Source organism: Poecile atricapillus, chromosome 6 (assembly GCF_030490865.1).
Source record: "Poecile atricapillus isolate bPoeAtr1 chromosome 6, bPoeAtr1.hap1, whole genome shotgun sequence".
In the NCBI taxonomy this organism is placed as follows: domain Eukaryota; kingdom Metazoa; phylum Chordata; class Aves; order Passeriformes; family Paridae; genus Poecile; species Poecile atricapillus.
The window spans coordinates 13124578-13412935 of record NC_081254.1 but is presented as its reverse complement, the minus strand read 5'-3'; the positions used below and the strand labels follow the sequence as shown (position 1 = coordinate 13412935).

The 288358-nt window shown below is 39.3% G+C and overlaps 10 protein-coding genes and 1 long non-coding RNA gene across 20 annotated transcripts; 7 read left to right on the top strand and 4 right to left on the bottom strand.

The window, feature by feature from the left end:
• The first annotated feature begins 35022 nt into the window (after positions 1-35022).
• On the top strand, positions 35023-39614 carry LOC131580520 (pulmonary surfactant-associated protein A-like). The gene is made up of 4 exons (XM_058841845.1): positions 35023-35045; positions 37068-37206; positions 38267-38344; positions 39065-39614. Exons 2-4 carry the CDS (start codon positions 37083-37085, stop codon positions 39439-39441), a joined length of 579 nt encoding a protein of 192 aa, XP_058697828.1. The 5' UTR covers positions 35023-35045; positions 37068-37082; the 3' UTR covers positions 39442-39614.
• A 5881-nt stretch (positions 39615-45495) lies between these two features.
• Positions 45496-48165, top strand: LOC131580519 (pulmonary surfactant-associated protein A-like). Its single transcript, XM_058841844.1, has 4 exons — positions 45496-45577; positions 46141-46314; positions 46899-46976; positions 47680-48165. Exons 2-4 carry the CDS (start codon positions 46176-46178, stop codon positions 48054-48056), a joined length of 594 nt encoding a protein of 197 aa, XP_058697827.1. The 5' UTR covers positions 45496-45577; positions 46141-46175; the 3' UTR covers positions 48057-48165.
• Positions 48166-52137: 3972 nt separating this feature from the next.
• LOC131580521 (uncharacterized) lies at positions 52138-60190 on the top strand. The gene is made up of 3 exons (XR_009277885.1): positions 52138-52297; positions 54985-55190; positions 59260-60190. It is a non-coding gene; the product is annotated as an uncharacterized LOC131580521 (long non-coding RNA).
• A 900-nt stretch (positions 60191-61090) lies between these two features.
• Positions 61091-65271, bottom strand: LOC131580518 (uncharacterized). Its single transcript, XM_058841842.1, has 6 exons — positions 64973-65271; positions 64587-64666; positions 64058-64172; positions 63259-63365; positions 62880-62994; positions 61091-62048 (listed from the first exon to the last, which is right to left on the bottom strand). Exons 1-6 carry the CDS (start codon positions 65034-65036, stop codon positions 61861-61863), a joined length of 669 nt encoding a protein of 222 aa, XP_058697825.1. The 5' UTR covers positions 65037-65271; the 3' UTR covers positions 61091-61860.
• Positions 65272-67913: 2642 nt separating this feature from the next.
• On the bottom strand, positions 67914-85014 carry MAT1A (methionine adenosyltransferase 1A). The gene is made up of 9 exons (XM_058841841.1): positions 84683-85014; positions 77928-78005; positions 77333-77455; positions 75592-75704; positions 73832-73975; positions 72921-73139; positions 69776-69958; positions 69136-69269; positions 67914-68676 (listed from the first exon to the last, which is right to left on the bottom strand). The coding sequence occupies exons 1-9, from the start codon at positions 84774-84776 to the stop codon at positions 68574-68576; spliced, it is 1191 nt and encodes a 396-aa protein (XP_058697824.1). The 5' UTR covers positions 84777-85014; the 3' UTR covers positions 67914-68573.
• Positions 85015-97614: 12600 nt separating this feature from the next.
• DYDC1 (DPY30 domain containing 1) lies at positions 97615-104906 on the bottom strand. Of its 5 annotated transcripts, none has more exons than XM_058841849.1 (6): positions 104650-104906; positions 103579-103740; positions 103363-103473; positions 101998-102078; positions 101041-101118; positions 97615-100027 (listed from the first exon to the last, which is right to left on the bottom strand). In XM_058841849.1, the coding sequence occupies exons 2-6, from the start codon at positions 103723-103725 to the stop codon at positions 99977-99979; spliced, it is 468 nt and encodes a 155-aa protein (XP_058697832.1). In that variant the 5' UTR covers positions 103726-103740; positions 104650-104906; the 3' UTR covers positions 97615-99976. The 5 variants fall into 5 exon arrangements, with proteins under 5 accessions (XP_058697832.1, XP_058697831.1, XP_058697830.1 ...); XM_058841848.1 differs by having other exon boundaries at positions 104694-104906; XM_058841847.1 differs by having other exon boundaries at positions 104724-104905.
• Positions 104907-106262: 1356 nt separating this feature from the next.
• On the top strand, positions 106263-109270 carry EXOSC3 (exosome component 3). Its single transcript, XM_058841846.1, has 4 exons — positions 106263-106592; positions 106688-106837; positions 107419-107570; positions 108973-109270. Exons 1-4 carry the CDS (start codon positions 106326-106328, stop codon positions 109172-109174), a joined length of 771 nt encoding a protein of 256 aa, XP_058697829.1. The 5' UTR covers positions 106263-106325; the 3' UTR covers positions 109175-109270.
• Positions 109271-116200: 6930 nt separating this feature from the next.
• Positions 116201-126630, top strand: PRXL2A (peroxiredoxin like 2A). 4 transcript variants are annotated; one of them, XM_058841882.1, is made up of 6 exons: positions 116201-116388; positions 122502-122681; positions 123043-123134; positions 124961-125101; positions 125857-126021; positions 126153-126630. In XM_058841882.1, exons 2-6 carry the CDS (start codon positions 122504-122506, stop codon positions 126249-126251), a joined length of 675 nt encoding a protein of 224 aa, XP_058697865.1. In that variant the 5' UTR covers positions 116201-116388; positions 122502-122503; the 3' UTR covers positions 126252-126630. The 4 variants fall into 4 exon arrangements, with proteins under 4 accessions (XP_058697865.1, XP_058697864.1, XP_058697866.1 ...); XM_058841881.1 differs by lacking the exon at positions 116201-116388 and adding an exon at positions 116407-116478; XM_058841883.1 differs by lacking the exon at positions 116201-116388 and adding an exon at positions 116648-116781.
• A 5500-nt stretch (positions 126631-132130) lies between these two features.
• On the top strand, positions 132131-167030 carry TSPAN14 (tetraspanin 14). The gene is made up of 9 exons (XM_058841614.1): positions 132131-132496; positions 146244-146341; positions 153421-153471; positions 158033-158179; positions 158972-159142; positions 159691-159816; positions 161013-161057; positions 161587-161706; positions 163411-167030. Exons 2-9 carry the CDS (start codon positions 146261-146263, stop codon positions 163480-163482), a joined length of 813 nt encoding a protein of 270 aa, XP_058697597.1. The 5' UTR covers positions 132131-132496; positions 146244-146260; the 3' UTR covers positions 163483-167030.
• A 485-nt stretch (positions 167031-167515) lies between these two features.
• Positions 167516-184854, bottom strand: LOC131580367 (rap1 GTPase-GDP dissociation stimulator 1-like). The gene is made up of 10 exons (XM_058841439.1): positions 184729-184854; positions 183001-183129; positions 181766-181891; positions 180896-181039; positions 177120-177254; positions 175420-175545; positions 172308-172447; positions 171276-171402; positions 170127-170255; positions 167516-168903 (listed from the first exon to the last, which is right to left on the bottom strand). Exons 1-10 carry the CDS (start codon positions 184847-184849, stop codon positions 168770-168772), a joined length of 1311 nt encoding a protein of 436 aa, XP_058697422.1. The 5' UTR covers positions 184850-184854; the 3' UTR covers positions 167516-168769.
• Positions 184855-216120: 31266 nt separating this feature from the next.
• SH2D4B (SH2 domain containing 4B) lies at positions 216121-270643 on the top strand. 3 transcript variants are annotated; one of them, XM_058841630.1, is made up of 10 exons: positions 216121-216273; positions 219480-219488; positions 228153-228174; positions 228981-229140; positions 230217-230364; positions 237932-238076; positions 245880-246081; positions 247128-247255; positions 267087-267307; positions 270541-270643. In XM_058841630.1, the coding sequence occupies exons 1-10, from the start codon at positions 216121-216123 to the stop codon at positions 270631-270633; spliced, it is 1281 nt and encodes a 426-aa protein (XP_058697613.1). In that variant the 3' UTR covers positions 270634-270643. The 3 variants fall into 3 exon arrangements, with proteins under 3 accessions (XP_058697613.1, XP_058697612.1, XP_058697611.1); XM_058841629.1 differs by having other exon boundaries at positions 228153-228177; XM_058841628.1 differs by lacking the exons at positions 219480-219488; positions 228153-228174 and having other exon boundaries at positions 216121-216313.
• The last annotated feature ends 17715 nt before the right edge of the window (positions 270644-288358 follow it).

Genomic DNA, 288358 nt, shown 5'->3' with positions numbered 1-288358 from the left:
GGAGAATTTTGGGCAAATGCAGGGGAGGGAAAAGAAACAGTGGAAAAGGTTTGTTTGATGGGAAGGGTTTTATGGAGTCTGAGGCCTTGATTGGAGAGGGAGAGATCAAGAGTTTATAAGCTGTGGGAGGTAAAGCTGGTCAGTGACCCAAGGATTATGGGCCCTGCCCAAAAGGTCTTGGCCTCAATATAGCTCAGAGAGCCAGCATTGCTGAGGTATTTCAGTCGTATATACTGTCCTGTACAGATATCTCTCTCCTTCTTTCTCATTTTCTGCCTGGAAGAAAAAGTACTATTTTAGTTTCCTTGTGTGATCTTTTTGCTTTTGCCAGTTGCTGCTGTAGAGGAAAATAAAGAATTGAAAACACAGTCCTTTCTATGGAACAGGTAGCAACAATCCTGTAATCTCTATTTGAAATCAGTTGGTAACTGGGGATAGAAATTTTGTAGTCTTTCTTTTAGAGTTTAAGGAAAGGTGCCGGACCGACAAGATTAACTCTTAGTACTTGTGTTTGTCCCCCTGGGTTTCTCCTAAAAAAGTTCTTGTTGCCATAAACTCAGCTTTCTCACTTCCTAATTACAACTCTTAGTAAGGGCAGGTTGTAGCCTGTTTTTTTATCTGGAAAGCTATAGAATTAAGATTTCTTAAAGGCTGTCAGAGACTGAAAAATATAGAAACAGTTCCAGTGGGAAACATTTGGCAAGAAGCGTGTTAAAGTCTGTTCTAAGGGTCAGCCCTTGTGATATCCCAGGGTAATGAGATTCAGTCAAAGCCTAAGCCTTCTAGCAACTTAATGGCTATATGCATTTCTTATATATTAATATATATATATGTCCATAATTTTTCTTTTTTTAATCTTTGTGCATCTTTAGAACAGTGTGAAGGGAAGGTGGGGGAACAGGCAAGGGATTGCCCTATTCAACCCCAGTCTAGTCCATATTTTATACAGATGGAGGGTAGTAACAAGAGTAGTATTTTGAATGAGAGTAGCGAGCCCACACCAATTGAAGTACATTGAGGGGAATTTTTAGGAGATTCTGTGACCTTTGTAAATAATGGCCCCTCATTATTGAAAAGCCAGGTGACAATACAGAACAACCTGCAGCACATGAAGCAGCAATCAATGCAGGGTGCTTTTTCCTTCCAAGCTTTATGTTATTTTTGGTTTCTCTTGTCATAACTTCAAGTATTGCACATGCCATTCTTGCTTCCTGTAAACTGGCACGGCTGAGAAACCAAAGCTCCCGTTAATTCATCCATAGTGCACATGTGCACATACATGTGTGTGAATGAAGAGTCTGATTCTAAGGGAAGGGGTAAATCTGAGGATCTTTTAATCCAAATTTGAAAGATTACTTGTATTTTATCTCTAATTAAGTTTTGTAAAGATAAAGCAGTACATAATTTGCCAAAGTTTTGTTTCTTAAAACATTTTTTTATTTTAGATATTAATCATGGAACTCCTTTTATGCAGCCATTGCAGTATGTGCTCATACCTTGTTTTGAACTCTAGCACTGGGGTTTAATTCTTCTCCTTCCCTGTTTTTGTGCTATTTAAACAAAAAACTTGAGACATAAATGACTGTTAGAGCTGATACAAAATTTTTCATCAGACAAGTATGTGATTGCGATTACCAAGCATAAATATTGCAGAAATCTTGGTTTTAAAGTGTGTAGCATGAGGGTACAAATACAGCAATTCATTTTCTTAAAAATAACTGTCTACCTAAAGGTTGTGGTTGTACAAATAGCTTTGTAACATGAAAATGTCAGGACAGGAGAAGGATGTTCCAGTGTTAAAAATGTGCTTCCATTTTAGTATAAATTATAAATAATTTAGAGGGCAAATTCAACGAAGTGGCTCTTTGTACAGACATGAAGTGGCAACATTCAAATCTGAGGAAGTGTTCAAACATTTAGAATTTAACAGGGACTGTCTGAAAGACCAAAGACTAAAAGCTGTATGAGTGGTGAAAATCTTGTTTGTATGTATGTATGCAAATAATTCCTGGTGTAGATGTTTATCTTGCCCTTAGGCATTTTGAAACATATATGTGCCTTACAGATACCCAATTGCAAGCAGCAGCTGAATGATACTGCTACCACCAGCTGCACTTCCTCCTGTCCTGGTGCAGTCCCTAAAGGAAAACTGCCAGCCCTAATCCTGCTCAGACTTCCAAGCAGCCCAATGTTTGTGTACCAATGAAGACATGGGATGGGCTGCTTTAAAGGAGAAAAGATATATTTGGATATGTAATTATTTATTTTATGTTTATTCATGGCTCTAACTTCTTAAGTGGATCCAAATGATTGCTATTTAAATTATGTAGTGCCATAAATCTGTTTAAACCTTTTGCTCAAGAATACATAAATAGAAAAACACGTTGCTGGCATATTTCTGATCTCATGATCATAAACAGCCTTCTTTGCAGATTTTTATTTGAGAACCATTTCTGACTAATGTAAAGCTGGCTGCCCAACATTTACTGTCTTCTAGCCTGCTAAAAATCTCAAGTACTAAAATTCAACCTGGTCATTGTGGTGGTGTTGTATCTACTCAGAGGACAAAGTACATTTCTTTAAACTTGAGCCTCTGTAGTGTTTCTTTAAATTACAAGTGGCATAACAGAGGAGGTAAACCCAGAGCCATTTTTATTAGAATGCTAATCTACTCTTGAACATGTTAAAGCAGAATTAGAAACTCTTCAGGTTTCCCTGAAAATATGATCCCTGATGAGAAGATGATTTTAAACCCAAATCAGATATGACACTAATATAAGGAAGAAATAGAAGGAGGTTAAGATCGAATCTACACCTAATACTAACATACACGTTAAAAATAAATTCGGGCTTTAGAAGGTAGAAACTCCTGTGTTTAGATTCTCTGTAACCAGATGTATGAGGGCAACCTGTAAAGCACAGCCTCCCCTGAGGTCACAGGAATTACTTGGGGTCAATATTCTCCTCTGATAAACAGCATAAGACCTGATTTTTCAGAGCTTAACTAGTTGTTGCTTTATATACTGCCAAGATTTTTACTGCTTTTAAACTGTGTTAAGAAAAATCAGCTTCTACATCATTTTTCAAAGCCTTTCTCTTAGGCCTCATAATTACTGAAACAGAGTTAGTTACTTGGCACACCCTGCTTTTGTTAATCAGGGCTCAAGGACTAAATAATTGCAATTTAGATGTATGTGGAAATAGTTAGAGGACACAGCTGAAGTCCTCTAATGACTAGTTGTGGTATACAGCCTTATAAAGCCCTAATAATATTTTGATTATTTAGCTCTGATGGCTCTGAAATTTTTGAGTACTGGGCTATCAATTAGTGAAATCATAAAACCTGATATTTTGATCAGGGAAAAATGGTGTATGAAACTGAAAAGAAGCATCATTAATTCTTTCACTACTCTGCTGTAGGCAGGGATATCTCTGTTAAATGTCTTCCACAGCAGCCCATAATTAAATATCTGCTTTATACGACAGATGATAAAATGACAGCTGGAAAAAAATGTATGAAAAAATGCTGGGAAATCCAGATGGGATCTGAAGACCATGAGCTTGAGGAGAATATATTTCAGATTTTGCATTTACTGCTAAGTTCAGCATCATGCAAATTGACTCTGACAGAGGCATGAGCCAGAGTTCTTACATTCCACAGAAATATTTTCCTTGCTTTCATTATACTTTGGATCCCTCCTAAATGTAGAATGTGTGTGGGCAGAATTTTCATAAGCATTGCTGCTGGTATTAAAAAATACTCCAGAAGCCTGATTATGATATAATTTGGTCTCTATTATGCCATGAATTAGACATATCAGTTAATTAGTTATCAGCTGCTGTTCCTTTGTTTGTACGATGTGTTTATTTACCATGAAAAAACATTAGATTGTTTAGATTAATCTGTTAAATGTACTTAGGATAAAGTGTCATGGGGGAGGAATTTGAGATCATTCTACTAAGTGCTAAGTAAGTGCTAATGGGAGGTTGAACTCTAAAATGATTTCTGCTTGAAATTTCTCAAAGCACCAAAAATCATGGAGCAAATAACTGAGTGCACTCTCTGCCTCTGATTTTAATTTTGTCTTCATTTGATGGAGCTGCATTCAAAAAAGGTTTGGTTTTTTAAAATTCAAAATCTGCATTTAAACAGATGAAATTCTGATGGCATACCTAGTGTAATAATGTTAAATTTAACAGAGTAAATGGCACCCATTAAGCATATCTGAAGCCATTCATATTTCTGGTCTCCTGATTTACAGAGAATATGTTAATGTTCACCATCTTATTGAAACGTTAAAATTCTGTTATTGCCATACATTGGAGTCATTCACGCAAAGCAGCTTACCTATGCATATCTACTTCTTTTCACAGTCATGAAAATGAATCTATATTTGAGAGATCCAGTCTGTATGGGTTTTGGCTGCTAATTACAAAGTCATAAGCTTAGAAATTGGATTTTAGTGCAGTTCTGTTTGAACAAACTCAGTGAATCCAGAGGAACTGTGAGCTCAGATGCAATTGGGCATCACCTATAGCTAACGAGTAAAACAGCAAAAAGGGCTGTTGAGACAGGATTGTAAGGACTGAATTTTGCTTTCAAAGGAACTTTAGTGGCTTAGCAGAAATATCTCCAAAATTATCAGTTAAAGCCCTCATCAAAAGCTCATCACTCATTGAATAAAGGCTTCCAAACATGTTGGACATCAACCCCATCTCTGAAGTTGTCCTGTTTTCATGACAAACCCTTAACTCTGAGCAAGGGGCAAAGAATCTGGGAGTTACTTTCATGCCAGGGCTTTCAGTGTCATGTGGACACTGAGATGATGGAGGTTTAGCTTGCTAATTTGGGTTCCTGAATTTTAGGCAAATTTTACAATTAATGTCTGTTTTTAAGGCCCCTTTTTAAAGGTATTATTTAAGTGCTGCCCAGGAGCACTCATTTTATGTATTAAAAAGCAGAAATTCAAAACAAAAAGAGGTGATCAACCCACTTTGATGTAATATAGTTACCTTAAGGAGCATGGGCAGCTAAAGAGAACCAGCAGCTCTTACAATAATTTGGTCATTAACCCTTGCAGGCCAGACTGAGCACTGCTGCTGCACCCAGAATTGAGCACTTCAGTCCTAGGAGCAAGTGACAGCTCCAGCACTGCAAACATGTTCCATGCTGTGGTCCTGCTCAGAATGCAAAGCCAGGCAAAGACAGCAGAAATCGAAAGGAAATGGGAGTCAAAATGAGTCCAGGTACAGTAAAGTTGCTTTCCTACAGTTTGTCTTGTTGGTAACTAGGTTCAACTATTCTTCATTAAAATTATGTTTAGTACAGTCCTCAACCTGCCAAGCATGGAAAGAATGTTTGTGAGCATAGTTGATCTGAAGGTTTATAAAATCTTCTGATTTCATGTGGTAAAAGACTGGATGAACATGAGAAGCATGTTAAATGGGGGTGGAATATTCCACAGGTAATTATTCTTTTATGTTTCTTTCAGTTCTAGATTACCATGTTCATATGCACTCTGGTCTGGTAGTGAATTAAATCTGTTACTAGTGTTGTTGTTTCACAAGGTTTTTCAGGAATTCTTCATACCTTTCTCTAAGGCAAACACAGTGTAAGATGTATAGCCCAGCTTAATATTTTACACTAAAATGGGAAGGATCAAAAGCTTTTCTTTTTTTTTTTTTTCCCCAGAATACAAGCCAGGAGGAAATGAAAGGCCAAAATAAGGGAAATTCTATAGACATAAGAATGTCTTTTTCAGTCTAAATTGTAACTAACAATTCATTAGCTATCTGGGAATGCTCAGGCAATATCCTTACCAAGCATGCTCATAATGACCTACGGGTAAAGGATTTCTGCTCATGATTAGAGCAATTAAAAATGCTTGTGTTAAAACTAAAAGAAACTAATCAGCCAATCTACATCTTTCTGGACCAATAAACAACATTATTCTGATTTCTGTTAAATTCTGCAGATATCTGATGTTTTTAGAGGGCTAGAAGAAAGAAATTAAACTTCAGAGAAGGTCTGAAAGTTTCCCACTACCAAGTTGAGGAAAAACTAGAACTCTAATGCAAATGTATGTGTCATAAGAGATTGAGTACCCACAAAATGAAGCTGCTTGCAAGAAAATACTATTAAGGCATTAAACCAGTGGGGAAAAAAGTGTAGAAGAGAGGGTTACTAAGGGTTGTGAAAAGTCACATAATCCATCTCTCTGCCTGGAGGAAAACTAGAAGAATAGTGCCTTTAAAGCAAATCTTGAGGCACTGCACTTTACAGCTCCACTGAAGCTAGTTAAGCAAAAAAATTTAAAACTTTCTGATTCAAGCAAGCAAGACTTGCCACCCCTGCCTCAGCTTTTGGACATTGGTGGTGGCACATCTGTTCAGGCAGCTGAAGAGGGCCACAGGAAAGATGAGGGAGCCACATTTGGTCACAGACAAGTAGTCTCATGCAGCACCACTGTGGCTTCAGTGGCAGAAGAAGAGGCAGGTTTGCCCTTCTGCACTGCAAATCAGTCACTGCATTAAGCCCTTCCCAAAAGTCTTTCATAATTGTGTGTTCTGCCTCAGTTATGGCTTTACATACCTCAGTATGGCTTTGCCTTAGTGCTTGTGGTTTCCCTGTAAGCAGCCTGAGGAGGATGGAATAAATGCCTCTCGAATATTCCACACTTGCACCCAACTCTTCATCCTGCCGTTACCCTCTCAAGACAGGTATTTCAGTAATATTCTTTTTGGCCTTGTTTTCCTATTTTCCTCTTTGGAAATGTCACAGGCAAAAACATCTTATGCCATTCTATGCAAAAATAAGGAAAAAGGAAATAAATGTTTGCACTTTGCAAAATCCTTGAGAACAGCAGAAATTATAAGGAGGATAAAATAGACAGGCAGACCAAAGTAAAACAGCAGCTATTTTCCAGTCAGAGAAGCCTCCAAGCTTAGCTAGTAATAGAGAGTGAAGTCAAGATGTGCTTCTAATAAGGCCGGTATTAACTCACCATATAATTATACCTTATGGTAGTGCTACTTCATCATCATGGCACAGCTATAAATAGAATATCATCACTTCACATTTTCCAATAAACTCAATACATTCTGAAATAAGGTAATAAAATCTGTGATTTGAAATAGTGACATATAGCAGCTGCTATTTACTGCAGAAACCCCCTTAATAAATGCAGTATTAGGGGTGGATTTTATTTCAGGAGATAGACTGAATTTTCTTCTGAAGTGGTAATTTATTTATTTCTGGTATATCTAGGTCAGTGCAGTTGTTTGGTGCATGTGGTAAATTGACTTCTGTGTACATTATCCTGTGATGAAAGAAGAAATCAACTGCATAGCACTATTTTACCTCTTTCCATCAGGTAACTTTCTAAAATCTGCCTGGGAAAATTGTACAGAAAGCACTGCCTCATTTGCACTTAAATAATTTTACTGAGGCCAAAAGGAAGACTTTCAGGGCCACTCTGCAATCATAGGAACTTACTCAAGCAAGATTTAAATGCAAATGTCTGAACTTCTTGCATATATTCAGTTCTGGAATTCCAGTTAAGATCCATAGGTATCAAGTATTATACTTTGCATTTGTAGTAAAAAACCAGAGATTCCTTTTATTTTTATCCTGTTAAAATCTGCATCTAGTAGTTTTAAGAGGAAGCTGCAAATGTTTGCAAAGTTGTGAGATTTATTATTTGCTTCATTTGCATTGTTTCTCTTCAGCTTCTCTGATTCAACTCACTGGGTCATGAAGAGTTGAGGTTTTTAGAAAACACTGACTGTGTGGACCAAGAAGGGCAACAGTCACAAATATTAGAGGAGCTGGGTGGCAGGGGTGAACCTTTTCTTAAAGGAAGCAAAAGGCCCATAAAAAGTGTAGGCAGACAAGGTAAAGTAAATAAATATGATAAAAAGGGAAGAAAGGCCCACTTCCTCTTTCCAGGCCTTGTTTAAGGTCCTTGTTTAGACAGGAGGAATTGATGAAGCACGGGTAGAGCAGCTTCTGTTAGATGCCTCCCTCATGCAGCTGCCTTTTGAAAACTGAGTCAGATTGAGCCTTGGTTTGCAGGCAATTTGGACAGGTTTTGTTTTGCCCTCAGCTGAGGGATGCAGCCAAGCTGTTGCGTGCCCAGTGGTGATTACTGATGGCATAAACAACAGAAAATTATTGTGTACAAGAAATGTGATATTCCTCCTAAAAAAAAAAAAAATTACATTTCCAAGAATTACTGCAGCTTTCTCAGAGATCTGACAGAAGTAATTCTTTAGGATTTTAGTAACACAAGAATTGATGCAAAAGCCATCTCACAGGGTATCTGGGTCCAGGACCCATTTGATCCTGAACCTCCTAGATCTTTCAGAGAGCTACAGAGCTGGAAACCCATTTATAAACTCCTCATTTGGAATGGCAGTGCTCAGCTGCACTGACATCAAAGCAAACTGGCGAATTAGCCATGCCTTTGTATGCAGTGTTCTCACACGTGGGTCACTTAGGGAAATAAGGTGGCCTTGCTCAGCAGGCTCCCAGAAGATACAACTCTGCTCTACTGTGCTGAAAGTAATTTAGATGTATTGTGTTTCTGGGTCTTCTTCATCCTCCTGTTCCCAAAAGGCAGGAGTGCTAGTGGAAAATTATTAAAACCTGTTATTTTTGAAGGTGACTTGAGACATCAAAAGCACTTCATTGCCAAGTTGCTGGGCTGCTTGCTTCTCCAAGGAAGTCAGCAGAGAGTAGTGCTATAGAATAAATAGCTGCTCAGCATAACCATCACCTGAAATGGATGATATACGGGCAGGAGAAATGCTTAAGCTTGTAGGTAGGTCATAAAATCCTAATATTCAAACTGAGATCAATAGAAATGGAGTGGTAAAGAGACAACAGTGGACAAAGGTGTAAGTGAAAAGATGGATCCTGCTGGTAATTTCTGACTCTAATCTACCTGTCCCTGAGCTGTCACTTGGTATAAATGTGCACATTGCTTCGTATATTGTTAATATATCACATGTAACATTTTTTATTATATTGCATGAATGATGTTCCCATTATGGCTGTACTGCATCTCAGTAACAAATTCACTACTTTAGCATTCCTGTTCAGATTTCACATTGAAGTCTGTCAGCTACATGAGTCTCCCTTCATTCACTTTGTCATCAGTGAAAACTTTCTTGAATGCTGCCCTTATCACTTTTAGACAAACAGAAACTGTGTCTGGTGACTCACTAACAGGAAGTGAACATTCCTTCTTACTGTAAGTTGATATTAATGACAGTAAATCTTCCCATGACCTTAGTTAGCTGCCATTTGCTTGGCAATTCCCATATGTCTGAAGAGCTGTGATGTAGCTTATGGTTATCTAAAATAAGCTTAGAAAAGGTTGTGTAAAAATGATGATTGTTTTCAGGTCTTCTCTGGTATGCATGAAAGCTGTTGGGGATCTATTTCATATTTTTCAGAGTTCTGTCTATTTAAAGTAACATATTGAAATTAGGTTTCATTTAAAAAAAAAAGTGGTAGGTTTCAAAAATTCTGAAAATTCACAGCCTCATTGAGGCCATTGAAAACTTTGGGGCACCAAACTTTACAAAAAGATGAGAACTATGTTTGAGCTGTAACAGAAAGGCTCTCCAGAAACTCAGTTATTGCCCAGCTTCTGGAGCAATTCCTAAGAGAAGCAGTCTGTGCCAGAAGATCCTGTTCTGTTATACACTTCAGCTGGTGTTATAGATTGTATTTAAACCAGTGGCCTTTTAAAGATTATTCAGACTATCCAAGAGAAGTGACTTGCAGTCACAGTCATTCTTAGTGCACTGGAGCTGCACAGCTCCTGTCAGACGGGATGTGCCGGAGACGCACTGGAGACTCCAGGAGTGCTGTCAGAACACGTTAACAAACCCACTTTTGCATTTCTGCCATCACATCAAGATATCTTTGGCTCACTCTCTTTGGAAAGATCTAGCGTTTCAAAGTCCTGGGTCTGAAAAATCTTCATGACTTTCATATTTTTGGCAGCTACCTTTTAAGAGCAGTTAGGATTCATTCCCTAATAAATCTCAGATACCAAGACACATTTTGTGGAAAGCTACTGTAGAAATGGAACAGCTTTGATTTCTAATGAGAAGCAATGCTGTCAAGGCAAACCAGGGGGGAGTGGGTTAAAAACAAACACATTTTTAAGAGTCCGTTTTGGTTGTCTGTAATGTGAGGAAACTGCATGACAATTATAAAAATTTCAAAAATTTTGTCTCTGTTGTGCTTGAGTTCAGAAGAGTCAGATCCAGAGGAGGCACTGGAGAGAAACAGTTTGTTGGGCATTCCTGTCCATCCACTGTGTGACATCCTATGGATGCATTGCAGGGAAGCAACAAAGGCTTGGAGCATTTCTGTAAGGGAGGTCAGTCTGCACAACAGCCTCAGCCCCATGACTCAGCTGGGAAACTACTCCAAAACTATTCAGAACTTTAAAAGTGGTTTTGAGATAAAGAGGATCAATGAAGATAGAATAGGAAGTTATTTGTACAACTCATGTTTTTGGCTGAAGTGAATACAAGAGTGGAAAGTAGGTGGTAGGAGCTACCCTGCTTGAGTAATTGTAACTGTACTTAATTTGTTTGTAAATATTGGTGGTTCAATTTTTTTTTTCAAGTTCAGCATTATCCCTGTCAGAGGTAAGCTTTGCAGTGTCTCAACTGTTGGTCAAGCAGCCTGAGTACTTTTATTTAATTCAGATTTAAGAGGCAACTATTTGTGGAAACCACACTAGTTCTTTCATCTACTTGAGTAATAATTTTCGAGGGTAATAACTGGAGGAGGTGTTAGTTTGTAGACACTCTGTTATCTCTAACTGTGTAAAAGCATTTGATTTATTAAGGCTTCTATAAAATATGAGAATTTACAGATTAATAATATCAGCATTGCTTCAGCATAATGCACATTTTTAATTCTGAGTTAGTACAGAAGAGTATGGAGTTACTGCAGAAAATGTAAGCCAAGCCACCCCTCGTGCTGTTCTACAGCAAGCACTGGTACAGCAATTCAAACTGTACCACACTGTACTGCAGTGCCTCTCAGCCTGAAATGTGCACTGGCAAGTTCTGTGTCCAAAGGAGTGCAGCAATGGACAGTGGAACTGTTCTAGTAGAGGAGAAAAGTTACATTCCCCTTTCTCTTTATTTTATCACTAAAAATTCCGGCATGTGGATCCTAGACAGAAACGTAGCTGTTTAGCACAAAAATTCAGTTGGCTTTCTTGCTGTTGAACCCTAAATGCTTTAAGAACATTTCAAAAGCAGTGTTTTCTCCTCTTGTTTACCTCACACCAATCCTGCTTAGTAAGAGCTCGATCAGATCTAAGCTCTCAATCTCTGTCACAGCATTCCAGGCCTGAGCTCTTAATAGCTATGCTTATTAATGCATATGCTAAAGGAAGCATATGGCTTTGCAAATCAAGGAAGACTTTATTTAGTAATAGATTTTTATTTAGAGATTGCTCATTAATTCTTTAAATCAGCTTTTGGTTACAAGTATTTGCTAAAGTTTATGCAACATAAATTGCATATAACTACAACTCAAATTATTTCTTATGAATAATGTATTTGAACAAATATAGGCCTTCAATGTATTTGCAGATCATTTGTAGTCAGCTCGCAATTTTTGTGTCTGAGACCATTTTTTCAAGTTGTTTACTCTTTTAGGTTAGAAGTGGGCTTTTATATGTCTCCAAGTATTTACTATGCAATTTTCAAGACATTTGATTTATAGCTTGAGGTGCTTTTTTTCCATCTCCTTGAAAATCTCTGGGAGTCCACCTGCCTAATAGCATCCTGAAACATTTATTGTATTTGAGTTTACTGTGCAGGTAATGGAAAGAGAAGCGTAAACTGATGAAAAACATTTCTCTGCTGCTTGTGCAAATATTGAATTCACGCAATGGTTGTGCTATCATCTAATAAACTCTTTTACATTCCTCCTCTATAAAAATGTATGTGCCCAAATATTCATGGCTAAATAGAGTTATCATATGCATGGATTAGCATAATTCAGATTAAAGCAGTAGAATAAACCTTGAGAAATATTTCAAGAGGAAATAATTTTGTTGCCAAGTCATGTTTCCTGAAACATAAATATTTCTTTCAGAGCAGTTTCTGAGCATCTGCTGGAAGTGTTGCTGTTTCTGGACTACGACGTCCTGTTGTAGCCCTATTCAGCCTCACACTGACCCTTCAGAGCTGGCATGGACTCAGGTGCTTCTCATTTCTTCCAACTGGTCCATTTCAAAAGTTTCTGCTCCCCACTCAGCCCCTTACTGGTCATTCAGTCACCCTGAGGTTCCAGTCACACTTGTGCTTGGAAAGGGACAGCTAAGGGATGCCAAGCCCATGAAAATAAAATGGCTTTTTACTGTGTCACTGCTTTTCCTGGGTAACAGGATTTCCTGGATACCAGAAAACCCTGTGGCCAAAGGGCTGCTTGTTCTCCCTGTGAGGGACATTTGCTGTCCCTGCAGCTCTGTCCCAACGGGAGAGCCCCTGGCTGTGCCCGAGTGAGGCTCATCCTCTTGGACGCTTCAGACACTTCCAGGAGGTGTTGAAGCAAACTGTGCTCAGGCCTCTCAGAGTTGGGAGTGCCTGGGAAGAGGGAACAGCGTGCTCTGCCCAGGAGGGACACTGTGTGCTGTGCCCTTCCACCCAGTGTGTGTGCGAATGGTGCTGGGATGGAGACGTTCCTGCATTGTCCATTTGAGCCCTCGAGTGCCAGGCAAATAAATGCCTTAGAGCAGCTGCAGCTGACTTTGTCCCAAAGTCAGAACAACTTGCAGTGAGGCCACTTCAGCAGAAAGAGCAATCAAGTCATGATAGGCAATCAGGGATTGCTGAACACGTCCGTGCTGTCTGAGGCCAAGGATCACCATGTGAGCTCCTGAGCCTTCATTTAGGCTCAGGTCTGGCCTGTGCAGTTACAAGTGCAGCACAGTCTTTCTGCTAGTCCTGATGGGAACCTGTGCCACACTCCAAATTTTAAATCAAAAGCTATACAGACCTCCAAAGCTTTCACAGTCTTCTGAAAAGCTACTTAGAAAAAATGTCCTTTGTCATTTCTGTCTGTGCTCTGTTTAGTACTGTTATGGCTGTGCTAACGTGTTCGGCTGTGATTTTTCCAGTGCAATTTTCCTTCCCGGTAGAGAGTTAAGACAGTTCCTAACATCATAGATTAAAAAGGGAAAAAAAAGAAAGAGAAATGATGTTTGAAATGATGCTGTCCATTAATATGCCTCATAATTAGTACATCCCGTATCTGTGTTCAAGAGGCAGAATTCCATAGCCATTCAAATAACCTCTTTGACTGGTGAGAGTTTCCTGTCAATGCAAGGGGTGGGGGAAAACCAAATGATGGGGGCTTTCCCATTCTATTCCCTACCACTCAGGGCTCTGGGAAAAACTGACTCACGGATCTGTTTCCACAGATCGGTGGCCACCGCCCTCTGCCAGGAGACAGTTGCCAGGACAACTGTTGCCAAGACATGCTGGTTTTCCTAGGGAACAACTTCAGTGTGTTATTTCTGTACAGCAAACCATCTCCCATGTCTATTGTTATACCCACATGAGAAGCTATTGGAGTTTTAGCTCCATGTGGAGACTGGAAAAGAGTAACAGGGGAAGACAAGTCCAGTAATCAAAGGAAAATTTGTGCAGATCCCTCTAGGACCACAAACTTTATGGTCTGTCAGACTGTACATGCTTTCTGAAAAGAGAGTTCCCAAAGCCCAGAGCTGGGAGCCTCTTCAAGCCATGAGACCAAAATGAATTCCCAAGCTTGTAATACTTTAAAAAAATATTTAGTTGGGAATAGGATAAGGTCCTTGGGGATATTCTGCACTGTAATAAATAGCTATATAAGCTCTTATGATTGAGTACAGTGGCTGTGAGCAACCACTGCATGTGCTGGAAGCAACAGGTTCCACCACCTCACCCAACCTGGAAAATGGTTTTTTTTTTGGATGGCTGATATGTCCTCAAAGGATCACTGTTTTCCTTTGGAAACCGCTTGTGAATTTTATATCACCTGAAAGATTACCTTAGCTTCACTCTTTTGGTGGTATAACACTAATGATATATACACAGCAATAGAGAATCCCCACTGATAAAGACGTTTAAAGAGTTTATGATTAAACTGTATTAGTTTCCATTTCTTTTTGTATCAAATTATTTTTGTTCTAGTGGAAAATGATTTTGATTATTCTATAATATGAGATAGCATTCAACTGAATGGCTGTAAGCTAGTTAAATGGATAAACTCCTCTGTTGAGAATACAAAGAAATTTAACACCGTTCTTGTCCAGCAGAGGTCACTTACTGGCCACTTTATTCATTGGTGGCTGTGTTTTCACTTGTCTAGGTAGCATGTGTCGTTTCCCCTAAGGAGTACTTTTGGATCAGCTGTTGAAATGCAAGCCCTGAAGACTCTACCACTGACTTTGAATCTTTTCTAGAATCATTAACTTTAAGAAGCAGGAAGAAAAAATCCTGCTGAAACATAATAAAAATCATGAAGAGCTGTAGGGACTTTATTGATCCCATAACCTCAGTAGGTAATCTCAGTATCTACACCATGCTTCACGAGTTTTGCTGTGCATATTAAAGGATCTTGAGTGTGAGCCAACTCTGCCCTGTATTACTAAATTTATATGGGATTCTTATCTGGATTCTTATCTGCTTAGTCCTCACAAAACCTTTCCCAATGTGCACTTCAGTTGAGAAGCAAAACGTGCTTACAATTTCTGATACAACTGTATGTGAATGTTGCATGCTAGTGTAGGCTTCTGCTTTCTAAATTTTTGCTGCAAAATGATGAAAACCCTTAAGAAATCTTTATTTAACAGATCAGTTGTCAAATGTGAGCAACTCATCCAGATTTGGCATAAACTGCCATTCTGCATCATCTGTTGCAGCTGGAGTGAAGAGCTGGAAATCTGCCATGGTGTTTTATGAGCCCTTAAGCATCAAGATCACCTCTGTGTTTGAAGCAGTCTCAACAGGAAAAAGAACATCCTTCCCCTAACATTTTGTTTACAATAGATGAAGGAAAAGCAAAAGGAACAGAGTGAAAATGTTCTTATTCCTCCAAGTTGAATGAAGGACAGAAATTTCCCAATAGTGTATAGAGCCCTTTAGCCCTATAATTAGATAACATGTTCTGAGCTTGGTATGAATGACATTTATTTTTGTTTTGTTACTGTCTGATGGCAAGATTTAACCAGTTCTTGTTCAGAGCAATATAGTGATGAACAGTTCAGCATCATACAGGTGTGTCAGCATCAAAATAATTTTGTTTGATTCACTTGAGTAAATATCAAGTAAACTTTGAGATTAAACTGTAAACTTTGAGATTAAACTGTAAACTCCAGTTTAATCACAAAGCACTATAATTCATCTTTGTATGTGAGTGTACTGGAGCAGACAAAAATCTGCAATTTTCTGTCTCTCTAGCCCCCTAATTCTTTTAATACTGGGCTAAAATCATAGCTATTCTCAAGTATAAAGGTATAAATATGCAAAGATTTACTCCGTGCTTAGTTTTTCAGTAGCACTAAGAATGCATTCTCTGCAAGAGTCAAACAGAAAGCTGGGTACAAAGTGGCCTGGCTCTGGATAAAACTTTCTTGGAGTGATGGGTGTCCCATATGTAGATGCATTCCAAATGTGTAAGGTAAGATCCTTTAAAGCTCCATGAAGCTGAAGAGAGAAGTGTTTTGACTTCATAGTCAAACTTTTACAATGTAAGTAGAAGGGCTGACTAGGGATGGTAAAAACAGCATCTTGATGTTATTTATCTTCATTCAGAATCTCAAAGCTTACATGTCTTTTACCTCAGATGACAGGAAACTCAGCAGATTTTCAGAAGAGGAGGAGAAGCTCAATACAGGTGTTCTTAATAGTCATATCCTGAGTGAGGGATCCTGCAAGAATTGTCAGCTTTGAATCTCAAACAGAACTTCCTCTGAATTAAGTAGGTTGAGTTTTTTGGTCTGGTCTGCTTCAGAACTGTCTCGCACTCTCAACAGCTTCTGTCAAGATTATTCTCAACCTTCCAAGCCGTGTTATTCTTCTGGCATTGTTCCTAGTGTGTCCTACTCTAGAAATTCCCTACTTCCTCACAAGCAGCTGATACTTTTACCTTGCTCTTAATATACCAAGGGGTCACAGGACACTCAAAGATTTTATCATTAATTGACTATTTCAGGATAGAAAACAAAGCAGAAAGCAGCTGTTCCTGTGCACAGTCCCTTTGGTAGGCTGACAATTCAAAAGAAATAGATAAAGAACTTCAGGTCTGCTCCATCCTTCTGATTGTGCAGATAAATCACTAATAATTCACAAGAAAATGATCCTGCCCAGGACAGCTTCCATTTTATATATTTCTAAGGGCTCTAATTACACTCACTGTATGAGCAGTTCTATTCTATTGAGAATTGTTCTCCACAAATTCCTGCTCTGAGATTTTTCTGAAGCAAGGTTATTCCTAGAGTTTTGTTCTTCAAAAGTCTTTAATCCTGTCCCTAATTGTCTCAATGAAAAGTTTGAAACACTTTGTGAACTCCTGGTTTCAGAATAAAAGCACTCTGATGGTCTGACATCAAAGTGAATCAGTGAGATAGCTGTGCATTTCTATCCAGTGCTTTAGCCATATATTCTTTTGCAAGTGTCTAGGAGCTGTCACCCTGCTATGTTGTGATGAAAATAATTGGGTATAGTTCCCACTTCTGTTATTCCCATATGATATTGCTGCTGGTGAAAATACTCAAAACTGATGGCTCCAAAGGCAAGTTTGAAACTTCAAAAGCCAAGTGTTCTCCTGTGCTGAGCTGCCTTCTCCAAGGAAATCCGCAGAGTTTCACTGTATATTCAAGAATGTGCAGACATGAGACCACTCCCCCAAAAGAATGGTAGGCAGAAAGAAGGTTGATTCAAGGATCTAAATAGAGAGGAAATCTGTATGCAAAATTGGAATCAGAACCAAGTAATTCTAGAGAAAAAGAAGATATAGAAATGAGCAGATAGAAGTGTAGAGATAAGCAGATAGAAAAAGAAATTACAACTAAGAAAAACATTTAGTAGCTTGTGAATACTAAGCCACCTGCCCTTGTGATTTGTCACTTAGTGCAGATACTTAAAATAGTCCTGTAAATTCTGTACTTCATATAAACATGCTGGGTCTGACAGAGTTTAATGAAATTTCTGCTGTGTGGAAGAATCATGTTTCAGCAAGACGATGTCTTGACCTGGTGAGAACCTAAGGGTGGGGAAATTGCTGACAATCCTGTCTCCCTCATACTTCTGCTTTTGCAGGCAAGCAGTCTCCAGGGAAGTTGAACAGTTGTACAGCAAACCAGACATTTTTGTGGGTTACAAGGTTACAAGCTGAGCCCTGGATGCCCTGTGTTGACAGCAGATAGATCCCACGTCTGCTTCTTGGCCAAAACAGCAAAGGTCAGCATGGAAATTTCAGCTTCTTATTCAAAAAAAAAAAAAAAAAAAAAAAATCAAAACCAAAAAACAACAGACCTCTAATTCCAAATCTCTTTTAAATGATGTTGTCTCTACAATATTTTTGTCAAATCATGTCCTTCAAGTTCAAGCACTGCTCTGAACTGATTTGTTCATTATATTTTTACAGACACTAAATTTATCCTAGCCTTTGAATAGGAAAGATACAAGGCAATCTGACAGCCTGTAACTTCTCTCTCTTATGCCACTAAAAAAAGAGTACAATAGCCCCAGAAATGGGATTCTGGGAACAAAACCCCTCCTGACACTGCTGCAGGGATTGAGAGTTTTAATTTTTGCAGCTGGAAACATCTAATAGACCTTACTCTTAGTAAGGAATTTTTCTGCAAGCAAAATTGCTGAAAAGTCTCTTCCTCAGCCTTTAATTTTACGTTATTAATTTTGCAGAGCTACCTAGCACACACTGTTCTTGCTACTGTACTTTTCGTGTCCACACAATGGAACCTTGGCCAGCTGGGCAGTGCCAGTTGCAGGAAAGGCAGTCACTGCAGTAAAACAGGCCTCAAATAACCTTCCTTCTCCTAGGTTACTGAAAAATATATCCACTGGCTGAAAAAAGGGGAAAAACCTTACAGTCAAAACTCAGTGCCTGCAGTTGATTCTTGGGTTGTTCATTTGCACTGTAGCACAGCCAACGTCTGCCCAAGGCCAGGCAAAGAGCAAAGGGCTCATCCCTGGAATGTCAAATGCAGCCCCTGTAAATAGGGGTGGGAAGACTGAGGTGGGCAATCATCAGGATTGTGCAAGACAGTGATAAGCCAGTGAGCAACCTCTTCCCAAAGCAAAGCACAAAATAACAGCTTTTAGTAGAAATGTAGAGGATATACCTTTTTCTTTTGGCAGGCTCGTCCTCATGCTAAAAATTCAGCCGGTTTCTCTTTCACTTTTTCTCTCCAGAATTCTGTTGATCTGACTGCCAGGCAAGCTGGTGGTGCAGCAAAGCTTCCCTGTGAGCAGGTCTGGGAAAGGTGCTGGGAACAGAAGTTTTCCTTTGCTGGGATAAGTATTTGACTGTGCTGGGGCCAGGCAGCCGTTGCAGGCTGATGCAGAAGTGATGAGAGGATTTTGTAGGCACCCCCAGCAAGCTGACAAGGACTGTCAGGAGGGTACAATCTCACAGTCTGAGAGCACTCTGCCCCTGAGTAGTCTGTGTATAAATACAGGTTTCCTAGGACTTTGATTCCACAGAGCTGTCCTCTGCTGTCTGGTGGTTTTGGGCTTCTGAGTTGATGACCAGGAGCTGTCACCTCCAAGACTAGGTCTGGAAAAAGAACTTCCTGCTGCCTCACCGAGTTCACCTCTCCACCATCACCTGCACTGGGTCAATCATGGCTTAAAGCATATTTTAAGGAGGAAAAATTAATTACCTGAGACTTCTGTCTTTGAAAAAGACCTTCCAAACTAGCTATCTCCTAAATATAAGTTTCAGGGCATCTTTCAAAGCCTAATTCTGATCTCTGCTGAGAAATCTCAAACTGTGTAAGCTTTATATAATATATATATATATAATAGGGACCTGAACACTGTCATTAAATCCACACAATGTGATTCTCCACGTGGAATTCTCTACACTTCTATGAATATAAGTATGGATTGCAAAACCTATTTTTTTTCTTTTTCAGCTCCCTAGATTTATTCCATTTTTGTGAGAAATTTGGTGCATTTTGCTTTTTTTTGTCTAAACATTGTTGGTGCTAATTGTCATCAGTTGCTTTGGAAAGTGATTTAATTTTTAGGAAAACCTGCCACCATTTTGCCAAAGTGTAAACAGGCACTTGGGCTCTTCTAGGGTAAAGGATTGGAGCACCCTGGAAAACTATGGAGGTGAATAGATTTTAGCTCCTGGCTGGCGAAACCAACAGAGATTTGTGTGAGGTTGAACCTCTGCAGGGAGAGGACTTATCTGAAGCCTTACAGTTTGTTTTCAAGTTTTATTTTATTTTGATCTTTGTCTTGTTATCTTCAAGGGAGATATCAGCAATGTCAACTTCCTTAGTATTGGATAATTAATGTAGTATAGAAAATCAGCAGAAGGAAATCCTTAGAGGGTGTTAAGATCTGTCTGGAGTTCATGAAGTTGGATAAGAAATATAAACCAGGATTCAAGTTTGTCATACTAGTTAGCTAAATGCCTTCCTTATCATATTTTAGTGTGTGCCACTGCTCTAGACTTTGATGGGAGCCTAATGGAGGAAGCACAAAGAATAATATAGAAAAATGGTGCTCCTTAACCTCTGCTTTTTTATCCTAATTATAATGTTCTTACAGTAATATTCTAATGATTATACTCTATCTGGTATTTCATCAGATGAAACCTTACAGGGGAAGCTGCTCTCTATGGGAAATCTTTTCTGAGGCTTAAAATAAAGATAAATAATTGAGGTGAATAGCAGAATTCATGCTGGATTTGATTTTTCTCTTGTTACCCAAATCTGTCAACCAAATGGTGTTTCCCAAGGCTTCTGTTTTTGGCTGGTAGAACTGGGAGAAATTAAGAGAAACTAAAGCCTCTTGACTTAATGTGTGGCTTATTTACTATAAAAGTTTGTCAACTCATGTTTCTGGCAGTTTAATTTTGTTTTTTTTTCAGTTAAAAAGAATATGTGGGGTATGATTGTCTCTCATTTGACACTCAAATTGAAAACAAGGGCAATCACTGTGATGCAGCTTGTCAGAGCTTTACCTTCTGATGTTGCTCTCTCTTACTGCTGTTCTGCTCCGAGAGGGCAGCAAAGGATTGCAGATCTTTTGGAATCCATAAGGAGCTCAGCTCTGAGATGTAATGCTGAGGAGAAATGCATCTTTTTAATATAAAAGGTCTGAAAGGAGAAATAGAGGAGGCATTCAGATTAGTGCTGATTAAACATAGTTGAGTTTTTTTCCCTTTAAATTGTGGGTATTTGCAAGTAGTGGAAATCCTAATAAGAGAAGCGCTTAATCACTTTGAGCTTAGGCATTATCTGACAGGTGTGAAGAGTCCCAGCAGACACACAATGAGCTATTGAGGATTCATCCTCAACTGGAATATTGTATGATTCATTTGGCATGAAGATAAATGCCATAAATGTAGGCATATAATGAACAAAACACTGAAATTAATTTGTAGCATGATGAGATTAATGACTGTTGTGATATTAGGTATTTTCATTAGACCTCAAGGCTTTCAGACTGTTATAAGCTTGATTGTTTCTTTTCAGGTTTCAAAATATACACATACAATCAGGGACTACATGAAATGGTTCAGACATTATCTCTTTTGCCTGAAGAGAGGAGTGTATTTCCCAGGTAACCCCTCAAAATTATGCAAATTGAGAAATTTATTAAATGACTCTGTTTGATTCGTCCCTGATCTATGGACTTAGCAGTGATTCTTTGTCATCCTTTCAATACCCTGGCTTTCTTTCACTGCTAACAGTAAGAAGTTCAGTTAGCACAGAAAAATCTGCACATTTATTCCTGCCCAGAAGTTCAGTGCTCTTGCAGCCAGTGTCTTACCAGCTAGAGATGGTCCCAAAAGTGCAAAGGGTGAACAACTATGACCATTTAGCAATGCTGTAATTTTGACACTCCTTAATCATTCCTTTACTCTTGTTTCAAGCCTCCTTCAATCTTTCATTTTGTTTTTTCACTTCTCTCCTTTCCTTCTGCCCCATTAGCCTTTTCTAGGCTCTGCACAATTTCAGGAAGCTGAACATGCTTTCTGCATTTATAATGCCACTCTAGATACTTGGTTTTAATAAATAAAAAATAATATTATACATTTTCACAGCAGCCCATAAAATAGAGATGTAATGAGATTTTAATCTGATCGTACCATTTGTACTCTGAATCACTTCCTATTATATCCTACTAAATTATTACTGCTCTTTCTTTCCAGGGGCCAGCTCTCAAAACCAGAAATCATGCTTGCTAGAGCTGCCTCCTAATCTGATGGTCATAACTTGATTGCTTCATACTTTCTATGCCTCAACAGCAGAATTCCCCCAAGGTATGATTTGTCAGGTAACTTTTTTCAAGTGCTGCTGCAAACAGCAAATGGATCCCCAAATACTTTCTGCCATGTGTCAGAACCAAATCACGCTCTCTCCTGAGCTGCCAAATCAGTTTCTGCCCAAACTCTTAATAAGTACATATGGAATTGTATATTTTCTTGCCATATCCCATCTGTGCCATCATGTGCATAACACCCACCTTGGAATTAGGTGCTTGCTTTTCAGCCACAGAGAAAGTCTCAACATTATCACTTTAGATGAACAGTGACATAAAATTTCAGTGGTACACACGGATATTCTGTATGGGCATCTTCTGGTCCACACACTCCTCAGTGTGCCCCCTGTAGTTCCACGGCTGAAATAAGTAAAGCCAGCAGTATCTTTCAACAAACACTCCAGAGAGGAATCCTTAATAATGCTGTGATTTAGCTCATTTTTCAGATCATATACTGTGATGTGTGATTGGATTACAGCTGATTACAGATTGGCTTTCTGGTTTAAGAGAATGTGTACCTCTGCAACAGCATGAGGGCATTTACTTCACTGGATTTTCAGTGCTATAAGGTAGTAAAGGTTTTTTCATCAAAGTAATGCATTTCCTAGCAAATGAAGCTTTCCATGGGAATAATTCAATTTTCCTGAGATGTTTTTATTTTCCTGGGGGTGGACAGGTGGGAAGGGGCCACTGTTTGGTGTTCTCTCAAAACTATAGAAAACACAGTGGGAGAAAAATTTAGAAACCTTTGAATGATTTTTTTAAAAATGAAATTCTAGGAGATTCAAGAGGCCTATAGAGTTTCCCTGGAAAAGTGAGACCTTCAGGAATAAAAAGAACTTTAGAACCACAAGGAGAGAGAGGAATAAAAGTAGAATATGGAAGTTATAAATAAATTGCTCATATTTCTATGAGTCTGGTTTTCAACCTTGTAGTATTGTTCCCCAAAAATACTTGTGTTAGTGTCTGGTATTCCTATAGCATCACTTGAGGAAAGGTGTGATTTCCAGAATCACATGTGAGGAGCAGAAAACTAAACCATCTGCTACACAGGAGATGAGATTGCCCAACAGGACTGGGGAAAGAAAGTGTCTGGAATGAGTCACTAGCTTGCTGTTTTCTGTGAGTGAAATACCAAGCCCTCTATCTCATGTTATAAATGGCATTTTGTCTCCTCTTATTTTTGCCTGTCCATGTGGTTTTCACTCCAACTTTAATTAATTTTAAAATGTTCACATGTGTGTTTTGCCTCTGAGAACTGAGCTTTTCCCTCTGAACAGAGAGGATGTCTTTGGCAGCCCTGAGAATTCAAAGCCTATCCAAGTGTTCACTTTGGTCAGGGGTAAGGCACTCCCAGTTGGACAAATTCCCTGAACAAATCTGCAGTGTGGCCTGTGATTTCTGCTCTGGAAACCAAATATCTCTTCCACGTGGCATCAGATTACAGGAGAGCAGAGCATCTTTGATACTGCTGTTGTGCAGTCATTTTAATATAAAGTATTAAATATCAGCCTTACGTCCCACTTATACTGGCAGAGACAAGTAACTGCTTTGGAAACAAAAGCACAGGTTTTGGAGATTGAATTAAATAGACACAAAAAAGGTAAGGTAAAGGTAAGTTTACTCAGCCTGGTAAAATGGTGGATGTACTTGTGCTGTGCCCCTAAAAGGGGCCTGGAATACCCAGAAACAGGGTGTATTTATAGTTGTTCTCTCTTTGACATTCAGTTTTGAATCTCCTGTTAAAATACAGATTTCATATTTTCAATCATTAAGTATTAAAATGTGTTTATCCTAGTTGTATAATGGTAGTAAATTATGGCATGCTCAGCAGGCTGGTGGTTCTTTCTGCCTGAGTTCCCCATAAATACAGTGTGAGGGAAGCATTTTTTAATAATCTTGAAACTAATGAAAAATTTGTCTCTATTTCATCTTTGAGCTGAGCAGTAAACTTGGAGAGATTACTGTCTAAATGCTGCTTCTGATACATTCTTTTATGATGTAAATAATGGACAGCCATATGGTCCTATGTTTCTTCAGCATTTAGTGATGCCTTTGCTCCTGGGGCACTTTTATTCTAGTTCTAAAATTGACTGATAATGATCACTTAGAGCCTAGAGTGGTATTTATCCTCTGAGCACAGAAGTCCACTGCAGTAGCTACTGACATGGAAATAATTTCTTTTTTGAAGTTTCAGCTATTTTCATGCTGCTCTCCCCGTGTGATTGGAAAATGAATTGTGCTGTAACTACAAAGAGGAATAAAACAGTAAACCAGTCAGCCAAGTTGCTTTGTGTGCAACAGAAATTCATGAGAAGAGAACAAGATGATGTTTTCTGGCAATCTATAGGCATCAGCTGAGGTACAGGAGATATAAATCAAGATTTAGATGCAGTGGAAAGGAGAAATCTTTTGTTTTAAATTAAATACAAAAGCCTGCTACTGAAATGTTCTCCAAGTGGAATTTAGCTCATGCAGAAAAAAAAGCAAAATGCCCTGTTTATGTGATAGGTCCTTAATGTGAGAGAAGTGATCTTATAGGCTTTTATGTTTTTATTGATGGGAGCTTCTTTCACCTCAAGTGAACTACAAAAATGCAATTATGGACTGTATTAACTAGGAATGAGTGAATATCATGACAACAGAATCCAGTACTACAAGTCTGACAATTAAGAAAAATGTTTCCATTGAAGGCTGTAAGTGTTTAACCATGGAAGAACAGATTTTCAATTTGTCTTCCACTTAGTTTAAGACTAAGCTAAGTGCCTCTATGGAGAGAAAGATTGTGGCTACACTGGCAAGTTATGGACCCATGGGAGCATAGGAATGTGTCTGTACAGAGGAGCATTTGATGCCCAGCTCATCTGTTTTATAGCTGTTATTTTCATTGCCATATTCCCTGTCTACCTTTATAAGTAATGACATTTATTTTCTCTGCACTAGGTTATACAGGTACAGCAAAAAAGCAATTACTGAAATTGGTAAAGGATATGAATTTTCCAGAGTATGATTTATCTGCTGATCTGCTTCATTCCCTCCTTGTCATTACTGGCAAAGTGTCTTTGCAGTTCTCAAGTGAACTGCATTTCTTTTCTGCATTAATTGGTGTCCTGCAGCTATGAAAAACAGAATGTTTAAAATTTTGCCTGGAAGTTTTTAATCAATATTTATTACCTAAAACCACAGGAAATGGTGCAATATTTAAAAGATGTATTTGGGTTTAGGGATCAGAGATAATTCAGTCTCCAATGCATTTATTTGGAATGATTATGTAAGTCTATTTTGAGACTGTCTCCAAAAACCACTGTGAAAGGTTTTGAGACCATTTTCATCTGGAGCTGTACTAAGAGCAGTGATGCATTTTGCCCCCAGTGCATCAGCCAGTAGGTTGCAATGACTAAACTACTGATTTGAAAAAAAAATACAAAACTGGAGTAATATTTTGAAAATATGAATGGTTGTTTTCTTTCAACTGTTTTATTATTTTAGAAATATTATTTCTGGTTACTGTATCAGCCACTTTCTCAAGATTTCCGCTCTGAAGTGTAATTTAGACTGATTTTTATGTTATTTTTCCCAGCAAATATCCAACAGAGTTGAGCAATTTAAGAAGCTCCTGTAACCTTAAGTTAACATTTATTTTCAGAGAGCACTGTGCTTCATTCAAGTGGGATCTATACAAACAATAAAATGGTTTGCAGGTAAGTTCAAAAGTATTCTTATGCTAAACACATTGGAAGCTCACAAAAGCAGAATGGGAAAACATTCCTATAGTGTGCTCAGTTTCCTAGGCCCAAAGTTACCAGATAATTAACTTTTTAACCAGGCTGTGTACAGGAAAGGCATATTTGGCAGCAAGGATTGGGTCTATTATAGAAAATCTGAGCTGCACTTCTTGAAATAAGCTGCCAGTCCTTATGCTTTTAGGCTCCATTCTGGTGTCACTTCTCCTTTCCAGCATTTCCTGCCCTGTAGGTTTACCCTGGTGTAAACCACCTCAAGGGAAACGCTCCCCCAGCTGTAACACCTCCTGTGCAGAAGGGAAGCTGCCAGCTTCACTTTCATTTGAGAAAACCAAACTGTTCTCTATTGAACTGGTGAAAATCCATCTCTACTGGAGCTGCTCTGGAAGAGTGGCTGTGCAAGTGTAGCTCTGTTAGTCTGGGCTTACCTGGTAAACTCTCCTGTCCTGAGCCAGAGCTCAGAGGAGCAGAATGGTGATGCTGCAATCTGACAGCTTGGAAGGCCATGGTGTAGGAGCAGGCTGATCTCAGGCTGGACAAAAGTCCACAGGGCAAGAACCACACCTAGAAATAGAAAATGAGCTCTTACTGAGTCATATTACTTGGAACTTTTAAATTCAGCAAGGTGTTATCAGATCTGCCCTATATTCTGACCTTTTTCATCATTTATGTTAGGGACACTTTTTCTTCCTTGAGGAACACCTTTCTCCAGTAGGTGCTAAAAAGAAAGAGTTTGAAATTGTGGTCTTTTATCTTCCAGGAGGCTTAAATCAGCATCCCTGGTGACCATTTAATTTTGCATTAATTATAAACTAATCTGTATTTGCTGTTATAGCCCTGATTAGAACCAACTCATATGGTGCTAATATGACCTCCACAGAGCTTCTAAGTAATTCAGGATGAAAACAGCATTTCTTAATAAGCTCCTGTGTTTATCTTTCTAAAACACAATTTCAGGTTAAGTGCAGGCTCAGGAAGAGCTATCCTGTCACATGTGAAAAAACACAATCATTGAAAAGCTCTTTTCATTCTCTTTAGTTTTCAAGTGGCAATTTTCAATGGAAACTACAAGGTGCAAACAGGAAGCCATTCAATCAGTAGGAACTCATGCTTACTGCTTTATTTTTTACTTATAAATATGGGGGGGCAGGTGGTTAACATATACTTAGAGCAGAGAAGTGTGTTCTTTGCTGTGGCTTGTTTCCTGTCGTGAAGGCATCAAACTCTTCAGCTTAAGCATGCAGAGGAGAAGCTTTATGCAGGGCTCTGTGACTTTAGCACTACCAAATGGCCCTACTCTGTTGCTTGGTACCTGGAGACCTAAGGAATGAAAAATGATTCCTGGGTTGCAGTTTGGCCAAAAAGGCTCAGGGGAATAAATAATGCAAGATTGCCTGAAAACCTAGGCACAGTTGTGTCTCTTTTAAGCTCTGCTAAACCTCTCAACACTAGCAGCATGACTGGGTACTCTGTGCTCTCTCTAGCACAAATGACTTTTTTCCTGAGGCACCTGCAGTTAAAATCTCTTTTTATGGCCTGTCACCCCAGTGAAGATTCAGACACCAGCAGCTTGAGCTGTTTAGATCAGTGCTTCAGGGTTGACAGTTGTAAGAGCTTTTTCCTGGCTTTCTGTGAGCTCTGGCTTGTTTATGACTTCAGCTAGTGGCACAGTTTGTCCCTCAGCACTGAGCCTGTGTGCTAATCCTGCAAGAAACTTCTGGCATATTTGCAGTGGGAGGAAGACTCTAGAGTGTGCAACTGGTTGGCATCCTCTTCCAGGGTGTTGAAATTCAGATAAAATTTCAAGCAGCTGGACTAAATACACAGAATCTGAGAGCAGCAGCCGAGCCACATTTAAGTGTCTGATTTGAGTCTGAGATTGCTAAACTGGGATTCATGCAAACAGACCTGCACCAGTTCAGCAGTGCAGCAGCCTCAATTTCAGTGTTTCATTCTTCCTTTCCTCATCAGGCTGCCTGGGCTTACTTGGGATGATCCTGAACAGAATATTTTCCCCTTTTTCCCACCTTCAGGGTTGTGCTACAACACTTGGCCACCTTTGCCTTGTGCTTCAGCTATGTAGGAAAAAAGTTCCATGCAAATTTCCATCCTGCCCCAAGAATTATACCCAAGCACATTTATAATGTAAAGTTTTCTTTCTATGTAAGGGAAGCTGAAGCATACAAACTTCTTTAGCTGAGATGGACACAGTGTTTCACCAAATTTAGTTGGAGGTCCTGAAACCTCTTCAGCAAAATCATGAAGTCTTCATTAGTTGTTCTCTTGATTATCTCCTATCTTGCACTTTACATATCCAGTGACACCTCTGTAAAGGTGTCCCACTCAGAAGTGGTTTGATCAGAACTACACTGCCTACAGATCACAAGCTTTTAACTCCTCCATCCCCTTACACCCTCTCCACCCTGCCTAAGCAACCATACATATTCACAAAAGCATGGTGAAAACAGGTGGAAGTGATGTACTTTTTAAATCCTCTTTACCTTTCTCTTCTAGAGCTGCAAACAAAATGAAAAAAAAAAGGGGGGTTACTTATAGTACTTCCTAAGCCTGCTAAGTAGGTCTTTTATTTGCATCAAAAACTAGTGGAGCAAATACTATCTTGAAGCTTCTGATGGTCCTCTATGGGCTGTTATTTTCTACTGCATGGTAGTAGTAAAATATTCAAGCTGCAATTGCCACCCTCTGGAGAATGTCATCTTTCATTTTCATGAGTGAAGTGCATTTCTAGCTTTCATGACTAATGGTGAAAAAAGTTAAAAGCCTTTCAATGGAAAAGTTCTACAAGCAAAGTGAAAATGTTTGTTTCTTTATAACATCATGTTTTAAATTCTATCTTAAAGCAAAACCTGTATTTTTAATAAGTGGGAATTAAGTGTTAGCAACAATATGGCAACACTGGATGACAAAATTTTCAGCTCCTGACACAATAGCAGTTATAAAAGCTATTTAAGAAATATTTCAAATGTGTCTACAGTGCTTAAGCATGTTATATATCACTTCACTGAAATTTTTATGTTACTTTTGATCTCAGGTTACTGGGAGCTCTCCAATGGTTTTGAATGCTGCAGTCCTAAAGTTCATTTTTGTCAAATATTCTTAAAATAGTTCAGAGTTTTGTCTTTACTATGGCAAACTGTGTGAGTTGTTGAAAATACAATAGTTTACATTATTTATCTCTGTAACAGTCACCATGTTCCTCAGAAAGGTTAAAAACCCCATAAATGATGGCAGTTATTAAACGGTTGGGCCCCATTTGTGTGGAAAAATAGATGTTAGAGAAATGCAATGCACTACCAGCATGGTGACACTGGTACCAAAACATTTAGGAGCACAGTTGTTCTCCAGGTTTTGAAAGCTGAATTTTATAAGTTAATAATCACAGTCACTTCAGCTTTAGAGGATTGTCCACAGGAACAATGGCTGTGGCCTGATCTTGTGAAAGAGGCACTCCAGTGTACCCAGGGCAGGGCTGAGCTCAGGCACAGCTGGGGAAAACCTGTTCTCTACCTTGGGTCCCTGGGACGCTCTGGTAAGGCAGACAAACAGTGAGACTACTTGAAAAATAAGCACATTTGAAGAGTTCTTGCATAGATTCCCTTTCCTAGGAAGTGAGCATGTTCCTGTCTGCCTAGAATGAGTCCTCAAATCCAAGTAGAGTGCCAAAACTGATTTATAAATAAATATAATGAATACTTTCATTATACTATAAAAGATATCTTTTATACTAGCATAGGTAGCTGAAATGATTATCAATAATTGTGTAGAGTTTCTCTTGTCTTACTAACAAAAACAGTGTTAAATCTTCTAAACTACATATAAAGCTATATAAAGGATGTAAGGGGTGACCCCCATAGAATAGAAAAATGATATTTTATTAGTTAAGTAGTTGACATTCATGGTTATTACATTTCTCATAGTTATTAAACATTCTCTTTGATTTGTCATTCAAGTTAAGTCTGCTGTGTTTTAATAACCTACTAAACAATTTCAGTTTGAGTCATTTTGGCCTCAAGCAACATTCAAGATCTTCCTATCCCTTGAGAGAGAATCTGAGGGTGTAGAACTCTGTTCATTCCCCTTTGCTTTGTTTCTATTTCTTTGAGTCTTCATCTGTTCCTTTGTTTTGTCTATTAGATGAACTTCAAGGGGCTTTAAATAGAGCTTTTCCCATTTACCCTTGCAGGAACCTTCCAAGATATTTCCCATATTTCTGCACTGAAGCCTCTGCAATAACTGGACCTCAAGTAGTTTCAAGCCAGCTGAGATGTATCAATACAAGGTAAGGAGATTAATCTGCTTCCTTGGGCATTTACAGCTTTCCTTTGCATGTCAGCACTCTGGCTCGGTGCAGCCCTGCTGGCTCCTGCAGTCTGAGCCCCCAGCCCTGAGCTGCTCCCCTGGGGGTGAAGCACAGAACCACCACGAGGAATTGCAGGAGCTGGGTGGATGCAGGGCTGAGCCTCACTGACCCATCAGGTGCTCAGCATCTCTGCTTTTCAGGGGAACTGAAATGATGAAGTACTTTACTAGTCTGCTAGAAAGTGCTCCTCTGCTTTTGCACAAATTGTAATCTAAATGTGCAAAAGAAGCAGATTCGTTATGTTAAGCTCTACATGCTTCCAACAACACAACCAGCTAAAACACAGAGAATTTTGTGTTCACTCTCCTGAAAAAAAATCTGTGAAAAATAGAATTCTGTAATACCTGTTATCTTAATTTTCAGCTCATAACAGCAATAAAAACCACAATAGTGGTGTTTGCTGGGAATTTCATTAATGGTTGTGTCTCTTCAGTAAAATACAAAGCAGCTTCATTTCACTGTGATCATCAGACCTTAACAGCAGCCTGGTGAGTTTATTATTTTGCTTTGCTACTCTGTATTTTTTGCCATGTGTTTCCAACAACAAGTTTTTCCCAAGGACTTTGAATTTCAATTGCAAATAAAACAGTGTCAATGCTTTTGGATACATATGTTCTAACACTTTCCAGTGAGACATAACGCAGCCATTTCCCAGCAATAACAATATAATAACAGCTTGGTAGGATTTTTTTTTTTTTCTATCATCAGGCTAGATTATTTTAAATTGATAACAAGAGCCATGTGGCTATTTATAAGGGCAAGATATGAATTGCAAGCACACGTTTCCAAGGCAATGTTGGCCAGTGGCTGTTCAGGCATAAATTGCTTCCTATTACCAATTTTGATGGAAGGTTAACAGTCCAGTTCTTCTCTATGGGAACATAAAGTGGCAGGACACCTCCAGCATTACTCTTTGCACTATTTCCAGTAAAAGAAGGCAATATTTACTCCACCATGACACACCTATTTGACACTGCAGCAAGTAATTTTGTTGTGTTGTTGAACAAGGAGTAGGAATCATGTCCCATACTGTTGTGTAGTATTCCTGTAAGAGGGCTACTTGGTGCAGAAGATGCAAGAAGGAATTAGAGTTGGTGATGTAATCCTACAGGATACGAAGGTGAATTGAAGATCTGAGGGAAAAAAACCAAACCAACAATTTGTCAGCGATCCTAGGAATAGGATGTCTCTAAACTTTAGTTGTTCTAGCTCTGAAACAGGTAAGAAGAAGATTTGAAAGCATTACAAGGTTGGAAATTTAGAGTGAAATATTTCTGGTTTCTGTTTATGAAAGGACAAGCCAGAAGCAAATTTTACAGTATGGTCAAATTTTTTACCAAACCTGGATAAAGAATATGGGGAGAAGGGTAAAGCACTTGTCCTGCCCAAAGGAAAAAAGAAGGCTGTGTCTAAAAGTCTATTATTGTCAAAGCAAGAGCTGCTTGATGTCTTTGTTTTAATGTGCTCTAGTTGATTTTCTCCTTCTTTAATTCAAAGCATAGAAACAATAGTTCAGTCAAAATGATTTGACTGTAGCAACACACCTATCATTTTCATAAAACCCAAGAGACCACTTTGATATCTGTATTTAAATCAATTATTTCAAGTATATGAGAGAGAAGGAATATAATATAATCTGAAAGCAAAAGTTCTGTTAACACATGTTTAACTTGCACGTTCTTTGGCAGGAGAGAACCATGACATTTTTTTAGAAAAACTGAAAACCTGGTCACCTCTTTTCTTGATAGCAAAGTTTGAATTGCTTTTCCTAGAATGGAAAATTGATAGATTGAAAGGGATTGGGGGTCTGCTTATAGTTTTTTGTGGTTTTTTTCTCTTTTTTTTTTTTCTCTTTTTTCCTTTCTATTTATTTATATTTTTGTCTTGAATGTATGATTTCTATACTTTGGAATAACAAGGCTATGCATGGGCTGTTCAGGTCAGTCTGGTGAATCCAGCTCTTTAAGATCCAATGCTCCAAGCTCTGCTCCTCATCTGTGCTGTCTCCTGTTTGGAAACTCATGATCTATATTCAGTATTCTTTCTTTTTCTCCATCCACCTGTGTACACTTAAACCTAGAAATCTCCCTGGGATCCACTCCCCAAAATAACATTATATGCCTGAGCTGACAGTATTTCTCTGATGCCATGGCTTTTTCATCAATACAAACATGTCTCATCAGCAATTTCATTCTTCCTCTAAGATGTTTATCCTCCAGTTAAGGTCAAGGGCACACACAGCAGAATTTTCTTTCAGTATTAGCAGTGTGATAAAGTGCCACACTGCCTACATTTTTTTCCTCCCATTCCTGGATCAATGCACTGTAAATTAGTATACAGACTATTTTATCAGTGTTTCTTATTTTCCAAAGGTGGGGGACTGTTAAACTTCCCATATTATTGTTTAGTTTTGTGTCAATAAAATTAAATTGCAGGTGGGGAGGAGGTAACACTTCACCTATTGGATTGTTTCGTTACCTAAGAGTTGACATATATTTACTGCCCCGTATTTCTGATGAAGTCTTAAGCTGATGTCAATGAGGACTCTTAAAAGTAATTATAGACGCTTAACTCTGTATGATGTAAAGCTCAGCAAATAAATTATAGTGGAAATACTAGAAAAATATAAGAAACTACTGTTGTTTCAAAAGAGGTAAACATGGAGAATTGACCACACCTGCTTACCATACAGCTGCTGTGCCAAGGACTCGCTCAGAGTCAATATCCGGAACTTGCAGCACTCTGACACATTTTAAATTATTGTCTCACAAATTGCTAAAATAAACAAGCAAGACTGTACACATCACTATTTTATGTGAAAGAGTTTACCTTGTGTTCTGAAAATGAGAGGCTTAAAGGCAGTATAAAATTAGTTCTGGTTCTGAAACCCCCTTGGCAGTTAGTTTTTTGAGGGTAGCATGCAGAGCTGTTAAAGAAAGCAACAGTCTTTTTGGCTGCTTGACACCTTGAAAATCAGATTCCTTTTTTCCCCCCAAGTTCTCCTTTGCTGATATTGAGAAGGGTTTAAGTTCAATTCATTGTCAGCACAGCATATTTAATATTCTTATGGTTCTTCCTAATGATAGAAAGAGGTATGCAGTACCTGGGGTCCACTGAAACCATTAAAGTTTCCTGGCTGAGTTTTATGGGTATTTCCCAGCTAAAAGCCTTCAGCCATTACCACACAGATTTACCTGCAAAATTCAGAATTCCCATCCTTGTTGCTATTCTACAGGGATGCTAGGTTGCAGGAAAATATATTTACTTTCTTCCTTCCTTGTTTGAGCACGTTTGTTTTCCCTCATTCTCTGCTGCATAACTAAGGAAAGTAAATCTAATGACTAAATAATCTAGCACATTGGATTATGTTTTAGATTTCTTATCAGATTCCATTGTGTAAGTATGATCTGACTCATGGGAGAACAACTGTTATCAAATGTATCTTTCTTCAAAAGGTTTGGTAAAAGATAATAATTGATAAGGTTTTCCTAGATCATAAGCCACGTTTTGCTCATGCCACACTTTCATAGATAGAGATAATAGCTAGTGGAGCTTTACTGATCTCCCTGCTTAATGTTTTCAAGTCTTTAATTTTTTTTATAATATAAACTGTTTTAGGTTGAAGAAACAGTAGAAATCTCCAGAGACTCATCATGTTCTTGTATTAAAGCTGCATATATATGCAATGATGCAGCAGAAAAACTTGCCCTTACCACTGTTGCAGAGCTGCCTAGAAATTGGATCTGTATGAGACTTCGATCTGGTAATAGTCCCAAAAAAGTGGGTACCTAGTAATTTAAAATTTTGCTTGTCAAAGTCTGGATCCATTAAATTCCACTGTATTCTGGAATTGAAGAAATTCCTATGTACCCCAGAGGTCTGCTTCCATCCAGAAACAGAATTTCCTGTGTCTCTGACTGCGCTCAATTGTCTGGTATCTGTGCTATTTCCAAACTCCAACAGAAATTGGAAGGAAAAAAAAAATATATATATGTTGGGTACTGTCTAATCCACATTTTATGCACTCAACACCAGTTTTTTTACATCTTCCTCATCTGGACTACAGAGAGAAATAGCTTCCATTGGTGGGGTGAGAGGTCTTGTAAAAGGACTAATTGCATTCAGTGCCCTGCTGCCCATCTGGTAGAGGAAGGACTTTGAAGCTAGATTGTCTATAACATACATTTGTCAGTGTTAACTGATCATTTGCTGGAAAGGACACCTGATCTGCCCTCAGTTTGCTGTTTGTACGGGTTTCTGAGATGGAGAACAGGCCATTCTGAACAAATTTTAACTGCAGGACAAGGCTCACAGTTGTGAATGGAAGTGAATTTAAGTGCCTGCACTAGATCTAAGGGGAATCCTAAATGTATCTTCTGCATTGGTATTTTATCTTGGCTAGGTCAGCCAGTTGATATTAAAAATCTCTAATTGCTGAACAGGGAGCCTAAAGATGTTAGCTTGTGAATCCTGCTGGAATTATTCAGAAATAATAACACTAGAGATGATGACAAAACTTTAATTGTTTTAGTAAAATGCAAATGAAAAATAGAAAACATCTTGTCTTTAAGAGAGCACTGATGTGTTGGCTCGCTGAGGATTATAAAACAAACCCCATCTAGGATCAAACATTCTAGAGCAGAAGGCATCAGAACCAGAATGAAGTTACAAACTCCCAATATTTATTTCTGGGAAACAAGTGGAGAAAAACCTCTGGTTTCTTTTTTTCTTGAAAATTATGTCCATTTGAGAATTTTGTGCATGTATACAGATTTTTTCCAAGATCCATCTCTGACCAAGAGAGGATCAGCTGTCTTGTACATGCAAGAGAGACCAGAAGCTCATGGAAACACTGAGTATTTTAGTACATAGCTAGAAAACTATATTAAGGTAAGTACATCAGATACAGAGAGGGGAGGCAAGGTTTAGAATTCTAATTACTGGGTCAGACTACCTGGAAGGTACCAGGCTTCCCTAAGATTAACCACAAGAGTATCTTTCCTTTTACAAGAGCCACTGGTGGTCATCTGCCATTTTTTGCTTTTACAAAACAAAATATGATCTAGAATTGCTGAAACTTACTTCATGTTTTTGTATATTTTGTGTCTATGAATCTGGGGTTATCTGTTAGTTCTGGATTGCATTTTCTACAACTTTGGCTTTATTTTGTTAAAAAAAAAAAGGAAATTTCTCAGCCCTTAAAACTGAACTCAATATTTGCATACCAAGTATGTCAGCAAAACTGAAAAAGCTCATTCGTGGCCTCAGTATCCAGTCTCCACTTCAGCCATATCATTTAACAAACATGACACTATATAAAGGGGATTTGTGTGAACTGCTTTTTCATTTCACTTTGAAGCAGAAGGGTAAGTTGAATTTCCTTTTAATAAATCACAAGGAATATCAGCTAGAAGGCAAACCCATTCCTTTTGATTTCTGTGGTCATATTTACCTTCAAAAATTAAATTTCCCTTTATTAGTAATTTTTTTACTTTGCTTATGCTAGCAATTTTAGTAGATAAGGAGATGCCTGAAGGACACTAGATAGTAATGACTGATGAAGGTCATTAAAACTGAAGAGCTGTGTTTTTTCCATTTTGCTGTATAACAGATCAGGAGTCTGACTCTGCATCATAATCCAATTATGAGCTGGATGCAGTAGTCCATTCAAATGTAATTCCCCAAATGATCATCACCAGGCAAAGGGTACACATTGTAATTGCATCTCCTTATCTCAAGGATGTAAGTATTCCTAGCCACCTAAGCTAGGTTTCTGTTGGGGTCTTTAAGGACCTGCTCTCTGAGTCACTGGCCAGTGTTTCCAGAGGTGTCTGCTGGCCTTCAGTAAAGGGTAAACAACCCAAGATGCTTCAGATTCAACAAACAAAACTCAACAGCACCTTTAATACTGCACAGGTGTTCTCAGGTGGATTTGATTTTGCATTCTTTAAAGTGCAAATTCTTGGCCATACTGCTATTAGTTAAACAGACCCTATAAATTTATGATCCCTATGTGCTGCAAATTTACGACATAATTGGATATTCATGTATTCAAGGATATGTTGCATCAAATTGACTTTGATGAGACAGTCCCCTAGAAAAACAAGTTGCTGTTGATGCAGATTAAAAATAATCTCAAGAGTCTTCTATAGCAGGGTCAATATGGAAGACAAAACCAATATTTTTTCTTTTAAATTTTTTAAATCTTAATTTTTTTCTTTTCATTTAATAAATGACACTACACTGATATTTTGATTCTGCTTGGCATATATACTTTAAAATATAATAACAAATACCTTGTTATAGCTGATGAACCTAGGTGTTAATAATCTCACAGCATTCAAGGCAACCAAGATTTTAGTTTAAATTTTAAGTGGAGCTAGATTTAGAATCTAGCATGTGTAAATGCTGATTTTTAAAAAAAGATGGAAGGTTTTAAGAGAGCGCAGGTACAGGCTCCTCTGATTTGTGCCAATAGAAAAATGAAGTAATGGACAGTAAGTTTTGTTTTGTATGAGTCAACCAATGAGCATCACCCCATTGGAAATGGATACCCATTCTGGCATATTGAACCTTTCTTTATATGTCCTGTTAGTTTCACTGAATGATGTCAATAACTGGATATTTCTATGCCATAGTATCTTATTGTCCTTCAGGTTTCACAGCTGCACAGTACACCCACTCACTCTGCTGTAAACCCACATTAAAATGCTTTTTGGTCACAATAGCTCAGCACTAAGATTATAAAACCCTACTTCATGTTTTATCTGTAGGGATAAAAGATGAATAAGTCTATTGCCAACCAGCAAAAATGCATTTTCTACAAGATTGACTGGCATTTGTAAGCTTGTGGAATTTTGTTCAAAACAGGATAGGAATGTCAATTGAGCTATAAAGTTTTGCCCATGTGTAAAAGAGTACCAGTTTATGCCAAATAAAGGTACTTAGATAGTGCTGGGCTTTAACAAGCTCCCAAACATTACAAGTACCTCTGTAAGGGATTTGCTTTTCAGGTTAGCATCCTATGCATCATTGAGTGATTATAGTCCTTGCAGGCAAGGACTGATGGCTTAAGTGAGATCAGTTACCTCTGAGCCTATCATTTCTCAAGGATTAATCCAACAAATAGTCAGTGACAGTGAAAGGGATAGTTTATCTTCACCACTCCAAGTTTATAGAAAGAGTTTTGTGTATAAGCTACACAGTGGTTGCAAAATAAATCTGGGAAATCTCTTACACCTGAATTGTAAATTTTATTTAAACAAGGAAATAATGTAAATTTCAAGTAGGGATGATGGGGGGTGGGGGCAGGAGTGCGCAGTTATGTAAACCAATGTCTACAATTTCTTACAGAATCACTGCTTGACAAATGTGTGGGTTTTTTACAGCTGGCCTAAGAAATCATGTTGTCTTACTCATCCTCCATCCTCATAGCACTGGCTGCTGTGTTAGTGCCTTGTCATGCATTGAGTAAATGTCCAGGAATTTCTGGGCTACCTGGTATCCCTGGAAGAGATGGTCTGAAAGGTAAGCAAACCTGCCTCTTTGGCAAGAGACCTGTGTCATGCAGGCTGCATGACTAGAAACAGATAATATAGGACACATGCTCTCAAGGAAGTAGATGTGTTAAGCACAGGAAGGAAAAGAGAATGGAGGAAACAGGCAGTTTAATTTTTTTCTAAAAAGCAGGTCTCCTCAGTGTTCTGGGGGAAGAGGGGAATTGAACAGCTTATCAACATTTCAGCATATACATATTATGTATATATATGTAGAAATGGCTTCTCCAGGTCTGCTGCCAAGGCTAAAGCACTATCAGAATTATTCCCAGACTCCCTGTATTAGGTCACATATGGGGTTTTTTTAAATGGAGTGTGAAGTGCAGGAGGAGTTGCAATGTTGCAGCTCGGGAATGCAGCAACCTTTTGTGCTACTGCATTGCTGTTTGCTTCAATTTTGAATGGTGGATTATGATCATGGGAGTACATTAATGACTTTATTCTACATGTAGGACCTCTGTTACCTGTGGAAGGTGGTATGAAAAAAAAAGAATCAACCTTTACAGTGTCTTCCTATCTTTAGCAGGCAGTGCTGGATGTTTTTCACTCACTATCCAGAAACCTTCCACTACCACTGTTTATGGCTCCCATTGAAGTAAAATAAACAAAAAGCATACACCCAGCACTTGAGAGAGACAATCACATGGTCCCAAAGAAACTGTTTCCTCCTCAAAGTATCCCTTGTGCCAGTTCACTACCAAGTAGTAGGATTAATCCAATTCCCTTCAGCAAAGACATTTTCACAGATATAACTAACAAAAGGCTTCAACTTATAAAGCTTCAGTTTCTTTTTTAAAGAGTGGAATTATCAGCATTTCATAGGATTGGATGTTTTTATTAGTTTGCTTTAATACATTAGATTAACAACAGTGTGAAAAAATGCTGGGGAAATATCTATTTTACACTTGATGTTAAAAAATACATTTGCAAGTCAGTTCTGGAAAATAATTTATTTTATCCAGGGGATTTTTCCTAGCAGCACAGCCTAGGAAATTTGCTTGACTGTATAACTTTTGTTTTTATCTGCACAGGTCTGTCTGATTCTCTGGCCGCCAAACGCCACAATGCTTTAGCAAATTTGAAACATCGACTTTTCCAACTTGAAGCTGGTAATTCTTCCCCTTGTAACCTTTTCAGCTCACAGCCAGTTTTAAGTGCAGTAGGCAAAGTCAGTTACAGAATCATGACTTGCAGGAAAGAAACTGCATTTGGAAAGGATACTACATATCCCAAAATTCTATTTTCTCATTCCAAGCAGGGGAAGTCAGGATTCAAGCTGTCCTGGAGGGAATCAGGTTCCTCTTGGCAATCACAATGCACATTTATTAAAATTGTGTTTATTTTAAAAAATATTCCAGCTAACTGATGTTGCACTTTCCGCATGGATTCATGGAAACTCAGGCTTGTACCTCTTTTCTCTATCAGCAACCAGATTGTTAAATGTGGTAAATGTTAATGTGGTAAATTGTTCTGTACTGAAAAGGGGTTCACAAAACTATTATAATTTTTCTGTTTCCCTTGCTCAAATTTGAAGCACACTGATCTTTACAAAGTACACAAAATATAACAGGGCTGATATTTAGCAGATGTTGGTGGGACATCCTTGTCTTGGAGACAAGAACAGACGGTCACAAGCAGTGAAATACATTTAGTGAACAGTTCGTGAATGGGTAAAATTAAAGATCTTCATTCCTCTTCATCCTTTGCTCAATTTATCCCTCTGTTCTTCTTAGCAGTTTTAGTTTTCTCTTTATCTCTTGATTTCTCTTCCTTTGCTTTTACATCAGTATGCCACAGAAAATTTACAAAGATAATTCTTCATGTTTCAGTGCTTGCATTGAACGGGGAAATAAGAAAAGTAGGAGAGAAAATACTTGCCAGCAATGGGAAGAAAGCTGACTTTGCATCTGCACTACAATCCTGTGAAGAGGTTGGAGGAACTCTTGCAGCTCCCAGGAATGAGGAGGAGAATAAAGCTATTATGGACATTGTGAAACAGCATAACCAATATGCCTACTTGGGCATTAGAAAGGGGGAGACTTCAGGTCAGTTTAAGTATATAAATGGCAAGCCTCTGAATTATAGCAACTGGCACCAGCATGAGCCTAACAGCAAAGGGAGAGAGAAATGTGTGGAGATGTACACTGATGGCACCTGGAATGACAAAAAATGCAATATGTATCGTCTCACAATCTGCCAGCTTTAAAGAATGGCCTTTCAGCCACCTCAGAGGATAATGAAGTATCTGTGTTTCAGGTTGATTAAATTTCTGCAATTTCTCTGTATCTTAAAATATAAAATTAATCATATTGTGATATTTTTTAGCCTTAGTAAAATGCCAAATATGCTAGGTGATTAACATGATTAAAATGTGCCTGAACTGATGTGCCTGATGTGTTTCTCCCTTTTGGAGGGTTGGGAACACCTCAGAATTCATTTCTTGTGGCAGCCTGTCTCCATACCTTTGAGAAGATTAGAAGAAAATTCCAAGGTTTGACTTGGGATATTGGAAATGCTGCAGTTAAAATTGCCCGTGGCCTCATAGTTGGAAGTGTTTTGAAGTACTTACAAGTTTCTGCCTCAAAAGAGCTGCAGAGAGGTTGACCTCACTGGAGCAATTACGATTTTAGGTTTTAGACATCACTTTCAGTCAGAGAGCCTGTGCTGTATCACATTGAACCATTCACTGATTCATTAGCATCCACCTTTGATTTTATAAAAATATTACTACTACCTGTAACTACAGTTATAATTACAGTTACAACTACAGTAGTAACTACAGTTTACTATCAACTTTACTAGTTTCAGAATCTAGTCTGTATAAAGCACACAAAGATATTGAACTCAATTCAAGTAGACAGAATGTTTAAGATGCTAAAGATTGCATTTTGTTGCTAAAACAACTCATTCCCTCAGAAAATTAGATTGCAGTGTCAGAAGGCCACTTGTCTTTTCCCAAAACACTGAGCAAAGCACATAATACTTTGGGAAGACAGCTAAGAGTGGAAGTTCAATCAGTTCAAACACAAACATCTCTCTTGATTTTATAGCAAGCAACATCACAAAGACTTCAAGTCTCCAAATAGGAGCAAGAAGCACCTTTTCACAAAATGTTTTCACTGCTACTCCTTTTGGGCAGCTGGTGAGCAGGGACAGCTGAGCAGAACAGAGCACCAGGAGCAGCAAATTCTCACATTCTCACCTTGCAATGAGGGAGTCCTAGGCTCATCCACTGCCATTTACACACATCCTGAGGGAGAAAACAAAAGAAAGCACTAGCTTTAAAATTCATGCATTAAACACAATCTCCTCCCCCACATTTGGCTCTGTGCAGGAAGCCCCTGGGTAGCTGGACTTTGGGCAGTGATGTTCCCAAGCCTCCCCTGAGGAGCAGAGATAGGATCTAGTCCTGTTCATTTCAAGCCCTGGCAAATTTTTGGCAAGGGATGATCCATCTCCAAGTAGCATGCAGCACTCCAGCTGATAAGAGAGCAGACTGGGATTCTGAAATGGAAAAGGCACACCCAGAACCATGCTGGATAGATTTCAAAGTGTGAACCTGCTTTCCAAAGCAGCTTGTTTTGAGACCTATGACCATGATACCATTTCACCAAGAGAGCCATGACAATTCTAACTCTATGGTTACATTGAGAAAAAAGGTTAGATTTATACCTTTTAATCTTCCTGAGGGTAGACCTGACCCAGCCACACTAAATCTGCTAGAAAGGTTGAAGGTTTATGAAAACTACCTCTTAAATCCTAGTATTTTAGTAAGCAAACATCATTAGCAATTTTTGAACCAAACCATGCAGTTTTTCTTTTTTAAGCAAACCTGTCACAAAAAGTCACCAAAGCCTCCCTCTGAAAAATCTCTACCAACATCTTTTACTCTCTGAAGAGAAAAAGCATATTCATTTATATGTATCTCCAACTAATTTTGGGGCATCCTACTCCTTTAGTTAATGAAAAAATTATTTCTACCACATTGGGGTGTGCAATATGACTGTAGATGTCTCTTGTTAAGACCCTTAATGTGAAAAATCTTGCAAATGCTTTAACACAACATCTATATCTAAACAGATTTAGACTTCAAGAAACCAGGGTGTTTTTCATCCAGATAAGAAAAATAAGATTTTTATTTTCCAGTCACAGGCTAGTATTTATTATACCAATAAGCAAAGTATCTAGGCTAGTTCTAAAAGCCCAATTTCTTCTGCTTTAGCCATTATAATTGATAAAAGTAAAGAAAACCAAATCAAACACATACATGCTGCTCCTCAGAGCATTATTATCTTATTAAAAAATAAGAGCTCCTCAGATCTGCTCAGAGAACTGCTAGACAATACTTTCCCTTTCACGGTTCACACTTCATCTTTAATGTTACTTGATTATTCTTTGCAGTCCCACAGAGAAGTGTCCAGAAATTGTTATATTTTTTATTTTGATATGGCATTTTTCTGATGTGTTGGGGTATAACCCTATCAATTTATACCTTCAAATGCTGTTTGACTGTTTGAAAAAACAGCATTTCAGTCTATTTTTTGTGAAATATGTGAATTCTCCATTTATGGATAAATTATTTTTTTCTAATGGACAGAGAGATTGGGCACATGAAGAACCAAAATAAATTGTTTCTGTGTTCTGCTATGGTAACATAAATAATTTTGATAAAATCTTTCCTTAAAAGCGCAATGAGCAATACTCCTGATGTATAACAACCACACCAGGAAAATCGAGGTTAATTTTTTTTTCTTCCTTTATAATAATTTGCTACAGAAGTGCAACATAAAGTTAAGATCTTTAAATCAGAAAATTATTTACTCCCCAAATGCTATAGAAGCTGTTTTTAAGAACTAAGATCCTAGTACAAGTAAAAAGATGACAAAAATCCCAACCCTATTGAGGCAAGTGAATCCTGTTTCACATAAGATATATTGAATATAATTATTATAATATGTTTAACAGTAAGACTTTGACCATAAAAATTATGGATATTTATTTCAGAGAGAATTGTCTCTGGTCTAGGGTGATATCCTCTTTTATAATGGTGTCATTTAATTAGCTTTTTCAGCTTAGAAGTTGTATTAGAAGTTTTGAGCACTCAAAAACCTCATAGCAGCCCCCATCAATCCCTACTTCAAATGAAGAAATTGACCATGGATTCCAGAAAACACAAATTTTTCTGTGTCTCCCTGATTTTTGTAGAAATTTAATTTAAAAAGCCCCATGGCCCATGGTTCTTGAGAAAAATCGAGTTCAAATTCAACCTTTTGTGAACCTAACTGGCAGGATGTGACACAGGCTGGCAGGGCTACCTTATCTTGTATAAATTGTGAGCTGTACCCCAGAGTATCAGGTTGCAAGAGATATTTCATTATCGGAAATTGAAGCATACTGTTATAAAATCCTGTTAGCCAACAGTTACACAAACATAGCTGATTTCAAAACACAGTAGATACAGGATTCTTGGAAATTAGAGTAGCACCTTAAAAAAATGTTAAGAGGACTTGGATTTTTTTTGTTGTTGTTTTTTAAAGTCTCTGTTAGGAAACCAGGGTTTGGCAGAATTTCCATCACGGGTTATAACCCAGATGTGATGCCAAGTGAAACCTGGAATGAAGCTTTCACCCATCTCTGCCCTTGTGGCTCAGGAGCTGAACACCACTGCAGAGCAAGGGTACCTTAACCCTTGAGGAGGCTGTGGCAATGGGAACTATTTGGCTATTAGAGACACTCTCTTACTTGCTATTTGCTATGCACCTTCTGTGTTTTTTCCTCTGCTAAGCTGCACAAAGTGACATGTCAGAGACATCCAGACACCTCTTCTTGCATCCTTCACTTAAGCCTGTGGGGCAAGATAGCAGTAGCATTCATGCGCACTGATCACAGGTAAAATGAAGACTTTCTGCTCTAAAATGCTGCTCATAATTTAATTTTTTTAAAAAATGCCTGTTCAAGTCTGCTATTCCAAGTGTCCATATCTTGCTGAATTGCTTTTAGTGCTCAGCAAAACCAGCCTTAGCCCTCCTCTTAAAAATGGGACCTTGTGTCTCACTATGCTCTGTGCTCTTCCTGCTACTCCCAGGCATGAGAGTGCTGGGGACAGTGATAATTATTTGGAAAAGGAAGTGCAGAAAGCACAGGACAAGGTGGAAACAAGGTAGAGACCAAAATCAACTTAAACAGAAAATATTGGTGGGGTTGGGGGTGTTTAAATACAAACAGACAGCAAGAAAATAGTTTTTTAGGTTATCTGTGAATAGCAGTATGGAAGAAATAAACTAACTTTCAGGAGACTAAATATACCAAGGAAAGACTAACAAACAGGCTTATGGAAGGAGCACACAGATGTTCAACTGTTCAACTCTGTTTCTCAGAGCATCTAAGAAAGCAGCATCGACCAATCTTTGTCTGTAGCAGGTTTTGCCTTTGCCTAGGTACACTGCACAACATAACCTACTCAGAATCGCTGTCATCTGCTTCACTGCCACTGAAACTATGAAACCTCTTACTGACTGGTGTGGAAACTGAAGGAAAGTTACCTCAATACTCAAAAATAGTTTGTTCTCTATCAGATCTTTGTCCTTGAATCTTGCTAGACCTCTGTGATATGTGGTTCAAGGAAAGATCAGAAAATAGTTACAAGTTATGATAGTTATATAAAATATTCTGTTAGGTAATCACAAGCAAGCATATTAGAAACAAAGGTATATTTAAATGTCTATTTAACTTGCACCATCTCATCAATATGCTGATGAAAATCAAGACAAGAAAGGTTTATAGTTTATAAAATCTACGTTAGTTTCTCCTTGGGAGTCCATCACAAGACACCTTTTGTCCCTGCTCCTGGCTTCCCAGGCCCTGAGTCAGCAGGTGAAACCCACAACTTCAGGACAAACCTCCTCCTCCTCTTCTCACACTTGCGTAACTTGTGGTTTCTTCCAGGTGCAGTTAAAGATTAAAGGGTCAGGGTCTTCCAGTGAGCTTTTCTAGGGCTTATCTAGAACCCAGGTACTGGCTTGTCTCATGTTGTCTGTTTGATTTTGGTGGGGCTTTTTTCCCAAAAATAACAATTAAAAAAAAACTCTGCCAGAACAATGTTGAAAGCATTACATCAAACACTCAAAAGTTAAGGAGCTTGAAATTTGACAAGAAACTTGAAAAAAAGTTCCTCATGCAAATTTAAAACAGCTCTCTTCTGTCAAGATACATATAACTGGGTACTGCCTATTTATTTTTCACAGGGCTGGTGCACTCAAGGGCACTCAATAAACAATGCAGCAGGATTTAATCCAGCATCTGTGGGCACACCACCAAGGACAAAGGTGTTGAGGCACACATCAGTGGTTGAGGTGAGTATGGAAGTGCAGGGCACAGGTGCACAGTGCCTCAGAGGTGATCTAGCCTTGCTTAGCCCCAGTAGCATGTTAGACTAATATGGATGCTGCTGACATTCCCCATCTAGTCCCACATCATTCCTCAGCTGTCTTGGCCTTGCTACAACATCAGGATGCTGGCCTGACACCACCAGCATGATGCAGCCACATCTGACTTGGTTAAACTGGAACATAGACTCAAAGCCTTCACTGCACAGAGCCAGCTCTCAGCTGAGAACAGCTCTAAAATGCTTGGCAAGGCCACCTCCTTTCCAGTGATGCTCCTCATCTTGGGCCTCTGTACTAACAAGACAGGCAAAAGGCAGCTTTTTCCTTCACTGAGAGGTCATTGCTCTGCTGGAGAAAACTGCTCTTTTTGGCATATAAACTTCCCCTGGAGTATTCTGTAAGTTAGTTCAGCATGTGTCTCTCTAGCTGTCTCTTCTACACGTGCTGCAGATGCACCACTGTCAGCTGGCTTTGCTGCTGCAGTTCTGAGATTCTCTTTAGTTACAAGACTTCGGTCATTGTCACTGGTAAGTCCTCAGTCTGTAACAAAAATGATGGTGGTGTTCCTGGTGCACATTATATTTCGGGTGAGCTTGTTATGGCTTATCTTCTGTGACATTTGCACAGCCACTCTGCGGAAACATTAGGTATTTCAAATATGAATTGAGAAATCCATTCTGTTCCGGGATTGGCATTTTAGAACTTGTGAAAGTGTTTCTACAAGTTAAAAAAGTACCTCCAAACACTTTCCTCATGTTTTAAGTATGCTTACCTCTTGAAGAAAACAATCCACCTTTCATTCAAGTTAAAGTTCATTAGATTTCCATTTATATGTAAATTCTTATCATATGACATATTCTTTGTTCTTTCTGCAGGTAAGATGATGAACCTCATGTTACATGCCCTATAAATTGGACCACTGAATGAGTCTTTCTTAATTCACACTGGAGCTACTAGGTAAGTTGAACATCCTTAGATAGGTTGCTGCTTAAACTATGTTGAATCTATTGAACCGTATCACAAAGTTTTCCAATTTCAATGTGCGTGTATCTACATTTTTATTAACAATTTCACCTCTTTTTATAGACCATGTCATCTGAGGTGAAGAGATGTTAAAAATGGATGCTGCAATAGAAAAATAATTATTAGCAGTTGTTTTGCTCTTAAACCAATTGACAAAGACAGCATGTCCCACTTTGTCTTAAACACTCTCTTGCTACAGCAGCCATGTCTCTATTGCTCTCCTGTAAAATGAAACTAACTTTTTGTGTGAGGAAAAACGGCATATAATGGTATCTGATGTACAGAAAAGAGCTTTGAAGGGATGCTTTGGGTTTTTTGCTCTGCAGACTTTTGTAGACTTAGCAGACTGTTTTTTTGGAAAAATATTTTAATTGCCCGAAATAAGATAATTTTGCAACTACATGAATGTCATTCATTTCACTGCAGGCAGAGCATAATATACGTAAGACTTCACACCCAGAAAAATTCTAAAACCTTCTCTTTTTTTTCAAATGCAGGACTCTACATCACTCTGGTTTACCCTCAGCTTTAAATGATGCTGTCTCCACAGCTGCACAAAATCTTAGCAGTAGCTTTTTTCCTGCTCCCATTCTGTGCGCAAGGTACACTTGCAGGATTTCTTCCTTTCAAGCGTTTTTTTGGAGGTGGAACTAACAAACAACAAATACCAGGTACTGGTGCTTTGTAAACTCAGTGCTATCTGCCATAATTTGATGTGTGATCTACTTGAAATAAAATAATCAGAACTTCACTAACTCCTTATATGAAGTAAGATGCTTAAATCTCTGTTTAATGATGCAGTGGTTCAACTCAGAGAAAAGTTTAGAATCTTCCATAGCACAAGAAACTTGTTGCTGAGTCCTATGTTGGAGCTGTAAGCAAGCGCTTGAAAAGCCTGAAGGATTCTGTTGAGGATTCAGTCCTTAGACACAATTAGAAATTAACTAAACCTACTGCACTAGTGTCAGTGTTTTGCCTGGACTGGCTCAATCACTTAGAGAGAAAACTAACTCAGTTTTCCAGTTCATTTTCCATAAACATCCCTGCTCTGCAGGTGACTTCCAGAAACTTGTCCCTTATCCTTACAAAGATTAATGTGTGAATATATTACATGTTTAAAACACAGCAGTAAACTAAAACTTATCACACAAACATCTTTAAAGTTTGTATTCATTTCTTAAATGAGCTCTGCTTTATTTGAAAGCCAAGACTGAAACTGTAATGCAAAGTGCATAATAGGTGGTTTTGTTCACAGATCCCGTACCAGTGGCTGGTAATGAAAATGGGGACACCGTCAGTCAACTAGAACATCGGATTTCCAGACTGGAAGGAGGTATTTTATCTGCCTTTACTTTCTGCTGCTACTGGGTTAGTGGGGATAGACCAGGTGGGGAAAAGACTGCTTCTCAGGAAAAAGGCAGAATTTTCTGCAGTTTCACTGCATTCTTTTTATATCTTCTTCTTCACTGGTATATCACTGAATGAAAACTTTCAAATGGGGGAGGCGGGAATTAGAATTTCATAACTAGTGGGAGACACCTGGATAAGAGTTCTGAAGTATGAGTGCAAGCAAGGCAGGAATATGCCAGGTTAGAACCCCTGCCTATGCAGAGCTGCTCCATGCACACCTTGTGCCCCCAACAGACAAACACTAAAAACATGCCAAGACAATCATGACCAGATCAAATCTAAGGTCCCACTCACTCAAGAATGTTGGTATACTGCAAACCACCTCAGTCTTATGGAGAGTCCCAAAGAAAATCATATACCTTTTAAAATATAGAAATCCTTTCCTCCTTCTCCAGCTTATGTGAGTCTCCTGTTTCATCATCTGTGTATTTATGTGTTTCTTCCCTTTCCCCCCCGCTCCTAATTTTCAAATTTCCTTGAAATCTTTGATTTCAAGTTCTCCTTTTCTTTACCTTTACCTAGGTTTAATCTAAAGTTATGGAGCAAAATAACGGGAGTCAGAATTGACAGCAAAGTGAGCACAAAACAACACACAACTGTTTAACAGCTTTTCCCTCCTCTTGCAGTCCTTCGCTTGAACAAGATGATAACAGAGTCTGGAGGAAAAATATTTGCTAGCAATGGGAAAAAAGCCGATTTTGATACTACACTGGAAAAATGTAAAGAGGCTGGAGGCTCTATTGCCACTCCAAGGAGCCCTGGCGAGAATGATGCCATTCTGTACTTTGTGAAATATTTTAACACCTACGCCTACCTTGGGATAAAGCAATCCCTTATTCCAGGCAAATTCCAGCTCCTGAATGGTGCTCAGCCAAGCTATACTAACTGGTATTCAAATGAACCTTCTGGCAAAGGGGAGGAGGAATGTGTGGAGATGTACACTGATGGCACTTGGAATGACAAAAAGTGCAACAAGAATCACCTTATTGTCTGCCAGTTTTAGTGCTTCCCTTGCTGCTCTCTGGAATATGCTTCCCTGCCACTTGTATCTTCATTTGTAGCTAGTGAATTTAGATAACACAGCATGAAAAAATAAAATTCACTCTTTCCCAGTTTAATTTGTCTTTTAAACAAAGGTCAACCATAAAGAGGAAACTGTATAATGAAAGCAATGGCCATTTTGTCTGTTTTGTTAATCATTGCCCACCGAGTGTCTTAATACTACTGCCTAAGGGTTCCTACTGCTGGTAGCCTGCTGATTTACTACAAGATCAAAAATCAGAGTTCTTGGCCGCGTATCTGAAGTGACTTGCAGCCACAAGATCTTCCAGCACCCATGAACCTCTATGCTGTATTTTGATCCCTTCCTGTAAGTTTCCCCCACCAAATCTCCCCATTGCAGACACTCTGCTGTTGCCCAGCCCATGCTGTTTTTCACCCTCACCCCCAATAGGTGGCCTGAAAGAAGACTGGGGTGGCACAGAGCCATCCCCCTAACATTTCCCACTGGAAAATTTCAGAGTCAGCAGGTCTTTAGCCTTCATGCACCTCAAAAGTGGAAACCAGAAGCCACCTGTTTAGCAATTCCTAATCCCTTTCCTGACTAAAAGATGTAGGAACACAAAAAGACAAGGTTCCCTGGAAGAAAATATATGGGAGCCAACAGGAGAATTACTGGGCCTATCTGGTAGGGAAAATCAACAGAGCCATGATGAGGCCAATTTTTTAGGATATATTGTCATGAGATTCAGATACAACTAATTTTGGGCACCACCAAGGTGCTTGTCAGACCCTCATTGGGATTCCCACAGGGCCAAGGTTGGCAGATGTCAAGTGACTTGTACTCAGCATTCATTGCAGAAGCTGCTCAGTCTTTTTTGTCCAGCTTAAGCCAAAGGATTAAGACAAATCCTTCTAGGCTTTCTTGCTTGAGTCTGTTCACCTACTGAAGGTGAGAATTTCCCAGGTTTAGATTCACAGTTGTGCAGTATAGCTGCACAGTCAGAGATGTCTGATTTGTTTTTTTTCCTTTCTCCAGGGCAGTTGACCTAAACACAGTTTAGGCAATGAAGGCTCAGCATCAGCTCTGTGACAGGGTGCAAAGGCTGGCTGAGCACTTTTGGATGCCTCCATAAAGTCAAATGCCTGACTATCAGTCACACTCATTCACACTGTGCTAGTCCCAGCTTGGCCACAGAAACCTGAGCAAGGACGTGTCCAGCTCTAGAGCCAGATCAGCTCCCCTAACCCTCTGCATGACAGGGAGACAGAACAGGTATGGAAGGTAGCAGGGAAGGGAAGGTGTGCTCACAGCTCCTGTGAACCTGGGGGCCAGCAAAGAGGCTGCTTGGAACCTTGCAGCTGTGCAAATCACAAATTCCAGAGCAGCAACTTGCCATGCACAACATTCCTGGCTTAAATTCAATTACAGGATTATTTTGGGCACATGGTCTCACAACCTGCTTTGTGACAAGGAATGGGTCTTCCTGGCCTTCTTTCAGCCCTCTGCTTGATGTCAGGGCCTGTGAATCATTCTTGCTGTTATTCTCTGCAAACTAAGCTGCTTGTCTTCCAGGTATTAGGAAAATTAATGCGACAAGGTTGGTGTGAAACCAAGACACCTTTCTGCTTGAACATCCTGGTGCCTGCAGGTGCCCACCTCCACAGGTAGATTCAATTCCTCCCTCCAGTAGTGTTCAAATCCTTCATCACAAAGCACACTATACAGGACCTCGTTTCCAAGAGCTATAAAGTTACCTTAACATATGCAAAGATAAAACTTGTGAGAAAAGTCCTATTTATCCATGCATCTGTTTGGCATGAAAGGAGAGCTACAGGCTGTTAACAAATGCCTTATTCTGGACAGCACAGCCAAAATATAAACTACTGAATCCCGCATCATGTAAGGTCTAGATAGACTGCTCTGTTAACCCAGATGAAAAAGGTACGTTGAGGGGAAATGAGGATTCAGGAGTCCATGTGGCACTGTTTTATTTTCAAGTTATTCTTACAAATGTTTTACAGCTCACCAGTATCTGCCTGCACCCATCAGCTCACCTGCCCAGTCTTCAGCCTTGCGTGACTCCTGTTGTGAAATTAACTCAGCCACGAGCACAAGGAAACAGGATCACAGGCATCATCTCATGTAGTAATTTTCCACTCATCATATTCCAATAAAGTTTAAGAAATTTACAGTGATTACCATCAGCCTGAGAATGAAGTTGGACACACAGCCCAGCACCACCAAACATTTAAAGCCGTGGTAAGTTCTTTTTATTTTATCCTGCTAATCTCCAGGGGATCACAGAGTTGTCTCAAAATTAAAGCTATTTTCAGGTGTGTGAAAGAAAGCAGCTACCTTCAGTGTTAGTCTAATGAAGATGTGCCACAGCAATATTCCAGCACTGCCCCATTTGTGGGCTTTTCCCCTGTGGGCTCCTAGTGAAGAGAGTAAAGGACTTTGTTCCTCCAAAGCTGCAGATGCCCTGTTGAGATGCTGTAGCTGCTCATGGGACTGGGATGAAAACACAAAACCTCAAAGCAAATGTTTGTCACCCTGCCTGAAGCTGCCAGCAGCTTGGATTCAACAACCCTGCTGACAGCAGGCAGGTCTAGAAACAGCAGTCTTGGCCTGAAAGGCAGCATTTGGGCACTGAATTTGTTTCCTAAATCTGAATGAGAGGGCTGTACAGCATTCCACTGATTTGTAAAAACAAAGGATTTCCCAAGGCTAGCAAGCATTTACTTCAAAACCTGTTTCCTGAAATATTTGTGAACATATTTTAGAAGGTTAATTCACCCTATCCTAACTTTAAATACTAGTTGTGCTTTTAAAAACTGCCACTATTTGGCCTGTATTTACTAGTACTTGTGAATATTCTGGACCACCCAGCATGCTGACAAGCCGAACTCTGTGATATTCAATTTTCAGTCAATGGTAAGCACTTTTCTACTTTCAGTTGTAGAACTAATAGTACCACCACTAGAAATAAGCAAAGTTAAAATTGTATTAATCTGAAGACTTAGTAAAAGAACAGGATAAACAGGTTTCTTAGAAAGCAACTTAACAAGGAATTTGATTTTAGCAAGATGAAATATTAGTGTCAAATATCAAGCGAGGTGGAAGTCACTTTGTCAGGTTCTGAGGGGAAAAGTGTTACTGATTCTGCCTTGTACAGTGGAAAACAATTTCTCCACCCACCCACTCCCCACCAAGAATTGTTCAGCAAATTGTTTTGAGTCCTATAAAAATATCCATCATGTGAAAAATTATTCTTAACAACTGTTATTTTCTGTGAAAATACCCTAGTTAATATTTTTTTCTGCTTTGGAAGAAACTGAAAACCCTGCTGATGTTTGTGTGGGTCTGAGGTCTAAAGGGACATCCCTGCAATGTGAAGCTCTGTACAGCCCTTTGGATGTGTCCATCCCAGCACAGACAGTCCCACAGGCTTCACTGTTCGATTTTTAAGGCAGGCTGCACTTTGGCCTTCACATCTTCTCTTGTGGAGAGCCAGATGAAGCAGTGTGCTCAGGCAGAAGGGTCACTTCTCGGGGCCTGGCTAGTGCCACCTCCACAGCAGCATGGACAGGAGCCAGAGCTGGCTAGGAAAGCCTCTGAAGAGGTTTTACATGCACTTCATATAACAGATACTGCAGCAGCCTGAGCGTGGCTGTGATTTTTCAAATGTTTAAATAAAGCTAAGCTGTTAAGTAGCGAGTGGGTTGTTGAATAGACATAGGTGGAAGAGAGTTGGGTGTATGAGCAGCTTGGATCAGCAATAAACTTAGGGGCATCAGCCTTCATACTTCTGAATGCTGCACATGCTGTCCATAATACAGAATGAGTTACTTAATCACATTACTCACTTGTGAGTAAATAAGATGATTTACAAGGAAAGCCCAAGTGGTTTTCTGGTGAAAAACGAGCCTTTATTTTTCACTGCAAGCGGCTGTCTCCTGAAGCAGGCTGAGCGTGTCAAGTCACCTATTCCCCTGCCCTGAGCAGGCCGCGGCCAGGGCAGAGCGGCTCCCTCGCCTCCTCGGGAAGGCTTGTGCCGCTTTAAGAGCACCGAGTGGGAGGCGATAGAGGCACCGCAGTACAAACACGCTCCCGAGCACCCTGCGGCTCTCACCTGAGCCCGGCACAGCCGTGGGGAGCCCGGCCGGCCCTCCCGGGATGCGGCCGCCAGAGCCGCTCGGGCCCGGGGCAGCGCCTGCCACACACCCCGGGCCGCTGAGGAGGTAAGAGCGGGCACAAATACCGACACCAACTTCCAGGGAACCAGGCAGGGAAAGACAAAAACCCTCCACACAAACTCAACTGCTCTGATGCCTGTCTAGAAAAATAAGGGGGATAACTAAAATACTCCTGGTTTGGGTGAAAGGTTGTCAGTGGGGAAAGTCTGAAGAACGTAGGGCTCCTATTCACATAATTAAAGTGCAAAATAGTTTGCTAAATTGTTAGAATTATGTAAGTGGACTGCATAAGGCAGTCCTTTATTCTCCTTTTACAGTTAGCACACCTCCAGCTCGTATAAATTTATTCAAAAACATTTAAAATCTAAATATTTCAGAAGAAGAGATGTATTTGACTCAGATGTAGGTATCTCCTCACTGCTACACATTCAAGAATCAGAAACCTAACAGACATGTGCCACAATGTGTTATCCATGAGAGCACAAAACCATCTTTCCAGAAAAAATACAAAAATCTGAATTTATAGGTCCAGAAAAGTGTGATTTAAACAACAGCTGAAAAACTCTTCTTGCATTTTTAACTTTCATTGTAGTCACCTGATTACAATTACATCTGGAAGTGAGGTGAAACTAAGGGCTTGATCAGCTTAATCCCAACAGTTTGCTGTGCTAGTTCTGTCTATTAAATAGTCTGTCTTCATCACAATTTTGGTTTTAAAAATCTTCCCCCAGGTTTTATACATTTAATTTCTGAACCCAAATTTCACATTAAAATATCTTAAGCTGGATTTGTATCCTACAGTGACTTTACTCACTGAAAGATAAATACAGATTTGACTTAAAAATAATCAGACTAAACTGCTGCATGCCTTATAAGGGCTGAAATCCTTTAGAAAATGAATACTGAAATATTTTAATTAATACTTTAGTTACTTGTAGAGGGAGATATTTATAACAAAAATATTCAGTGAAATTTCTGTTAATATTTTAATGATTTTAAGTGCTTTCATACACTTTTGGTTTGAAAGGTTTGACCCTCTAGAGACCAAAGTAGCATTATTAGACCTATTTTTAAGGTTTTACACAGTTGAAATTAAGCCTTTTCTCTAAGGTACTAATCTCATTAATTTGATTTCTGGTTCTTTCAGGAGTTTTTAGTGGTAATTTTAACTTGCAATGTAGTTATCTCTGGATCACCACCCTCTTTTCAAGGTCCATCACTGTGCCAGACACCCAGGTGTGAGAACTTTTCCTGCTCCTGCCGTTTGCTCGCTCTGTTTGTAGCACAGAGCCAGGGAAGAGGCAGAGGAATGAATTCCCTTGCTGCGTTGCACGGGGTTACAGGGCACACTGAGGACGCTGCAGCAGCAGCCGTGACCTCTTCACAAAACCAGCCAAGGGGAATTATCTTGGAGTGTTAGCAGGAAGCTGGCAGTAAAGTTAGAGAACAAGTACGCAGTAGCACTTGTTTTCCCCACTTGAAGGGCAAATATTTATATCACTGAGTGGAAATGAAGCAGAACAAGTTCGTTGTTGTTGTTGGTTTACCCCTTTCAGCTTGTTCTTCCTCTAAAATAAGTGTGTGCCTGGGAGAAGAGTGGTCACACCTCTGCAACACAGTAAAATTTTCACAGCTCCAGTTGTGCTAAAGCAGCTGGGAGCCTGTCTTTGTATCTGACTGAGCAGCTCTCAGGTGCAGATAATAAAACCCCTCCCCACATAAGCAGCTACAAGCCCTGTTTGTAGAAGATATTGGAAATTCAATGTTGTTCATGTGGTTTTATCTGATATACTTAATAGCAGAATCTAATGGAATCGCTGACCTAATAATAAATCAAAAATTGTATGACGATATCACTAATAATCAGTCTTAAATATTTCATATATTGTTTTGTACTTTATACAAATTTTATATGGTTTTGTACTGTTGATTGTGTTTTTTAATCCACTCTAACTGTATTCATCTCCACCAAAGTAAGAGCTGAGCACTGTCACTTGATTTCACAAAGTCTTTGACTGACATTAAGTGCTGTAGCTACTAACCAGAATATCTGCTAGAAACAAAAGAAAATATAAATATTCACAGATATAAAACAGGCCTTGCAGACATCAATCCATTCTGCCATTTGATGGCTGCACTTAAAAATTTACTGGGCTCCCAAAGTTTTAAAACTTGTTTTTCTATTTCCAGAGCTCAGCCAGTAGTACTAGGATTTGTGACTTTCCAGGCAAAGAGTAAAAATTATTATATGATAGCCAATAATTCTGTAGTTTGGAGGCCAATAAATTATATAACTAGGTGCTAATTCAGATAGTAGTTCAACTTTTAGCCCTATGCAATACATTTTCAAAGAAAACACAACCAAGAGCAAGTTACAGACTGGGAGGCTACCAACTCCCAAAAGCATCTTGCTCAAGAAAACTTCTCAAGTTACAATAACTAATGTTACTGTAAGATTCAGAGGCTTGTCTTGAACCTTCACACTTATTTCTGTAGACTGCAAATAAGCCTTTTTTTTTTCTAACAGTATTGCTACCTTCAGCACTTGTCTTCATTGAACATTGAGGAAGTATCACTGTGTGGTAGAGGGATAAATATATCTGGGTTTTTGTAAGGTTCTCCCTACTGTTAGTACTCTAAAATCAAGATATCCATGTGTAATTTGGAGTGGGCAGGGGGAAACAAGGTTAGCAGAGAACAATAACTGCCTTTTTAACCTATGTTCATTACAGCTAGCAAAGACTACGTTCAACACAGCAGGCAGGAAAAGCATTCTTCAATAGTTCCAGCTGGCTGGAAGGACTGGGGTGGATTCCTTGGAGGGCAGAGGCCCCAAGGCAGCATCCTGCCCATCCACTCCACTGCAAGACAGCAGCAGCACAGAGTACATCGTTGTCCCCCTCCATGTGGTTTTGCTCTTTTTCCTAATAATCAAAAGGTAAGGCTTCAAATCAGTGTTTTATGGCTTTTCTATATTGCAGCAGGCCATAAGCCAGCACACAGCACATCAGCTAAAAACACTTAAAGTATTTTGTTTCCTGCTTGTACTGCCCTCTGCAAGAGTTGTGTGCCATGGTCTTCAAGTATTGCAACTCAAAATTGAATCTTTGCTAAGATAAAGGGAGCAGCAAAGCAATCCACAATCTAGGATACATTTTTACAGGGTCTACTTTAGATTGTATTAAATATATGATGTTAGTGAAGAATATCAGCTTCATGTCCAGAAATATATGTTTATACTTGTTTTCTCTGGAGGATTAAGGGATAGAATTGTGGTTTCACTAAGAAAATATTCTGTCCACTCTGCTAGGATTAAGCCACCTTTAGCATCCAGAATGGTCTTTCATCAACTATAGTATAGAAAAAAAACCCACCTCAATTTGTATAGCCATCAGGCAAATCTTAAATGAAACATTGCAAATGGGAGGTACAATCACAAGTCACACCTCTAATAGGCCTCCTTTTCCTCCCCTCTCCAACTGCCTTATTTATTGTATAGTTCTCTAAATAAGTCATTTCTGGCATGTCATTCAATGCATTCAGCTCAACTCTTAGCAAGCACCCTTACTCATCTATCCACTTCTTAAATTTAGGGATAGATCTAGAACAAACTTCAATATAAATTATTTTTTTGGTTTAGAGACCAGATCTGACATGTTTACTCATTCACTGATGAGGATTTTAGTTGAGATAAAGAACTCCCAAAGCTCCAGTGACAGTATGCACTTACTCTAAAGACTTTGTATTTCCAGAGCTATGTTTTGGTTGATCACTATTTTGACTCATTTATGTCCTCCCATTATCAAATACTGTGTCCCTGTGAGAAACAGCTCATAAATAGAGCAGTCCCAGACCTTTTACAGCTGTGCTGATGAGAATGGGCTGGCTGAGATAGGCATGAAATATTCAGAAGGGCACTGAGTCCTGGCCTGCAGCCTCTGCTGGTTGCACAGCACCACAGCTGAACAGCTTCACTTGGCAGTGCACCCATGTTCCCTTCAAGATGAGTTCTGCTTGCATTAATGTGCCTTATTCTTTATTATCTTACTGAAAATGATGTATATTATAATACTGACTCATGACACAACTTTTTGTCACAGCAGCAGGGTTGTTGCATTCAGCCCCCCAAAGACCAAAGCACACTGCATATTGTGCCCTGAGGCTGTGCAGCACTCACTCAAGCTAAGAAAAGCCTTAGGGCATGAGAACACAAGTACAAGAAAAGCTTAGAATAGGTTAATGCAGAACAAATAGACACTTAGGAGACTTTATGTAACACTTAGCATGACTTCCTAGTCAGCAGCAGCTTTTCTAGATAAAACAAATGTAGCCAACAGCTCCAAAAGGTGAGCAAGGCCCTTGGCAAATGAACTGCTGCTCTTACAGCCTTGAACTGCACATCCTCCAATCCTCAGAGCTGCCTCAACACTATCACAGACCTTCCCATCACTTCCCAATTGCATCTGCCATATCATCCTCACCGAGGGCCACGGCAGATGGAAACCCTGCAGTGCTCCCCCCACAGTTCCAGGCAGGGCTGCTTTGTCCAGCCCTGGTTTCGCTGCCCGGGTACAGCTGGCAGGACAGCAGCTCCTGATCCAAGCACAGAAATGTGTTATATTATCTCCACCAAGGGATGAAGGAGAGGGATATGTGCTTAGCACACCTCACCTCCCCCACCTCAAACCACAGCATTTGCTTTCTCAGCACAGGAAAAAAGCAGAGCCTTCCTTCACCCTCAGCATCCACTATCTCTTGGGGTCTCTATTTCTTACACAGATTGGTATATAGTCCAGATGAAAATCACTGGAGGTTTGTTTTGTGCAAAAATACCAGGTGTGACCTTCCCTCACAGCCAGGGTTTAAGGAAAGGGGCTGTGCTCTGCTCTCACCCTCACCAGATCTGGCTGCTGGCAGAGCAGTGGATGCTCTCAATGGATTTTGATTTTTTCACCCCCAGATCCCAACACTGGTGAGAAATCAATAGAGCAGAGAATGGGGACAGGGATTTCCCATGCAAACTGTGACTGAATTTTCAAAATAGGGAAATACAACAAACTGAGAGGGGGAAAATGAAGGGAATGAAACAACAGCAAGATTTGAAACAAAAGCTAGAAAACAAAGCAAAAGTAACAACAGCAAGAGCTTTAGAGAAGATGCTTGACAGAGAAAAAGGTGGAAAAAAGTACCACAAAGCAAGTCAGAAATGGAGATATTTAAAGGAGTTAATTGACAAAGAGATTCAAATTAGCAGACAGGAGGCTAATGTAGCTTTCAGGTGTGTGGGAACTGACAAAGGACTGGCAGGCCTTATGACTTTCAGGTGTGTGGGTCCTGTGGAAGGAATTGTATTGAACACTGCACTCCTTAAGACACCCCTATTAACACCCAACAACCCGTGGCATTCCCTGGGCAGCAGCTGTAGGCAGCAGTGAAGCAGCACAAGGAAGCTCCCTGAGCAAAAGAATAATTCCTCTCCAACACGGGAGAATAATTCCAAAGGCTGCCAGAGGAAAGGTCAGAATATCACAGAGCCTGATGGGCTTTGCAGCACAGCCCATATCAGCAGAACTATGGTCAGAGCCCACAAACACACACAAAATCAAGCAGCTATTTTATAGTTTGGGTGAAAACAGATACAAAGCACAACCCACTTCAGGGAATGAACCTGGTGGGCAGCATTCCAGCTTGAGTCACCATCCTGCCTCAGGTATGTGGCTTCACTGGTAAGAAAAGAGCAGCTGAGAGTGCTCCAGGCCCTGAGCTAGGGGGGCTCCATCTGCAGCCCCTGTACTTTTTCTGTCATTGTAAGATTTGAGATTACTCTAACTAGAATGTGACACAGCAGCCAAGGTGAACTCCACCAGGAGTCTGCTAATGGATAGCTAGGCTTCATTAACGATATCATGGCCTAAATCCTCCAAGATTTGTTATCAGACATATAGTGACTCTCCTCACAAACCACAGGAAAAAAAAATAAAAATAATATTGAGCTAATCATAATTTTAACACAGTCATGTACACAATTGCTGGAAATTATTCAAATTTTCTACTTTCCTTAGACATACATATTCTATCAACCCTGTTTCCATCTTCACTTTTACATAAAGGTCAGGATTTAGTAACAAAAACCCGGTAAAGCACATACTTAGACAAATCTGAGACCTCCTCTGGTGAGTTGTAGCCCCAGTTCCCACAGTGTAGGCAGCACTGCAGCCCCTCATGGAACCTCCTCACTACTGGTACAAGGGGTTGCGGAGGAATAAAACCTCTTCACCCCCTGGCACCTCCTTTTATTCACCCACTGTGCAGCTTTCAGGTGGGTGGGTCCTGGAAGAGGACTTGCAGTCCTGATGGTTTTCAGGTGTGTGGGTCCTGTGGCAGGAATTGAACACTGCCTTCCCTAGGACACACCTGTTAGCACTTGACAAAATCAACATGATTTAACTCCTTCCTAAGCACCCTGCTCTTTCTAAAGCATTACACATGGAAATAGATAAAATATGCATTCTGATGAATATTTTCATATTTCATATTTTGCATATTGCATTTTGAATATTTTCAGTTCAATTTCCTGTTCTCCTTTCCATCATCTTCTTTTATTTTCATCCTTGGCTTTGATACATGTCAGCATAGTAATCATTTTGTGTAATGATGCCCTAAGTGGGAGAAGAGGGTCTTAGAAATCAAAATTTTAAAGAGAAAGGCTTCCCCAGGGGTTAGGAACAGTGCTTTAGGGTGGGTAGGGAGTCTATACCAGCACCGGCAACTGCAGCTGAGCCAAGGGGGAAAGGCAGGCTGATGCTCTATGGAGGCTCCTATGGGCACAGAGAGAAAGAGGAAGAACTCTTCTGGGGTCTGCAGCCCAGGAAATGGGTTTATTCTTCAGGCTGAGAAAGGAATAGGCCAAAGAGGCTGACGCCCCTATGCTGGCTAAAACAAACACATCCATTCAGACATAATTCCTGGTTGCAAATAAATAATGCAGCATATTTTTTGCTTAACAGCTTCAGACTCTTGACATGGAGGAAATGATGGTGGAAACAATCCTGGCCCCGTGGGAAATCCTGCTGGTCATTTTTGCTACAGTGCTGGTAATGAGTTTCCTGATGCTGCTGCCCCCCGCTGCAGTGGTGATCTGGAGAATGAAGCATGTGCCGCAGATTTCACTGCAAGGCTTGGTGTGAGCCACTCCTGCTGCACCACCTGTGCCCTGAGGATGGTTCACAATGATAACATCTCTCAGGATCACTCTCACTACCTGTGATCCACCCAAAAACAGTGGGTCTACCAGTCTGTTGTTACTAAGTTCCTGTGGAAAGGGAACGTGTGTGATTTTGTGGTCATGAACTACAGCTCTCGGCACTTTGCTTTCATTTTTTGGCTGGGTTGTAATTACTGTAGTTGGCTCAGTTCCTAGACTGAGTTCTTCTCCTGTGTTATAATAGACTGAAAGAGAAGCAAGGATAAGGCAGCGCTGTATTCCCTTAATTAATATCAGGAAAGCCTCCCTCTCTATAGTTACACCGTAAATATTAGCTGACTGACAGGTGGACTTATCAAAAGCATGCAGGATACTCTGGGGAGGCAGTAGTTTAGTCTGGTTGTATTGCAAAACCTTAAAAAAAAAAAAAAATCAGAGAAAGCTACAATAAATAAGTCTGCCCTGCTTCTGTTGTTTGATCTGAAAACTTAATGGTTTAAAATGTTCTTAAGTTCTTCCCTTCTATATGAATTTTCCTCTCTCCTCGACTCCCTAGTGCTGGAACAAAGCCTACCCCATCCTGGCTTTAGAGCAGGAGCACAAGGAATGGTCCAATGCTCAGATAGGCCAGGCCAGACACCAACAAGAAGTTAATGTAAACACACAGCAGCCATTTACATGAATTAAATTATGCAAATGTACTCTGGGAAATAACATGATTAAATTTACTTTAGGTTTTAACTGTGTCATATGGGCTTATTGAGTCAACTCCCTGTCTCATATATAAATAAGAACTCAGGTGGTAAGAATAGAACAAAACTTCTCTGCAACAGTTTTTGAAAAACATCCCAGCAGCAACCCAATCTCCAGCTTAATATCAGGTTCATGACGGATTATAATTAAAGCTTTCCAGCCTAATTCTTCCACTTCACTGCGTGAAACTCAACTATGATGATTTCTGACCCACAAATTAAAAAGTTTCTGTTAGTTTACAGGCTTGATTTCCTCATGAAATAAAATATGAGTGACTTTTCTCTTGTTGTTTTCTTTGGAAAGTCACTAGAATAGATTAACAAAATTGAGAGAAAAAGTAGGGTTTAGCACCAGTAGAAAAATTACGCTGCAAAGTACTCCAGATATTTTATCTGAGCATCGGTTTATAATGATTTGGCTGGAAAGACTTCAAAACATTATAATTTCTTTTGATAGAGATCATTTGTTTGCCAGAAATATTTTTTTTTTAAAACCCCAAAAAACGCAATGATTCAGAACTCATCATTTTTCATTAAGACTACAGCACTTTTGTCTCCAGCACAATGACTTAAATTACTGCCACATGATTTATAAGCAGCCAAAGCAGCCACCTTATCCCTTTCCAGTGTAATTGTCTGCTCCACTCATTGTCATACGACTGTCTGCTTCTGGGCCCTAAAGCAGCTAGGGTTATTTATAGGGTTTTCTGCTTGTAATGACTCGATTCTGAGCCTGGCATATAAGTATGTAAATATATATACTTGAATCATTTATCTGATTAACGAGGTAAGGGTCAATCTTACATCATGTACCACAAAACTGGTAGTGACAGAAATAGGGAAAAGGTGAAAAAGAGAAAGGAAACACAAACAGATGAGCTGTCTGTGTTCAGATCTACAGCTTTACTGTTTGCTCAACAGAAGAAAATTAAAATATTACCCCAAGCACAGATTGCACTGAAAACCAATCAAGCAGTAACTAAGTTTCTTGTTTATATTTCATAATAATTCACATGCATGTTGTTTAGTAGCTACAGCTCCACAGATAAGCTGGATCACCAGTGCTGAGTTGCCTTTGATCTTCACCTTCACTTAGTGCCAGGACAAATGGGCAGGTTTTCTGCTGCTGTTCTAAGCCCCAGCCAAGCAAGCAAGGGGCTAAAATATTATACCCCTACAGCCAGGAACTGCTGTCCCTTACACAGCTTTAATGATCATCAAAGCAATAATAGTGATTAACTGGCAACTGTAAGTGAGTAAAAGTGTGGTCCTTTCTCAGTAAAGATGACCTCTGACACAGGACAAATTTTGATAACAATCAGTGTTATCACTGTCTTCAGAGATCCTGAAGAATTCAAGCCAATTAGAAGGCATCCATTAAAAAAAACAAAACAGTAGTTCTTATTTAATTCCAGCTAGATAAATTTAAGCCATAAAAGTGGTCTTCTTTCTTTGAAACTCTTCTGCCATGAGCTGTGGGATTAGATTTAACCTATATACCTGTACCCCAAAGCTGAGGTCATGACTATGATCTCCAGCCCTTTAACTAAACAAAAGCAGTGTGTTTACATGTGTTAGCCGTGATTTCACTGCTCTGCTTCTGCTGTCCAAGTGCAGCCAGAGGCTGGGCTGTGCCCAGGCTGCTTGGTGTGCTAGTAACCACAGATGATACAATCAGCCCCCTGGTCCCGGCTGGAGCCGTCCATGCCCTGCTCAGAGAGCTCCTTGAGGAAGATGTCCAGCTGCTCTCCCTGGCTCTCAGGGAAGGCAAGCGTGTGCACACAGGTGCTGTTGCCGGGGAAATAGGCAGATTTAGCTCCACTGATGGCCACTTCAGAGGCTGGAAAAGATCAAAGATAGCAAAAAACAAACAAACAAATAAATAAATAAATAGGCAGCTGAATTAGCTTAGCTTTGTCCTGGTCTTTAAACATGTGCCAGCATTCTCATTTTCTAGACTGAAGTCTCCAACTTGGAATAACAGTGCCTAGATGATTGCTTGCTTTTAGTAAGCCTTGGAAAACAACTAGCAACTAGGTAGTATCAACAGGAAAATATTTTCCATTAAGCACAGGAGAGGTAGGATGTCCCATTTGTGTATCTACACGTACATATATTTTTAAATTAAGGCAATAACAACAGAGTCATAGAGCCTGCTTTGGGTCACAGATTGAGGAATGGATACAAAGGGAGCAGTCTTTGGGCTGCCACGAAGATGGCAGCATTGCTGGCTGGGGCCCAGCTGCTGGGCTTTATTGTGTGTGCATACAGGTGTTGGCCAATTTTGTTAAGATTCTTCAAGTATTGTTGAAAGATAAACAGTTTTATGTCCTATTGCTGTCTGTCCAGTGGGTCACACACCCTTATGCAACATGGGGTTTGTGTTAGGGTGGTACCAATTTACTGGATTTTGTATAAAACAGGTCCATCTTCCCACAGACATCTGCATAAATGTTGTATCTGGTACCCCAAGATGAAACAACGCCTTCATCAGAGTATTAAAGCTAACGTGTGTCCTTACCCATCAGTTTGCCAGCTCAGCACTGGCTCTCCCAATGTCACACATAACAAGGTTGTAACAAAACCAGAAACTTTTCTTTCCTCTTATTTTTTTGAACAAAGGAGAGGGAGCCTCGTGTCCGCATGAGCAGAATATCTGAGAAGCACTCACGGTTGCAAACAGCCAGTGCCTTTCCCCCGACAAGCTGCGTGGTCCAGGAAAACCCAGTGGCATTGCCACACGCTTCATACAGCCTGCTGCTTCTGAGGAACTCAAAGTCATAACCCTTGGGAAACAACAGTGGGGAGAAAATAAACAAACCCTGCCTTGGGTCATGGTAACTGTACGGGGAAGAAACAGTCAGGGCAGGTAAATGCATTTTATATGTATATATATATATATATATATATATATATATATATAACACTGCAACCTCTCCCAGCCCTGAGGGATATAAAAAAGGTATAGCAAGCAAAATTAGGCTTTACCAAATCAGCACTTGTAAAAGAAGGAATAGATGCAGCAATGCAGGGTAAGGCAGGAATGGTACCTTGTTGCACATGGGTTTGCAGTACTGAGTGCTGTCAATGGTCACACACACCAGCCCCCCGTTCTTTGGGGCCACTGGGCGTGGGCACGGAGGTAGCTGCTTGCAAACTTTTGGGTGGATAAAAAGATAAAAGAAAGAGAGTAAGAAAACAATATATCAGTGTGAAAGTGAGTATAAAAGCCTCCCATTCTCAAGCGCATTCATTGGCCTGTCTCCACTAGCTGGCATCATCAAAGCAAGTATTTTTGCTTGTTTAAATATTTTTGTACCCCCACCTTTTTCTTTTTTTTTTCTTTTTTTTTTTTTTTCTTTTTTTGCCACACCCACAGAATTCTCCCCTCACTTGTCACTGTGACAACAGGGTCAGTCAGCCCCAGTTAGATTTCAGAGGCAGCTCACTGTGGCATTTGCATTCACAGCACTGACATTCAGTGCTGCTGTGGCCAAAACTATCCAAATATTTTTTGGAGAAATATGACTGTCATGCCAGCTCCAAGACAGCACAGAGGCTCAGGCTGGAGGGCAGACAGGCCCTGCTGGCCCTGTGACTGTGCAGCTGCTCAGCCCCAGTGCCTGGGCTGCAGGGACAGCAGAACCCCCCTGTTTGTGCTGCACTGCCTCCCCAGTCCCAGCACTCCCTGTTGCTGAGAGGTCTCTTAGATTATGCCCCTCCTCCCCTAAATAAAGGCAGCAATAAACTTGGTTCATTCTGTAGAAGAAAAAATTTCCTTTGTGCTTCTCCACCGCCTCTTTGTTCAAAGCCCAGCAAAGGGGAGCGTTGGTTCAGGAGGGGCCTCACACTGCTCTTGAACAGGGCGCAGCAGATCAAGTGTTTCTTGCAGTGTCCATGCCAGGAAATTGATTGAAGCTTTTTCACCCTTGGCAATCATTTCAGGCAAGCATTTTGAATATTTCTGTGGAGTTAGGGGAGGAAAAAGTCTAAGCTGAAAAGGAAAGACTTTGGAGCCTTAGAATTAACCTGTCTGTGAACACAGGTAAACAAGAGACTCATGTATTTCTAGGTAGCTATTGCTACTTATCTTGCTATACTGCTTATGTTCAAGCCACTTCATGTATCTGTAGCAGGGAAAAACTGGAAAATATATCCACTTTTTGGATGAGCAGTAGCAGGACCAAAGCTGTGGTAAGTCAGATGACACTAATGTTTTTCTGCTCTTGCATGGGGCTCCCCTCCCCAGCATGCACTCTGTACATTGCCAAAGCAACACACGAGCTGTGCTCGTCCAGCCAGCACAGGCACACACGGCAGGAGCCCAGCAGCACAGGAGGTGGGTGCAGAGCAGACCCTGGGTCAGCCAGCCTCTTACCTGGAGACTCCCATTCACATCATCTATGGTTGCACTTTTGCATTCACTTAGACTGGCAAAAGCTCCCATTTCAGTAAAACCTAAAAGACAAGCAGAAGCAGGTACTTAGCTAGGTCACAGTCCCTCCTGACACATGAACAAACCCCAAATACCGCTTGTCCAGAGGAACTGTCCTTCTATCCTGCCTCTCTCCTATCCCACAGCGCTAGTACCAGCTTGTATACCTGAGGGGATCCGGGCCCAAATGAGAATAATCTGTACAAACACTGGTCTGTTGGAAACAGCAATGTGAGCACCTGTTTGGGGTTGGGCTCCCATGCATGCCCTTCATTTCTTTAAGACAGCCCTATGTAAATAATCGTTAGTCATATTCAAAAATATCTTACCTGCAAGAAGAACTGCTAAACTTAGAACAAACAGTGTTTTCCAGGGGAGGCAGGAGCTGAACATTTCTCTCTGCAGGAGACCACGGGTAATTACTTGTTGCTTGTGGTTCCTAAGAGCAAAAGCCCTGGAGTCAGGCACAGAGCCGTGTGCCTGCGTGTCGCTGGTTGTTTATGTGTGCCTCCCTCCAGGGCAGCGCTGGGATCAGGATTAGGGGAGGCACACATTGCCCCACTTGCTGGGGAGCCCAGGGAGAGCTTGCCAGAACAGTCTGGGGCAGGGCAAGGGCATGTTCTCGTCGGGGCATCGAGGCAGACTGGCTCTGCTGCTGCCAGGACTAGGACCAGCTACCAGGAAATATTCAAATTAACTGGTTTTCTGTAAACATGTTTAGTGTATGCACATTCTTGCATGATCTGGCTCTCTCTCTACCCTGCCATCTCTCTGTGTTTGTTTCTCTCTCTCTCTCACACACACACAAATATACTTTCATAAAGAAGACATAATAATGCCTTAACTTGTACATCATGCTCCAAGAGAAAGCTCAGAACATCAAATGATGACTGATTTGAACCAAGGGAATATGGTATGTATCCTGTAGCATCCAGAGTTTTGCTAATTACTTTTCTTCCTTTTTATTTTCTTTTTTTTTTTTTTTTTTTTATAGGGCTATGAACCTCATGAGCTTAAATCCATTTACGGGAAGAGCTGAATAGGTGGCAAAATTGCCACAAAATTTTAACCTTTTCTAGCCTACAAATTTACTAGCAGATTAGTCCAATTGTCCTAGGGGTGTGCCTGACCCATGTGTGAAATGCAGGGTTGGGAGTCACACCTGATAACCTGTCACACATCTCCACATACTGTGAAGCCTCGGGCCAGCCTCACCTGCCTGACAGCCAGGTGGGCACACACACCCCCCTCTTCTCCAACAAACCTTTTAATGGTTGTTATTGTCACTCCAGCACCACTGGACACTCACCACTCCAGCAGAACTTTTCTGTTCCTTTTGTCTGCAGGTGTTTTTTTTTTTGTTGAGACATGGACTTTCTGCTTCCATGTAACGTTATGAAACACATTTATTTATTTATTTATTTATTTTTCATTAATTATTAATTTTTATTATTATTTTATTTTTATTAATTTTTTATTCACTTGCTTCTGCTGGTTGTAGTGCACTACATTATGAGCTGGAGCTCCTGAAGAACCTAAGCTAAAAGGAAGGCACCTAGGGCATTGACAAAGAAATGTCTTCTTGTGCTATCTCCGGGTCATCTTGATAAGCAGGTATGTGTAGGACTGTAACACTTCCACGAAACAGTTCTGTGTCAGCATGAATAGTGACCTCCTTATTATTAGCCAAATGCTTTTGTATACATTACTGGCAGGTAAAAGACCATTAGCAGCACAAGTCTTTGATAACAAAGGTCCAGACCAATAGGCTCCAAACAGCTCACATTTCTGAGGCTGACACACACATATTCTGTATTCCTTGGAAGATCTGCAATATGCAGCTAGGAAAACAGCCCCTGGGAAATCTTTGCCAACTCATTCTTTAAGATGCAGGTGGTCTTTAAGATATTTTCCTGCCAAAATGTACCCAGGTGGGTACCCAACAAGGCCCACTGATTAATGTGGTAAGTCCTTGGGAGATCAGAAGCTACACATAAACCTGTTTATCTCAACTTGCACAGAACACAGAGCGCATTAGCATAATTAATAAAAGTGGAGAGACCTCTGGCTTGACTAGATAGAAATTGTGTTTATGACATTCTTGAAAGGAATGAATGGCAGCTTTTTCTTTAATGTTCATCACAGTCACTTTCTTTCCACCGCCACATCTGTTCAGGAGGCAGTGTATGAAGACATTTATTTAGGAGATAAACACGGGGTGGCAGCACTTCTCCAGCGCAGATTTATCAGAATGCCGGCTAAAAGCATTAAGTCCTTCTTGGGGCCATACACAGGCAACCCTCGCATTTTTTAAGTTGTTTCCTACTGGCAAACAAAACTGACCACAGAAGATAAACGCGGTCTCACGCCCTCCCAGTTTAAACAAACCTGTGCCTAACTCACGGGCATTTGCGAAGAGTAGTTTGCCACTGTCGGGGACAATAGAGCACATGGGCAATAGAGCACATGGGCAATAGAGAACATGGGCAATAGATCACAGGGGCCTGGCAGACACCGGAGCAGCCCCGGGCAGACACCGGGAGCAGCTCGGGCAGACACCGGGAGCAGCTCTGGCAGACACCGGGAGCAGCCCCGAGCAGACACCGGAGCAGCTCTGGCAGACACCGGGAGCATCCCCGGGCAGACACCGGAGCAGCTCTGGCAGACACCGGGAGCAGCCCCGGGCAGACACCGGGAGCAGCTCGGGCAGACACCGGGAGCAGCTCGGGCAGACACCGGGAGCAGCTCGGGCAGACACCGGGAGCAGCCCCGGGCAGACACCGGGAGCATCCCGGGTACCCGAGTGCCGGCACCCTGCCCCAGGGCTGGGCACACTCCCCTCCCCTGAGCCGGGACCAGCTCTCCAGTGGGGCACTGGTCCAAACGCAACCTCACGCTATGTGTGTTTGCTGAAGTTTTGAAGTTATTTTTTCTCAGCCATATTTTATTCCCAACTTATATCCAACATAGAAAGGCATGCAATAAACCTGATGCTTGGGAGCAAACATTAGGAAAAAATACCCTATAACACAAACCTAAGAGTTACAAATAAAAATCTAATACTTTTTCACTGAATTTCCACTAATCACAAGGACTCAAGAGTGATCATATGCATATTAGCAGGGAAATTCATATTACAATTTCAAAATCTAATCAAATTCAATTATGTTGGTAAACTAAATTCCTACAAGAGTAGAAGCAGCTGAGCTGAGATGGACCATTTTACAGCAGCATTAAAAAAATAAACATAGAAAATGATACACCTTTACATACATGGTAGGAAAAAGCTTTTTATTCTATGATTGTTGCTTCATAGGAGAGCACTTATGTTTCAAACACACAGGTAATTGAAACACGACAGTAACAGCACATATGCACTGAAGATGATTTAAATACTACATGTATGTTAACATCTTTTATAAAAGAGGCCAAGATACTGTTAGGTGATATTCAGCCTTCTCCCATCAAAGCAGCCCCCAGCCGTATGCATTGCTAACTCCAGTAAGGAAATTGGACCCCAGAATTTCCCATTGTCTAATTAGAAGCAACAGATCTGCTGATCCTTAGTCAGAGTTGGGAAAGTCATCTTCACCTTTGCCCATCAAAGGTTTGAGGTTCAGCTTTTGGGTTGAATACCTGAGTCACACTTTGTCTTTATCCAAAGAACCAACAGAGCAGCAGTTAAAAGTAAACTGTATTTTGTTGTCTTATGCTGATTAAAAAAACAGACTCTGTCCATTATATCTTAGATAATGAAAGACACTGAAGGTTAAAAAAAATCAATTTCCAGGAAAATAACCTTTTCTTTCTTTCCATTTAAAATGTAAAATTCCTTATGTTGAATATAAAGCTGACAAATTTGATTTTCAGAAGCATCCTCATCATAAGCAGTCTTCCTTTCTGTTTTTAAAAGGTGACATGTCACTAATGTCAAAACACAAGTTTTTTAGGTACTTCCCATGAGAATTCCTGTCTTCCAAAGTGACCATAACATGCAGTCTTCTGGTAAATGGGCTTTTTCAGATCCAGATCCCTGTGTGTGTAATAAAAAGAAGGAAAAAATTTTCATAATAAGATACTTTATGATAACTCCTATTAAAATCCTGATGTAGATATCCATCCCACCCCCTTAGACAAGCAAGCATACTCCAGGGGATGCAAGCATACCAATGAACACGTTCAATGGAGACAATTATAATGACAACACTACTTAAATGCCTTTAATGTATTTAGGGCTATAGGAAAAGGCCTAATTATTAAGAATTATTAATTGAAATGGAAAAGATTAAATAACTTTAAATTCCCTTGGTAAACCAAAATATACCTTTTTACTGGGGAAAAGTAACTTAAAGTTCTTGGAATGCAGAAGCTGTTTTATTTGAGTCCCATATACTAAAGAGGGCCCAACTTTCAGTAACAGCTGAAGATTTCGCAAGAAATCATTTCCTGGATGTGACTAGTGGGATATTTTCCTTTCTGTGTGTTTCTTTACCTGACAATGACTCCAGGCCGAAGATCAAAGTTTTTGTGCACAATGTCCAGCAGCTCTTTCTCTGTTTTTTGGGAAGTTCCGTAAGTGAACAGTGAAATAGACAGCGGATGAGCAACCCCAATGGCATAAGAAACCTGTGGGAAAAAAAGGCACCTAAGTCAGCCAATAAACACAGCACCTTGGGGCAACAGTGGGCAGCAGAAGAAAGCATTAATTAATGAATCATCTTGTGAAGACTAAAGCCTCTCCTTCACTTCTTGTATTTGTGCAATCTGTATGTGTAGACAAAAAGAAGAGAAAACTTTGAAAATGCTGAGGCCTCTGGATTATTTTCTCCTCCATTATCCAGTCACTCCATGCTCATTTCAATGACAATGAGTGTCAGAGGGTCAGGGGCTCAACAAATATCTGGAAAAATAGCCAGTAAAATAGCCAAAAAGCTAAATGAAAAGTTCCATTTCAAGAAGCCAACTGGCTATTAGTGACATTACAGTGGGCTTGAACCAAGCACATCAAGTCTTCCTTCAAAAATCCATCACCAAGACCACTTCGACTACAGCGGCTCCTTCGATGGGCATTCAAAGAAAATCTAGAAAGGGAAAATTCTTTTGGGAAAAGCATCATCCTTGGCAAACCATACCTGAACCAGAACACGGCGACAGAGCCCAGCTTTCACCAGAGACTTGGCCACCCAGCGGGCCGCGTAGGCGGCCGACCTGTCCACCTTGGTGTAGTCCTTGCCAGAGAAGGCCCCGCCGCCGTGCGCTCCCCAGCCGCCGTAGGTGTCCACGATGATCTTCCTCCCGGTGACACCAGCATCACCCTGAACCAGAGACACAAGTTGTCCATTACACATCCATTCAGTCCCAAACAGCGCTGGGCATTCCTTCAGAACGCTGCTGCAAGGGGTAAGTTCACCACACAGGCATTGCTGGGGGGTAGCTGAAGGAATGAACTTCTCTCACCAAGGTGCAGCAGTGGCTGTAATTGTTCTTTAAAGCCAGATCCTTAAGACAAGCCACTCACAAATTTATTTGGTTAATCAAGCAAACCAGATAGCTACAGTGTGCACTGCCTTTTTTAATTGTAAATATGGAAACTTTGGTTTAGAAATTACCTACTAAGTATCCAAACCATTAGAGAATATTGCTAAAATGCTGTGTGCCGTAAAGGAACTGTTGAGAGATTTCACACTGTTTAAAGTATGAAAAAAAAAAAAAATCCAGGTTTTTGTACCTTTTAGTCAAAATCACAAATTGTGTGAATATTAAATAGTAGATTCTTTTTTTATTTACAGTCAAAGGTATGTCAGTGATACCTTATAGATGGTTACATGGACATTGGCACCCAGCACTTCCAGTGCAGTATCAGAGACTGTCATATAGACTGTACCAAAAACTGCATTTCCAACCCCAAAATATTTATAGTCTAATTTGAACTGTACACAACAGGCATGGAGTACTAGGCAGTCATAGGTAATTGGGAAAGGGTTAGTTCTTTCTAAGAGCAGATACTAATAGATAAAAATTCTAAAATATTTAATAAGGATGTACAGATAATATTCCAGTTGCCTACAGCTATCCTGATTGCTCCTCACAAGTACCTCATATTTTCATTTGCTCTGGGTTAGCTGATCAGCACTGGACTAATTATCTGACCCCTGCAAGTTACTAAATCCTTAAGCTTTCTGGTGTGAAAGAAAACATGTTCAAATTTTAAATTCCGCTGCCACCTGTGCAGGCAGATTTGAAATTCTTTGCCTCAGAACATCATGTCACTAAAATCCAACTGCTGCAATGTTTGCATGGCAAACACAGTTGGGGAGTCAAAGTTTTTCTTAGAAAGACTGTGCATATACACAGAAGTAAACCTTTGGCACTGTTTGTTCCATTCTGCTAAGAAAGCACTGAAATGTAAATCTGGATTTTTAGATAGCTGAGCATGTATTAAAGGATCTTGTCCTTGGGTTTTTCTGCTTGTCTTAAACCCTCATTTTTGGTAGTGCAGACAGTTGCAATGAGCACACCTCGTGTTCCACTGTGACTTGGCTGCAGAACTGAGTGAATGGAAGAACAAATGGACATGTGAAAGGCAAAAAATCTTGTTCCAAAGGGGCTGAACAAGTACAAATGCACTTGTAAAGCATGTGGAAGGAAGGCATTACTGTGATGAGCTGTAATGTCTGTCTTCATCACACCAGCAGGTATTGCTGGTAGGGAAATGATGACAGCAGCAAACCTACTCATTTTGCCATAGCCAGAATTCAAGGTCCCACCACACCCAAAAACATAAGATGAAAACCCCAAGTAAAATATATGTATCTTCCTTAGATGAATTGCCTTGGAGGTAAGACAGCCTCCTGTAGCTAGCATTGTTAAAAATAAAACTGAGTAACACTCTTCTGAAAAATAACCAGAAAGCTAAAGCTGTCAAAGTCAAGAGGAGAAATAGCTATTTTCTGGTTGCCACAACACCATTGTAAATTGCACAAGTGATGATAGCAGTTGTAAGGTCATGGACACATAGGCAGATTGACCCATACTGAGCAAACTTAGCCCGGGTTTAAAAAGCTGTAAACGAACACTGTGACTTGCCTTGGTTTGTATGTGCAAACATATGCAACAGAGCTCCAGCACAAGAGCAGCAGAGGTATTCCTGGCTGGCTTATCACTTGTAACTATAGTGCATTTTTAAATGGATGTACAGTTCAGTACACATCTGAAAGATTTACGCTTTTAATGGGTGTAGTTTGCTGCACACATAAAAATTTTCCTATGTGTAGCCTTCTTTTTGTAGCTATGATTGCTGCCTTGGTGCATTCACTCAAGTTTGGCTCTCTTTTGTGCACAGTCTAGGATGTCAATGATACACAAAATTACAGTGATAAAACCCATTCAACTGCAGAAAAATACATCTCTTGTAGAATCAATAATTATAATGATAAATCTCAATGTCTTCCTACCTGTTACATGGCACTAATGCAAAAAAGACAGAGTGGCTTAGAAGTAATTCTAGAAAATTCCAGTAAGTGAATGAATTGAAAAACAAAGAGGAAACACCCTCTGCTTGAATTTGTTGTAAAATTGAACCTAATTTCAGGAAGGAGCTTTGAAATTTTGTTGTGATAGTTCTGAAGCCATCTGAAGACTTAAACATTCATAATGGTAAATTTTTTTTCAAAAACTAAACCTCAGAACTGCTGATCCTACAGGGTAGAAGTTCTGCCTGACCTCTGTGAGTGCAAGATCAAATTATAAAGCCTATCTCCTGCATTGCCTAAAAGTAAAAGAAGCATTTATTTTCTCACCATAAGAAGCCTGTTGGGGATGATTTTCAGGAGGGATGAGCACCTTTGGCTCTCACTGGTGTCAAGCCAAACAGTGAGAGCATTCAGATATGAAAAGCAGGGTCACTCTAAAAAAGTAAATCTTCTCTTGTCCATCTCTCTGCAAGAAGTGCTTCCTGTGAGAAAGGACTGCTGGTGTCACTCAGTGCTGGTCCCCAGAGGGTTTGAGGAAACCCAGAATTGAGCTCTACTCTCTACATGCAATGGAAGAGCGGATTGCCTGCCTGGTGACAACACATGAACAGCATCACCAGGCCCTCAAAGGTTACTCTGGCATGGGAAATGTGAAACTCTGGCCCCTTCTCCCACATCCAGCTGCAGGAAATTCTTCCACTGGGCAGCTTGCTCCTTACCCTGGGACAGAGATGCAAAAATCCGAGCATTGAAGCCACACATACAGTGAAAGGCAAGCTCATAAGACCACCAAAATAATACAAACCTGAGGCCCTCCAATAACAAAACGTCCGCTAGGCTGAAGGTGATAAACAGTTTTGTCATCCAAGTATTTTGCAGGGACAACGACTTGGATCACGCGTTCCTTCAGGGTCCTGCGCATGCTCTCCAGAGAAATGGTCTCATCGTGCTGCACAGAGATCACAATGGTGTGAACACGCACCGGGATCACCGCTCCGTTCTTCTGGATGTACTGAACCGTCACCTGAGGGACACAGGGACAGCGGGGACAAACAGCAAAGCTGCTATCAGTGTGATGGAGGAATTGGTCAAATGTCACATAGGCTATTCGGAAAGCAGCACTGTAGCAAAATGTCAGTGCTGACATCAGAGTGATCCCTGCTAACAGCAATACCAGGGTATGAGAAATGAAGCTTACTTAATTCCCCACTGCATTTTTGCTATCCTAAAGAAAAACAAAAACAAACAAAAAAGCCCAACAAAAAAAAAGCTAAAAAAACCCAGAAAAACCTTAACTCAATGAAGACAGCTTGATTCTCTATGAAATCATCCAAAATGTGTCTTTCATGTAGGATTTCCTTCAAAAATCTCAAGCCTCAGAAATTTATGTTCTTAGTGCATCTTGAAAATGTCAGCCTGAACCCCTAAATACAAATAAACTCTTTGGATGTCACTTTTCCATCAAGCACAAGCCACTTTAGTTCGGAAGGGTTAAATGTCCCTCCACTGGCAGGTGTGAAGTGCTCTGAGACAAGTTAACCATTTTCCAGCCGTCAAGGAGACAATGTCACAAGCAGTGGAAAAGCTTTATCTCCTACCTGCAGGTTATCCTGACAGGCTGAAACACATGAACTGCTGTCTTCAAAAACAGTCAGTATTTCTGGAAGGAAAAGGTGTTGGTTTCCAGCTTTCTGGACAATGCCTTGCAGTGTTTACCTGTGTCTTAGAGTCGGGCCTCAGCCAAGGGAGTTCTCCACTGCGCCTCAGCTCAGCTAACCTGGCGTTCAGTTTGTGAGCAAGAATAATTGTTAGAGGCATACATTCTTCTGTCTCATCTGTTGCATAGCCAAACATCAAACCCTACAGGAGGAGAGAACATACTTTAATCACTGTTAAAGGCACCACAACCAAAGGCAATGAGATTTCATCTGAAGAAAAGAGTCAGCAGTATCCACAGGTTTGCTTTCTACTCTTTTACATCACAGTGCAAGAAGCCAAAACTCGGATCAGGCTCCAACATGTTACAGTGTAATGAGAAGCAGACCATGCTCCTAGAATTTTTTCACTAGCCTGAAGGCTGACATGTTGAGCTAGAAACCTGGACAAAAATGAATACATTTCTGAGAACAAACCAAATAGGTTCCTTCACAGGAAAAAAAAAATAGAAAAATCAAAAAGTCTGCTGGAGAAAACATTTCAGGACTATTCTGTCATGTGAAAGATGTTTTCAGTAGCCTGGAAATGTTCCAGAGGCTTTTATGTATGAATACAGACACACTTATTGCAGCTCACATCTGAAATTTCAGTGGCATGGGGTGTGAGTACTCCATGAAGGACAAACCCTTCAACAGTTTAAGGCACCTGCCTCAGATTTTTCAATGCCACATGCTTAGAGTCACAGCTTCTACTGTCATATATTATATTTATATTTATACTCTTAGATAAAAAATTAATTTTATCATTCATTCATATTCCCTGTAATCATGTATCAGATTATCATTGGCTCAATAGAGCAGCATTTTCTTTCTCCTCAACCAGCATATGTTGAGGAGGAAAAAAAAAAAAAAAAAGGAAAAAAAGGAAAAAAACCAGGAATGTACTTGGATCAAATGGAAAGTGAGGCCATCAAAGTGTCAAAGGAAGTCAAATCTCTTTTCATCTTATGTACTATGATGCCCCCATGACAGAAGAAAAGCATTTTAATTTAGTCCTCAAGGGATTTTTTCAACAATATTTGCTTGGCTCCTGGACTCTGATACCTGCACTTACAGTTCCCAACAGCACTGGTATGAACTAGATATTACTTTTAATGATAACTAGTGAATGTTAAATTCATTCATATGGCATCAGTCACATTATGCAGTTTTTATGTTAGTATCTCTCTCTTGGGAACACACCACAAATGTCTACATGTGTTCTTTAGCTCAGAGAGACACAGTTTGGACAGCCTTAATTACATGGAACTCCTACGACAAGAGCTGCCTCTGGGAATAAGTGAGAACTAAAAGTACTCTGGTATTTACTGTACTAATGCTGACAGCAGATGAAACATCACCCAGTTTTCTGCTGCACAAAATCTCAACAGCTCTTTGAATGTGAAAAGATTCTTCGTTTATTCCATGTTACATGGCAAGTCTGGCTGCAAGATGAACGGTCTGGTGAACCTAAAGCTACACAACAAAACCATGAAATACATAAGCAAAAAACCTTTGCTGAGTTCTAAAGGGAACCTCCTCAGCTACTACAAACTGCCAGAGCTCTCCTGATTTGCCTGGAGTTCTAAAACAACACCAGACAAAAATCTGCCCTCAAGGAACGTACAACAGCTTTAGTAAAATTATGGGGTTTATTCTGGGGTAAAGTGAAGTATGGAAATACTTTGGCATGGGTTTTGACATAAAAAATAGGTCATTAAGATGGAGTAAACTTTTTCCATTAAAACAGCTTTGGTGTTTTAGATGTGCTGCTATGTCTACCTGATCTCCAGCACCAACATCCTCTTCATTCCTGTGTAGATGAACACCTTGGGCAATGTCAGGTGACTGCTGTTCCAGTGCCACTAAAACGTTGCAAGTCTTGTAGTCAAAGCCTATTTAGAAAAAAGAATAGCAGTGAATTAGCTTCTTCTGTCACAATTAACATGGAACTAGAGGACAAAATTTTTATTCTGAAGGATACCACATTCAGAACTCAAAACCAAACTGCTATTTTTTAGTAAAATTCTTGTCAATACCACACTTGAAACCTGTTTTAGGATGGGGTGGGATATATAGGGGTGCCTTTCTTGCTTGTTACTGGCTATTTTTAATCCCTGTGCAAAGCCAATTCAGATTATGAATCTGTAGAAGTAGTCAAAAAGGTAAATAATGAGCTTCTCCCAAATGAATACAAATAAAATCCTCTACATGAATTCCCAGAAACTGAGTTTTTCAGCAACTGAAGACTCTGCTCTCCGCCACATTATTTATAAAGCAGTGTCCATACCTAAATCTTTCATGGGACTTTGCATGAACCACAAACAGAAAACCACCAGATTCAGGTCTCACAACAAATCTGGAAATGGGAATGTACATGACTTTCCAAGACTAAGAGTTTTCAAAAAGAAATTGAAAGACTTACAGAAGATTGTGGCAAAATTTCCCACCTGTTCCTACGTATATTAATAGTAACTTGCTTCTCTCCAAATCCAACCTTTCCTAGAACTGTAGCTACTGACAGCTGCTGACCAAACTCATGTTCAGCCAGTACAATATATATACACGTCCATATGATCATGATCCACTTGAATGCTCTTCAACCTCTTTTCAGTAGGCTATGTAGAGAAGAAAATTGTATTTCTGTACATAAAGGGCTTTATTTTTACTTCTAGAAATTGTTTTTTACTGGGTCACTGAATCTCCCCTCATCATTGACAGCAATTTAGATAATAAGGAGATTTATGACCTCCTAGATTTGCCTGTGTTTTCTGAAAGCACTGCTGTTGTGTGATGGTGGAGGCAACCTGTAGCTGAGCTGCTGTAATATTTTCCTGCAAATTTGATTGCAGTCAAAGGACTGCAGTAAACAACTTGTTAACCAAAAACTCTTACAACTTGTTAACCAAAAACTCTTAAAAGACACCCTTCACTGTAACAGAATGCTTGGAATATTTCTATAATATAAACAGATACATGCAAATCAGAAAGTGAAATGTGTCTGGTGCGCAGAGCATTTTGTCTTTTTTATCATTTGCATACCTCACAACTTAGGGCTGGACCACACACTGCTCAGTGTAAAAGGAGCTATTCAGAGCTAACAGAGCAGTGACAGCCACCTTTACACCTGGGAATTCTAAATGCTACTGCAATACAAAAATACAAGGGTACAATGAAATGAACCAGATTTCTTCTCTCTCTTTTGCACCAAGATGCAACAATCAGCTTGCCAAATGAAAACCAGGAGTCAAGTTCTTGCAAGTTTGGAGGAGTGGTAGTTCAAGTTGCAGTTAACTATTGTGGCCAAATACCACAGTTCAAAGTATAGTCTGCCTACTCCCAATTCAGTTTTAACTAATAAAAGGTTTTTACTTACTGGGGTAAAGCCAGAAAGTGTAGCTTTCACTCAGCACATTCAGTTTGTATCAGGCTTGCTAAAGCCCCTGTATAGATGTGGTGACAGACCTGTTTTGCAGCTGCCTATTGCTTGCTTTCCCATGATTTCATGAGTTTTTCCACCAACCTTTAGCTGAATCGTCATAGCCAATATGTCTAATTGCATCTCGGACAACTCGCTGATAATCCACAATAGCACGAGAGGTGATCTCTCCACAGAGCAACACCATTCCTGTCTTACATACTGTCTCTGAAAAGAGAGATGAAAACAGGATTACAATAGCAGAATGAGCCAGCCACTAAGACAAAGAACTGTGTTTGTGATGATGCTGATTTTGAGAGACCTATTGGATGTATACCATCTAAATCCTTTCTATCCATATTTTTAGCATTATAACTCCATCTATAAAAATTCTTTTCATATTCACCATCTGTCTGAAAGCAAGGAAAAAACTAATATGTCCAACTTACAAATGGGAAAGTCAAAACACTGAGCATGATTCAGTGATATGCAGACCTGTTTCTTTAATTCAGTCTACACACAAAATCAATGGCTCTACTCTTCTACAGCCTGCTTTAGTCTTCTGCTTCTTCTCATCTCTCCTCTGGAAAACTGAAATTCTTACGTCTTTTTGGAGAGTGAAATGAGCTAGGTCTTTGCAAACATCCTAAAAAAGAATGTGACTGTGTGACAACTTAAAGCAAAGCAGCAAACAACTTACCACAAGCAACCTTGGCATTCGGGTCCTGTTTGAGATGGGCGTCTAGTACAGCATCGCTGATTTGATCACAGATTTTATCTGCAAGACATCAAAGCTGTGATTCAAAACCACACCACTCAATACAAAACATGGACTGCATCACTTTCAGCAGGTATTTCAGAAAGGAATTCTTTTATTGTGTATTACTGGCATATTTAAGGTAGCTAAATAGAAAGATATATTAATCATCCTTCCAGCAAACTCAGTAGGCACATCGGGGAATTTACCTACTGGTGTAAACTAACTAACCAGAACTTTATCTGTAGTTTTCTCCCCTTAAATGTGAAACAAGTGTGTAATGCACAGAATAACCTGGGAGGTTAAGAAGTTTTACTTGCAGCTTTCTCCTTCTGTAGCACCACCTTCTCTGCAAACCAGTGGTGTTCTAATGGAACGGGTGATGTTCCACCACCAACTTCCATTGCCCCAACAGAAAGTTACAACAGAAAGTACCTGACCAACACTGGTGGTAAAGCCTGAGAAAGTGGTTAGATTAATAGAGACAATGCACAGCTCAGTGGAGGACTGGTTTTGGGGTTGTTTTTGTCACTGCTTCCTACCATCTGGCAATGTCAACTCCTAATAATCCCAGCAATTCACCTAAGGCAGCGCAGGGAATTCACACACAGAAGCAAAGAAGGGGTTACCAACTGAAGTTTGCCTGAGGTAAACCTTTAGTTACATGCCAAATACAAAGGCTTCAGCTCAGGTTTGTCATAAAAATATTTTATCTTTTTCTTTCTTTTCTAATCTTTAAAAAACACATTGAATCTTAATCAAATAATCTAGCTAATCTAATGTACACAAAAGGGCAGCACCCATAGCAATGTCTTCTGCATGAAAATGGTTCATTTTCTTATATAATTTAATTTTATTGTTCTTAAAAAAAAGGTCAAGTATTGCTTTTAGATTTTGACATAACAAGCTATGTGGCAAAATAAATTAACCTCCTGCCTTGCTGTGTGCAACACAATCTGTTGGAAAGCAATGTTTTGTAAGAGTCTGTCATTAGAAGCTTTTAAAACACTTAAGCTCAAGTCAAAATAAATTCTCACTTATTTTCATGAAGAAGGTGTACATTTAGCCAAAAGGGACAAATCAAGGACTGGATTACTAATGTGATTCTGATGCTCTTATCTTACATATTCACTCCCCTCTCACCACTTCAACACAAAAAGAATGAACACAAAAGACAATTAGCAAATGCAGGCTGAGTTGGAACTTTCAGCCTTGCAAGAACTGTACATGGATTACTAAATTTGGGACAATTATTACCAAACAGGAATCAGACACTGTTCTTGCAATTCAATTAAATGTCCAACTGGACCTTGTCTAGCAAACCTGGGTACAAAGGTGGCAGGAGTGATTAAAATGTATCTTTGCTTGCTCTCTTCAGAGTTTTCATTCTTATAAGGAAATATATCCACATTTTCAAGCATAAAAGCAAGAAATATTGACAACAACATACAATTTTTTTGTTAGCTGGGTGAGACAACAGAGCAACTGGGGATAGAATGGCTTCCTTAGTACAGGACCAATACCCAGCAGCAAACTCTAGTGACTGGGACTGCTTAGGAGTCTTTTTTTCAGCTCCCAGAGTTTGGATCAACAACCTTCATTGCTGTCCTTGCTCCACATGAAGCATGTCTCATCTGCATCAGATTCCACTGTCCCACATGTCTAAGTTCCCTGTATGGAACACTTAGGGGCATCATTTGCATTCTTGCCAAAATACTCAAGAAGGGTGCTAAGAAGCTGTGGGAAGGTTTAGGACAGAATGAAAAGAATGCCCTGAATCAGAAAAGTCTATTTTACAGGATGAAATCAATCAAACTCAATCTAATTCTGAAAGGCTGAAAGAAAGGCAGACTACCAGAGGAAACCCCTACAAGCATTGACATCCTGGTCCCTAAGAACCTAAAAATACTGTGCTCAGAGAAAAGGTGTTTGGTTTTTGGGGTTTTTTTCTGATGGGAAATAATGTAACTACAGCTGATAAATGAAAGTTAAAAAGACACAGATAAAGATTCAAAAAGGAAAATATGAAAAGAGTGAGAGCCATGGAAACCCTTCATCTAGAGGCATGCAGAATTCTTTCAAATGCCTACATGAAAATTTGGTATCTTTTTAAAAGGTATGAATGAAATTCAACTGTCATTTACTATCTTGTTTGAAGAACTCTTGCATGAAATATTATTACCTATGTATGAAGGTCAGATCACATTATATTTTGGAGATCCCTTCTGAATTTTAACATCTATGTGAGACCCTAATAAATTAAAATAATAGATTAGTATAATTAAATCTACCATACTTGGAGCACACCTTTACATTCAAATAGTCTGAGGCAAATCAGTTTGATAATACACATGATATCTGATTGTTGATGCAAAAACCAGCAGTTCTAGTGCAGCTAGATCCAAATCCAGATACAGATATGTCTATCAAGACAGGAAAGAGAAATCCAGCTGGGTGATTGGCTGATTAATGCATTAAATTAAAGGCATGCCTATTAGTAAAGGTCTCTGGTGTTAAATAAAACCAGGCATTCTATTTTTAGCAATGCTTTGCAGGCTTTGTGCACCCTTCATTATGTTATTTAAATTTCTCATCTCGACTGGCCCATTTCTCTTATTATCTGCTAAGTGTGAGAGGTTAAGTTTGTCCATTTTATTTTTATTTTTTATTTTCTCTTCTTTTTTAGAAACAGGGAAAGCATAATGAACACCTCTGGTGGGACACTATAATGTTAAAAAAACATTTAATAGGTCAGAATTCAGTTCATGCATACCTTCATGTCATGAATTACTATCCAATAGAATGAATATTGCAAAAGAGGTATCTAAAATGACTGAGCAGGAAAGTAGTGGATAGCCATGACTCTTCTGAAATCAAATCATCCCACAGGCCCAGCTTTATGGCAGAGATGCCAACTGGCCATGAAACAGCTCTTGCTAACCAGAAAATGAGTGCAGGGAGGCTGATGATAAACCCTACTCAAAATCCCAGTTGTAATTCTAGGAAGTAAAGGAAGTGCTCAGCAACAAAGGTTATGTGTGATAATTAGAAGGAACTTCACAGTTTTCCAGATAGTTAGACATAAGTTTCTAACCTGAGTCTAGAGTATGTAAAAGCCTAACAAAAGTCCTCAGAACTTTCACAGGAATTCAATTCCACAGACCCACCACACAGAGAAAAAAACTTTGAACATCACTAAAAACTGAAAAAAATTATTCAAAAAAGCCCCACAAAACACAGCAAAGAGGTACAGGTACACTTCTGGCTTTGATAGTGTAATAATACATATAATAAAAATTGAACACGTGAAATGGCAAGGTTGGTTTTCTTTAAAACCTGAGATCATCAACATTAAATTCAGTATTTTTTATGATGTGTTATTTTTATCAACAGAAAAAAATTAAACTAGAATGTAAATTTTTATATTCAAAATATGACAAACTGAGCAATTCTCAGTTTTCTGGTAAAAAACAAAACTAAAGAGGGAAGAAATGCAGGTACTTATCATAAGCATTTAATCAAAAAATCAGTTTTCCAACAAAAGATTTTCACTAGAAATTCTACTATTCAAATACCTGTATTGTGCTGTACATTTTTCCTATTTTAAAGAACCCTTGAGGAGTGCTTGTTGATAACTGCAGTGCTACTGCAATATTAGCAGTGTTCAAATGCATTGTACATCTGTTTTCCTTGTTCACTGCACAGTTTACTGAAGCATCATGTGTATCATTAAATATATATAATCTCAGATATAAGACATGCTGGACAGATCTGCATTTTCTGGGGGGATTTTCCTTCATTATTTTTTGGTTTTTCTGTGAATATCTGCAAGATAAATATATGCTTTTAATATGGTTGAAAAGATGAGGGTGCTTTTGGAAGATGTTTGGTCTTATATTTTTAAAGAGATTTCTTGATACTTTCTGGAAAACTGGATGGCAGTCAGTTTGCAGCCAGTTCCACCTGAAGCCACATCAGATAGGGGAAGAAATTACTCTTTGGTGGTTTGACATCTGTACAACATTGTGTCTCACAGAAACACACGATGTTTTTCAAAGCACCAAGAAACCTGTGCAGCATGACAGACACTACTGGACTAAGGGAAATGAAGCAGTGACAAAATACAGCTACCAAAAAAAAAAAAAAAAATGTATTTTTCATCCTTCTGTCTGTGCTTTTATTATTATTATATTGAAAGGAAGAAGTCATGTGGAAGTCTTCAGAGAGTTTGGAATTTATACCACTAAATGACTAAATGATTAAAGATCTGAAAGGAATTCCCAAATGTTATACCCAGGGGATTTTGAAGAATCTGGAGTGAGTAGATGGCACAAACAGTCTTCTATAATGTCTTTGGGGAGCACAGGTGATACCTGTAGGTTAATTATTGACAGCTGCTACTTGCTTCTATGGAATCTGGACTTCTCAGTGACAGCCAGCTCTGGGCATTGTACAGACACAAGGCAGTTCTCTGTACACTCAAATAAATAAGCATGTAATTTCTCCTGCTTTGTGCATTAAGAAGGTCTCCATTAAATATAATCAGACATTAAATATAATCAGAACAATTCAAATTTCCACCAGACAAAGATCTGGTTCAGGATCTTTACTTCGCATAATACCCTCTAGCAAAATTCACATACGGAAGAGAAATAATCAAGAACACACAAATTAGCCATTTTGTATAAACAGAGGAAACCAAAACTCACAATAAAATTCTATTGCTACAGATAACATCAGAAGCCCAACTCAAGCCACAGGCACTGTGCCTCATTTTAAGAAATAGCCAAGATTTTCCTGGGTGATAAAATCCTAATGGCATGTCTACACCTCTTGTGCAAAACCACAGAGGGGAAAAGCGGGGCTTGGCCAGGATGTAGGGGTGATCAACTTGCTGTCAGGAGCCAGAGCTGTCAGTGAGATGATTGAGATCCATTGCTAATGCTCAGGAAAAAAGAATTTACAGGACAACCCAGAGTTACTTACTGCCAGCCTGTCCTCCTTTGATCTGGAAAATCTCTATCTTCCCTTTGCCATAGGCATCAGGGTTTCCAGGACCCTGTGTGAAGATCTAGGCTGTTTAAGAAAGTGTAAACATCACAGCCTTGAAAACACACAGGTAAATCTCAGCTTTCCTCTGACTCTAAAATGAACCTCCCAGGTTGGTACTTTGTATCTCATAGTAGCCAGAGACCCAGCAAGATATCCAGGTGGTAACTGTGTTTCTCAAGGGCCTGCCTAGGATTTCAGCACCGGAGGAGAATAACATCGGTGGGGCTTACAAGAAGCCTACTGAGGGCCAATCGAGGGTTTGGAAATAAAGGAGGGAATGTGAATAAGAACTAAAAAATTGGCCAAATTCTTAAACAAGAAACAAAATAAAGAGAGGACTGGTAAAGGAAAGAAAACCAAGGGACAAAGCTAAATCTGGGGATTCAGTTGAACTCTCGGCTCTGAGACTTCCCTGTTATTGCCCCAAGATGATGAAAAAATAATGATTAGAGTAGCATAAATTGTGACCAGTTGTCTTTGGAAAAAACATCATCCATGTAAAATTACCACACTGTATTATGTTATTTTTCCCATGAAACTACATAGCACTACAGACACTGGATGTAATTATGTATAAATTTGACATGGGACATATGTTCCAAGGACAAAACGTGGCTGTCATTTTCTGACTGTGTTACATCAGAAAGAACCCAAACTGGTTTAACCTGATGTAATTGCCTTCACATTGATGGAGATGTACTCAATTGCATCAGCCACAGATTTGATCTGTAGTAATAAGTTCATATAGAAGAGTATCAAATCATAAAGTTCTCATTGCTGACCTTTTTATCCTCTGCTATAAAATCATCCCACCCATTTATGATTTACCCACATAACATGAATACAGACCTGAAAAGCCTTATTACAGCAGAAAGTACAGGCCACCAAATAGGCTCCTAAAACAAATACACTTTTCAGGACATCAAATAGCCCATTGTCCCCCGGCCTCACTTGAGGGAACAGTTGCTGTTGACACAAGGTGTATGTTTATGGTGGATGAATATTTGTTTTCAATAAAATTGAACTAATCTCTGCTGACCATACATAAAGTTTAGCAAATAACTGTCCACTCTTTGCTTAAGCAATTCCATATATTGCATCAGATGATGGAAAGGGGTGGGAGGCGGGGGGAAAATTGGTGACTTTGCCACGTACAGCTGCTGGGACCACTAAAAAAAGGCTCTATGATAGGCTACTTGGGGATATTCCTGTCATGGGTGACAGTCTTAGAGCACTCATATGTGCTGGACAGTTTCACAGAGCCCATAATGATATGGAACCTGAGAAGCAAGCAATGCATTCTTATCCATATGTGAAACTTGAGCCTGTCAGAGATACACTAGTGTCTCCACAGGAATACTGAAAGAAATTTAGACGAAAAGGAAGGAGCAGCAACCAGAAACCTCATTGCCTTCCTCAGCTGAACCCACACCCTGCAAAAGCACATAAACTCCTGTTGGAAGCACTCTAGTTATAGCAGTTCTACAGTCTGGACAAAGTCCTGTAGAAATAAAGTAGGAAAAGCAGCCTGTTACACTTAACTTCTCCAGTGAGATTAACACCAGGTGAATTCCTCTTTAGGCTTTTAAACCATCTCAAATGAAAATATTGTACTTTTTGGACTTTTACCAGAGCTGGCTTCTTACCTGGATGTCCTTCTCCCACGGACTCCGATGTGAACATGAAAGCCCCTTCATCATCAAGCGTGTAATCACATAAACCATCCACTGGCCCATTCATGGCTGTGATGCTTTTCCTGGTGGATTATTATAAATGGTGGTTGAAGAGCTCTACCTTTAGTGCCTTCTGTTTAAAAAGGCTCTTTATCAGCAGGACTATGGCTGTCTTCACTTACTACCTCTTGGGCTAACTCGAATTTCAGTGTGTGAAAGCAGCATGTGCTTGCATCCGTGCCTGCATGCAAGGAGAATGCATGTGCCTGAAGTCTGTATCCCTACCTAGCCTGAGCTGTCAGTCCTGAGCTGCTCCTATATATGGAAAAGTGTAAGTGCCCAGATAATCATGTGAGGAAAATGGAAGAGCCCATTTCTGGGCAGGGGAGTTAGTTAACTTCAGGATACTTCACTAATTAACTCAGTTCTTGGAAACACTCTGGAGCCAACCTGTGCAAGACTGGTTATCTTAGCAGCTCTGCTGAGCATGAAGTAATGCAGGAGTGCTAGTGACAGTTCAGATCAGCTGCTTTTCTCTTTGGCTCTCCCCTGATTCTGGGACCTATGGTGTACTTCCAACTCTGTGTTGTGGTTTTGCAGGGATAGATACAAAATGTGTAAACACATGTCTTGCATAAGGAAAGACTAGAAGAAATTTGCTCGGCATCATATAACCATATTTTCCTTTTACTTTTTCATTTCTAGAAAACTAGAATTCCCTCGTGAATTGTTTTTTTTTTTTTTTTTCATTTCCATTCATTTTCTCAGGTTTGAGAGACAAAACATCTGATAAGATCTAGCACCACGGCTGCTTCACAGTCTGCTACACAGACCTCACCCTTCAGCTTTTGCCTTTCTTTTCCCCTGTCCTTTCTTCTGTTAATTCAGGTCCATTTTAATTATATATTTATATCATATTCCCATATTATATTCCATAACCTTTAGAAATACAGTAACTGCCAGATCTCAGAATTCAGTGATCAGTTCTGCTGCAGAGAATTTCTTCTAGTCAGATCACTCATGTCTGGAATATGCTGATGGTATGTCAGGAATGAAGGAAGAGGGCATTTAGTGGGTATTTGTGCCTTTAAGTGAGTATATAAAAAACAAATAAACATACCTGTGGGACAGATCCACAAAGTGCCCACCACTTCTGCACCATTATGAATAGGTGTAAATTTCCTCATTTACTTTACAAAAACCATTATAGTATCAATTACTGACCAAAACACCAGTCTACAAAAAAAGGGAATTCTTTATCACTCTTCAGTTTAAAAACTTATTTTACTTCAAAACAGCCAATATTATAATAATTATTATTGTTATTGTTATTGCTATTGTTGTTATTATTGTTGTTGTTGTTATATCCCCAAGATGGTTCCTTGGATTCAAATTTCTGCACTGCTACATATTTATGTAAGAATTCATTTGATTTTTCACTTTCTGCCTACATTCCTGAAAACAATAACCAATGCCTGTGAATGTTCACCAGTAATCTGCTGCAGCATTGGCTCCTCTCTAATTATCATCATGCAATCGATCATTTCAAATACCCTCTCTTGGTTTTCTGTTGTACAGGATTCATCTCATGGAATGATGAGCACTGGTTGCACCTAAAAAATTCCACAAATTCACACATCAGATACACACTACAAGGCACAGCATTACGAGGTGCCACATTACGAAGCACAGTAAACTGCGGTCACCCCACTGACATGAAGATAGTATCCCAGCCTGAATAAATTACACATTAACACCACCCAGAAAAATACAATTTGTAAAAAATAAATATATATACAAGACCAAAGAGTAACTAACCATATTCAACCTAGTTAATATGTAACATTCAAAAATTATATTAACTTTTAAAGTAAAATAACACCAGTGATAAGCGCTCATTCTTAAATGTAAATGTTTTCTTCTTCCTTATGGAGGTATCAAAAGCACAATGGGAATGGATGAAACAAAAAATGCTTTTTGTATGTATTTTCTTTCTGATTCTACAAACAATCATCCAACAAAAGCAAACAAGACTGCTTTTCATCAGCCTGTGAGTTCCACTCTCCTTTGCCTCTGGTTTTGCTTTTTCTTGGTTTTCCATGCCACTTAAGAGAGAAATTGTATTTTGGGAATCAGCACTCATGGTTTTAAGGTAACACTTCAGGAGAATGCAGGCCTCTCACATAATCCTCTTATCACATATAAAAATAAAAAAAACCACAAGCTCTCAAAATGCTGAAGAGCACAAGTATTTGACATACATGAGGAATGAGTTTGCAGGACCATTGTTTATTTTGCTTTCACAGTTCTTTTTGGACTTGCTTCTGTCTAGTTAAATGTGCTGGGCCTTGTGACCTTTGGAGTCATTTTTATTTCATTAAAAACCTCCCTAGTACTAGTACTCCAGAATTGTTGCCCAGCTGCATTTCACATTAACTTGTGTAAAACCTCCAATTTGAACTTCTTCCAGCTGTGATTTTACTATCAAGAGCAGTACATTTGCTTTACGACCATGAAGCACCTCAGCATGTTCTCTTCTGGGACATCTGTGACCAATGCTAAAGCATGGTAGGGTTATGTAATGTTTAATCTGGCTTCTCTTCCCAGACAATTCGACTTTTTAAATATTTGTAAAAAGGTAAGATAGTGCTTTACCATCATGGCTTTTTGGCATAGCACTTCTGTCTATGAAAAAAAAAAAAAGGATGATACTTAGAGAATGAATGATATCAGCATTTTTCCTTATTCCATTTTATTGATAATGACTCATCAGTCATGTAACAGCATTCCAAACTTTCTGTTAACTTTATTGCCATACTCACCTGGACTGAACCCTAAGAAAGTTTCTCTGTAAATATTTTTATAATTCATGTATTATCATTGTATTCTCTTTTGACCATATTCTACAATCTTTAGTCAGAAGATACCTACTGATAAAATCTTCCAAATCAGTATGACTCCTGTGCTTTAAAATGAGGCTAAAGACAGAAAAAAACTTGATGCAAAAACAACACTGGCCCTCTGTATTTCTCTGTATTGTCCATAATGTCAATTGAAACCACTGTTTCAATTGGAATAGCAATGCAAATCTTTCTACTGACTGTAAGAGTCTTCATGTTTGGCACCATCCAATAGTTTTGCTGCTTTTGCTCACAACAGTTCTGCAAGACCACCCTTCTTCTAGTTCATATAATGAAAATTGACAAGAAGGCAGAGAATTACTGTGGCCTTGAGAAAGCCCTGGAAATCAGTGAACAAGACTTAACTGACAAAAACTTTTATAATTATTGCTATTGATGGTGCTGATTCTCTAGAAAGATGACTTATAAACTGTCTGGACCCTAGACCTCTCATTCTCATCACATTGTTTTACCTGCTCATTTTCTCCTTTTCTACATTTATTTGCCTTTCTCCCCCTCCCTCATTTTGTCTCACTTATATTAATTTAGTTAAAACACATTTCCTTTTCTTCCTTTTTTTTTTTCTTTTCTCCTTTTATTTGTGCATTTCCATCTCCCTTCTTGTCACTACTGATATCCCATTCAGGTTAGAAACCACTGAAAATGGAGCTTACATGGCTGAATGATATCTGTAGAAGTGAGAAAATAAGTTTGAGCTAATAAATTACAGATAAAACACTAGGACAGCAGAAGGGGAAAGAAGAAAGCAGGTATCTCTCAGGCATCCTCACTTCAGCTGCAGAAGAATCAAGCTTTCCCCAGCAAGCAGCACAGGCTCCTTCACTCACACAGTTTCACTACCATGGTAACTTTTCCGTGACTTCTTTTGAGTGAGGATTCTATCAAGAGAATAGTTATGGGAAGACCATTTCTTAAGCTCTATTATCACATCTTTCAAATATTAAGGATAATGATTTGATATGCAGAGATCACACACTTTTACTACATTAACTTAAAATTACAATTCCACTACATTAAAGAACCAAAACATGCTTAAATGTAGTAATATACAGAAATACTTCATAGATACAAATAATATGTAGGAAGGTGTTTTCCTAAATGCTTCTGTTTAGTTCTCTCACCTTTATTTTCAGATATGATTTTACCAAGTTATCTGTTTAACAGGCTAATAGTTTATATTTATTATTTGGCTATTTTATTCTCACTTCATGCAAGGAATTTACTTCTAATTAATGCCTGTGAAACAATTTTTCAGGTGTTTACAAAAACTACTTTAATACTAATTTCACTTTTGCTACTTACTATTAGTAGTTTGTATGATACAAATAATGTGTTTTCAAGGAGTTACTGCTGTCCATCTTTTTTTTCCTATTGGAAATGAGCAATAAATTACGCAAGCCTCGTGGGAATATCCTTGAGGGCTTTTTTGGTTGGTTGGTGAAAAGCCTTGACTGAGCCTGTACATTTTGGTTAGGGGGAGGTAGCTGTTTTGGTTTGTTTCTAGAGTTAACATAAGGAAGATTTGTTAAGATGTCTTTATTTCCTTTGCATGAAGAATGACAAACCTGATCAAAGCAAGAGTTTGAACATGGGGAATTCAAAACTCACTTCCCACCTGCTTCAACAACACTCTCACCTCTATCTAGTATTATCTGAAAATGAGAGTGGCTCAAGGCCTCTCAAATGTGCAGGTGTAGATTTCACTGGTCCATAAACATTCAGGGTAAAATAAATATTGCAGAACAGAAAAAAAAGGTTATGATTGTAGAAGGAAAGAAGGTAGTGTGTGCCCTGCCCAAATCACCCAGCATTTATTCTTTCATCTCACCTTTCACCTTCTCCAGACTGGACTATTGGACCTCCTGCACATGACCATGAGCAACTTTTTCATTCTGGAGGGCTTTTATGACTTTTTGAGTAAATACAAATTTCAGTCAGAGCAATTTCTTGGTGTGCATTCTGTGTAACTCATTCCACAGTAACTTCATCTTCAGAGAGCTCCTCTGCTGCATCTCCCATCTGCTATCCCCACCATTTCCTAAGTAGTCTTTCCAGGTTCTTCCATTACTAATATCAGAGAAAATAATTAATTTTGCTTGTCTCCCCTGTGTCTGTCCTTTTTGCATCTGTTTGACTTCAAATTCTCTATTCCAATACCTCACTGAACCATGATGTTTGAAGCTGGACAATCTCTACTCTCCAACCTTCTGCTCAAAGGACTACCTTGAACAGGTTGCTCATGGCCATGTTATAAAGTAATATGTGCCAAATCTTTATACATGAAGCATCAACTTTTAGCTTCTTATGAAATAATTAAAGCTACAGTGGGACCAAATTAGACTTTCATTAAAATATATCTTGGTGTTATTTTCACTGGGAGCACTATTTCTTTAAAACTAAGCTGAAATTAATACAAAATAATTTTTTATTTGTTCACTAGTATTAGCAGTTCATTCTTCAACCCTGAAATAATAATAAATTAAAAATTCCTTTTTTCTAATCAGTCTTCACAAATAAGCCTTGCTGTATCAGAAATGGTGCAAAAATAGATAGATTAGTTGAAGTTTAAAATTTTCCACTGATCAGTTACTATTGCTTCATTTAAACAATATTAAACCATACTGGTATATAATTAGTTCTGCCTTTAGTCTTTGGCAGTTTTCCTGTTTAAGTTATAAGCTCTGTAGAGCAATGCGCAAGTATTTGTTTTGTTAGATACTTATGTGAAGTATTACAACAGAATCACAAGTTCTTTGTACCCTTCACAAATGATGAGAGGGTAGAAGGGAAATAATGGAGCCCTGTTCCACAGTCACCTCACAAATTAAAATTTTCAGTTTGCAAAGGTAGCAGTGTACAGCATAAAGATTTAGCATTTTACTCATAAGCCACTATAATAAATTTAGTAAATTCATTGTTAAAATTATGCCTTAGGTATGGAAAAGTCTTCAATCAGAAACGGTCTCCCTTTAACCTTACAAAAAAAATCTATATATTGTACTGGAAGCTTTTTTTCCAGCTGCTATGGTCAGTTGTTTGGCTAGGGAAAGATTGTCATCTGACATGTAACAAAGTATAACTCTTAATTTCAATTGCATGGGGTGTGACCACACATGAGGTCCACAGGCAGCCACCATTCCTTTCTGTGGGAGTAGTTAGGGCTCTTTGCTGTGAATGCCAGGTCTGATCACCTGCCCAGACTAAACCCCACTGCAGCCATAGATCTGTATTTCAGTTTGGCTAGGGAACTTCAGCTGGCTTCCAGCAGCTTGGGCTCTGTATGAACTTCTGCTTTCCCGTGTCTTGTGACATTATTAGTGTATATATGTAAACCATTAGGATTTCCTCAGTACCTTAGGAAAGAGACTGATGCATTTAAACAGCTATTACCCAAGAGGTTTTGCTGCAGTGTTTCATAGATGTTTAGAGTACAGGTGGTCTTTGGACTTTGAAACAAATATTGACTTTAGTACATGAAGTCAGGTTTCAGAAACCTATCTGCAAGAACAGTTGTGGAATTCATTAATTCTGGCTTTCTGACAAGGAACATTAGGTTAAATTCAGACACATTTGACTTTTTCAAGATATAATGCCAGAAGATACTTCTCCTTCATCTGGTATAAAACTGTAGTTATTTCTCTGGACCAAAACCCTTTACAAGTCTTCCCTTTATGTATAGTATATATGAAACAATAACCAATATTTGCAGATGTACCTCTTCTATGCTTGCAATGAAAATATTTACATACTTTAACTGCTTGATACAGGCAAACATCTACTCAAACACTCACTACTAATCTAGTAAATAATGCATAGCATAATTTTACATGCATTTTGCATGACTGAAAATAACTACATGATGCTGTGAGCTCAAGAATTTGGCTTGTATGGCTATCAGGAGAAAAAGATACTGCACACATCCAACATCCATTATATCCATGATTCCCATCCATGGTTATTCACAGCCTTTTCAGAAATTCTCCCACTGTCACTGCTACCGAGCTCAAACGCTCTACTGGTGCTGTGAGGTCTGCAGGAAACTCTTAACTAAATCAACTGATTGGTGACATCTTTCAAAAATCCTCCAACCTGACCTTGTTACTACAGTTGATCCAGACTGGGAAGGTTGCCACTTAAGTAGCAATTTCACATACCTCACCTGGACAAATACATTAGCAAAGATTATTATCTTTCATCTCTGTCTGAAAGATTTCACTGCAGTTGTTCATTTAGCAGTTTCAGAGAGGCAGGTCTGAACTAAAACATGGCAAAAAATATTCATAGATCTCTGTCTAAACAGGGGATATTAAATAATGGATGAAGGGTATGTAGGATCAACTAACACAAGTATATAAACAGGACTACACAAAAATTCATACAGCAATCACAACACATCAATATTTTTTGATTCCTGTTAACAGGTTGAATATGGAATGGAAAAGGGATCTCACCAAAAGATCCTTTGAATTATAGACATAATTGCCTTCTCACAGTTTCATTATGATACTCTTCCTCTTTTTTTTTCTTCCAAGTCCTTTACCCTGAAACAAATTTAAAAGCTCAAGACTTGCACTGTGTTACAATATTGCTTTGACCCATAGCAACAAGAACACTTTTAGCAATGAGAAATATCAGTACCTGGAATGTTACATCTTACCCACTGTACTAAAACATGCAAAATTATTCAAATGACCAAAAAAAGCCCCCAGAAAACCTCCTGAATATGATCATTGTTTGCAATGTGAATTAAGACCATAAACTTCAAAATTTTATTCTTAAGGTTTAACTTTTTCATTTTTGCAATGGAGAGTATTTAAATTATGCACAAATCTCAGTACTCCAGAAACTAAGCCAGCAACACTAGATCATCTCAAGGAAGAAGACAGTTTTAGTCTTTTAAGTGAAAACTGAAGCTCTACTAGGCAGGGAAAGAGAAGAACAAACCTATTCTCTTTACCATCTTAAACCCTACCCTACATAGGTATATAGGCTCCCCACAGGTGAAGCTCATAGCTAAACATGTGGAAGAGCTGCTCTGAGGGTATATCTCTATCTTCTCCTCCAATATTTTCTTACCCCTTGATTCTTCTTTTTTCCCTCTTCCAGGTTTTCCTACTAATCGATTTAAGGAGCACCTAAATTTCCTACACTTATACCAATCACTGATTCAATTTCTCTGCAGAGGATTCTTTCCTGTTTCTTGACAGAAGGTTGACAGCTTACAGGTTTCCTGCTACTGCTTCTTTTTTATGTCCACAATCTGTGTTGCTTGTAATTAAACACCAGTATTGCCTTTGGCTTCTCAACAGTTTGATAAGTCAGCCAGAAAACAGAGATCAGAGCAGACCTGCCACAATCAAAACCTACCAACTACTCCTATTGACTCTGAGAAGAAAAAATGTTTGACTCACACATGTTAGAAGGCTTATCCAGTGAAGTGAAGCATCTCAATTCTCTGCTTTTGAAAACTGGTATTGAAATCGGCACCTAGCATAAGCCAACTCCTCTCAGGTATTCTCTTTTCTGTGTTTTTAGAAATCCTGGCTAATGAGAAAACTAATGGCAAGTTTATGCTGCAGCTTATGGTTAAATTCTTCCCAGTTGCTACCAATGGCTTAGAATCCCAAGAGCAACAGTCAGAGGTTTTGGGTAATCAGTTCTAGTTTGTTCCCTCTCCACCTCTGCAGTACCATAAAACATGTCACTGGGATTTGTAAGTCTTTACAGGCAAGGTCAGCAAGGTGACTTCAATGTGTAATTATTTTTAAGACACATATAGATATTCCCACGCAGTTGACATCAGTGTTTTACTAGGACTCGAGTGGGATTCCTGCCAGCAAATTCAATCAGCACAGACCTGATCTCCTTAGAAACTAAAATATGAAATTCATTACCAGATTTTGAGTTCAAAAATATGTGAACCTATTGAAAGCTGTAGGTTTCATTTTTATGGTGTTTATAACAATGAAATACTGTAAGCAATAAAAAATTATTTTACTTAAAACTAGGAATTTACTTATCCTACCAAACAAAGCACAATTGAGGGAAGTCAATGGACCTTTCTCTCAAGGTTAGATGGCCCTTTCATTTAAAGAAGTATGAAAAGGAATATTGTTGTATTGCTGCCAGCTGCATGTGCTTACCACACATAAAAGTGGTGACTTTCTTGTGGTCACAGAATAATGAGAGTCGTAGCTGCTGGAGAGACTTTTGAAGAAATTGCACCAAAATAAAGAAGCCTGCCTTTACTCTGTCAAGAGACAGGCCAAATGTATAAAAATAGAAATATATAGGTCTGGCTGTATTTCCTGATTTTTTGTGCCATGCAAAGCTTGGAAAAATTAATAGACAGATAAACACACTGTAGCTATGCTGAGTTTCTAAGCGATAGCTAAAAGAAAACAACCTAGAAAAGTCACATAAGGAGTGCAAGGGGAAAACATGCCACAGGTAACAGTGACCTACAAGTGAGCAGTGGAAAAACCATTTATCCTAAAGGTACTAAGAGGCAGGTGTCCATAAACACAAACTTTTGAGGTAAGAGAATACTTAGTGTTTCAGTATAGTGCTTTAGTATATCATCAGTGGTAGTTTTTGTAGGGTTCATAATTCTTAACAATGAATCTGACTCAATAGTTTTAAAATAAAAGCAAATACAATAACATTCAACCCAAGTTCAAGTGAGAAACAAAATACTGGTGCATTTTTGCTAGAGGCTCCACTTAGACACATATGCCCACAGGAAAAAATGTTGAAGAACAGCTGTCTCAGAACTGCACCACAGTCCCAGCCCTAGAAATTTTCAGCTGTCAGGGCCTGAGGGTAACTTTTCAGTGCAGCCTGGCTTACAATGAAACAAACAGATCCTGTTTCCAGGGTTACAATTATCAGCTAAATAAATAGAATTTTTTTAACTTATCTACTAAACACATCAGTGGCAAAACCGCAATTGCTTAAGATAATGAACCAAATACAGGTGTGTCAGTGTGCAGCCAGTCATTTCTGGAAGAAAGTATATCCAAGAGGTGGAGTAAAAATTAAGCAGAATGATTGGAGAAGCCTAACACACTCCCAGGAATGTGACTTGAAACAGAGCAAAAGAGCTGCAGTGCCCCTCTGCTGAAATGGGAATGATTTATTATTTTATTATTTCCTCTCTCCAACCCTCCCCATAATTAAGCTCTTTTTATTTCTGTGGTATCTGCCTTGCATACAATTTGAGGCAATTAATTCTCTCCTGTTGCAATATTAAGTATGTTAAAAGTTTAATACTAGGAGATGGCTTCTCACAGGTAGAACTCCATGTTAGCTGAGAGCTCAATCCTCTTATGGCTTCAACCACAACTTTTCCAGCAACTTCAATGAGACCAAGACTCTCAGTCTTGGAACGCATCTTCAGTGCGCCAAAAAAGGGGTAGCCTCAATTTTTTTTTAAATAAAACAACAACAATCAGCTCTATAATAGAGCTGAAAATATGACTCAGCTCATTAAGAAAAATAGACTAACCAAAATACTGATCAAGTTCAAACACACATCCTCCTCCTCCACCAGGAAAAGCCAATTCCTTTATCTGGCATCTACTAGATAACATCTAAATTATAGAGGAACCACTGAATAAAAGAATTTACTGAACACAAACACCAGTTGATTCTTGCATCAAACTAAAGTCACATTTTTCATGAGTACTTTCCCAAGATTTTTGGAAGAAAAAACCCAAAACTTTCATGATGTTGTCCTGGGGTGACCCCTTAACCAGGACAGATATCAACTTCTATTGAGATCCATGAATAACTACATAAAGAAAATGGCAGAATTCCCAAGGGGAGTTCATTAAAAAATTCCTAAACCTTCTAAATGCCCTTAGAGAAGCTAGAATTATTCAGATAACTTTGGTATGATATGCCTAAATATCAATTTTTATTTCTAAATCAAATCCAAGCTTCATATCATCATTTAAAGTACATTGAAATTTTAAATTGTCATGGATGAAAGTAATGGGGGAAATTTGAGATTTTTAGTGAAGCATATATTTTTGTAGCAGTATAGAAAAGTCAATACAACCTTTGAAATAGGTAACTCAAAAAAGATTAATCAACAAGAACCAAATGGCAACCTTCTCTGCTCATTACATCACTTGACAGTATCAATGTGCATTTACTTTCAGGTGATAAAAAAACATGCCCAGTGTTAATATTAAAATTATTTGAATTTTTGGACATTGATTTTGGATGACCAACACCTAAAGAAAAAATGGAAGCAGTTTTCCAGTATCTTCAGACAGGCTCTAATGAATTTAATTTTTCATGATGTAGTATCTTCTAATATATTTAAAATAAAGAATAGCATAGATTACAAAAATTCTTATCTAAGTTAGACACTGATTTTGGTTAATGATGATGATTCCATGATGTACAAGTTAACAGGGAAGACCCACAGGATTGAAGTTGCATATACATCAGAGAACCCTCAAATTCTGGGCATGAGTCTTCTGCTTAACTTCCCAAAAGTCTGCTACACTGTGACAGCTCAAAAAAAGGGCACCTCCCTCTACCCCGCCTTTCTTCCATTCCTATTAGCCTGTACAAATGCTTCTAACAGTGTAACTTCTTCCATTGTATGAACTATAACAAATACACAAGTATAAAACACAATGCCTGCATGAAGGTTTATAATGGCAGTGCCAGAAAACAAACAAAAGCAACAAAACTAAGCAAACAAACTGCCCCACAAAAAAAAAAACTCAAACAAAAACCCCCCAAAAAACACCTCACAAACAAAACTGAAAAAGCAAACAAGTGTTCTGGTAAGTTATTTTAAAAAGTACATCAGTCCTTATCAGCAAAGAACAGCCTTAGACTCTTTTCTAGCTGTAGTCAATAGACAACACTGCTCTTTTTCTAACCTAAGTACAGGAAAGTCTTCAAAGAAGTAAAGCAATTAATAACTGGCTTCAAAGACGAGTAAGCTGTATTAGCAAAGTTCAGAGGAATTCAATTTAACATTTAATCCAGACTAATTCATCTGGCTCCCATTACCATTAGCAAATTACTGTATAAAACTTTTGTTTACAAAAAGATAAGTTAGTTCCTTTAGACTATGAAGGAAAACCATTTATCATAAAGGGGACTGCAAACTTAATAAAACTTATTTTATTAAAACTTTAAAAGGAAACTTAAAATGTGCCTTTTGCAACACATATTTCTCCATGCAAGAGAAGGTTCTCACACTGCAGAGCTGTTTTCACCTCTGTGAGCAGACTGATAGTTAATCTGAATAATTTTGTCCTATTCTGGGCTTCCTATCTGTTTTCATCCTTGTGTTTCAGTATTGCTGGAATGAGAACAGCTGTGAATGGGCATGTTACTACCAGCATGTTTTCTGAAGGATCTGGACATGGCCTGCTCACAGCCTAAACAAGACTGCTCTTACTATGAAAAAAAGGAAAAATGAAAATTTCATAAGTATTCTGTCAGTATTTAGTACCTTATTTTCAGTGACAATTTTCATCATTTGTCTATGAATTTATCTTCTTCATTCCATAAAAGTTTATTCAAAGGGAGTGTAAACTGCAGATGAAGTTACATTTTATAATTGCTTTTTTTCCTTCCAACGTACAATTTTACATTTTATGCAGAGGTTAAATTGTGTTAACACTTCTGAAATCACATCATGTGCAGTAACTAAAATAGCCATCTGTCCTCCTCCACACTCTAGCTTGCTATACTCCAAAGAAGGTGAAAGTTCAGGAAGAGAAGGCAAAAATTATTTTAAGCTGTCTTAATTTCCTTCCTGTTTAGACAACCAAGGAGAACACATCTTTGTTGTGAACTACACTTCTGAGTAGCCTACAGGCAGATTTGCATCTCAAGAAAGCACTGAGACAAGAACTGTTTACCTCTTGTCCCATATCCAAGATAAGAATCTCTATAAAGCTGTAGAAGGGGAATAATGCACCAGGTCTGTGCACATCAGACCCTGAAAAATATGTGAATTTCTATGAATAACTTTTTAACAACAAATGTTTTCTGTACCTAACAATAAAGAAACAGGTAAATTGGAATCTACCACTTTATTTTGACCTTTGTTCAGTAATTTTCTGATAAAATTTTCCATCCAAAACTTCCTACCTTGAAATAAATGAGAAATATAGACTGCAGCATCACAAAGAAAAAGTCATAGTTAAAAATAAGCTGAAACAAAATGACAAGCAGAAGTTGTAGTTTTCATGGGCTATAATTGACAGAATTCCCAGTGTGTTTATTTAGGATGCACTCTAGTGGACACTTGTATAACAAAATCAAACAAAGATACAAACAATATGAAATGATAAGAAAATGAAAGCAACACATCATTAGAATTAATTTCTAGTATATTTTAAAATAGTATCTTACATTTTGAAGGCTCTGTGAAAGTGGAAATTTTCATGGTCAACATGACTGGACATTAAGTGTAAATGGACAAAGAGTTACCAGTTTTTGGAAGTGTTAATCTAAATATTAAGAATCATATACATATTGGTTTAAAAGACAAACTCCATCTGTTTATCCATTTACTCCTTTGAGACTGGCCCAAGAGGCTGCTGGGAATGCAGCGTTAACAGGTGTAATTAGAACTGTGGTGTCAAAGGGTGTCCTTAAATTATTCCATTTTAACTGTTACTAACAAACATAATCGTAAACTGTCAAAACCTGTCTACTAAAACATCAACCACAAAGGTGTATTCATGCCCCAGGAAAGGTTTTGACAATCACAAAAACTGAAAACCAATCAGAATTATTGTAGATAACAAAGCCTGAATACTTAGACAAAAAAGCAGTTCCATTTTTTCATGACTCCAAAAGTTACACAAACATTTCTAAGTACTTATACCTGGTAAGTGACATTTTCCTCTTTTGACTTTAAAGATGCTCATATAGATGTGGTTATTAGCATGTTTTTTAACAATGTAGCAATTAAATGAGCACAGGATTCTTTTAATAAAGGTACTTTATCTTTAAGGAAAAAATAATATATTACTATATGAAAAATCAATAGTGCTCATGTTTTTAAAATTTGCTAAGATTCTTCTTAGTCTGATCTACATGACCAAACAAGTTATTCAGAGCAGGAAAACATTTATTATGTGATTGACCCTTGTCTGTTGGGTGAATAGATATTTTTAACAGTTTGCCAAGCACAGCAAACTCCTTAGACTCAGTTATACTATTAAAAAATTGAAGTGAAATGATCAGAAAAATCTCTTTCATCCCAAGACTGAAGAATGCAGTGAATGCATTAACTATGTACTGATTTTGTAATGAAAGGTATTTTCAATATTGGCCATGACCATCTAACCTGTAGCAGAAGACAGAGGTGTAAAGGCACATGATATTGAAGAGGCACAGGATTTCTTAATGTTGATGTCTTTTCCATTTGTCATGAAGAGACACGGAACATTCTTAATAACCTATACCAAGATATCAGTGATTACAAACATCTGTTCTTGTAAAATGCATTTTTAAGGATTATGGAACTTATTTTTATGGATGACCATGGATCAAGCTAAATATTCTTCTAAATTTTTAGAAATTAAGTTTTGAGAAATTATAATGGTACTTAGTAGAGAACATAGATTTGATTTCTTGGTTTACAAATTCAAGGAAAATGCAGAAAAGATTAAAAATGTTACTAATCAAAACTAATATGCAGACACAGTTTACCTTGTACCACACAATACCCAAAAAGACTCTAATAATAACTATAATATTAAATATATTTATCTAATAATAAAGCCTAGAGCAAACACCTTATGTTACAAAGACCACCTCACTTCTAGGAGACAAGATCTTCTAGTATATACTGAGTAAGAGTGAAATTTACCTCTTTCAAATACATTTGGGAAATCTGATTGGATTTTTGCACCGTTTGATGTCCAGAATACTCTCTCCATCTTTTAATCTGTAGAGCATCCCCTTTTTCTATCAGAAACCATGCAAATTTTTGGAAAATCATTTTCAGTAAGATTTTATTCTTTTGATTCAAATTACCATATTGTAACATCTATCCTCAAATCATATCGACATATTAGTTATATTTGTATTTATTACAGTTACTTCAATATGCAACAAGTAGAAAATATATTTGCTGCAGTTTTCTTCCTGCAAGTCAGCCATGCTAGCTACAATGGTTTAAAAACAAAAGAATTAGTGTCAGAATTAAGAGACTGTATACAAACACCTTAGAAACAGACACTGGAAAAACAGGCATGTGAATCAGTTCTATTTATAAAATACATAAATCAAGATACTACACTTGAGGATCAGCAAGTAATGAGCAGAAAATATATTTACTGCTTTCAGGTCAGTTCTAACTTTCTTCTTCTTCTTCTTCTGTTACTGTTGGGAGATCTGTTTGACTCTGAAAAACAACAACAAAAAAATTCTATCACTTACCAGCATTCACTGAACTTTGTAAAAAGGAAAATGGGAAAAAACTGCCCATGATAGGCAAGTTGTTAGTTATCAGTATAATCATGTATTCTTCCATTCAATACAATGAATAAAATGAATGTTATCACCAGATTTCTATTATAAAATACAGCAAATTTGGACAAAACATTGTGATTCTGAGGGCAGAATCAATAGTACAAGCCTATATGTCTTATTTTATCAATCTGTTCTTAATTTGTAGCAAATGTATCACTGTAAAACCTGAAATAACATCCCCAAAGGCCAATGTAATCTAATGCCTTTAGGCATGAAAACTTGGCATATGTAGGAAGCAGCAGGTACTACTGACGACTCATTTCCACTTCTGGTTTTGCAATTTTCTTAATTAAGAACTCATAAAATAGGCCCAAAGCCTCAAGAATATTTTTAAATATGTAATTATCAGAAAATTATAAAAATTTGGGCTATATGAGATATTGCATACACGTCTGATTTACCTCAGTGGAACAAACACCTGTGAGAAGCTGACCCTAAGAACAATCACAAGCATTTTCAAAAATCTATTGAGAGAACACTTCTAAAACAGGCTGCTATTAAAGCAACCTTAAGAATAAAACACATTAGTATAACAACATAAATTCTGAGCTAGAATTTCACTACTGATACCAGAAATGATTTAGTACTCGTTGTACATAACTGTTCACACAGCACAGAAAGGCTGCCTCCTCCTTAAATATATTCATGCTTTAGTCAGTAACACATTTGAATACAAAAGGGTGTTTTAAATCTTGAGGATTTAGTGAGCTAATACCACAGAGTCTTCTAGAATGGCTGAACTCCTTTACCAGAATGCAGCTATGGGCAGTTTGAAGGTTGTGGCCAAAATACCATCCCTTAAACAGTTTTAACCTCTTGATAGGTCAGCAGAGAAAAGCAAATGTGTAACAATCAATCACTAATAATCTCTTTCTAAATACTGACCAGTTCACTTGCATCTAGCTCCGCAGAAGTAGGTGTTCCAGGTCTATCTGTAATTTCAGATATTGTGTTTTCATCTTCCTGTGGCAATGAAAACCAGTTTTCAGTTAAAATGTCCCATGTCATGAAATCACATTTCAGGTGTGTTAAAATGACATTATGTATTAATATAAAGAGAATACTTTAGATAAGTGCTATACAAATTTAGTAGTATGGGAATATGGTCTTTGTATGCTTAGCCCTACTTTTTATATATTTTTTTTAATTAACAGCAATTTAATTCTTTTCATATTCATTGTTTCTGTCGCATTCATACTTTCATCATCCTACAATAACGTTCTGTCAGTATTATAAGAGAGTTTTCTAAAAACTTAAGTATTTATAAAATACTCTGTGCTCCACAGAGTATTTGAAAGCTTTAGGGAGATAAACATGCCAATTATCCATGTATGTTTTTAAGGAAGCAGCATTTAAAGACCATAAACACAGATATCTGTATATGCACTCTTCTCTTAGTATAAATTCCCATACACCACTAAGATATATGAATCCAGAGGCACTGTAAATCCAAAGCACAGTTCTTTTTCCAGGTACAGTAAATGGATTTTGTGCTAACACCCTGTAAAACATTACTGTCTTGATACTTATATTAGACACGCTTATTTTATAAAACTTTCTAATACATACCATCAAGGAATGTGGAAGAATCAGCTAAGCTGACCTTATGCTGGATTTTTGCAATAAATTTATGTTTTCTTCTGACCAAAATTCAAGTATAAAACCCAGACTGCAAAAGCCAAGCATAAGACATTTCCCCCTATCTCCACTCCTGTTTCTTTAATTATGTGTTAATTCAACACCCATGGGCTTCTGCTTTGTGTTTTGTAATTGATGCCTGCAGCTGGAAAAAGTGGCTGATAAATGGCATTTTCAAACCACCAACTAAGCATTGGCTTAAACCTCTTGATCCTCCTGCTCCAACTGCTTTTCAGCTTCTTTAATCTGTGCTTCCAACTCTGCACGTTCTTCCTCCAACTGAGCCTGCAATCAGTTGAAGAACGGAAAAATTAGAAAGGAAAAAAACCCCACATTTATCTTTTCCACCACTTTGTTTACAATGAATTTATTTATTATTGAAATAAATAAAAAGTAAGCATAAAAAATAGCTGCTATGTTAATAACAAAGTCCTTTCAGTATCATCTGGTTTAACATTTTCAAAGGTTTGAGACTCTTATGAATAAAAAGGCTTCACTACCAAGAGGAAGAATAAACAGTTAACTGAAGTTAGTGTACAGCCTTTAGATCCTGTCTTATTACACACGCTCTGTATCAGTCTGTATTAGTTATCTCCTATCCTTTGGATTAACCTCTTTGATACTTTGTGTAGTACCTAGCACAGATGGATGAATCAATATAGAATCAAAACTATAGAAAAATTTGGCAAGCAGTGTCATTAATGTTAATCATGTCCATCAGCAACCTTTTCTATTTACAACAGCAAACATCAAACAGGAAGTGTTTATTAATTGTGAACGTAAGTCCTATTACATCAAAACTTCAGAAACTGCATAATCTAAGTATTTACATTTACAACTCTAGAAAATACTGTTTGCTCTTACATTTTATGAGCAGTTACAAGTATGGTCATAGTTTTCTGTTCCTTTTTGGTACATAAAAGCAAAACTTACCTCACTATTTGACTACAGCCAAAAAAGAGATTAAAAAAATATGCATCTAATGTGAGTATTGTTCAACATCTTTCCCACAGCACACGTGATTTATTTAATTCTCAGTGAATTATCTCTACACACAATCTCTATTTTCATTTACTATTTTACATCACTCATGAAACCCTTAAGCACATTATGTTTTGTTTGCAAATTATTAAACCCCAAATTTTAAAACTGCAAATGAAATAAAATGAATGCATCTTACACTAGAGCTGGGCGTAATGTGATCAGCATAAATTTAAAATTAAGCTTTTGATTTTAACATCGTGAAAGTCATCCATACAAAAAAATCCAGTTAGGTCACATCAACATCACCACAGCAACACTGAGTTCACACGACTCTTTTATAAAGAATGGCTATAAACACAGGTATTTATTTCTCGTATTATAAGCTCAAACAATATTTTCAGTTACTTCTCACATAAGTCCTAAATTGGCTGCTTTTTACCTTAACAGTCATCATTTTTTAATAATATTTTACTACATAGTATGTAAGTTTTCCTACCCATGTGCTGATTAATAATTTCAGTTACTCAGAAAAATGAGCTAAAAGTGAGCATTGCCTAGAATTATCTATTATTAAGTATTTATAACCTGACGTTGTTCTTCAAGTTTCCGCTGCTCTTCCTCCTGGATTCTCAACCTTTCAAGTTCTGCTAGGGCTGCCTCCCGTTCTTTTTCCAGCTCAGCTCTCTCCAGCACTCTCTATTACAGAGGTAATACAGAATCAATTGAACATAAAAATGAAAGATATATTAAATAGCATCAACTATATTGCAGCAATCTTTTTTTTGCCTAAGTTGGATCCACCTTTTTTTCTTCATCTAAGTTTCTTCTGTAACTGTAAATCCAGTGTGCAAGATATTCGATGGGATCTGCCGGCCGATGCTCTACAACCTCTGCCAGCCCCTTCTTCAAGCAACTTCCCAGGCATTGCTTCAGATACTGAGACTCCATCCAAATCTACAGACACTAAGCAGACAGATATTGGACATCAATATCAGAATTAAGTTAGGGGGTTTAAAAATTCTTGCTTCAGGCACCAAACACTGACTCTGACATTACTTTTACTAAGCTTGAAATTTATACAGGTTATTTTAATAGTGGTTTAGTTCTTAAAAGCTCCAGTGACAGGTCAGTTATATCAATCACTGCAGAAAAAAAAAATGCTCAAACCCCACCTTACAGTTTGGACATGTATAATTCATAAACTACTTGGAAACATGCTGCTAATTCTAGGTCTGCATGATAACAAAAACAAACAAACAAATTGAAAACCACAACAGGACATAGAAAACTTCTACACAGATACTCGAAGAACGGGAGAGTAGTTCTAAGGACGATTAAAGGGTAATTTTAATTTGAACTGTCAAAGCAATTTTTAAGATATGTCTGCAAGGCGAGGGCCTGAAGCACTCACTCTACAGTTACAAAAGGCACAGATCTCCGTGCACACATTTTATTAGCCCAGTTTAAGTAAACACGAGCCCTCCTTTGCTGTTAAGGGGGCTGAATCCGTGTGGGGCAGCGGTGGCCCGGCGGGGCAGAGCGCCCGGGCACTTGGCACAGCACCGGGTCCTGTCCCATCCTCCGCCTTCACGGCGGCCCCGGGTGACCTTAATGGTGCCCACCCCCTTAACCCGGAGCCGCCATCCGCGCCCTCTTGCCCGGGCTCCACATGAGCACAGGCTGGGCCTCTCCCCTTCCCCTTCGCTCCGGGCGGGGCGGGCCCGCTCCTTATCCCTAGACGTGGTGTTGGGAATCCGGGCAGGATCCGCTCCTTATCCCTACAGCTGGTGTTGGGGATCCGGGCAGGATCCGCTCCTTATCCCTGCACCTGGTGTTGGGAATCCGGGCAGGATCCGCTCCTTATCCCTGCACCTGGTGTTGGGAATCCGGGCAGGTCCTGCTCCTTATCCCTACGCCTGGTGTTGGGGATCCGGGCAGGGCCTGGCCGGTCAGCCCGTCCCACGCCAGTCCCTGTCAGCCGGTGCTGTCGCTGCCCTGCTTCTGGCGCCGCGGGGCTGCGCTGTAGCCGCTCGCCTTCCCTCGGAGAGCAGCCCCGCTCCGGCTCCTTGCCGGCAGCAGCTCCCAGAGCCCCGGGACACGGCCCTCGGCACGGCCCGCTCCCACCGCCCGGCCCGGCCCGGAAGGCGCGGGGTTGCTCCGCAACAGCGCCGCCAGCGCAGCGGGCCCCAGCGCCGCCCGCGGGAGCTGATGGACGGACGGGTGAAGGGCCTCTCGGAAAGGTCACCGATGGCACAGGACCGGGACGAGGGGCCGAGACGTCAGAGGGTGTTGTGGCCCTTGAGAGAGACCTCGACAGGCTGGAGGGATGGGCAGAAGAAGATCCTGGAATTCAACAACGGCAAATGCAGGGCTCTGCACCTGGGGAGGAATAACCCCGAGCACCGAGAGAAGGTGGGGACTCAGCTGCTGGAGAGCAGCTCTGTGGAGAGGAACCTGGGGTCCTGGACAAGATCCCCATCAGCCAGCAGTGCCCTTGTGGCCAAGAAGGCCAATGGTATCCTGAGATGCATTAGGAAGAGCATTGCCAGCAGGTCAAGGGAGGTGATCCTGCCCCTCTGCTCCGCCCTGGTGAGGCTCTGCCTGGAGCGCTGTGTCCAGTTTTGGGCTCCCCAGTGAGAGAGAGAGATGGAGACATGGAGCGGGTCCAGCAGAGAGCTATGAAATTGATTAAGGGACTGGAGCATCTCTCGTACAAGGAAAGGCTGAGAGGGCTGAGCCTGTTCAGCCTTGAGAAGAGATGATTGATAGGGAGCTTCATTAATATGCATAAATATCTAGAAGGGCGGTGCTAAGCTCTGCTCCGAGGTGCCCGCCGCTAGGACACCAGGCAATGGTCAGAAACTGATGCATAGGAAATTCCATCTAAACAGGAGGCAGAACTTTATTTTGTGCAGATGACTACACACGCTGGGACAGATTTCCCAGAGAGGCTGTGGAATCTCTCTGTCTGGAGGTACTGAAAACTGTCTGGACGCAGTTCTGTGCATGTGCTTTAGAACGACTCTGCTTAAGCGGGGGGGACGGAGCAGATGACCCACTGTGATCCTTTCCACCTGTTTTAGTGCCATCTCTTCTGTGAGCAGATTCCCTTCACAACTGACGTGATCTTTTCTGCTCCCTGCCACACTCATCGGCTGGCGTTCACCTCAAATTTGACCAACTGTTTGTTTTAATGTCGACTTCTAATCGGGTATTAAAAAGCCTGAAAACAACTGCAGCTGGAAGAATTAACTCCGTGTGTTTATTAATTCCGACGCATAGGTGCACCGACATTATCTTGGCCGGTCCTTGGCAGAAATGGAAGGCGGGCTGTTTCCCTGAAGGAAAGGCAGCTGGCGGAGGTGCCGAGAGCGGTGTGGAGCCGGCTCTGGGATCGAACGGGGCGGGCAGGGCTGTTGCGGCCTGTGCCGTGCCGGCCGGGGGGTGTCGCTGGCGGCCCGCGAACGCCCCGCGCAGGCCGCAGAGCGCAGCCGCCCGCAGAGCGCAGCCGCCCGGCCCTGCCTGAGGGGCCCTGCGCCGGCGCGGCCATGGCGGCGGAGCGCGGCACGGCGGCCGAGGCCCTCGTGGGGCAGGTGGTGCTGCCCGGGGACCTGCTGCTGCTCCCCGCGCACTACGACGAGGACGCGGAGGGCGAGCGGCTGCGACTGAGCGCGGGCGCGGCGCCGCAGGGGCGGCTGCTGTGCGGGCCGGGGCTGCGGCGCAGCGGGGCCGGGCTGCTGGTGACCAAGTGCGGGCTGCTGCGGCACCGGCCCGCGGGCGGCGGCGCCTACTGGGTGGACTCGCAGCAGAAGCGGGTAGGGGTGCGGTGGGACCCGGGTGTCCGTGTCCGTGTGTTAGCCCCGGTCTCGCCGGCGCTCCCCTGACCCTCTGTCCCCTTCCCCCGCTGCAGTACGTGCCGGTGAAGGGCGACCACGTCATAGGGATCGTGACGGTCAAAGCGGGGGACGTGTTCAGACTGGACGTGGGCGGCAGCGAGCCGGCGTCCCTGTCCTACCTGGCCTTCGAAGGCGCCACGAAGAGGAATAGGCCGAACGTGCAGGTGGGTGCCCTGGGTAGCTGGCGGTAGCGCTCCAGCCGCGTCGTTTGGTGGCGCTTCTGTTGCGTTCCAGTAGCTTTTCTCAGGGGAAGTGTTTCCATAAGCCCACGTTACAGGAGGTGTGCGGGTCTAGTTGTAATGGTTTCGCCTTGGTCCTCTTCGGAGGGTTTTGCACCATTAGGCCGCGGCCTTTCTGGTGTATCTTGGGAGGACAGACTCGCGTGGTGTGCCCTCTCTCAGGTGGCTGGGTGCTTCACTCTCATGTTTTCATTTGCTCGTAGTGCTGCCAGGAGCAGTTCAGTTCACGAGTAAGGTGCATCCGAAAGCACACTCCGATGTTAAGGTTTTAAAAGATGTGATGCTGGTAGAAAATGTTAGTTGTGTGAGTTTTTTAACAGCACTATTATGAATTGTAGTGTTGCACATGCGTGCCACAGTTTCTGCTCTTGGATGAAATGCTTTTACCAGAATGGAAAAGGAACTGTAAAGAAAAACAAAATAGACCAGTGTGGTATTTGTTATTGATGTCCTGCTAAATGATTATTAGAGGTTATACTTTTGTTTTTTGATGCTGTTTTGTTTAGGTGGGAGATCTTATTTACGGTCAGTTTGTTGTAGCAAATAAAGACATGGAACCAGAGATGGTCTGTATAGACAGCAGTGGAAAATCAAGTGGAATGGGAATAATTGGACAAGACGGCTTCCTCTTTAAAGTCTCCTTAGGTCTAATAAGAAAGTAAGTACTAAAAGACATCAGTGGTCGCTCTCACGTGTAAGATTGCCACAACTTTTTCTTCTGAGCAGTGGGGACAGTTTGGTAAATCAGACTGTATAATTCTGCATTTAAACCGGTTTTACTGAAAAGAGTATGGATTGATCTAGAAGGAAAGTTTATTTTTCTTCTTAAGAGGCTTAGAAGATCTTTTGTATAGTGTTGCATGACTTGTTTAAAAAAAGTGATGTGGTTGCCAAGGCAGTATAGGAGATAAAAGTAGTGACCTGGGGAAGTCAAACATTCAGGATAGTGTTTCAGGTGTATGTACGTAGTACCTTGGAGTTTAAAATTTGTCAATGCTTATTCCCCTTTTTCTGTTTAATGGGGTAGTGAGGGGTGTATGTTTTGCAGACAGCTGATTAAAGGGATCTTTACATTACTTTCTGATTTCCAAAGAAAAATAAATAGCATTGAAATAAGGATATAGATGAAAATAAATGTAGGATTTTAGTTTAAAACTGACACATTAATCCAGGAACTGTTTCCTAAGATTTTAAATGCATTATGAACTTGAGAATTGGTTATGCTGATGTAAATGTAAGACTTTTTTTATGACTGTCAAAGAATACCAGATTAGATGGATAAACAGCAGTCAAACTTTCTTGTTGCCTTTTGGGTGGAGTGTTTTGTTTGTTGTTCTTTGGATAAGCAATCTGGCAATGCAGAGCAGCTTTTTCCTACCTGTAATTGTCTGATTTATATGTCCCGTAAGAAGTCAGTGTGAGTTGATACAAAAACTTTTTGCAGCCATTCTGTTTTCCAAATTTTGTCTGTATGAAAGTTAAAGAGGAACAGCATATTACAAGTAGACTGCTAAATCCTGATATGCTTTTAGTTTTTGTGAATACTTGTTCAAGCTTGATCTAATCCTAGACATATTACAGTATTTAGTATGCTGTCATCTAATAAAAATGAAGCAGTCATTATTGCTGTTAATATTATTTCCTGAAGTAGAAGGGAAGTCCTGTTTTTAAAGACACCTCTGGGGCATCAAATTTATAAATAGCACTTAAAAATGCCATTTTGTTGAATAATGTACTTTTAGAATTTATTAGATCATAGAATTGTTGTAAAAGTATTGACTCACTTAAAAGTTGCTAGGGAGTGCTTCTGAATTTAGTGAGAAAAACCCTAAATTTACAATGGTTTTATTTTTTAGGTGCATGTATTTTATATGGTAGAAACCTTGAAAATCTGATACTGTATTGCTATTTTGGATGTATATACAGCTTAATCATCTTCCAGTGTTTCTTAAATAGCTCCTATAATAGCAGTACTGCTGGAGTTACTGGTCAATAATAATGTGGTGTCTGTAAGTGTGAGCACTTCTTCCTCTGACTTTTTTTTTTTGTCTTGTTCACAGGCTCTTGGCTCCCAAATGTGAAATAATTCAAGAGTTGTCACAGTTGTACCCATTTGAGCTGGTGCTGGGAATGAATGGAAGAATATGGGTAAAAGCAAAAACAGTTCAACAGACTTTAATTATAGTAAATATTTTGGAAGCCTGTGAGTATATGACTGCAGAACAGAGAAAACAAGCGCTTGCCAAACTGTCAGGGAACTGATAAGAGAAAACCTTGGGGATTTGTTTGTGATTACTGTAGGGTGTTTTGGTTATTTTTGTATTCAGATTTATATTAAAAGCCTTTTTTTTAAGTAAAGTACTAGACTTTGGTTGTTCTTCTTTCCCTTCTTTATCCATTCAACTTGTTTTTGTGCTAAGGAGTTTGTTTCACCTTATCTTTATAGTTATGAAGCCCTGTTTATCTTCATGAATTTTCTGACTAATGGGAAGATGGTCTCTAGAAGCTTTCATTAGCTCTGAATTTTGAAGCCTAACAACTTAGGTCTTCTTTAAAAAACTGTTCATTTTTTTGAGCTGCATGTATTTGTTTTAATAGTTATTAAAATTTCAAACAATCCATGTTTACTTGGGGTAGCAAAAAGTATCCCATGAGTCATTAATTTTGGTTGGGCACTCTATTTATACAGTGACATGAAGTAATGATTAATATGTTATGAAATTTGGGAATAGAAATGCAGGTAGAGAATACCAGAAAATAATTGCAGGGTGTAGCATAAAAGAATCACAAGGTGGTTAAGGCAAATGATCAGATAAGACCAAAAATTCATTCAAAGGAACATTATCACTTTCCCTAAGAGATGACCTGCCTAGTAGCATTAAGGACATAGTGATTAGGATGTCACAATAATAGCCATGTGTTTTGTGATTCAAGACACTGATTTGTTTAGTAATGGCATAAAGATGCCATAGAGCTTTGCTAATATTTAACAAAACCAGCATTTCTGAGGAAAAGCTATGTTTGGCTTCTTTGTGTAACAGTCCCTCTGATGCATATAGAGGAGATGCTGTCCTAGGAAGGGAAGCTCTCAGTGAATTTTAGTATGTGAGTAATTTGCTACTGTTCTGAGAGAGGAAAAGAGCCCTGGATTAATGGAAGGGTAGTTACTGATACCTTCCTCCTTTGGGAGAAAAGCTTGATTGTAGGTACCTAATGAACTTCTTGCAGCTGTTAGTCAGTCATTTAGATCTGTGATGTTCTGTGGTTCTTAATTAGCTGAATGGCTTAATAGCGATAGTTAAAGGAAATTACTAAAAATTAACTAATTAGGGTAAGCCTGAATACCATCTTAATTAAAGTGGAAACATATTTTTTTCCTGTTTATTCTTTATTTCATCCAAAGCTCAACCTGTGGCATTTGATGATAGGGTTGTCTTTGGCATTTCTGTCATTTAGAAGTCGGCTTCAGTTCAGAGCCAACTCCTCTGAGTCATCTGTAATGTGCTTACCTAGGGCTTCCCCTGGTTCCACAAGAACACAACTCTGATGGTTTCCATGTGAGTCAAATGGCTACAATTCAGAGCTCTTTGTGAATTTCAGTGGTCTCCCTGTTGAGCATCGAGGGCGTTGCTCCTCTGGCTTGGTAGGTCTTGAGTCATCTTTTTTCACCTGTCATCTCCCAGGTGAAGTGACTTTCATTCCTATCCCATAAACCTTTCAGGGCAGTAATCTATCTCATGCTACACATGAGAGGCTGTAAATTAATCAGGTTTTCCATACCTGTTCTTCTCCAGAGTTTTTTCAATTTCAGCTAACCAGAGCCTCTGCAGGTTGTCTGTTATTGGAACAATAGCTGACATAGGCAAAAAAGCATTTGCCAAATTATCTCAGGGTGCTACCTTTTTTTTCTGTGAATTGTTCTTGGATCATAATAGTGAAACCACAGGAATGCACAATGACATGGATCATTTAATGGATAGTTGTGGTTTGAAATGGAATTAACCTTACCACTGCCCTTTACCTAAGCAAACTCCTTTCCCTTCCAAAAGCCTGTGTTTCAAGCTTAACCTGCAAGATAGAAATGAACAATCCCTGTTAAAATGCCAGCTTGGTAGTACAGCACACCAAATGGCAACCTTGAAAGTTCTCAACATAATCAGCAAACTATTTCATATCACACATCATGCTGTCCCACTGTCACCCAGTTATCACCCAAATACAAATTTAGTTACATCAAGAACAGGATACAAAATGCATTAAAGTTTTCCTTGTTATTAATTTAGCAAAATTAAATAACCAAAAAGTTCTTGGGTTTTACCCACTACACAATCAGTTTAAGTATGTTCCACACTTAAGTTGGTTTGACAGTTTATACAGTGGAAAAAAAAAAAAGAAATTGATGTGACCAAAATGGGTGTGGGGAAAAACACTTGAAAGAAAGTACACTTAAACACATTACTAACAGAAGATGATATTCACATTTTGTTGGGTTTTTTTTAACTTGGACAAAAAAAAAAAGCTTATCAACATTCTTCAAACCAATTACAATTTGACAGGCTTTATCTAACAAACCAAACATTCAGGAAAAATCTAAACAATATCTTTGCGAACTTTTAATCCTATGTTGGTGACTAAGCCAGTCACGAGGAAGGGTTATGAAGTATAATTTGGTTCTGGGAAGAAAGGCTGATCGTGATTTAGTTATGTATTAGGCTGGAAGTCTTCCACGTTCCCATTGAAGTCACATAAACCCATATGTTCTTGGAAACAGGACTTGCAGAAGGGATGCTGTGGACTTGAAATGTACCTTGCTAAGTAAGTAGAATGTCTTTTCTGTTGCATTTCTCCATGATGTTCACCTTTATTAGGTTAAGTCATTATTTAGGGTTGTTCATTTCAGATACTCAATGATTGTGCTTTGGATACTTTGTTATATTGCTTTTCTTTAAAGCTGTTGCGATCAAGTTAGGTAAAAATGGTAGATGTCAACATGAAAATTCTTCATATGTCCATGAAAGATGAGCATAACTTCTTAAAAAGGAAGTTCACCAAGAATTAAACAGAAACCATGCATTGAAAATATAAAATACATAGTTTGTGGCCCTTCCTAGGTTGATGTAGAAAGACCAAGAACAAACAATATCACAAAGTACAGAAATGCAGTGTTGAAATTCAGTTTGATAGTAATGCATTTTTGTTTTGCTCTAGCAGAAGAAAGTTACACAGACAAATAGCTCAGTGTAATAAGAGGATTAAGAGCTCAACTCTAAGGCTGTGGTTAGAGTGTGGCTGTAACTCTGCTAAATTAGAAGTTTACCATGCCTAGCTACTCATTACAACCTTGCTACCAGGAGTTGGAACTGAGGCTTGCAGGCATGTGTATTTGATTCCTAGCCAAGTTCTGTCAAAATGACCCACATTGGCATTACACTTCTAATACCACGGTTATTTTGGTTTTATCACATGGATGTTCTTTAGCAAAAGAGGTCATGTAATTTTTCTCCCAGATTTTATAATATTAAAAACAGTTCTACTGGAGAATGCCAAATTTGTTAGAGAAAGCCCAGTTTTCTGCCTTAGAACTTGGGCAAATACTTCTGAGTAACAGCTAAATCAACAGGTTGTTTTAAACCTTAAAATTGTTCACCTCCAATGCTTACCTGAAAAGTATTTACATCAGATTTTCTAGCTACATAAAACCACCCTGATGAGATATGTTATTTGACTGAGTACAGAAACTTGTCTTAAAGACAATGTAGTGCATTCCACTTGTATTAACACAAGCAGTTTTGTCCTTACTCATGACTTCTATAGATTGCAAGATGCATAGCTACCCTTGAAGGCCATAGTAAGAAATTAAACATGCCAGTTTTATCTCAACAACTTGTAAGAGAAATAGCCTAGAAACATACTGAGTGCATGGATTTTAATAGAAACTACAGAGTAGCTGCAGGTTAACACCAGGATCACTGTAGAATGACCATTTTCCTCTGATATCCTGATTTTACAGAAGTGCTATTACTGCCTTTTCAGTGCTATCTTTGTGGGTAATTTGGGATGTTCAAGAACCTGGTTTTGCTTGCAGAGCCTGAGGCTTGATAACTATTCTAGTGGCTTGAATAGTCATTAAAAATACCTTTTTTTTTACTGGTCTTCAGTGTCCTACATAATATGAGAATACTAAAAAAAGATCAAAATACTTTATTTGTAGCACTGCAGTAAACAGGAGACAGACAAACTATAGACCACAGATTCTATTTTGCTTACACTTAGTAATTACACTCATCTGACACAAGTATATTTAAAGACTGAAGGACAATGGGGACTAATGACCTCATCTGCACTTTCCAAATGCCTTGGTTATCTTTTGTCTTGTAAATGATAGGCTTTTCTGTGATTCAGTGTTTGTTAAGCTATTGCAAAAGAGATTTGTTGTAAGAAACTGTATACCCACTGAAAAGACTTACTAATTCTCTCTTCCTGTTCTTGTTCAGATGGAAGGTATTGCACCAATCTCTTCTCGGTGTCCCACTGTGAACTTATGTGAATGAACTCATTTCAAAAGACCTGTATTTCCTTTGTCTTCTTCTGTGACTACTGCACTTTACTACTGTCATCTTAGCTAAGATAAATCTTAGATTCTGTGTCTAGGCTGACTGATGTGTTTATTTTCTGGGAATCAGGATGAGGTTGAGAACACCCCTACAAGGGTACATGTCACTGTACAGCCTCCAAGCAAGAGCCAGCTTCTGCCTGGCCTAGTGGAGATCTATGTCAGTCTGCATCTGTGTGGCTTTGCCTTTAGTAGCACGTAGGTGAAAAGTTCAAGCTGTATGTTCTTTTTTATATCTACATCTGATCTTATTGGCTTGGTGTTGAAAGTCTTAGTCTGGATGTCCTTTTACAGACCTAGGGCCTAGACCCCACCACTGTCTTTCTTTGTTGCCTTAGAGGTCTCCTGTTTGCTCATAGAAAAGACAGTTTCTTTAATAGAAGCCATTTGTCTAACAATGCCCTTGGTCTAAGGCTGATCTATAGAAGCATGATCCAACAAGAAGAAGAAAAAACTCTTGAAATAACGCACAGCTTTGTCATTCTGTACATGAATTAAAAGTTTCATAATAGTAGATCATGTTTTAGCATAGCTACTGATACAGTGCATTCTGACTTACAGTCATGCCAGGGAAATTTAATTAACTGATGTGCAAGCAATTTACAGACTGATTCTCCTCATTCACTGCTATAAAACTGAATTATGAAGGCAGGAAGAGAAGGGCTGAATGTGTTTTTTAAGAACACTGTTCAAGGCCTGAGAACTTGAAGATTAAATACTGGTGTCTGTTGCTTTGTGAAGTGTGTGTGTGTATATGTGTTAGAGAGTTTATTAGTCTCTTTTTTTAAGAGGAAGAATATAGGAATGACATGTGAATAGGTGCATGGAAAAACTCAGCTATAATAGATCAATCTTATCAAGAGAAAAAAGCAGAAAACCAAACCATTCAGCTTTCCTGCCAAAATTTCACTACTTTTCTGAAGCAATGAAGGCAAAGATACCCTAATAAAGACAAAGTAATTGTTGCTGCACCTCCACTTAATGCAAGGAAAGCAAGCTTTTGTGGAGGTGTGGGTAGGGAAGGTTAGATTCCACTATTTTCATGACACCATATTTCTTTAAATTCTGTGTCTATTAGATATGTGCATACATTCAAAGGATTTTGCTGCTTTGTAAAGTTGGAGGGTATTCCTGGATGGAATCCAGATGTGTGGGCTGAGATTTTGCTGCATTTTTTTGCAACATTTTTACAATAGGGACAGATGAAATCAGTATCAATTGTGAGATGAAGTGTTTGTTATTCTCACCTGATGCCTTGTCATGGACTCCTGCCCAGGGCAAAGAATAAATAAATATTTTCATTTTGTGATAGGTGGGGGTTTTTTCCTCCTCAGCAATACTGGCTACCTTGGAATTGTGATAGGCCAGCTGCCAGGTTGTTAGAGGTATAATGTGCAGAAGGATCATTAAGAAAAAGTTAATTTTGTGTGTTTACCATGGAAACAAAAATAATGGAGCCGCCATTTTACCATTGCCAAATGTTGTCAGCTCAGTCCACAACTATGGTAAAATTCAGAAGAAAGGAATCTTGTCAGCCTGCAGAAATTAGGGTTTTAATTATATAATGATGGTTGACAAAATTTGGCAATCTTTTTTTTTTGCTCATAATGTTATTCTAAAGATTGCTGTGTCAGCATGGCAGATACATATATTCTAATGCTGATTGAATTTTAAAAAAATTAGAAAGTCACTTCAGCATATTATGTTTGGTGTTGACAGACAACCGAGCCACTCTGATTAGGGAGAAAAAACAGAGATACTGTTTCATGTAGTTCCCAGGAAAAAAGCAGCCACAAATTCTTAATAATTCCAAGTTCCCAATCTCTTTCAGGCAGTCTAGCAATGCTGTTTCTGCTATGAGGTTTGCTTAGGTTATTTTTTTTATTGCTGCTACGACTTTAGTGCTTTTTATAATCCATTTGATTTCTAAAAGAATGTGCTTAGATAAAAACATAACTACCACAATTTTGGGCAAAAAGACTCAAAATCTTTTCTTTGCAACTCCCTGAGCCCGTGCCATTCTGTCATGTGCAGTGCAACATGGTGCATGAATGCAATAGGCTCATTCTTGCAGAACTTGCTGCTCCATGTGGCTTTCTGGCAGCACACGGCTGCTGCTGTGCTCTGCTGTAGGAGCAGAGTGATAAGAAAAGGCCATTCTGTGTAGTTAAGTTTGGAACGTGGTGAAAAACAGTGGTTGGGGGAATGTAGACATGCCAGTACCATGGAAAGGGTTATGTTCATTATCCTGAGTTACTGTTGTGTTACAGACCAGGCTGTTCTGAGACCTCAGGAAATAGTCCCAAGGTAGTAAAGATGAGTCCTCTGAGTTTGTGGTTGGAGTGGTGCCTAAGGACCACAAGCGTCTGAAGAGCGTGTTTGTTAAACGGTGTTGTGACATGTTATTGGCTGGCTTATCTGAGCAAGTATATTCTTGAATGCAATATATATGCAAACATTTTAAGTGCCCCATTAATCAGATTAGCTGAATGATAAATTCACTACATTCTTGGACTCAGGTCGTGTGGGTTGGGTACTTTTCTTGCCTTGCATATTTAAGCACTGTATCCCATAATGGGTTTCGATTCTTTCTTTACTTAGCCAGAAGCAACACTAGCCCCCGAGAGGGAACAATGGGTTCCGAGAGGGAACGGAAGGCTTCCATCCGTTCCAGCCGCTAACGGCGGGGCTAATCCCGCTGGCCGCACCGGCGCAGAGCCGCCGGCCCGCAGGGCACCGAGCGCTGCCGGCAGCGGTGCGTGCGCGGAGCGCGCCGGGGGCGGGCCCGGAGCGGCGGCGGGCCCGGAGCGCCGGCGCTGTGAGTGTGGGGCCGAGGGGCTGGGGGGAGAGTGCTGGCTACACTGTGAGTGCGGGGCCCAGGGGCTGCGGGGAGAGTGCTGGCTACACTGTGAGTGTGGGGCCGAGGGGCTGCGGGGAGAGTGCTGGCTACACTGTGAGTGCGGGTGCGGGGCCGCGTGTGCCTGCAGGGCGGGCGTGAGAGCGGCGCTGTCAGAGGGGTCGCAGAGCGCTCACCCGGCAGGTGGGAGGGCCACGGGCCCGCGTTGTGCCGCCCGGGGCCGGGCTGTCCCTCCCACGGGCTGTCCCCCCACGGGGCGCTGCTCTCTCCCTCCCCGCTGGTCCCGCTCGCTGCCGCGGGGAGGAGGCGGCGATCGACGGCTGCTGAGCACCGAGGGGCGGCCGGGGACCCCAGCCGCTCTCGCCAGCGGACCTCTGCTGCCCATCCCGAGCTGTCCAGGTTTGAAATCCTGCTTCTGCCTGCCCTCGTGCTTTAACCTTTTGAGAGATCCCTGCTTGCTAGGCAAATTTACCCCGTGTGTGAGTAGGCACAGCAGGATCCGTGAAGGATGAAAAGACTCCGTGCTTCGTTTCTCATTTCATTCGTGATGCCCTGGTTGGGTCCTGGGTGCAATCGCTCAGCTCAGGAAATCCACCTTTGAGCTGCTCGAAGGACCAGCTTGGAGCTCTCCCAGCCTTTTCTTTTATAACCATAGGGGCACTGCTCCCATCAGACCTGGTTCATAGCAGGCGATGAAAGGGGAAACAAAGTTCTGGGGAAATTATTCTGCACTGGGTGGGTGCATGGCAATGTGTTACAGCCTTGTTTATGCATAGAGCTCCTCTGCCCTATGGGGTGGAGTTGAAACCTGTCCCATTTTCTTGTGTCTTTGCTCTTAGTATCAATTTTGCTGTTAAGAAATGTACAGTGTAAGAAATGAGAAAGTTAAAATATAAGCAAGGCCTAAGAACTCAAAAAGGCTGGAAAATCTTATTTTAGGCTTGAATCTGCAGGACTTAAGAGTTCTTGGATCTGGGTGAGAACAGGAGGGATCACTTGTTCCCTAGCACCTGCTGTGCTTTCAGTAAATGCTGATTTGTATTACTAGTGGGTCTGCAGGTATTCCCTTTCTTCTGCCACCTCTGCAGACTGACACAGGCTGCAGCTTTCCTGCTCTGGATCACCAGCAGACCAAGCAGTGAGTTCATCCTGTATTGTCTTCAGATTGGTACTTTTTGCAGTTCTGTGCTCCATGAAATATCTCACATCTCCGTGGTATCCATTCACTGACTGATCAGAGATCTGAATCTTTCCATACACAGTGTCTAGCTGCCTGTTCCCTCTCAATAAACCAAGAGAGCTGGAAGATTTCCAAGGTGATGTGCCAAAGCTCTTGGCTCTCCCTTGCTCAAAATAAAAGGCTTGTTGAGATGTTTGGTTTCTTTAAAACAGTCTGGGAATGGGGGTAACAGCTAACTTCCTTTCAAAGGGAGGAGTATGGTTTGTTTGCTTGACACAGAAACCTTTTCTACAGCTACAGCCAAGAGCACGGAATTCAGTAGTGAACTGTGCACGGATTGGGAAGAAACCTAAAAAGATGATTGTTATTCTTGACACAATGTGTGGTTTGTTAGGTCTTTACAATGGTATAAAGAAAGGAAAATAATCCCTTGTGTTTTGAAAATTACATTTATGCCACAAGAAATGCTAGGAGGTTTCTCTGCATTGATTTTGGTGTTTACAGGCCAATTTAAGTTGGAAGAGTCCTCCTAGGTTTCTCCAGTCAGATCCCTGCTTCAAGCAGGGTTAAGTTTGAAGGTCTGTCAGAATGCTGTATTTTGTAATCCTTAATGGTATTTAAATGCTCATGAAATCTTGATGAGCATGTTACCAGGTTATTGTGAATTGTAAATTTTCTTTATAGGAGTTAGCTTACAAAGGTATTTGTAATCATGACTCATTTTGGGGAGGGGGGGAATGTCTCATAAAAAATCATCTCAACTTGTTTGGGATACGCAAGTTCTGACAAAGCTCTGAAACATTTTTAGGCTTGATATGGAATGTCTTGGGGAAGCTGGAGCGGGAGAGAAATGAAGAACAAGCAATGGTCAAAGCTGCTTTAGGCTAGAGAGTATTTACTAGTGCAGTCCAACTTTGTTGCAAGACAGTTTTCTTTTTAGGAAAAGTATGTAAGAAAATCTGTTTGCTACTCTGAGTCTTATTGGCATCTTGAAAACAGTGGCTTTCTCCTATTTTTTAGGTTTTTTTTGGACACAGCTGTAATGAGTTCTGTTTACACTGTTAAAATAAATGTTTAAGGATAGCTCTCTTCTGAATGACAAGTTTTTTTTTGGTTGTGGGTGGGAGGGAAATGAGACATCTAGAAAACAACGGTTTTAACTGGTCTTGATAAAAGTGAAGGGCATCTATTACAACAGGATTAAGATTAAATTGTTTAAATTCTGATTAACTGAGTACTGACAGGCCACTCATAAATAACTCACTGTTATTTTGTAGATTTCTTGTGGTCACCACAAAAACATACACACAAAAAGATGTTTTTTTCCTTTTTACTTTGGCCTGTACCATTTAAAGAGGAGCGTTCGTTTATTTTCTGGAAATTTTTAAGGAGTTGAGAGATTGAAGTCCCAGAGAAAATGATACTTTTTAGCAATGGGATGTTGCTACTAAAGCAGGTAACTGACCATAGAAACACTGGGTTAATTCTGTAGTACAGCTTCTATACCATTATTTTTTTTCCTAATATTGTGTATTGAGATGACTTTTACATTTTTTCCAGGGTTGTTTATATATATATATATATATATATATATACAGTGTATATGTGTGTATACATATATATATATACAGTATATATACGGTGTGCATGTGTGAAGGGGTTAGATGTAGAATAGGCTGATACACAGGGAAAACGTTACTTGTAAAAATGCCCAGCACTACAGAAGAGCATGGCTCAGGATGCAGATCTAAAAGTTTTGCGCTGTGTTCCCAGCTTCAGAAAAGCTTTCTGTAATTCCTGTTCCCTGTGCCTACCCACCCCATAAAAAGGGTAACCGTGTGTTCAGTTTAAAAAAAGGAAAAACCGAAGGGTTGAGCGATTAGGATGCCTTTAAATGAGCCGTGCCCTGGATTGGGCAGGCGTGCTCGCTGTTATCGCTGCAGGGCGGCTGGGCCGGGATTGGCAGAGGCTGCAGCCGTGCGCTCCTCCCCAGCCCTGCCCCGGCTGCGCTGTGCCGGGCCGGGCCGTGCTGTGCCGGGCTGTGCCGTGCCGGGCTGTGCCGTGCCGGGCTGTGCCGTGCCGGGCTGTGCCGGGCTGTGCCGGGCTGTGCTGTGCTGTGCCGGGCTGTGCTGTGCTGTGCTGTGCCGGGCTGTGCTGTGCTGTGCCGGGCTGTGCCGGGCTGTGCTGTGCTGTGCCGGGCTGTGCTGTGCTGCGCTGGGCCGGGCCGGGCCGCCGCACTCCTCTCCCCGCTCTCCGATGCTCAGCAGCCCGCATGGGTTCGGGTGAGTGCCGCGCCCCTGCTGAAGCCTTGCGGGATGCTCTCCTGTCTCTTCTCGTGCATTATGGCTTGTGGGATACTTTCTTGTGTCTTCTTATGCTGCTCGGTGCTTAAAAACTTGATCACGAGGCGGTTGTGTTTGTATTTTAGGGCTGGGGGGAGGGTTGTGAAGTCCTTTTGGGCTTCAGATGTCCTTCATAAACAGCAGCTAACCAGAAGTGAAGCTGCCAGCTGCAAATGCTCAGTTGTTTTCCAGTCAGTCTCGCCACTTGGGGTTCAATGACAGGGCTCAGCCTGTCTTGTTAGCAAATGTTTTAATAATCCTGCCTGCTGCTTCCCATGCATATTTTTTAAAGTGGCTCATTATGATGTTTGCTTAGTAGGGGACGAATTTAGGTATCGACCTGCAGAGATGCATTTTCCTTTTTCCTATTTATGTAAATATCAAAAAATTCCCATATTTGAATAAGGTTAGGGTTTTTGTCACTGTATGGAGATCAGAGTCCAACTAAACTGAAAGGTGTGTTGACTACAGTTAATGATGTCCTAGATCAATAACTACTGATTGGAAGCTGACCTTTAGAGATGCTGTTTGTGCTAATAAAAATGAAAAGCTATGTGAGAACTCATTAATCATTTGCCACAAATTTTATAACATTTTTGTACACAAATGATGTGCACAAGGGATTAAAACTTGGGTCCCTCTCCACTGTCCATAACTATAAGTTAAAAAAAACAAACCAAAAAACACTTCTTGACCTGATTAGATTGAAATCCGAATAGTTGGGTAATCAAGCTCTGGGAGGGAGCAGGGCTTTAGCCTTTTGGCCACAAAAATTTTAAGTCATAGCACAAGGATATTGCTGCATTACATATGTTTGGACTTATATTTGCTTGATTCCACAGGCTGGGGTCAGGATGGTCTCTGATAGGTGTCAGAGGCTGATATAAAGAAATGTCATTACAATGTGACTTCATGTTTGAAAGATGTAAAGAAAGCAGATACGGTCAAGGAAGTTTTGCCATAGTTAGAAATAAGTGGTGAAATAGGGTAGTATCTGTTCTCTTATCTGCATGATGTTTATGTAAACTGGCCTTGTTCCTTGCTCAGGATCATGGATTACTTAAGTTTTTAGATACCATGATACTGCCACCCTTGAAACTAAGTATGCTGTTAAAAGAACAATGTGATCTTTTTGTTTGTTTCCCAATGCTGGATTTGTTTCTCAGTAGTATTCTGGAGCTGGCTTTAAGGATGGAAAGGGGTTTTCTCACAGAAAATTCTGGTCACAAAAGTGACGAGCTACTCCTAATTTTTTCTGAATTCTGGCAACAGCTAGCTGTGGGGATAAAGATGATGTGTATGTCTGGTTTATTGTCAGTCACAGTTCAAAAGAGTAATATTTTCTTAGATTTATTGAGGTGGGAACCTCACCCATACAAAAGTGTATACAGACAGCAATATTTACTAAAATATTCTACCAGGAAATGGGGTTTTCGTGAAAAAAAAAATTGATTCTTCATAATGTGTAATGCTACAGTTGCGTGAGTGCAAATATACTGCCCTTGTGATGTAAGTGTACAGTGACTTCTTATACTGCCAAAACTCCAGTGACTCTTGTACCACTTATTACTCAGAGCTGGATCTTGAACTTTGTCCATGAGGCAGGGCTGTCATGATTTCCAGCATCCTCATTAACTGATACTGCATCACTGGAAGCCCTTTCCAGGCTTGTGAAATACTCGCAAGGGTCAGGATTGTGCTGTGGAGGGTTTGTGGATGGAAGGTGGTTAAACAAAATTGCCTCCTAACTTGAGCCACCAGTAACCACGAGCAGGGTTTGTATTTTAACACTGCAATATTTGTATGCAATGGTTCCCATTGCAATGCTGTCAGTCCCAGGTGGTGGGTGTGAGTTTAGGCTGTTTGTTCCTGCTGTCCTTTCTGCCTTAGCAAGAGTGGCAGTGAGTTAGTGTAGAGGAAGAAGGTGCTGTCCCAGGCATGTTTGTAGTGTTGGATCACTGGGTAATAAAATGGTTGCAAGTCTACATTTTTCTGTCTGCAGGCATGAGCTCTAAGTTTGGCTTTGTGCCTGCTTTGGTTCTCCGTGGGGAACTGTAAGGAATGTGAAAGGTTACCAGTTGTGATGAACCAGATATAGAAGGTTTAGATTTATTTTTTTTTTTTCCAAGTCTTTTTGGAATATTTGTAAAGTTCACAGTTTAATATAGATCAGTGTGTGTACACTATTTAATTTACAAATGCTTCTTTTTTTAAGAAAAAACAAGCTGCTGTCTTACTATAATAATTATTTAGGTTACTGGATATAACTGGTATAGGTCATATTGTTAGCGGCTCTTTATTACACACATACACTTTGATCATCTTTCTCATTGCATTTGAGCACTTAATTATTAATGTTTTTGTCTGGTGGTAGGGAAGGGTAAAAACATCTTGTTAATATCCAGTTTTGATGTGGGCACAGAACTGGAATGTAATCACTATCTTTTAAAACCCATGTCAGTACACTAATAAATATACAGATTATCTTCATGCAGGTATTTTTGGTTTAATGAGCTTTTAGTTGTTTTAACCCAATTCCTCCTCCTCTGGCATCATCCATGTCCATTGTCAGAGCTGTTTTTTCTTTCTCTTTCCAGAAATGTCCTTCCTGCTTGATTTGGGGGCCTTCACCATGGGCATGTGGTCTGTTGGCCTTGGAGCCATTGGCGCAGCTGTGACAGGGATTGTCCTTGCTAACACTGACTTATTTTTGTCCAAGCCAGAAAAGGCCACACTGGAGTTTTTAGAGGAGATAGAGCTAAAAACTTTGGAACCAGGTAAGAATTTGGCTATTTCAGACCATGTTCTTCAAAAATTGGACTTCTATAAGAACTTTTCTAAGGCTAGGGCTGGAAGCAGTTTTCTCAGTCTTCCCTAATGTACTTGAGTGTCCTTGATATCCAATACTTGTGGTGAAGGAAAAACAACCAAAGCTGTTATTTCTGGATGAAACAAGACACACTTCCAAAAATCAATAATGCACTGATCTTATGCATACAGACTTTTATTTTTTTTCTGTTAGAACTCTATTTGAATGTGGAATTTTCTGCAGTGCTTTGTGTTGGTCCATAAAGTATTAATTGTTATAAACAAAAATGGCTGATATTATTGTTGGTGTTGTTTCTCCTGTACAAACAGAACAAAGGACATTCAAAGCAGGTGAACTATGGAAGGAGAATGGTGCAGTGATCATGGCTGTACGAAGACCTGGATGATTTTTGTGCAGAGAGGTACTTGCTGGGCTTGGGGATTAATTAAGAAGAGTTGAGGTCTGATTGCATAGATAGTCTGTAAATAAGGGGAGGGGATGAATAGGACAGTCATCAAATACATCTAAAATACCTTCAAGGTTTTGTTTCATGGTTCAAACTGGCCACCAGCTACCAGCATAGTTTCCTTTGCAGCTGTTTTGTATGGTCCAGGTCCTGAGCATTTTCCTTCTGAAGATGATAGTTACATGAGTTTTACATCTGGCAGGGACCTAGCCCATGGTGATTAGAAAGGGAGATTGCACAAGATTCAGTTGGTAATGAGTCTTATGAGCTATTTATATATATATAGTCCAAAATAAGTCTCTTTGAGCCAGGTAGTCTCTGGTCAAATGCAGCCCAAGACTGGACTGGCAGAAAGCCATCAGATAAAGCTTAACTGCAAAAACAGAGGTGTGCATAGAGGGAGTACCTCTCTGTTCTGGGTGCTAAATGTGAGGCAGGAAGGTACAGACTCTGGAGATAAGGAGTTCCTGTTCCTTAACAAGATGGGCTGGAAAACAAATTTTGATCCTTAACTTGACATTAGGCTCCCTGGGTGGAGCTCCTTGGAAGCAGACACCTAAAATATAATTTGAATGTACCAAGTGCCTGGGAACAGCTATAGCTTGCACCTAGGACATTATGTTTCTCATAGCTATAGGGAAAAATAGTTATTATATTGTTACTCACTGGTCTGTAACATGGAGTAATTAATATTATAACCTCTTCATTAAGGCATCTGCTCCCATCCCAGTAGTGACTGCTTAACTAGGTGATGCATTCATGGAAGGTTAAAGAGCTTTGCTCTCTGAACAGGTGTAGCGTAGGTGGGAGGAGAATGCACTTACATGCCTGACTCTGTAACTTTCACACAGTCAGGAATCCAAGAGTGATTTTTTTATTAGTAGTAGTAGTATTACTGAAAGTTTCAAATTTTTCTGTCTGTTCATCCCTGTTTCTCCTTGGTACTCAGTGTATATTCTAGATGTCCTGCAAGCCTTTCAGCTATGGTATTTCACTTAGGTGACTGAGAGTGATCATGTAAAGTGTGTCCATGTTTTTGAAGTGTGGAGTTGAGTGTTTTTGTGGGAATTCTGTCCAGTAGAAATGACCTTTCTCCATGGAAGATAGGAAACATATTTTCAGTGCACACTATGATCAAAATCTCAGGGATCCTTGTACAAACTGTGGGAATTGAAATTCATTTAGGAGAACAAAAAACCCAGCAGATGAGTGGTGGCACCTTACACACCAGAAAAAGCAGTTTTGCATCTGGGATACTGAAAGTCTATGAAAAAATTCCCTGATTTTTTGTTACTGGGGCATTTAGGAAGGAGAGTCTATCTTCATTACTTACTTGAAGCTTGTATAGACTGCTCCTGCACAGAGCCCTCAAAATACTTTGCAGAAGGACTGATAATGATGGATGTCAGCTTGGAAAAAGGATTGAAAATCTGAAAAAGTTAAATGATGTGCAGGCATTATTTTTATATCATTCTAAAATACTTCAAAAGATAATTGAAGCCCTATTACAGGCAAGGTATATCTACAGCTCTAATTTAAAAATATGTTTTATCCAGTAAATGCTCAGAAGAATCTTCTTCCTCCATGTTTAACAAAGGAAATTGTAGTAAATCTGATGAAGAGCTGCCTAAGAGTACAGCTAGCTTAAATGTTACAAGTCTGTTTCTGGTCTGAATTCTCAAGCTAGAATTTGTGTGTTTCTGATGGTCTTGAAATTCAAGGTGAAGTTTTCCAACCTCTATTTATTGACTGAAATGTTTGGGGCTTTTTCCTTTTCTTAGGAGGCTTCTGAGCTCTCCTCTCTGAAACCCCAGCTGTCCAAGCTGGGTGTCCCTCTCTATGCTGTTGTGAAAGAGAAGATAGGGACCGAAGTGGAGGATTTTCAGCATTATTTCAAAGGAGAAATCTTTCTGGATGAAAAGGTATAGTGAAGTTGGTGTTCTCCTTTTGTTTAAAATCGAATCTATGAATGCCCTCTTTGAGGAGCGTGTATAAATAACTAAATGTAGTCTGAATGAAAAAGGATTTAGTTGCACTGTAGTTTAAGAAGATAATTGGCTTTGTTTTTCTATATTTATACATCCTGCTGAGCTTACAAACTGTGGTGTAACTATGCACTGATAACGCACTCCTGCAGGATTATTCCTTCCTTTTAACAGGTTAACAATATGGCCTGTTAATATCGATTCCTTTCTTTCACTGGCTGTGACTTGCTGATGTTTATGATGTGTGAATCAAGCTTTGAAGGTCACACATATAATTAATTCATGATGTACTGTCCAGATTACAGTGATATGGTTTATCCTGAGACACTGGCACATGCTGGATTGCCAATCTCATGTCCTGCAGAACCACCGCCCTGCTTTCTCTCTAAACCAGGAGATACATTTAAAAATCATTTGAGTTCTGAAGAAAAAAGAATATGTAATAGTCAAAATCTACTAGACAGTCTTTTATTTTCTCTCTCCCCCTACCTGTGTGAAAGAATCAGGCTGAATTTAAAAAAACCCCAACAACCAACTGACCAAAAACTATATTTATCACAAAGGACTGCTGTTGTTTGCACTATGGATGTAGGCGTACATGAGGCTTAAGTACCTGTGGATGAGCTTAAAATCCACATGAATGAAAGGTCCTTTTCCCTTTGTTTGCTGACATACTTTCTGTTCCCCTGCAGAAAGGCTTTTATGGTCCACGCAGACGAAAAATGATGTTGTCAGGCTTTTTCCGCTTGGGAGTTTGGCAGAATTTCTTCCGTGCTTGGAGAAGTGGATATAGTGGAAATCTGGAAGGAGAAGGATTCACGCTGGGAGGTGTATATGTGATTGGGGCAGGAAGACAGGTACTGCAGGCCATCTAGGAGGCTTTCATCTCTCATATCAGATCAGAAGTTTGTTTCCTGGAATTGTTTGGTTGGGTAGTGGTCTTTTGCAGAGAGATGTGTCTGAATTTGTCTTTTGTGTCTTTGACTAGGGTGTTTTACTGGAGCATCGTGAGAAAGAATTTGGAGACAAAGTCAGCCTTCCATCTGTCCTTGAAGCTGCTGAGAAGATAAAAACACAAGCTTCATAAGTGGAAAAACAGTTGCACATGTTTCTGATTAGAGCTTGAAATGTAGAATGTATCCATGTCTTGAATGTATGGCGTAATTGCTTAACTATTTAGGGATCAATGCACATGAAAGGCATATTCAAGCATAGAAAATTATGAAAATCCTCTTGGATTGTTTTTGGTTCCTTTGCAGTCCTCCAGGTGGCCAGGATTTTGACTGGTCCTTTGTATCTGACTGTATTAATGAAAGGCTGGGTCTAAAATCTGACCTAGCCTAGATGTTTTCAGTCAGAGACAGTCAGTTGGAAACCTGTCTACTAGGGAAGCAAAACTCTGCTAAGGCTGTAGTAATGGAGTACCAGCTGAGGGGAAAATATAATAAAACTTTATGTAAATGAAATGCCTTTGATTTTTGCTTTTTCATTAATATGTTAATACATCTGTGTTTCTAGAAGGCTACACCCTGTCAGCCTAACTCTGAGATACTGCATTCAAGGCATGCTACTATATCTGCACAGTGAATTTCTTTTTAGTTCACTACTGGCTCTAGAACTTCTAAGTCCATGTGATTCCCTGCAAGGAAGATAATTGTAGCTCAAGGGCAAGTTCCTTTTTGTATTTAAGGTTATTTTAAAAAAAAGTGCATCCTTATGGATGAAATTCTGACATTTTTTCATAGTATTTATGTCCAGTTGAAACTGATTTTAACAAAAATATTTATATGTTCTTCAGAGTTTGTTCTTCACAGTTCTCAGAAACAACACTAGCAGTGAGGATTTTGAGTGATTCATAGGTTTCATGTGGAAACTAAATAGAAATTGGTCTTGTGTATGTTACTATCAGCTGAAATTTGTGTTTGACCATTTTGGGGGATGGAGAAAGGAACAGGATTTGGAGAGTACAGCAGCAAATTGACTCTGTGATATGGACTTCCTCTATAAAGACTCTTCTCGGATCTGTGGACAGACACACAGAATCATGAAATAAAGAATTGTGCCTGAGGGAGTATTTTCATGGGTTTTACTGCGGAAAGGCAGTACTGGTATCATGTGCTGCCACAAGGGCCCTAAAAAGTTCAAAGCATTGTGTCAGTGTCCACTTGTCTGCAGTCAGCATATGGACACTTGGGAGTGCAAGTGGGAGGAAACACAAGAGATGCTAAAAACAATGGATGTGAGCTACAGTTTCCTACAGTTGCAAGAGATTATGAATAACAAAGATTTTACGGCAGGAGTATTCTGAGTTTTCTTTCTCAGGGGAAATAGAAAGCTTTGCCATTTGCAGAGAATATATCTTGCACAAAGACCAGCAAAGGAGGTACTGATCTTAGACTTAGACCTGCATTTCAGGCCTTGTCCCAAGGTCTGTTTGTGCATTTCACATAAACATAAAATGAGAAAGGCATAAACAATCCTTGGAGTATGGGATGGAAGCCAGACAAATTCCAAGAAACTGAAGATAAAGTGGAGTGCCTGTAGAACCTGCAGAATCTGGGAGTATCTTCTTAAAATTTTGTGTACAGGCAACTGCATTCTGCCCACTCTGTCAGACTGGCTGCCCAGTCAGACTGCAAGGAGCCTTAGATAATGACAAGGATGCCATGGGGCTCCAGCCCTGCTCTCAGCCTACCCAAAGGGAGTGGAAACAGAAGCAGGAAGCTATGCTGTCCAGCATTTGGAGTGTTCATTTGAAGTGTAATGGCTGCCAAACATATTAATCACTAACACTACAACATGCTAAAGTGTTCCTGTAGTGTAAAAACATTTTTAGACCCACAAAGTCTTTTTAAGTTTATTAAAGTACTCATGGAAACTGAAAGTTCTCTGCCCTGGTAGGTTCTCCAGAGGGATGTATACAGAAACCACATCAGACCAAGATATTTTCCTGCTCTAAACAGCTTTATTTCCTGTAAACAGTTAATGCACATCTTGATTTGAAAGTTATATAAGCTTACCTGCATTTCAAAGTTTTATAACCCTGTCTTTCAGAAATCAAGTCAAAATTTGGAGCCCTTGAAGGTCAAAATGACATTTGAAATAGTTCTGAAAAATTGTTATCGATAAATCTGATTTTTTTTTCAAGCCAACCCTGGGATTATTTGGAGGTGACTCGTCCCTTCTGAACCCCAGACAGACAAAATAAAAAGGGGAAGGACGGAAAATAAATGGTACATAGGAGCTAGAAACAGATAATTACCATTGGAAATGGGCTAACCCAAACAACTGAAATTAGAGCAAAATAGTAAAGGAGGAACAAATTAAATCTATCTGAATTTCCAATACTGCAGTCTCAATTTAGAATATTTACTGAAAAAAAATATTACAGTTGTTGATTTTTGTTGTGCTAACAGCTACCTCTGCTGGCCCAATTCCTTGTATGCATTTAATATTTTGATTTTTTTTTCTTTTAACACGACATGTACCCAAAATCTAAATCACTTCTCAGCACATCAAATATCTCATCATACTTCAACACTCATCTGGGTACTGGAAACTAATAACTAAAGGTTTGTTTGTTATTATGAGATGTGCATTTTGCACCCATGCAGTATGATATTCTATTTATTTTCATCTCTAAGGCTGAAGATAGGTCAGTAGGAAAGTGCACAAAGTGCAAGGGTAGGGCTTGAGAAACAAAACATTGCTGTCTTAATTTCTCTTTGATTAACTTTTCCTTGTTTGTCAGCCCATTTATCTTTTTTTTTTTTCAGCACATAATCGAGATTAATGAAAATATTTCAAGAATGAAAACGCTGTGAAGTCAACGATGTAGGTGTAATATAGGAAAGTGTGTTTTATTTCAACTTTAGGGATGACCAGTTGTGTTTTCTATTTGCAGTGTCCTTTTGGGGCCATGATAAAAATGGTCTGGCCCAGAGGGTGTTTTTGGTTCTGCATTTTTGTTTCCCAGTGCAGATTATCTGTTCCCACGGCTGTCAAATTGCCTGCCTTTTGTGCCATTCGCGAATATCCACAACGAGGCGGGAATGCTAAGGGTTCCCTGCCATTTTCTGATGCGTTTCCTGTGATGCACTGTGGTAGAAAAAAAGAAGAAAAAAAAGAGCAAGTTTCTCTCCGCACCGCTGGATGTCACTGCTACCCAGCCAAAGTGCAGGTGAGCGCTGAACCCGAGGGGTTTTCTGCAGTAGGAGATTTGCTTAACAGGTTCCAGGAACAGACCACTGTAGGGTCCGATGCGGCTGGAGGAAAGCTGTTGGAAAAGACATCTATTCCTGCCATCTTTTTCACTTGTACGGACGTTTTCCTTTTAAGAAGAAGAGATTTGGAAGAAGGATCGACTGTACTGACTGACACAGTCTGTGGTATATAGATATTTATAAGCGGAGGGAATAAATTATTAACAGACTCACTGTAATACTTAGAAAATTTATCCTATTGCTCTTTTGTGGTACTGATTTCGGCTCCTGCTGGGATGTGCGTGGCACCGGCTGTCTGGGGCAGATCGAGGGGACTGGAGCAGAGAGGCGCAACAGTTTTTGGTTAAATGCTGGGGAAATGCTCTGGGACTGAGGACAAATTTAAATCACTGATTCAGCCTGATCCCCTCGAATTTTATTTGGTATCTGACCAGTTCCATCCTAATTTATTACTCTTCTAGTTGTTCTCAAAAAGGCTTTCCCTAAAATATTTCTGCTTTCTCATTTAGATCCAGCTACTGATTTCTTCGTATTTGAAGTTGCTTAGGGTCTCTCAGTAGCTTCTGTGGGCTTTGTTTCCTTGCACATCCCTCTCTCTTAACCTCATAATTATCAAAACCACATGACAATTCCAACTCTAACTCTGGTTTCCAGATGCCTCCCTCCATAAATAGATTTTTTTTTTTTTACACTAAAAAATGGTATTTGGTGATAATGTTGAACATACACAGTGGTAAACAGTTCTGGTCAGACCATTTTCCACCAGCTACTCCTCATGACGATTTCATTAATTTTAGAAAATGTTTTGCAGTAGTCAGAGGAAAACAGTATTGACAAACCATACATTGGCCTGTACACGTTAACTTAAAAAATCAGATTTCCTATTTTCATTCCTGCCAGATTATTACACCTCTTACTACTGAAGTGTCTGTCTTTTAAAAGTGTTCCAATTTACCTTAGCACTTAGTTAATGGTTTCTGTGATGGATGAGATTTTTACTCCAATTTTCTTGGCAACACAGTGAAGCACTGTGCGGAGATAATGTCAAAGGCAAATAAATGGGGCACAGAGAGGCTGTTCGAACCAGCTCCATGCTAACAGTGAACACAGTCAATTCAACTATGCTGTGAACTGCTAACACTAACCATTTTACAAATGGCAAACTGCAAGAGAACCTTATTTTATCGACAAATGCCCTTCCTAATTCCACAGTCCTTACATCCTAAAGCTGCTGAATTTCCCTGAAATTTCCCATTTTTCCTGTTGAATTTTAGCAGTTACTATTACACCATCTTCCTGTCTCTTACAGAATCAGCGTACTAGAGCTTTCTGCCTTGGCTCTGGACCTCCTGAAGATGTGACTCAATGCTCTGTGAGATTACTTCAGTACTTCTGAGATGGGGAAAGGATCTCTTCTAGTTCTTCTTACCATCTGATAATCCAGTGATCTTTCTCAGCTCCCCTTCCCCTCTTAGATTCTGCTCAAAATTCCAGTAGTTCTTCTACCATCTCCTGTCAGCTTTAACACTCAGTTCAATTTTGCTTTGGCTTCTAAGAAGACTTGAGCAAGCTTGGGGGAGGCTGGCAAATACTCCCCCTCCCTTTAAAAAAACAACAATAAGCAAAAACCCAAACCAAACCCCCCATTTATTTAAATAACTGCATGTGGGAAATGAGAAGGAACCTTGATCATGTGAGCGGCAAGTGGGTGACACACTGGTGTGTATCTGCTTTCTCAGACATCAGAAGAGCATGGGCGAGGGGAACTCTGCATTTACTATTAATTCCAGCAGGCTTTTAGTTGTCAGCTTTGAAGAGTGGAGAATTAGCACACTAGAGAAGTGCTAAGCTCACACCATTTGATTACTCAACAGTTCCTTTCACTTCAGTGCGATTGCTGTTCCTTTGTGAACGGGTTTGTTCCTGATCCGGGGGGAATAAGGAATTCCTCAAAGTCCAAGGAGCAGGTGAAGAAAGTGTAGACAATGTAAGGCAGCCTGTACGAACACGTGTGGTGCTGCACTACCTCCCTTGGCCTTTCCTTCCTGCACACCGATGTATTTTCATAGTTAGCGAGGCACCGGAGACATTAGTTTTGCTTTATATATGAGGAAGGGAATGAAGGTGACAGAAATGTTTCCTTGTGTCAAGAGAGATCACAAGGTGCGGAAAGGGAACAGAAGGAAAGCGTGAAGGTTGGGAGCCGAGCGAGACGGCAGGGGAGCATTTCCCACCTGCCAGGCGGTGGCTGCCTCAGCTGGGAGCTATCACTCGCTAACTACACGGGTTAAACAGCTCAGCTCCCCCTTCCCCTCCCTCCTCTCTTCTCAGCGTCTTTCCCGGGAGGTGTAAAAGCTCTGGGACGCCTGAAGACTCAAAATACTCTTCGGGGCCATTTTATTTCATGTCTTTCCTTCGCCTTCCGGCTCTCCAGGTAGGCTCGACCGTGCCTTCAGTACCACTCACCGTGTCCCTGACACGCCGGCTCCTGTTCGGAAGACCTGCGGGGCTGAGGCGCGGCTGAGGGGCGCTGAGGGCAGTGCCGCGCTCCGCAGCCGGGCCGGGCTGGGCTGGGCTGGGCTGAGCCCCGTCCGCAGGGCCGGCCCGGGGGACGCGGCCTCGCCGGCCACGGACCAAGTCCGAGACAACAAAGCCGAGGGCCTCGCCGAGGGGCCGCGCTCCCCGGGCTGCGGGGGCGGCACCGTCAGGGGTGGGGTCAGCCTCCGCCCGGCCCCGGGCTGCTCGGGGGGAACGCCTGCCAAGGGATCACAGCGGGCGAAGCCGGCGGCAGCGGCGGGGTCCGGAGGCAGAGCTGGGCTTCCTGCACGCCCCCTTTGTGTGGAGCACGGCTGCGTGCGGAGCGGGCGTGGCCGGGACGTTCATTTCCGCGCTGCCTCGGCCCGGCGGGAGAGCGGCGGGGCGGCCCGGCACAAGGGCACGCCTGGCGGGCACGCCTGGCGCACCGGCCGAGCTGACGCGGGGAGGAGGCTCCGGGAGCGCCGCCGTGTCCATGGACTAGCCGAGGCACCGGAGGGACCCCCGCCTACGCCGACCGCCGCCTCGCCGTCCGCCCAGCTCGGCAAAACTTAGCGAGCAGGCTGCTGCCCCGGTGAGTCCCGGCCCAGGCGTCCGCCCGCCGTCTGCCCCGGGGGTCGCCCCGGCCGGAGTGCCCCTTTCTCCCTCCGTCTTGTAGCGCCGGCATTTCTATCCTGTCTCCCTGGAGCGGTCTGCTCCCTGCAGCATCCCGGGGGGCTGGCGGCCAGCTGGCCGGGCGGGGAGCAGCCCTCCGGCTGCCGAAGTTTCCCGGCAGCGCGGGGCTATGGCGAGCCCCTGCCATTGTCCTTGTCCATTAAAGGAAGCCGGAGAGGCCGGGTGAGGCTTCCTCTGGGAGTTCACGCTAGCTTGTCTCGTTGAGGTGCCACGAGGGAGAAAACTAATAGTAGTAAAAAAAATTAAAATAATAGAAAAAGGCCTTTCGGAGTGCTGCAGCCAGAGTTTGCCCACTCCGTTCTCCGCCGTCGCCCCGGCTGCTGCCAGACCCTGCCCTGAGCCCAGGCTGCTTAGGGGAAGCAACGGCGCAGTGAGTGTAAGGATTGAGGCACCTAACTAATTTTCAAAATATTTTAACTTTAATTGCCTGTAGGCTGTGGTAGTGAGCGACCTCTCTTGACACCCGTTCAGCCTCCTGCCGTAGCAGGCCCGTCCGTGGAGCGCAGGGGTACCAGAGGTGGTGTTCCATGGTCAAATCTGTTTTGGCTCTTGTTTCACCTTCCGTGCTCTTTGTAGACTTAGCGGTTTCATTTTGTGACATTCTGAATTAAAAAAAAAAGTAATAACTAAAATTCCCAAAGAAACCTTAACTCATGTTGTAAAATAAGCCGCTTGCTTGGGTGTTTTTTTCCTTTCTTTAGTGGATCTTCCAAGGAGGTGAAGAATATTTTAAAATAGCTGGCAGGACAAAATTCTTCCAGCACTGCGTTTTAGTTTAGTTGGGTTTTTGTTTGTTACAGTTACTTAAGTCTTGTGACCTGGAACTCTGGATAAAATGGAAGGAAAGCAGTTTTTAGAGAATGGAAACACAGGGTGTGTTGTTCCTGAGTGCACTCTGTTGAGATGATCCATCTCTGGCTGTCTCCATCAGGGAGTAAGGCATCAGTACTTTATACTCACAATAAATGCGTGAAACTTGAAATGCTTTGGTGTGGATGGCTGAGGTGTTAGCACTATCTCCTTGACAGAAGAATTGTGTGCGGAGAGAGGGGATCAGGTAGGAATTCAAGTCTAGTCATTGGTGTGAAGTAGGAATGAGCTGTAGCAGAAACTACGTTTGGTTTGTGTTTTTTGGTTTTTTTTTTAAAGGAATTCAGGACACTTGTGTTGGTAGAGTGGTGTTCTTTATCCTTTGGTTAATGACACTGGAAGAAAGTACTTTTAGGGTGTGATCGATATCCTTTTAGCTCTGCTCTTGTAGGATATAGTATGTTGTTGCCTGTCCTTAGAAGGTTGTCTTGTTCAAAACTATAATGCCACTGAAACAGGAATTTTTAGAAATAGCTTCCCAAAAGTCCGGAAAAGTGCATTTATATTGAAAAAACAATGTGCAAGTAAGTTACATGGTTGGCGTTTTGTTTTATGTTTGTTGATCTTGTTCTCAGATGGACTTGCTGAAGGTGCAGTCCAGGTCTAAATAGCAATCATGGAAAGCTGATTTTCTGGATGGTGTGTTCTCTGTGTGATTTTTTTTTTTTAATGTAAGTTGATCCAGTTAGCTTCCTTTGTATTTGTAGCATTATCTCCAGTCCCCAAATCAGAAGAAAACTCAAGTCTTGCTCTTGTTTCTGGGCACAGGCTTTGCCTGACAGTGCGCTGTAGACAAACTAATCTTACTGTTTCCTGTTTAAAGCCTCTTTCCTGTCATTCCTGCCTCCTTGTGGAGAGCAGGTGGCAGAAATGAAGGAAAAAGTGTGATCTCCTGCTAGAAGCAGTGTCTGTGCTCACCTTCGTATAGGTGACATACATAACAGGACTGCAAGGAGGGGTGTTCTGGGCTGCCTTTTACTAGCATTAGGCCTTGTAATACTTAATGAAAGGACCATAAAAAGCCCTTGTTCTGAGCCCTAAGATACTGTTTAATTGGGCTGCTTTCCTTGGTGTTGAATGCATAACTCTTTGCTCTTAGGTGCAGCAAGAAAATTGTTGCCACAGTGTCTTGTGAATTTGGTTATATCTGGATGATGAATGAGTTTATTGTATGCTTCTAATGAATAACTGAGGAATATTGGATTGCTTTGTTTGGAGGCTTGTTGCATATAGGTAAAAACCTTACAAAAGAAAGGCCTTGTAAAACACGGTTTAGGCCTTGCTAAGCTAGCCTGATAAGTTCCCATGAGACTTGAATCCTGTAACAGTAGGAGTTAGCACAACAGTCTGTTCTTGTAAAATTACAGTTCACACCTGTGAAGAGGAGGATCCTACCCTTGAGAATCCTTGAAGAAAATACGCAAACATCTGGGTAAAGAGAGAGCCTTAGCACATATGCATACAGGCACCTTCTAACCAATAAATGGAGTGGCAAGAGACTTACTAACCAATTAGGATTAAACACGATGACTTTGAGATCTTTGCTTTGTATAAAAATAGGCTGTAACATCAAAGTATGGCTTTTGCTGCTGAAATTTTGGAGTGTTGTGCCCATCATTGCCTGACTCTCACAGTGAGAGGCTGACCTCTGATTTTCTCAGAGGGTATTTTTATTTAATTTATGAAGCTTTAGTGGGTGGCTATTAGTGTGCCACTACCTGTAAATGGGTGTTTGGAAAAAAGAGGAATTTTTCTGCTGATGAACTGCTACAATTGATTGTCATAGTCTATCAAGTTTCTCATTGTGGATTAGGTGTGGCACAGTTTGAGCACTGATAAGTGTGTTTTGATCTCCCTGTGTTAGTTCAGAATTCTCATTGGGGTGTAGGTGAGGGGAAGTGGAGTTGACTGAGCGATAGTCAAAACTGTTCCACAGATCCTCCCTTTATTCTTTTTTGCTTTTACAAAAAGTTTCACCTGGGTGGGGTATGGAAAAATCTGTGAATTTCAGTCAAACTTTAGTTGTGAGCTCTCTGTGCCATGTTGCTTTGCACTGTGGCTTCCTGTGTCAAAACTTCCTCTTTTTTGGTAGAACAGACTTTCGTACTTTGCCACCTGTGGTGCTTTTCTTGGGCTAAGATGGTTGCAATTCACCAAATCCATGACCATGCTGTGGTTCTCATTTTGCTTCAAGCTGAAGTAGCTCAGATGAAGTAAATCAGACGCTCAAACAGTAAATGGTGCAGGCTGTTACTAAAGGGACATTAAGCAGAAGTTATTTCTAGATACAAAGGTTATATTCTAGATCCAAAGGATGGTTGTGTGTCTTCCTCTCTGGTATTGCCCAGTCCTAAAGTCTCTGGCTCTTCCAAAGCTGTGCTGTTGGTGGCTTGGGTGGAGCTACTGATGCTGCCTTCAGCCCCCCCCAGCACAGGCTGGCCAGGAACAGGATCCTTCTCCTTGATCCTTTGGCTCAATCTCAGACAAAAGTGTCTTGTAAAGGTTGAGAACAATGTCAGAGGTAGTCAGACTAAAGCTTATCAAGGTTAGAGATGTGTGAATTTTAAAGAGTAATAGTTTGGGTCTTCCCAAGAATACAGGAATCTAAATTTTGATTTAGCAATCTAAAAAGAAGGGGTGGGGCTGAAATGTCTAAGCTCTGATGAATTAATTTGAAATGCAAATTTAACTATTTAACTGTAGCTGAATGTCATATTTGAAATTGTATTGTAAAACAACTTTATTCTGGATAAAATCTGCTTTCAGATGGTCAGTCAGCTGAAAAATCATTGTTGAGCAAATTCTTCTATTTTGGGAATGTCACACATGAGGATAATAGCAAAGTGCAGGTGTTGAGGATCACCTGCAAAAGTGATCCTAAAAAATTGGATGTATAAGAGATTGCGGTATTTGCAGTTAAAACCACTGCCTTGAATGGCCAGGCTTTTGCTAAATTTTTTGACCAATCTGACATAAATCTTGTAACTGAAGCCCTCGGAGAGAAGAACCACTCTGCTTGATTATTCACATGTGAATTCTGTTACCACTTGTGCAGAAAACCTTTAACAAATGAAAATAAAATATGCTGGCCACAATAGGAACTATATCCAAACCTAGGGTTCTTAACCGGGTTTGAAAATAAATTTATTTTCTTTTCTGGTTCAAAGTGTGCCTCAGCCCATTTGGCAGGGGGGAAGGGATCACCACTTGTTTTGCTTCAGTGTTTCCTGTCTTTCTTCAGCTCTTTGGGAGCCAAACAGTGTTTTGTCCTTTTCATTGCAGCACAATTTAAGTATGATACATGTGAGTGGAATTTCTGCTCTTATCTAGGGTGAGTGTTTACCTGTGTTTCTTCTGAGAGTTTTCTGTGTCATTGTCTTTAGAAGTTGTGTAAACTTCTAAAGAAGCTGGAAAATCTTAGGCCTGCCTTCATCCTTAATCTGAACCAGAGTGGGAAAGGCAAGCGTGTAATAAACACAGGACTCTGCTTCTCTTTGATCCTTGTAGTAAGCTTTGTTGAATGTTGTCTTGGTATTGTAAAAGAGCTTCTGTGGTATTAGAAAAGAGCTGCTCTCCATTTTATGCTCCTGAGCTAGAGAACAGGCATTTATACCAAACGGATAAAGGTCTTCCATGGCAAGACCTGTCCTGAAACCCCCTGATGTAGTTGGGGCTCTTTGGCACTAATTGGCTCAGGCATTTGATGAGCCTGTGTGTGCACATGAGCTTTTGGCTTTAGGGCTTGTGTTATTTTGACATTCTTGTTCTATTTCAGGCAGGTTGTTAGTGTACAACCCCAAATATGTTCAATTGACCCAACGGCCCTTTCCAGAAAGCTCTTTTCCTCTTTTAGCAGTTTTTGTTTCCTGCTCAAAGACTAAATAATTGATACTTCAGTCTCTCTGGAAAGGAGCTGTAAGTAATTGATGAACTTGAAGGTAACAAAGTCAGGTGTTTGAGTTGCTGCGCTTGGAGCTACAGGATAAAGCAGAGTATTTGGAGGCAGCTGAATGCTGTGAATCTTAATATTTAAAAAAACTCATTTGTTCAGCTTGACAAGTTGTGTACTCTTGCTTTGGGGCATAAAATGGGCACTGAAATACCTTCATTGACATCTAGAAACTTCTGGAATAGAAAACAAAGGGAATAACCTCAAGTAACTTGGATCTGGAGACACCTGAGAGGTTGGACTTTGGTCTTTATGTGACAGCAGCCTTCTGACTGGCACGGTATGGAGTTGATTCTTTTGATGCATATTAGACTTCATGGGGCTGAAATACACCTGCAGTGGTGTGGCTGTTTCTAATAAAGGGTAAAAACAGCAAAGCTTTCTACCCTGCCCTGGGTGCTCAGTTACTTCAGTTTGGCTGCGTGGCAAGCCTGTGGAGCAGGAAGGTTTGTCAAAAAAGTTGTCTGACTTGAAACCAATAGAAGGCAACTGGTGAGGTGGCTCTTGGAAAGTGACAACAAGGTGGCTTTCTTTGCTAGGTGTCCGGCGTGGTGAGCTTGCAAAGGATATGTGGAAAAAAGTGGTCATAGTGGTGATCTGCTCCTGCAAAAACAGAGCCTGTCCAGCTGGGGCAAGTGAGAAGGGAAGGTACAGTTCAGCTCTGCGGTGTTGTTTTATCTGAGCTGTGCTGCTTATGTGGCTAGTCTCACTGTACTGTCAGCCCATTCAGATGGCAGTTTCCTGTGTTGTCACGTTTTTTCCATCAGGAGGTGTGTTTCTCGTTTTACTGAAGGCACGGGTTAGGAAATGTTTGTGTCTAAGCTCTGCACCTTCTAATTCTGCTGGCGTGCTTGTAATGAGCTGTTGCAGAGACTGAGGTCTGTGTTGGAAGGAGCACTGACTGTGTCCCTTCACAGCCTTTGTTGCCCTGATCTCGAAATGGCACAGTGTTGTTCTTGGCATCATCTTGAGAGGTGGAAAGCCTGTTTCCCCTCCCTCCCCAGGGGCGGATGCAGACTCTGGGCGAGACAGTCAAGGCTTTCTCACGACCTGCCGGAGAACTGGCTTTTGGGGGAAGGGCTGGAGCTGTTCAAGCACGGGCTTGTCCTGAAGCAGCATTGGTTTTTGTCTTTTTAAATCTTTTTCCCTGTGATGTGGTAGCATGTGCAGTGTGCTCTGCGAACCTACTTGCTATAACTCCTGAAGCATTGACTTGTTCCTGGGTGTTTGGGCTGGGACATTTATTCTGCTGAAGCGCTGTCAGTGCCTAGGATTGTGAGACATTTGTGAGGGCTGTTTTGTCACATCTTTAAGATTCTCCAGCACTGCCTTAGAGGTTTATCTTTTAGTTGGGTTTTGCAAGTTTCACGAGTGTGTTTCTTTACCAGAAAGGAGGTAAAGAGATGAATTGCATGGTGGTTGAGCTGTGTACGTGGCCACAAAGAGCCATTTTCTCTTGTGGCTTTTAAGCTGGTGATTGTCGTCCTTGGCAAGTAAAATGCAGCTGTCCTCTTTGTGTTACGAATGCAGTTGCTGGAGGTGGAAGGCAGCAAAAGAAAGCTTTGAGAGCATCATCCCCAAACCCTCCATGCCTTTCCCCAAAAAGTAGAGTTCCCCGGTGCCTCATTTGAAATGAGTGCTCCTCTGGTGTTGAAAGCATAGGTCCTGATAATTGGGGTGGGAGGGGAGATAAAAAAGAGGTTTCATGGATTGAACTCCACATCTTGTTTCCGTGACATGGAGTCAGCATTGTTTAACCAGAATAAGCGGTGAATGTTACTACTATTATCCAGCTACTGCAGTCATTTCTTAGCATTTTTAATTTCTTTCTCATTACTGGAGATCAGGTTTCCACCCTGGAATTTTTCATTTTTTAACTAAGAAATACCTTGATCTGATTTAAACTGTTAAATATCTCTTTTATTGTATGTAATATATATGTTTATATAGATAAATTCATATATAGGAATATTCAGTATGAAGGCTAAGAAATATGGTGTGGATGTAGACAGACTGCACATAATATCCAAAGCAGGGAACATTTATAAGAAAGCAAACCACAAAACCCAAAGCAAATTACATGCTCATCATTTCTTTGTTGTATATTGCTATAATCAGTCTCAGGGGTTTTTTTTCTCATGAAAAAGGAAAATGAAGGTATATTCTTTTAGACTGAAGTATAGCTGGGGACCGAACAAGTGGCATTCCTGGAAAAGAAGAAAAATCACAATATGTATAAAAGTTTAGGGTGTTCTCTGAAGAAAGAGCGTATTTGTCAGCAAAGTTGGTGACTTTCTGTCCTTTTTTTTTTTTTAATGATATGATATGAGGTGCTATAGCAAATGAAGAGACCATTTCTGTTCTTGAAATCTTTTGGTCTGTGTGGAGGTATGGGAGGGAGCAGAGAGTATGAAAAAAGTTCTGTTACTTTTGGATTACTAAATAGAAGTAAAAATATTCCCCAAACTGGAAGTTCTGGCTTCTCAGATAAGATATTTGCTTTGTAAGGCTTCCAAAACCTTTTGTTAGAAGGGGAAAAAAAATCAAATTACATGCTTCTTTTAAATAAAGACTCTGAGTTTTGCCGTGCAGCTGTTGATGTTGCAGAGAATGGGTGTGTATCTGCTCTCATGAGAGGTAGTAGAAAGCAACTGAGAAGTTTGGGTCAGCTAAGATTGTTCTGGTTACTTGTTCTGACAGGTTGTGCACCCTGGGGTGTATAAATTCCTGCTCAGAATGACTAATCGGCTTCTAGGTGTTTCCCAATACCTGAACTTTCTGTGAAGTAAAAGGAAAGCATGACTTGTAGCTTCCTGTGTATAGTGAATAAATTGCAGCACGGGCAAGGTCCTATTCAGATGAAACTGATCAATAGCTGTATTAAAGAAAGTTTTCATAGATACACAATATTTTTCTAAACTTTTCTAAGATGTTAATGAGGCATCTATTGAGCTGTAGTGATAGTATCTAGTGTTGTTTTCACTTACTTCGGTGTAATCCAACTGAGTTTTAACTCCAGAGGTTTATTTAATAGTGCTTTTGATAAGATCGGTGGAGGCCCTACATCCTGTGCTCCTCCTCTTCTTTCTATTTCTTAAATATTAATAAAGATCCTTACAAAAGGATGTATCTCTCTTCTACTGTGTTCTCCTTATGTTTGGGAAATTGCTGGCTTTTAGATGAGGTTTACATGTAATGTTTCCTTTTCTGTTTCCTGTGCTATCTCTTTAAGTCAAAATGTGGAGTATATGCTTTGTTTGCAGTCAGCTACTTCGAGCAGATTTTCCTTGAACTAGGTAGGAGATCCTTGCCTTTTAGTTGACACCTTTGTCAAGCACCTCTGTATGTTGAAGCAGAAACTGCCTTATCTGTTCAGTTACTACTTCAATGATTCCAGGGTCAGTAGCATAAATGCACTAAAATTCTGTGGATAATTGAGTTGTGCCTCTCCTCTGTGTCAATAACTAAAAATACTAGTTTGAATGTACATTGTCAAGACTTCCATTGTACAGCATCCTCAGCTGGCATTCTGACCGGCTTGTGTAAATGAAAATACGGGATCTTTGGAACATCTTTTATTTTGCGGATTATATTGTTAATATTAGTAGTAGCTTTTATTTTGCTGAATAGGAATAAATACTTCTTCACATGGAAGCAAGGCCAGCCAACAGTAGCTTCTGTATGGAAACAGTGAAAAGTGAAATTGATAGAACTGCTGTTGTCCTCTGTTACAGCTTTTAAATTGCTGTAGGAACAGTACTGAATTCTACTTGCCTTTTACAAGTCTTTAGTGTAGTTCTGTTAGTTTAAGAAATCAAATGACCTGAAAATATTCCATGAATCATAGCTTGAATAGCTCCTTGAATTACAGTTGTGCAGTGTAGAGCCTTTATGCCAAAGGATTAGTGATGTAAGTCAAGTGGGCAGTTCAGAAGAGGTTCTTTATGACCATGTAGCTTATTCCCAAAAATATGGAGTATCCACTTTATGAATGTTACTGAGTTCTGAGCACTTATATGGTATTTTGGGTGCAGCTCATCTGCACAGAAGTAGTGGCTTGGCCAAAAGTGCAGCATAAAAAGTGTGAGGTATAGAGACCTGGAGTGGAGCTCTTTTGAATTCTGCTTCCTTGTTTGGGGTTTGGAAACACTGGTGTGTGTTTCTGACAGGTTTTCCTAAGTTGTTGTTTGTGATGCAGTAATAGAATAAACCCTGGTCACTGAAACATGAAACCCTTCCCAATAGGTTGGGGGTTTGTTCTTCTCTGGGGGATTGTTTTTTAGTGCTTACAGTGGAGCACCTTCTGCTTGAAATACTCTTTGAGGTCTTTGAGTCTTCAGCACAGTACAAAATAAGGGTCTCAAAACATGATGTTTTAAGAATTGTCTGGCTTTGGCCACATTTTCCATTGAGTTCTGAGATTTTTTTACTTGCCGTTATTTTTCTGGTGAAACAGGATTAACCTATTAATGATACGTCTTTCATCACAAGTCTTTCAGGTTAAAAAAAACCCCAACTTTTTATTGATTAATCCCCAAGTTTTTTCTAAGAATGAGCGAATATTTCTCTGCTCATTCACACTGCAGCAGAACCAAATAAACTGTACTTGTATTCCTTAAGAGATGATTGCCTGTTCTTTTTGAGGCCCTAGTCTGAGTTCCTTGGAGACAGAATTGCAAAATGACACGTTCACTTGGAGTTTGAGTCATCAGCAGGACTACTGTGTTTCCAGGAGCAGATTAGCCTGTAAGAGCATCAAATCCTGACAGTTTCTCTTGCTTTTTTGCTGTACCAGCTCAGCCCCTTCACATGAAGATTTGATGACTGGCACCCAGATACTGTTCTGAACATTAGGACCCCTTTGGTGGTCAGCTTCTCTCTAGGATGTGGAAAGAGCAGTCTATAGGTGGATCTTAATTGATCTGTTTTTAGAAGGCCCTAAGAACATCTCTGAATTTTGCCTAATCAGGGATTAGGCTGCCTTTTACCTTCACAAAAACCCCTAATGACTGAGCACCTTCAAAGAATGACAGTTGTTTTTAATGGCACCATGTCTTGAATGGACTGATACTTTTTGATTTAGATTTGGTCCTGATGGAATAGAATTGAGTCATATCGAAACAAGTCTTAGACCAAAGTACATCTCTTGCTGTGTTTTAAAAATTCTTGCTTCTCAGCATATTCTTCTTTGTCCATTTGTTTCACATAGATGTAATGTTTTGTATTGATGAACAGTGGTGGAGAAGCCAATAACTTGGCAAATGACATTTTTTTTCCTCTTGCCTCAGTTGTGCCCCTGTTCCCCCAGCTTCATATGTTTCAGTGTGTTGGCTTCAGGTGTGCTGCTGGTATAGGTTGGCACTAGAGGAGTGCTGTGTTTCCATGGACACACTGAAGTACCACTGCTTTTGCTTTCCCATCCTTGTTCTCCTGCCAGCTCCTGACTGCCCCCACACTGGCATATGTATATGCTCCAGCAAGGTATTTTGGAAGGCTTAAAACTGTTTACTTCTTGGTGTATGATATAAGATTACAGGATTGACCTGAAGATTTGCTAGTGGTTTGCTGTGTGGCTGTTGGCTCCACTGAGCAGGTGGATTAATGGTTGTGGATTTTAGGAGGAGCAGGGAAAGGGATCAAGACTCTCTCTAGTATTGACTGAACTTGGAACTTCAGTGTGACTTAGGCCTGTCCTGTAAAGTAAATGTCTCTGGAGGATTAAAAGACTTTTTGGACCTAAATCTAGAAACTTACTTTGTTTCAGTTGTTCTAGACTTAACGTCTTATCCATGAGGATTTCTCTGCATATCTGCATTAGATTAGTTAATAGGTCACATCATCTGTTTTATGAGAGTTAGGAATATACATTAGGAATATCACTGCTGTAGCATTTTGAGGGTAAGAGTAGAATTGTGGGTGTCGAAAAGCTTTGGAAATTGCAGTAGCCTCTTGATGAATGACTACATTTTTTCCCCTCTCACTAAAGCTGTAAACACCAAGACAAAATTATATTCTACCAAAGCAGCAGTGCTCTGTATTTAATTTTTAGGAATTCCTTTTGCTGTGAGTGGGTGATAACTGTCAGCTGACAGAATGTGACTTGCTTTGTCTGAAACACAGTAGAGAACGTTATTAGTCTGTGCTGCCCACATACTGCTTTAATCTTCCAAGTGTTTTTAGTATTGCCTAACTGTAGCTATGCAGCCTGTGCTGTGAACAAAGTGAATTACTGACATAGCAGATTTCTAGACTGCTAACAGATGCCTTCTGTGTTAGGAAACATGACTGCTTTTAGTATAAACATGGGGAAGGTGGCTGTGTAATCTTGAGTGGACTGCTTCATTTGTTTGTAGCGTTAGGGGGGAAAAAATATCACATAACTGCACTTCAGATTTATTCAGATGATCATAAGCACAGAGCAAGCCAAATCAGATCTTAATATAGGCAGGTGCTTTGGAAGCTATTATCTGTCTGAGGAGCTGTGTGCTGTTACAGGACAGCTTCTTACTAGTAGTGGTAATACACCCTTCCACCCCCCCCATCATCTCCGAGCATTTAGAGGTGTGTATGTTGAAAAAAGTATTTTGCTTTTTCATTCTGCTAAAATACTGTGATTGGTATTGACTGGGGCATCTTAGGAGTTGTGTGAAGCGTGGAGGCATGTCTTGCAAGCTGGTGGTCAAAATGGTGAGGTAGGGGGGAGTAGTGCTTATCAATAAGGATACTTTTAATGCTCTTATTCCTGTGAGTAGCTGGGGTGAAGCTGGGGCTGAACAGTTGAGAATAAGTCCAGTGCCAGGGAGGGTAACTGAACAAAAAGTAAATCTTCAGATGATGTTTGTACTTTAAGTTCTGAAATGATGTGCTTGCCTTTTTGCCTCGGGCTGTATTTTAAGCCTCTTTGTCTAGCAGCACCTGATTTTTGCGAAATTTAATGATGTGCTAGCTAAATGCAACCCACTGCTTTCTCTTTTGTAGATACAGCAGCACCAAAAGCAATGCATTTATGTGCATTTTGCAGCTGCTGCTCTGGTCTTTTATCAGGTTCCTGATTTTCAGAGGGAGGAGACAGAACAGTGATGAAGGTCTCAGTGTCTGCATCTGGAGAATATATTTACACTGGCAGACAGTGTATTGCTGTAAAATGGGATTACACTCATGCAAGTGGAGTCTTGGACTCTTGCTCAGATTAGTGGGCTTTTGTTCTTGCACCCTCTCTTGCCCAGGCACATCAGACTGACTGACTTGGACAAGTCTATGCATAGTGATTGTTGAAATATAAATTGCTGTTTGGAGCTAGAAACTGAAATTAATTTGGGAAAACCAGGCTTTGTTCCTTCTCTTATATTCACTCAGCTGTGGACTTAATAAACAGGAGAATGGTGCTTAAGCAAGAGTTCTTTGCTATGATTCATAACAGTTGTAAAAGTTCCTAAATTTTGTCTGTAACATTGGATGGGTTGCGAAGGTCAAACTAAATTATAAAACTCATTTTATGTGGTATTACTGGGCCACATATAGGATGGTCCTTTGTATATTGCCATAAAGTACAATTTCCTTTGTTTCAGCAAAAATTAAATGGTTTTTTCTATAAATGGACTGTGTGCATTAGAAGTTATAAGGTGAAGGAAGAAAACTTGTTTTCAGTGTTTGGTTAAAATTATATGGATGTCAACATCTGAACTCCAGAAAAACCAAGCTCAAGTATTAATTCACATTCTAGTGTGTATTGGATGGGTTTCTCAAAGCCAATTTCTGTTTCTTCTGTAAGTGGGAGTGTTTTTTATACTCGGGTGCAGATTCCTTTCTAGGGAAAAAAAAACCACCAAAACAAACCACCCCAATAAACCTAGTTTACCTTCTCATGGTTGTGGATGTGGTGCATTTCACTTCCCCATTCCATAATCTGGATTTCAGACTTACCGGGTAGGCTTGGTTTTCGCATGCTGTCTGTGAATGACCAGGGTGGCACAGTACATTTTCTTAGCTAGGAGGTGCTTGAAAATTCTGCATTCTTGTTTCCTTGCCTTTGCAAACCTTCCACTGACATTTACCTCAAGGAAGTGGAGGATTGAAATGTTGCTCATCTGTCTTAGGTAGCACTCAGCTGTCCAGACTGTGAGGGTTGTGCAAGTGTTCACTCTTGCTCTGAATTTACTGCTTGTTCTGTTTTTCTTATTTCTGCATTTCTGCAGAGGTGGGAGTTGCGGTTGTACCTTATCTCTCTCTCTGGTGTGTGTAAGGAAGCAAACCAAAATCCACAGAGCAGATGGGCTTGAAATGGGGGGACTTTGGTTCTTGAGAATAAAACCTCTTACAGGAGATGATCTGGTAAAGGAACACACAAATATGGAAGAGCTGGGTACAGCTACCTTTTGTATTTAGCAATCCATAGATACCGAGATATTCCAGGTAACCACTTTGGATATTCTGCTAACTGGATTGCTGGATGTGCAATCCACAGAGTTTTGTGGATAAGTCCAAGCAGCCATCTGCAGAAGTAAAATAGTTTTGAAAGAATGAGAGGGCAGATGAGTGTGAACTTGCTGATGTAGATCTTCCTAGACTAACTGTATAGTGAGTTCCCTTTGTGGGTGTGACCACCCAGTTACAACATTAGGGTTCTTACAGATAAGATTATTAAGCAACAGATACCAAAAGGAAGTGTAGGGTTGAAAAGAAGTTTGAGCTTGACTTTGAAAATACCTCTGGATGGCATATGGTACAGATTACTGTATTCCCTTTCTTAAGAGCAAGAGGGACCTGGGAAAAAACCTTTATTCATGAAATCTTTACCTAATCCTATCATTCTTTCTCTTCTGTGCAGACGCTGTGCTATAGAAGATGCACTATTACCGATATTCTAATGCAGAAGTCAGCTGTTGGTATAAATACTTGCTCTTCAGCTACAACATTGTCTTTTGGGTGAGTACAAAATTTAGAGGCTGAAATAGATTAGGCATAGCTAAGTTTTATTAACTTCATTGCTCTGTTTAGAGAGTACAAACTGAAATAGTCGCCTGAAATCAGGAAACTGATGTATAGTATGCCCCAGGTGTTTTGTAATTGAAGCAGCTTATCCTATATGAGAAATTATAATTGAAAGTGTGAGGACTCAGTATCCATATTACCCATGTTTAGTTGCTTCCCTGTTAAAAGAATCCTCTTATAATGTTTCTTTTCAGATCATCTTTGATCTTTGGGTGGTGTTGCTCTAAATACACTATGCAGGAAAGAAGCAAGCTTCCTCAGATGTGTCAACAGCTGGCAGCACATATCATGCTCTGTGGGCAGCAGAATTGTCTGATATACTCTTGAAATACTTAGCTGTGGACTAACCAGCCTGTAATGTTTGTTTGGAATTGTGGGTGGGAAAAGGTACAATAATAGATGAGTAGTTTTAGATGTGTGTGATGGTTAATGAAGCACCTGCCTTGGAAAAGAAGGCCTTTAAAGGTTAATATATAGTGTTGCTCTAGAAAGAGTTAAGATGCCTGTGAGGGGAAGGTGAGGAAGCAATTTGGATATACTGAGTAATTCCTTTTGGAACTTTCAGGTCAAATGTTAAGAGTTTGCACCTGAAGTCCTAGGAACTGCAGTCAGGGAAAGGCATGAGTAGTCCTGGAAAAATGCAGATCCAATGACTTGTCCAGTGCTAGCAGCGAAGTTGCTGAAAACCGCAGAATTCTTTGCTACTGTCACCACCATTTGTTTACTAGTGCAATTCTTTAATGTGATACTGTAGCATTAAGCCAGGAGAGTTATCCTTGTGTGGATACCACAAAAGATGTGTAGAAACTTTTGTTCCATTAATTGTTAATTTGCTACAATATTGCGTAGTGCAAGTGTTCATTAGGGATGATATTTTCTGTGTTGCAGCTGAGGATGCCTTCAACAGGTCAAAAATCGTGCTTACAAGCCATCATCTCTACAGTTCCTTTCTTCTGTATTGTACAGTTTCCATATCCCATAGAGGAGTGTGGCATAGTGAGAAGTAAGACTTGCCAAACTGTTCTGGTTTTTAGAGAAATCACTTCATAACTATATGGATGCTCTTCAGCAGCTCTTCATGGTGGGATATGTGAGAAATCGACACTCTTGTTCATGAACATATTAAGATTCTTCTAGACCTGTTTTTTTTCTAGTGAGTGTCTCATGAAGTGGGGTCTATGACTGACTGTTTCTGACAACCTTTTAAAAACAGATTTTTTTTTTGTCTTCACTGTAAGGGGAAGACTGTCAAGAATTTACCTCTGTTTTTTCACAGGAATCAATTTTGTATCTTTTTTCTTCTCTGCAGTCATTACACTTTTTTAAAAACTGTATTCTCTTGAGATGAATGATGAAGATCTAAAGATTTTTCAGTTCTTTAAAGAAAAACTTTTTTTTAAAGAGATGCCAAAACATTGAGGAGAATTCACAATACACACTGTGTGTTTCAGCTGATCCATTGGCTGGAGGAATTAGCTTTCTGAACAGGTACATGTAGTCTTGGTAGCTTCCTCAACAAAGGGGTCTGATGCTTCTGTTGATGTTATCAGGCTGACCTAGTAAATGATTCAAAGCTTCAGCTCTTCTGATAAGATTTTTGGCACCTTTAGTTGTAGAACAAGCTATGTAAATGTTGAAGGCAGACACCCCTAAAGGCAATCCATGAATCATTTAGCTGACACAAGGATTCAGGGGCCTGTGAAATCCCGCTGGCTGGGATGACTACAAATTCACCATCTGTGAAACAGAGTAAATTTGCTGTGTGCCTTAAGCGAACTGAAGGACTATAAAGCCAGAAGGAGAAATGTAACCATAACAAGCAGCATTTAAGGAGGGAATGTTAGTTTTGATTCGCTTTCCTTGGGTTGCAGGAGAGGTGCTTCTGGAACTTGTTTGTGAACATTTGTTAGTGAGCGTGGCTTTAGAGGTGGACGAGGGGATGGGTTTAGCTAGATGTCAGAGGGCCTTTTGCCCATACCAGCTGTTAGACCTCTCCTGTGTTTCAACTCAGGACAGTTTATGCACAAACCATGTGCATATAAATAGTTGCATTTGTTCTTCTGTCATACTTATTAAAGGTAAATGTTGCCTTTCCCATTGTAGCTCTAAAGATATCATAGAGTGTATAAACTTTAAAGCATGTGGTGATGTAAAATCCCAGAATTTTTGAACTTTTCACTGAGTGGTTACTGCAGTTTGTGTCATGCATCAAATGCAGTTCTTATAGATTGGGATGAAACAAAATACTGAGCTCTAAGAGGGCAAATATGACTAATAATGGCAAGCTCAGTGTAATCACCCTTTAGAAATCTGTAAATCTTCATTCTTTGGAAGTCACTATTTTTTTCAGTTGAGTGACTTGGGAATAGAAAGTTCAGTTGTGCGCTGCTGGCTTGTAATATCACTTCCCTGTTCTTTTAAGAAAGGGAAGGGAGGCCATAGGAAGGCTCTGCCTAGGCATGATTTTGTTGTGTGATTACTTTGTTTCCATCTTGCTTTTTAAGCATGCTCACAAAACTTAGCTTGTCCAAGTACACTCTTGTTAATGAGTGGTGATAAGGCAGTACAGCCATTAAGATAGCCCTGCAGAGAGCAAGATAAGAAGGCTGGACCTTTTTGTGCTTGAAAATTGGTGGTTTTTTTTTGTTGTTGTTGTTGTTTTTTTTTTTTTGTTGGTTTTTTTTTGTGTCAAATAACTTAAATAACTTCATTTGTCTTGGTGCAATTTAAAGACTGCAACAGTGCCAAGTGAAGAGCTTGGTTTTGGCACCTTTCTGTTCTGAGTCATTCTGCAATTGAGTGAGCTCTTCTGTGAAAGCTCTGGTGCTTGCTGCTTTGCCTACAGTTGGAAGGCTTTTTTGGGGGTAGGCTGAGAATTGCACCTCAGCTGGGCCATGGCTGTTTCAGTGAAGTGAACGATTGCATGTGGGCTCTACCAAAGCCTTTTAGGTTGCATATGAGCTTACTGTCTCTCAAATGAATTGAGAGGAGAGGGTAAAACAGCTTTTAGCTACTGTCATCTGGATTTATCTTCTAAAGGTCTGTAGTTGTGTGTGACTCTTAAGGGTTATTGGAGACAAAAACAGAACTTGTCAGTCATCCTATAGGAGATGGGGTGTTTTGCCCTGAACGTGGTGATGAAGGGCAAAAATTCTCTTCAGCTCTGGAAGGGAATTCTGAGTTCATCTCTTTGAAAAATAAGAGAAGACCCAGGTTAGCATAAGATTTTTCTTGGCTTTAGCTATGTATGTTGTTTTCCAGGAACTTCTGAAACAGCAGCAATGTTGTGCCAGGAAGAGGAGAGAATGTACCACCAGGTGGTTTCCTGACCCTGAGAGGAAGAGCCTCTGAAGAGACAAGGATAGGAAGGAAGGGCTGCAGGCTGCTGATTGCTCTAGCATGGTTGGAGCTGCAGTGTAAAATAGGATTATCCAGGGAGTGGGAAATCTATTCTCTGTAAGAGTATACAAAAACTGCATGCAGTTCTTATTGCTGCTGATCAGACCTAGGGACAGATCGACCCACAATCAGTTTGTATGCAAGAGTTGTCTTGCAAGAGTTACTTAGCTGCTGCCTACAATTGGAAAACAAATTAGCTGTTTTCTCAGTTGATAGTGTGATTCTGACAGCATAGGAATCATAGGAATTGAAAGTGTGATTGGGAATGGATGCATGAGTAATGCTTAAAAGCTGTAATTTGGTCACAGTGTCTCTGAGCTGGCATCAGTTTTGTACATCTCAGCAGAGCCTAGTTTGATGCCCTGTGTTAAGAAAGTGGATTTATCAGTTCTAAAGCAGAAAATAAGCAAACACTGGTAATAGTGTTTCAGTTTCCTATTCAAAGGGGCACCATTGAGCTGCTTTGTGTATGTTTCCATCTAACCTTTCAGGCAGTATATGGCTTAAAGTACTTCTAGCACAGTAGTGAATTGGGAAGTCAAGTTTGTTCTTGTTTACATGTCATTCAGATTCTAGTGAAAGGCAAATTTCAAAATGTTGTGCTTTTCTTTGAAACAGCTAACTAGTTTACTCTCACCCTGGGAACACTTTTGATTGTCCTTGCTTTCTTCTCAGCTGCCTGTTGTCCCATTCACTCAGCCATTTAGTTCAGTGAGCTGAAGAAAGTTGAAACTTGGCCCTTAGTTTAGTTCAGTTCCCTGGTCTGCCTCGTAGGCATCACATGGATGCCTCTGTGGAAATGTGTTAGAGAGGATGTTTTCCTGGGGCTAATTCTCTGTAGAACTCTGGGCATGCTCAATCACACAACTTCTGAGCTAGTAAGATGACAGTGTATTTTACAATGGTTTTCAGTGAGACACTTCAAAGTATCTTGCACATAGTATTTAAAGCAAAATGATTTAATTTCATTTTTCATTTTACTACTATTTTACTTTGTTGCAAACTGGTTATTCTGGTGATTGCACCTATCAATGTAGTGGCTGATGGCTTTGTTTATTCTGCAAGTACATAGTACTTTAATGGATTTTTCCTAAAGAAACTTGATACATCTGGTTTGGTTGCTTCTAGTGAAAAAAATTAATTGCTTGTCTTAGTTGAATTAAGTTCTAGATTTATCCACATTGGTTTAATTAGAAAAAGTTAATTTTTTTTCTGATAAACTCTATTTTCCTTTTAGATAGTTTGCATAGATGCATATGGAAATAACTTTGCTAAAATAGTACAGTTTCTTGAAATGGAACATTTTATAAAAACATGAGAGCAAAGTTCATGTTCAAAGGTGAGAATAACGCATGCTAGTGAAAAATCTACTTAATCAAAAATCCATTGCTATTTAATTAAGAAGGTAATTATAATGAAAGGCAGAGAATTTGAAGAAGTCATCTTATTTCCAAATTCAATAGAACAATATTAGGATTCTAGTATCCTTAATTTGTATATAGAGAGTGGAATATGTCTTCCCAATTATTTTTTCCACCTGGTTTTCTGTAGAAAAAGTTTCCAAAGATCCAGCTTTCTGTGTAATTTACCTTGATTACTGCAAATTAGACAAGCTGTCTTCATCTGTCTCCCAGCATTCCTGCAGCATTTGGAGTGAAAAGGATGAAGGATGCATCAATTACATGCACTGTGCAACTTAATGACATACAAGTTTGATTACTGACTGTTTTCCCTGCTTTTTTTGATCAGAAGATCACTGGGTTAAGATTTAGGGTTAATCTGGATCAGTATTCTCTTTATATTGATGTGGTTTTTAATGGTATTTTTCAAGTTATGTTTTGATCCAGATGATCACTTTAGATGTTCTTAGCTGATTCAGAGTCCGAGGTGAGTAGTCACTGTGCTATTGCTTATTGAGCAACATCTGGGAATTTATTTAGCACTGCTTTGTCCAGTTGTACCTCCGTGTATCTCAGTGGTGGTTTTGGTTGCTTAATCTTTAAGACCCAGAATATGGCATATAATAATTCCTGCCTGGACAGAAGTGTTTAACATAATTTGACTAATTTTTACAGAGTAACATGGGTGATGCTTGCAGCCCTTTCTGGCTTTGCTTTCCCTCAGGCTCCCCAGCGGAGTAAATCCAGAACAACTTCACATGCCCTGAGTGATCTTAAAGCAAGCAGCCCATGAGCCCAGCAGTATTTTACACTCTCACATCAGTTTTCTTATGTGACTGTAAGAGGGTTCCGTTCTTGCTTCTTGCCTGTGCTGTAGAAAATTGCCTGGGATTCCCATTTAGTTCATGGGGCTGCTGTATTTCCTAGAGAAAAGCATTCCTTTTCCAAAGTGTTTTTTCAGTTGTTGGGATTCACTCTTCAGTGCCTGTAAGACTTGGCAGTGGGGAGGCAACTTCAGTCCTTTTTACAGGATAATCAAATCATTTAGGCTAGAAAAGATTCCTTAAGATTCAATTCAGCCACGGACAACAGCCAGGTAGTCCATGTCCCTAAGTGCAATGTCTATGCATCCTTTAAATATGTCTAGGAATGGTGACTAAGCCACTTGCTCCAATGCATGATAACCCTTTCAGGGAACAAGTATTTCCTAATATCCAATTTAAACTTCTGCTGGTGCAAGTTGAGGCCATTTCCTCTTGTGCTGTTTCTTGTTATGTGGGAGGAAAGACTAATATCCACCTCACTACACCCTCCTTTCAGGTAGTTGTAGAGAGCTGTAGGGGCCCCTTACAGGGTTGAATGCCTTTTAAGCATTTTAGTTTGATTATTGAAATGGATATTAAAAACCAGATGCCTGTGCATAGAAGAAAGGGAATAAAATATTAGAACAACAAACTCTTGTTCTAATTGAACAAGATTGAACTTCTAATTTAAGTTGCTTCATTTGAGTGACTATCATTCAGAAGTATTTGTTATACAAGCATATGAATTAGTGGAGGGTTTGTAGCAAGTTAAATTTGGTGCTTGTGGAAAGTGGGCAAACGGACCATTAATCTAGCTTGATTCAGATGGACTTAAATGAAGTAAGGATTCAGAAGACAAACTGTATCTAATCAGAGAAGAGGCTAATATAGACAAACTGTATCTAATCAGAGAAGAGGCTAGTATAGAGAGCCTTGATGCTGAGAAGTTCCAGGGAGCAAGCATGGCTACTGTCATAGCCATAATATTGGTACTGTTAAGTGACTAAACAAGGAATAACCTCAAAGGACATTAAATATTCTGACATCTTCATTAGTGGGCAGGCAGACATTTTATAGCAAGTCATTGGGACAAGGATAACTCCCACTTGCATGCTGCTCTGTGGGATCGTCTGTTAAGTACCATGTGCTTCTTGAGTAATCATGAAGAATCAAATTAAAATACTTTTTAATAAAAGTAATTTATAAAATGCATTGATATTGTGGAATAAATGCCCTTCAAATAATCTTTGTAAGAGATTGACTCATGGGAAGGAAGGTCCCATTACTATTGTCTCAAATTACAGGCAATATTTGATTTATTTGAGCAATAGTGCTACTAGCTGAAGTTTTTGAGAATGTGGTTGATTAGTACATCTAATTAATTTTTCTTTTTTTTTTTTTTTTTTTTTAGCTAGCTGGAGTGGCCTTCCTTGCAGCTGGTCTGTGGGCATGGAGTGAAAAGGTAAGGAATGACTGGTCTCACTTCAGTGGCTGCCCACTCCTGCTCCAGTAAAACTACTTCCTCAGGAAGCAGCAAAAGTTAAATGCAGCATCTGAGCTCAGGAACATGTTCAAATAATCTAAACAGATTTTAGTTGGAATTTGCTTCTTGTTCCTGGTCAGGAGTTAAGCTGTGACCCTTGATATTCAGAGCTTTATAAATAAACTTGTTAGAGCAGGACACTAGGGAGAATTTAGTCTTTGTGACCAGGTTCTCTTTCAAAAGCGTGTTTTCTAAAATCTATATTTCTCTACCCCTCCTCCTTTTATTACAAACAAATATTTGTGAGGTGTATGAACTGTCTTTATATTTAAAAAAGCACCACTAAATCTAAATGTGCATCTCTGAAATACTTCAGAAAGATGCTCCCAGTCTGTTTGCCATATGTTGTCCACTTTATTCCCTATGGAGTGCTTAAGTGATTGTATTTCCATGTAGAGGAACAAAACTGGGCAACATAATTTAGCTGAATAGCTTTTATTTTTAGCAAAGGTTTCTTGCAGCTAAGGAACTGCCTCACTTGAAGTTAAACGCACATGTACTCAAGAGTTCTCCTGTTACAAGAGAACAGAATGATACAGGTATAGAAATGAATGGTTCCGCCCATTGAATGGCTGTAAAAGTATGGGTTTAATGAATTCAAAATCATCACTAGATTCACTGACCTGCATCTCAATCAGGAGTGGAGAGCAGGTGCCCTTGCACTTCAGTTGTGCCACTAAGTAGTAAGACTTCAATTACCATCATATGTTCACTTCTCCTTAATTTAAGTAGTTTACACACAGCAGCTATCCACATGCAGAGAGGTTCTGAGATTCCTCTGCTTTTTGGAAATGAGCTCAAGGGCAATTTTAATTCTGAGGTATTTATTCTCCTCTTTCCTGCTCCCTGTGTGCTTGTGCACATTCTCATAACTAGATTAGTGCTGCCATTATAGTGAGCAACCTATCTCAACACACAAATGCATTTGCCTCCTGTTTTGTTGTTGCAACAGAATTTTCTTTCCAACCCTTTAAGGAGAATGTTAAACTTGCCTTGAATTTGTGTTCTCTAATGTTCATTCTTCTGTTTTGTAGACAAGCACATAGGATCTGTGCGGTTGGAGATTAGTATCTTCATTTGCCAAATTTGCTTTATGGTACATTGAAATTACTTAAAGGCAAAGGCATATTCTGTCCTTATTTTTTAAACTTTGCCTGAGCTCTTTCTGCTCTCTGTGCTATCTTGCAAATAAATGCTTCAAAGCCTTCCCTGTGGTTTTGAACTTCTGAATGGCTCATGAAATCTGTTGGTTATTTTTTATGTCAGCTGTTCTGTGCTATGTTTTCAGTCTTTCAGAGTAGTGCCGTTCTTCAGCCAATAGTGCCTGTATTTTACAGATAAACATCTTGGTGAACAATAGATGGGAAGTAAGAGAAAAACATTGCAGAAACTGTGCTGCAGTGGTAAACCCATAGATAAACTACAGGTGGGGGAAGAGTTCTGAACATCCTGTCTCTTACCACAACATGAAGTACATTAGGTCCATTGCATCTCTCTGATTTTGTCTCTTTTCTTTGTCCATTAGGATTACACTTCAGATTAATCCCTCAGCATTTTTTTTTTTTCTCTGTTTATAAATCCTGTGCTTCTCTTTTGGCTGATAATATATTGAAATGGGACTGTTGTTTTGTGAGAAGTGTTGAAAATACTACTTGGAAAAATGTTACCATGCTGACTCCTGTTATTTGATTAAGATCCAGTCTCTCTAACTGGTGTATCTAATTGGCTTATCCTTATGATTTTGTAACTGGCCAGTTATCTTGAGCAGTTATGCAAAAGTTAACTTGCATGAAATTTTAAAAGTCAATATTTGTCAAAGAAAAGATACTGCAAAAATCATGACTAGTGAATTGTTGTAAAGTGTTGGTAGAAACAAGGTGAGTAACACTGAGCCCTCTTATCAGGAAAACAGTTTTTGTTGTTAGAATGGTTTCAAGGAGGACACAAAGGGAGGTCTGGGAAACTAGAGGCTAATCAGCCTAACTTCATTCCAGCAAGTTCATGGCCAATAAGAAAAGGAGAGGGAACAGTCAGTTTTCATATCAAGACTCCTGCTTAGAGGGACTTGAAGAGCATAAAGAAATAAGTCACTGTTTTGTGTAACTGAAAGAAAGGTTTAAAGTGTGAGTTTTGTTTCAGAATGTCTGACACTGACTGCAGGTATCAGGCTGCCCTCCTGTGTACCTGAGGAACTCTGTGTTGGAAAGGGCAGTCTGTTTGTACAGGAAAGGTGCAGATGGCACAGGCAGGAGTGTCTTTAGTGAAATGGGTGTGGTGGGATGAGAGTTTTCTGAATTAATTCCCTGTTTTCTTCCTTCAGGATTTTGGACTTAACATCTTTTCTTAGGCAAAATCCCTATAACCTTCTTTTTAAGAGCATGTAGACATTAAGTATGAACATGAAGAAAGTGTTGTGAACCAGTGACATCTGAGGGTAGCCCAGTTCCTGCCAACTTCTATTTGTAACATGCTTTGATCAGAGGAAATTGTCTTCCAAAAAATGTTGCTTGAGTAAGCGAGATTGTCTGAAAACAAAAAGCTTGAGTTTGGGTGTGGGAAGGAGGTGGCTGGCAATAGTTATGCATGTTTCAGCATCCTGGTCACACAGTTTGTTTCACAGCATGTTGCTTCTACAAGGATGCTGCATTAGCCCATCTGATCTTGACATGTTTCTTGATTGTGGAGTCTGAGCCAAGGTTTGGTTAAGTGGGACTCTCATAATTAGACAGGTAGACCAAGTTTGTTAGTTAGCTGTGAAATGTAACAGTTTTTAAAAATGAAATTGTGTGACTGGTAGCACATTATCAACAAACTAGGACCATTTTCTAATAGCTTGTTTCAGCTGTTAGTCACCAGCTGTTGCAAGGCAATTCTGAATTCTACAACTCAATTATTTTTTTTCTTTTCATCCCATCAGCAAGTTTTAATAAAAACAACTCTGTCTTGCTGTTACCAAATTAACAGCTCTGACAGAATCTGTTATGGAACATGCTATGAAAGAGGATGGAGCCCTGTGGATCACTGTAGTACTGTTAATCAATGTCTTCAGCTGATGGAGTTTTTCCAAGGGCACATTTTCTTCTAATGCTGTATTTTGAAGGTTTTATTTTTGTTAAGTAATCAGTTCAATAAAAAGCGATAGGGATTTTTCCAAAGTGTTGTCTTAGGATGTATATCCTTTGCACTTAACTCTAGAACAGAAACCTGGGTAGAAAGATGGGAATTTGCATTTTATTGAAAGAATTAGGCAGCTTATCTCTTGTCTCTGATATTTTTCTCTTATGCTAAACGTGGTTAGCTTGAGAATATACTTTATAAAGAAAAAAAAAAGTGAACATGTGATAATGGGATATTTATTGTGCTGTGCTGATTTTTATTATTTCTTTGTTTCTTAACTGAAAATATTTCCTTACTAAAATGTTCTGAGTGTTGTTGATGATTGTATGATGAACACTCAGGTTTCTGCAAGTGTTGGGTGTCCCTACAAATCATTCTCATGAGGAGTTTCTGTTGTTTGTCCCTTCTGTTTCTGTGTGTTCCATCTTGTTCTTGCACGTCACATGAGAAACCTGTCATGTGTATTTGATAGAATTTTAATGGTAGCTGGTGTAGTAACTTTTTAAAAACTGATCTAGGAAGTTTAAGGAAGGTTTTCACTGTGCTAGTATTACATTCACACAGATTTAGCAATCTAGGCAGGCTTCATAGTAAAGATTGTCAAGATAAGTGGTTTCTGGATAGTGAACAAAAAAGAAAAGATTACTTCTATGTTAGGCAAATTGAAAATATAGAGAATAGATAACTCCTTGTGATGTAAGAATTGTTACCAGGAGTGAAAAGGGAGTGTTTAGACTATACTTTTATATTTCTGAAAGAGTTTGGAGGAGCACTACTAAGACTCCTTGACACTAGAAGGGTTGTAACTAAATGAGAGGAAAAATCTTCCCTTGAAAACCAAAAAAAGATTATTTCCCTCTTTAAAATGTCATCCATAAGGTGCTTTGTCCTTGGAATGTCTTTCCCTTTCTTCCACTTAAACATTAGGATTAGAAAAATTTTCTCAATTTATTTTTTAGACCATGATATTGGATTGCCCTTCTGATTGATGCATTTCAAGTTAATACAAAACATTAATTCTTTTGCCTTGAAACTAAATGAACATTCGGTAATAGAATTGTGCTTTTGGCACCATCTTGTGGAATTCTGTTTGGCAAATAGACCTAGGAGGATGTCATCTGAGAAACTGACTTATTAAGAGAATTGCTAGCTATAACTTTATTAATTCTTCTTCTGGGGTGAAGAAAGCTGGTACTGTCAATGACCATTTTACAACAAGACTTTTTTTGTTGGTGTCACTGTCGGTAAGTTCAAGGGTTTGCAACCAGTTCATTCTGAATCATGTGGAAATCATCCAGAAGGAATGCTGAGTGAAATAACATGCTTACAAGTAGTCACATTCTGTTCTGGTTTTTTCTTTTAGGGTGTATTGTCTGATCTGACAAAGGTGACTGGTCTTCACGGTCTGGACCCAGTGGTGCTTGTCTTAGTGGTGGGAATAGTGATGTTTACTTTGGGATTTGCTGGTTGTGTGGGAGCACTGAGAGAAAACATCTGCCTGCTGAAGTTTGTAAGTAACATCATGATATGAGGGAATTAATATATGTGTGAAACTGGCAAATGATGAAGAACTGGGCGAAAACCCAGATAATTAATGATAGAATTTGGTTTGTGACAAAGTATGTGGTAAGCTTGCTGCTTTGACAAACCTCTGAGTAAAGGTACTGAAAGCAGGGGTGGTTCCAGCTTATCTGTTTTCCTCTTTGTGGAACATGTTCTTCCTTGTCTTTTTTAATTTTGATGTTATAGTAGGTATATCAGAATCTAATATTGTGATGTTATGGAACATGCTTGTCAGGAATTACTGAGAGAATATAGTACAGTGGAACAAAATCCCTTAAAAACTTCAAAGTTTCTTGTAAGTGTTTCCAAAACTTTGGGACTTCAGTGACTGACCTAAAATTTCTGAAATTACTGTTTTTATACTAAGGCTGCTTCTTTGCTTTAGATCTGAAAACAGCCAAGCTGGACAAAAAATTTAAAAAAAAAGTAACTATAAAATTAGAAACAATCCAAGAGGTAATATCAAGACTTCTTTAACCCTGTGTTTTACAGATTCTCATTTATTATTGTTTTCACTGCTGTGCATAATGACTGTGTGTGATGTTTTTTACTGTCAAGTTCAGGTGACAAAAACAAAACGATAACTCTGCGTCCTGGGGGTTTCTTTACCTTGTATTCTCACTGTGCTCAGTGTCTGTTCTGAATCAAAATTTGAACCCAATTCTGTCTGTTTCTGGTGATATAGGGGTACATTCAAAATTAATGCATATTTTCTAATTTAGGACTTTTTTTTTTACAGTTCTGTGGAACAATTGTGTTTATATTCCTGTTGGAGCTGGCAGTAGCAGTTATGGCTTTCCTGTTCCAAGACTGGGTGAGGGACAGGGTGAAAGAATTCTTTGAGAATAACATTAAATCCTACCGAGACGACATTGATCTCCAGAACATCATTGATTCACTACAGAGAATTGTAAGTTCATATCCTGTCACTTCTTTGATGCCTTCTAGGAGAGTATAGATTTAGAAGTTGTCAGAATTATAAGATTTTGTAGCTAATAGTACTGTGTTACAGATGTGACAGTTTTCTTCCTTCTGTGTTGAAAGCAGCAGGAAGGAAAGATATTCTGAGATCTAGGCTTGTTCTGATGTCCTTTGTGGAAGCTCTCTCAGACATTCATATGCCTTTGACCTTTCTCATTTGCTCCTCTTTCCCTTGCTCCCTAAGAAAAATCTTTCTCTTAAAAAAGTTTTACAATGGAACTAATTGTATCTGACAATTACATCTAAAGTGATAATTTTTATGATTTTGCTTGACATGCTGACACCTGTTTCCAGGAGCAGTATTCCGGATGTATTGCTTTGATTTCATAGAACCCTGTTAGTTTACTCTGCAATTGCATTAATTCTGCACAGACTTAGGGATGGCAAAGATTTTTAAGCAAACACTTACTGGCTGGAGGTATTTTAGAGATAATTTATCCACTGAACAAACTTCTGGCATATATTTATCTGTTGCAGAACCATTGCTGTGGTGCTCAAGGTCCAGAAGACTGGGATTTTAACATATATTTTGACTGCAAGAGTGAAAGCAAAAGTCGTGAGAAGTGTGGAGTTCCTTTTTCCTGTTGTATACCTGATCCTGCTGTAAGTTGTTTCCTGGCTTTGTTCTTGCTCTGAGACTGTAAAGTTATGACAGGAAGTACTTCCTGAATAAGGTGTTGAAGAGCTTTGAGGTGTCCTAAATGACCAGAAATTACTGTTGTGCAGACAAACTTTTTTTCAGTTTCTGTTGTATTCTTTTTAGAGTCTAAATGTGGCAACCTGGTAGCTGAAAATGTATTGTCACCGGGAGTTCAAACTATTTTAATATGGTTTGGATCTAAAGCACTGATGGCTGGCATTTTTTATTCCCTGTGTGGTGTATCCTTGGACTCCTGGCCTTTGTTCCTGGCTTGTAAGGAGCTGAGAGCTGTGTCTTAGCAGTGTGTTTGCCCCAGTAGGAATTAATGTTTCTCCACCCCTCTGCCAGACAGGCAGGAGTAACTCCATTTGCTGCTTGTTTGTCAGTAATTAGTAAAGTACTCATATATGAAGTTTAAAACTTCTGAGTCAATCCTTGGTTTTGGCAAGGTTTAGGTGCTTACTGGTTAATTTGCTTTACTAAACTTTTTGTGAGCCTTACGGAAGATGCCAAAATGTGGAGGTAGGAGCTAACATATAGTGCTTTATGGTATTACTGGGAATACTTACAGCTCAAAATGCATCCAGGAATCCTTGTGCAGAAAGTGAGCCACTGGTGAGTTATATTTAATACCTGGTAGGCTTCTGATTGTATTGGAAATCATCCAAGGAAAGCCTTTGTCAGGGACATATTCCATGTTCAGATTCCCCAGTAATTATTTTCTCGTTTAGTTAGGAGCGGTACTGTTTAACTGCACATTTTTCTGGTTTTGTATTTAAGGAGGCAGGAGGATGCTTAAAATGCTAAATCTGTTTAATGTGAGATTCTATTATTAATATTTCAGTATAACTTACTATGCATTTTGTAAATGCAGATGTCTTCCTTGTGTGCTGGCAGTGCAGTTTTCACGTTAAAAAGTTGCATGCCAAGTGATAGAAGCAGCTGAGATTTCTGCTGCAGGATATCATCTTGCTAGTACACACCTTTGCTTTGTCATTGGTTTTCTTGTATTTTGCAAGGGCATTGCTTGTTTTTTCTAAAAATACTTTTTAAAACAATTGGCTCTGACAATTCTGATACGTTTATGAATATAAAAGAAAAACTTGCTGTGAGCAGAAGTCAATTGATTGGTTTATTTAAAATCTCTTTTGCTTTGCAGCAAAAAGTTGTGAATACACAATGTGGCTATGATATCAGAAAGAAGGTAAGGTGCTGTCTGTTGTGTTCTGTGCCTGCATAGACAAAACTGTAAAAGTGGTGGGGTTGCTGATAGATTTGTCAGCTCAAAATTCCAGGAACTAATGACTGTGCTACATCATACTGCAGGTAGAGCAAGGTAGACATTGTCCTTTGTTTAAAGTAACCTTCTACTGTGGGAGGGTAGAGAAAATAAGTGGGAACAGGTGAGGGGAAAGGTGTGTTTCAAAAAGGGGTAGGACTTGGATTTCAAGTGTGTGTTTCAGTTATCAGTTGTAATAGTCTAACTCTGCTGCTTTATTATCTGCTAATTTAACCACCTATTATCTGCTAATTCTATGGTGTTTCTAATAACAGGATTTTCATGAAGATACAAATATCAATCTCTGGCAGTCCCTGATTCAGATGTGTATTTTTGAAGTGTGGTTAAAAATTTTACTACAGAAGTGACAAAACATAAGCTTAGCTAGATCATATGATTTGTCTTATAATAAACTTGTGCAGAAAACTAATATTCTTATTCTTTCTACATTCAGAGCAAAAGTCAATGGGATGATCAGATTTTTGTCAAAGGATGTATTCATGCACTTGAAGCTTGGTTACCCCGAAATATCTACATTGTTGCAGGTGTCTTCATAGCTATCTCACTGCTCCAGGTTAGTTGTTATTTTGATTATTTGAAAAAAATTCCATGTTTGTAGATAAAAACCTGCTGAAGGTAAAAGTAGTTATGGACAGAGGTAAAATAAATATTTTGAATGTGGCTTGTTTAGGTATGATAAGAGGATGGCAGGAGCACCAAGTATAGTAAAGGGGAGTTAGTGTGAAAATACCTGTTGCACAAAGCAATGAAAGTCATTCTAAAAGTACACTGCAGTAATAATAGTGTGTGATAATTAGGATATATTGTAATATTAATATAGTCATATAAAAAATATAATTGTTATCTAGAATATTCCTTGTGTTTCAATGCCATTAAGGAGGGGATCTGCTGTCTGCCCCAGTAGATCTGAACTCCAGCCTTCTATCACAAACCTGAAATGACTAAGATAAAACTGTGTCCTTCATGCTTAGGTTGCCTCAGCCAGCTCTAAGTGGGCATAGCATGCTGCTCAGAAAGGTTGGGAACATAAGAGCAGGGAAATAGGTGAACAGGTTGCAAATGTGATCTTAGCAGAATCAGATGGAAGATGCTGGCTTCTGTTGCCTTATCAGTGCCTGATTCATCAAAGAGAGAGCTGAAATTCTCAATAAATCATATTAGATTGCTGTTTTCAAGGTGGATCCTGCTTTCATTGTGGCAGTTGTTTGCACTGCATTAATTTCTATGCTATGAAATTCCTTCACTTCAATGGGAAATAAACTTGTAAATCTGCTGCAGGAAGTATTTTCAGTGTAATTGACAATGGTTGAGTACTGAGTGCTAGCAAAAGACCTTTATTCAGCCCTGGTAATACTGTCTTCTGTAGCTTAGGGTTTGATACACTTTTAGCACCATCTGGTGATGGTGCTTCCATGGGTTTGAGAAATGCTGTGCTAAGAACAGCACCTCTTGCTAGGAAGATGGTCAAGACACGAAGTTTAATCTTCTGGCAGTGTGTTGATTAACAATAACTCGACAATGTTGTTCTTTACTCATGTCCCAAGGCTTTGTGAAACCACTTTGTTCTTTGTATTTTCCAACTGGGTCTTTTTTGTGCATTAAGCTATTTCACAGTGAGACTGAGAATTAGATGTGACCTGACTACATTTAAATGAAATCTTTTAGCTTTCCAAAACTTCACCCCAGTTTTATGTTATTTCTAAGAATATTTCAGGAAATTTGCTGAGTTACAAATTTATCATCAATTTTTAAAGGCAGATTTCCCTGAGAACTTACATGAATATTAAAATTTCAAATTTAAAATGTCTCTGAATAATCTGGGACTACTCAAACTGTTGTCTGTGACAAGAATTTAATTTTAGTACAGATAATTGTACATTCTATCTGTGTTTAAAAAATTGATCTGAAAACTGACTGGGCTGTTATTCAAAGTTGTGCAATGAATGAAAGTGTCTGCTTTGTACCAGTAGGTAAGCATGGGTGTTTATGACACTCAAACTTGGTTAAGTGGATTTCTTCTAGCTCTAAGGCATCTGGAAGCTTATTATTTTGAATGCTGTGGAAGTTTTACATGAAAGCATCTTTCTCATGAGTTTTATTACCTGCAGGATTCTGTTGCCTTTATTACTTTTTAGTAATAGCTATGCTTTGATGGATGATCCTGGCTATGAAATGATATCTGAGCCTGCCACCAAGCATCTTGCAGACTGGTGCATTACAAGTGTTTTATCTCACAAATGGTTTTTTATCTTTTTAGATTTTTGGGATTTTCCTTGCCAGGACATTGATTTCTGATATTGAAGCTGTAAAGGCAAGTAACGCCTTCTGAATATGAAAGCAGACGCATGTTGCAAGACAATATATGTTAAGATTATTGATTGGACACCAAAGTGGAAGAAATCCACAGGCCATGAAATACTTCTGTTGTTAAAAGCCTTATATGGATATTTTTTCCCTGCTCATGCTTTTTGTTAGCAGCTGTTACAAAAAACAATATCGCCAAACACATATACTGTCTACCTTTTTTCTAACAAGACAACTTGGTGCACCAGTGTTGATCTCTGAGGAAGAAATGGAATTTCCCAAGACATCGGCAGAACAGATTTTAAAGACTGTAGCAGGGAGACATGAAACTGCTGTAAACACCTTCCTTGAAGGATTGCTATGAAAATTGTTCTGTCTTCACTCCTCTCTTCTGTCTTAAAATGTAATCTTTTCAAATGTTGCATGCTGATTTCTTTAGAACCTTGCAATCATATTAATCTCTACAGTAGACTTATCCAGTCATTTTTGGCTACATATCCAGCAACCATAATTGGAAATTGGGGGGTGGGGGGGGGTGGGGTGTTGGAAATAAATCACAAACTCTCTAGATCTTGAATTGACTTTAGGCTGTGCAAACCCCACGCTGTTTTGAAAAACGCAAGCTGGTTCCCAGAATGGGAAACATCTGACTATCTGTAGCATTAAGTCTTACAAATCTCCATTTCAAATCTCCATTTGATGCTTCCTGTCTGAGAAAAATGTAAATATTCTTTATTTATAGAAGAAAAACCTCTTTAAAAATGCTTATCCTTTCAATGATCAGTAATACCTTTACAAAGTGCTGTCTGCATACACTTCAGAATGCAGCTTGTTTCAGCAGGTAGCAAGCATGCTGGGCTGGCTGTTGATGGCTTTTGTTATTCCTCTAGTTTCTCTCAACTGCTATGTTGATTTTCACAAGTCTGAACTGCCACTACCAGGACTGATGAAAGACTTACAAATTCAGTGTTAATCCTTATTGGAAAATGTTTTTAAATAAGGAAGCACAGATTTAGCAAAAGATTAAAGTTGTTGAACTTTTAAATCTTGTATGAAGCTATTGAGCCATCAGTTCTGCCTGGTTCATGGTTCAAATGTGAATCAAAATACAGTGAACCTGAATAATTTCTTCAGTCATTTTCTACATGAAACTGAGCTAGTCCTCCTTATGTCAGGGTTTTTATTTTAATCAAGAGAAAAGTAAATTCTTCTTTCAGTCCTCCCTTTTGGGGGGGAGGGTTAGTAGATGGATCTGTAGTTCAGTAGGAGTTCCAGTCTCTTCTGTAAGACTTTGGTGTTATATCCTTAGCTGTAAGGTAAAAGTATATGGCTGAAAAGTTCTTGGAAGTAGCTGTAGCTGTCAGTTTTACTGTGGGCCATATAACTAACATAATTTACTGCTTCCAGTGACACCAGGTTTTTCAGGGAGAACAGGTTCATTTACAGTGCCTAACAGTGTAAATTTTATTATCTATTTTTATAATGATATTTTACTATCTGTAGTGTGCCTGAAGGATTTAATACTTGTATTTCTAAAGTATACAGAAGCCAAACTTTTAAATATATTATGTCCTTTTTTTCTATTATGCATGTATTAACAAACATTTCACTGGCAAAAGTTTATCAACAGTTAGAATCCTTGTGTCTGGTTGATTGTCCAGACATCCTTCTAGCTTGTGATCGGTGAAGCACTTCAGACAGTGCTCAACTACTTCAGCCTTCATATAGTTATTTTTCTGGCCAGTGATTGAGACACAACAGGAAAAGGAAGCTTGTCTAAGGATGGCTGATTTCCTTACAGTAGCAGAGAATAGTCTGCTATAAACTCATCTGAAAACCTGAAAGTAAAATGGCTAGAAGTACACCGTGGCTTTTTCAGATTTGGTGTACAAAGAAAGCAACAGCAGTAGATCACTGAGGGGAGAGCAAGAGGCATTTCTTCTGTAAAGCTGTGAATTTGAGGTCTGTATTACTTATTTGTTGAATCTGATCCACAAGGAGCAGCCAGAGATGTGTGATTGTACTACAGCTTGGCAAGCAGCAGAGCAGTGGCCAGCAAACTTTGCTTGAAATTCTGGTGCTTGAAACTTTGCAACACCTTGTCAACCACCTTACTTGGTTAAGGTTATGTGTGATAATCTGATATATGTAAAATTGGAGAAGGATGCTTCCTATTTGGAACTTCCTAGTCATAAAACATTGCATTGAAAATGCCAGGTAGGGAGTACATTTCCCTTTGCCAGTTTTTGACACAGCCAGCTCCTAATGCTGGGAAGGAATTCCAGCAGTTTGGTGAAAACCATTCTGGTGTCAAAGATGGCTGTGGAGTTCATGCACTGAAATTAGCTGCTGACAAGAGCCAGCATTACAGATTAGAATTCCATGGTCTGTGAATCTTGCCAAATTACCTGAAGACAAATTAATACTTGGGTTTTTTTTAAGTACTGTTTGTATGCAAACCAGAATTTAACTGAAGTATTGTATTTCTACAGTTTGTTCTTAATGGCTTTGGCCGTATCAACACCAGCCTTTGTACAAGTGTTTCAGTTATTTGGAACTGAATTTGAGAGAAGCTCAACCTGTTTGAGGATCTTTAAATTCATGAAGTGATTTTTCATTTTTGCCACTGTGGATCAAACCTCTCTGCTTTATTCAGTATAATTTTTAAAATTTTGGGGCTCTAGGTTGTTTTGCCCCTGTTCTGAAGTACATGTGTACACGGTTAGTGTAATTTCTGACTTGTAAATGGGAATACTTTCTACTTAGTTTTATTTAGCACCTTCTCTGTGGACCTGCAGTGGCTTCATGGCTAAAGATTTAGGTTATGGTCTAAAAAAAGTAATATCAGCAAAAGCAGCTGGGTGTGAGCCTGCCTCTAAAGCCTCAAAGGAAAAGTAATTCAGTGATCTCACAGAGAGGTTTGATACATTGTTGATGTTGAGATTTCAGAGGTTTCATTTGCAACAACTTCACAAACACTACAGTGGAACTGAGGTTTTTCATGAAGACGTCAAATGAGGTCAGACTTGAAGAACTGGACTGAGAGAAGCAAACTTCAGTGTGGTTGCTTTTATTCCTCAGAAATGAGCACAGTTTATTTCCGTTAAGCAATGTATGTATTTGTCAGTCTGACAGTTCAACTGCCTCTGTTCTTATTAATAAAACTGCATTTGGACACTGTTTCCCTATACATGAGGAGGAGGATGAATATAAGCACTGAAAAAAGTGCTGTGACCAAAGGACCTTGGGTTGCCCTGTGAAAACCTGAATGTTTCTTCCTAAGAGGTCTTTAGCTTTGGTGACCTCATTCAGTGCCATGTGGACAGATTCGTGCTTCCAGTCCATGGAGCTCAATGTGGCCATTGATTTATTGCCTTGGGTTTTGTCTCCTCCTTTCCATCCTTCCTTCTTTCTTCCCCTTACTTCCTGTGCATTGTCATGCAGCTTGAACATTTTTCAGCCACTGGAAGGGGAGCTCCTGTCTCCTGTTCTGAGATGGTTTTTTCTGAGTGACTTTCAATGTATTTTTTTCTCAAGCCTTAAATTTGATTAAATAAAATTTAATGTTTTCTACTCCTGGAGTTTGATTCCTGATATTTGTTGCTTCCAGTCACTAGTATTTCGCTCTCGAAGGTTTAGACTGGCTACTGAGACTGCAGTTTGTGGATAACTCAGAAATGATGAAGGTCCAGGGGTGATTGTTTTTGAATTTTGCTGAAACTAATGCTTGATAATTTTTCTTTTCAGTTTGGGCTGTTGAATAATAGATAGGACTGATGCTTTTCTCTGTATTGTTAATGGTAAGCCATGAACAAATGAAGAGCTGCAGAATGGTGTAACTATTAAATCTCTGGACCCCAAAAAAAGTTAAAAGTGCTGTTTTTCTTTTCTCCTATTACGTGGTAAAACTTGTTTGTGTGTTACTCAACAAGTGACAGTTCTCTGGGGTGGTTTTATGAAGTTTCTTTCTCAAGCCTACTCCTAAGAATGATATTTGACGATGACAGTAGTAGGCTAAGTAGTGTTACTGGGTTTTGCAAGTGGGAAAGCTTTTGCAGGAACAAAGTTGTCATGTTTGTTTGCAGACATAAGCCAGTTGTTCTCAAATTGAGAACATGAGGCCTTGTTGACTTCTAAATACAGACTTCTTTATAATGGGTTTCTGAAGATCGGTGCTTGTTTATTTTTTTCTCAATAGCTTTTTTGCTGGCTAAAAAAAAGTAATTGCTCCCAAGCATTTCAGTCTCTACCACTTCATGGTTTTGAATTCGATCTCCTAGGCCTAGAAAACATGACTGCAACATACCTTCAACTGCTTCAAAAAGTTCCCATGGGAGCAAGTTGTGGAATAGAATCTATTACCTTCCCATCTAGTGACCTTTTTAAATACAAAAGGATTCCACAGAAATGTTCAAGAACGTTTGTTTTACTATATTATTTTTCCATTATCTAAAGTTAAACCCAGGTTCTCTTATGGGTGATAATGGAATGCTGGCTGCCTCTACATCCTTACCCCTGCTCACTTGTAATTTCTGCCTAATGTCAGAAATTTTCTGACTAGTTTCATTTCTGTGTCTTGTCCAAGCACTGTGTGTTCACTGTCGGTGGTTTCTTGTAAACTTTGCTTCTGCAGAGTTTCATTCCAGTAGGTGCAACTCTGAATTCAGGACAAGACTGTAGCCTCACATATTTGGGAATATAACTTGTGACAGGAGCAGGTACAGCTTCAGAGACGAGCTTTAAAATTGGAGATTGAAGGGGGAGTTACCTTCAAGATAATTTTGGTTTTAACATGTTCACCTGACAGTTGGGTGCACAGTGTGATCCACAGTGTGCAGATGTTGAGTTGGTGCCAGTTAGCCCTTTGCATTGTTTAAGCTGTAGCTTTAATCTAGCTCGTGTTTCCGGTTGTGTGATAAAAGCTTAAGACTTTTATATAATTATTTAAAAGTCCCATTGATACAAGAAAAATCGCAAGTGTGTATCCTAATCTCACAAAACCAAGCGGCTGAAAAATGTGTAATGAGTGGTAATTGCCTGATGTTTCTCCTGTGATGTTTCTTAACACCATTTACTTGACAGGCCTTTTTCCTGCTGCTGTGTGTTAGTGGTTCAGTGAAGAGCAGCAGTGGTGCAAGTATCAGGCCAAGGAGATGTGTAAATGAGGGGTTTTTTATACACAGCTTTCAAAGCAGGAGCTGCATCTGGGCTTGAGCAGTGTTGGTTGTGCAGCAGCATGACAAATGCAAGGGTTGCAAAGCTGGTGGTCTGCCTCAGCAGCAGTGCTGGTTTGGCACATGGGAGAAGGGAGCTTAGTGGGGTGTTTCTCCTCTCAAAACCTGTAATGTTGTGATGGCTTCCTGGACCACACTGGCATTGCTGTGGCTGCAGAGGTACTCAAGGGTGTCCTTGATATTGTCCTCTTCTATCTCTTGTCTCAGATCACCTGAATGGGAGATGAAATGATGGCTTTTAGTTACCTGTCATAGCATAGTGGCTCCCAACAATTGTAAGATAAAAGTTTGGAGTACTTGCTGTTCATAATAAGGTGCTTCAATTAAAACATGTTTTTCAATAGATAACCTTTCAGCCATTGGAAGTATTAAGGACAGATTAAGGCTTTTTCCTCCTGCTTGACAGAAATAAAGCAAAATTTGAAATTCTAACACGGGACAATTTCTAGCACTTTTTTGCCTGTATGCTTTTTGCTACCATTCCGTATTAGTAAGAGTCAACTCAGCCTTACTATTGTTAGTCTATAAAATGCTAAGTATATACATCTCTGGAAAAAATCTTACAGATTGTATTTGTTATGTCAGTACTTCATAGTAGCACTGGAAGCTGCAAGCTCTTTATCCCTATTCCAATATCCCTATTCCTTTAGCCACACGTGTGTGGCTACAGGGATAAAATAGAGTATACTGCAAAACCCAGCTTGTCTGTCAATACAGGGTGGCTTCAGGATTTGAAAGGCAGCTCACCTTGTGATCCATCCTTGCCTAAGTACAATTGTTGTTTTCAATTTATGTAACTTTTGCGTTAAGATGTGAGAAACTGCCAAGAGATCTTTGGACTCATGGTTTCAAGGTGCTCATTTTCATTTTGTGCTACACATCTAGGGTAGTGCCATCCTGCTTGAAGCATTTTAAGTCTTCCCTGACCATGGAGTGAAACTGAAATTGTGCCCTTCACATGCTTGACTGACAGTCACTGTGTGAAGGCAGCATTGCTAAAATGACTGCTTTATCTCAGCTGCTAGTTTGCTCACAGCACAGGCACAACAAATGTATGCCTGCCTATGAGCATGGTACAGACTGTTTCTTTGGACACAAAAATGCTCTGGGACTGCCAGGCATTTGTGCATGGTGAACTTGGACAAAGATGTCTTTACTCCAAGACTCCAATTTTGCTATTTTGGGACCTGGTTATGCCACTGACTCACTGGAATAAGGCCTTCTTCTCTTTTTTATTTTATTTAACTGATGGTTTAATTGGCTTTTCATAGAGAAGGAAACTACTGTGATTTTTGGTGATCAATACAGAATGAATCTCTAATATCCTTTACTCATTCACTAGAACATTGCAAGCAGCATATTTTGGTAACAGAAACCACTTGTCTTCATCACAAATATTCATCCTTCCATCGCAGACAACTTAAAATGAAGTTACCTGAATTAAGAAGCCTGCACAAAAGGCCCATTGAATTGTATTTCACCTCAGGACTTGTGTTATCATCTCGCAGAAGTTTGTGTAAGCTTTGAACTAGCTGTGATTCTTTAAAAGATTCTTCAAGGGTTTCTGGAAAACAAGCAAACAGATAGTAACCCTGAGCTGAAAAGAAATTATAAAGTGAATATGCTTGCTTTTTAAAAAGGAATTCTGGACTGGCTTCATTTCAAGCTGGCTATTCAGGGATGTCTTGAGCATCTGTCTTCTGCACTGAAGAATTTCTGTGCTCTTTTCTGTGCAGAATTTCTATACTGGCCTTATTCATGAAGACAGGACCAATCTGCTATTGACTGTATATAGTTAACCTTATAGGAAATTAAAACCTGCAATGTTCAGTGCTAGAAATGTTGATTCCCATTAGTTGTCCAAATGAGTTGGAGAGTTTTAATGGTAGACAAGCAGTAAAATGGGCTTTTCAGTCCTACTTGGTGGTATAGGAAATTACAGATTTCAAGTCAGTTTTTCTTTTCAATTTACCTTTCGGTGTACCACCCTGCAGATTTGTGGTGTCTCTTTATTGTAATAAACAGACCCATTTTTGAGTTATACAGGAAAAATCTGAAAAAATTTGTACCTAACTGAAAATTAGCTCAGGAAAAGTAGTCTGAATCTTTACAGTTTTCTTGCTTCATTTGCAGCTTCTACAATGCCTTTTTATTTATGCTTCTGCTTTATTTTTTCCTCATGTCTGTCTGAGGATTATTTCTGCTACTTTTAGTCTTCAATGACCATTTGAGTATATAATTTGTCCTTCATTTAACCTTTATCATCTTTTTTCTCCATCACCTTCACTTTCCCTCTTTTTTTTTGTATAGATTTCTAGCATCAAATTATACTGCTCAAATAGTGCCTGTCCACACAGCATGATAATTTGACTCTATCCTAAATTAAAAAAAAATAAAACTTCAGGCCATTCCCAAAGCTTATTGATTTTATGATCTGAATGTTGACAACCTTTATTTCATGCTGAAGAGTTTAATCTAGACAAGAAACGTGCTTTTTTTGTACATATTGCGTAGAATTAACAGCATGACAATGTTTCTTAATCACTGAGGATCTTGCAAAAACAAGTTTTTAGAAGACAAATACCTAAATCAATGGCAGATGCTATTGCCAGGGCATTCAGAGCCTCATTCTGCATGGCAGCATGTTCACTCGTTGTCATGGAAATGAGATGCTTCACTCCTTGTGCTGCCTGGATGGCTTTGACCACTTCCTGTGAAAGCAAAGGTAGAACAGATGGAAATCTGATGTACGAATACAGTAGAACGAAGAGAGAAATGAGATTGCACTCTTCAGCTTGTGAATAGAGAGAAATTATTTGTCTGGTGCAGTGCAAACTGCCAATATTCAAAGACTAGAGATAACATTGCTTTTGGCACAGATCAAAATTGTCTGCTTAGGGCTGGTGTAATATAGGTGGAATATCAATACTTAGAATTAACTATAGATGCGTATCTGTAAGATAAATACATGTTTTGTGTTGTATCAATTGTCCTTATTCCACTCCTTCATTTCAAGCCATCAAACTAGCAAGGATTAGTTTTGCTTTATCAAAGCCTGTGCAGAGAGCACCTACTTTTTTAGTCACTGCCTCATAGTAAAGCATGGCTGGGATGCCTGCGTGTAGTAGCACAATTTAGAAAAACCAGAAGCCTGTTAAAAAATGACAGCACATAAAGATCATGCCAGGTTCATCCATCATGGATAAGTGGGCTCTTTGGAGCTTCCAGAGGATTGACAATTAGGACAGCTCTGCGTTATTTTTACCATTTTAATTTGACATTTGAAACATAATTACCATTTTAATTTGAAACATACAATTTTAATTTAATTTGAAACATATTTGTGGCCCTAGAAAAGCTTTACCTGCTTACCATTTGTCAAGCCTTACTCAAGCAGGGTCAGTGTTGACAAGTGACAGTAAGAGAGACCATGGTGCTCGTTTCTGTGAGGCGTCTGTGCTTATGGAGTGCACAGGCTTCCCCCTTTCTGGTATTGAGGCAGAGCACAGGGGTTTTCATTGCAAAGCTGTGCTTGCTGTTTAATCCCTAGCTCTGTCTACAGGCTTTGGAAATGTTTGAGAAGGGTGAGGTGGAAGTCAATCAGCGGTTCTCGTACCTGGGATCTGTTGTGGTGCAGGATGGATGCCAGCAGCCGGTTTGCCTCTCCGCAGATGCCGCTGTGGTCGCTCACGCTGCACCACTGCACCAGCCTGTTGAGCAGCAGGGGGTCTTGGCCCAGGATTTCAGCTGCATCAGCTGAGGAGACAAGCATCACCAAAAGGCATTCAAAATCAGACCCCTCAGTCTGTCACAGGAATGTGAACATAGAGGTAACTGGGGCTCTGGACCTGTGCTGTGCTCAGCAATCTTCAAGAACTCTAATTGAAGCATTTAGCTTTTAAAAGATCTTGGAAATATTTACCAAAGGAATCAGTCAGGGGAAGGACAAAACGTGCTGCTCCAGTAGACCTATCCCTTTAAAGGGGCTGCTGAAGTAGGGCTTAAAATAAGTGACTTTCTGTCTTTGAAAACAAATATTCTGTTGCAATATTTCAGGAGGCCCGTCCCTTTCCCACTTGGCTTTTGGTGCTTGGCCTTTGAGCTGTGCAGAAATGTGCCCATGGGCTCTTGGGAGCCTGTTTGTGTTCTTTTGGTGAGAATTCATTACTGTTGGTAGTGTGGGAAGCCAAGCCTTAGTACAGAATGGCAGCATGTCAGTAATTGGATGACCTGAGTCTTAGGAATGTGTGTTGAACTATGAATAAGGCATTATCAGAAGTTCCCCTTAGTGTGGAAGAGCCTTTTAATTTGCATGCCTCTGTGTTTCAGGAACCCTGTCTCAAGACTTGCTAGAAATATTGGTGTCTGTGGTTGACATTTGAAAAAGACCTCACTAGGTAACTTTTCCTAGCAAGTGGAACTCTAATTATGTTAACATCTCTAACAGAAGGATAGGTTTGATGGAGTCATCACCCTGCTCCTGTTCCTTTACCTGTCCCTTACTCTGTGCGTTGCATTTCTTTTGAGATGTGCTGGAAGAATCAGATGGAGCATGCACAGAAGGCCAGTGTCAATAAACCACATGATTGCTCTGGATATTTTCCAGAAGACGTAAGTCTTGTTTTGGGGGAGGGAGATGGGGATGTACACACACTTGCTTTTTAATTTGTCCAGTATGCTAAGGAACAATCCATAGGTCAAAAGCCCACAGGGAATCTGGAAGCTCATAGCCTAGCTGACAAACTTTGTTTTGGGGTAAGAGTTAGTGGGCATTGCACAGCTACCTGCATGTTAGTCCTGACAGGTGTTACAGGAGATAGTTAGTCTGCAGAGAGTAATCCAGTTTAGTACAGAAAGCTGAAATTAGAGGCTGGAGGATGGAACCAGTTTAAGAGATTTGTTGTGAAGGCAGGTTCTTTACTCAGTTTGACATCTCTTGGAGCTAAAATTCAGTTATTCTTAGCGCAAAGACCTTTTAACTTAGTTTATTCAAATTTGTCATTTTACAAGACTGGACTTTCATTTGTGCTGGAAGTCCTTTGGCTACTGAAGTGCACAAGTTATTCTGCTCCTCTGGAGCCAAATGGTGGAAGAAGCAGGAGTTACCATCTCCTTAGAGTTAGGAAGCTGACAGGTCTGCCTGCAGTTTTCTGTGGTTAGTAAGAAACCTGCCTCTTCTGCTCTGTAAGCCTCAGCATGCCTGCTGATAGAGTAATGAATTTATACTAGATAAGGCAATTAACTAATTTTGTGTGGACTTCTTAGGAGATGTGTGTTCATAAGAGTTTCAGGCTGAGTTAATTGAGGGTGATGTTAGCTCCTGGGTAAACAGAATAGAAGGTAATTAAAAGTGGGAGAGTTGTGTGTTCATAGTTGGGAATGGATAAACATTGAGTCTCCCACATATTTTATTCTACTTTACATTTTGATAATTATGTTGTTTCATAAGAATTCAGAAATCATACCTTGTGCCAAATTCCAACTTAGTATTAGGGCTGGTAAATAAAATGAAAAAAGATAATTTAGTGTTTGATAGTTCAGATCTATGTTACTGTGATAGCTCAGTTTTAGATGTTAAATGCCCTGTCACAATTGAGATATAACTTTGGAGAAATTACCTTGCAATGACTTCTTCAAAGCCTTAGAACAAGAAGATGCTAGGTTTCTATGTATCATGCAATGTTCATTTCCTACCATGGTGAAATGTAAGTGAAAGGAGCTTTTCACTGGACTGGAAGTAGTGCAAATTAATATAAGGACTAGATCTAAGTTTTCTATCATGCATGTTAATTTGATAAAAGATGCAAATAGCTCTCATATTGAGTTATGTCTGTGGTAGTACAGTGGAGTGCAGCATGGAATGTAACAGAGTGGTGTTTATCCTCTATGTAACTAATGAAGTGATGTCTGTAATTGTCCTATGTCAGTTACCATTTCCCGTCACAAAATGGTCATAACTATTCTGGTTTTAACTTCTGTTATTCCTGCATGTTAAGGAATCACTACTGATTAGTGCTCTAGAGCAGCTCCTCTGCCAATGTGAAAGACACTACCAAACTGCACAACACTTGTTTTTGTGTACAGTCTGGTAAGAGCTGAGTAAGCCTAAGGATAAAGTAAGATACTGAAGTATATCTTAATGTAATTCCAACATTGTGCATGTTTCTCAAAATGCAATGATTACAGAAAGATTACTGTTGCTTTTGCATATCCCCCCTCTGTTAAACTGATTGAAGTGCAAGTAGATAATCTGATATATTAACATGCAAAGTAAATTCAACGTTTGGGCCACATGAGCAAGATAAAACTTGCAACATATATAGAAAGACTGATAGAAATTAATTTCTCCTGCCTTGCTCCACACCAGCTCTCTTTATTCCTTTTACGTTCTCTAGTTCTTTATTGATTTGCTGTCCTGTGATTTGACACTAAAACCTGGCTCTTTTTCACCACGCTCATGCCTTGCTGCTGTATCTCTGGTGAAAAATATCTTTTTAGGCTTTTGCCCATTCTCACTGACTGCTGTGGATTTGTTCCATGTGGTTTGTTGCTCAGCTACCTCTGAGGCTGGCTGGGGCAGGCTGGAAAGCGTGCAGCCTCTGGCAATCATCTCTGCTGGAAGCTCTCCAGACTGAGTGGAATTGGGTTAGCAGGACACTCAGCCCAAGACGTTTTGCAGGGTGAGGGAGGAGGGGAGTTCACAGCCGATCTCAGTGAGCATTGCCTACCTTGACCATCTGCTACCATCCGTAATGTTCCAAGGAGTTTAAACTGCACAGGGGGACTCTCTGACCTCAGGAGCGCCTCGATCCGCTCTGCAACACCTTCCTCCAGCATCTGAACCTTGCTGACCACTAGAAAATGGAAAAGAGATGTTGACACGAGGCTCAGTAACGGCACAAACATCTGAAAATGCAGATATGACTGTTGTGAGTTGTGTGTTGTGTTAGGCTTCTAGTGAAAAGTCCAACTTGTTAGAGATCTCAGGAATTAAGTCACGTTTAGATTGTTTAGACTTCTCTTTTGGGCTAAAGCTTTCATGGGAACTGCTCTTGGGTGGTTTTGGTTACTTCTGATCTTAGCTGTCCCCAGAACAAAGTACATAAAACACAGCATTGTTGTTTCTCTTCCTTTTTCTAGTTGTAATAGATTATCCATCCACTTGCCCAGTCACATGAGGAAGCCTGTTCTGTGCTAGCTCATCTTAACTGGGGAGCAGAAGTGATTTACTCAGCCATATTTCTTGAAAATTGATTTTCTTTTTTTTTCATTTGAGCTCACTGATCCCCTGTTGTTCTTGCCTTTGTTTCTGTGCTTTCCTGTCCTCATTTCTGTGTCTTTGCTCCAGTGGTTGGTGCAGTAAATCCCTTGTAACAATCAGAAGCTTGTCTGGAAGGACTCTTAATACTGCTTAACTGTGCTACCAAAAGCTGCTTCCTCCAGAGCAATTTTTTCCCATCTTCTGCATATATTTTTGGGGGAGTGCTGAGGAAGATGGAACAGTGAAATGAGGGAGATAACTGATAAATCCCTTCATCCTTTTATTGGGCAAATTGGGAAGCACACCCTATTAAGTAACTTGCTCTCAATGTCCTTGTTTTTCAGTGGCACAGACTGACTCCTTTTACTAGATCATAATGACTTTTTCAATTTTTTATAAGCATTTGTTCTCTTTCAAGATCAATACTTGAATTGAAGAGTTCCTCTGTGTCTATTTCCAAGTGTTGACCCATATTTAATTCATGTTTATGGATTTCTACTCAGAGTCTTGTATTTTTCTTTTTCAGGTAGCATATTATATTGTTGAAAGTGATATAATTTGTGTTTCTAGAGGTGTTGTATTTCTGCTAGAGAATATTTAACATACTACAGATAAAGTACAGATATTTTTATGAATTCATAAGGAAAAGTACATTGTAGGAATAGCATTTTAAATGTACACACACTTGGAAACATCTAAAATGGTACGTAATAGACTTGGACAGAACACATAATCAAAATGCTCTATATTGATATTTTATAATTGAGTTGAGCCTTTTAAAGTGCAGCTTCAAAAAACATTAAGATGGTGATATTCATATGAATAAATATGCTTTATACAAGAGAAAGCTTGACATCCCTACCAGGTGTCTGCACCCCATACTCTGTATTTTAAGTTATGAACCCTGTTCTTATTTTTTGGTCTTGAGCTGCTGTGTGCTATTAATATGAAATTATTTCAGCAGCTGGTAATGAGATTACACTTGATGATATTTGAACTCTTTATGTAGATGAGGAAGTCCTGATGAATTATTCAAATCTATGTTCCTGCAGGGGAGGGGGGAAAGGTTGATTGCCCCTGAAAACCCAGGGGGCTGGTGTTGGTGAGTTGGGCAGAGCTGCAGGGATGAGCTGTGTGTACAGGGTGGCAGATGTGCTCAGACTGTGCCTGGAACAGCGAGGCTCTGCAGCGCGCTGAGCGCAGCCTGTTGAACAGAGGTGTCCCCGCTCCGCACGTGTTTCTCCAGGACATCCAGGAGCTGGTGAATGACTCCCAGCTGGAACATCCGCAGGCAGTTGCCATCTGGAGAGAGAGGCAGAACCAAACAGGGCAGAGAGGTAAGAAGCACAATGATAGAAACAAATGATATAAATTCAGAATTCAGAGAGTCCTTGCCTTGGCTATTTTCATGTCTTGCTGAGATCAAGGCTATAGCTTCTGCACTGTGTTTTGCAACCTTCAGGTTGTTAGAGAGGTTAGCATCAGCTACCTGTAAACTGATGCTGAGAGAGGCTCCAATGGAGCTTAGCTTGAGAGAGCTTTCAAGGGACAATCACTGTCAAATTCAAAACCAGAGGTTCTCCAGTCCCTTTTTCTCCCCCCTCAGTGCTGCTGTATTTTCCACTACACGTGTAGTAGAATACCAGTGGAATTTTTCATTTCTCACCAGGACAGCTTTAACACTCCTTTAATTTTGCTATTCTACTGATTTAAGACACTTGTGAAACCAGGGATATTACCCAGCAATGGCAAATCTGATTACTTGTTCTGTACTGCTGTTATTCTTTGTTTACTATGAAATAAATTGTCATTAACTACTCCTTGAAAGAGTTGGAACAAGGTTTTTCTTGCCTCTTGAGAAACCCACTTTCTGAAATGAGAAGTCTATTTGCGCTGCGCTCACACGAAGCTCGGAAAATATGAGTTGACCTGGAGAGATCTGGTTTATTAAATCCCAGTGAAAGAGCAGACTTATACATTCCAAAAAACTACCACTTTTCCCAGCAGTGCTCTGCAGGGTTTTGACAATGCATGCCTGGATCTCTCCTGTCTTTGAGAACTTGCTCTGTACAGGTGGCAGCTTTGTTTTCAGAAGCTGCTTAGCTCACCTTGTTAGGAAATGAGAAAGTTCTGCTAAAGAGCAAAAGGAAACTTTCTATGCTACAGATGGCATCCTTTCTGAAGGAAGTGTTTTGGGAAAATAATTTTCTGTCTTTTGCTTTATGCAGTTCATTATATCTCAAGAGAAGTATATGCCTGACACACATGAACATCTTATTCCTGTTTTCTTACATTGTGAAAGCTGTTTGTTAAAGCAGGCAAAACAGTGTGCACACTAAATAGAAATACATATTCACCTGGAATAAAGAGTTGTCCATGGAACTATATGCACCTCATACATGGTCTGGCCAAAAGTAGCTTTAGTACTTATGGTTCTAACTGAATTTACAGATTGAGGTGTACATACTTCTAATTTTTGTATGTATAGCATGTAAAAATGGCCTTAGTAATTTTAACACCTTTGCTGGTCTTGGTGTTATTTCCCCCTCAAAGCCATAGACACTCCTGTTGTCTTTTGAGTGAGTACCTATTATTCTTTTCATCTCTTAACATTTCACTTAGTAGCCTGGATTTCCCCTGTATTCTTACATATGTTAGATAAGAATTTGTCAAATGCTTGTAAAATGTAATTGGATATTTTCATGAGAGAACTGTCAGTCTGTGAAATAGTTGGAATTCGACTCACACAAAAATCTTTTGATACTATTTTATGCATACATTCTCTAAAGCTAATGGTTCTGCTTGTCATTCTTCAAGTGTTCTCTTGCCTAGTCCTAATCTTTGGAGATCAGAGTATGAGGAAAATTGTCCAGTCCCCTTTAGGAACAGGTTCCAAAGAAATAGGTCACCTCTTTTGGTCTGATAAAATTCTACAGGGAAAATATTTTGATCTTCATATAGACTAACCTTAATTGAACTTAATTTCTCTCCTCCCCCCACCTCTCAAACTGAAGAATGTCAGAGCACTTTTTTTTTTTTCCTCATGTAGTAAAGTGCAAATAGGCAGAGCCCATTAGTGGTTGCCTTGCTTTGATTGTCACAGAGCTCCAAATTGCTTTTCTCTCCTATGGAGTTTTTGCTTGGATAGCAGCAGAACATTCAATTTAATGGCTCATAGTTAAAGTCTGATAGGAACAGCCACTTTTCATAGCTGCAAAAGCTGTCTGTCATCTTTTCAGTGCCTACAAGTCATTTGATGCTGAGAACAGATTTCCATAGGATTTTTTTTTCTCTCAGATTAAAAGCTGTGCATACATCAGTGGCACATAGTGCAGCATGAGAGGGATTATTCACTTCTTCCACATGAAACATCTAACGCTGTTGTGGGGAGGATGGGGGGAGAAGAGCGAGTGACAAAGCAAGCCATTGAGCTGAGTAAATTGAAATAGCCAGTTAAAGGCACCAGGGGCACTTGTGTGGCCTCTGTAGAGCCATGAGGCACAATGGCTGATTCAGAACAAGGTATGAGGCAAGGAAGAAAGGGACTCTAGAAAGGTTGTGAGGTGGAGGTGAAGAGATGTGTGGATGATAGCCTGCTTTAAAAAATCCCAAAAACCAACATTCAGACAGATGTGAGGGAAATTTCTAGTAATTAAGCACCTATTAAAGCAGGAAGTTGAGCAATTTTGTTAATTGAGTTTGAAGCCAGTACAGTAGCCATCAGTGAGAAAGGACAGGAAGTGTGCTGGGGATCTTCTGCTGATTGATTGAGCACAGCATGCTTTCCAGGAGTCTGCTCATAAGAATCTCTTTCTCTCTGCAGAGTATAAAGGCTCATTGCTTTCTATAATAGGAATTGAAAGATAGAATGGCTCATCTTTTTTCTCCCCCCCGCTCCCCATATCTGAGTAACCCTCACTTCCTGAAAGCAATTTAAAACCTAAATCTGTGCAGTTACTTTGTTTTGTTTTGTTTTTTTTTTTGTTTTGTTTTGGGGTATTTGTGTGTGTTTTTGTGGCTTTTGGGCAATTTTTTTTTTTTTTTAGTTTGTGTTTTGCTGTTGTTTTCTTTTTTTGGTTTGTTTTCTTTTATTTTTTTATTTCTAAAAGATATATTTGCCATTAAGTATTTCTAGAGTCTGCCCTCTAATAAGGTGTAGTTCAGGAAAAAGAAAAGTGCAAAAGGTTGCATACCTGGATCACTCCTTTCTTCAGGATTATGCCCCCCAAATTATTTTGTTATCACTAGCATCCTTAACTTAAAAGCACACAAGTCTCTAGTCTGCAGACAAGAAAGTTTCAGAACCAGGGAACAGTGAAATCTGATAGTGTTGGTTTTCTCTGCACTCACAAACATATTTCCATCTTTGAAGGGTAGAGAATAACCAAGCTTACCATTTCTTTTGTAAAATTAGCAATAAGCCTTGCCCCTATCTTGGTACCTGCAAGTGCCTGGATGTGGTGCAAGTATCTGTTCTAAGAGACGATGCCACAGGCTGTAGCAAAACCCTTCTGTATGTACTTATTTGTGTTGTGAGAAATAGAGAATATCTCATATCTGGTTATAACTAGCCCCAAACAGAACTGTTCTGTCAGTCAGTGATGACTTTGTTGTTAAGGATAATAATTAAAGACCTTTGTGTTGATTGCTTTGGGGTGAGAGTGGTGGGATACAATGTAAATAGCCAGTTGTTGACAGTTTATTTTTTAATCTGTAATACCCAAAATACAGCATAGCAGTAATATAATCCAGGCTGCTGTTAGGCACAAGCACTGGGCTATAGGCTATAGAAATGAAAAAGAATTCCTTCAAGTATGATAAAAGAGATTGTGGATGGGTCCCTGATAAGTAAAAGAAACCAACAGAGATGGTAGCTCCTCTGCTAAAGAGACTTCTGGATGTTGATTCTTTATGTACCTGGCCTGTAATATTTCCTTTTTTACCTCCAAGAAGCAGAGAGACAATGAGATCCGATGCAGCCTTCACAATGCACGTATCTTCAGCTTGTGAACTGCCTTGGAGCCTCAGCAGAATCTCGGACAGCACCTCTGGCACACCTGCATCCACCAACTGCACTTTCAGAGCATCTGTAGAGATCACAGGAAAAGCACATTAAAAGTGTCTTGACTCTTTGTGGTATCATTTCAAACTAGAAAGCTAAATCCTTGAACTTTAGCCAGTTGTTTTTCAGGTGCAGTCACTGTTCTGGTTTTGTTTGTAACAGCTATCTGGAGCTAGGATGACACCAAGGCAGAATGAGCAAAACTTTCTGCATTGCTCTTTGACATTTCTTGTGTTGCCAGTCATGAGCTTTCACATCCTTAAAATCTGTGTCAGATATCTAGATATTTTTAGTGGGGCAGTGTTTGCTGCTAAGAGTATGCATCTTCACAGATACACAGAATATTCTGAGCTGGAAGGGATCCTCAATCTGCAGCGAGCCCAGCTCTTAAGTAAATGGTCCAAACTGGGATTTAACTGATTTTTCTGATTTTTTTTTTTTTTACCCAGTTTTTCTGATTTTTAAAATTAAAAAAAGGATCTGTGTTTCTGCTTTCCTCCTACCCGCTGTGGAGAGTTTGAATCTGCTGTCTTTTGGATCTACTGAAATGCAGTGGAATGGTACTCTCTCCCTCCTTTCTTTGTTGTCTCACCTGTCCAGGTGTTATTTGGGCCAGGATCTCATGTGTTCTTGGGGCTCATTTCTCCTGAAAGGGTTGCTGGTTCTGTTAGCAGGGTCCCGTGGCAAACTTGGAACCCAGAGCTTAAACCACTACAATACCCAGTTCCACCCAGACCAAAGGGAGCCTTACCATTTTCTGCAAGTGCTTGCAGGACCTCAAAGACCATTTCTAACCTCTCATGGCTCTCTGCTCTCCTCAGTTGTTTCACCAGCTGTTCAGCAACTTTTGTCATGCTTAGAGCTTCCTTGGCTGAATCTGTGTGTGTGATAAAGTCAGGATTTTGATTTTTTTTTATTTGATTAAATGTTTAAAGATACCTCTCTATGATCTGAAGTAACTAGACACTGTTTTTGAAGGCTTTCTGTTCTTGTAGAATCTTCTGTTTCTTTGGACAGCACTGGGACAGCAGAACTCTATCCCTTCTGCCCCCAAGTTATCTGTTTTTCTGTAATTTCTGTAGATCTCATAGGTGTCAAATTAATCCTGGTTTCATTTCACTGACTCGTACAAGTCCGTCTGTAGTATGATTATTTAATATAACAATTGGTACATGTCTGTTTGCTGTAGTAGTATATTTTTGGCCTTGCTTATGTGCTTCTAGTCTTGCTGGGATCATAAACATCTGCAAGATGTATGTTGGCAAAGCTTGCCAGTGTTTCACAGAATACATTTCAGTTGAGTATGGTATAAAACAATATAACAGATATAATAAGGACAGACCTCCTTAGAGAATAACGTGACAGTGTGATATCATGTCCCCTGTCCTGCATCTCCCCCTAAATGCAGGAAGCAGTAGATCAAATTTTAGCCAGACCATATATAGAGAGTGGTAATAATTTTGTATTTGGTCTTTTTCTTCCATTACTACTCACAACTTGTGTAAAGTAGGTAAAAACCATTTTAAATTAGTGGAGATGCTTTTGCTTTGAAATTTGTGTAAATAGAAATGGAAGCTGTTTCAGTAAGGTATAGAAACTTAATAATTAAGTAGAAATCAAATTTTAATAAACAAGCTTTTAATGTACCGAATCTGAAGTAGATGAAACTGTCTATTTATCATATGAAGTTATGCTATCTCTTCATTTAGAGTCAAAATCTGACTGTTAAAACTTAATTGTTTTAATGTAGTATAAGTGACAGCTGGTATTCCATAAAAGAGTAGTTATTTCTCCAGTCCAGACACTGTGGCCAGTTCCTGATTAGATATCAGTAGTGTTTTAAAAACAAAGCCCAAACACCCCCCACCCCACCCCAAAAACAAAGGAGAAAGCGAGCAAAGCCCACAAACCCCTGGGCATGGAAAGGCAGTGACAGTGTGGAGATGATATTTTGCTCTAAGGTGCAAAAACTTTAAAAAGACTTACCAAGGTCTGCCAGGTTGTACAAGGCCAATAGAGCAACGTGGACAAGTGGTTCACTCTCTGCATAGTCAGTTAATATCCGGACCAGTGATGGGATTACTCCAACCTTCACCAGCTCTTCCTGAAGGCCACCTGGTCAGCAAAGCAGAGCTGTTAAAGGTGGTTAAATCAGGAACTAATTAAATCAGTGGAAAGGGTCCAACTGAGATGCTTACAGCAGCAAGGTAGCCTGGTTCTTTCTCACACTATTAGAATTTGTAGAGCTTTTAGTGTGGTGACTTTGGGCTAATGTGTGTGTGGAGGAAATGTGAGTTTGGAGCAGATTTTTCCTAAATCTGGTTCAGCTTTGACTTAAGGTATTAAGCCACTGTGTCCAACCACATGTGCTTGCTGAGGAAAACCCTGATAACTCTTTTCTTTTTTTTTTTTTTTTTTTTGTGGTTTCTTTTGTAATGAATGAAAGCTTAATAGCTGAAATGATTTAGAGGATCCAGGAACTATAAGATACAAAGTTGGACCGTGATGGTTGCTTGACAGTGCAATGGCACTTGCTTTTGCAGCAGTGTCTTTCTGGGAGCTGGGCTGCTGCTTGGGTGACAGAGTGCATGGCAGACACCAGGAGGGGTCTGGTGCTATTGTAGCACAGGCAATTGGAATTCAGACAGGGAATTGGTGAAGTTAATTTTTCTTCTCTTTGGTGCATTTATTGCTGTGTTAGTAATAGGATTTATTAAAGCATGTCACCATCATCTTGGCAAAGCTGTGCTGGGGCTGTGCTCTGCCAGAAGGGAAGCAGATGTGCAGGAGGGCCATATGCTGCAGAAATGCTGTGTACAGGAGCTGCATGAGCCAGGAATGTAATTGTAGGGAAAAGCTTTTTTAAACTGTTGTGTCATTCCCTGGCGAATACACGCAACTCACAGGGAGCTTGGTGGAATCTATACCAGGTACCTATCATGCCTGGATTTCATAAGAACACTGAAGGAGGCAAACCCACAACTTTGTAAGTAAAGTTGTGCAGATCCACACTAGAAGGATTACAGAAGGTAGGTTGGAGGCAGAGGGTAATGGGTACAAGATACTGGGTGAAAATTTCCATATTACTTTCAGTATACAGTAAATATTTTGGTCGGCCTGGGAGTTAAAGATAAAAAAAAAATATCTTTAACTCTTCTGGGCAAGTAAATGAAAATTGTTTAACTTTTGAGACCAGCAAGCAAGCTGGTGTCCAGGCAATTTGGAGCACAAAAATCTCCTGCATGCAAGCAGTGGTCCTCAGAGGAAAACCATTCCTTGCATAGACAAATGTCTCAGGTTTTTTTTTTTTAATTTCTATTTTTTTCTAACTCACTTTTTAAACAAGTGCCTTGCTTTATAGATGTCCTTATTATTATGGAAGAAGTCCAGGCCATTCAGGATTTGGACCCAAGGCAAGTCTGCAAAATTGGTTAAGATATGTGTGAGGTTCTGCTCTTGTAATTTTAAAGCAGTTCTGACAGAGATGTGCCACTTTGAAGTCAAAAACGTAGGGGAGAAACCCAGAGTTCAGGCAGTGTTTGGGGTGCATTCAGCCAGGTGACTGTGAGCTCTGTGAATTGTACACCTAACTGGAGGCTGAAGTGCATGATGTGCTCAGGTCTCATAAAGTTATTTTGAGTTACAGGTTACAATGCCTTTTAAAAGAATGCCTTAGAGCCAGGGGAAAGCAGACTCTCTTCAGTGGATACCTACGATTATCGTAGCAGATACGGCCAATGGCCCTCCCAGCGTGAAGCAGCATTTCTTGGTCTGTGCTGTCCAGCAGAGGTATCAATGTTGGAACCAAATCTGCTTCAATACATGGTTTCTTCATTTCCTCTGCGTAGATAAAAGAGAGGGAATTCCAGGCTTTTGCCATTTAGGAATAAAACAATTGCAATAGCAGTAGCTGGTAGCCGTGAAACAAAATCCAAGAGTGAAAACATGAAGCTAATGTGCTGTAAAATGCCTTGTAGTAATATTGGAGCATGACTTACCATTTTTGGCTATCTCTGAAAGCACGTGGGCTGCTCTCACTGCACATGGTGGATTGCCCTTCAGGATTTTTGCCAAAGTTGGGAAGATCCCACTCCCTCTGAGTAGGTGGAAGGATCTCTGCTCTGCAATGATAAGAGTGTTAGCAATACCTGCCGTAGGTTTGCAGCTGCTTTATTCACGTGCTCCTTTGTTTCCCAGGGTTCTGAGTGGGTATCTGTGGGATCCAAGCTTCTCTGATTTAACAAGGTTCTTAAAGGCTGAGTCTGAATATATGGGCACAGTCATCTGCTTGAATTGCAGCAAGTGTGGTTCCAGCTGATTACTCTGCTTTATGCTGAATTGAAGCAGGGGTGGCAAAGCAAAGAGGAAAACAGTTTCATCTTCTCTGACTATAAAAGGATGCCTGCATAAGGCAGGGGAAGTCAGGGATTAAGATGCTATTCCTGAGGTATGGCCTAGCAATTAATTCTGTAGGTAGGCACAGCATCTTTTATTAGACTGGCAATTAGAGCAGACAATTCCCTTAGCCTTTTTCCATCAAAATACGGCCAGCTGTCCTGAAGGCAGTAAATCACCATCTGCCAGGAGACTCAAATAAATGCAGGTTTATGTCATTTTAGGAGAATGTGTGAAGGCTTTAGGGACTTTTGAATAAGTAGATTAGAAACTACTTTTAAAATGTCCGACCTGATGGGGTCACCCTAAATTAATCCTAGGAGTTTGTAGTAAATAGAATTTTAAACCTGGAATTTCTCTGGAGCTTTTGGTATTTTAGTAACTTTATCTGGTCACAGGTAATTTTGTGAGTTTTATACTGAGAGAAAAGAAAGCAACACAGCCTGAAAACAGCTGTAATTCCAACAGCAATCACTTTTTGAAATACAGATTATCAGTAAGCAAAACCTGCCATGAATTCTTTTGAACTGTGCAAATGGTTAATTGGTAATCCAGAGTGATACTTAACTATCTTCAGTGATAGCCAGGAGAATCCCATTCAAACTTTCAAGAATCTGATCTTCAGCTTCTGTATCATCTCCACAAAGCCCAAGGTATTCCAGGTGCTTGCTCAGGGCTTCTAAACAGAATGGGATAGAAAACTTTGGTGAGCCAGCATGGAAAATGTTGAGTTCCTTGTGGTAGCTCTTTTCAGTGCTGATATCATATTATAAAATAATTTCCTGAAGGGTCATGATCTAAATATGCTCATTTATTCCAAGAGCATGAGGTCAAAGGCTTGGTCACTCCTCAGACAGCACATAGCTCTTGTGCAGGCATAAACATGCAGGGATAAATTCTATCTGGAAACAGAAATTAACATATAATAATTGTGCCAGAGTTTGAGGTGGGGAGGAGAGAGGAATAATTACAGGGCCCAAATCAAATCTGTCATTTCTAAATACCTGTTTGTGATAAAGACAGTACTTGCAGCTTAACAACTGAGAATTTACCGTGACAGTGGCCAGGAGCAGGCCCTGAAAGAAGAAGAGATGAGGTAAAACACTTCTCCCTTCGTTTCTGGCAACTTTGGCTTTCAGAAACATACCTAGTATTTACATCCATATATATCTAATACATGTTGATCAACTTTCATTTGGAATTTTTTTACCTATATAAGTTAATTTAAAATTTTTATCTCCACATCACACAGTAACATTTAGCTCCACAGTTTCACTGTTGTAAGAGGAAAATGCTTCCCATTATTTTAAAATAATTACCAAAAAGGTCAAATTTGACGGCCTTTGAGTTGCTGTAATAGGAGAAAGGAATTATCCTTCACTATTTCCTCTTCCATGTCTGTCAAAATCAGGTGGATTTTCATTATAGTCCTCCTTGGTTATTCCTCTGCCAATTTGCTTAGTACTTACAGAAACGTTGATAACTTGCCTGAATATTTTTCTGGCTCACTTTCATTCTTTGTGAAGATCTAGAATTTGAAAGTGTTCTCAAGGCTCAGGTGGACAGAGATTCAGACAGAGATTGTCATGTTTTGTTTTCTACTCTGTTAATTCTTTGTCTATTTGAGAATGGCTTTTGTGCAGTTAATCAAAATGATCTCTTCCAGGCTGCAGGAGTTAACTTAAGCCCCACCATCATTTATATTTTGGCCATCTTTTCCCCATGTAGGTTGTTTAGCATTTGCAGACAAGTGAGCTTGATGTGCCTCTTTATCCCAAGTCACACAGGATGATACAATTTTCCTGTAGTTCTCTACAGTCAATTTTGAATACTCCAAACAATAAAAAAGCTCCTTACCATTCTGCTATTTCTAGGTCATTTATGAATATATTGAATTACACAGGTTCCAGCAAAGGTAACCTCTGATAATTTTGTGTTTCTATTGTAAAAGCAGCCTTTATTCAGCTCTTCAGGCTTCATCAGATAATCATCTCTCATATCCCAAGACAACTTAGACAAAGGTTATTGAAAGGTTTGTAGAAATTGAAAGCATTAACAGTATCTCCTTTATTTACCTTCTTACCAGCTCCTTAAAAATGTGTTTAGAGACAGGTTGAGCATTACTTACCTCCACAGAAGTCAGAGAGACTATCCTTTTTCATCATGTCTGTGTTTAGTATCTCTGTGCTTTACTATAATCCTACAATTTACCTGTGCAGGCTTCTGCACTTTAATTTCCCACATTCCTTGCAGCTATTTCTGTAAACTCATCCCACTCTTACTGCCTCCAACTTTATTAATGCTCTTGTTGATCTCAATGATATTCTGTGTCTCACAGTTAATGATTTGATGAATCATCTTTTAATCTCTTATAAACTCTGTAGTATAGCATCCAATTCTGACAGGTGGTTACCACTTATTTTATTGATTTGTTCCAAATCTTCTGTCCTTTCAATATGAGGATTCCTCCATCTACTTTCCAAAAACAAAAAGACCTAAAATGGCTGAAACCATTTGGCCAATGAAACCATTTAAAAGCTTTCTGCTTTCCAAATGGTTTCATTGAAAATGCTGACTCATGGGTCATGCCTCAGAAATTATTTGATGAGGATTAATAATTGATCTGTTATCTTTGTTTGGTGGACTAACTGTATTCTCTGTCCCCAATGTATCCATTAATTAATATAAGACTTTTTAAAAATGAAAATGCATTAATTTAGAGCATACACGAATTTACCTCTGAGGAACAGAAGTGTCCTGAGCAGTTCTGAAAAGAGGATGAGTAAAGGGAGTTCAAGTTGAACATAATTAAAAGCTGCCTATTGAGAAGAAAAATTATTTGGCATATAAAAATCAAAAGCAGTTATTTAAAAATAGTTTGCTTTTGTGCTTTAAAGAAGCTGCCATCTCTAGAAAAATGGCTGGGTTCATCAGGTCCAGTTCTCCTGCCAAAATCTGCTGAATAAATAATTTTGTGTAAATGAAGTACAGTAGAATGCAGCTTCTTTTACACAAAAAGCAGAAAATAAACAAACTACCTTGAGCAACCTGACAGCTGAATCAGGTTTGATCTTAAACAAAGATCTAGTGGGAGTGGACAGAAGGCTACAACTGCTGATTGAGCAACATGAAATAAATTAGGAGCCTGTGAGATTGAATTATCTACTGAACTCTGCTTTCATCTTATCAAGACACAAAATGTGTTGGCATTTGACTTCTAGTACTGTGTTCTTTAACTAGAGCAACAGTGATGTTTGCAAAGATATTTCTAATATGTTTCTAATTAGGTTCTATAAAGCTATGGAAAGAAAACTGGATTTCTTAAAATGGAGGAGGTTGTTTTACAAATAACAGGGGACATGTGCTGGTGACTGGTTGTGTCAGTACAGGGATAACTAGAAATCCAGATGCTTTGTCATTTCTCCAGGGAATAGATCAGTAGAATAACACCATATGCATGATGACAGACAAAGTCCTTGTAAAACACCCTTCTGGCTGTAGTATTTTGAAATGAGAAGTATGAGCACTAGCTGACTGAAGAGTTACTCAATAAAAGCCTCACAGAAAGCAGCATTTAACTAAAACAGAAAAGGGTTCAGCATTTTAACACTAAGGGACTCAGAATTTTATCCTGCTTGTTATTAATAAAATCTTGATTAATTTAACCAGCTTGGGACTGATTCCTCAGTACTCCTTGTGTTTAAGTCCGTGCTTCTGCAGGGACAGTGAAGCTGACAATACAGTTATTTATGACAGTGAAAAAGCAGTAGAGCTTATGCAGATTGTGACTAAAGCAGACCAGAAAAGTGTGTTTATTTCTCTTTTGTGGAAAATTCTGGGGTGTTGACATTTGTTTCATCCCGTGCTGGAGCAGACTGTTGACACGGTGGAACTGGAGGCAAAGCAGAAGGATTTGTTGCAGGCTTTTTGCAGAAGTGGTTCTTTGGCAGCCAGGGGCTGGAAGGGTGCCAGCCAGGCCAGCCAGCTGGTCAGCCAGCAGGGAGTGCCTGCCTGCCTGGCCTCTGAGCAGCCTTTTAGCAGAATAAACATCTTCCAAAGGAATACTGCTTGTTCTCTTGAATCAGCGTTTTTTGCTAGACCCATTGCTCTCCAGCTTTAGTAATTCACTGTAGAAGAGAGGGAAATGGGCACTCATTGCCTGCAGGGCCTGAGTTTAGAAATCTCTTGAGGCTGAGGTACAAAAGGCTTTTTTCCTGAGCTGAAGGCATAGATTATTAATTCACACGTAGATCTGTACATAAGATACCGAGTAAGGCATAGGAACTGGACTTTTGCTGTGGGAGTTGGTTTTTGATCATCCTAATGAAAGCAGAAACAACAGTGCAGAAAAGGTGCTGTAGCTCAGCAATTTCAGCTGGATTCTGCTGTGGGGAAAGAGCCACGAGGAGTGAGCTCTTTGGAACCCTTGAATCACTGCTGTGTCAGTTCTCAGTGCTACTTTTGACCTATAAAGTCCTCAGGGAGCGAGAGAATCCCACACATCTCCCTCTTTCAGCAACTGATCTTGCCCCTTTCTAAAACAGCAATGGCTTCTGATCTTTTTCCTTTTTATAACCGCTCACATATGTGGAAACTATTTTCTCTTTTTTTCTAGAGGAAGTATGGACTGTATCCTTCAATATGAATGCTACTCTTGGTATTGCTTATTGTTGTTTGGGTCCTGAGCAGCGTGAGGTCTGTATGAGCCAAGCTGAGGGCTTGAAACAACTTAATCCAGTCAAATGCCTTGTATTTTGCTGCCTCTTCCTCCAGTAATTTCACATACTGAACTTGTTCTTCTGTCACTTTTCTTTAATATACTTTAGAAGGGTCTTCCATGGATAATTATCATCATCATGATTATTCAAAGCAGAAAAACAAGGTAATGTGTTTTTCCAGAGTATAAAGGTGTGGTAGCTGCTCACAATGGAGGTCTATTTAACTCTAATGTCTCTGGTAATAGACAATTAAAGAACAGTAAAAGAAGACACTCTACAGACTTCCCCAGGTATGCTTTCTTAACTTCTAGTAATCAACTCCACAGGGATTTTCTTTGGTGGAAGTTTCATCTTGTTTAATTGCACTTAAATTCATTGAAGGATTTATGTTGAATTTGTAATTTAGCTTGTAGAACATGGAGATAAGTGCCACAAAATAAGTTTGGACTGAGAAAAAATAACTCATTCTTGTTTTTTCTTGTTGAAATTGTCATCTGGCCTTCTCTTGACTATAGTTTTCTATATTGTATCAGCAGGACAGGAAACACAAGTCTCTATTTTGACATATCCTGTGTAATAGCTGAGGGATGAGGGTTAGGGTTGAAAAACTCCTAGAGTTCTTCAAGTCAGAAGTAGCTGAAAAGCATCAGATGTAGCCTGAAGAAACTAAAATTCCTACTCATAATACTGCAAAATAGCTGTTGGGTCTGTCTGGCAATGTAACTAAGAACAAAGCAAAAAGAAAAGGTGACCTGCATTCATGTGAGTGTGGCAGCCTGCAAAATCATGGACCTGTGTAAGCCTTCATTCTCTCACAGCATTTTTTAATGCTCTTCCCTAAAACAGGTAAAACAATTCCTGGTTTGTTGGGGCATGTCCTGAATAAACCTATGGTAATGAATGTACCTGTATGCTGAGTAGAAGTATTATTGTATCATAGTCAAAATAAAGCTCCGGGTCTCCTTGTCTGGGAATGTGATATTAAATTTGTTTCATATGAAACATAAAGGCATAAATTGGAGATGGAGAAGTCCAGGAGGGCTGGCAAATGTGTGTGTGTTAAGAGCAAATAAAGCCTGTAAGGTCAAATACATTCCTGCTGGCTGTGAGCGGTACAGCTACATGATTATAGCATTTTACTGTAACTGAGGGCAGCAAAAGCTGCTGCTTTTGATTTTGTTACCAGGGAAGGGAGGAGAAAGGTGCAATTCAATTCAAGGAAAGATTTTTTTTTTTTTTTTAATTTCTCCAGTGGTGAATTATTGTATTTCATCTCTAGAAAGTCATGCAGCTGTTTTGGGACTGGGCTGACTTATATTCTTTCTGATAGAACTATCTTATCTTGGTGCATGAAGTAAAGTATTGGAGGAGCAGATCCTCCATCTCTTCAGACTTTCAAACCCATGGCAAGAAAATTGTCCTATAAATCAGATAAGCTATTATCTATGTCTCCATGGAAAGCCACTTACGGCCATGTTAAAAGATACATTTTGTGTCTTTGTCACTGCACTCAAGGGTGATGAGATGTAGGAGAAAAATCATGAGATTAAAAAGGACCCAGGGAGAGAATTTAAAACTAATATCCTGAGGATGAAAAGGATATAATTTTGAACGAATCCTGACCTGGCTGGTTTTTAACTCTTGCTCCTCTGCATTCTTCAGCAACTCTCTTCAAGGAGGAAAGGAGTAGAAATGTATGAGTATAGATTTTCCTAGAAGGCTGGAGCCCTGTCATTATGTGGGAGTTGAAATATCTCCTTCCACTCACTTTTGGAATCTGAAAGCCCATGTTTTCCCCAATATTCTTTCCTCCTGGTCTAGACTGTGTGTAATTTTTCTCAATATTAATGGCCCAAATACATAAGTGTGCACTAAAAATATGTCTTGCCTAGAACTGGAATCCAGAGGAAAGCCCACTGTGTTGTTCCCAAAATACAGACTTTTCTCATTGTTTTTGCAGCCTTTCTGGACTGCATTGGCTCATCCTGAGCTCCTTAAAGTATTGGTCCTGTGGGATTGAAATTTGAACGTTTTACTGTTCAAGGAACATGAGAAAGCAACAGGTTTTAAAGGAGATTTTCACTGTTTAGCCTGACCCACAGGTGGAAGGGCTGATGAAGACAGGAATTTAAGCCTGGCTGGCTAGTACTTACATTAATTTTATCTATTAATCACAAGGATTTAAAAAATACTTTCCATAATCCATGTCTACAATTCTCTTAAATGTCACAAATCAGGTAGGACAGCCACAAATGGTCTTTGATGTGGTGTCAAGCATGGCTTTTTTTTTTTTTTTTTTTTTTTTTTTAATGAGGTAAAGAAATCACTTAGTGGCAAAGTAGAAGAGAAAACTGAGATGAACAGAAGAAGTTTTCAGAAAACTAGTAGAGAAATGCAGGCTCAGAAGAGGCCCTGGTAAAAGGAGATACTGTTTTTCTTGTGGTAACCCAAATTGATGTATTGTTCTGGTGAGAAAAAAAATGACAATTGATCGTGAAATGGAGATTGTTTGGGAGGGGAAAAGCAACTCTATATTTTTATAATTTTTGGCTTTGCTCTTGTATAATTGAATCCCACCAAGGAGGAGTACAGAAAAAGTGTGTGTGAGGAAAGCTGTGGGTAGAAAGCAGATCCTATAGGCTTGTGGCTGATATTATGTCCTGTGGAGTCAACAAGAAAAATAGCTTCAAAACCCTGACTGAAAAGAGATAAGAGGAAAAATATGATAGCCTGAAACAGGTCAGTGAGATATATCAAAATAAAGCCAGCCAAGTGCAGTCAGAGTGAACATATGTCCTGAAGAGCATGAAAAGCTGCTTAATTGTGTTCTGTTAAACTTACTCCTTTTTTTGAAGGCTGGAGAATAGGGATAAAATTCACCTTAGTGTAAAGGTATCAAAATGTTGTAAACTTTTGTACCCATGTGTGCCTTTTTACATGCCTGATCATTTAACTGACTTAGTGCTCAGGGAATAGGTCTGGACACACACCAGCTTCACAGGCTGATGCTGAGCCTGAGCTCCCAGATGCTCCAATTCATGATGCAAGGTAAGGAAATTCTAGATCCAGAGGCTGGACAGGAATAGCCACAAATGTGCTGCACTCAAAAACAATGAGTAAAGCACCATCAGCACAATTTGTGTTTGGGTAGTGTTTTCAGGTAGGTTTTTGTTTTTTTTTTATAAACAAGGGGTCAGGAAACTTGATGGTTTAAATCAGAGTTCCACTTCTTTCAAACAACTTCAGTTGTTTGGTCCCAGGAGGTGTTGATTTCTTCATGTGTTGTGAAAGAGGAGTAAATTGTCAGTGCGGCAAAGGTACATGTGAGCAGATAAACAATCAGACAAATTGTGGCAGCTGGGGATAAATTGGCTTCATTTATGGAAATGAATTAAATTTCTGTCTTGCTCACTGGAGATCTAGTTTTCTGCATTTGCTGAGTGATGTTGGTCTCTAAATATACCTTTGATCATGCAGTTAATATACATCTTAAGTTTTGTGGGATTAAGTGAATTAAAGGGACCCTTCCCTATGGTTATCATGTATGTATGGGAAGTAGGCCATGGTCTCAGCCAAACAGCATTCAGCCTAATTTTCCTGGCTCCCTAAATTTAGCTTGAAGAGCTGTCAGTGGAGAAAAAACCAATTAGACTCCATGGCAGAGAAAACACTAATTTCCTTTGGCTGACAGCTCCTACAAGGGGCTTTTTAGCCAAGCAGAAGAACAGCTGTGAAAAAAAGGAACCTTTTTGCTGATATGAAAGCATCAGGCCAGTCCTCAGCTCTCCCTGCTAAACAAAATCTGTTGGGAGTGTGGGTGGATGTTGGGCACGGCTGGCAGAGCAAGGGGGCCCCACCAGGGTGCCCAGTGGCAGGAGAGCTATGTGGAGAGATGACAAATAACAAAGCAAATGCAATTATTGACTCCACCTAAACAGGCACAGCACAAAGGTCCCACTGTCCAGATTAAAGTTCCTGGACTTCTAGCTTTTAATTAATGATTGCTTCCATGCAAGTAAACTCACAGGCCTGAGCATTTGCCTGTTCTGCTTGTGTGTGACAAATGTTGTTTGAAGAGCTAGAGTGCAAAGATACATTGCCAGCCTTGAAAGGGCAGTCATTTCTCTTTTGCTTCTCTGGTGCAATGCCAAAAAAGTATATTATGTCTGCAATGTGTCCTCCACCTGCACCTGTCTTGTTCTTGCTAATTGCTTGTATGACTCCACTCAAGATCTGGAAAAAAAACATTGAGAGAGGAGGATTTTGTTCCTGCACTGTTGCAGATAAGGGTACTGCATGACCTATGGGGTGAGGTACCTTATTAATCTCAGAGATCTCCAGAATGAAGTGGACAGTAGTGAGAATTTGCCTAAATTCTGTTAAATGTAAATATTTTTTGTGGCACAGTCTGAAATTTTGTAGTGCTGAGCATTATGATTCTGACCCTGACATGTGTGTTTGACCCATTTTATAGTGAGAGAGATGAGAAGAAGATCCTTGGAAGACAGTATTGAAGTTGGCTGCATAATGGACATGCCAGGAATATTTTTTTCTTGCTTAGTGGGTGTGTTTGGCTATTTTTATGTAGCATAAGAGACTTTGTACTGTAATAAAAGATCATTCTGAATTTTGACACACATTTTAAAAGCTCTGGCCTTATAAGCTCTGTTGGTGCTTAATGCAAGTAACATTCTGCTGTAAGGTATAACCTGCAATTTAGCTCTGCTCCAAACCTGAGTTGCTCAGCAGAATCTGCTTATTGGTGCATCACATTATCAATATCTATAAAGTTACAGTTAAAGTTTGTTCCCAGCAGAGCAAGAAGGATCAGATTTTAAATGTATGCAGATGGACACAGGTGTCTTAACAATTTGGAAAATATATATTTTTTGCTGGGTAATTTCTTGTTTGCTTTAACTTAATTCATTATGTTGACCTGGTTACCTGTGCTGTGTGAGTAGGTTTGAGCTCTGCTTTACAAGTGGGTTGGTGTTGCCTGGGCACTGAAGTTTGCAATAAGATTTTCCTGGACAAATTTGTGTTTTCCTGATGCTGTGCAAGCTTTTTGGACATTACCTGGAACTATCAGGTTCAAAAATCTTGGCAGGTTTCTCTCATTTTTATTTGTCCAGAAGAAATGATTGCAAGAATTAGAAATTATCAAAATAATGCTATTAATATAAAAATTGTCAAAGTTTGTGTGAGAGGCTTTTCTAATGTTTTTAAAAAGAAACATTTAATAAAGGGAGACAGGGACTGTCTGAGCAAGTCATGAGATTCTACTGCTGTGATGAGCTTGTCTTGGCTGAACTACTTTGTGACTAGATTTCTTCTAATTGGTCTACTCTTTTACACAAACAAGTTAAAAAATGATAAATTATTTGGATAAAATAGTTTTGGGATGCTAGATGTTTCAACATCTGCATTGAACAGCACTGATTCCAAATACTTCTGATATTTCTTATAGTCTTAATATAGTCTCTGATTTGTAACATGGGCTAATTTCTTTTAAATGGGTATTTGTTTTTTCTTGTCTAGAATTGGTGTTTTTGAAAGAGTTTCTACAGATCTTTCAGTAAAGCTGAGCTGCTTTTATTCCCAGATGTTTTTAGACTGGAAAGGACATAGTTTTATACTCTTAACTACAAAGGACCATAGCAAAGTCCCCATTCCAGTTTATAAACAACAATACACTGTCACTGTCCTTCCCTAGACTGGGCCCTGAATGAAGCAGTTTTTCCTTATAGATTTAATTTAAATTGTCTCTCCATTAGAAAACAGCTCCCCCTGAAAATTGGATTTTGATATTAGAATAGTGAAAAGATAATTTACTCTTTCCAAGAAGCACTGTATTTTATTCGCTTAATTTAGGTTTTTTAATGCATGTGAAAGGATCCCAAAGCACAAGAATGATAGGTTTAGGTGAATATAAGATATAAGAAGTTACTTGGATTGCAACAGAGCGAGAAGAGGGGGATTGATTTTTACTTTTTGTTATTTTTTTCAGATTGTTGGTGACCCTGTGATACAAGCAGGTCCTTAGATATAGAGAAGATGGCAACACATACAGGATATGAGCCTTCAGACACAATCTCATTCCTCCTCAAGTGCCAGAGCTTTGTTTCACAAAGCAGCTCAGAAAAGAGGCTGAGAGCCTTTGGTGGGTTGGTTCAAAACTGCTTTTGGGACCCTGTCTCCCCTCCTGCAGCCTCAACAGGTCAGGATGGCTTTACTGGCTCTGCTGCAATCTATTTCTGGTTCTGCAGAATAAGAGTGGCTGAATTTTCATTAGGTGCTGGACAGCAATAAGTTTGGTGATTTATTTAAGTGCATCTGATACAATGCTTTAAAATCTAGAAGGAAAACCAACTTGAATTAAAAGCAGCAGCTGTGGGATTCCCCTATGGTTCTGTTGTATTATGGGTTTATAATGCTGTTGAAGCAAGTGGCAGGGTTCTGGGAAATGCTGAAAACTGCACACACACAAGGAATTTGTAATATTGTCAAGGCTGGCTTTAGTATTTTTGATTGTAAGGAAGGTAACAGAGCCTACATCTAAAAATTGCCTGAATTGTTGCATGATTTTACATGAATGGATGGGTTTTTTGTTGTTGTTGTTTTTAAAGATTGACAAACCTGTAATTAGAAGTGTGTGGGTTTCTGTTTGTCATTTCTTATTATCCTGCCCAGAGTTTTGTACTTGGGCAACAGAAACAGTGCTGTGTGAGCAAAAGCAGGCTGGAAAGAGCAGGAACAAAAGTGGGAATAAAAACTTTGAGCCACAACCAGCAAATATATCAAAAGGATAAGCCTTCTGAACAGAACATCCAGAAAGTAGGGCAGGCACACATAAATGATGTAAGAGTAGAAGAAACAAGCTACCTAGTTCAGCTGCCTCCACCTGCATAGCAATAGGAAGTCAGTCCTACAGAAATGACCTGTACAAATAAAGTAGTTTAGCCAGAAGCAATACCTGTCTAATACTGGTTTAGTCCACTTATATTTTGTGCCCATCTCTCTGACTGTTTAAAGTGCTTTTAAATTAAATTTTGACCTGCTTTTTTATCAGTGTCCCAAAACTACTGAGGTGTTAAACTTGACTTGAATAATCATTTAATTGACTAGGCAATTACCCTAAATGGCAGCTCAGTTGTCATACTGCTCTTAGAGAGAGATTATTTCACCCTTAAACATATTGAGTATACTCAATACACACTAAGATTAGTTCTGCTGATGTCACAAGGTCCAGCTGTGACGTGAGTTGCCATCATGTGAGTGAAGGTGGAAGACTGAAGCCTTTGATCCAGTTAACCAATACCTTGGAATGATCTGGAGACTAATGGAAATTAAAGCCTCAAAGGTATATTTTAAATCCAGTATGAAAGGCATTATTTCACGTGGAAAGGTCATAGCTAAGGGCTTGTACTCCAGCTTTACCTGTGCTGAGGGTTGAGTCATAAAGAAGCACATTGAAAGGCTGGAGCACCTAAATGCAGCTGCAGTCCTCCCAGCAGTGCTTGGCAAAGTGCACTGTGTGTGCAGAGGCACATGTGAGCCTATTTGCTTTGATGGGTCTTATATTGTCAATAGAGACGAATGAATTTCAGTTCTCTTTCAAATACTTAAATTTTGTAACAACTCAACATTTCCCAGTGCTTTAAGTTCTCTTTTCATTGCCATTCTCATAATTTGCTAGTTTTCTTTAAACCACTCTTAATTTTCATGTGACTGTAAGTGTTAAGTATTGTTTTGAAAAGACACAAGAATTTTAGGTCACCTATAGTATTGCACTTATCATAGAACTATACTTGCATATTTAAATGATCCCAAATTAGTTTTCTATTTCTGTCACATACATCTGCAATTTCTAGATGAGAGAAAATTAATCACAGACTAGAGATTGTATCTATCTATAGTTAACGAGAGCTTTACTTACCCATAAAAGCTGTAGCTCTCCAGAATGGGGACAATAAAGAACAGCTGATCTGTACTGTGAGCCTGTGTCCTTTACAGCTACCACGCTGTGAATAAGGGGGAATATTTTATAGCTTTCAAGCTGATGAGCAGCCCACAGCATGCTCACTCTTTCCTCCTCCTGCCTTTTTCTGTGACCCTGCTCTTCAAGTGCATCTAATACTCCATAATTACTTAATCCTCCACCACTACTTTTGTTTCCAGTTCTTAGATGTCATTAACAGAAATGGAAACATAGTAATTATCACTCTGGGAGAGATCCTTTCAGATCTTCAAAACAGTTTTTATTTAATGAATTTCCTTCTGCTGTCATTCAGAAGAGTGATTATTGAATGTGATAAGGGACAGAGTTCCAAGAGAGACTAGATTACAATTGGCATCTACTTACAGCCAGATTTAAGAGCGCTCCTAGAAGCTGATTCTACAGTCTAGCCAAATTTTATCCACACCTGGACCTCACCTGGCAAGTGCTAAGTGCTTGAGAAATGGTCCAAGCCCTTCACGCTCATCTTTCAAGTCTGGGCTAAAATATAAAAGAGGATTTCTTTTTTGATTTTTTTTTATGTAAAGGAAACTTTAGAGCCTGAAGGTGCCATCTCTGACTTACTGTTTTTGATCAAGTAGAATGCTTTCTAAAATATACTCAATTATTATTTTGTAATGGTTATTAAAAAAATGCGTGGCTTTTAAAAAAAAGAATATCCAAAAATTGCTGGTTTTGAAGCAATAGTTTGAAAATAATGTACAGATTTGTTTTGTTTTTTTTTCTGTTGCCTTCCTAAGCCCACTTTCTGGGAGAGTCAAATCTCTAATAAATAAGAGCCAGTTATAGGACAGCTTACGAAGCATGTGCTGTGCTCTATTCAGGATGCATTACAACCCCCTAGTGTTGCTGCAGCCTGAGCTAGAGGAAATGCTGTCTGCCAGTTAATACTATTTAAAGATTGTTCCAGTAAGCAGATTGAGCTTCCCAGCGTGGTGCTGCTTGGTGGGGGCTGCGTGTTGCAGTCTGTGGTTGTAACAGTGGCTCCAAGTCTGTAGCGTCCTAAAACTTCACTGCGCCACGGAATTATAATCACTGTGGTGATTATAACGCTGGAGGGAGTTTAATTTGCTGACTCTTAAAAAGCAATCTGATAATGAGTTTGGAGCCTGAGGATCCTGTAAAGGAGGTGGAGATGTTTTACTGGCTCTCTTGCTCGATAATTAAAAAGCCGGTCCCTTTGGCTGGGCTTATGGAGAGGGAGGATGAGCTGAATTCTTTCTGGCATTATTTGTTTTTCCCAGTTGAAATGACATGTACTGCAAATTGCATATGAATTGGGAAATAAAAGTCCTAAGGTAAAGATTGCTACCTGGAATGGGGAAAATTCTTGTGTGTATTGTATTATGTTTGCATTGTCACATCCAGGAAAAAAAAACGCTTTTTACAGATGATGCAGAAATAGAGCACATATGCTTGACTGCTTAAAAGGGACTAAGATCAGTCATGGATTAAGCTGCATGTCACAAAACGATGAGACCTTGCTGCTGGTTCAGAGATTGACAAGATGAGCTGGTTCTTGTTGGCTTTTGGGTATCAAAAGGATGGCTGTTTATTGAGGTCAGAGTGCAGACTGAGGCTTAGGCAGGACTGCCACACGCTGTCAGCAGGGCCAGAGATTGGGATATTTCTGAAATGCAAGCAAGGGGGGTAAATGTTAGCATTTTCTTGGCAGATCTGGTAAAGTGTGAAGCCCCAGAAGAGACAAGAACCAGAGAGGATGAGTAGGTGGTGGTACTGCAGCATTAGGCATGCCAGACACATTCATCCTCCACAGGGGCCAGTTCCAGTGTGTTCTTCAACAGGAATTTTTTCAGAGAAGCTGGATCAGGGTCACAGATATGTAGAAAATGGTAATCATGAAAAAAAATTAGCAGTTTTCCTTGGTAAAAGACTGAAGACAACAAAGGAAACAAAATGAGGTACATAGTAAATGGGTGAAGACAAGTAAGGAATCACATCAGATAAACACATCTTCAGTGTCATTCATCATCTTGCTGCAGTGAATACTAATGGTGGAACAGAGGTTCATAACACTGCACAAAGCACTGACAAGCAGCCAGGTATGGAAATCCTGTGCCAAATGAACTGTGATTTTATATGCAAACTAATCAGTTTTGAAGATTATGACAAAATAAGATGGTTTGAGAATCCAAATTTACAGAACAGCACTGTCAAGCTGAAATGCTCTTTTTATTTGCACATAATCCCACAAATCTGTTGTAAGAGGCATTGCACAAGGTCCTTGTGATTCTGTTCTTGTGATTGTGCTGGGTGTGACTGTGTTCTGTTCGTGCTGCTTGTGCTGGATGCTGTACAAATGCACAGGGAGCAATTTTTGCACTGGGAAAGAAAGTTTACACCAAACTGAAAAATCAAAAGATGTCAGTAACCTGGTAGAGGAGGAGAGGCAGTGAGAGGAGCCAGCAGTGAGGAACAAGCTCAGCTCTGGTGAAGTATTAACTGGTCAGCACTGCTGAGAGATGTGCTCAGGTCTCAGGCAGACCCTGTGCCTCTACAGCTTCTGAGGTAAAGCTGGGCCTCCATCTGGAGGGCCTGAGCTGTATTTATGCCTCCTATTCTAGGCACATGCCAGGACTGATAGACAGGGAGAAGCTATTTTCTCTGCAGATAGCAGTGAAAAAACTTCCTTTCAGCAGTAGAAATTATCTAGAATAAATGGATGAGTCTTTCTTCCTTTGTTACTTGATGGATTGCTTGAAGTTAAGTTAATCTAATATTCTGCCGTTTGATGTATCTCTCATCTGAGGGTTAATTTGCTGCTTTAATTTTTTACAAGGTGGAAATGTGATTTATTTGATTGTGGCGTCAAGTAAACTGTCCTCTTCCCAGGGGAAAAAAAAAGGGGGCAGTGTGTATCTGTGTTGATCTGAGCAGTAAAATACCAGAAAAAGATTTATTGGAAAGGACTTTCTGCACTGGGGAACATACTCTGATATACTCATATATAGTACTGTTTATCTTCTGTGCCTTTGAATACTAGTGAAAGTCTGGTTCACAGGTCTGGTAGATGCAGTTATTTTGGGAAACATCAAAAGATTTTTAGAAAAGGAACGATAATTTTACTTGCTCAGCACGAAACTTCTGTAGCTGTGATGAAAATAAACCTAACGGAACAGAAGGGAGAGTGGAGGAGTTCGAGCAGAGGGTGAGCGTAGCTGAGAGGAGAAGCAAGCTGGAGCCTGTGGTCGTGCTTCAGTAAACTGCTTTGGAGGGAGAATTGGGGATGGGCTGATCTACAGCAGCACATTAAGATGCAGAGTGAGTGCCACCCTTTCCTTGGGGACACATCAGCACACAGGGAGCAGTGCCCAACATCACAGAGCCCTGGGAGATGTGCCTGCACCTCCCTGCATGCTGCACTGCTGCTTCAGCTGTGTGCAGTCACACATCCCGGGCTTATTGCTCCCTGAAATTCACATTACTCTCAAGTACTTTGATGGGGAATCCATTTTAGCAAATTCCATTATTTACTTTAGAGGTACACTTCTGATTTATTATGAAAATCATTATATATTCTTACAGGTAAAAACGCGTGATTACAGCTACCAGAGTTCTGACCAAGATTTCCTGCAAAGAAGCACACACATCTAATGTGCACTGAATTTACTCTACACATTCTTGTGCATGTTGGATGTGATCTGAGCATGCTGTTTTTCCTGTATTTCTTGGTGTTTTATGATGCTCTTGTAACTCCAGGTCTGAGTAGGCTACAGATATCACCAAATCCAGGACAAATTGCCACTGTGAACATGAGACCTCTGTCCCCATGTACTCGCTAGAGACAGAATTCATGCATATCCAGGGACCATATCTGGAGTTCTGGCAGTTTGGTCAGGGTTTTTTTTTATGGGATGTACCTAATGGTATTCCTGTGGTATTCATATTCCCAAGTTGAACATTTCTTGATGGTGAAAAAAGACTTGTTCACAAGTGTATGAATTGCTACTGTCTCTCTCACTTTCAGGCTGCTTTAGCTTGGTATTCCTAATTAACTGAAAGCAGGAACACTCATAGTGACAGTCAGTAGTACTTCAGGTGTCCTTTTCTACACACCCATAAAGTATCTAGATCCTGCAAATCTATTTATTTGTCAATAGTTTTGCCGTCTCTGCTCTCCCCTACTGCAGTTTCTATGCACCACTTCTTGCTTTCTGTTTTGTGTAGTGCTGGTGCAATAAAAATATACATACACCCACAGATTTTTATGCTTTTTAGTACAGAATAAAAATATTACATGGAAAAAGCATCAGATGCCTGTCAGCCTGAGTACCTTCAGCTGGGGGAAAAAGCCACCAGTCTATGCTGCCTTTCCCTTGACTCACATTCCAAAGAAGCTTATCTGGAGATCCCCGTGATGGACTGAGACTTGATGGAATTGAAGTCTGTGATTTTAGGAACCAGAAAGAAGCCACCCTTTCTAAGAAAAGGGGAAGGTTGAAAACATCAGTCATTTTGGTCCCCATTGCTAAGAGATGCTTCTGGAAAGTGAAGAAATGACTAACAGGAATAGATGTGACAGTTTGTGATCCTGGCAGGATTTAACTTTAGTCTTGAAACTTGCATGTGAAGATTCAAGTTGTTGGTAACACTGCAATGCTCTGGTTTCTACTTTGTGTGAGTCACTTTTATGAGTCCCACATGGTGATGTTTCTCAGAGTTTTCAAAACACTATTCTTAATCTTGTTTGGTGCTGAAAAGGTGTCACAGAAGTTCAGGTTAGCACCATTAGTGTGAGGAGGATGACCAGATCACTTCATGTGGAGGAGTAAGAGTTCTGTGCGCAATGGATTTGGATTTACTTATCCTTCACTTCTGCAACACTTTAAGGAGCGCTCTTGGGACAGTGGTTTCTGTGAGCTCGGTCCAGAAGATCATTCCCACTCCTGAGTTTCACCTCTGCTTTTCCAGCGTTGCACTTCAGCCCCAGAGGAGCAGCACACGCCTGTGTAGCGGTGCAGTCTGTGCTGGTGGCAGCTCGCTGGCTCCGGGCAGATGCTGCTGCCCCTGCAGCGCTCAGGCTGTGTGAAGGGCCAGGCACAGACTTGCACAGGGGCAGCTGGGGCTGAGCTACCACGTGTGAAGATCTCTTTCTTTGCAGGTTTTCATTAAAGAGGTTGAAGCAGGGTTAATTCTTCCCTTTCTCCCTGGAGTACTGAGGCTGTAGTAATTAGGTGACAGTCCTTGCAGTGAGTTGGAAATTGGTGAATTGCATTAAAGCCTAAACAATCTCAGTGCACACTCCTGAGCTTGGCTCTTTGGGGCAGGAGCTGGGGATCTGTGTCACCAAAGGACAGTGTACTCACAAACCATTGCAACCCTCTTGTACTGGGAATCCTTTATTATCATGAGTACAGGGCAGATTTCCACTCCTTGTTTCTCTGGCTGTAGTGTTTAGCATAATAGAAATGCTGGGCTGTCAGAGCTTAACTCTTGAGAGTTTATTCATGTGAAAAAAGAAAGGGGGGAAGAAAAGAGAGAGAAGGGATAGGAACTTTTCTAAAGGTTCCCTAATTTTGTTCAGGCTGGGAGATGTTCATGTCCTTTCATGTAACTTACTTTCAAATACCTTTTTTTTTTTTTTACCTCAGGACCTTGGTAAGAAACGTTCTGAAAGAAAATTAATGAACTTTTTTAGAGACTAAGTAACAGTTAAGGGAGTATCAATGATGATTTGGAGGGCAACTGAGCAAATCCCTTGTTTAGGAGAACTGTTCTGCCACTATGCATTTGGAAAATATTTTAGATATTGTGTGTAGCAGGCAGATTTTAAATTAGCTATAGATTTTTCATTCTTCCTGTCTGGTTCAGTAAAAAGACAATTTACTTCATAGCGTGTCACAATAGAGGCTGGCTACACAACAGAAATTTAGTTTCAGGAAAGTTTTTTGAGGTTTTGACATTTCATTTTCTTCTACACTGGAAGATTTCAGCTTCATTTTTATTCTTCCACAACCAGAGCTGTACTGGGGTGTCATCTCTGGAACTGAAACCTTGGTATTTCAATTAGAAGGCTGCAGAGATACCCAGCTAGGCTCATAAAGCTGGTTTGGGAATGGGCTACAATGCACACACCCCTGTTCTGCTTGCTGAGATCAGGTTTAGATGGGAATTCATTCAGGTACATCCAAGATTTTAGCATGAGAGCCAAAGCAATGAGAATATCTCATAGATGGACCTAGCCCCAACCAGCCTTTCTTAATAAATGTTTATTGATATGTCTCCAAAAGACTTAGGCCTTCACAGAACTTTTTTGAGCCAAAATCCTTCTGCTAATTATGCTAATTATTTCCATCCATGTGTGACAACATGTAGAGCAGAAAAGGAAAGCTAGATCCTGCTTTCTGCAATTAGTACATTTATTGCTCAGGGAAAAGGCTTAGAAGCAGGAATTAGATTCAGTTATTTGTGCTTTATCTCTGTCAGGCTCAGAGAACTCATGTATTTGACTGCAGAATTCAAACAACACTCTAAGAACTAACATTAGTGAAATACTCAGTATCTTCTATGCCACTTTTTAATTATGTATTGTTATATAAATCCTGCTGTTCTTTTTCAGTTTATAATGGAGATCAGAGGAACTTCTTCACTGCTGAGATTAATTTTTGGTATCAATTCTTTCCAAGGTCCTCTGAGTATTTGAGGGTTTGCTTTCAATAGTTTTCACTAATAGCTGGAGGTTTTTTCAGGCTGGTTCTCCTTTAGCTGCACATGCTGAGGCTCAAGAGACAGATTCAAAGTCCAGTGAACGAATTCTGACTTGAGGTGCTTTATTTCCAGCTCTCTGTCTCCTGAGGCAGTGAAAATTGTAATATCAAGAGAAAGAAGCAGGTAGATCCTACATCTCAGCTGTATAAAACATGACTGGAGTCCTCAGGGATATTGGAAGATCATTCCAGCTGACCTTTGGAGGGACTCAAGAAGATACAGAGAACCCAACCATGCTTGTTCCTTGTGACAGATTCCTGAAATTAAATACTTTCTTTCTTCAGAGAAAAGGGCTTGTGTATTTTGCTTATGGTATTAAAAAAATTGCTTGGAAGGTAAAAAAAATTGCTTCCATTTTTTTTTCCCTAAGAAAACCAGAAATGATTGAAACTACCTGAACTTCTGACTTTATAGGGGAGAGAAGAGCCTGTAAAATCCACAAAAAAGATTTGTTGCTGATACACATGAACTTAAAAAGAGAAATAGCGAGGGAAGGATATGTGCAAGTATTTATGACACTCAGAACTGAGTGTACACTTCTGAGATTGTTGTGGATTTTCTTAATCTCATTCCATTTTGGTGATGACAATATATAATTAGAAATAAAAAGTTATGAAATTAGGGTTGTTCTTTTGAGTGGAGTTGCATATATAATTTTTTACAATCCTTGTGTGATAAAGGAGTGTGTAAATACAGAAACATATCCTGCCATATGATTTTGTTAATTGAATATTTAGAAAAAAATTACAAATCTTTGTTCACTAGATCACATATCATTAATGGTACAAACTATTTTCTTGATGTATAAGAGCTGCAGGATACAGTGATATACCAGTAGCAGAGAACCACCTTTGTGTTCAGCCTACTACTCAATTAAAAAACAAAAAGGGAATTTGTTCATAATGAAAAACACATCCTAGTAAGTCCAGAAGCAGATTAATTTCTGGGAGGCAAACATCATGGAAATCTGGACTTGGTTGCAATGTCACAATCTCTACCTGTCCAGCATAGTTTCTGATTGAAGATCTAGATTACAATGAAATATTAATGGTTAAAATATGGGCTCTTGCTTTATTGAGATAGTTTAGTTTGTTTATTTTATTTTTAGTTCATAACAGTTTTCCTTTCTTCTTCTATTTTAAATTCAGCTCTGACCTCAAATTCAGCTGTGACCTTATGCTGACTTCCTCTATCAACCATCTGCATCCTCCTGCAGCTTGTTTTTTTTTCCTAGGCATTTAGTCCCTGTTCTACATACTGAATGTCTGCAGTATCCCTCCTAAACAATGCAAATATTGACCATCTTGCTCTACAGTGGATTTTATTTCCAGAAAATGAGTTTTAATGCAGCATTTTTGTAATGGAACAACAACAACAACTAAAGAAATACGGTCTCTGAGGATTTCTGTAGAATCATAGGAAGAGAGGCTAAATAGGAAGGGAGAAAATGCAGTAAAATACAATCTCCAGGACCAGTTTTCTGTTTAGCTGAGCCAAACTCTGCACAGCTTTGGGGTCTGTGGGAAGGGCCTGGAGTGGAGTTGGGGCAGTTCAAACTCCTGGCAGCCCAGAGAAACCTCAAGGTTGTTACAGTGCTCTACCTACTTTTTTTTGGCCCAAAGGGACCTGCATGTGTGCATCTTTTCTCCAAACAATCCCCCTGTTCTAGAGGGTCTTTTTAGCTTTTTGGCCTTTCAGCTGAATGTTTGCTTGGTTTTGTGAGCTTCCCAAGGGTTCTTTCTGGGATAAGAATTAGGCCTGTATTACCCTATTCCCACATATATCACACAGTAGTCTCTGGTAGTTACTGTGCTTTATCAGGGAAAATGCAATGTCTGAACCCATTTATTCAGTGATCTACAAAGCCCTTTAATATTGCACAGTCTAGATAATCCCATTGATTTTACTAAAGTTGACTATACAGCATAAAGTTAAATGCTTACTTCAGTCTGTATTTTCTTTAACAGCTGGGCCAACAAAGTAGGATCTCTGCTGGTGACAAATCTGCAGGCAATTCCAATAAAATTTAGAGGATAGACAACTCTCTTGTTTCATTTTCCATAATAATTATGCTTTTAAGGATTATTACTTTAAATGAATAAATTAAAGACGAAAACCAAACTTTTTGGTAGAATTCCAGCATCACTCCAGTGCATTCTGGCATTTATATTTACTTTTCAAGTGCTGACTTCTTTGGTCTGCTTGATGACACTTAGGAGCAGTGTGTCTCACTCTTGGGTGAGTTTATAGATAAATAGCAGTAAATAAGCCAGCAGGGACTATTGGATCATTCTGATAATCACAAGCCATTATACCTTCACCCAATTATCCCTGTAGCTTTTGCTCTTAAGGCTGAACATAACAGACCTGTGACCTTTCTGAATTTCATGGGAGAAAATGGGGTGGCCTCATGTGGTTCTCTGGAGCACTCTAGGGCTCAGAATTGATGGTTAATTTAGTTGGCAAAGAACTGTTTGTGGTGAAGTGGTGTAGTGAAAAATTTAAAAGTTCTCACTAACCTGTTTCATGTCAGTGTATGACTCATCTCACTGAGATACTGATGATTATCAATTTATTTAATCAAAGAAGCTGCTTGTATCCAGCACATGTAACCTACCGGATGAGTGAGTTGAAATTCCTGAGAGTGTTAATGCAAAAACTCCCACCTCTACTAAATAAATCACATTTTACCAGTCAAATCAGAGGGACCAGGTTTCACTTCACTGTTCACACTTGGAGCCACAGTGCAGTTTATGGTGACTGTGAGATGAATTCCCTGAGCCTCACCTTTTCTTTCAGAAGCTGACCTGCTTGCTGGCCCTCATGAGGAATAAATGATCTTTTCTTGCTGCAGGTCTAGCAGGGAGGTAGCAGCACCCTCCAGGGCACCAGAAGATTTGTGAGGAGCACGGAGAGCTGGGCCACAGACAGTGCCCATGGGACTGTGTGCCAGCCTGGCCTGGCTCTGGGGGTGTGAGGATGCTGAGGACAAAGAACAGTGAGTTGCTCTGAATCTGAACCCTGCTACAGGTTTCTGAGGGCAGCTGGCAGCAGTTTCTGTCTTCCAGTGTCTTTGCAGGGAATGGAAGAGATCCCTGCTGCTGATGATCCATATGGGTAGCAGTGAGAGAGTAGAAAAATTGCAACAGTGGTAGTGGTCCAACACCTGCCCCCTGGGCTGCTCACTCACTGCACCATGGTGAAATAAGGAGGTACTTAGAGAATTCTAAGATGAACACACGAAAACGATGCCTGTTTGACAATTAGAAATATTTTTTTTAAACTGAAGGCATGGAGGTGGCTTAAGATGACTTACTAAAAGGATAGAAAGACCTGGAGCAGTAGCCATAACCTGATTGAATCCATTGTTACTCAGGAGTGGCTGGAATATTTATTTGCCCAATTCACATAATGTCTCTTTGTATGAACTAGCTTGTATGGTGCTGTGCCGATTACACCAAAGTAAGAGTTTCTGTAGGAAGAAATTCCTCCATGAACTCTGAGTATGACCATTTTGTGGTCATACTGTATAATATATTTAATATAATGGAGTTTATTGCCTCTGCATATTTGGGTCATGGGGAATGGGGAAGGGCTCATCTTCCTGTTGGGAGAGGGGAAAGTTGGGATGCCACGAAACCACTGCAGTCCTCTGTTCAGTGAGAGGAGCAGGGATGAAATTGCTTGAGCTGGTCATCCTTCTCAGGCAGGAGCTGCTGATGGTGGGCAGAGGCTTAGTGCAGGAAACAACAGGAGAAATCTATAAAGAAGAGACCTAAGAGAAAATGAAAGCCTGGAGAAGTGCAGTGTGCGACACTGTCGGAAAAGAGTGAGGAGATGGGGACTCTCATGGCTGAGGATATGAGAAGGGCAGAGAGAATGAAATAGAGCTGCTCTTACTTCCTAAGTCTGCCCTAAGGGATTGACAGGGACACATCCCTATTGTGAAACTTGGGTCTGTCATAATTTTGCAAACAGCATTGAAGAGGGTATTTTCTGTCAGGTGAATGGAGTGCAGACATGAATGCCAAAGATATTCAGGCTTGTATTGTGAAAATGAGCCAGTGGGCTTAATCCAGGTTTTGTGGTTTGAAACTGTGAAGATGATAACAGTTTTTTTAAAAAAACCAAAGCAAGTAAGTTTCAGGAATGTCCTGAGCTGCTTTTTGTTCCATGGAATGTGACAGCAGTAGAGAAGGTCTTAATAAGACTTCAAGTAAAAGGGAAGGATTTTCAGAATCCTTTAGGTACTGCTTTTTAAACTTTCGAACAGCACCTCAGTGTCAAGACATGGAAAATGCTGAATGTGCTTTGCAGCAGCAAGTTAGGTACTTTTTTTTGCAGCAGAGGTTTTGCTACCTTAGCAGATGGGCAGCAAGTGCAGATGAAAATAAAAGAACAATATGATACCAAAAGTGTCTGTGGATCTTTCCATCTGACTCTTGAATATAAAGACTGGCTTCTTATGGTGAGTTTAAATTAAAGTGTTTTTTTTAAAAAAAGAAAAACAACAGACCCACAAAAACTCCCATCAGAAAGAAAGCTACTTTTGTCTAGATGGATTTTGATTAGGTACTGCAAACAGGAGTCTGATAGTCAAAAAAAATCCTTTGTCGTCAACATACAGTTTATGCTCTGCCTTTTGTACATCTGTAGGATTGTACTGCCAATGAAGATGACAAAAATAAAAAGTGGCTTAAGTGGGCAAAAGTGCTATGGCCTGAGAGTAAGTCACTTGCATGGTGTCACTAAAGCAAGACATTTTCTATATAAAGCTGATGAGTCACTTAAATGATTAAAAATTTTCCTGTCGGTGCCCTTCAATTACACAAGTAATCAATTCAGCTGCCATAATGCAGTGTCTGATATGATGTGAAGTTGATATGCTACCACTGCTGCATTATGTATAATGCAGCTGAATGGTACCAGGGAGTATATTAAAGAAAATTAGCTCTTACATGATATGTTCTGATGCACTTATGGTGAGATGGAAAAAAGTGAGCTTACTGAGCATTTTCATAAGTTAATATATATCTGAGAGAAGAAACTCATATAATGTAGAGCATGATATCTCTTGGGTAGCTTGTTGTAATGAACTTCACTGAAAACATACCAAATGCTGGAATAATTTCATGTAGCAATTAGGTCATGGAATTCAAAGGTCCCTTTGGGCTTTGCTGATGCACAAAGCAAGTAATTTGTGTGAAGGAGAACACTGAATTCTTGCTTGAAGTGTCCTGTTATGCAGACAGCTGGCTCTGGAAAGGTGTGTGCTGAGGGGCAGGGAAAGAAGAGCAGACCACAGCAGTATTCTTTAGGCAGCTGTCTGCACTTAGAGTTTCCTCCTTGGTTAACAGATCGTTATAAAGATCAGATAGAGGTCAATTAATAAAAAGAAAAGGTATATAGACCCTTAAGAAAAGCCTATCCCTCCAGAGTTGAAAGGCAACCATTTCTGCTTTGAAGGGTCATGGATGGCCTCCTTTAGTCTCCACTGGAGCCTTCTGCTGAGAGACAGATGGACTGATGTATTTTGTACTTAACCAGCACAAAGCTGGCCAGCAGTGTGCAGTGTAAGCTGTGCTTTGTGCAGTGCAATATAACAGCCTGATGTGAGCAAGGAAGTGTAAACAGGGGAGCAGGAGACAGGGCATTCTGTCTATCTTTTTGAGCAAAAAAAGGCTGTGTGCCTTTAATCTGATCAGGTTAGATCCCTACAGACATTCAGTGAGCTGTCATTGCTTCTTAAGCAGAGCCTGCTGACTGCCAACCAAGTGCACCCCATTTGTAGCTGAGGGCCCAGCCTGAAGAGCTTGATTACTCTTTTGTAAATGAGATATACACCAATTGAATTAGACAGCACAATCCCAGTGAGAGGTTGGTGAAGTACCAAGAACTCTGTTCTAGTTAACTGCAGTGTATGGCAGTGTTCTGTCATCATCTTCTGCCCTTCCTCTGCAGTCTCTCTCTTCAGTACCTGGCTTAGGAACACTAGTTGTAGCCTTTGTACCATGTTTTCTCAGATGAACTGTGTCAAGGAACCTTGGCCTTCTTGGCCTTTTTTTCTGTTTTGTTTTGGTTTTTTTTTTCCCCTTTTTATTGACTTTTGCTCTGAATTATTTTAATAGTGGATGCTTTATTCTTCATTTGTAAAATTATGATGGGACTTGCCAGTTCTTTGTTGTGCCTTACACAGTGTATTAGTGTATTAGTAGCAATAAACATCAGGTGTATGTTGTTCTACATACTTCTCAGATCTTTCTAATGCAGGTCAGAATTTGGAATATCTATTATGAACTTGAAGAAAACTCAAAGGGCTTCCCTTTCCACTCAGCTTCCCAAATCTCTAATAAATTGTGCTGAACCTTGAAGGCATCACAGGCTCCAGTGTAATCGTGTGTATGACAGCTGTGGCACAGAACACAAAGGGATAGCCCTAAAGTAATCTTGCTGGGTAGGATTGCCACAGTGCCAGGCAAAAATAATCACTGATGGGACTTCTTCTGAAGGGCAGGTAGTGTTGCAGGGTACTGAGCTAACCTTGGGAGACTGGAGACATGACAGATGGCTCTGCTCTCTGCAGCCCTGGACTGCACATACTGCTCCCATCTCTTTGCTTTCCCTACTGTCAGTGCTCTCTCTATTTGTGATTGTCTGATTTCTGTGTGGGACTGAGGAATAATAGATTCAAATTAAAATAAAACGAAGCAAAACCCATCTATCTGATGAGACTTCTGCCACTGTAAATCTTCATTGCACCATTAAAACCCCCAGTTAGCATCGTTTCACTTGCAGCTGTAAGACTGACAGTATAAGACATATTTTCTCATGGATTGGTTTGTAGCTCTCTTGCTGCATTTCATTTCGTTGAGGTTTTAATCGATTTAATTCTTATTTTGCTATACATATCTCAGTTTTTTTAAAATTTTCCTTTTCATTGTAGTTAACACAGTGCCTTGTAGAAATAGCAATCTTGAATGAGTACAGACAAGATGATGAGCATGCCAAGCCTGCCCATGTTCCAAAACATGCTGCAGTCTGATTTACTGATGCTAGAGCTCTATGGAAAAGGAAGGTCTGGAAAAACATACCCTCATTTTTCCTTTATGTGGTGCTTTGTAATGGAATAGCAGCTTCAGGGAAGCAATTGTTCCGACCCAGCTGCAGATTGTGCTGCTGAGGAACTCATTTCAGCCCTTAGAGGGAGCCACAGACTTGACTATGGAAATGGAGTAAAACCAGGCAGGTTTTGTTGCACCCATCTGTGAAAGAGGAGGTGGGGAAGGGATGGCTCTCAATTGGTTTTGTTTTTTTCTAGCTTTTAATTAACAGCAACTTGCAAATCAGACATAAGGCTAGTTCATGGGGAGTGCCAAAGCACATTTGTTTTTGTAGTGACAGATTTGTAGGGTTTTGGAGACCTCAACCAAATGTTAATTTTACCTTTCCCCTTTTACATGGTCAGCTCCCTCCTGCACCATTCAGTTCCAGGTTCTACTGTTTTCCTTTCGATGCTGACATAGCAGGACTTGAAAAATTAAGATACTGCATGCTGCTTCCTCTTAAAAAATGAAAAATATAAAGACACAAACCACAAGAAATTGATTAAGACCATGGAGTTCACAGTCTGGAAAACATGATTACCACATTTTTTTTTTACTGAGTTTTTTTTCTTGATCATGTCCCTTTCTTTAAGGAGAGAGATGCATTACAGCCCTCTCTTCTCCTGTAATGTGTAGGTTATAGCACAATATTTTTATGCAAATTACGTGGCTAAAGTAGATTATATGGCTGTGTCATAAAATGCAAATGCTGCTCTCCTGGCTCAGCAATAATCAGCATTGCCAGTGCGCTGTTCAGTTCGGGGAATGGAAGATGCACATGCTCAGAGGAGAAATGGATGGAGAGATTTGCAGCCTTTAGCCAATAAAGGACTTGCCCTTTCTTAAAAAATGAAATGAAAATGTTTTTCTGTACCTTTTTCCTCTCCCTCCCTCCCCTCCCCAGCAGATGGATTCTAGTGGCAGTGTTGAGGAGTGCTTAGCCAGAAAGATGCTACATCAGAGGTGGGACAGAGTGTGTCTAGTCCCAGAAGATGCTATTTAAGATTAAAGGAAACTCCAAGCTTAAATTTTAAACAGCTCTGGGCTCCTTGTGGAGACTGCTACTAATTAGAGCATCAAGTTGTGCAGCAATTATTGTAAGGTAATGACTGCCAACAAAGAACTCCATTAATAGTCACTTTTATTTTGTGTATAGGCGGTTGGGTTGTAATGTTTCTGTAATGATTTTAGCTTAGCCTGGACTGTTGAGCTAGGGGTAACCAAGGTAGAAAAGCAATGGAGGGTTCATTGTCCTTCTAAACTATTCAAAATGCTTCCCAGGAAGGCTGGAAAGATGATGGATGACCACAACCAGGAAGTAGGCATCCTTACTAAAAATTTCCCTGCTCTTCAGAGTCATTAATTTATCCATGTATTAATTTGGCCTGGGAAAGGAAGGGAAAAGAGAGAATAATTATATTGCAATAAAAGTTTTATTTTTCATTTTGCCCGAGTTACTTGCTATCCCTGTTTTCTGACTCTGCGTTGGTTGGAGCTGCAAAGGTCATCACAAAATATGAGCTAATCCTAGAAATAGCAAGAGTTGTTATAGTAGGTTTAGTGTTCCTTCAGAGTTCTTTTGGACCTCACAGATTTGCTTAATTTTCTGAGCAATCAGGAGAGATCATGATAATTTGTGCTAATTCCATTTATTATTTGGAATATTTGTGGAAACATGAACTGCAATGAGAATCAGTATCCAATAGGTTAAAAATTAACGGCAAAATTTATGATGTTTGTTTCTACTTCTGTTAAATGTTGGTTTATGTCAGATGGGATGTTTCTTTATCTTCCTTACTTCTCCTCCTTACTTCTTTCCAGTTTTTTATTTTAGAATTGCTGCAATCTGAAGAGGATCTACAACAAGGAAGTTGGTCAGATTTGCTGCTGTGATTAGATGATAACTCTTTCACACATGACTTTTTTATTTTGTTAAAGAAAAAAATAATTCCCACACAGATTAATTCCACTTGGTCATTTGGTTACCATCCTCAAATATTTTTAGTGAATAATCAGGCAACGAGTTGTTCGTGAAATGTCATTTCATCTCTTTGCTCTTGCTGTTTTTCTTGTGTGGTTTCTCACTGAACATTACAAGCAGTTGCCTGAATATTTGTTTGCATTCTCTCTTGTATCTCCATCCTGAGCTACTTCTGAGCCGAATGCTGTTCAGAAATGGTGCTACTTATCGTGCTCAAATACACATAACCCATGATGAAGAGTTTGTTCTTTGCACTGTGATAGCTTCTGATCAGGATTTAATTTCTGGTCTGTGAAGTCAAGCAAAATAAAACAGGAATGATGACAAATGAGTAAAACGGTGAAACTGCTCACCCTGAAGCCTTTGCAAAGGCGAGTCTTTTTCAATTAGTGCCAAAATGTGGAGCCACAACTCTAATATAATTGAATAGAAGTGGAGAAACAAAAGCCAACCCCCTCAGGGTCTCCCCTTTCTATACCTAAGTAAAATAGAGAAGCATAACAAAATCTTTCCTACAGCTTGGCAAGAAAAAACCTAGAGTATTTCTTTAAAAATAACAGTAATAATAAAGACATTTTGTTTTAGGAAACAAAATCTGTAGATAAGACCGATCCTGAATCGCAGAGTAGCATGTGGAGTATGCTCATTACAGCCCATACATGATGGGCTCTGAAATCCTGTTCCAGCTGAAAGCACCATTCCAGCATCTTTGGCATCGTGTTTCCAGGAGATAGAATGTCGTCACAAGAATTTTGGTTTATATCTGTTTGATTCTCCACCTAAATTAGGGCAATATTATTTTTCATACCTCAAAAGGAGGACATAAGAATAGGTGCATTAGCAGGATGTTTTTGACTATGAGGTCATGGAAGTCATATAAGACTTTGATAGCTCTTTATCTGTAAAGCAGGTTTCTCGTGAGGAAACATAGCCTGCTCTTCCTCTTCCTTCTTGTGTAAAAATCAAGCAGTGGGATGTGGCTCAGCCTGCAGATGTGATCTGTGTTTTGTTATGCCTCTGAGTGGCCACACTTTGGTTTGTCTTACCAAGTGGCCCCCTCCCACAGTGTGCCATCCCTCTCCAGAGAAGCTGAGGCCCTGCCCAGTGAAAACAGGCTCCCAAATTCAGAGGGTTTGCTTTTTAGTGTGTTGGGCTTTGGTTCAGTTTGGGTTTTTTATATAACTAAGTGGCTGTTGGCTCTAGTGCTGAAATGTTATTTTTGCTGATTTTGGTAAAACTGTTACATAGCAAAGAGATATAATATCCTGGAAGAGCAGTGTTGTCACTTTCTTCAGTCACCAAGTGGAAAATGAATTAACATCAGGGCTTGCATAATCTGTGTGAATTGCTGAGAACTTATTCTTGTTTAATTCTTATTAATTTATTTATAAAGTGATAACAAGATTCTTGTGTCTTTTGTAACATCTGCTTTTAATTTTAGAAGCATTTTAGTCAATTTGCTGCATGACAGTATTTGTCAACACCAGATAACTATGACCACTAACATGCCTTACTCTGCTGAGACTGGTTAACAGGCTAGACTGGGAAATAATATGCAAACTCCTCTCTTATCAGGAGAGATCAGTTCCCAAAGTGACATGGATATTGTTGGTGTAGGTGATACCTTTAACCATGACATCACTTTAAACCCCTGGGCAACGCTCATGCCCTTGGGAGTGTATTGCTGCTGAAGGGGACTGCTTGACCTGAAACTCTGAGACTCTCGATGTTGAATTTGCTTCTGCTCAAGGGAGCAAAGCTGCTGGGTTCAGTCAAGAATCCCTTATTTTTACTGGATTGCAGTCAGGAGAACTGAAGTGACTTTTACTTTTTTTTTTCTCCCAGCCTTTTCATTTTATGTTTTCTCCCTAGCCTTTTCTGTTCATTTTTCTTACATTCACTTGACACCTGTCCCTACCTTTGGAGGATGAGATAAGTGAAGGACTCTGTCCCTGTCAAGACAAGGAGCAGAATATGCCTGCACAAAAAGGGCCAGAGCAGGAATCAAACCTCTCCTGGGCAGGCAGGGGTGGGAGAGCTCCTTTGCAGCAGTTTGCATTCTGCAGTGCCATCAGTGGGGTTTTGTCACTGTAGTGGGTAGCAGGTTTCTCTCTTGCTTTTGTTTTTCCTTGTCTTTTTTATTTCTATTATTTTGGAGTCATCATGCTGCAGCAAATTTTGCGTGATATGTATATTGACCCTGAGCTCCTGGCAGAGCTGAATGAAGAGCAGAAGCAGATCTTGTTCTACAAGATGAGAGAAGAGCAGCTGAGGCGCTGGAGGGAAAGGGAAGAAAAAGCCCGAATGGAGGAGGCTGTGCTGAGAAAGACAGCGAGGCGCAACCAGAGTAAGATTTGTGACCTCCTTCTATGCTTCAGAGCTGGGGATGGTGGGCTTGCAACCGGCTGTGGTGCAGCAGGCATCTGGAAGAGATTCCAAAGATGAGTGCCAGCTGTTCCCATGGGCAAAGTGACAGTCTGGGACAGCAAAAGCACCATGTTCCTGCTCCTTGTATCTCCTGGCTGGTCCTTTCTTTTGGGAGTATCCTAGTGGTGGAGTAAGGGGAATCATTTTGAAGTGCCTGTTTCAGTCAGGAGTCACTGCTGATGTTCTGCCAGTGGTAACTGATGTATCGTGACCAAGTTTCTACTCTGCTCCTGAGGCTTTTTTTTTCACCTGCCATCCTCACTGTAGGTCAGGCAAAAGCCTGTGCTATTGCAGTTTCTTGACTTGGCATTAAATATTTCCATCTGGCTGTAGAGGGAAATAATTTTGTGAATTTGAGCTTGTTATGAAGGGCTCTTTGTGAAAGAAAGAGCCATACCACATGAGACATATGAGACTTTCCAGCTGTATTAGTAAATAGCCTCCAAGAGATTATGTTTAGGGAACAGGATAATAGTGTGGCAAGCCAATGACCAAAACCAAAGAGAAGAAACCAGAAATGTGCTTGCATGCAATATGTAGTTAAACCATGGTCCTCCCAGAGGCTGCTATGAATGCTGAATGTGTGGGTTGACTTGAAAAGCAAATAGGAGAATGATGGAAGAAACATCAGAAAATAACTTATCCAAATGTCCATTCCACCTGACTGGCCCTGGGTCCAAGTGGTTTCAAATAAACAGAAAGAGTTAATTCCTTGCTCTTTCTCTGATTAAGTGGCTTTCCAGCTCTTTCCCCCATTCATAGGATGAAGCTGTTAGGCTGGTGTAAGATAGAAAACATTTTCATCTGGGGAACGTAACTACAGTGATTCCTCACTCAACAAGGAGATGTCAGAGATCTATCAAATGCTCATTTCCCTGCCAAAGATCTTAAATCTTTCAATCTATTAAAGCTTGAATATTCAAAATTTCTAATAACTTTTTGTAGCTGCTTTGGAGAAAGGTCTTTAATGGTTTTGGGACTGCAATCAGCATTTCAAGTGTTGCTTATTTGAACACACCCATGGTAGAAACACCCCAATACAGAGACATTGTTGGATTCAGTTGTCAGACGTGAAATATCTAGAGCTTCTGAACCTTACAAAGTGCCCCTTAGATAGTTATCAATTCAAAGACTATTATTAGAAATGTGCTTCAAAGCAAAACAATCTTCCAAGACTCACTTGGAGCACATGAAATGACTGGATTAAGTTTCAATGGTAGCCTTGAAATGAGGGGCCATGTCCAGAACACCCTAGTCAGCCACAGTAGGAGTTTAAAATGTCCCCTCACAGATGGAAAGGTGGATGTTGAAAACCCCATTCTGTTTAATTTTTTTTTTTTTATGTTAGTTAGCTCTCCCTGTGAATGTGCCTCTGAGAGGGATGGCATCAGAACAGCTTCTCTCATACAGCATAAAAACCTTGTTCATTTTGATTGATTTGTAGCTGAGAAAAAATTAAAAATGCAGTTCAGCTCCACATACCCAAACAACATCATATCATTGAGATAATCTGTATCATGCTCATTCTTTGAGGGAGACAAATACAGAAAACTCTAACTGCAAAAATATTTATCTGATGAATTGTCACAGTGTTGACACCAACATTTCCATATATAAATTATACATTAAACCTGTTCAGCTTCCTACTACAGGAGACCATTTTCTGGGTAATTAATTTTCTGATTTATAAGGAATAGGAGAAAGGAGAGCAGCAGAGTACCCTATAGATTATGTTTGCTCTGACAAAGGTAGTCACAAATACACATTGGGTTAAATTTCACAAAAACCCATTTCCATTTTACCTTCTTAAATTGCCAATTAAAGGTATTGCTTAGGTTTGACTTTTGCCCACTGTTAAGGAATTTCTACTTTCTTCAGAACTGCAGTGAAGAACTATTGGAATCAGATTTGCATGTCAGGCATCTGGTTCTGCTGGAAATACTTTTTTTTGCATTCATGAACTGATGTGCACCAGAGTTAGAAAATATAGCTTCTTTCAGGTGTGCTGGCCATTAACTGTACAGATGTAATTGATTTCTATTGCACAGTTTCACAATGTGACGTTAAATGTTCTCTCAGTGAAGATGGTTTCTTGTTTAAAGCAGGAAAGATAAAAAACCAACTGCAAATTGTGGATATAAAATAGTAAGTACTCTGCAAAAGTCTTGCCTATAGACTCAAGGGGTCAGAATAGATGCCAATAATATTTTTTTATCTTAAAATATTTTTTTCCTAGGAGACAATTGACATCATCATTTTTTGGATCTTGAAGCTGCTTAATTTTCAGTTGCCCTTAATATATAAGTGAATTTCCAGACCTTCTTTCCCTGCTGCACACTGTAGAATGTGGAGTGGTTTTATTCCTGTTTTAAATTAGTGGCTACCAAGAAATGCAAAGCTACCACAATTACATGTTCTTTTTTCCCATGAAATTGAGGGGTTTGAGGTTTTTCATCTGCAGATTTTGTTTTTGACTCTTGCATGACACATTTTATGTTCATGCTACTTTCTTTAGGGCAGGAGTTCCTCTGGGTTTATATATATCTTCATAGCCTGAAAGAGTAGAATAGATGGGAGACTTCAATATCTCTAATGTTGTGCTGAGTTTCTGAAAGTTTATAGTTGACAGGAAAATGTGGATGCTGTTTGTGAATACAACACAGTGTTTGTATAAAGTAATTTTATACTAATTTAACTGGAATTATCTTTATAGCACTGCCTTTCAAATCCTTCTGTTTTCCTCAAAGTTTGAGTGGCCACATATTTCTCTGCACCTCTTTGGGATGGGATACAGTGAGACTGAGCAAAAGCTGTTCATGACAATGAACTTCTCTGAATAGAAGTGCTTTGAAAGATGACTTCTGCTTCATCTGGAGTTTATATCCCAGCTGCTGCAGTTCCCCATGGATTCAAGAGCTTGGCTACAGTGGGATGTGTGCACCCAGCAGCTCAGCCAAAGGCTTGGGTTTTTCAAAACAAAGCAGTAATTGTGAGTTCAATTTCGGTTTCCTATGGTGACTTGAGGATGAAGTGTTCTTGTGTTTTAAGTGTGCTGTCCTGTAGAAATCACAAGTGCAGAGCTGGGGGTAGGTCAGAAAGGCCTTGTGCTAGAGTTAAAATCATCATCAGACTTAGGGAATACTCACTGATCATTTTTTAATTGTTTGGAAACTAGCTACTGAGGGCCCCAAATCTGCATTGATTCTTAAAGCAGTGCCACTGAGTGCAGGTTGTCCATAAATGCCCTAATCAGTACTATGAAATTTGCTGTTTAGAAAGCAAACAAGTCCATGCAAACCATGAAGTAAGATGAAAGTTGTTGAGAGTGTTTAGCAAGCCAAATAGTGTACCCATCTGTGTAGTCTTACTCTTAATTTCTAAAGAAAATATTATTAGTCACCTGCAGTAAGTGCTAAATGGTGCCTGCTTCTGTATTTGGATTGTTTGGCTCCATGTGTCTTAAGAAAAGGTTAAAGCTGAAATTAGTATCAGAATGAGTCAATGTTGAAGGAATTATTTCACTTTGGGGGTGAATGAAATGTGTTCAGATTATTCAACAGTTTTAATTTCTTTGCCATTTAAAAAAAAAAAACACCAGATTAATTTCTAAAGGGAAGCAATGTATGAACATCACTTCTGAGTGAAGTACCTCCTTTAGAAGATATTGAATAAATTGTTCCAAATTTTTGTTGCTATTTGTACCTTGCCTAAAATTTTTAGTAGAATTTGGGCATCAAGTGTCCTCACGAATGATGGCATTTAGTGAGCTTATTCAACATAAAGGAAATATTTTGTAGCTTTAATTAAATAATGACTGCTGGCTGGTGCTGAAATAACATCACAGGTGAGCTGAATTCTTGGAGGTCTATCCTTAGCTCACGTACAAATTGCTCCTGGGCAGATATTTCAGGAGCATATCTTCATTGTAATGAAACAGTTTCCTTGTTCCTACTGTGCTAGAATCACTGAGAGAGGTCTCCTCAAAATTTCAAGATCCCTTTGGGATTTTTCTGAGAATCGACTGGCAGGCAGCTTTACAATTTGCAAAGAAACATATTTATGTGATTAGGCAGGAGCCCTTTAGCCACTACAGCTGAGCTGGGAGGAAGTGGAGGACCCTGCCAATTTGGGTTTTGACACTGATGCAGTACCCAGAACTGTCAGCATTCCCAAAATGAGATCTCAAAAACTATTGAGCATTAAGTAGCTGAAGGACAGTCATGTAGGAGGGGAGACCATGCTGGTCTGCTGCTTTTATTTCTGACATTTATTCATTGTGAACTGCAGCTTGTGGTGCTTAGACAGGAGCTATTTGTAAATGCTCTTATTTACCTGTCCTTAACAAGAGTAGCTGGGAGAAAATAGGGTAGGCTTATCACAGCATGGCTAGAAAATAATTTATCTATCTAAATTACATTTGTGTTAGAAAATCATTAAAGAATAGATGATGCTATTTGGAAGTAAGTATTTCAAGTATCCCAAGTGGATGGTTGAAGAGTACATCAGTGTCAGAGGAAGGTCAGTGAGTAAGCATGTGTTTCAGTGGGTGGACATGCAGTGACATTTTTTCTGACTTTGAACTTGGAAATGTATTCCTTATTTATGCTCAGGCCTCTACAGAGCCTGGTTAATACTTATTTAAGATTTTATCTCCTATGGAGGCAAGCTTCTGTCAGTGACCAGCATCTCTTTCTCTTTACTACTGAATATGGGTCTAACCAGAGACATCAGACCTCAGCATTTCTGAAATTTCTGGCATTATGTAGTCTTGAATTCTGTAGAGTCCTGTCCTTTGTTTCCAATTCAGTTAGGGATGGAAAAGTAACAAGAGAACCTGAGAAAGAACATCAAATCAATTTTTGTTAGGGGACTGAGCCACCTAATTTGAAGTAATTGGATAAATTTCAATGTAACACAATGTAGAGCAGCTTGAGTTATGCTGTAGCATTGTTAGTGCTCTTGGGCCAGAACTGAGCTGCTCAGGGCCCGTGTCTGGTGTGGCTGAGTGCTGGGTTAGACATCAGCTTCTAAACTCAATTCTCTGAACCTGGGGCTATCAAGAGAACTCTAACTACTGAATGACCTAGATATGCACCAGATGGAGCAAATCCAGAGGGTCTTCCTCCTATGATCAGCCACAAGTCAGTGCTTTTTGGTCTTGTATCTTGTCCTGCAGCTGATTTGTCTGCTTTGCAGAAAAGTGCCAGGAGAATATTGCTGCCTACCTGGGCCCCCCTCCTGTTCCCTGAGACACCTGGCATCTGCCACTCTCTGAGAGAGGCTGCTGGGTTTGTGAGCCCAATGGAGGGCATTGCTGTGTTCCTCTGCAGCCTCGTGTTCCTCTGCCCGTCTGGACACAGCAGTGTTGGACTTTCTCCCACACACTGTGCCCCGGTAATGACGTGAGGTTGTGACCGTCTGCAAACTCGTGAATACTTGGTATGGAAAGAGGGCAGAACTGTAGCCAAGGGGAGAATGGGATTTGCCCAAGATAATTCAGTATTTTCTTGCTGGTTTTGCAATTTTTTAATGTAAATTACTAAAATATTCAAGGACAAAGGAACCAGATTTTGAGAGCAGGATTTGGAGGGTACAGGAAAGCTCAATGTGTTCAAGACAGCAGTGGATTTAACCAGACACTGATGGCAGCTCAATAATCTTTGAGTCCACTTGTTTGCTGTGGTGCTGAAGAACCTCACTGTAGGGTACAGTTCTCCCTGCTTCCATGGTCCTGTATGCCTGGCAAAAGGAGCCGGAGCAAACCTGCCCCGCTGCATTAATCAGGAGAGCCTGGTGCACAAAATGATCCATGATTCCCTGTTCATTCTGTGATCCAGAACCCTTATCCTCCTGCTTTGCGTTTCCAGCAGAGCCTGAAGCAGCCATGCAGACTTGGTTTGATTTTACTCTCAAAGGGAAGATCTGGAAGCTTTGTGCAAGGTCTGTGTGAGAAACCAAGCCCTGTAACTAGCTTCTACACTTTGCAAGGTTCAGTTTGGATGAAGAATCAGAAAATACAAATATATGTTCTTGACATTTTTCAATGAAGAAAAAGAAATCTCAAATGAGCAATACTGATGGAAATTATTTTAAAACCTCCAATTTTCCTCTGATATTTACCTATATTTTTATGCTGTTTACAGTGAAAGGGTCAGCCATTAAATTGGACAGACAAGAGGCTGCATCTAGATTGTACAAGGAGTTAGAACAATGTCTTTAAGAAAGAGTTTTGAATGTTATCTCCTGGTTGAAGTTTGTCCAATTACAAAATTGTTACATGCAACAGTGTGCCTTGGCCAGGGAGCCACAAAATCATTCGGAACATACTGGATAGAAGCTGCTTAAATGGTATTTCATTTCTGTGTTTCTTTTTTCTTCTTCTTCTTTTTGGTTTTTAACATGCAAACCTCTTTGTGTATGTTGCATATATACATACCATGTCCTAATGCAAACCCACTTACCTTTGAGTGTTGTGTACAGTTACCCCTGCTACATTTGTTAATTACCACAGTCTTATCTGACTAACTGTTTTCTCCCTTAATATTTGCTCTCTTCAGTCACTCTTCCTTTATTTGATCCTGCAGGGGTTTATTGCAGCATAATTATTTCCATGGAAACAGGCTGTAATTCCATAAACAGAAGATTGAGTTTGTTATATGATCAGGAAGCAGCTGGAGAGCCATAAAAGGCTGATTTTTCAGCAATGCTGAAATCCTGCAACCCTTATTGATATATTAATGTAATCAGCTGAATTTCTTTCTCCCTTCACAAATCCTCCCCTAAATAGAAAGGCACATGACACAGTGTTTAAATTCAAAGGTGTGTAAATTGAAATGTTAGGGGCAGAATTTCCCCCCAATCTTCTTAAGAATAGAAATGAAGGGGTTTTTTGATTATATTTTGGGAAAAGAGGGATTCTATGCTCTTATGACTATTAGCAGGGGCAGTGCACAAATTAATTGTAGATTTTCAGTTTGTTGTGGGATGATGCTATTTTTGTTACTTTCCTCATTACCATCTAGTCATTCTCTGTAGACTTTAATGGATTTACAGCAGTTAATGTTTTGAGAAGTACATTCTGTCCTTTGTCTGAATAGTCTCTCAAAAACATTCACAGTAATTTCCTAGGTTTTCTCCTTAGAAGTGAAATTTTGTTTGTGTGTTTGTAAAAAAAAACGATAATTCAATACTTATATTGGCTAAGCTCGAGGAACTGAGAACAGCCTAAAGCTCATATCCTCATTTTCATCCTAATCAATGCACTTCTAACACATGCCCTCTAGCTAATGAAACTCTGAATGGAACCTCATCTACCCTGCAGACTAACAAAGCTCAAGCCTCTACTTTAAAGGAGCCATAAAAATAATTTGCTTGGAAAGCCAAGAAATCTCAAGTAAAGGACATTGTGCTTAGACCAGAGTGTACCAGATATTTGAATTGCAGAGGAACAAAAAACCACAACCCTACAAACACAGAAAGCTCTGTGAGCTATGGTTCAGCTCTCCATGGCAAACATAGATCAGGCTGATCAGCTTTTAATGCACACACAGCCTATTTCAAATGCATAATAAATTTCAAAAGTTTTTTTCTAGCCCAGAGAGAGAAAAGAATAGAGATGTTTTCTGTAGAGAGTCAAAAGATACTTGTGTGAGTACAAAACTTCCCAGTGGGTGAGGAAGGACAGTCAATTGCTGTTGCAGAGATCTGTAGCTTCCAGGCAGGAAAATTGTGGTGTGAAGCCCAGAGAAAAAAGGCTGTTTATGGAAATAGCAGATTCCTTAGTACAACATCCAGCAGAATTTGAATGCTGTCCTGTGGTTCTGAGATGATAAATCAGTGATCACATAATTTTCTGAATTTCCAGCCTGTGGTATTCCCTGCCATGGAAAGGCAGGAGGGTGCTTGGTGCTCTCTGTCATTTTGCTGGACTAAGCAGGCAGGCTGGGTGATGGCACAGCTGGGAATCCTGACCCCAAACCAGGCCTCTAGCTCCTTGGAATAGTTCCTGTGTGAGCATGGGGTGGATCACAAACAGGGGCTGCTGCGGGTTCTCTGACTGTTAAAGCAATGCTGACCAAGCTTGGAGAAAGGAAGCTGACTCCAGCAGTATTCTATTTACTCTAATTTTTCCAAATTCCATTATTTCCAAAGCTCCAGCTTTTGTTTGGAGATGTGAAAAAGGAGCCTAAGAACCCATGAAACTCTTAAAGGCAGTGAGTGAGTGGCTCAGCTCCTCTGTTCCAGCTGGCAGAGGCAGTGTGAGGACCGTGTCTCTGTTTGTTACAAGCCTCAGACACAACCTGGAGGTCTGAGCTGGCAGGATTGGAGCGCAGAGCGGCCTGAGCTCCGCACACAGCTGTGATTCCCCATCAGCTGTGGTGCTTCTCTGTGTCCCCAGCTATCCAGGCAGTGTGGGTGTTCCCTGGCAGCCTTGGGCCATGGCAGGGGTGAGGTGACAATGCCCTGCTGGCCCTGGGGCAGGCCGGTGGTGGCCCATGGCTCTGCTCCTGGTAACACTCAGCGCTCTGCGTACAGGCCGCGAGTGCTGCTGGCACAGCCTCGTCCTTCTTGTAGGTGACAGCTCCACTTTCCTGTTCTCTCTAGGGCATTGTTTTACACTTTCATTGCTGTTATAGAATTGACTGTGCAAATAACAGACAAATAGAGAACGTGATTTGCTCTTATTTTTGATGGTGTGTATTTGTATGTACAAACTTGAGTTCTGTTGGCTCTAGCTTTAGATCTCCAAGAAAGTTTTTGATGTGATCCCTTTGTACTGCCAATTTGAGAGACCTGATTTTGCATTTTCTGACCTGGCATTTGTCTGGAGTAAGGAGCCAGAAGCCAGTTTATAGATCTCCAGGCAGTGTGGGTGTAGGTTTAGAGGAGCTCCATGTGAGATACTAATTCATGGATGAGCTTCAGGTAAAAAGAACTTGAAAAGTTTATGTTGTCTTCTTCTGGTGTTACAAAGTTGTTTCAGGTGAAAAATGGTGGAATATTAAAGCTGATAAATCATTGATCTGAAGAGTTGGGATGGGGAAAACCTGGCTAATTATTCAGTAAGTTTTCTCGATAAAGCAGTGCGTGTTTCTAGAATACTTCCATTTCTACTCTCCAATCCAGACTAACTTTGCTGTCCACTGCTTCCTAAGGGTTATTATTTGCAGCCTGCCACAGTCTCTCTAAGAAGAAAAAAGTCCTTTTGTGGTCAGAGCACAAGACTGGGGCTCAAACGATTTAATTTTTGTTTCCTGACTCTGCATTAGGCTTTGTGGCTGGGCTCAGAAGCCTGCTGCTGAGCAGGAAACATGAGGTTCTTTCGCCTCCTTCTCATCTACATTTCAAATTTGCTTAATCAGGACCTGTCTCTTCCTTTTATATTTAGTTGAATTTTTCTTTTTTTGTGTATTTCTCTTTCATTTGGAAATGAAGTGTATTAACAAAACATCATACTTGGCAGAAAATATTTAATATTTGAGAGGCATTTTAAAGCATTTTTTTTAATTTCCTTTAAACATTGAAGAGCTATTTTGTTAGAATCAGCCCTCAACTGTGGTAATTCTGTGCTTGCAAAGCAGACAACACTAGTTTCCTACAAGTATTAGGGAAAATAATTTTCTGGACTTTCTTGATCTTGATCTTCTGGGGTTTAAAATATTAGCCTAGAAGAGCTGACCCTCTCACTGTGAATGTAATTCTGCAGGCTGCAGAGGCTTTTTGTATGGCAGGAATTCTGTTTTCATGGTGCCAGATTTTCTCCCTGAGGTGCTCATATTTTTTTTCTGCACATTCAATTTTGATGTTATTTTGTGCTAAGAAACTACTGAGTTTTATGATCAGATTGTACAGTAAAGCTCAGCTGCATCTTTATGGGAGCAGAGGTTTAAGGGAAGGTTTGCATGGGAGTCATTTCTTGAAGTAAATTCAGTGGTTGGATGTGAAAAGGCCTTCTTCTAGAGAAAAATCTGAATTAAGGCATATGTGCTCAAGTTGAATAGTTTTAAAATTACATATATGGGGGTCTATCTGTTTAATGCTAAAGGCTAAAATTGCCAGATTGTTTAATACACAAAACTTTCAGCTTGAACTATACTAGAACATGTACTTTATGCGTATACAGTAGAGTTCTGTACTGTGTGTAGTGCTGAACCAACAATACATTATACAGATGGTTTCAAAGGAGTTTGTACATCTACTGGCTAGAACTTTATAAAAAAGATCTATTGTTTTAAAAGAAAGAGAACAATTTCTCAAGACATGTCTACAAATCAGCTATTTGTTTTTTCGGGATGGGTTGCAATGTGTAAGTTGTGCCTCTGAGAAACACATTAATAAACCTTTGGCACAGAAAACCTTGAGAGAAGCAAAGATAAAATTTGTCTGCTTACCTGAAAAGTTTGGGGTTTTTTTGTTTTGTTTTGTTTTTTTTTTTCCCTGGTTCCCTCTGATAAGCTCATAAATGAACAGAAATAGTGAAATTGTCTCACAACTGGAGTAGCATTTTGTATCCACCAGCTATGGTACAGATCCATTAATACAAGGTGTGGTGTTTGCAATGTTTTCTTTGAAGTACTAAATAAAAGAGAGCAACTAGGATATTCAAATTCCTCACAAGAAAGAAGACATGCTGTGCTTTTAAAACAAAAACTGCCTTTGCTTATATGGAACCAGTACTCCTGGGAAATCATTCCGTACTTCTCAAGATACTTTACCATGAAATGCAGTAGGTGAAAACCTTGCAGGCAAGTAGTGATATGGCCAGTCAGGTCTCAGCAGATGGTGTTCTAATGCTGTGTCCAAAAAATACAACATAAATGTTGTGTTGACAGGAACACAGAAATGTACAGAATAAGAAACACAATGAAATACATTCACATTTATAACCTGAGACATAATCTGATAGACTGTGAAAGACCAAATGCTTTTGAGAGTTATTGAAGGAAAACACTATTAGCTTAAATTTCCACCCCTCTTTGAAGTTAGTAGCGTTAGGCCAACGCTGGGGATTCGTATAAATTACATTTTCAAATTTGATATAGAATATTGGCTTTCATGGCGAGATCTGATCCGTTCATTGCCTTCAGTCTGGATTGTCAACACTTGTGAGTGTGGGCTGGCGCTGACACTGCTGCTGTCAACAGCCCCACTCCACTGCCTCCTGCAGCTTTCTGCCTTCAGCCTGGGATGTCAGAAACACTTCATTGATTGTGCATTGGGAAACTTAATCTGGTTAAATGGATATGTCCTCGCACAGAACAAGTGGTAGCTGAAGGTGAGAGTAGCGAAGCTGATTCTAGTAGAGAGAGATGGAGGAAAAGTGGAAGCAAAGGCTGCCTGTTCAAGTAGGACAGGTTTCTTTTAACTCTCAGGGGAACACTGGAGAAAAACTACTTAGGAAAAGTAGTCCATTTCTTTTTGTTTTCAAATGAGACAAGATATTTTTAGAAGATATGTTGTGATGCACAATTTTCTCATATCAATGCTTTGGTGAGAGGATAAAATCTAGGGGACTGTACTATACAGAAAATTATGCAAACTGCTGACCCTTTATGGCCTTGCAGGCTGAATTCTTTAAAATAAATCTGCTGTCCATCTTGGCAATGATCTTTGTAGCAGAATCTCCTTTTGTGGAGGATAGTTTCAACAAATTTGCAAGAAATAAAACATAAAAATTGGTGCCTAAGAGGTGTTTCTAAAAATTCCTTTTATGAAGCTCTAAAATGCTTATAATATTTGACAGTTGTATGTATAAAAGCAGAAGGAAGAGACCAAGCCACACTAAGTCAAGTAGTGTAAATAGCTGTTAAAATGTATTCAGGTAGGATCTAATCCAGTGCCCTTTGTAGTCCTATAGTTGGTTCTTGTACCCGATGGTTCACCAAATGCAGTCTGTTTTGTAAAGAGCACTCAGGCTTTCTTTTGGTGTTACTAAAATCACTCTGTCAACACAGTAACCATAGATTTTTGTGTCATTTGTATCATGAAAATTGAACCAGAAATTTAATCCCTTTCAGCTGCTTATATGAGCAGAATAGGCTCTGCAGCACTGAGTGGTGTGCTCTGAGTATGCAGACTCCCTGAAACTCCTGCTTCACACAGTGGGAGCAGAAAATTCCTGGATTCTTTGAAGGTGTTCCCATGAAGTCTCCCTACCTGTTCAACACTCAACATTCTCTGTGCACAGAGCATTTTTAGTCACATAATGTCACTGGTTATTGGTTTTTCCCCATCTCTTTTTCCACGCTCTTCATTCATCCCTCGTTGAGTGAAGCAAGAAAATATAGCAATTAAAAAGGGATTATAATACTGGAATTCTGGGAAATGCATGCCTGAATTAATATTTTTTATTTTTAAGTGGGACAGTGAGTTTTTAAAGAATACATAATCTGCAGCATAAAAACCTTTTTAATTTTTTTGCCCCAACGTTTGATCAGTTTTGATCAAAGATTTCATTGGACCTCTGAGCAACGTTTTCTTCCGAGCTGTAAATTGCAAGCTTAATGTTTTCTAAACCACAGGCTTTCCATGTTTCCATGTGTGTTTGTGTAGGATTGGAGGCAGTGTTGACGTTTTGCTCTCGGTGGCTGTTGCAGGTAACGGCAAACACGTGCACTGGCTGCGGGGCAAGGACGGTGAGGTCTGGGTCTGGGTGATGGGAGAAGCCCCGGGGGACAAACCCTACGAGCAGATCTCGGAGGAGCTCATAGCAGAGCGGGCCAGGCAGCAGGCACAGAAGGAGGCAGAAGAATTATGGTGAGGATTTAAGAATCTGAGTTCAGGGCCCACTTGGCATAATGGGAGACTTGACCCTGTAGAAAGGTGGCAGGTAATGGTGGGTAAAGCTGGTAAGTGTGTTTTATGGACGTTTGCTTTCACTTGTTTTGTCAGGCTTTCAGCATGTTAAAAATGTCATTTTTATTGAATATTGTTTTTACCGAATATTGAAAGCCAAAACCCCTCGTTTCAAAAAAAAAGTGGTGCCAAATTTTTCCTCTCTTGGGAAATTTAGCTAGACCATTGACCAGCCTGTAGATAAAGAAAAATGAAGCAGTCTGGTTTTGAGATGATTAAATTAGATATGTTTGTTATATCACAGTTCTGAGCCCACAATGGGGGTTTGGTACATAAAATCCTTTCAAAATTGGTTTTATTTGCATTTTGCTAGTATTAATTCTTATTCCAGCAGTTCAAAAACTCATTATACAAAGTGCCATGTGGCTGTTTCTAGCAGGGCCTTTTCCAGGTTTGGGGGAGATTCAAAAGTGTTTTGATGCTTGATATTGTTAGGAATTAGGCCACCTGCCCCACACATTTCCCTTGTAGTGTGGCACTGAAAAGTGACTGTTTAAATATCTGGTTATTCTCTTATCCTTTTTCATATGAGATTATTCTTGCTTTGAGTGCTTGCATATTTAAGCAGGGATTAAAACCTTCAACCTGTGCACTGAATTCTCTTTTTGTTGTCAGTACTAATAAACAATCTAGCATTAAAATTTGGGAGAATTTTGTACTGCTATTTGTAAGACAATAAATTCCCAACCATGCTTTGCTAGACTAATAGAAAAATATAAGGTATGACTTAAAGACATCCAAGAAGTGCTTGTCTAACTTAGAAGTGCCATTTTAATTAATAATTTATCAAAAATTGTAAATTTTTTGCTTTCTTCAAATATGATTTGTGGTAGCTCTCTTGTTAAATACATTTCAATTCTTTGCTTGCATCTTTCTGTGAAGTCTTATGCTAATTATTTATTGCAAAAAGTAAGTATTGATCCTCAATTTAAGAAAATTAGTGCATTAAATTTCTATTTTCACATCCTTTTCTGAAGGAGACAAAAGGAAGCTGAAATAACAAAGAAATTCCGTGATGCTATGGCTCAAGAAAAAGCCAGAATAGTGGCAGAAAAATGGAAAATAGAAATGGAGGATCGGAAAGCAGCCAAACTGGAGGAAGAAAAAATTCAGGAGGAACTGAAGGTTTGCATAGAGCAATTTAGGTTTTTTTTAATAGTATTTTCATATAGATTCATAGTTCTTGTCACCTTCAGTGCATGCTTATTAATAAACTTTAAAATCCAGAGCTGTAATTTTTCATTCTGGAATATACAGATAGCTACATGGTGTTCAGCAGAACAGCTGGGTGAGCTATGAGAAAAAATTACAGGTCTCATTCAGAAGTGCCAGAACAATCAAACTGGTTATTCAGCTCACACATTAACAGAATTGTTCAGTCAGCTGTGCTGGGTGAATCATCCTGGGGAAAAAAATGTACAATTGGGAAAGATCTCATTTTAAGTTAGTTTGCTTGAATGTATTCTGTGTATTTTGGATTAGTTTGTTCACATAATGAACTTCAAAACTGTGTCACTACTTCCTTCAAAATAATAAGGGGAGGATCCTTCCCCTACTCAAAATATGGGAAAAGTCCAATTGGCTTTGCCGGGAGAAATTAATTTGCCTGATTTTTATTGACTTCATAGTGAACTTTCTGTGAGCTCAGTAAAACACTGTAGCATTTTAATATTTGTTGGAAATAATATTTTTTTTTCACATTTTCTAGTTGAAAATAGCAATTTCAAAGCTAAATAGGAAATGCCTCTGTCCACCCTTTTCATATTACTTGATAAAGAGAAGAACATGTTTAAAGATGAGAAAGTAAAATACAATGGGTTCAGCGTGCAGAGAAGTCCTCTGAGGGCAGGATGTGCAGGCTGGCACTGCACACGATTGGTGAGGCAGAGTTTCCATGGAGAAAGCCTGGAGAAAATCTGACTCCAAGCATCCAGCAACTCCCATCCACGCTCCTCTCCCCTGCTGACAACTCGCTGTGTCTCTTCCTCCTTTCCTGGTACAGTGATGTAAGGTGTGGAAAGCAGGGATAGACTTTTCCCATTGTCCCTTTGTGATGGGAGGAATGCTGAAAACTCAGTGTTAAGTTCATGTGGCTTGATTGCAAACAGCAAATTTCTTGTCACTCTGCAGACTGTGGGCCTGGGATTTGAGGTGTTGTGGAGCTCAAAGCCAGGGTGGTTCCAGCAGAGAAGGCTGCACTGAGTTCCTGATTTACCTTTGCACAATTAATTTGAATACACAGGAGAGAATGGGGCCTTTAAAATTGATGTCAATGGGTAATGAAAGTATACCTTTTAAGTGCTTTATTAATATATGAATAATGAGCAGAGCATTATTTTACACTAAATTACTACCTAATTAAACACTCTTTGCTCTCTGGAAAGCAAAACCCTCTTGAACAAAGGCTGGCAGAGTGTTCACTTATATCTCTGTGGCTGATTTACAGGACACTTGATGGGGAAAATGTCCACAAGCTCACTGTTACTGTCCTGTTTCAAAGAGACTTTTTCAAAGAGTAGAGTGAGCAATTTCTGAGACTTTCAGTGGCCAGTATTCATAGTTTTCTACTAAGGAAAACTAGTTGTTCAGTTGTTGATACAATTACAAGGAATGGCATCAAATTCTGCTCATTTTCTTGCTGATGGAAAGCTAATGTCAGAGTGATCTGTGTTTCCAGTTTCCCAGGACATGAGCAGGTGTCCTCATCCAGCTGTGTGCCCGGCAGGAGCAAGGAACACGGCTGGAAGTGGGTTGAGATTATGTTTCAGCTTCTACTTTGAATTTCAAGTACTTAACTTTGGCCAGGATTTCTTTATCTCTCTTCCTAAAGTTGCAAACATATTTATTCTACTAAGGAAGTAGAAACCCCTTCTTTCTCAATGGTTTTTCTTAAATAAAGCATTTGAAAACAGAATTTGAAAAAATTTAAATAAACGGACCAAAGTTTTCAGAACAAGATGCAGCTGAAAGGAACACTTTGGCTTAAGGAATTAGTCTGGAAACAAGATATGATGCAGGGATTGTTTTTTAAAATACCCTTTGTCAAGTGTTCTCCCAGCATTTCCTGTATTAATCCAACAAGAGAGTCTTAATTCCACTTTCAGCATTGGCTCTTCAATTAGGTCTACAATTAGACATCTGTCAAGAGAGACTTGGACTGACCAGCAGAGATCCAAATGCAGGATTGATTCCTGGTGCTTTGACACTACTCCTTTGCTACTCAGAAAAGCAGCTTTATCTGTTACTTGCTCTTGAAAGATCAGGTCTTGTACATTGTGTGTCTCTAGACAGGAAAAGGAAGTTGTGTTTTGGCATCCACATTCAACTGCAAGAAGGGACTACAACTAAGGTACATGGAAAAAGATGAATTAATGCATCTACTGATGTATGACAGAGGCAATTGATAGAATGACGAAAAGGATGTGGAATTTGCTGCAGATCTGTAGTGCAAGCTTGCTTCAACAGCTTTAAATTATTTAATGCACAGGTAATCATCCTGTGATGATGACCAGACCATGTTTAAAGAAGTCTCCAGACTGAGATATGGAAAGTTCAGTCTCTGCTAATGCTTCATCCTCTTGAAACAGTTTGACTTGGTAAATTGAAACTGTCTTGTTTCTGCTGGCATGTTTAATTTCTAAACACTCCTTCTTAAGATGCTTTTATTCCTCCTGACCTATCATGGCACGTTAGGGCTGTCTGCACTAGATAAATGATATCTTACATATCAAAGTGAATGATGATCCCTATTTCCTTTTCCAACACTATTTGAAAAGTATTGGTTTCCTTGGTGTTTCTTAAGCAGAATTGCCTTTAATTTATGATGCTAGAATATAAATGTTGACTACTCTAGTTTTGCAGTTTAAGGACAGCTATTCTTTTATGCACCTATTGCAAAGCATAAATAAGAAAGCCAATTACTATTATTAATCTTTTGCTAATTCACAAAGGCTATGAGGTCATAGGCATAATTTTCTGTGGTTATCAGTAGCTGTCATTAAGAATCTGAACAATGTGCAGAGCTAAGGCAAATTAAAGATGTGAGTGTCATCCAGCCAGGGGTGGGTATCTTTCAGCTACATTTAGAAATAAAAGAGCTCTTCTCTCATTTCAGTCTTCATGTGGTCTACATAAAGCAAGAGAATATTAATAGTAAAGTACTGTCCTTATGATAACATCAGATACCTGCCAAATTTAATAATATAAGCAGAGTTGACAGCAGAGCTAGATTGCTCCTTAAAAATTCCCTGGGAGATGAAATGTGTCTCACCAAAGAAGATGGGTTGAGAATCAACCTTCAGAGAACAGAACAATTAGTGCTTCTGTTCAGGAAATATCTAATTAACCTTATGCTCAGTAGAAAGAATACAATTTCTATTGAGCTTGGATGAGCTTTCAACACATGTCTGAATGCTTTACTGTGCCCCCAAGTGCTGTGGACCTGATTCTTCAGAAAATCGCTGCCAGATGTAGAGTTTAGGAATACAGTGAACTGTCACCATTGCCATTTGGAGTACTGTGGGCTTCTTATGATGGAGCAGTGAGCATTCTGTCTTGATCTGAAAAAAACTCTTGTCTCCAAGTAAACGTCAAGCACTTGAGTGGGACTGTTATCTCCAAGTGCAAATAAGCTGTAAGTTCAGTTCTGTGCTTCGCTGTGCCAAGAAAACATTGAACTCTTTCCCAAAGACAGCATATTTAGGATCTAGGAATATGACAACAGCTTCTTGCTGGGGTTCAACACCCAATTCGTGCTGAAAGGGCCTGAGTTGGGTTATTTCAATGACAATTACAATAATTCAGTAATACCTCATTTTGTTTCCTTTTATGTGTCCACAGTTCAGTAATCCTTTTATTTTCTATGCTGTTGTCCCTTGAACAATGTTGTGAATGTCCTTTTTGCGTGGGAACTGGTCTTCAGGTTTTCTCTGTCCTACTTATAACTGCCATTAATTTTAAAGAAGAATCTCGTCCTCAGTGACATCAGTAATGACCACACTTCTGAAGATAATGTCTTCAGTCTGGATTGCTGGTAGAAACTAGCAAAGCTCAGTGTTTTCCATGGGTAAATTGGAAAATCTGAGCCACTAATGAGGGTAGCTTACATGTTAGGAATTCAAGCTGTGAAGAGTCTCTAAGGTCCAGAGGCAAACTTTAAGTAGATGGTCACTGTATCTATGGCAAATTACTTGAGCAGAGCCTGTTCCAGCAGTAAATGCCAGCTCTCTCCCAACCAGGAACGGTCCTTAGCTTTATTTTCCAGCTTATGGAGCACAGGGTCTTTGTGAATCAAAGTAAGTTGGTACCTCCTTGTATGAGATGTGTGAGTAGCATGTCCTGGGACACATCCATGGCAGAAATCTCATAGCTTCTCCATAAAGCATGAATGCATTTCATACATTTGTGGCTGTGCAAATACATGCACAGTGAAGCGATGCAAAGCCTGTGTTCCTTTCCAGGAGCTGGTAGTAGAGAAGAAAATAATGCCTCTGCAAGCACTTTCTTTTCTGCAAGTGAGAGTATTTTCTCAGACAAAGGCTGGGAAGGAGTTGGATATATTTCTGCTGTTACTCAGAGCTCTGTTGGCACCTGTCAGGTGGGTCTGGAGAGAAGCCTGATCTCTGAACTCGGCTGGATGTGTCAGCCTTGCTGAGAGCAGCCTGTCCTGCAGCTGGGGACCCTGGGGTTTCCAGATTTCCTTCCTCAGAGCAGGGAGTCCCTGAGAGCTCTCAGCTGTGTTTTAGGTGGCCTGAATGTCTTTGCCTGGCCAGGTGGTTGCTGAGTGGGCTCAGGAGGTTTGCTGCAGCTGTGGTGCAGCCAGCTGGCTGCAGCTTTCAGGGTGCCAAGGACACTTTGTGCCAGCCTGAAACACTGAGAACCCCAGGCAGCATTTGCTTCAGAGAGGGCTGTTGTAACAAGTATACCTTGTGGGTTTTGCCCTGAGCAGGATGTTGGCCATTCAGCTGCCCTGCATCCCGTAAGACTCCCCAGAAAGACCCCAAGAGCTGGGGCAGCCAGAAGCCCAGTTTTCCTCTGTGAAAAACACCACTTTTTTATTTGGCCTTTTCCTCAGTGTATTTTTTAAATCTTTCTGAAGCAGTGATGACCTAATCTCATTTCATTTGCCTTGGACTGAAACATTAAAACTAAACTATGGCTAATATGAAATATTATGTAGAGCTGCCCATAGTAAAGCTGTCAAGGCGAGACACACATAGACAGAAACAAGTTTGTGGTAAATTCTCGGCTGCCAGAGGATAGATAAGATCATTTAGCATGTTCAAGTTCTCCAGTGGAGTAAAGGCTGGAGAGGATTACTGCTGCCTGCTGAATTGCCAGTGTGATTTGTTTCAGCAGCTTGGCATTTCTCAACAATTTGCAACTCTGTACTGAATTGTCACCTTCCTAATTATTTTGGCAGAGCGGAAAGGGTCAGGCACAGAGTACGATCTCTCTCAACTTTCAGGCAGAAGATGTTTTTATGTATTACAGCTGTTCACTCCCAGCTCTGATGTGAAGGAGTGGATTCCTGGGGAGAAGCAGACAAACTGTTTGCTGTATTCTTGCAGTGGAGTAAATGTGAAAAGTTCAATTGTTGTTCATTTTAAATACAAGCACGCACTGTTTAGTCATATTTACAAAAGGATGACTGTTCTTTCCTGTGTCATACCAGCAAGGATTGTTTTTTCTCACACACACCTTAGGCAATATACATGCACATCTATGCACTAATTTAATAAATAGAAGTTAAATCTCCCCTTTCTGTAAAAAGAAAAATTATGAGAAAAAGTTTTGCTGAATTCAGAATCAAGTACCTGTGTTAAGTTTTTGTTGTTGTCTCTTCCTTGACTTAAATCTCCTTCTCAGTTAAAAAGGTAGGATTTTCTTAGTTGGCACTGTTGCCTTCCATTAAGAATTCAAACTCTACCTGAATTCTACTCTTTGGTGTGTGTTTGTGTGTGGGCTTTTTGTTTTTCTTAGACCCTTTCATCTTTTTACTAGAAAAGTTTCAACCAGAGCAACATTAAAAAAACAAGCCCAAACCTACAATGAAAGTCTTGTGTGATTTAGGGAAACTGCAGTGAGATTGATTTTTTTATCCTCCCCCTCCTCTATTTTTTAGTTTACCTTGTGGTTTAAGATGTTGAATAGAAAATATTCTGATAACCCAGGATTGCTTCTGTGTCTGTCCATCTTTCTGAAGGATAGACTGGTTATATTTTATTTTTTTAGGTAGTGAAGATAAGTGAATAAATATTCTTCTCATAAGAATAAAGAAGAGTTGATCTCATATTTTTCTCAAGAAGAGAATAGAGCCATTTTCTAGCAGCTAAAATGTGCAGTCCTTAATTCTACAGAGATATTAAAAATGATAATTTTTTTCCTGAGGAAGCTGCTTGGCTTTGAAATTAGCATTATCTAAAAACATTGACTATTCAAAAATAATGAATTGTCCACTCAGCTCATGTTTTTAGGAGCTAGGAAATAACAATGGAAGAACAATATTAGAAATGATCCAAGATAGTAGCATTAGCATTGACTGAAGAACAATACTAGGCTTTTCTTTCTCAGAAATAATAAGAGCAGCCTAATATATTGTTCATAGAATCATGTAACATTAAGGGTTGGACCCTTAATCTTCATCCTAGAAATTTCATAGGATTAACATTTTGCAGCAATCTACTTCGGGTTTCCCTTACTTACAGTTTAGGTCAGGTAACTAGGACAGTAATTCAGGGTGATTTTACTCATTTTTTTTTACTCATAAAAAATTCTTACCTGTCAGGTTGTTACCCATAAGTGTATAGTGTCGGTTCCATTATAAAATTAAATAAAAACTGGTTATATTTGTAATTCAAGTTATTTCAATAATATGAATAACACTTAATGAAGTTCAGTTTTGAGTTTTTTGTGGGCTTCAATTAAACTGTATGATTTAAATCTGCTTCTTTACTGCCTAAGGGATTTGGGAAAATTCATTGGAAAACAGATACAGATTCCTAGTTCTGCATTTATTGAGCTCCTATGTTATTGATGATATGAAGGAGGCCAACTGCAGAAGCAGTCTTTCTCAGATTTCTGTCTCTTTTAAGGCTTTCTTGGAAGGGAGCTTTTTTGGCATGTTACTCTTAGCTACATTTTGCAAAGTGACTGTTGTGTGCTGAACGATCTGCCTTTTCCTCCAGAATGCAGTAATCTTAATTTTTGGAAAATAATATTCCCTGTTTTGGTTATGATACATTGGGACAGTTACTAAAGCAAGAACAGCAATACATCAGTTCCTGAGTTTTAAGGTTCCGTGGATGACGTGTGTAGTGCTCGAAGGCAGCAGTAACTTTGGGGGTACTCATGGACTTAAACCAAGCTTTGCTTACGGCCTGGGGGATATCACAGGCTTTGGTGCCACGTGATAAAATGTTTACTGTATAGTTTTCAGATCTTAGATGCTTACATTTTCCTCATTCCTGTGATACCTGTGCTTTCAAAATGTGCCCTCCTCCATAGGAATTCCTAAGAGGTGGGAAAAATTCAGTGAGAAAATTTTGAGAGGTAAGAAGCCCAAAGTTAGAAGAGACAGTGATTTACTCAAGGTAATGCAGCTTCTCTGTGATAGGAAGCAATTGAAGCAGTGTCTCAGCTTCTGGCACATTCTTCCTCTTTAGTCACTTCTGGCTTACTTCATTTTCTCTAGAAAAGAGAAGAAGAGGAAAGACAGAAAGGTGAGGAACTTATCAGGCAGCAGGAAGAAATCCGGGCAAAGGAGCTGTACCTGAGCCTGAAGCAAGCTCAGCAGCACAGTCAGCACAGCGACGATGACCAGGAGTGGGAAGAGCAGTGTGAGTAAAACTACCTTCACAGCATTAGTGTATTTCTGAAAGCAGATAAAAGGACACTTGCAGAATGGAGAAGGTGTGGCCAAAAAAAAATCTCTTCTACCCAGAGCAATGCAAAGTGCTGTATTATTTTGGTGGAAATGACCAGCTTAAAATTGCAAACACAAGTTTTGGATTTCTTTCTGAATCTGAGTCGATGCCTTATTGAATTTTTTTTGTGTACAATGACTGAGATCATTAAATTCTGTCTAATGTACTTAATTAACAGTTTTGGCTTAGTAATAATAACTTGGGGCACAGCTATTTTGACAGCTTGTCCTCAGCTATCTCTGAAGAGATAAAATCTGTCTTCATCAGTATTTTAATTGCTTCCATATGGTAGTGGGGTGAAGCTATGATATCAATGCTGAAACTCGCTTCATTCCAAAAGATTCCAATAAATCATACTTTGATTGTTGCTCTAAAAAATCCACCTGATGATGATGATGATGATGATCTCACTCTGTGGAAGTACTGTTCCTTTTTAGATAGCCTGGAATTCTTTATGAATATCATAATTGTGATTAATTTCCACGCTTTTTTTGGTGATTTTTAAAAGCCTATAAGGAACAGAAAAACTATATTATTATATAGATGTATACATTAATACTGTAGATAAATAAAAGTCCACATTAGCAATAACTTTCAAAATATACAATTAGTTTATTTTATGGATTTAGTCATCACTTCATTAATTCCTGAGGACTAATTACTGAGGAGCTATTACCTGGAATTGATCTGATAATGAATCATTCTGTACAAGATGAATTAAATCTATATGATACACTGCTGCCATTTTCCAAGCTCATAACAGGGTATGTTAATTTTGATCAATAAAACCTCTGTACATTACACTGTCAATAAAGATAAAGTAATTTTCCGGAGAATTATCTAAATCCAGGCATACATACTCATATGGAAAGAAAAACTATCTTTCTTTATTTTGGGTATGTGAGAGCAGAATGAGTTGGTGAAAAATTAGCCCTTTAGTTCTGCAGAAAATCAGCATCAGCTGGCAACACAGCATAGAGGATGGTATTGTGTACTTCAGGATTTCTTTGATGCTATATAAGGAAAGAAAACACATTTCAACCATGTTGTTAGAAAAAAAAAGAAACTGGGTTACCTTTACACTGAAATAAAACAAAATACTACAAATACTACTAAAACCAGGTATAATTTTCTTACTGTTGCATTAATGAGGTAACTGGTGTTTTAAATTGTTGCCTCTATTTTCTTGAGGAATGCTGTTTGTGCAGGGATAGACATCAAAACTGCAATAGAATAATTATGGGAGAAGGGAGGGATAAAAAGGAATAAGCTATGAAAGGTTTTGACCATGAGTTCTGGAATGGCATTTTTGGTCTATTAAAACACTTGTGACTGCATCACATGCTGGGGGGAATAGTCTGCCACCAGTACTTTTTTTTGGTGAAAGCTCCTGGGGTATTGTGTATGCTCTGGAGGAATTCTGCCACCTCCAGTCTGTGTGCCTCAGTACCTGCAGGCCTGTTCCCTCACCTGGAGGGTGACCAAGAGCAGCTCAGGCGCTCGGAGCTGCTGATCCTGGTCACCAGCAGTAGCTGCCAGGGCAGAGCAAAAGCTCAGCACCTTCTCTCTTGCTGCTGGGTTTGCAGCCTGCTATAAATTCTGTGCTGCCAGAGTTATGCTGTTAGCAGTAATTGATTTAGCATTAAACTAACTGCAGACTAATGACTAGAGTGTACCATATCCTTGTTTATCCTCTTATGCTTATCTCGGTGTGTCAATTTATCCCTGTTGGTTTGAGGGCTCAGAGCCGTGCTCCATTAGCAAATGGGTGTAACAACTGAAGATAGGAAGATGCAGTGTTTAGTGCCTTATCTGAGACCAGTTGCTGGATGGTTTAGACTATGCTATCAAACTTTGCACTGAGTTTCCTCAGGCATTTTAACATCTTCCATTTCCTTAACTTTACTGCAGGAGCCAAAATGTGCAGCAGATAGTCAGTAACAAATATTTGGAAGCGGGAACTTCTGAAATTGCTATGAAATTAATTAGTACCTCAGGTTCACCAGATTTCTCATTTCTTATTTCAGTTCCAGATATTATTTTCTTTTTATGGTAATCCTTCCATTTTGTCTGCAAGTATTCCTGTGGGGCACTGAGAGAAAATTTAGTGAAGTTAGGCAAAGCTGTCCACAAGTCAGCTTTTCTAAGTAATAAATAAATGCATGAACGCATAAGAGAATTACAAGCAGATGTAATATTTACATTTTTTGCCTCTACAGACCTGCAGTGGAGATCATACTGACTATTAGGAACAAGGCCAGGCTCCTTTAGGTCTTGCCTCCTTGAAGTGAGCCCTGCCCTGTTGCACAGTGCTGCTGGGGAACAGCAGTGCTGGAGCAGGTGTTGGGGAGAGAAATGTAGCTGTGGTATTGATGACACTACTAATTTGTTTAGTAGATGGAATTCAGCACGTGATGGGGGCTCATCTCTCCTCTCACATTATCCCTCAGCTGTTTATTGCCAAGGCAATAAGCAAAGTGGTGCCAATATTAGTTTCTGTTGTTCGGTTCAGTTTGCTTCTGCTGTTTGCCAAAGAACAATAATGGCCCATAGAACTACTGTGTTAATTGAAATACATGATTTTAGGGCTTTTTATTATACTAAATAACAAATGTAGAATAACTTGGGAAATTGGTGCTAGAAGGGGAAAATGATTTTGTAAGAGCAATTACACACTTTGATTTCATATAAAAGATATATATTGGGATATTTTAGAGGGCAGCTGTAAGTTAATAAGTCGAGCAGGGATATTGGTTGGCAAGTGAAAAGATGAATAGTGCAAGACTTATTCAGAGACTCTACTGTTCAAACTCTTATTTTTGAAGCTGAGAAGCAAAACTAAACTTGGATAGCAGAGGGTATGTATTCTCATTAGTTTTGGACATTTTTGTGTGCTGTCCCATTTTTAGGTTTCTAGTTTTTTTAAGTGTGACCTCTCTTTGTGAAAGTAAAAAAAGAATCTGTGAAACATGATAGGAAAAGCTGTAGCATGAATATTCATCTGATTGAATATTGTAAAAGGCATTCTGTTAATACACTTACAAAGCCCTGCAAACTGCATCAGGCAGGGAAGTGCTCAGATACCATCTGATCAACTTTATTCATCTCCAGAAAAAAAATTATTCCAGTAAAAATGTAGACAGAGATGAGTGAGATGATCTGTTCTTTTGCTTTTTCCTGAGCACCTACTTTTGGTCTCTCTTGGAAGAAAGATACCAGGCTGACTCATTATAGCTTCTTTTATATTGTTGTATATTTATGTTCTTCTACAAATGCATCTGTGAATTTATTTTTGCCTGACTTTTAAAGGAATTAATTGGGTATTTTTGTTCCCCAAAAATTCAAGTGAGTTTACTGGCAGGAGCATTGATAAAATGCTGACTTTTAAAGTGAGTGGTCCCCAGTTTAGCTATGCATTAACTAAGCAAGTGCTCAACCTTACATATATGTGCCCTCTGAACACCAATAGGTCTCACAGTGCATTGTTGAATAGGAATGGAATTATTCACATGCTTACAGATAAGATTGCTGAATTGAAGCCATATTGCAGGAGAAGTCATATTTTCCACTTAGGAAAGGATAAAACCACTGTGTGATTTGTATGTGCACTCAGAAAATCTGAAGATTGAATTTTATCTATTAGTTAGTAATTTTCAATAGCTCATAAGCTTCCAAGAATTTTTAATAAGGGGAAAACTAAAACAAAATCATTTTAAAATTCCAATGCATACTCAAAGCATATGTTTCGGTTTTTTTCACTTTTCACACATCTGACTGTAAATCAAAAAAGTTTCTTTGTGCTCTTCAAAAGCACAAAATAGATTATAGGAAATGGATAGGTCCTAGTCTTTCAAAAATTATTTGATCAAGTTCAGCTGCAGTGCAGTATGAATTAATCCTCATCTATATCAAAAGACTTGGTATTAGAACTTTGCCAGGACTGCAAATAGGGGTTTCTCAATCCTAAGAAAATATAGAAGAGGCACCTTAGGTTAGCATAGAGAAAGAACAGATTCTCATAAACTCTTCATGGAAAACAATGTTTTCCAAACATGGAAAACAGCCCCTCTAGGAGCCAAAGAGCCCCTGCACACCCAGCTTTGGTGTTTGCTCCTTGCTGTTAGGAGGATGTTCACACTGTGTCACAGACATGTCTGAGCTGGCTTTCAACTATTCATTTCTAGCAATGCCAACCAGATAATGATGGCAGCATGGACCTGTCTTGGATGTATTTACCAGTTTCCGGGAGGGTTTGGTCACCTCTCTTTGGCCTGCTGTGCTGAGGCTGCAGTCACAGTGGTACCCATCTCTCTGAGCAGCTCAGACATTTCTACACAAGCTCCAGTTCCATCAGGGCAGAAATTTCTTCATTTTATGAACACCTGTTCTTGGCATCACCAACATCATAAGAGAAAACCGGTCTTGGAGATGGTCTTACAGGACCTGGCTGAACTGTAGATCTCCCATGGGCTTGACAAATTCCTCATTTCCCCATCTTGTCCATCCTTACATTATTCCATGAAATAAAAGAAAGATGTAAGAGTTCATAAATTGTTATTTGTAATTATTTATGCTAGAAATATGGATCTGTGATGGTGATTCAGAGCTTTTAGGGTTTTTTTCAGATATCTAATTTCCCCATTGAGGATACTGACTGACTACACTACTAGTGTTTTTCACAGGGGTCATGCCAGAAGTAAATTTACTGTAGGACAGCCAGCTAAGAAAAATAATCTGTTTCTACTTAACTCAGTACTAGAAGTCCTGACTACTTTTGCTTTCTTTTTACCAGAAAGATTATGATGTGTCTTGAAATATAAGTAACGTTGAATTTTGGCTTCCTCTATTTTAAAATATTTGTGCTAGACTTGATCCAGACATGAAGTTCTCCCTCCTAGTGAGATGGTTGAAAGCCATACAGAGAAATATGAATAGTCATTAAATTCTATTGTAAGAAAAACCTTCTACAAAAATACATCCACATTTACCTTCAGACTCTGAGTGACTTTCTCAAGATAGATAAATTTGTGGGAAGTGTCAGTATGGGAGGATGGTTCATGTGGTAAATTTCATTTTGTCTGGGCTATAGTGAAAAACCTTTATGTAGATTCCTGACTGTGATGACTTTATCCCCAGTACTATTTCCAGTCACCAAACATGGTTATTGATGCCAGTGTCTTTGATTATTTGCTTAAAAAGCCCCTTGACCAATCAGAGATTAAAAGAAACTTAGGATCACCTAGAAATACAGGTCCACAGTTGAAGCTGTACTAGACAACTTCTAAAGGTAGAGGAAAGAGAAAGACGTTTTTGGGATTAACTACATGGAAGGGGATAGGGAGAAAATCAGGGGTCCAGTAATGAGAAAAAATGAATTAAGAGATCCTATGCATCCCTATGGTCAATGATACATGAATGGACAATTCAGATACTTCCACTGGGAAACTTCAATAAAAATTCTTCCTAATGAGAAAGAGATGATTTTGTATATACAATCTCTATATGCAGCTTTCCCTATCCTTGTGTGTACACAGACACATATACATGCATATGGGTATGTACATAAATGTAAACACACATACATACATGTGTATGTATGCATAGGGAGGGCTGCATCTCATACTTCCAAAAGATTTTCTGAATATTGATATTTAACCACTGCAACCTATGCAACCTCACCTCATACTTCTGTGATAAGAAATATTAAAGTTTGATAGTTTGGGAAAATGTAGTCTGGGTCACTGACTTCTGATGGTACAGATTTGTACCAGATTTGGCTAGCAAAAATACAATAGGAATATCTATTGAAAAGACTGCCAATTATTGAGGAAAGTGGGGCATGAAGATACCTTGCCTTTCTCATTGCCAGGCAGCCAATCATCAGTAGAAAAGAGTCTCAGAAAGCTCCAGGCAGCCCACCCTCAATCTGAATATTGTGATGGTGACAAACAGTTGAGGGTTTCTAGATGCCTTGCAAAATTGCATCACACTCATCTTCCTTGCAGTCTCTTGTAGTGCTGCAAGCAAAAAGTTCATCTTTAAAAGTGACCATTACTGAGTGGCTTTATAAGGGATAAATCACAGAAATACTGGAGCTATTGAAGCAGTATATGTAAATGACATTATCTACCCTTAAAAATAATGATCTGTAAGATAAATAGTGAAGTCTATTACTTACGTTTCCTGTGCTGTGCATTTGTTTATTACTGTGTTTAGCCAAAACTGCAGGGTATGTGGTTAAGTGAAACTGAAATCCTGCCAGTTGTATGCATATGAAGCATCTATGACTCGTTTATTATGCTATCTTGATGAGCTTTTAGTCCTGCATATCTTTCTGCTTATGATAATATTATATAATTCTAAGCTTAAAGGTCTTTTCCATTTCCCTCATTTGCCCACAAGGTTTTATTTCATTTCATTTGGCTTTGAGTGTTTTTATTTCTTGATTCCATTAAACCTTCTTAGAATTTGGAAGTTAAATCCAGTTATACTTCTGCTTGCTTTTAACTGGGAGTGTAAACCAGAGGCATGCAAGCAGACAAATGAAACGGAGCTGTCTGGTATTATGTCATGCATTGCTAGTCACAGGTACAGTCACAGGGGGTAGGAAATGGAGTGTTCCCATTATGAACTGGGTATGATCTAAGCTAGGATGGTCATGGCAGGATTGATAATTGCTGCTGGAGGCCACAGCTAGCTTCTTTAATATTTGCTTCACTGCATGTTAAAGGTTTGTTTTGCACTGGAATAATTTGCCCGCCTGCAGTTATTTGTGACTCAAAAAAATCATCCAAATGGGGCCTAAGGCACCAGAAAAGAGCTGATAGATGATGAATATTTGCAGTAGAATTCTCAGTGCATTTAAGTTATACCATGTCAAAGGCAGGATTGTTGGAACATTATTTTAAAATGAAGAAGCTTTAGTGACAGATGCCTGAGCGGCACTGGCCAGAGCAGCAGTCCCATTTCAGGTTACAGAAATGGGTAACTCCCTGGTCAGTGCCACTTTTAGGTGTGTATTCAGTCTTCCAGTACAAATTCTGTTTCTCCATATAAGATTTCAGAGACTGAAGTGTGAGGTAACCCCAACAATTGCATCAACACACCCTTTCCAATGGCTATTAATTTATCCATTTTTACTGAAACCATTTTTAGACTGTGAATTTCAGATTGGAGATATCTGTGACTATAAGTACAATGACAAAAATAGCATATGCCTTTCAGAAAGCAAACAGCACTGACAAAGTGCAACCTACATGCCAGTTTTTACAATGGTAAATTCTGGGAGTTGACCCTTCAATTCTAGTTATGTTCATAGTGGAAAAGAACACTGTTAGACACATACTTAATTTTAAGCAGTAATTAACATCCTTTCTTGAAACATAGAACTTGGTGCACTTCCAGGAGAAAAGATGTCCCCAAGCAGAATGTCTCTTACTACAGCCAAAAGAAGTGTCAGATTTAATCACAATATGTAGAGGTTCAGTTATTGCCAGTAGTGGTCAGATCATTGATAATTTGAGGCTTCTTCTAGAGGTGGGCCTGTGTTTGAAGCATCAGGGAAGTCATCCAGTTATCCGCCTTCAGTAACGTGTCGCAATTTATACATTCTTAAAATCAGCTCATATAGGAATAAAGGCACTGAGCTGCTCTGTAAGCAGAGGGGAAGGTGGCTGTTTGTCTTTCTAAATCTCTCCTCCTGTCCATTCCGCCCAGTGCGCCGCTCCAAGGCTGCTGACGAGGAGAGGAGCCACAAAGCGCGCAGGGCGCGGGACGAATACCGACGGCAGTCCCTGCGCGCCATCCAGAAGGGAAGAGTGGCTGGCCTGAGTCATTTGTTCCAGGGGACAAACCTGAGCAATGATCAGGAGATCAAACTGAACGACAACAGTGCGACCCCTTTGCTGTCTCCTGCAGCGTCCAGGTTAGTTTGTGCTGGAGCGGTTTTGAAACAGTTTTCTCTTGCGTCACTCCTCTCCAATCCCCACTGTCGCAACAAGCTGTTCTTCAGGTTTTGGGAGTCCTCAGTCTTGCCGTTTCCTGGTGATCAGAAAAAAGAATGTTTAAAGGAATAGAAAAACAGATTTAATGCAAACTAAATGCCATTTATCTTCAGGCAGATTTCTTAGGATTCACACAGAGATGACTCCTTGAAAAGACAGTATGAGATCAGTGTGCGAGGCTGTGATATAGGGAAGTCAAATGGACAAATTATTAGGCAAGTCTTAAGCCTCAAGCCTAAAACTGCCTGCTGCTTAACAGCTTTTTTTTTTTTTAGAGAGCTGTCCTACATTTCAGAGGCTTTTAGTTTTTTGTGGCTTTTTTTCAGGCAAAACTAAGTGTCTTTGGTATTTATTAATCTTTCATTTTACTATTTCGGGAGCACAATTAATTGCAGTAGAGGAGAAGAATCCAAACTGGAAGATTATTCCTACTAGCTAAAACACATAGAAAGTAGAAGAAGGCGTAAGGCAGGCTGTCAAGTAGAGAATGCAAAGGAAACATTAAAGTTTAAACAAAACATTCCCTCTATTGTGCTTAGTGGTTTCTGTTTGGAGACACCGTGTATTATAGATGATACTGATTTAGAGTTTTTTGCCAGTAAAAAGGAATATACTCAGGAAAAAAGAATTTCTTGTCAATATTTATATTGGAATAAAAATGAGGTGGAATAGGAAAGCTGACTGAAACGCCCATTGTGATAAATTGTTTTTCAGTTTAAGTTCAGTAAGAAAATGTTTACAGTGCTGTTGCAAATGTAAAAATCACACCACTATGGTTTCTGTAAAAACACACAGTAATTTTAACAAATTTTAAAAAGTTAAAGTTTTTCAGTGAGTTGAACTGAACAGAAGTTATGCTGACCATTTTGCAGCTGTGAGTTTTGTAAATGTGTAGGAAAAGATGAATATTTATATTGTCCCTTGTTTCCATACGCTGCTGATGCTCTGTCTTTCTGTTCAGTAACATCTGGGAGCGCCCTTCTCGGCCCTTCTCCCGAGACGTCATCATTCGCTGGTTCAAGGAGGAGCAGATCCCTCGGCGGGCTGGCTTTGAGAGGAACACCAACAGGATTGCCCAGTGGTTCCATGGTAATTCCCTGATCCCTCATTTCGTGTGTAACAGAAAGCTTAACTCTGATAATAACTGTGAGCATCTACTTGGGAAATTAAACTTGCCAGCTTTCACCTCAAAGAACAAAGCCTACTGACATGGTCAAACAATCCTGTTAAAACAAGACTTTTGCATCTTTCCTACTATTAGCATATGATTTTCCCATTTTCTTTTTGCTAATTGAGTAGATTAGTTTGGGACCCATATCACCAAAGGTTTTTTCAGGAATATTTCGGCCAAAATATATTTGCTGCAAAATGGTAACCTAAGCAAGAGTACTGAGAGCAAGATAGGGTGAGAAGTACTCCAAAATTTAGTGGCAAATAGTGCAGTGATATGGTATGTGGATGACTGCCACTCAAGATTTTGATTTACCTGATTTGCAAGAATGACTTGAACTCAAATATTTTTAATCTTTGTTATAATTTATAAATCAGGGCAGCATTTTTTATTTCTCGCTTTCTTTTGCAAACATTTTTCTTTCCGGAAAAATAATTGATAATGTGTAATTTTTGGCAATTTTCCTGAAAAAAACTTTGGTGATATGAGTCCCATCTCTGACACTTTTGCTTTTTTGCATAGCATTTGCTATGCAGCTGAATCTTTGTTATCAAATTCACAGGTAAGACATTTTTCTAGGTATTAGCAATGATCTTTATGTTCAGTATTCTTAGACATAAAAAAAAAGGCTTAACAGCTGACACAACTGAGGGACTAGAAAGACTTTAAAGTTAAATCTCAATTTTTTTCCATTTCTGCTTTTGATGAGTCTATTTCTTTGTTCACTAAGCTGACCCTGATCTGATTCATGAGTCTCTATGCCTGAGATGAAGATGTGTGGGTGTTCTGAAGTTTTGAAGGAAGATTTCTGAATAAGTTTAGTGTTTCATATATTTCATATTTCTGTTTATGATACACAAATCCTCATGTGTTAGAAGACATCAGCAAGCTGCTGTTTTCTTTGGCTTAATTAGTCAAAGACACTGAAGTCAGTCATGTATAGCTTGTAAATGCTAAATACTTTCATTTTGTATGAACAATGATGCAGACAGTGTTGTTTGTTTTCTTAGAGAAAAAATTTGGTGTGGTTGCTTTCTGAGAGACAAACATTAAAATTTCATTTGTGGATATTTGCCTAAAGTTCTTCCAACCAGGATCTTTCGATATGATCCAATGATAAACGTCTTCCCTGTGTGGGGGGAGTTCCCATGCATATAAATTGCTGTGAGAAGTTATGAACATAATTTATGCTTAAAGTGAAGGAGGTATCTGGGCTTGAGCCAATGCCTGTGCAATCTTTCTACTAATTTTGGTGGCTTTTGGATTACCCTATTAATCACTGAAAGAACTGAGACATTCATGATAATTCTTTAATTTCTCAGGTCCTGCTCTTCATATCTTGTGAAACTGAATGTAATGACTTATAAAAGTGAGCAAAATGCCTAATGTTTCCTTCTCTCACTCAAAGAGCCTGACAAAGATAGTTAAGATACACTCCCAGCCTAAAGCTCAGTGGTTTTCTTTGCAGGGACCCCTGAGAGTGCTTCTTTGGTACCTATTTGCTGCATGAGTTATGGCTTCTGCAGGTCTGGTCAGATTGTTACAATTGTAAATTGTGAACAACTCAGCTGCCTTGTAACTCTTCTGCAGTGGTGGAATCCAAAGAGGTTATTACAAGTGCAGTAATTGGTGTTTGGTATGGTTATCTGGTGTCTGTGTTACAGCTTGTAATGGACACAAACTCTGAGGAAAAGCAACTAAACAGAATCACAGATTATGCTGAGTTGGAAGAGACCCACAAGGATTATCGAGTCTGACTCCTGGCCCTCCTGTTATTTTGTATTGTATTCGGGGAACCAGGAAATTATGAATGAATTTTAATGATTTTTGTCTATGAACAAAATTATAGCAGAATACATTTGACTTGTATAAGAAAATTGCAGCACAAATGAAAGCCATTCTGCAAAGCCCAGAATTACAGCTGACAACTTGAGCCACTGGGGCACCTTGAGCGCCTCTCACAACAGTAATAATCAGGTCCTTCACATCCTTGAGCAACTTCTGTATTTTCTTATATCTCAGTTTTGGACCATAAAATGGCAGCTTAATATTCTGCCTCACGTCAAGGGGTTTTGAATGCAATGGGCTAAGAGTGCTATTGCAGCCATACTGAAAAAGTAGATACCAGTTTATTACAGAATTACACGTTTTTGCCAGGGTCAGTAGAGCTTGGCTTGCCTGCTCTGACTGTCAGGCTGTTCAGCTTTTCAGCTGAAGTTAAGAATTATCTGATTCACTGTCTTCAAACTATACTATGGATATATAACTCATTCTAGTTATACAGAGATGGAGCCTTGAGACAGATGTATGTAGCTAAAGTAGCAAAGTACAAATAATAATGCGAATGTCTTTATGCTCATATATTTGGCTTATTTTCCACTTTAAGTCAGCAAACCAACCTGGATTCCATTTAAAAGTACAGATTGTCTGGGGCATTTTCATGGTACATGAAACAGGGTAACATATGGCCTGCTTAATGTACCTGAAGTTTTCCTTTTGTCTTCATTTGAAGAATCACTACAAAATGTTTCATTTGAAGCAGGGTAGCAAAATCTGTAGTAACAAAAAGTCTTTCAAATCAGAAAATATCTTTCTTTATTCACAAAAAGTTACTTCTTAAATGAATATCAGCTTCAACTTCATCCATCCTTATTTGTCTCTTGAAATTATCATCAGCTATCTAAATTTCAGCAGATGTTTTTACCTCATTTGAAATAGGCTTTCCTGTTTTCTTCATTTAAAAAAATGACATGTTAAAGATACAAACTGTAACATACAGCTGAATTCTGGATGTAAATTCAGTTATTTCTGCTCTGTTGGAATAATAGATCCCTGCCAAAACCCAGTTCATTTGCCCTTCCAATCTAGAATGATATTTTTTAAATTTGCAAAGAAAAATATTACATGCCTATTTTCAAATGTTTTTTATAAATTAAACCCAACTTTAATCTTGTCCTGAATCATAAAATTATAATATGATCTTCACTTCATTTGGGTTGTGAAGCAATGAACCTTTTTTTAAAGTATCTTATGCCCACTTTATGGCTGCAGTGCAATTATGCTCAATTCTCAAACTGTTAAAATGAAGAAGAATCAGAGCCAGTGATTAAGGTGTCACTGGACCTATCTTGGGATTTAATGTAATCAGTGTTTATTTTTTTTGTATTGTCTAATAGTTGCCTTAGGTTTGAGTGAAAAGAAATATTATTCACTTTTTTTTGACTATGAAAACTAGGAAATTGGTCTAAATTGAATTAAAAGTAAATTCTGTACAGCGTGATAACCAGAAAGTTAATAATTGTATTCTGATTTCCTACCTGCTAATTGATGAGTATAAGCATATAAATCAAACTTATATGGGCATCCTAATGTTGTATCAAGTTGTATGAAGGGTTTTTGGTAACTTGAATTAAGAGCATTCTTTGCCAAGATCCCAGTTGCTGATATGCTTTGGAAGCAGGGAGGTAAATTGGAGTTTAGGACTGGAGAGCTGACTCTCAAATAGGCTGGAAAGAGGACACATTCCTTGTTTCTGCCAAGTTTAGCTTTGAACTGGATTGGGACCCATGCTGAGTAAAGGGAAAGTTATCACTCTTCCCTATTTGTTGAAGAGTTTTGCCAAGCTATCACAGATATTAGCAAATCATAGTTTTCAGTTAATTGCAGGCATAAGACACTTGGGATAGAATTCCATATGGCAACAAAACTAAAGACCTTTCCTCCCCTAAGTATTTAACAATATGTTGCTGGTGGCTGAAATGTGTATTTTTTCCATGTTTGCTCTTTCATTTGTCCTTTAACCTTTCTCTTGTGCTTGAAATCTGTTTCAGCACTTTTTTTTTCCCATTCCAATTAGTTTGTCTGCTGTTAATTTTGAAGGTTTTGATATTTTTAACTTCAGATATTATATTGTTCACCCTCACATACTCTGTTCTGCATTTGGTTATTTTCCATTCAGAATCTGGGAGTTCTGGACTTTGCAGAGGGTGTTGTTCTCAAAATATTTCCCCAGCTTGAGTTGAGAGCGATGTTTTATGGTTGTTGCTGTTTATACACAATATAACAGGTATCTCTCAGGTGTGTAGTGAGCATAGTACAGAATTTATTTATTGCCTGTCTGTGGGTGGCTGTGTGCATCTGCTGCAGCACTATCAGATCTCCACTTGCCTTCAGGTTGAAAGGAAAGTTCAGAGGCTGATATCACAGATCTGGAAACATGAGGTAGTTGCCCTGAAGGTTGTACCTTTAAAATGTAATTGCAGCAGCATGGGTGCTATTGTGGAGACCCATTTCAGCAGGGGAAGTCAGAGTGGTGGTGCACTTAAGGGAGTGGGGAGCTGTGGAGGAGCTGTTCAGGGCAGATCGAAGGAATGATTGAAAGAATTCTAAGAGATGCAGGAGCTGAATAATCTGGGAGGTCAGGGGAGCCAGGGAAGAAAATTTTCAGTTTAACAGGAATGTGTTGCAAATGTTTGCAGATCAAGGTTTATCCTCAGATGGCTAATGCTGTTTTCAGGAAGAAACTTGTTTTCAAGAGGAAAGTCTCACACACCAAAAGAGGGATAATGGTTCTGCAAATCAAGTGTTCTCAGCAAAGAAAGTATTTCTGAAAGTCTATTAATTATGAGTCCTTGAACAGCAATGAGGGCACTGGGCATATTCACATAGCTGAACTGTGGGAAATATAACGTATAGCTTGTATTGTAATATTTTTTTAAAGGATACAGAAATGGCAGTGGTCTGTTTGAAAAATATCTAACAAGGAATAAAGTTTGCTGCTCTGAGCACAAAAACATGTTTTTTTTTCTGCTCTTGAAGAGGAACCTTCCAGTTTTTCAATAAATGCTTGTTAGAAAGATGTAAAGCAAGTGTTGTAAATACAGCAGAAGTACAGCCTTCTTGATATTAATGATCAATTTTCTAATTAACTGCTTTATCATTATCTAGGTTCTAAATCTATTTGAGAAAGTGTATATAAGATTATCTGCTTAAGTAAACTGAACCCTAGGGGTCTGGGATCTTTTTCCTTTTCTAGAATTTTAGCTGATGGTAAAAAAGTTACAAAGTTTGTTAAAAATCTCCTGAATTCACTGGGAGCTTTTCACTGTGTTCCACAGGACTTAAAGAATGCAAAAAAATAGCTATATGCACGTCTTGGTATCTAAAACGTTCTGTGTCTGGGAAACATCTGGAATGGAATCAGAGAATTTCTGACAAATTCCTGACTCAAATGGAAATTGTGAATATCAGAGTATCTGTTGCACACATTTGCGGGACAGGTTCAGTTCTCTAATTTATACAAGTAATGAAGAAGGGAAAGTGAGATTAAAAAAAAAGTGTTACAGAATATCAAAATTTGTTTTGAACCCTTGTCTGGGAAAGACTTAAAAAGATATTTTTCAGATGATAGATTTAGAAGAGATTATGTCTTACTTCCTTTATTAAAAAGTTATAGATCTCTGTTCTCTGCTAGTCAGTTCTCAGAGAGGATGGACACAATTGTGATCAGCAATTCAAATATCTGTAGGCTTTGTGGCTTGTGGCTGCTGCAGGGATACACCCAGGTCAACACAGGCTGCCAGGTATTGCCACCTGGTTGATTTTGTGCAAAACAAGTAATGCCACAGTCAATTAGTATCAATCACCATCCCCAGTCGGTGTGGTTTTCTCAGAAAACTTTGCTAGGAATGGGTGTTACCTTTGTTGGGAATCTTGGCAGGAAGAAAGGATATGGAATGGGTTTGGAGACCATATTGCACTCTCATCACATAAGCCTACATTGGGAAAAGGGTTGAGAAATGCAGTCAGGCCTGAGTGGGAAGGCATGCTCAGCTGTCACCTCTGCTGTCCCCATCCTGTGGTTACACAGAGAAGAGAAGTTTCCAAGGCTGTTCAGTTCTGTGCTTTCCCTCCCTGCTGAATTGAGGCACAGAATGATGATACTCCTGTCACCATGGTGCTGCAGGATGAATGAGATCCCCCTGGTGTATTATACAGGGGGATTGCCAAACCCTCTGTGAGGCTGGAAAGTCTGTCTAGAACTTGAATGGCTGAGGACAGGCTCACATTGGGTTTATACCATTGCATTTAAATAGTAACACTTTTGTAACTTTACTTTATTATAAAGCAGTAGTTTTTATAACCTACACATAGAGGTTTTAATGAAGCACCAAACATGAACCAGTCTGTCCTTGCAGTTTTATATATATTCTTTAGATGGGTGGATATAAGCATGAGATAGACTCTGTTATTAGAGTCAAGGTAATCTCTTTACTTCCTGTGAGATGGAACATTATTTTTCTATATTTCCTGAACATATTCTGATCAAAAATTTACTGCATATTCTGATAATATTTTTCAAAGATCACACAGTATTTGGAGTTAAGTGTTGAGGTCCTGTGGTGGATTCTGGTACTTGATTGTTTTTGTCTTAAGCCAGAGCCTTAACATAACAGAACACAAATGCTTCCTCAGCTTCAATTCAGCTCTCAACTTCTTTTTTAAGAAATGAGAGGGGTTTTTTCTGTTTTCTGAGAAATAAAATGATCACACACTAATTCATTCCACTTAGGTCATAATGATTGTTTCAGCCCATCAGTTCTTTTGAAGGCTTTGGAATTATTTTTCTCACACCATTAGAGTTCCAAAGCGTCTAAGCAGACAGGTTATTAGCAAACAAAATAAATGTTTTAGACTCATGGCTCCTCTTGGAAAGGAGCAAAGTATCAAAGTGAGGTAATGTGAGCTGTAACACACTGCAAGGAGAAAGGAAGCACAAAAGAACAGCAGGGAAATTGTAGAATGAGGCAGATGAATAATTAATGTAAATAGGCTAATTGCTAATGTGAAATGAGCTTTCTTATTCTTTTACAATACATTGTCCTTCTTGACTGCTTTTTAACTGGAAGCTATATACTAAAGATTTGGCACATTCTGAAGATAGAAGGCAGCAATTTTTCTTAGCAGGTATGGTAGACATTTAAAATGAGACAAAATAAAGAACACGTGAGCACAAAGGGGAAACAGGTGGGGTGTGTTAACAGTTTCATCGACACAAACTGGTCAGATACAGAGTCCAGACAGTGCAGGGTTAGCTAAAAATAGTAACATAAAAAAAGAGGCTTTTCAAGTTTGTGTCAGGCAGTTCTTTGCATAAATGAAGAATATTCAGATTTTTTTTCACAGAGTTTACTCCCAGGTGAATTTATTGAAAAAATATTGAAAATCAAATTCCTTTACATTTTGAAGACATCTTCCCCTTTCACTTAAAACACTTCTAAGATTTTCTTCTCCATCTGCTAGTATTAGAACTTTCCATTGTGAGCAATTATGATTTTGCTTAGTAAGCCATCATGGTAGCTTACAGTATTTACCTGTAATTTTTCACTGCAGTTCTGTCTCCATTTTTAACTGGTGTGTTTGTGAGTACATTTCTCTATTATTGCAGTTCCTTCAGGCTTTATCACATTGCCTAAAACAAAACCAAGAGATGTGTCTGGACAGAAAGCTCTGCTGTTAGCGCTTAGATATGAAGAATTTATATAAAATTCTTAATTTACAAAAACCGTGTGATATACGAGAAAGAGTTATTTGGAACGTAAAGACATAAAAGTCGCATTTTATACAAAATGTGTTACATGCAAGTAAAAAGCCCAGACACATACAAAGGTTGCTTGTAGTAAGACTGGAAGGAATGATGATGATTTGATGGTGACCAGAGCAAATACAGAAAGCCTTACTCATCTGCCCAGCAGCCTGAGTCTGAGCAGTGCTATCCTTTTACATGTACTGTAGTCTGCTCCTTACCTGCTGGACCATGCTTTCTCCTTCCAGTGGCATTGTGGATGTGTCAGGAGTTTATCCATGAACAAGACACTTTTAGGTATCAGTCACCACCAGCACAAGCCATTCAGCTCATGCTGTGCTCCTTTAAATGCTGTGTCTGTTTGTTTCCTGATCACCCCCTCTAGCATACCGCAGCTATCCTGTGCAGAACCTTGTTAGTCCTGGATGAATTGCTCATATCCTGCTTATTGTTAGTCTATATCTAAGTGTTTATCAGCCATGCCTGCAGCTCTTCTTCCTTTGCATGCACACTTACAAGAATGTGCTTTCCTTTCACAGGATTCTGTATATTTTTTCATCAGATTATGATACACCGAGTTATATTTATTATTTTATCTATTTAAAGCCCAGCAAACACTTGCAGACCCGAGGTCAGTAAATTTCCCTGATTTCCCAGCAGCTGGATGCCTTATTGGTCCTTCTTCTTGCTCTGCTAAGCATTGAAACCTGCAGTCCTATTGATCGAGCCCCAAGGGAAAAGATTACAAGTTATTAGTTTGACAACTCCTCTGAGGTAATACTATTTTCCTGCTAAGCAAAGACAACTCCCTCAAGCAGGGTACCAGCAGGTATTGTGTGTAGTCATGCAGGGGGGAAAGCATGGGGCTGGGTGAAAATATGTTGCTGGTTTAGCTTAATTCCAGTTCACCCAGTTAGAAGCAGATCATGACACTTGAACTGCTTTCCCTACAGGAGGTAAACAGTAGGAGATGGTAGTGAAACAAAGGGAGAAGATTTCTGTGACTGCAGGCAACTAACCTGTGTGTGTCACAGCACCGTGTGCTGCTGCGTGGAGGCAGAATGGGGCGGAGTGAGAGAGACAGAAATTTGCCTTTCCCTTGCAGACATTAAGGGAATGACAGCTTCCTTCCCTTTTCAATTTCAGAAAGGTCAGTTCTTTCTTCTTCTCCTGGCCTTTCAGTGAATGGAATTGTCAAATCACAAACGCACGACTCTTTTGAAGAGGAAAAGCTTCAAAACAGCCATGCAGGTTGGCACACTGATTGGCATTGGCTCTGACTGCTTCAAACCCTAGCTTTCTATCCAAGATTAACACCCACAATAAAATACACAAGAGTTCTTAATCCACGGTGTAGAGGACTGAGATCTAAATTAAATGTAATTGCATGGACCATTCTGCCACTGCTGTTACCACTGCTTCTCACAATTAAACACAGCATGGACCTTTCATGAGTGCGTGTGGCTATTATAAATTCATTCCAATATGCTTGATAAAAGGAATCTTTTCCACTTGAAGTGTGCTATAAACATTTATAGATATTCAATCCAAAGTACAAGAAAGAAATAGTTCATTTGCCATGGGACAGAACTCCCTCTCCTATTTTCTCTCTTAACCATGCTACTGTTTACATGTGGGGACAGCAGCTTTAAGAACTAAGATGGTGGTAGGAACAAATTATTCTGCACAGTTGCTATATGTGCTCAGTTCCTTTTCTCAAGTTTCATTAACAAAATTTAGCATAAATGAAAGACTCTTAATTCCAGACTTTGTATTAAAAATTAAGTAAAAATCTGTGCCCGCTTCTGTTTATAACTTTTTTGGAACTTGAGATGAAGTGGGTTCCTCCATTGAAGTAATTTCTGTTTCTGAGTAGTGGCTTCAAACCCCTCATTCAGATTACCCTGCTGTGAGTTTGAGCCTAGCTGCTAGCTCACTCACCTTAGTTCCACTGCTGGTAGGAAATGAGGCAATTTAGTGCCTGGTTTTTGGTGGCTGAGCTGAGAACTATGTCAGACCCCAGGGGATGTCCAGAACTGGGTCACTGTCAGAGCTGCACATGGTTACTACACTGCCACTCATTAGGTGTGAAGTTTTTACTATCCCAATGTTGTTCTCATTTGACTTTCAGCAGTGCTTCAGTGTCTGGTTCACTTTATTGAGCGATTAAAAGTAACTTTTTCCCCTGAGGAACAGTGCACGAAATCAATGTGCAAGAGTGCTGCAAGCAGCTAGAAAGCACTGCAATTAACAAAGCTAGCCTGAAGTTCCAAAATCTAGCCAAGTGAGAAGAGAAAGTGAGAAGAAAAATTAGTTATCAATAGTATCCCTAGATTTACTTTTCTTTGCACTAGATAAAGAAGTACAGTTTCTTAAGAAGATACAGAAAATGCTTTGAAGAAATCTATCTGGAACTGCTGTTTTAAGTTGAATATAGGAAATTACTCCAGATATACTACAATTCATATTTTTTCTCCTTTTAGCAATAAAAGTTCTAATAATTACTTGATTAAAAAAACATGTAGAAAGATTTCTTATGAGCTCAGTGATGTCATCTGGACGTTTCTCACAAATAAAAATATATTTCAGATTTCAGATTGCTATTGTACCTAAAAAATAAATGGATTCTTAAACTCTACACAAAGGGAATATATTAAAGGAAAAAAAACCAAAAAAACAACATTTTCTTTCACCTGAAAGAAAAGCATGAAAAGCAGAGAACACAGTATATTTTCTGCCTAGTTATCTGTTGAAACATTCAGCTGTAAAATTTGAATTTTCCAGGGCTCCATGTCAACTGTGGCTTTTGTTTTTCTCCTCCTTTTGAGTGAGCTCTGCTGACACTGTGATTTACTAGTATACTTGTCATTTAGGTTTATGGAAAATGTGTCTTGACAGCTTCTTCAACACCCATGAGATTGTAGCTTTCTAGGTGAGCTGTAAGATATACGTGCTTTTAAAGACTATTGTGAGCATGTGTATGTGTTTATACAGTCAGGTTTTCGTACTTTTTGGCTCTATTAATTTAATTATAGAAAGGAGAAGCGTTCATCAGTAATTTTTGATTGTGGGCTGTACCTTTTGTTAAAAAATCAGGGCTTCCTTATTAGGTAAAAGCAAACTGAGAATGCATTCCACTGCTTTTCTTCTGTCTAATTCATGGCCAAGAACGCTATCAGTCCTCCTGGAAAGCTTCCTTGCCTTGTACTCACACATTGCTGCAGAGATTGCAGAGCCAGTTCCACCATGTGACTGCCTTTATGAGCTGGTATCTACTCAGGGTATTAATGAAAGGCTATAAACTGTGGGCCAAATATGTGGAACTAGACTAAAACCAGTCTAGGTTCTTCCTGAAATTAAGACTTTCACCTGGGAGCATGCAGCAACCCTCAGCTGTGTCATAAGGCACACAGAAACACAGGACATAGAGAAAAGCCCCAGGACCTAAAAGCCAACCCTTGCTGCTGGAAGTCAAACTAGAGATCTAAAGAATCTTGTCGGATGTAAGGAAGAAACAAAACCTAACTTCCATGTAGTCAATTAAAAAAGCATAGGTACATCAATACAAATCAGTATCAATATGTAAAGGCCGGTGAAAAACATTAGCAACTCTAGCAAAATAGCAGCTTGTCAGAGGTTGTAGTGTAATATTTTGTTTACTACCATGTAACTCAATTATCTTCTAGACATTTCAGTGTCTGTTCATTGGGCAAATGCTTTTACAGTGAGACCACTAAATTAATGAAGTTTTATTCATAATGTATTCCCTGTGTACTGAATAACAAATCAATATTAGCATAAATAAAGCCATTTAAACTAGAAGTGTAGCAGGAAGGTTCCCAAAGAAGGCTCTAAACATTCATAATGCTCAAAACATGACCAGCCTCTATATCATATATATATCTATATCATCTCTCAGTTGGAAACCAAAACCTTTCTTACCCTCATGTGTATTTTGTGTTACACTATTCAAGACATTTGTGCACAGAAATTTGACATTTGAATAAACCTTACTAGGCATGGGTGTCTGTGGAGAGCTTTGGGTCTCAGTTTGCACACAAACAGATTTTGAATACCTAAGTCATTACTCATGTCATCATTTTACTTCGCTCTTTCATTGAAGTCATTGTGAAGCTTGTTTGTTTTAGGTAGAACTGCAGATTAATTGCCTTTATGGAAAGTAATTTAAGTATTCATTCAGACATGCATCATACAGAAAATTATTTTAATACATCTGCTAGTCTAAAGCCAATGCAGTTGTCTTCCTTTTTATAAACACTAACATGATAATTGCTCTTCAGTGTTCTAAAATGTGCTTTCATTCAGTACATCTCATTTATTTTTTAAGATTTTTCCTAAATAGAACTAGGATATATTTCCTGTTTGCCTGAAGCTATAGTCTTTATTTTGGTTGTGTTTTTACATCCAAGTAAAACATGTGAAACCTCTAATAAACACAGTGAGATCAGTTTCTAAGTCCAAATTTGAAGTGTTGGGATTTGTCTTAATTCAACAAAATAATGAAAATCTGGAATATGTATTGAAAACATTCTTAAACATTCTTTGCTTTTATAATGAAAACATTCCATTGCTTTTATACAAGACATATTGAAAAGCTTTATAACTTCATGTTTTTATATAATATGAAGAAGAAAAGAATGCCTGAGAATTACCTTTTTCTAAAATTATTTTCCTATTTTTCTAGAGATGAGCTTGAGAAAGTGGCACTGTTGTTTTTCTCTGAGGTTGTTTTTCTCTTTTTATAATTTTGCTCATGACTGAATGTACTGTTTTTCCCTCCAGTTTTTGGTTGTTGTTTTTTTGTTTTTACTTTTTGTGTGTGTTTGTGTGGGTGGGTTTTTCTTCTGTTTTGGTGTGTTTTTTAATGATTTGTGGAGATGATCTGATAAAGGCAGGGATTCCCATAAAATGTAGTTCCATAGACACATCTGCTTTGCTTTTGTTTGGCTTTTTATAGTTTGTGTCATGTGGCCACCATGATTTCAGAATATTCTTGTCCATTTTGCTGCTTTTCACTTGGCTTAATGAAATTTGCCAGTAGCTTCCTATTACCTAAGCAATTAATTCCTTTTCTGCATTTAGTAAGTACAGTTACTCTCTTTCCTAGCCATTTATAGCTCTGGCAATAGTGGCACAGGGAACTGTACTAGGACTTAATGTTGCTCTTTTATTCATTTTGATAGAAAATCAGAGCATGTTACAATTCAAAGTAATTTATTGCTATTATTATTAGAAAGCTTTCAGGCAGCTGATTGTCTCAGTCCAGTCTGTGTGGACAGGGGCCTGATTTTTTAATTCCTCTGTACTTTCTCTGCTTAATTATATGATGGAAAAATGGGTATAATGGGTCAAAAACTGCCTCAGAATAAATAGCTGCACAATATACAAGGTATAATTTTATCAGGCTCTAACTGTTTTGCCAGAGTTTATGCTGATTTATTATAATATTTATTCAGTGTAATATCAATCAGTGTAGATATTATGAAATCCATGGGCACTGAATTAAATCCTGTTTTCCTCTACAAGTGGTATATTCATGATAGAGCATGCAAATGGTGTGGTAATGTCCTGCTTTTGGCTGGGATGGAGATATTTTTTTCTTAGCCCACAGCCACCTTTCTAAATGAATGTTCATTATGTACTGTCTCTTCTATACTTCTGTAAATGTGGCCATGTTTTTAGAACAGGATACACAAAGGAGCCAGTCTGCATTCCAAACTTAAATGTTTGTGTGCTTAAGTGGCCAGGTATTCACAATTCAGAAGCATCAAAACTAATTTATGTATCAATACTGAAACACTGTGAGTGAATATATATATATATTTGGTGTTAGTGTATAGTATTTTTCTTATGTCAAAATTATTTGAGGACAAAAAGAAGCATCTTACTTACTAAGAAACATCAATATATTAAATGTGTAGTGCAGAAGCAGAATCTGGTGCTAAAATAAGTAAATATATATATTATATATATATATATATATATATATATATCTATTAGCATTTAATTTTTTAAATAGTGATTATGTATTTACATGTCCTGTAAAGTATTCCACACTTCAGTCAATAATGCTTACTTCAGAAATTGTAAAATATGTAGCTGTTTTAAAAGACTGCACAGTTAAAGTTTTGTGCTTGACTTGTCTTGTTGAGATTAAACACCTACAGATTTGCAAGTACAAGTATTTCTTCTGACACTGTTTTTAAAAGAAAATCCTGGTGGTTAAATCTGCATATAGACTTGAGAGCAGGAAGATGCTGCAAGTAAATAAAAATCTAAGGAGACATGTTTTTTTTCCAAAACAATCCCTGAGACTGACAGTAGTTTTAACGCCTGCAGTTTTTCACCCTTGTCTTCCACTTGCAGGAAGTGGGAAATGGTAACATTTCCACGCACTGAGCAGTGGGTCGAGTTCCAAATGCAGCTCGCACGGCAAGTCAGGGAACTGGCATTCAGTTCTCACTGTGATGCCTTCAGAGGGTGAAGTGTTCAGTGGCTGCTGATTTTGAATTGCAAATAATTTCTGCTTTTATATATTTCTTTAAATTATTTTTTAAAGGAGCCCTTGATTCCAGAAAGATTTACCCCCAGCTTCACAAACTTTCCTCAGTCTCTGTGTGCCCAGCACGGTACCTCCCACGTCCCCTCCAGCCCCTGCCCATCAGCCAGCCATGGGCTCTTTGAGATCTCGGCAGGAAGGCCATCCCAGCCAAGGCTATTTAGCAGCAGTGCTGTTCCATGCACAGTTCATGCCTTTGGTCCATGTGATGCCCCTGGAGTGTCACCTTGCAGTGTTGCCTTGGAATGAGTTGTACAAAGCCAGGAAGGTTCTTCTAAGAGCCTACTTTAATTATTATTCTTTGCATTTTCGCAGAAATCCAAAGTAAACAAGAATCTCACTGTGGGTTTTGTTTTGTTTTGTGCAATTGGTTTGGTAAAAGCTCAGTCTTCCATGTTTGTTCATGTCTGTGTTTCCCTCAGAAGTATTTAGGAGAAACAAGAGCCTAATGATGGCTGGAGTTACAAAAACATAAATAGATCCCAGGAGGGCTTTTCCTGTCTCCTCCTCTCCTTGCACATATCAACTTTCTCATATTTTTCCTTGATTTAGATATAATAGAAGGTCTTTCTATTTAAATTTTCAAATTCAGTAAAGTTGGAGTGTTTAGATGAGCAGTAACAAGGTGAGTAATGTAAACAAGTGAAATGCTTGCAAAAGATGCCCACAAACTAGAATTTCCCATTTCTTGCTTGCAAGACCAAGACTGAATGAATGCAAACATTTTGTCTGCCTGGAGAAAGGATGATGAGTACTGCCCACTAACCTTCTAAAAAAACTGTCACACTTTTCAGTTTGCACACAAAACACATTATCAGTGGCTATTGTAGCAGGACAGAGAGGTTTCAGTTTGCTGAGCCAGGATCAGAGCATAAATCTGTCTCTTTGCTCTGTGTTTATTACCCCACTTACAATTTCTAGCCCTGTCAGGCTTTAGTGAGATATTTCTGTGTGCTTTACTGATTAAGCAAATTTTCATATTTCAGTAGATACAGGAAGGTCTTAATATCTACTGCATGTGTCACATCATGCACTCATCACAAAAGTTTACTGATGGTCTGTATAGCTTGCTATCATTTTGTACATAATAGAAATAAAAATTAAATATCATCTGTATTGTAAGGAGGTGAATGAATCCAACAGGAATAATATTTGTGACAAAATTCCTTACTTGGATTAGTGTACTGGTATTTTCTCAAGTTTGAAGATATCTTCATGTGTACATTTATTTTCCATGCTACTTGCAGGAAATGTCAGGTATCTGTAACAGAATCTAGAACGTTTATATAGGTCTGGTAGTATTTGCTGATTCAAAAACCCAACCAAACAAAAGAAAAACCAGAATCCCAATGTTCCTGTTTGTTGTTAATCTTCCATTGAGTTCACTAGAACACTGAGGATGCTAACTTTGAAACACAACAGTGTTCCAACAGTGAAAAGAGTACAAAATGAAATATTCTTGACACGTAACTTCTGACAATTTACTGATCATCTACAGTAAACTACACACAGAAATTCAGTTTGATAAGCCACTGACAATGGAATGGTTAACTGTTGCATCTTTTAGCATAAGCTTCTTATCAGAAGCTATTTAGACAAGAAAACACTCAAAAATTAAAGGGTAGTAGCAGAGATCTAATGCAGGGATTTCAGATCAGAAGAGCCTCTATCTAAAGAAAAAATTATATATATATATGAGATAAAAGGTTAAAGGTATCTTATGCTATATTTTTTCTTCTGATACATGACAATAACGCATAAAGAGAAGAGAGAGGTTAAATCGTTTTCTTCCCAGCTAATGCATTCTATAGGGTGTTCTGAAAAGAAGGAAGAAAAGAAACCAACACTAGGCTTTGAGGAGACATTAACACAAAAATTTACGGCTCTATTATACAGTGGTATATTCAGACAAGTAATGCCAACACCTATCTTTTATGTGCTGTGCTGCTTGCTAGTGAATAAGGTGTAAATGTTTTGACAGTGGGTATAAAGGGTTTTTAGAGTATTTGATAGGTGGATGTAGAATGAACTCTGAAGGAGACAATTAAGAGGTATACTTTCTGCAGAGTGCACAGGGAATTAACTGTGAGCCGCACTGGCAACAATGGATGTAACACACCTGATTTTCTGTAAACCTGAAGAAAAATACCTGTTATTACTGCATTATTCATTTAGATGGGATTTTTTAAGATTCCCAGAGGAGTAAGGTACCCATTCCTTTCAGAATTTCAGTAGGTTTTTAATTGCTTTAGAGAATCTGACTCTTAGGGAATTAAGAAATCTTCCAAAGACTGAGTTTGCTTTATTCTAAGAACTGTTGTACCCTGACAAAACAGAGAGATGAATCCACATTAAAAAAAAAACCAAAAAAACCCAAAGCAACCAATCAGAAAAAAACCTTACAAAAAAAAAAAAACTTTCAAAAACCCCACCCAAACAAAATGAGGCCTATATATTTTTACCTGTGATACTTCTCCTTGATTTTCTTCTGTCTATAGAGACTCAAGATAGTCCCATGCACCAAGGAAGGCTTCAAGGAGAGCTCATTTAGGATATGATAGATTATCAGTGTGTCTCATCCTTGCCTAAAGGGACCTCCTGCCATCAGAAATACATTATTCCTTTGGGCCTTGGTATCCTATATGTGTCTGTGTGTAGCCCAGGGCATAGTTCCTGTACTGAGCAAGGCACACCGGGGAGATGCCTGAGTCTCACTGAGGTGTTGCTTCCCAGTTCTGCATATGCCTAAAATGTGCCAGGATGGTTACGAAGGAGAGGAAAGGTGAAGAATGGCTAATGGGCTCCTGCTCACCTGTCCCCAGCACAGATTTATCTCCATCTGAGGTATGCTACTGCATGCTCGACTCCTGAAATTGTGCAGAATTGTCCAGAAGCTCCCTAAGCTTTGCCTATGTAGCTCAGAGAAGGCTGGTACCACACTGGCCCCTGAGTACTGGCATAACTCATCTGTGAGTATATTTCAAATGTGTTTACCTGTTGATTTCTAAATACAACTCAGCTTTGTCTCTCCAGTTCTGCAGAGACAGGAAGGTTTTCTTTATACATATTTTAGGTTTTGCTTTTTGTGACCTATTGCATATATTTTTCTTATTATCAGTATCCATAAATATTACTAGTTACTAGGACTAGATTATCAACCTTCAGCACACCATGAAATATCTGCATTCTCACAAGCTGTAAATAGCAGAAGCATTTCATTGGAATTCAGCACCCCTTGGCTCTTGGAATCTTGCCATGACACTTCTGGCCAGTTTGGAAAACAAAAAAAATAAAACAACAAAAAACCACAATTCCCCCCCAAAACCCAAAAGCTACCAGTATGTGCTGGTTTCTTGTTTGGGTTTTTATTGAATTTTTGTTGTTTTGTTATTTTATTTTTTCCTCTAAGCCTGGCCATTTATTTCAATGTCTAAATGGAAACAGAACTCTTTTGAAGATCTAGTCCCATGTGAGTTTGTTCTGCCTTAACAGCAGATGGTGAATAGCTTCAACAGCTTTGTTTCTATTACCAGATGTCTTTGATTTACTCCCTTGCTTTGCTTTTTAGTCTTTATTGCTCCTATTCTGAAATAGCAGAGGCAGAGCTATTGTTACCTCTCAGCTATAGCTTTTCTCACACAATACTATTGATCTCTTCTTTGTTTCGTAGCGTTATTCAAAAAAGTATTGTGACTAAAAGGAAGGAGAGGGTGAAACCTCTCAAACACCTGTACACTGTAAGATCCTATTGCTGCAAATATTTGCACATGTCTTTACTTGCGCATGCTACTCCTGCTGGAAACGCCAGAGAAATGACAATGTATGCCTTTTATTGATATATATTTATCATTAAAGGCTGAATTATCTTTTTATATAGACTTTAATATTATGTGGTACTTTAGGCCCTTTGTTATTTTTTTACTATTTCAATTGCAGCATAGTCCATACACCGATAACAGCGTTCTTTAAATTCTGTGTGACATTGGCAGGATGACATATTCAGTCTAGACATCACCCTGCTGTAGATTAATTGTGTCCTTCCCAATGAACAACCAGAACTATGTTCAGTCAGTTTAAGAGTCCCTGTAGAGACTTGCACTTGTGGGAGAGAATTGGAAGAGTCGACCTGAGGAAACTTGCTTTGAGTGATACTTTTCCTTGAGAGTATAAACCATAGCTGCTCTAGCTCTTCTACTGCCGGAAGCCATTACTTCATCTTCCCTGCTTTTATGCTTCTGGTCTTTCTGAATGGCTGAAGGAGCTGTATTTTTCATCTTCTCCCAGACCAGAGATGGCTGCTAGTGTCATGGATTTGAGTATTTGTTTCAAGCCTTTACTATCCCACCTTATTGCGGGATCTCAAAAAGGTCAGAACTATTCTAAATTTTAGTTCCTCAGCTTCAGTTTTCATCTTAGCTTGTATTGGCTACTCATGAGCATCTTCATCTTCTGTGGGCTCTGGATGCTGTGCCCCCCTCCATGAAATTCACAAATACAAACTGATAATCCCTGAACTGTTTATTATTACACTAAAACAATGTGGTTTTTCAGTACTTGGACTCCATGGAACTCACTAGGACATGTGTTGGATTCTATGATGACAAGCAGTTCCATTAAACATTACATGTATTGTTTGGAGAAAGTTATCCCCACAGAGAGTAACTTTGGAACGTGTACATACATTATTTACTGACGTATGTGCTATGTTCACATTCAGAATGGCCTAATTCAACATCTGCTCCTGATGAGAGTGAGCATCTGGTGTTTCACAGATAACTGAGACATGAGCAGACTATCCTCTAGACTGACCAGACAGACTGGAACCAGGCTCTCTGAGTGGATGGTAAGACCTGGTTCAGTGCCAGGTGCAATTCTGATCACACCTTTGTTGTGGCTTGGGATCAGAATTGGTTTTATCTGTTATAACCTCTATGCAAGCACAAGTACAGCAACTCCAGGATTGTGCCCTAGAATCAGAAGTAACAAGAGAGAGGAAAGAATAAAATGGAAAAGTTCTTGAACCTCTACTCCCATTAAACATTTTTCTCCAATTTACCTATATACATCTATGGATGAGTGTGTGTGTGTATGTACAAAAGCAGAGAAATGCTTTTTCTCCTGACACTTGATTTATGTTTCTTCTGTAGGACCTATAAAGCAGTTGTAAGTCAACAGTCTGCAGAACTGCAGTACAATTGCAAATATCAGCAATGTATTGCAAATTCAAACTGCAATGCCGAGCTGTGCTAGTCTGCTTAAACAATGGCTTGTCCAGAATTCGCTGGTTTGATAGGCCAGTTGCATTTATGCACTTCCTTTGAAAAAGCAGTAAGGATGGAAAAAAGCAAGTCTTACTCATCAAATTAGAAAGCATATTCCCTCAGACTCCATCAAAACTCTTAAAGCTATCCTACAGAAGTAAACAGTATATACAGGAGATGGGGACATCTCCTAGACTATTCCTAGAAACATTCCAGTCTTCAGAAGTTACACCATTGTGATTTCACTTCTGTTCAGTATTTGCTACATTCGATGCCTCTGGCAGAGCTGTTACCTGCATAACCATGGGTATTTTTCTTGCCAGGCATTATCAGCCGTCAGGAAGCAGAGGAGTTGTTGATGAATAAATCCGAAGGTGCATTCCTGGTGCGAGTCAGTGAGAAAATCTGGGGCTACGCATTGTCCTATCGCCAGCAAAACGGCTTCAAGCACTTCCTGGTTGATGCTTCGGGGGATTTCTACAGCTTCCTGGGGGTAGATCCAAACCGACACCCAACACTCACAGATCTGATTGATTTTCACAAGGTAACACTTGCTAGGTGGAGATCAATAGCTGAGTGGAATGGATTAATAATTTAATGAGGAGCCATGTAGTTTGAAACCACACTGGAAAATAGGAATGACCATAGTGGGAAAGAATATTGTACACTAAGCCCAGCTGTAACATTCATACTTCTGTTGCAGTGAATCAGAAGGCTTTTCCCCCTCTTTCAAATGCTCCAGGATGTACTTGTGTCCCCTTATACACTGTGTACTCTCCTTGGCTACAAATGGTCTAATAAGGGCTGACAGATGTAACACTTTCTGAGCCTTTTTGCTGTGGAAAATTGGATTGGAAATACCATAGAAAGGTTTTTCAATGAAATTTCAGCATTTTTCTACCTTTGAAGTGAGGTCTGTAATGTACAAAAGCAAGAGAGTGTGACCCTGTACTAGAGAAGGGAACATGGAGGGGTTCTCTTTTAGGGATGTATTAAGGGTCACTCCTTATTATCCAAAACAATCTTGCAAGAGGAATTTACTATACCACTTTAGATGGGTTTGAATTACTTTACTTCTAGATTCTGTTTCTTGTTGCCAGACTGTAACTAAACAGTAGCACTGTTTCTGAAAGCATAAATTGTTTTCGTCTTATATATCGCTCCCTATCTTCATCAGTTTTAATTCTTTTTTCTTAGCCACCCTTATAATTCCTCTTCACCTCCTCTTTTCTAGTTCCCCTTCCTATTTTATCCTTTTCTCACTCTTGTCTCAGAGTAATTCTATAAATTTTTTGCTCCTCCTTTTCTTCACAGCTTTTAGTTTTTTAAGTATTCAGTCTCAGGTAATTTTTCTTCTAAATTCCCTATCTTTTAAATCTTGCTTTTATCTCACTTGTTTTGCAGCATCTCTTCAGTGTTGCCTTAGGGACCTCTCAAAGATCACTATGACATTAACTATCCAGAAATTTTATTTCCACATGGGGAGATGGTAGGTGTCACATTTGACTAAAATATATATCCTCCCCTAATTTAAATAAATCCTTTCTCAATGGCCACCTTGGAAGCTCAAATCTCTGACACCCTTCTTGTACAGAATGTCCTGTTGGTCAGTTTGGGTTAACCAACTGGACTATGTCCCCTCCTAGTTCTCCCTATTCCCAGCCTACTCTGCCAGCAGTGGGAAAAAGAGAAAGCCTTTGTGCTGTGCAAGGACTGATCAGCAATAGCCAAAACTGTAGTGTGTTATCAACACTGTTCTAGCCAAAAATTCAAAGCACAAGGTCACAATGGAGCACAGGCAGCTGTGAAGCTCCATCCAAGCCAGCCCCCGTGCACCTGGAAAAGAGTCTAACCAGGGCCTTGTCAGGGAAAGAAAAGCTGACATGCAACACCTCAAATACAGATTATCAGGTGTTGAATGTAGAACCCCGGGTTCCCCTCTGCTCATGGTGATGGTGACAACCAATTCCAGCCATCTCTGCTCCAGCTATGTTCCTATATTTTCATCACAGCTCACATTAGGCAATCACTGTATTAGGAACACATCTATTTACAGACAGCAGTAGAGAACTTGTCAGAAGCAGAATGGCTTTTAGTTCCTGCCACTTAAAAAAAAAGGAAAAAAGCTTGCTTAGGTGTCCCATGATAAGAGTTAATAGCTGACCCTGTAGTAAGCCTATGAGGGAAACTGGTTCAGCTTTAATGTCAGCACACAGTTCTATTTTCCCTGTTATATTAAAACTGGTTCCTTTGGCAATCACTTCAGGAGGCATTTTATCCTGCCTGTCATGTGGTTTTCTTAGAGGCTTTTCTGCCTGCCCTCTCTGGTGAAGTACACTGTCAATTGTCCCAAAGCCCCCTGGTAACCCCAAGTAATCCATATGTGACTGGCTGTGCCGTGGGCACGTTTTCCCTTGCAGCTATATTTTTTTGAGAAGGTGCTGCTTTCCTCATGACTATTTTTGGCAAGAGTATACTTCCCCATCCCAAAGGTTGCATGGACTTTTTTTGGAAGGCCTGAGGAGGGCTGGCATAACAAATTTTTTACTTGCTTATACCTATTATCTTAATTTTGTTTTATTTTGATTAAAAAAGTGAGAGGTCACTCAGGAAACTCAGGTGGCAGACACAAGGGGGTAGTAACCATTGTGGAAGAACAAACCTTACAGAATTTGGTATGAGTGTGCATCTTCCTTTTTCATTATTTGCATTTAAACACTGTGTGGAAAGCAGCAACAAGATATCCAAGATAATTGTTAAATATTTGTATTTACTTCCTTATAACCCTCTTGTCTAGTAGACAAGGTGGTGATTGGCCAAAGGTTGAACTCAATGATCTTAGAGGTCTATTTCAACCTTAATGATTCTGTGATTCTTTGATTCTGAAAATCATTTAATTTGCGTAGGAACTTCCTGAACTGATTCTCAGTCTGGTGTAGTGACTGCGAGGCAACAACAACTGGGAGCCTGCATGTGTTCTGAGGAAATCAAACACCAAATTTGCATTGAATTTCAATAGAAACTGGATAGGTTTTGAAAATATTACGTCCATATATAGATCCATATCTTGGCTCTAAACTTTCAGATGAAGGATTGCTATTTTAGTCAATATAATTCTGGATTCCAGCTCATTTTGGTGCATCTATCAGTCTTAAACTTCTACAAAAACAAAAATGAACTATCATTATTCTAGGAATAACTTCAAAGACCAAGTTCTCCACTTTTTCAGTAGTTGTCTTGGTAATCAGTCACTGGAATGACACTCTTGGCATGTGAATATTTAATGAGAATAGGTGCTGTGAGTAGAGACTGCCTTTACTTAGCAAGGGCAATGCCTTTCACCTTGCTGTCATCAGTCAGAAAACTGTTACTCATGTGTGTGGGCACTCAACATTGAGCTCTTGCTCAGTGTGCCTGTGGGTAGCAGCATGGTAAGACTGGCATCTCTGTTCAATTAACCCAGGAGAACACCCTGTGTAAGTTTCTGTAGCTGACTCCCTAAGTAGCGCAGCAACTTATAAGTAGTACAAATCAGAGTCTTCTATGTGCACTGATTTCGTTTTTGATAGTAGCACAAGTTGCTACCAGCATAAATAAGAGACAAAGCATGAAGAAAATGATTAATTGATAAAAACCTTTTTCTGGTCCGTAATTATTTTATCAAGTGCTTATTCATAGTTGCTTGCCAGTTACAGTACAGTGGTGGCCTTCATTGCTATTCTCAGAATGTAGATGTAGCTTAGATATTTTATATTTTAATTGGTTTTATCGTTCCAGGAAGAAATCATCACGTCCTCAGGTGGGGAGCTACTCCTGGAGCCATGTGGACAGCAGAAGAATCCACCAGACTACAGCCCTTTATTTGAATAACTGATCCAGGACCAACAGGAATGCATTCTGGATAGCTGTAGTAATAGATAGTTACAAAAATAAACAATGGAAGTAGTTAACCCACTTTCAAAGCCACTGGTCTTGTGGCCAAAAAATATCCTCATTAGGAGGCCTAAAATACTTCTGATTTGCATCTGAATTATCATCATCATTATTCATACTGCTAGCACTTGAAAGGTAAGAAATTACCAGCAAATTGCAAAAGAGGACTACTTCCAAGAAAATTTCAAGGGGTTGTAGCCAATTGCACTGAATGCTAAGTTCCTGTCTTAATTTTCTCATGTTTTATACTGCAAGAAGCATGGGCAGGAGCTATTCATAGAGTACTGTATGTAGTATCAATGTTGGTGAACAGATTCTGTGTTTCAAAGCAAGGTTTGATAGTTTCTGTTGACAATTTCATTACCCAGTGGTGCACTTTGGTAACAGGAGAAGCAGTCTTCAAATATCCCTATGAAGTTTGTGATTGTGTATGTAATTAGGTGTAGCTTGAAACTTGCCATTATGCTTTTGAATTCAGGCCTACAAAGTTCTCCACAGGATAAGGTCATACACATTTTATTTACATTTTCATGAAGCCCAACAACCTTGGAAGGAACTTTACTCCTGTAACAGTAAGTGGTCAGTTTATCCTAAGGGAAATTGATTTGCTACAATTCTCTCACTGGCTGTGTCATGCTTTCCACATTTAGATGTGCAAGAGACACAGTGGATATTGCTAGCTTTACTTTGCTATAGGACTGGGTAGTTTCCTTTTCTGAGTTATGAGAGAGGGTGGAGATAATATATTTATACATAGAAAAGGTACATCTAATTACATTATCATCATGCTATTTTATGGGCAAAAACAAGATGCACATAATGTGTTCCTGATCCATTTTCTATAAATATTAATCCCATGAAAACAGACCAGAAGCCTAGATCTGTGGAGCAGTTGCTTAGTTCTTGGACTAGAAAAATAATAAAATCTCACAGTACACATAGGAAAGGTACACTGAGCATATTTCTGTAAGTTACTGCTTTGGGCAGTCTCTGAGTCCTGTGGGGTTCTCTTCCTGGGAACCTCCTGTAAATCCCTTTCTCCTCAAACAGTCATTTGACCCTTGACTCACTGTTACCTTCTGTACTCTGACTGATCTAGATGGTAAAATCAACCAGGAAAACAGACTTGTCATGTCCAAGCCAATAAAGCACACTAAACATTTAAGGTGCTACAACAGTAAATACTTGTGGTAGAAATAGCAATATTTTTATAATTAACTTTATGGCTAGCTCATATTAAAGTACAGATTTTTGCACACAAGCTTCATTCTTGGTCAGGGACTTTTTCTTCTGTTAACATTGGGTTTTGTGTGATTTAATCCATCAGTGTTTGTGACCCATGAAGAGAAAATTCTATTGAACTTCCTACAGAGACAGCCAGGCAGTTTCTGTACTAATCACTTGGCACACTGGCTCAGGAGGTTTTAAATAGTTACTGTTAGCACCTCAGAACAAAGCAAGTCAGGACACAGCAAATAAGCAAAAAGCAAGAAAGATCTGCTTTCTCTGAGAAACCAGCTTTGCACTTTCTCCCTCCTTCAGAGGCATCTCAAGAACCACCTCAGCCTCAGGTTATTCACAGCTGCAGTTCTTTCATGGAACAGCTGGACCTATTCTTAAAGGAGAATGGAAGGGGACCTCTGAAATTATGAAAAAAGGAAAGTATCCACAGACTTATCTCTGAGGTCAGAAAGTGGTAGGTGACTGTATAAGACCAGTCTTTTGCCTTTATGCACTGAAGAAACCCCCCCCAAAAAACCAAGAACAACGACAAAAACAACAATAAAAACTTCACACAAAAAACCCCAAATGAACAAAAAAGAACCCCAAAACCAAAACAACAACAAAAACAAAAAACAAAACAAAAATAAAAACCCCAAAAACTCACCAAAACAAAACAATTCAATGCTACCTTTTCTCTGGAAAAGGTGCCAGGCATGCTAGAAGACATACAAATTCCAAAGTTTTTCAATTACTCAACACAATACTGTGAATGGTTATAGACAGAATATTGAAGAACTTGTTCCACATGCAATTCACATTCAGATGCTGATAGCAATACAGCTATTTGTTTTTAGTGACACAGTTCCCAGCAACTGCTTGTGTTTTGTTTAGCCATTAAGAAGGCCTGGAAATAATAGTTCTTTAGCTTATGTGGCCTTTTGCAATGTAATTAACATTATTTTCACTTCAGAGCACATTTCCTAATTCTAATTTTCTAATTTTTTGTCTGAATTCCACCCATTTCTCACTCTAACTTTTATCTAGCTTTAAAATAAAGCCCTTGTAAGTTCCCCTGCAAATGATATTACTTGGAAAATTGCAATTTCTGCTGAGAGTTTTACTATCCTAATAAATGGCAAAATTCTCAAGTAAAGGAATTGCTTGGTTTTTCTCCCCATAGCCCTACAGAAATAATGAAAAATGCCAGCCAGTTCACAGAGTTACCAAGAAAGAAATCTAAACAATATATAACCAGAAGCAGCAGCATTGAAATATGGTGTACTTGGCTGAAGATAAATTTTGAAGGAAAGAAAAGGAGAACATAGCTAGCAGAAACTAAGAAGAACAGAAACTTTCCTTGGTAGAGATGTGCAGCTGTTGCCAATATACTTGAGTGAAATACAAGCTTGGAGATGTTAGGTCTAAGTTAACAGGTGCTTCTTGCTGCCTAAGGGGGCAACATGACAATAATGGGACTATGAAAAGGTAGCCCAGTTAGTAGGAAGAATAGAAGAGCAGTGAACGAGTAAATATGGAAAAATTAGGAAAATAAGAATGGGCAAAATGTGCTTATCCTGTTGTTTTGAAAGTATTTCAGATTTTTTCTGCCCTGGGAGGAAGACCAGGCACTGCTACCTCTTTTTCTCTCTGCAAGTCTGGAAGATTTCAGCTTTGAGCTTAATCTACCTTGGAGGTAGATTTGACACTCATAAATCTGTAAGAGCTGGGCTGGTCTCCACTTCAGCCTTGAATGCTTCCCTCTGTCTGCCTCTCCATGTAGTGCTGGCTGCAGCTGCTCACCACTGGGTGAAAAAATAGTCATGGTGCTGCCACCTCCTTGGATGTCAGGCCTAGCTTCAGTCTTGCTTCCTGATCTGTTTTTCTAGTGGTAACTATTGGTGAGTTGTAAGAGGGTCACGTTATGGAATTTCCTTATAAAACTCCCTGTCAATATTTCTTGCTGATGAGACTACCAGGAATTCACTGAGAGGCCTGCTATGGTAATTGTCATAAAGATGAAATAAAGGTAATTTTCATAAAGAAAAATGCCACAGCAGTAAGGTAAACTTCTAAACTTTGAAATAAATTGAACTTTTCTCATATCTGTTTCACACCAATAAAATATGGCACACAAGGTCCCAAGCTTGTTTGCAGGTATCTTTGTTAGAAGCATCTATTGAGGATTTATTCTTGCTCTTCTTCCTAGATCTATGGATCCATCTGTTCTTGCACACAGACATCTCCAATTTTATACTGCTCTCCTCTCTAAAAGAGAACAAGCAAGGAAATTGACAGCAATAATGGATGAGATTTCCAAGGCTACTCAAAAAACATAGATGCCAGTCTATTAACTCTTGTAATTAATGGAATAATGATGTAGCATGAGTTTTTGCATATTAGTTCTATAATAGATGTCCTGGATTATTCTTTTAAGAAATCCCTATTGTGCTGAACAAATGGTAAGATAAGTAAAATAACACCTCTCTCAAGAATGAGATACCTAAAAATTGTTCTTATAACAGAGATTTATTTTCAGGCTGAGTAGAAACTCTTTCCAAAAACCAGATTCACAGTGAGAATTTCCACTAGATTTCAGTTACCTTGAGTCAAATTAAACAAACCTATTTTTTGCCTGAGGTGAGGTATTAATGCACTGACTACAGTAAAATACTTTAGTTTTGTATAAACTAGGAATCCACTTCTGCTCAATCTTCCCTTGAAACACCAGAAACCGAATATTGAGCATTAATGGAATTAAACCACATTTTAATGCAGTCTAAATTCTTCCATTTACCACAACACAAACCTGGTCTCAGGTAGACTGTGGCAGTTTACAGGGGGAGAAGCTTTTCTCTTTTTATGAATAAATTTGTTTTCCTAATTTACAGAGCTTATTTTTTAATGATTTTCGAGGAATGGCTTTCTCTTCTGTCTTACTGTGGCTTTAAGATTCCTTTTTCCCTTCCCAAGAGGATGGGGTAAGTGACTTCTGTGAAGTGTGTCCCTGGTCAGGTTATCAATTGCAGAATGAGGTGTTTGTACTTGACCAGATGCTTTGCTTTGTGTTGCCTGAGATGAATCTCCTGGATACATACTGTCAGATTATAATGATGCATAATTGATTTTTATAGCTAATTTCTTGCCATGCAAGTGCTGTGTGAAAGCTTCTCTTCAAATATTTGTTTACTGCTAGTGATTAATCCTGTAGCTTGTATATTTACATGATGGCCCGTAGCTAATGCAAATTTTCTACTAGGCTGGAGCCTTCAATGGGTTTGGTTTCTTCTCTCTTGGAATTTCTTCCAGTAGTTTTAAATGAAGTTAACATTTTATGGTATCTTTATTATACATCAATAACTGACTTTTCTTGTGGAAGAGAAATAACTTCAAAAGAGGCTGGACATTTAGTTTGGTCCTATATGTGTCCTCACAATGTATCTACAAAGAAAACACTTAACATGTTAATGACTCCTTTAAAGTTTAGCTGACATTTTGCCCATTCTCAGTTTTAATGAGAACTGTGGGTGGGAGAAAGTCATAAGGTCCACAAGCCATGGAGAGAAAAGAAAGGAGGCAGCACTGGTTTATTCCATATAGATTTCCATATAACAGCAGGCAAAGCTTGGATTAAGTACTTCCTGTGATACACTGGTTTTCCTGCTTAGCATTCAATGTAGTGTGGTCACTACTTTTCCCTCACACAACAGCAATAGGAAGAAATTCCTAGTGGGTGAGAAAGTAGCCCAAAAGTTGTTGAGTAATTATCTTTACAGTGCCCCAGGAATGATAAAGAAGGAGTGTGGATCAAGAACACAGTAAAGACATATTTTGTGTATGGGTTTTGTGTAGACTGGGAGTGATTGTAAATTCTTGTTTGGTAGGAGTTAATTCTTTTAATTGCTTGATTGTTGTCATTAATGGTCAATGCATGTGAAGACGTGGACAGGCGTAATGCACCTTCTATTCCACAAATTGGTAGAGCATGGTTTGCCTGAAAGGAAAATCAGACATAGTTGTCTTAGACAAAAGTTACTAAGTATTCTTGTAAGTTATTTGGGGCAGAAAATTGTAAAATGTAGAATGCATATCCTGATTTACAAATGTAGAAACTACATGCTGCTTACTACATAAAGTACAATGAGTTTGTCAGTGAAATTTTTACAGCACTTTAAAACCCAGTGAAGAATAAAGGTATCCCTGGTTATTCTGCTCTCCTGTAGGAAATGTCAGCATTGTAAACAAGAAAATATCTTCCCATCCAGGAATTTCATCTTAATAATGGACTACAGCAAGTCATTTCTGAGAGCTGTACAGTGAACTCTGCACTGCAATTAGTAAGATAGCCAACCTGTTCTTGATTCTCAAAGTCTTTGCTTGTGATAGCCTGATGCTAATGTGAGATATGCTTTTAGGAAGTCATTCAAACCCAATGTAATGAAGAAGTGTGGAGAAGGGCATATATTTCATTATCATTTTTACTGTAGACATTTTCTCTCAAGGAATCCCAGGGGAAAAAAAAAAAAATTCTAACAGCAATGCATGAGTTCTGGTTTGCCTTCTAGACAATATTTTGTTACCTATAATGTGCTGTACTCACATCATGCTACTTAATTTATTTTTAATTTCAGTGGTCTATATGCTATATGGAAATCTGTCTGATTTTTTAAACTAGAAAACAGTAGAGACAGGTGTATGCAAGCAAACTGTTCTGTGGGACAAAAAATGCTCACGGAATTCCAATGCTGAGCTCCCACAACATTTTCTGGAGTTCATGTAGCAATCCTTAGTTGATAAATATGAAAATCTTTTATTAGGGCTGACTGTTAAAATCACTTTTCACTTTCCCCAGAGCTACTCTAAAATCTCCCATTGACACTATTTAATGGGGAAATGTTCTGTTTTCAAAATGCCAAGCTTCACAAAATTGTTTCAATTCCTTGGAGTAAAAAATAAAAAAAAGGAATAAAATTATTTAAAGGCATTTTTAATTGCAGAAAATATGAAAGATGTGCTCAACACAGAAAAAATGTATATTTTTATTAATCTCTAAAAGAAAATGTGCTACATTATGCTCCAAATTCAATGCAGATATTCAATGTTTTTGACATTTCATTAGGTATCCATTCTCTCCCTTAATGCTAGCTTCCATTTAAGGGAGAACGAAAATACCCAGGGAGCAGTTACTCAAAATGTCAAGCCCATTAAATATCTGATTTGATGACTGAAATACATTCGTGAAGGTTTAAATAGGACCCCAGATAATTTTCTCCAGAAAAAAAAAATCAAGCTAGGAAAGTGAGTTCAGAAAAAAAAGAATGGATGCATCTTGTCCACAATTTTGAATATATTGTGTTACATGCTTGGATACACAGGGTATGATTTACATTTATACACTACTAAAACGTCTAAAGATCAAAAAGTAATGAATTTAAATGGAATAATAAATAACATAAAGGAAATTAGACCTACTGTTCCAGCTTCTCTGAAAAAGGCTAATTCTATCAATGGTTATGTAAAAGACCAAGCCTATTCATGGACTTTGGTAGAAAAAAGGGATCTAATTTTCCAAGTTGACATTGTGATCAATCACAATAGAAATCTTCTGGATGTGATTAAGAAATACAACTTTCAGACTACACATTCAAATACGAAATGAAACTTTTACAACGTACCAGCTCCTTGCAAAGGTGAAACATCCCACAGAACAGCTGTTGCACTGTAGCAAAAACGAGTAGTTTGGATTCCAGTTGTTCTCCTCAGGCTGGACTAGAAACAGGCACCTCAGAGTTCCAGGTCAGTGTTTATCTGAGGAGGCAGGATTGGGAGAGACTGAGAAAACTTGTGAAACCTTGAAATATTACTATGAAAAGAGAAAACCACCCACTTCCCCTTCCCCACCCTAGATAAGAATCCGTTTGTAATGGGGAAACAAGGAGGCTTTGTGAAACTGGCAGATGTTGTTTTCCTGTTGAGGAGGAGACATGTACACAATTTGTTGAAGTCAATGAGACCAAAGCGGGGAATAAGGATTTCACAGCCGGGTCATTTTTTATTCATTCTGTTCTACAGCAGTGCACATACAGTCATGAAGTGCTTGGAGTGCTAACCCATCTGTTCTCAGAACAGCTCACATCCAGTGGGCTAAAAATACTCAGTCTGTCAAGGAGAGAGTCCAGGTACTTTGAAAAGGCTTGGATGCTTTTACTTTGGGCCACAGATAAAGGTGATAAATTAACAGGCATCGGGGCTCTTTTTTTTAATCTCTCTTCATACCCCAGACCTATTAATAATGAAGCAAATTCAAAACAACGAAGGAGAAAACTGCCTGCTGGCTAATACTCTGTAATCCTGGGTCTGCACCTGCCCACAGTGCTAAAGTTCAATTCAAGTTACACTTCAGTAATTGATGATCACTTGCCATATCCCTTTATAAAGCTTTTTCATCAATGTCTCTTGTGGTTCATTTTCTATCAGCAGCAAATCAATGAAATTTTAATGGAATAGAAAGCCTACTTGAGACTGAATTACGTTTCTTTACCTGTTTCAATATCAAGTGAAGTTCTCAAAGGCTCAACAGATAATAGTTTTTCAGATTTTTTTCTATGATAACTTTGTTTCTGCAGAATGGTGGAATCTATGCAATCAGCTGTAATAAAGATTGAAGGCATTAATGAACTCGGTTTTTACTGTGCTGTTAGAGACAATGGGAAAACGTGGGGTTTGAAGCTGATAGCCAGACCCTTACAAATGCCGCAGCGGTGTAGTAGGGAATGCATTAACTCCTGGATCTGGTGATTCAGGGAGAATCTGAAATGGCTTAAAAATCTCCAGGGTAATGCAGTAATTAACCAGGCACAGGGTAGTACAAGGTCACGAATTGAGTTCCCCTCTTGAAAACTGCAGTGGGAGCTGTACTGTTGTCGGAATAGTCTCACCCATCACTCTGGGGGCAAAGCTGCCGGGTCTGCGAGCAGGGACGGGCAGCGCTGAGGCCGCCCGTGGCCCCCCTCAGAGAATATTCGAGACAAGCATCGGCCAGACAGCACACCTCGCTTTTCCTGGGGTAAACTTCATTGATTCGAACCCAACGTGAACCGGTCAGGATTCGCTGTGCGGCTTTGCTTTGTCTCCGGTTCGGGTGGGCTCCCCTCCTCCCCGCTCCGGCCGCTCCCCGGGCGCTGTGGGCACGTGGAGGGAGGAGCCGGGCCCGCCCTGGCGCTGTGAGGGGCTGCGGAGCCTCCCTCAGCCTCTGGAAGCTCGTGGGTGCGCTCCCGGGCCGGCCCGTGCCGTGGCCTGGGAGGGCTCGGCTCGCATGATGTGGCTCTGCCGCAGTGCCGGGGGCGGGGAGGGCTCGGGGACTGAGGGCCCAATCCCACAGCTTTGCTCCAGCGATTTTCCTCCACCCAAAGCCTCCTGTTTCCCGGGTCCTACACAAACCAGCTCCCGAAATACAGGCCTGATAAAGTCGCGCCCTGTGGGTTGATTCCTCTCAGGCTGAACGGAACAGATAATTTACAGATCGACAAGATGAAACTGGCAAGAGGTGCCAAACTGTCCTGGTTTTTGTCCTGGTTTAAGGACTCTTCACCTCCTGAAGAGAACTTAGTGCTCCTTGTGTCTGGACAGCAGAAATGGGAAGGCTCCAGGGAAGGAAGCTGCAGGTGTAACAGTGATGGAATGCAGGAAAGGCACCAGCTGATCCATGAAACGGGAAAATCACCCACAGTGATTGCTAAGGAGGTGAGCATTCACTGCCCCAACTTGTTAACCAAGCCCAGAGTTTGAGTGATGTAGAACAAATCTAAAGGAAAAAAATTCCAACATGTTTGTATCTCCATGAACCACTGAACACAAATCACATATTAGTTAAGTATGTTTACAAAAGTTTGAATATTTTCGAATTTTTCAAATGGGACCTGGGTCAAGCCTTGAATGCAAAAGAAAATAAATCTGCCTTCTCACCTTCACAGTCACAGCTGGGGCACACATTATTAGTGCGGTTTGTGTTTCCCTTAATGGAACTGTTTCTATTTGGTGAAGTAAAGTGTATCAGTCTGTGAAACTAAAATTTAATATGATCACTACCACCTTGCTCCAGACAGCACTAAACACAATTTCAGATACAGGAGAGAGAAACTATCTGAAGACTTAGAAATGGCAAAATATGAAATGTCCAAAGTAGGATTGTGCTAAAGAGTAGAATGGCAAACATCTATGTTCTGGTTGATTTGATATGCTTTGATACAGTCTATAAACTCTGAAAAACTATTTAAAACATACTGAAATAATGCTTAGAAACGTAATGCAATAAAGCTTTTGCATAGAAAGGAGAGTAAATGGCTATCAAAAATGCAATGTTGCCTGGTTTTCACAATGAAATTATTCTGTTTTGATTTGTCTTAAGTAATCTCTATGGATCCTTTTCCTACAGAACAAGCTAGAGAACATCTAAACAAAGTTAATGCTTTCTCAAGTAGTTCAGTTGAAATGTTCATGCTTATTTAATATTTTGTGAGTATTTTTCATGGTAGTTTAGTTTTTAAAAAACCAATGAGTCCAACAGAGAAAATAAAATGTGGATTTGCATCACTGTAGTTGTAGTTGATGACATGCGGCAAAAAAAAGGTGAAGACTCACCTGCCCTCTTTCTACAGTGCACAAAACTCAGGCAAAGAATTGCTTTGTGATATGAGAGAAAGGAAGATGCTTTTGACTCAGCATGGATGAATTGCAGAATCTTAGAATAACTTGGGGCTTTAATGGCATTTGGGAGTCATGCTTGTACTAAAATTTTAAGATAGTCTCCTGGATTTGTGTGGAATTTACTTAATTTTCTTTGATCTTTCAGCATCCAGAATTTTGCTTTTTCCTTGTCACTGAATGCTCTGGAGAACCATAGGTGACTAATTTATTGGTCCAACTAACAGATCTGCCCTTTTATTTTTATGAATGTCTTTCAGGCTGTCATTTTTGGAGCTCATTGTTCAGTAGAGCTTTTGCTGTACACTTTCTTTGTTTTGTTCTTTAACTTTTAGTTTTAAATTACAGTTTTGATGCTGGACTTTGTTATGTGTGAATATGGGAAAAAGTTCTATTGAAAAGGCTGAAAAATATTCTTGCCCATGTTTTATTTTTGCACTATTAAAATTCTTTATGTATAGTCATAGAACAATAGGAGAGCTGTTGGTTTTGTTGTTTTGTTGAGCTTGTTATCATTGGTTTTGGTTTTGTTTTATTTAAAAAAAAACAACTATGTGATGGGATATGAGTGGATTTGTTGAAGGCTTCATGAAGATTCTTTTTTCGCCTTGATATTTTACAGTGATTTTGGTTGCTACATGTCTAATAAAATGCTGTTGCTCTGAGTTCTGTAACTGCTATGGATGTGACTAAGGTGTTGGGAAGTATATAAGGGGAAAAAAAAAAAGCAGCCCGTTTCTAACCCAAGAATGCAAGGAAACAATTTGTCACTACTGACAGCAGGAAAATGAATAAATATTGCAAGAGGTATATGTAGAGCCAATGAATTTGTACCAGCATCTGAGTGATGTCCTGTCTCAGGAAGGCAGGCAGACCAGGGTTATTAACTTCCTTTATGGAGAGCTTTCCTTTCAGGCAGGGAATCTGTGGTGAGAATCAACAACTTGGTTATTGGTTTTCCTGTATTCTTTGTCTTTCTAAAGTACTATACACGTTACTACACAATACTGTGTTAAAGAAAATACAACCCAAAACCAAAGGGCTTAGTTGCCTGTCCAGAGCTAGGCTCCAAAATTCACATTTTAGCACCACAATAGAAATGCACAAACTGAGAAGTCTAGGTTATTCTATGAGTCTTTATATGTACAATATATGTTTCACGTACTGGAAAAACTGTGATTCAATATAGATGTAAAAATAAATTTTGAGTCCATGTTGAGGCATAGAAAATTCTGGCAGCTCCTGTCAATGTATTTAGACAGATTATGAGTTCTTGTCAATATTAATCATAAGGCTATAAGAGGAATGGATCATGTTTTCTAGGACAGTAAACAGCTAATAATTGTAGCACAACTTAGCCTGTGAACTGCCTCATTATTTCCTTATTATATTTCAACTGAATTCAACAGAATGACTAGGTTGGAAGAGACCTCCAAGATCACTGAATCCAACCTGTGCCCTAACACCAAAAACTAGACCATGGCACCAAGTGCCACATTCAGTGTTTTTCCTGATATCCAACCCATGTTTCCCTTGTGTTCCCAGCCCCTCACCAGCCTTGTTGCCTCCTCTGGACGCGCTCAAGCATCTCAACATCCTTCCTAAACTGAGGGGCCAGAACTGGACACAGCACTCGAGGTGCAGCCTCACCAGTGCTGAGTGTGACTTTTACTTCATTTACTTCATTTTTCTTGTTGCTCAGTTTTACAGGTCCAGGATCTTCTGCAACTTTGATTCTTTCAAACATAGACATCTTCCCCTTCTTGATTACCACCTCCTTTCTTTTTCTTTTCTCCTATTTTTTTTTGTTTGTTGTAATTTAGTGTTTGCCAGTAAGTTTTCACTTTTTGTTGTGCACCATTAAACTGTGCTTAACGCATTCCTTTGGCAAAGGTGCCAGACCAGTTATTGTAGAAAAGTTATTGTAGAAATAGAAGAGAAGAAAATCTTGGATAAACAATTTAGTTAAAGAAAAAACAAAACAATTTCAGGCAAGCTGAATTCATTCCAGTTTTATAGGTAACCGTAGCAGAACTCTCTTGAAGTTTAAGAATAGTTCAGTGTCTCCACTTCCAGTCTCCCTTTAGGGCCTCATAAAGTTCCTGGTTCTTACTAGTTTTGATCTGAGTGCTAAAAGGATGCTCTGTGAGTGCCTGCTTGATCGAAAAGTCCTGAAACTCCATGCAAGTTTGCCTTTATCTTCCTTTTACAACTCGTTAAATGTCTGTTACAAGAAGCTATATGAAGAATGGGAAGTCTCAAAAGACCACCTTGATGCATCCCAAAGACCTCAATTCCATGAAACACTTTCAGATGAGGCTTTGAACTCCTGTGCTTCATATAAAAGCATCTGAACTTTTTGAGAAGAGCTAATCTCTAATGAAAATGTCCTTATGTATTTTTTAATCTTTCCTGATATTTTGGATGGTAAGTCCTTTAAAAACTCTTCAGAATACATCAAAATGTCATATTGTGCCAAATGCCTACTTTTTTCCCTCTGGATCCTAGCTTAAAAATGAATGCTGTAAAATAGGAGATCATTTTGGATTACAGAACAACTTCTTAAAATGTCAGTAGTAAATAGTCAGCAAATCCCTCATTATCAATAAAATGGCACTGATACGCAGTTAAAAAGTAATTTGTAATACTTCAAATCCATATCCTCACAAGCCTTTTATCTTGTAGCAGTCTCACCAGCACCAAGCAAAATACAGTTTAATGCAAGAGGGATCTTTGGGGTTTTTGCTTGTCTAATGAACTGGAGTAAAGGTTTTAGAAAATCCTGCTGGACAAAGGACTTTGATTTTAATAGTGTTTTAAATTAAACCACTTAAAGTTGTTTTTAAATCATCATCTTTCATCAGTGTAATATATATAAAACCCTTTTAGTATGTGTTCAGACACCATTCATTTTCTGGATAAGAGTCATTATTGTTTATGAAACTACATTGCTCACAATAGAAGCTTTAATTGTTAATTAAATGTTAATTAATCTTTTTGAGGTTTTTGATCTCTGACTTATGTTTAGTTACTTCATCCATTCACTCATATTCCTTAAAAGCTCTTTATCATGTGTAAAGTGAAAAAAACACCTCTCTAGTGTTACTTGTGTGGAAATTGTAACTCAATAGGTCGAAAGCCAGTATTTCTTCGATGTAGGTCAACTGTAAAAATCCCATTGACTTAATTGGCAGAAGAGTTAGACCTGTATAAGAAGCAGAGAAAAAATGAAACGAGTCGGTGGAAAAATGTATGAAAATTTTATACCTTCAGAGAAATTGTGGAGATGCTGAAGGCAAAAAGTGTGGGCACAGTGATAGGCATTGGTGTTGGATTGCAGAGTGCAAGCTTGTTTAACCACAGTGCTGGGCATTTAGCACCTTGTTCCTGCAAATTCATCTTGTTCCTCTAGATTTTATGGCTGGAATTTTATTCTGTACTTTTGACTTACCTACTGAGGTTTTCTGACTGCTAATTAGGTAGCTGTTTACCCATTAATGTAACACAGCTCATCTTACATTAACATCTGTAAGTGAGCAGCCTGAACTGAATTGTCCTTGAATAAATGACTCCCAAGGGCAAGTCTAGGTATCTTATTGCAATCTGCTGGCCAGTCAAACACGTGTGAAGTATTAGGAAGCTTGTAAAATGTAACTCATTAAGGAAAAAAAAAAACGTTTTCCAAGAGATAACTGGATCTCTAAATTTTTTGCTAATAGAATAACCAGGAAAATCATCTTGTAAAATGCATATGTAAAATGTTACATGTGGTTGCTTACCAGCAAACATGCTTTCAGTGACATGCAGTACAAGGTCTCCAAATATAGATATTTTTGAAAGGAAAAAATTATCAAGTGTTTGAATAAAAACTAGCTAGATTTGACTTCCAGAAATAATCCAGTCTGAGTAAAATAGTGCCACAAATGTGTGTGAGAAAAAGTTTTTCTCACAACAAATTTCAAATCAAATTAATGAATGGTAGCTGAGTTTCAAATACATATATTTCTTTTTAAAACATGTTATTCACATGCTCATTAGAAAAGTTTGTAGACCTCTGGTTGATTTCGCTAAAGCCTGAACTGCCCACACAGCTTTTCTTGTGGTTCCTGAAAGTCACGTATGATTCTTTCTCGAGCTTCTTTTTCCTTCTGATCTCTCACTGATGGTTCGTAATTGAGCAGTCAGCAATGCTGACAATGGATTGGGTACCTGAATCTCAAAATGCTTTCTGCCAGGGCTCCAGATAAGATTATTAGATTATTGTATAGATTATCCCTCATCTAACACTTGAGCTGGAAACTGGGACTGAATTTACTTGATTATCTCCATTGTAAAGGACGGAACATGCAAGCTCCAGAGGATAATCTAGACACGCTTCAAGATGTAGAAAGTAGAGCTTTTAGATGTAAAAATGGGGCTCTAAGGTTTGGTGATCATCACAACAGGTTTGCTGAGGTAAAAACAAGTAAGTGCAAGCCTTTTCCATAGTCTGGTCTATACCTTTGGTGTTTTGGTTCTAGAGAATATAATCCTCAGCTTCAATTCACTCCCCACATGGGATTTTAGCTGATTTTCTCCCCTTCACATTGCCTAATCCTCTTGTCCTACCAGAGAAAAATCCCTTTAGAACACCGGCACACAGCCAATGCCCATCTTAGTACTGTTTTGGAGCTTCCAGTCAGCTGTGTAGGGTGACTTTGTATCCTGGGAAAACTGCAATGGTGCCTTGCCGTGAACACGGGTTCCACAACCTGTAGAACAAGGCAGTTACATGTGGGATGGAGACATAATTGGAAAGATTTTTTTGCTACATGGTGGGTTGTATTCCAGTGAAGGACCACCATAGCAATAAGGTAATGATGGAAGAACTTCAAGTCAAACACTAAATACTTTAATGCAAAATGTTAGGTACCAAATGTTTGCTTCCTGGGAGGGTATATTTAATGCTACACAAACAGTTTGTGAAAAGGTATGTGCTGCCTAAGGAAGAAAAATGCAATTAAAACCTCATTAAAACTGTTCTAAAGGGAAGTGCTTTGAAAAACTGACTGTCTAAGAGGTTCAGAATAACTAATTTCTTTCCTTTTGAACCTAGAGTACAGAATCTGAGAATGAGTATATAGTCTAAATATTGTTATTCACACAGATGTGAGTGAAATCTTATGCTTTGCATATTCCTGCTGCAAGCAGACGTGGAAGTGTTCCACTTGTGCTCGGAGAGCTGAAGTCAGTGAGCACAGTGTTGAGGCAAGCTGCAATCCCTGCAGCAAGGGAGTGTATATTAACTCAGCGCTGACAAGCTCTGTTCAACCCAGCTCATAAGTTTGGGGGCTCCACTGGGTGATCATCTATAACTCTTAGTGCTGGAGTCAGGAAACTTCTGATGGGCCAAAGCTGAAGGAGGAAAGCCAAATCAATTTCTTTCCCATTTCTTCTAGGTATAATAGGAGATGTTTGACTAACTGGTAACATCTCCTTGTAGCTGGCTTTAAAAAAATATGTTATATATTTATTTATACTGGAATAGAACCTTTCTTCCTGTAAGACAGAGAACCTCCTGCTGCATTATTCTGCCAGGATTTACAAGGGTTCATAACTCATCATATATGTATAATGAGGGTAGTTCTGACAGGCATGGACTCAAGTAGGTTGCATTCTTGTTTTTGTCTGGACATTCACAATTAAACTTTTCTTAGGGTTTGGCAGACACAGCCAATTTAGAACATTTCAGATCACAATAAAATTGGAACAGGCATAAAATCCTCCTTAACTGGTGTGTCCCTGTTACTGCAAAAGGCCTGAGTTCTGAAATGTCAGTGAATTCACTGTCTCATCACACTTCTGCTTAGGGGACAAGCAGACAGCACCTTCTGTAAAAATAAATATTTTAATAGTATTTGGTTCTTTGGCTTGCATGTGAAGTTATGGTTTTAAAATGAAAGCCAGAGAGCAAGACAAAAATTGACTTGTTTTTAGAAACAGTAGCTGTTTATGGACCAGGATGATTGTATGCTCTTCCAAGAAATATAGCAGACAGGGTTGGTCATTTTGGCAGCACTTTGAACTCTGAAATTCATATATATCTCAGTTTCAAGCATAATCTTGATTGGGAACATACTACAGCCCAACTTTTCAAACATGATGAATAATTTTGCATTGTCATGTTCTGTTAGAGACATTTTATAAGGTTTCATATTTGCTAGTGCTCTGCAAAACAATTCCTTCCAAATGGGCAAAAAATCGACACATCCAAAGTCAATAATTTTTGAACAATCTTTCTTTCAATGTTATTTGATAAAAATCATTCTCAACAGTTTGTGATTAGAACTTCTAAGGAAATTAAGGGTCTGGAATATGGTTATCAATAAGAATGCTCAATTGCTGAATGCTTTTTACATGTGTTAAATGTAGTACACAGATGCAATGCTGTAACCCAGCCTAATTAAGAGAGTGTTTGGGTCCTATCTGTTCCACACCATCTTTTTGAGAAGATATGGGGATGTGTTGCCAAAACACAAAATGCTGCTCCTTTTCCCCCCCAAATATCATTAGAGAGAAATTTACATTATTGACATTTTCTTGAGAAATCAGCATTAAAACCAGTGCTGCTTTCTTCATAATGTGAGTATAATTAAGGGAAAAACCAGCACCAGCACATATTCCGTGGGCTTCAGACATTATAGCAATGGACATTGTGAACTGGGATTTAAAAAAGAATGTGTCTACTGTGAATACTTCATATTGCTTTTACACAATTTCTACAAAACACTAGGCAGATTTAAAATACTTGTTTTGAATAGCAGAAAATAACTTAGCTGTTACTCAAACTCTTTCAATGACTTAAAAATAAGCTTAAAAAATGAACAATGGTAAAATGTTAAAATGTTCTATTCAGGGGTGGCATACACATAAGCTTGGGAAAAGTTACTATTACCTATCATTCTTTCTATAAAGCTGCATGAATGTGTACAGTGCTCACAGCATGAATGTACAGAAGAATGTACTATGCAGAACAGGTGATGATCAGTGCAATTTAAGCACTTCAGGGACCATCTGGGCTTTCAGTTATTTTAAGATGGAGAAAAACCAGCTTGACATGTTTACTGTGAAACTGCAAATACCAGCTCTGTACAATATTTTTCAGTATTTTGTTTAGTGCCTTCTAGCAAAAGAATGCTTACAAATCTTAGAAGTGTAGCACTAGAAAGGGACCTTTTTATCCAGCTTGTCTTCTTTCAGTGAGAGCATTAATGACAGTTGTTTTGTCCCTTACTGTCTAAGCAGTGACACAACTTCCCTGGACACTAATGAGAGACACAGAAACACTGTGAATTAGAAATTTCTTTTTCAGACTCCATCTGAAATCTCTTCAGCAGCCAAAGTTTGTTTCTCTTCTTCCTCTTCCCCGTGAAACTGGAGAAAAATTTATCGCTGTAGCACTTTTACCAGCTTTCGTGTTATAGAGCTGTTGTCATGTTATGTGTAAGCCCCCTCTTCTCTAGACTAACCTTGCTGAATTTGTGCAGCATTTCATTTTAGTTCACATTTTTAAACCTTTGACTCTTAATGTTCTCTTCAGGATTTGGTAATTTGCTTTTGTCTGCCTTAAGCAGACAGCCCAAACTACAGTCAGGGTTCTAGCTAGGCTCTCACTAGGATGATGAAAAGCAGAGCAATTTTCTCCATTTCAGATTTACAATATTCCTGTTAATACAGTTTAGAATAAACTGACTCTTAT

Excerpts from the sequence above, each read along its gene's own strand:
- LOC131580520 (XM_058841845.1), top strand. The coding sequence starts at position 37,083 with ATGTTGTCTTACTCATCCTCCATCCTCATAGCACTGGCTGCTGTGTTA. Across the intron at positions 37,207-38,266 it reads TGGAAGAGATGGTCTGAAAG|GTCTGTCTGATTCTCTGGCC; the intron begins GTAAGCAAACCT and ends TTATCTGCACAG. Across the intron at positions 38,345-39,064 it reads ACTTTTCCAACTTGAAGCTG|TGCTTGCATTGAACGGGGAA; the intron begins GTAATTCTTCCC and ends TTCATGTTTCAG.
- TSPAN14 (XM_058841614.1), top strand. The coding sequence starts at position 146,261 with ATGCACTATTACCGATATTCTAATGCAGAAGTCAGCTGTTGGTATAAA. Across the intron at positions 158,180-158,971 it reads ACATCTGCCTGCTGAAGTTT|TTCTGTGGAACAATTGTGTT; the intron begins GTAAGTAACATC and ends TTTTTTTTACAG. Across the intron at positions 161,058-161,586 it reads GCTATGATATCAGAAAGAAG|AGCAAAAGTCAATGGGATGA; the intron begins GTAAGGTGCTGT and ends TTCTACATTCAG.
- EXOSC3 (XM_058841846.1), top strand. The coding sequence starts at position 106,326 with ATGGCGGCGGAGCGCGGCACGGCGGCCGAGGCCCTCGTGGGGCAGGTG. Across the intron at positions 106,593-106,687 it reads TGGACTCGCAGCAGAAGCGG|TACGTGCCGGTGAAGGGCGA; the intron begins GTAGGGGTGCGG and ends CCCCCGCTGCAG. Across the intron at positions 107,571-108,972 it reads TCCTTAGGTCTAATAAGAAA|GCTCTTGGCTCCCAAATGTG; the intron begins GTAAGTACTAAA and ends TCTTGTTCACAG.
- DYDC1 (XM_058841849.1), bottom strand. The coding sequence starts at position 103,725 with ATGGAGTCTCAGTATCTGAAGCAATGCCTGGGAAGTTGCTTGAAGAAG. Across the intron at positions 102,079-103,362 it reads AACTTGAAGAACAACGTCAG|GCTCAGTTGGAGGAAGAACG; the intron begins GTTATAAATACT and ends AACTGATTGCAG. Across the intron at positions 101,119-101,997 it reads TGGAGCAGGAGGATCAAGAG|GAAGATGAAAACACAATATC; the intron begins GTTTAAGCCAAT and ends TCATTGCCACAG.
- LOC131580518 (XM_058841842.1), bottom strand. The coding sequence starts at position 65,036 with ATGTTCAGCTCCTGCCTCCCCTGGAAAACACTGTTTGTTCTAAGTTTA. Across the intron at positions 64,667-64,972 it reads TTTAGCAGTTCTTCTTGCAG|GTTTTACTGAAATGGGAGCT; the intron begins GTAAGATATTTT and ends CTTGTCTTTTAG. Across the intron at positions 64,173-64,586 it reads ATGTGAATGGGAGTCTCCAG|AAATATTCAAAATGCTTGCC; the intron begins GTAAGAGGCTGG and ends CTAACTCCACAG.
- MAT1A (XM_058841841.1), bottom strand. The coding sequence starts at position 84,776 with ATGAATGGGCCAGTGGATGGTTTATGTGATTACACGCTTGATGATGAA. Across the intron at positions 69,959-72,920 it reads TTGTTATTGGAGGGCCTCAG|GGTGATGCTGGTGTCACCGG; the intron begins GTTTGTATTATT and ends TCTCTGGTTCAG. Across the intron at positions 68,677-69,135 it reads CGGCCTGGAGTCATTGTCAG|GGATCTGGATCTGAAAAAGC; the intron begins GTAAAGAAACAC and ends TTACACACACAG.
- SH2D4B (XM_058841628.1), top strand. The coding sequence starts at position 216,121 with ATGCTGCAGCAAATTTTGCGTGATATGTATATTGACCCTGAGCTCCTG. Across the intron at positions 230,365-237,931 it reads AAATTCAGGAGGAACTGAAG|AAAAGAGAAGAAGAGGAAAG; the intron begins GTTTGCATAGAG and ends CATTTTCTCTAG. Across the intron at positions 267,308-270,540 it reads ATCTGATTGATTTTCACAAG|GAAGAAATCATCACGTCCTC; the intron begins GTAACACTTGCT and ends TTATCGTTCCAG.
- LOC131580367 (XM_058841439.1), bottom strand. The coding sequence starts at position 184,849 with ATGAAGAAACCATGTATTGAAGCAGATTTGGTTCCAACATTGATACCT. Across the intron at positions 183,130-184,728 it reads CCGTATCTGCTACGATAATC|GTGGCCTTCAGGAAGAGCTG; the intron begins GTAGGTATCCAC and ends TTTGCTGACCAG. Across the intron at positions 171,403-172,307 it reads TGCACCACAACAGATCCCAG|GAAGTGGTCAAAGCCATCCA; the intron begins GTACGAGAACCG and ends TTGCTTTCACAG.
- LOC131580519 (XM_058841844.1), top strand. The coding sequence starts at position 46,176 with ATGATGCTGTCTCCACAGCTGCACAAAATCTTAGCAGTAGCTTTTTTC. Across the intron at positions 46,315-46,898 it reads TAACAAACAACAAATACCAG|ATCCCGTACCAGTGGCTGGT; the intron begins GTACTGGTGCTT and ends TTTTGTTCACAG. Across the intron at positions 46,977-47,679 it reads GATTTCCAGACTGGAAGGAG|TCCTTCGCTTGAACAAGATG; the intron begins GTATTTTATCTG and ends CTCCTCTTGCAG.